General features: G+C 45.0%; 3 protein-coding genes across 13 annotated transcripts; 2 read left to right on the top strand and 1 right to left on the bottom strand.

Annotated features, from left to right (window-relative positions):
• Positions 1 to 659: 659 nt before the first annotated feature.
• ANKRD26 (ankyrin repeat domain containing 26) lies at positions 660 to 124686 on the bottom strand. Of its 5 annotated transcripts, none has more exons than XM_019485814.2 (40): positions 124599 to 124686; positions 122718 to 123298; positions 116105 to 116219; positions 115690 to 115863; positions 113124 to 113230; positions 110669 to 110806; positions 108956 to 109104; positions 98980 to 99030; positions 97269 to 97302; positions 97108 to 97180; positions 90575 to 90635; positions 90257 to 90459; positions 87096 to 87219; positions 85304 to 85365; positions 82576 to 82678; positions 81203 to 81231; positions 81032 to 81116; positions 80898 to 80942; positions 78916 to 79164; positions 77744 to 77826; positions 67781 to 68779; positions 66666 to 66913; positions 63291 to 63437; positions 60909 to 60942; positions 60521 to 60659; positions 59149 to 59362; positions 53899 to 54082; positions 48274 to 48420; positions 45484 to 46440; positions 44450 to 44602; positions 42475 to 42650; positions 42200 to 42293; positions 39622 to 39756; positions 38112 to 38224; positions 36508 to 36649; positions 33284 to 33574; positions 32137 to 32372; positions 31295 to 31541; positions 6110 to 6155; positions 660 to 2652 (listed from the first exon to the last, which is right to left on the bottom strand). In XM_019485814.2, the coding sequence occupies exons 2-40, from the start codon at positions 122921 to 122923 to the stop codon at positions 2504 to 2506; spliced, it is 6942 nt and encodes a 2313-aa protein (XP_019341359.1). In that variant the 5' UTR covers positions 122924 to 123298; positions 124599 to 124686; the 3' UTR covers positions 660 to 2503. The 5 variants fall into 5 exon arrangements, with proteins under 5 accessions (XP_019341359.1, XP_019341352.1, XP_019341368.1 ...); XM_019485807.2 differs by having other exon boundaries at positions 63291 to 63440; positions 124599 to 124685; XM_019485823.2 differs by having other exon boundaries at positions 63291 to 63440; positions 67844 to 68779; positions 124599 to 124685.
• A 47714-nt stretch (positions 124687 to 172400) lies between these two features.
• On the top strand, positions 172401 to 188488 carry LOC132250830 (zinc finger and SCAN domain-containing protein 31-like). The gene is made up of 3 exons (XM_059728497.1): positions 172401 to 173374; positions 174834 to 175023; positions 180074 to 188488. The coding sequence occupies exons 1-3, from the start codon at positions 172577 to 172579 to the stop codon at positions 180955 to 180957; spliced, it is 1872 nt and encodes a 623-aa protein (XP_059584480.1). The 5' UTR covers positions 172401 to 172576; the 3' UTR covers positions 180958 to 188488.
• An 11924-nt stretch (positions 188489 to 200412) lies between these two features.
• On the top strand, positions 200413 to 208696 carry LOC102574317 (zinc finger protein 391). Of its 7 annotated transcripts, none has more exons than XM_059728504.1 (4): positions 200413 to 200618; positions 200893 to 201815; positions 203112 to 203208; positions 206511 to 208696. In XM_059728504.1, the coding sequence occupies exons 2-4, from the start codon at positions 201087 to 201089 to the stop codon at positions 207374 to 207376; spliced, it is 1692 nt and encodes a 563-aa protein (XP_059584487.1). In that variant the 5' UTR covers positions 200413 to 200618; positions 200893 to 201086; the 3' UTR covers positions 207377 to 208696. The 7 variants fall into 7 exon arrangements, with proteins under 7 accessions (XP_059584487.1, XP_059584486.1, XP_059584485.1 ...); XM_059728503.1 differs by having other exon boundaries at positions 206508 to 208696; XM_059728502.1 differs by having other exon boundaries at positions 203112 to 203292.
• The last annotated feature ends 13400 nt before the right edge of the window (positions 208697 to 222096 follow it).

Raw genomic sequence — 222096 nt, 5'->3', positions numbered from 1 at the left:
AGAAATCTCAACATGGTTCCACAGAAATTTTGTCTTGCAATCCACAAATTAGTTTAGTTTGAGATGTTACGAACAAAACATTCAGGCTGAATGAACCAGTGATTTTTAATGCAACTTTATTTCAGAAAATTCTGACAAGTTCTTTGAAAAAATCATTAGGCCATTTATTTAGGAGAGTGCATTTTTGGAAGTCTTTGCTGGGGTCTCTTGATCTAGCATATGACGATCTGATCATCAGCTGATGTAAATCAGTGTAGTTGCATTGGTCAATGGGGTCATTCTAATTTATACCATATTTTTCATTGGGGAAATATGTCCTAATATTTCCCCAATATATTATACATGAGGGTTGAAAAACCAACCTGCTCAGGACGATTTTAAATTTTGAGTTACTAGAATTAGGATGGGGTCACTCTACATTGTGCTTTTAACAGCTAGAATGGAGGACATCAGAAAATGAGAAGTACAAAGTTAACTATCATCAGGGAGAAGAAGAGAGACAAAAGAGGACCCAGTACTACAAGTGAGATCTGCCATAGGGGAGGAGGGGGAACAGATGGGAAGGGTAACGAAGAAAAAGGATACACAGGCACAAAAAGATAGAAGAAAAAAATGAATGAAGCCGGGAAAGGAAATCAGATGAAACCAAAAGCAAGAGATACACATTCCATTTTAAAATTTATTAAATAGAAAGTTGCATTTTTTATTTTTTACAATTCAATACAGTACACCGACTATACAAAACTGCTTTATTCCTTAAAAAGTGGTGGAGATACATGGTGGCACAGATTTTCACCATGGTGAGTTAGCTTAGTTCTTGGACTTTTAAGGGGAGGGCAAGCTGTTCGAGTCCTATTCCTCTCCATTTCAGAATCTTTTGACAATAACATTAGAGACTTTTAAAAAGACATGCAATAGTTTTTAAACGGTTTTCCGCAACAGCATATAATTGTCTGATATAAATAAAACAGCTTGGGTCACTGAAGCAGGGATTCTGGTAAGACTGGCTTACCAGGCTTAGAACTGAGGGCTTGGTTTATACTACATAGTTTTGCCAGCAGAAGTCACATTCTCCTGGTAAAACCACAGGTAAACCCACATTTCCAGCTTCCCTACTGTGGCAGAATCTCTGTTCTGAGCAGGTTATTGGAGACCAGAGGAATGCATGCTCTGGTCTGCAAGTGACAGAAGGTTTCTGTTGTCACAGGAAAGCTGCCAGAGACTGCATGTAGTGTCCTTGCCAACTATTGGGAGCTATGGCCTCCTTAACAAACTGTGCCTCCCAGGATACACTGCATACCTTGCTGGCAGCTGCTGCTGTAATGAAACCAGGCAGAGCCTATAAGCCATGTGAGAGAGAACATGGTCTGACAGCTTTCCTGTGCTGTCAGACAAACCCAGAATGTAATATGATTTTGGTAATAATGAAAAACTCTGCTCATCTTATTGCACCAGCTCTGGAAAACATTGAGAAACCTAGAGGTAGGCACAACACAATATATATTAATTACTCTATTAATCTATAGAAAAGAGTGGTAAACATGAAATAATGGTGATCTAGCAACTCAGACTGCCCTGAGTTGCAGTATCATTTAATTAAAAAGTAACTGTGTTGTACTGATAAGTTCATGTACCATATAAAACACACACTACAAATTTCTTGGCACTATTATATATTAACTGGTATAAACATGACAGTAATGCAAATTGTCTAATTCTCCAGCTTTAATATAGATAAAATTTCCATGAATCCTTAGGAGTTTTCCTATGTTAAGACTGAAGAACAGGGAATGAAACAGATGCATCAGATATCTGCTAACAGCCACTAAAGACAAGATTAAGAGAAACATTAAATATATGTAGAATGGAAAACAGATTTCAGGGAATGCTTTGGTTAAAATACATCGCAGTATGAATATGACAAAACTCAATACATGTTTTCTTACAACTCAGGGAATGGACATACAAATGTACCTTCAAGTGTATTACAAGGCAAAAGGGTAGGGCTTTACCATAAGTGAAAGGTAAACAGTAAGCCTGCAGTTGCAGTTCATTTTTACCTACTGCATCAACTTATCCCTCTTTCTTTGAGAACTATGTTTTATCCATCTTCCTCTTATTATGAGGTAAGCACATATACATAGGGAGTTAGTGTAGAGGAGCTGACACATGGTAAAGCCCTGATGGCTTTTGCCCAATGATAAACTGTTCACATGTCCATGTACCTAATATTTTTGCAGTTCTGTGAAACTCAAAACACTGGTCTGATTTTGCTATGCTAGTTACAACTGAAACCAGGTATGGCTTTTCATAATAAATGTAAAAGAAACTATACATTTATGCAGTGTTGAAGACAAGTGCAACGTGCCTGATAGTCATGTAATACATTTATAACTCGTATTTAAATTGTAATGAAGGTTTTCACAGCTGTACCACTTAATGGAAAACCATTAAAGTGTTATGTAAACAAAGTCATTTTCACAAACTTGCATTAGTGTTTTATTCAAATCATATAATTTTTCTTTAACACATCTAGATACTGCTGGGTTGCCCTGGAAACTGGATCCTGATCTACATTTAGGTTTTTTGAAGATCCATCAGTAGATCCCACAGGAGAGACTCTTACAGATCCAGCTTCGAGTTCAGCATTGGCTGAAAAAACAAAACCAAACAGCAAAAACAAATGATCCTGCATGCTTTGCATTATGCCATATGTTAGTTCTATAGTAAGTAAACTGTCTAATATGTACTGAAAGCTTTGCTCTGACTTCGGTGGGCATTTATATTGGGTGCTGACAGCAAATATATATTTCAGATCAGAATAAGAGAAACATTATTAAAAAGTGACATAGGCAGGACATTCATAAAGGCAAATACCTGATGCTTTTAACTTATGCAAGTTATTTCCTGATAAGCAACAAGATAAAACAGGTAGCATTTCTAATCTAAGGCTGTTGAAATTGCACCAAATGTAGATGCTCTAAGCACACAAAACTCTTAACCTAACAGAATGCCGGCTGCTTACTCCAGTGATGAATATGGTCCAGTGAATACCCTTGTCCTGATACTTCCTACCTGCCTTACAAAATGAAGCATGTGGTCTTAAGGAGTACCTCTATTTTTTACAAAGTCTTTGAGTCAGATTAAATTTTCCCCATTAGGTACATAAATGAACTTTACCCAGTGTCAAAGTTGGGGTGATTTAGGTCACTTGTAATTGCTACTGGGTCATTTTCATGTAACAAGGTAGCAGCTGCTGCACACTCCTGAGCCGCCTCCTCCCCTTTTGAAGCTGCTACAAGCATACATGCCTCCCTTGTAGGCACCTAGTGTGATTTTACTGCACCCTCCTCAAATCCTTGAAAATCTATTAATGCATCCACGTTTTAACAACTACCATCTTGCCCTTAAGATGGAATCATAAAAAAGTACCAGGGAGGAGGACCACCCACCTTTTCAGGGTCTCCAGCCAAGTGGAATAGAATTGCACTGATGTGCAAAAATCCACTAACACCCCTAACAGATGCAACTATCTGGACCTTGGTATGTGCACATGCGTGCATGCACACACACACAGAAGATCCTCCTATAACCACAATAGCCTTTTCTCTGTAAAGGTCTCTGTGGTCATGTGAAAACATAGTTTTTCCTGGAAGAGTCGCTACTCTACCAGGAAAAATCACAAGTGTACAGAGGTTCAGGATATTTCTCCTAAAGCAATGATAGTAATGCCAGGAGAAGTATAATCTAGGAACCAGGGTTAAAACACTCATAGGAAAGTTTCTTCTGAGAGTGACTGTCTGTACATGTTTTCTTCTTAGAGAAGTCACAGCACAGTCCTTCAGCATCCTGGGGTGCATGGCTCCCACTCCTCTCCCCACAGGGAGACTGTATCACTCACTGGACTCAGCTGCTCCAGTCAAGTAGGGAGAAGAACACACCCCTTCTCAATCCCACATTATGCTGCAAGGAGGCACAGGCTGACTCTGAGCAGTCTGGATCAGCCAACCAGAGCTGCCCTGTGCACTGCTGCCTGTTGTCAGTGTATCTGTCATCAGGCAGACTGAGGGAGCTTGCAGAGCATGCTGAGATGTATGCACAAGCACCCAACCCCCCGCTTCCCCAATTGCGAAGGATCAGCACTGCAAGGACTCTGCTCTTCAAGGGCTCAGCATTCATATGCATCTGGGTAAGTTCAAGTGTGTCTGGGTAAGTTTTTCTACCATAAGAACACACCTGGAAGAATTCTCCTAGACCATATGAACATGTGTATGCAGTCTCTTTTAGAAACTGCATATCCCTGGACTCTACCTTCACTGACCAAAGTCCAACCATCACAGAAAAAGAAACTGTGGACATATCCATACATGTGCTTTACTGAGGAGTTGACTAAGTAGCTCCACAACAAAGCATCACCATCTATATGTGCAACACTACTAAACCATAGTAAATTAATTAAGCCCACTATAGGATAGTAATGCCTGACACAAGTACTATCCTATGGCAGAGTTATTTAGTGCTCCACAACACGTTTAGATGATGACTGGGACTGGCTGGGGCACAAGGGTGCTCAAGTGCAGGGGGTTGCCTGCCAGCTAGCCCCACACTAGCACCCTCATGCCCCAGCCAGCCCCTCTGCAGGATGTTGAGCCAGGGCAGAGCAGCTCCAGGGCTGGCAGGTTGACCCCCCCGCCCCCTGGCACACATGTAAATGTGTAAAAACCCAAGAGCAATAAACTCCTGTGTGAACTGCACCAGAGTGTATTCAGGTGCATTAATAGCATGTGTAGGTGCACTCTGTCTGTACTAGACAAATACTTACATGAAAAAGACACACAAAAAATCCTGTGTTAGGGAAAGGAACCCCTAAAACAGGTAAATGGGGATTTCCACTTTTGGCTACAGAATACTGGCACATGCTGGATTGATTACACTGCTTTGAAACAGGTTCTGTCACTGTGAGGTAGTGGATGGATGAGGATAGTTGCCACACAAGAGAATAAATTATTCATTGGAGAACATGGCCAAACACTACATTACAGACTTCCAGCTAAGTATATGTTCTGTGCTACATATTACAAACACTTAAACAATGTTATGTTGATTAGACAGACATAAAAGAAGTGATTATCAAGATTTCTCAATGAGCAATATTATTTGTATCTATCCAACATGTGACTTTATGACTATAAAACAAAGAGAGGACACCACTAGGGAACATTATATCTGACATGCACTATTATACTAGCAGAAAATACTAAATCACATTGTATTGTGATTGTGTAAAATCACAATACAAATCATATGTTGCATTCAGTAATACTGAATGCAACATATGAGTGGGGAGGCAATTTTTAAAGTTCATTTATATCTTAAATCAGAATTTCCTATATTTTGATTGTTTATATTTTTCATTTAGCAAAATCGACTTGGGTTAAGCTAGCTTTCAAGGCAATTTATTCTGTACAGCATTTTGGAAAGCCGTTCTTGGAATTTTGGAAGCAGTTCTTACCAAAAAGGAAGTTAGTAAAAACAACAACTGTGTTTGGCACAAGTTAACTACTCAATGGGTGCATTTACACGAGACATTTACTGCAGAGTAGACTAATTAGCTCTGCAGTAAAGTCTCAGCATTTACATGTGTGGCCCTGTTAGACCACAGTAAGTAAAACATGCTGCTGTAGATTAGTACTTGCAATGCATGTGTAGACGCTGACAGGGCTGACTGGGACACCGAGATGCTTCACTGCAGGAGCTGCCTGCTGGCTAGCCCCACATTCAAGCACCCTCTTGCCTCAGCCAGTCCCTCCACAGCATGTTGATCTGGGTTGGAGCAGCCCTGGGCTGGCAGGCTGACCCTATGGCCCCCCTCCCAGCTGGGCTGCTCCAATCTTGCTCAATGTGCTGTGGTTCTGGGCACATATGTAAACATGGTGCCTGGGAGCAATAAAACTGCAGTGCAAACCGCATTGGACTCGATTCATTTCCACTAATTGTACATGTAGACACACATAATGTGATTTATGCTTTAGGATATCATTCAATGTTAGTTAACAATCAATTTTTCTGAGGGGAAAAGAAAACCCTGCCACATGCGCTGATAAATTACCTTGGTCAAGTTCTTTACTGATATTTTTTTCCAGTTCCTGCTGCATCTGAAAGTACATTTTTAAAGATTTTTAAATATTTTAGAAATTAAATCATAAACAATCTAGATGTTTTAAAAACAAACATTAAATGCAACCAAAAGCAAAACCTCAAACAGAGAGTTCATTTTATTTTGAAAAAATTCTTGATAGTCTTAGGATACTGGTTACTGAACAATATCATCTGCATGTCAATATTGACTACATCATATAACAATCCGATTCTATGTGATTCATAATTTAGCAGTTAACCACAATCAAATACACACAAGTAAATGAATAATGCACAGCTAAATTCTGTCTTCAGATATATGAGCAAAATCCTTAATAAATTCAGAAGTTTGGGTATATACTTGTTGAGAAAACGCATAATCTACATCCTAATTAGGCTATCATTGTATAAACCAGTTTTGCAAGACAAAGGGAAAATCTGTATTTAAAAAAAAAACCCTCAAATTATGCCAAGCAATTTCTCACTATCATTTGAGAAGATTGCAATATTTGTCTCATTTTGTCAGCTTTCTACCAAGATGATTTTACATGCTATGTAGCTTACATTGGCTATAAACACCAGAAAAACTACATTCATCTCTCAAAAGATATTGGTTTAACCATGATTAATACTCATTGCAAGCTTTTCCTACACAGGAATCAGTCATTGTGTTGATTCATGGCTATAGTACATTACAAGTTATTATTTATAGGTGTATTTTTGTAATGCCCAAAATATGTTTTCCATTAAAACAGTCTATGACCTGAAGAATTTACAGATCTCAAAAGTTAACAGTCAGCATACAAAAAACGTAATTTCTAAATGCATGTAATTAGCTAAAATACATTACTATTATAATTCTTTTGCAAGTAACTAATAATTTTATGAATGACATGGGTTATTGACTCAATATAACAACAAATAATGGAATAGTTTAAATATTGTTTAATACACCTTTTCCTTCTACTTGTTAAAGTTAATACTCACCAGCAGAGGTGTTTAGAGGGTAGGAGGGACTCCCTTGGTAAAAGAGACATTTTAAACATGGTTGGGGAAAAAAGTGGAAGCAGAATAATTTCCTCCAGATAAAAAAGAATCTTGTTGGCACTCAGTGGCCATACTACAACCATTGGATATAATGTTGCAGCAAACTGATTAGAATGCATTTAAGTGCCCTTTGCTAGGCTACAGGGGTAATTTCAACCAAATTAAGTTGCATACCACTGGGGACATCATCAGAATTGAGAGGAGGACAGCTTTGTTTAAAAATTCTATGCCTTTAGTGGCTGGCAAAGGGAAGGAGGGAGTTGGTCAAAGGTCCCTAAGCCCCACTTTATCTATAGAAGGAAACAATGACAAAAAACCTGGGAAGATCACTAAGAGTGCAAAAGCAGTGGACCAAGAAGCAGGAATCAAACAACCAATCACAGAAAATAACTAATCAAGAGGGTCAAAACCCTGAAAAAGAGATATTAAGGTACCAGCAAAGCCCTGTCATTATCTGTTTTTGGAGCGTGAAAAACAGCTACATGGTCCACACAGATCACTGTGTGCCTGCACAGGTATGCAGGAGCTGCCCTGCTTTTCCTCTGTATTTTGAAGTCTCTGTTGAGTTTCTCACTTAGATCTGAGAAAGGAAGAGCAAGCTGGAAGCAAGTTGGATCAAATGACTGAAAAAACATGGTTCATGCTTCCAGAAAATGAAGCAAAGAATACCGCAAAAATGTTGTTTGTTGGTGTCAACCTACATCTATCCTTAGGGACACTTTTTTTCTCATGGAGTAAGTGGTACAAAAAAAACTTTCCTAAATTTTCAGCAACATAAGAGATGTTCAGAATTTCAGGAGTGATCCTACAAAGTTAGACACACAGAACTAGAAGATAAAATATGTAGGCATAATATAATTATAAGGCATAATATGATCATGATTATTACAGCCTGGGGGTAAGGGATGGTTGACACTTGTCCTTCTATAGAAAATAAGAGAACAGCCACTTTGTCTTGATGAACATCTCTTCAGACAGAAAGACACTAATTCTCCTTGTATGTCTCGACTGCTAAGTGAACAATCCTTTGAAAAGGAGTCAGGGTTCTTTATAATTTTATTATGGACTAGCTTCTGTAACTGAAGTTTTGGGGATGAGTCAGGGTCACTACTTGCAAGATTCCTGTGGATGATGCTGTGATGAGAAAATACTTTAAAGGCCAGCACAGATGAGTCACTACAATCTACAAATGAACTCCTGTTACAACTAGTATCTTTCTAAACAAGACAACAGATTAAAAAGTAGTATTTTCTATTTATTGTGAGTACTTCTGTGGGAAAGCCAAAGGTTAGGGTCAGACTATGTAGATCAGGGGTAGGCAATGTTTTTTGGTGGAATGCTGACAAAACCCACAATGTCTACCTTGACAGGGGCCAGAGTGCTGGCATATCAGAAAACCAAAACGAGGGTGGAGGAGTACATAGCAGGATGCACATAGCAGGAGCAGGAGCACATAGCAGATTGAGGCTGTCAGTGGCGCTGGGATGGGACTGGGCCCAGAGTAGGGCTCGGGCTGGGCTGGGGCAGTGGGCAGCGCGGGGCTGAGACCAGGGCTGCCCGGCAGCATGTGGCTGGGGCCGTGGGCAGCATGGGGCTGGGGCTTGGGCCAGGGCCCACTGGCAGCACAGGGTTGGGGCTGGGGCCAGGGCCTGAGACATGGGCAGAACGGGGTTGGGGCCCAGGCCGTGGCTAGCATGGGGCTGGGGCCAGGGCCACTGGCGGCATGGGGGTGTGGCCAGGGCCCAGGCCATGGGCAGTGTGGGGCTAGGGCCAGGGCCCACTGATGGCATGGGGCTGGGGCTGGAGCCCTGGTCATGGGCAGTGTGGGGCTGAGGCCCAGGCCCGAGCTGTGGGCAGTGCAGGGCTGGGACCTGGGCAACGAGGGGCTGGAGCCCAGTGGCGGCCAGGGCCATTGGCAGCATCGGGATGGGGCCGGGGCCTGCGCAGGTCCACAGCCCCATCCCAGCACTGCTGACAGCCCCGGCGTAGCGGCAGCACTGGGCTGGGATGGGTGGAGGCAGTGCCCCAGCCCTGGTGGTCCCTGGCCCCATCCCCACACTGCCGATGGCCCCAGCCCAGCAGTGGCACTGGGCTTGGGCCAGCAGTGGTGGTAAGGGCTGGGGCTGGGCCCACCAGCAGCACATGGCCGAAGCTGGGGCTGTCTGCAGCGCTGGGATGGGGCCGGAGCCTGCACAGATCCATGGCCCCGGCCCTATCCCAGTACCGCTGATGGCCCCAGCCTGGCGGCTGCACTGCACTGGAGTGGGTGGAGGCAGTGGTGCCGGCTGGGGCTGGGCTTGCGCAGTGCCGGGGCTCTTACCTGGCTGGGGTTGGTGACATGGGTTGGCGGCAGTGCAAGGCTGTTCCCGGGCAGCCACGTGCTGCTCGATCTGGGCACGGCTCTTCCCGCCCCTTGAGGCAGGAAGCAGTCTGCGTGCCAATAAAAACCGTACCGTGTGCCACCTTGGGCACGCATGCCATAGGTTGCCGACCCATGATGTAGATGAACTTCTCTTAGGTCCAAGTTTAAAAAGTAGTCTGGAGATTAAGAAATAGTTGAAGCTAGATTCTAATTTTCTATTTTATTCTTCATGCATCTATTCAGCCTTTTGAGGTCCAAGGCAATTAGAATTTTACCCTTCCTATAAAAACATGAATAGAGCCAGAGAAACTTTTGGTTCTGAAGGTTACATTATTTTGCTCTGGCTCTATAACATACATGGAGATATATATCTATCTATCTCTATTAACAACATAATTCAGGACAGGTTATTGTCTACTGAAGTTGGACAGTTGTTGAAGAAGGGATGTAGAGTAGTCTGGAATGCCAAAGATTATCAACATTTTACTTTGTGCCAACCTTGGGCTGCATACAGATGTTTGTTTCTTCTGATAGAAAAATAGCCTAGGAAGTGGACTGTATAGACATTCCTCTCACCGAATGACTGGAGAGCTTCACATGTGAGCTCTCCAGCCAGGGGCATTAGAGGGCTGCTCCCTGGGCCATCCCTATCCTTAAGGGAGTACATTACTCGACACCCTGCCCTCTTCCCATGCTTGGGGGACAGGCTGCCAAGTGACATTTCTTGGGAAGGGTCCAACCCTGGGAGAATGCCCCCCATTTCACCAATCAGCTGTCTAGTAGGAAGGGGGCATTCCCTCATGGTGGGAACCCTCCCAGTTTTCCCCCTCTATAGAACAGCCGCACTTGTTATACTCCACTGGCCTGACTTAGACAAGTGCAGGGTTAGGGGGAGCACTCAGCTGTACAAGGGAAAGCTGGGGCGCCAGAAGCCCAGTGTGAGGAGACTTTCCCCAAACCCAGCTCTTGGCCTCTCCAACTTTTGAAATTTCCACTCCTGCTGCCCACCTGAGTGGCAGGGGCAGCAACAGGATGGGACTGAGAGCAAGGCTTGTGAAGAGCCTTGGCATGCCCAGCTCCCAGATCCTCCAGCTTTTAATTTGCCACAAGGAGAAGCCAGAGGGGCTGGGAGGTGGGCTTGGGAAGCTTTTAAATTGCTGAACCTGTAGCTCAGCTGAGTGGTAGGCAGCTGTAAGGGGAAGCAGGTGGAGCCAAGAGTCAGGCTTACATGCCCGGTTCCTTGGCTGCACTGGCTTTTCAATCACTACCCCTGCTACTCAGCTGAGAGACAGGTGGGGCAAAAGGAAGCAGGCAATGATCTCTGCATTTGGGTCTGGTGCCTGGGGGACGAGCAGAGCGACTGGCGTAACAAAGCCCTGACCTGCTTCTGCCCCTGGGAACTTGGATGCGAGAAGCAGGTGAGAAACATTTGACAGCTGCTCCTCCTCTCCCCACTTGGTCTACACAATGGGGGGAACAACTGTTTCCTACACTTTACTGGTGACCTGACCTGAGGAAGACATGGGAGCCTTTCCCCCAGCTCCACTCCCCCTGGCTCTCAGAAGGAGTTAATCCAGGAGAAAGGGTGCTCCTGGGAAAAATTTAACCTTGGTTGTTCCCAGGTTATTTTTAACCTGGAGCAGCCATTTTTGCCCTGGCAGAAAAAGCTTGAATGTCTGCATACTTTTGTTTTCTACTAGGAAACAGCAGTTCTCCTGGTAGAAACTGAGCAGTTGTACATGGCCTTGACTGAAACCATGCGTCTAACTTGTGGGAGGAGTCATACTAACTGAATGGTCTAGAAACAAGTACAGTATCTGCTTGGGTTTAAGTCTTACCCTGTAATGAGAGATTCCTTTATGCCTTTGTTGCAACTAGGAATGGTCCTCTAATAGTTCTCTAATTTCCCCAGAGAAGTGAGCAAACATTTGGCTTTTATCTTATTGCAGCATCTATCTAGATACAATTCCCATTTGAGAATTCTGAAATACAGGGATTTTGTTTGTAGTTTTGCATCAGTCATGGCTTAAACTACACTGGGAGGGTGAGGCTCTTGTCACCAAATGCATGGAGTGCATGGATCCAAAGGCCACATATGTGCTTTCTAGAAGTACTTTTGTCAGTGATCAAGTTGCAGCAGCAGAAAACAATGGCTGTTACAAAGCAAGTGGTTATTAATGATCTTCTATGGGTCAGTGAACAAATGTTAATGTCCAATCTAAAGGTAAGTTCCATCTTCCCAGCTGTATCCATTTTTGGAAGGAAATATCTTTTAGTAGGAATTAGCACAGTTTTGTATGAGGAATTAACTAAGGGAAGAGAACAACATCTTTGAGTTCTATAAAACATTAGCACTTGGTAATTAGGAGTTTTTTGTCTTTGGCTAGGAATTACTCACTCCATCCTAAAAAAACAAAAAAATCCAACAAACAACATAATGAAGGGAGCATGAGGAAAAACAAATCACTACTACAATCTAAAGTGGAGGGAGGAGGAAGAGAACAGAATTAATCATAAAATCATTCTAATATAATAAACACCTTAGTCTGTCTGTCTGTCCATAACGCCCTGGGCCAACTGCGCATGCACCACTGAGAGGACGCATGTTAATTGGCTGCGAGGGCCTGGAGCATTACAGACAGAGGGAGTGAGGAAGCAAGGAAGCCACCCCCACAACAACAGCCAGGAGGGAGGGGGAGGCGGCAGGGAAGAAGGGAGGAAGGAAGGGGAGTGAGAAGGTTAAGGGGGGTTTTCCGGTGGCAGCACCCCCCCTGCCGCAACCCCCCCCCGCTGCTGCTGCCGCCACCCAACCCTGACAACAGGTGGCAGGGAGGGGGAGGCAGTGGGGAGGGAGGGAGAGGGGAAGGGGAGCATGTTGCCTGCTGCTGCCACGTGCAAGCTCCCCTCCCTGCCTGTTCCTGGAAGACAGGGTAGAGTGGCAGGGGGTGGGGCACATGGAGTTGCACCAGGAGTGGCAGGGAGTAGGCGCATGGGGCTGGATGCAGGGGGTGGAAGGGGCGCATGGAGCTGGAGGCGGGGTGTGAGAGGGGACATGGGGGGTGCACGGAGCCGGAGTGGCAGCACCATGGGGTGCTGGGTGGCAGCACCATGGGGTGCTGGGTGGCAGCACTCTGCCGGTGCTGCCCCCCCCCGGTCATTAATGACTGGCAATTTGCTGGTACCAGCTAAATGGCATTACAGTGTGATATTAATCCATATGCAATAAATTAATTTGACTGATTCGTTTTCTTTCCCAGGACTTAATGGACTATGCAACTATATAACAATGTCTGAAACTCCAAACAGTGAACTTTGCAAAAGAATTGGTAAGTGAGAAAATTACTTTTTATCTAATAAAATTTTAAAAAAATATTTAAAAGACATATTCTATACAAACCGTATTTTTAAATTTGCAGTATTCTGGACATAGATATAATCTGTTCTCAACTGAAAAGAAAATTTAATAATGTAAATAGATAAGTGTACCCACACAGAACTACATAGCATTAAGCAATGCTGACTACACACCTTGTCAAGTATCTGGTTGCAGAGAAGAGAAGGAAGAAACAGATTTTTGATCAAGGAGCTGAAGAAGTAAGAAGAAAGGTTAAGTTTAAAGGTTATAAGTCAAAACTGAAAATGAGACCCACATATACATGAAGAAAATAAAATGATTAAAGAAATGCCAATTACTGTAACAGAAAGAGTATAGATGGAAAGTGAGATTGAAAAGTGAATTGAAACTAATAAATAAGCAAAACAAGGAGATTCTCCCTATGTTATGTAGATGAAAAGAGTCTATAGATACTCTGACTCAAGCAGATGGTGGTCAACAGCAGAGAGAACATTTTATATTATAAAATAATAATGTTTATTTTTATTAGTTTTATGTATAGCCCTTTGTTTAATGTTTACTAAGACCATGATCCTGTGAGAAACCACAAATTGGCAGATCTCCACTGGAGTCAGTGGAATTCCTTGAAGGACTTAACTAAGGATTAAATCAGGAGTCCCCACACTGTAGTATAGGTACTACTGGCAGGAAATGGAATTTGATGTTTCATCTATTTGCTTCATGCCAATTTTTAAGATACCAGTGCATAAACCAATAAACTCTGGGAACTAGCTATCTATATCACAGAGCATAAGATACAGAGGGCATGCTGTGTGTATGTTCATCTATCTTTGAAAAAGGAAAGCAATGCTTATTTCTCACTTTTGTCTAATGACAAAGAAGCCCATCATGTTCAATCTTAGGAGTTAGAAGGGACAGAATGCATGTGTGTGTGGAAGGGGCGGGGGGGGGGAGGGGGAAGAGGGGCGTGAGAAATTTAGGACCACCTCCCTCACTAAAATAATGAGCTAACAGAAGTTTCTGCTGATACAATTTGTAATGACTTGTGATGGATTTTTCCAAATTTACAGTTGCCATTTTTGAAGAACAGTATTTATGATTTAAGATGAAAAATGAAGGTAATATTTGTGGCCTCACATTTAATGCTGATGAGTCTGTTTCATTAATGGTTATATACTTGTAATGCTTTTCAAAAAGGTTTTATATTATGTTTACACTTTGGCTCCTGGGAGACATTGCACAAAAACGCAATTAACCAGCTTGATTGTACCTTAAATTGTAACCAAGCCACACATTCAGGCAATTAATAGTGGGATGAAAGCCAAATGCAAAACCTGCCACAAGATTATTACATAAAAACGTGTAATGATTTTGTGGCTGGTTTTCATTGCATCTTAAAATGAACATGTGGCAGGGTGGACTGCAATGGGGTCTTCAACAGGCTCTGGTGCGATCCCCATTGGCTGAATATCAACTGCTCATTGGCTGGTAGGGACCATACCTGAGCTTAAGCCCTGGAGAAGTCCCTGCCAGGTGATAATCAGTTGATCACTGGCAGGATAAGGGACTGCACAGTGGCCAGTTGGAGCCCTGGTATGCTCCAGTTCTATCTGACAACAGGCTGATCATTGGCCGACTCCAAGGACCACAGTGGGGCTCAAGCTGGCCCCAGTGGGTCTCCAGACACAGCCAAAAATCAGCTGATTGTCAGGCTTCCTTGCTGGTGTAGAGGGAACCTGGGATCATGATCCCATGTTGCCCCTGCACTGACAAGAAGGGCATGATTGGGGTCTGATCCCTGATCCCAACATTTTATGTCCTGGCATGCACATGTGGCATGATAGGAAGCGAGACTGGTGGGATAAGGGATTAGATCCAATTGTGCTTTTATGTCAGTGGTCACCAAACAGTCAATCTCAATTGATTGGTCGATCGTGCATCTTCTGACAGTCAATCTTAGTCTGGGGGTGCTGAGCGGACACGCACTCATCTCTCCCAGACTGAAATCAACTGGTAGATGCTCTACGATTGGGAGCGGTGGGACATATGAGCAGCAGGACAGCAGCAGAATGCACGTGGCTGTGCTGAGCCACACCTCCTGCTGCCTGGGGCTGGACTGGGTGAGTGGAACGATCCCCCTCCATGCCCTGCCATACCCCCTGCCACTGGGTGAGAGGGGCCCTGGCCAGGCCGGAGGATCAGAGCCCAGGCAGTTTGCCCAGGCACGGGGGGGGGGGGGGGGGCGGGGGGGGGAGGGAGGGAGGGGAAGGCGCAGGGGACATGTGCCCTGTCTGCTATGCTCACCCCAAGCCTGCTGTGGGCTGCAGGTGGCAGCAGGATCCTGGTGCACTCTGCTGGGCTGCAGGTACACCGCTGGGTCCCGTACTGCTGCTCTGTGGTGCCCCCCAGGTGGGAGGTGCAGCCCAGCTGGGATCCAACTCTGCCTGCGCCTGACCCACACCTGGGCTGGAGGAGCAGGGCTCTGGGGTGCTCCACCCTGCCCCGAGAGGGCTGTACCCAGCAAGGCGCTGCTCGCTCTCCACCCTCCACCCCTGCCAGTCTCTATGTCCCAGCCTCCCCACCCCACTCACAGCGCCAGGCTCCAACTGGGACCCACTTCCCCTCAGCAGAGCAGCAAGAGCTGCGTCCCGGGGCCAAGGATGGCCCCAGAGATGCTGAGAGACAAGAGGAGAACATGCCGCTGCTTGTTCCGGGCTCCCGGCCACTCCCCGCACCAGTTCCATTGCAGCTCTGGTCTGGGGAGGATGCAGCTCTGCCTGGCTGGGACTGGCTAGGGGATAAAGAGCTGGCAAGGCAGGAACTCACAACCCAGAGCCCCGGGGGCTCAGAGGCCACTAGGGCTGGGGCAGCAATGAGCCCAGGCAGTGCCAGGGAACAGGAAAGGTCCGCGCTCCTGATCCCAGCAGGGTGTTCCTGACCCAGCCTGGGGGGGAGGAGGGGGCAGGGCAGTGCAGGGGGTGGGGGGGCAGAGGCAGTAGATCTTGGGTTGCCCTTTATTTCAAAAACTGATCTTCACCTTAAAAAGGTTGGAGACCACTGCTTTAGGTGAATGTCTGTTAGCAGTCTTTGAGACTGTTAATTAATTTAGCATATGCTTTGAGTCAGACTTGTGGTGGTGTTGTAATTAAACATACAGCTTTTATATTAGATAAGAATGTTTATGTTTCATAGATTCATAAATATTAGGGCCGGAAGGGATCTAAATAGATCATCGAGTCCTACCCCCTCCATAGGTAGGAAAGAGTGCTGGGTTCAGATGACCCCAGCCAGACAGATGTCTATCTAACCTTCTCTTGAAGACCCCCAGAGTAGGGGAGAGCACCACCTCCCTTAGGAGCCCATTCCAGATTTTGGCCACTCTAACTGTGAAGAAGTTCTTCCTAATGTCCAGTCTAAATCTGCTCTCTGCTAGCTTATGGCCATTATTTCTTGTGACCCCCAGGGGCGCCTTGGTGAGAAGAGCCTCACCAATTCCCTTCTGTGCCCCCGTGATGAATTTATAGGCAGAGACAAGGTTGCCTCTCAACCTTCTCTTGAGGAGGCTGAAGAGGTCTAGGTGCCCTAGTTTCTCCTCGTAGGGTTTAGCCTGCAAGTCCTTAACCATACGAGTGGCCCTTCTCTGGACCCTCTCCAGGTTATCCACACCCCTCTTGAAGTGTAGCGCCCAAAACTGTATGCACTATTCCAACTGCGGTCTGACCAGTGCCCAATAGAGGGGAAGTATCACCTCCTTGGTTCTGTTTGTCATGCATCTGCTGATGCAAGATAAAGTGCTGTTAGCTTTGCTGATGACTTCATCACACTGACGACTCACGTTCATCTTGGAGTCCACTGGGACTCTGAGATCCCTCTTTGCTTCCGTGCTACTGAGCAGGTCATTTTCTAGGTAGTAGGTGTGCTGGACATTTTTCCTCCCTAGGTTCAGCACTTTGTATTTCTCCTTGTTAAATTGCATTCTATTGTTTTTTGCCCATTTGTCCAACCTGTCCTGTAGCTGTTCCTTGCCCTCCGGTGCGTCCACTTCTCCCCACAGTTTTGTGTCATCCGCAGACTTGGACAGAGTACAATTCACTCTCCCGTCCAAGTCACTGATGAAGACATTGAAGAGTATCGGTCCAAGGACCAAGCCCTGAGGGACCCCACTGCCCACGCCCTTCCAGGTCGATACCGACCCATCCACCACCACTCTCTGGGTTCGACCCTCTAGCCAATTTGCCACCCACCGGACTGTGTAGTCATCCAAGTCAGAGCCTCTTAATTTGTTCACCAGTATGAACAAATTACCGTATGGGATACCGTATCGAAGGCCTTCCTGAAGTCTAAGTAAACGATGTCTACCCCTACTCCTGCGACCAGGTTTTGTAACCTGGTCATAAAAAGAGACTAGATTAGTCAGGCATAATCTACCTGTTACGAACTCATGCTGGTTTCCCCTCAGCATAATTTTTCCTGCTGGGCTCTTGCATACATGAGCCTTAATAATCTTTTCAAAGACTTTGCCAAGGATGGAGGTGAGACTGACTAGCCTATAGTTGCCTGGATCCTCCTTCGTCCCCTTCTTGAAAATAGGGACCACACTGACCTTTTTCCAGTCCTCCGGGACCTGGCCCGTGCGCCATGAATGCTCAAATATTCTTGCCAGTGGCTGTGCAATGACATCAGCCAGTGCCTTCAGTACCCTCGGATGGAGCTCATCCGGGCCTGCCGACTTAAACGCATCCAGTCCTTCCAAGTGACTCTGCGACATCTCAGGGTCGACGCTTGGTAATCTGGCGCCCTGCTGTTGCCTCTCTACAATCCCATTGTGAGACTTGTCTTGCCCCTCATTTAGGAACACTGAGGCAAAGAACTCATTGAGTTCAGCCTTGTCCCCCCTGTCTGTCACCAATTGCTTTTGCCCATTCAGTAGTGGTCCTATACCGTCCTGGGCCTTCCTTTTATTCCCTATATATCTGAAAAACAATTTTTTGTTATCCTTAACTTGAGATGCCATCCTCAGCTCCATGGTAGCTTTGGCCTTTCTAACTGCCTCCCTACAACTGTAAACTGAGGAGGTATACTCCTCTTTAGTAATCTCTGCCTGTTTCCACTGCTTATATGCCCCACTTTTTGCCCTTAGGCTGCTCTGGATTTCTCTGGTCAGCCAAGGAAGCCTCTTGGCCCCTTCCCCTTTTTCCCCCTTATCAGAATCATCTCCCTCTGTACCCGAAGGATTGCTTCCTTAAGGCACAGCCACCCTTCCTGGGCTCCCATCTCGCCAAATCTCTTACTCTGCAGTGCGTCGACTAAACGCCTGAGCTCGCTGAAGTCAGCATTCCTAAAATCTAGCACTTCCACCCTACTAGTTACCTTTCCCACACTATGCCTTATGATGAACTCTATTATTTGGTGGTCACTGTCCCCCAGGTGACCACTGATCTGTAGGTCCCCTACATGTCATCCTCCATTGCCAATACCAGGTCCAGTAAGGCATTTCCCCTAGTGGGACCATGTACCTTCTGCGTCAGGTGGAGGTCCTGTACACAGGATAGGAACCTGTGTGAACGGTGGAAATTTGCTGTCTGCGTCTCCCAGCAAATGTCAGGGTAGTTTAGGTCCCCCATGACTATCGCTTCCCTAGTCTTTATGGTCTCCAAGAGCTGTCTCAGGAGTTCCAAACCTAGTTCTTCCCCTTGGTGTGGGGGTCTGTAGCAGATCCCTACCACCAAATCCCTTTCCCCTTGACCTCCATGTATCCTAACCCACAATCCTTCTACTTTCTCCTCCTCCGATTCCATTTTGATAAGGGTCAATGTATAACGTTCCTTGTCATAGAGCGCAACCTCTCCCCGTCTCCTCCCCACTCTATCCTTTCTGTACAGCTTATAGCCCTCAATGTGTACTGCCCAGTCTTGGGTAGAGTCCCACCAGGTTTCTGTTAACCCCACTAAGTTTGTAATTTTTTCCAGAATATTTACAAGGTTTTTTGATAAAATCTTTGGTTTTAAATGCCAGGGTATGTAGATGATGCATGTATATTGGTAGCTTGGACAGGATCATGTTAAATCAACAGACTGAACAGCACTGACAAAGCCAACGTAGCTTCTGCAGTCATGCTTTAGTCAACAGACACCTGACCCTATATGCCTGTTTCGTGCATGGGTATGTTACAGATGCAACACAGCCTACCTACCCAGAATATTAACAGAAAAAAACAACTTATGATTAAGGGTCTACCTAGTATGTGATTCCATGGAAAACATAAAATATGGGATTGTCTGTGAAATCAGCTAAAAAATGCATATTATTCATATAATATGCTGTTTTAGAATGTCCCAATGCCTACTGCAATACGAAGACAACTGACTTGTGTCTAAAATTGGGGAGCCGGAGGAAAAGCAAGGGCAACATTGGACCCCTGCTGAACCAGATGGGACAACTGACACCCAGGATAAAGCCAACCTATTAAATAGGTACTTTGCGTCGGTCTTTCATCAGTCCCATGGGACACCCATGCCCACTACAGGACAGGGAGGTCCGGGTGAGGGAGATCTCTTGCCCTCCATCAATGCTGACCTTGAAAAGGAACACCTTGAGAGGCTGGATACCTTCAAGTCAGCTGGCCCTGACAATCTGGATACTCAAGGATACTCAAGGAGCTGGTAAGCATCATAGCCCAGCCTCTAGCACGGATCTTTGAGAATTCCTGATGCTCTGGTGTAGTGCCTGAAGACTGGAAGAAGGCCAATGTGGTACCTATCTTCAAGAAAGGGAGGAAAGTGGATCCGGCTAACTATAGGCCCATCAGCCTGACTTCTATCTCGGGGAAGATCTTAGAAAAGTTTGTTAAAGAGGCCATTCTTAATGGACTGGCCAGCGCCAACCTCCTGAGGGATAGCCAGCACGGGTTTGTTGCTGGTAGGTCTTGCTCGACCAATCTCATTTCCTTTTATGACCAGGTGGCCTATCACCTGGACAAGGGAGAGGAGATTGATGTCATATATCCTGACTTCAAAAAAGCCTTCGATCTGGTATCCCATGATCACCTCTTGGCAAAACTGGCCAATTGTGGCTTTGGGTCCACCACGATCCACTGGCTGGGAAATTGGCTCCAGGGTTGGACCCAGAGGGTGGTGGTTGATGGAAGTCAATCGTCATGGTGCCCTGTGACCAGTGGGGTCCCCCAAGGCTCTGTCCTTGAACCCTTATTGTTCAACATCTTCATTAATGATGTGGACATTGGAGTCAGAAGTGGACTGGCCAAGTTCGCCGATGACACCAAACTTTGGGGCAAAGCATCCACACCTGAAGACAGGAGGGTGATCCAGGCTGACCTGGACAGGCTCAGCAAATGGGCAGACGAGAATCTGATGGTGTTTAACACTGAAAAATGCAAAGTTCTCCACCTTGGGAGGGAAAACCTGCAGCATCCTTATAGGCTCAGCAGTGCTACGCTGGCTAGTACTATGGAAGAAAGAGACTTGGGGGTCATCATTGACCACAAGATGAACATAAGCCTGCACTGCGATGCTGAGGCTGGTAAAGTGACCAGAACGCTGGCTTGCAACCATAGATGCTTCTCAAGCAGATCCCGGGACGTAATTCTGCCCTTGTACTCGGCCTTGGTGAGGCCACAGCTGGAGTACTGCGTCCAGTTTTGGGCCCCACAATTCAAAAAGGATGTGGAGAAGCTTGAGAGTCCAGAGAAAAGCCATGTGCAGGATCAGGGATCAGGAAAACAGACCTTACGACAACAAGCTGAGATCTATGAGGCTCTTTAGCCTGGAAAAGCAGAGGCTCAGGGGTGATCTGATGGCCACCTATAAGTTTATCAGGGGTGACCATCAGTATCTGGGGGAACGTTTGTTCACCAGAGCGCCCCAAGGGATGATGAGGTCTAACGGTTATAAACTACTGCAAGACCGTTTCAGGCTGGACACAAGGAAGAATTTTTTTTTATTGTCCGAGCCCCCAAGGTCTGGAACAGCCTGCCATCGGAGGTGGTTGGAGCACTTACATTGAACACGTTCAAGATGAAATTGGATGCTTATCTTGCTGGGATCCTATGACCCCAGCTGACTTCCTGCCCTTCCGGCGTGGGGCTGGACTCGATGGTCTTCCAAGGTCCCTTCCAGCCCTAATGTCTATGAAATTTGTGAAAATTATGCAACAATACCACTACAATCACAGATCATGTGATTGAGAATTACTGTCAACTTGTATTGACATAGACTAAGTAATGGCACCAGTCAGTAAGGTAGAGTGAAATAATTATTCAGCGACATCTTTTAAGAAGTTAAATACAATAGTTTGAAGTCTGGAGATGACTGAAAATAAATTTAAAAAGCTAAATACATTTCAGCACAGGATCGTGTAATGCAATTCCCTATAGGAACCTTCCATCCAGATGGTGGCAAATTTTTTTGTTCATCTTGCAATGTGACTAGATGTTTCAAGAACAAACACCATTGATGACCATTTAGGCTGGATCCAGATGTGCAGGCACATGTGGTTTGTGGTGCTGCAAACCACATGAGTTGCACAATAATCAGTGCTCAATGTTGCTAATTTGCACCGCTGGAAAAAATTTGCTACTGGGATTTCCTGGTACCAAAAAAACCCCCCAAACCCTGGAAAAAATGTGGCACAAACCATGCCAAAGTAGCTACTGCCAGGACAAACTCAGGTATGGGGGAGCAGGCAGCCCAGGGCTCCCTGCTCCTTCTACTCTGCATGCTGTGCAGCCCCCATGCAGAGGTACCCTGTGCCCCAGCCAGTCACTCCCTAGCTGGGCCGGGCACAGTGTGCCTCGAGACGGGGGAGAAGCAGACAGACTTGGGCTGGCTTCTCCCCTGGCTGTCTGCCTCAGCATGAGGGCTCTGCAGCAAAGCCCTCCCCACCCCACCCTGCAGCATGTGGAACAGCGGGACAATATGTCCTGCTGCAAAACACAAGGACAGGGGCATGCACTGGGGCACAAAGTAGCAGCAGAAATTTGTGCCACTACTATCTGTGCTGCTGTAAAGGTATGTCTCTGCTCATATGGACCTGGCCTTAGAATCCATATCGCATATAAAATGAAAGGCTTCTGCATAGGCTACAGGTCAGAACAAAAAACAAATGACAGTGTCCTCAATTTTTAAATAAATGACTAAAAGCAGTCTAACAAGAACAGAAGCTACATTTTAGCTAGTGGAGGCCTTCACTGCTGCCAGCCTTTTCTGGGTCTTGACCCTCAGTTAATTAAATCAATCCCTAGATGGAAGGAAGAGCAGGACAACGAACATGAATTTTCATTTTCATTTTACATGAATTTTGTCCAAGAATGCCAGATGCCTTCAAATGTATGCAAAAACTTACACTTGCATTAATAACAACCATAACATTTTTTTTTTTGAGGGATTAAAATGTTGCTCAATTGAAAGCTTTTTTGCCAAATATGGGCAGTATATGAATTTTTAAGTAATTGTGTGGGAAGTTTGAAGAGGCTGAGCTGTATTTGACTCAGAATTTGTCTTTAGTTCAACAATCCGTTGGAGTTCATATACCTGAGTTCATTCACTTGAGGAACTAGCCTTATTCAGGTCTGAGCAGCCACACTGTGAAACAAAAGTGGAGTTACACAAAGTAATTTAATTAGCAGAACAGAGAGTAGAATTAGGAGCTGATTTCATAGATTTCATAGACATTAGGGCTGGAAGGGACCTCGGAAGATCATCGAGTCCAGCCCCCCGCCCAAAGGGCAGGACGTCAGCTGGGGTCATAGGATCCCAGCAAGATAAGCATCCAGTTTCATCTTGAAGGTGTTCAATGAAGGCGCTTGAACAACCTCCGGCGGCAGGCTGTTCCAGACCTTGGGGGCTCGGACAGTAAAGAAATTCTTCCTTATGTCCAGCCTGAAATGATCTTGTAGTAGTTTGTGACCATTCGTCCTCGTCATTCCTTGGGGCGCTCTGGTGAACAAACGTTCCCCTAGATACTGGTGATCACCCCTGATAAACTTGTAGGTGGCCATCAGATCACCCCTGAGCCTGCGCTTTTCCAGGCTAAAGAGCCCCAGGGCTCTCAGCCTGTCATCGTAGGGTCTGCTTCCCTGACCTCTGATCATGCGCGTGGCTCTTCTCTGGACTCTCTCAAGCTTCTCCACATCCTTTTTGAATTGTGGAGCCCAAAACTGGACGCAGTACTCCAGCTGCGGCCTCACTAAGGCCGAGTACAGGGGGAGAATGACGTCCCGGGATTTGCTTGAGAAGCATCTATGGATGCAAGCCAGCGTTTTGGTCGCTTTACTAGCCGCAGCATTGCATTGCAGGCTCATGTTCATCTTGTGGTCAATGATGACCCCCAAGTCTCTTTCTTCCCTAGTGCTAACCAACATAGCACTGCCGAGCCTATAAGGATGCTGCGGGTTTTTTTTCCCCAAGGTGGAGAACCTTGCATTTATCGGCGTTGAACACCATCAGATTCTCATCCGCCCACTTGCTGAGCCTGTCCAGGTCAGCCTGGATCACCCGCCTGTCTTCTGGCGTGGATGCTTTGCCCCAAAGTTTGGTGTCATCGGCGAACTTGGCCAGTCCGCTTCTGACTCCAGTGTCTACATCGTTAATGAAGATGTTGAACAGTATGGGTCCAAGGACTAAGCCCTGGGGGACCCCACTGGTCACAGGACACCACGATGAGTGACTTCCATCAATTACTACCCTCTGGGTCCGACCCCGGAGCCAATTTTCCAGCCAGTGGATCGTGGGGGACCCAAGGCGACAATTGGCCAGTTTCTCCAAGAGACGATCATGGGACACCAGATCGAAGGCTTTTTTGAAGTCAAGATATATGACATCAATCTCATCTCCCTTGTCCAGGTGATAGGTCACCTGGTCGTAGAAGGAAATGAGATTGGTCAAGCAAGACCTACCCGCAACAAACCCGTGCTGGCTATCCCTTAAGATGTTGGCGTCGGCCAGTCCATTAAGGATGGCCTCCTTAATAAACTTTTCTAAGATCTTCCCCGGGATAGAAGTCAGGCTGATGGGCCTATAGTTAGCCGGATCCACTTTCCTCCCTTTCTTGAAGATAGGCACCACGTTGGCCTTCTTCCAGTCTTCGGGCACTACACCAGAGCGCCAAGAGTTTTCAAAGATCCGCGCTAGAGGCTGGGCTATGATGCTCGCCAGCTCCTCGAGTACCCTGGGGTGAAGATTGTCAGGGCCGGCTGACTTGAAGGTATCCAGCTTCTCAAGATGTTCCTTCACAAAGTCAGCATTAATGGAGGGCAGGGGATCACCCTCACCCGGACTTCCTGGCCCTGTAGCAGGCACAGGCGTCCCATGGGGCTGATGAAAGACCGACGCAAAGTACCTATTTAATAGGTTGGCTTTTTCCTGGGCGTCAGTTGTCAGTTGCCCCATCTGGTTCAGCAGGGGTCCAACGTTGCCCCTGCTTTTCCTCCGGCTCCCCACATATCTGAAAAAGGACTTTTTATTGTCCTTGATGCTCAAAGCTAGCTGGAGTTCAGTTGCAGCCTTGGCTTTCCTGGTCTGCTCCCTACAGGACCGGACCAGTGCAGAATAATCCTCCTTGGAGGTGACTCCCATCCTCTATCCTTTGTAGGCCTTTCTTTTTAGCCTCAGGAGGTCTGCTAGGTCCCTGGAGAGCCAGGGGGGCTGCTGTGCTCTCTTGCTGCCTTTCCTCCGAGATGGAATAGACTTAGTTTGTGCATTGAGGATCGCTCCCTTGAGGAGCAACCACTCTTCTTGAACTCCCCTCTCCCTGCGGTCACAGTCCCTTAGGGCCTCACTGACAAGCCTCCTGAGCTTGTCAAAGTTGGCTTTCCTGAAGTCAAGGACTTGCGTGTTGCTGACTGACTTGCCAGCTTTTCGGCGGATGGTGAAGGTGATCAGCTCGTGGTCGCTGTCACCCAGCTTCCCATCGATCACTATGTCGCCGACTAGGTCCTCCCCAGTAGCCAGCACCAGGTCGAGCAGCGCTTTGCCTCTCGTTGGCCCATAGACTTCTTGAGTCAGGTAGAGGTCATTCACGCACGAGAAGAAGCTCTGCGACCGCTCAGATTTTGCTGAGCGATCCTCCCACGAGATGTCTGGGTAATTGAAGTCACCCATGACAACCATGGTCCTGGAGCAAGCTGCCTCAGCCAGTTCCTGGGCAAACTCCTGGTCTAGCTCAGGACTTTGGGTGGGAGGTCTGTAATAGACTCCCACCATTGTGTCCCCTGTACCGTGTTCCCCATGGATTTTAACCCAGAGGGTCTCCAGCCGTCCACCCTGGTCGCCAATATCGGCTTGCAGGGACGCGTAGCTTTCCTTAACATAGAGAGCTACACCCCCGCCCCTTTTCTCTACACGATCCCTCCTGTACAGGGTATAGCCATCTATCCCCGTGGTCCAGTCATGGGTGGAGTCCCACCAGGTCTCCGTGATCCCTATGACATCGTAATTGTTTGCACTGAGCAGGAGGATGAGCTCCTCCTGCTTATTCCCCAAGCTCCTGGCATTTGTGTACAGGCAGGCAAGCGCCCCCTGGGGGGCTCCTTCCTTGCCCACAGATTTTACCAGGGCTGGGGCTGGGGCAGGCTCCCTTGAGTGCCATGATCCGCTGGCTTTGCAAGGATTGTTCAGCGGGCCAGCAGTGGCGGTCGTCCCCCCGTCCCCCAGCGGGCTTAGTTTAAAGCCCGGTGGAGCAGGTCAGCTAGTCTGGCTGAGAAGAGCCTCCTCCCTAGGGGAGAGAGGTGGAGACCATCTCTTCCCAGCAGCTCGCTGCCTCTCTCGCCAAAGAGCGGGCTGTGGTCATGAAAGCCAAGCCTTCCTGACGACACCAGCGCCGCAGTCTTTGGTTGACCACATAGATCCTCCTGTCCCTTCTCAGCCCATAGCCTGAGACTGGGAGGATCGACGAGAACACCACCTGTGCCCCCAGACCCTTAAGCCCCGCTCCCAAATCCCTGTAGCGCCTCATGTCCTGGCTGGGAGTGCTCCGAGCCGTGTCATTGGTGCCCACATGAATAAGGAGCATGGGATAGCGGTCTGTGGGTTTGAGGAGCTTGGGGATCCTCTCTGCAATGTCCCGGATGCGGGCCCCTGGGAAGCAGGAGACTTGCCGGGCTAAGGGGTCAGGGTGGCAGATTGGCCCCTCCGTCCCCTGATGAGCTGTTGCAACTGACCCTCAAAATCTCTACTGATGAAAGCCTATGCAATCTTTTTGTTTTTCCCTTATTTGAATCCTTAATTTAGAAATCTTAATCCAAAATTGTATTTTGTATTTTATTCTCTTAATTTTTCAGGCAAGACAGAGAGAAGATTATGATGATGAAATACTGTGTGGGAAAATAAAGTTTTGGTCTTCATTTGAAATACATTTTTTACTGAGCTGTTCTCTAGCAATGACTGCATGTGTCTCTATAAAACTTTGGTTTATTATCCAGCAAGATTTTTTTAAAGGAAAAAAACTTGACAAATAATTCTACTGAATAAAACCAATTGTTCAGGGAGCTGAGAAAATTGAGTGACATTAGGAAGTGATTAAAGATCCATAACTGCATGAAAAGCAAGCCAGAGGACTAATGCTCTGTGGCTTTACCTGATGAAAAGAAAGATGGACTAATATTGATGAAACTGGAGACCAGTTTCATATTCTGTTACAACATATGGCAGCTGATGTAAAATAACAAAGAAGATACTGCAGGATCTATCATAACAATATTCTGAGTGAAATGGGAAGAGAACAGAATGGTAAATTAATCTTGGATTTACCAGCTAACAGCTAAGGTTCTACCTACCATTACCTAGGAAAGGAAACTTTGTATTGGAATAAAAAGCTAAGCTTCCCCTAAAATTTTAGATTTTCCTATCAATAGGTAGAAAATACACTCACACACACACACACACACACACTTACTTTAATGACTGCTAACTGTCACACACTAAAGAGATGTAGGATCTAATTAATAAAAAGGTTGGAGAAATATTTTTTAAGATAGGTGAAGGGAATGTTATGAAGAGGAATACGATAAAATGAGGAAAGACAAATCAAATTTAGGCTGAATGCTAGAAAAAACAACTTCCTGACAATAGAGAGCCACCCGGATACCACATGAAGAACTGCTGCAGTACAGAAGAAACCCCCCAACGAATCGCACACCGCTGGTTATAACATATCAACCCCTCCCTCAAATCCATATGGAAAATCCTCAATTGCAACCCATGCTAGAAAGAGACCTTATTCTTAAACAGATCTTCCCAGAGCAACCCATCTGAGCCTTCAAACAAGCACCAAACCTCACTACCTCATCACCAGAAGCAAACTTTCTCAGGCCCACAACACACCAAATGGATCCAGACCATGCCATGACAAGAAATGCAAAACCTGCCAACATATCTGCACCACCCCCACAATTACTACACCCCACAACAGAGCCATCAGCATTCCCGGATCTTACAGCTGCACCTCCAGAAATGTAATACATCTCATCCAGTGCACCAAACGCCCTAACGGAAAATACGTAGGAGAGACCAAACAACAACTGAGCACCAGAATGAATGCACACTGCAAATCTATCAAAGACAAGAATACCCAATTACCGGTGGGGGCACATTTCTCACAAGAAAACCACTCTCTCTCCAATCTCTCAGTCCTGATCCTCAAAGGAAACTTACACAACACTTCCCAGAGACGAGCCTATGAACTCCACTTCATCAACCTCCTGGATACTAAAAATAATGGACTAAATATAGACCCTGGATTTATGACACATTATAACCTGCCTGACATCTGACTGCTCAGGTACCTCTCCACTATTCATCCCTTCTCCCTCCCTACCCAGCCTCTCTCTCACCCACTGACTCCTCAATCTACATCTTCACAGACTGTCTTGTACGCAATACCAGCCCAGCCTCTGGCTTCTTTACTTTTCATTCCATCCAGGAAGAGCGCGCACCAACTGCAGAGACTTCCTCAGCCTGACAAAGGGTTTTTAAACGCGAAAGCTTGCTTAAAATTTTTTTTCCAACTATTTTGTTGGATATTGTCTTTAGTTTCCTTTTCTTAATGAGACTGTTTAGATAGCTGTTTAAGCTATTTTAAAACAAAGGAGAAAAAAAACCATGGAACATGCATAGTTTCCTCCGATTTGTGCCATTATGTCAGATACAAAACAGGAAATTTGGTGAGGTCACAGTGCTTCTCTGTCGCTATGTTATATGGGAGGTTCTGGTTTCAATTTATCAGTCCTTAGGATAGGTGCTGATGTGGCCATCTCAACAGGTGGTGATGATGAATTTTTCAGCAGTCTAGGGCCACTCATTTTTCTAGTGTTTTTAGTTGTTGGACGTTCATATCTGTTTGAGGTGTTGGCAATTTGGATAATGCTGCCACCCCAGAACCCAGCATCTTCCTGGACATAAAGAAATGAAATCTGTGTGGGGCACCTGTGAAGATGATGACCAGTAAGGCCAGTCTGGTATGTTATACTGGTTTTGGCTCATTTGTGCATGGTCAGCCCAAGCACGCTAATGTTCTTCAAGAGTGATCTGGTGCAGGCTCTAGGGTTGCATTCAGACAGTAGCAGGGAGACATCTCTGCTTGATACTAAAGAGAAAGTATTGTTTGGCAACAGTGAATAGTATTTCTTGAATAATGGTAATGAAGGGTGATGTATCAGTTTCAACTCTAGAGCCAATGATGTCCCCAGAGAGAAACCAGATGGTCTTGTGGTCAGTGCCAGTGCTTTGTCAGGGTGGATATCAGTGGTGCTGGCTTACTGAGTGCCACTTCTTTGGCAGAGGACAGATGCTCAGTTCCTGGCATAAGAACATCTTTTCCTTTCTTTGTCTGAAACCATGCTATTTGGCCTTTACTTTTCACTTCTTCTCTCCTGGGGCACCAATGATGATGTTGGTGCTAGCGATGATGCCAAGGCTGCCACATCTGTTGACATTTTAGCAGTGCCAAACAGGTAACACTGCTAAAACAGTAGCTGGCTTGGTACTGAGATAAAGGCAGCTGATGCTAAGACAACTACTATAAATACATTTACGGCCAGTTCTAATAATGTTTTCTTTTCTGCTTTTGTTCCTACATCCTAGGTTATAGTGTCTGGGTGAAGGGTACTCAATGAGAATAAGCAAGGCTCTAGATTTCTTGAAGATGGAAATTTTCTCAGCGTCTGAGATGACATGCAGCAATTATGCAAGTAAGCAAGTAAGTACAGGTTCAGCTATGCATGACTAGTTTTTAATCCTCAGTAGGAAGGATTGGCACATCAATCTCTCATTAGGCATGTTGTCCTGTTCCTGACAGAAAATACCTTGATATTACCTATCAACACGGGGAATGATTCCACTAAAGGTTAGGCAGGACTTAAATCCCCAAAGTATATAAGTCTGCCATGGCAGTTGGCACCATGCCCAACCACAAAGATGGGTATCTTTTTGAGGGTAGGGAGTGGGGACAGGGGGGTTGGGGGACATAGAAATGAGAAGGATGATGGAGAGAGTGAAACAGTATTTCTTAAAACTATTTTTCAAGAGACAGTAACAGGTTCCAACCTGTTGCCACAGCTGATAAGAGAAAATTGCTCAGGGGGCACTTTATACATGTGAAGTAAACAACAACCCCCTGCCAACCCCCCTCCAAAATAGGACCCTGCTCCAGAAAAAAAAAACAACAGAGAAGAGGCAGTCTATTTAGGAAGAATTTGGCCTCCCTACCTTGAAAATAAGAAAGCTCGAAATATAAAATTTAACCCCCCCGCCTCCCCGAATCCAAACAATGCTTTGTAAATTTGTAAAGAGTACGCCGTGCCGCTAAAGGTAGTGGCTCTGGCACTGTGATGTCCTCCAGTTGTTTCCCTGGGTCTCTTAATCTGCCTTCTCTCTCTTATTGCCCTTCTTCCAAACACACCTTCCCTAGCATATTTGCCTGGAAGCTGGCCTGTTTACTGCTCACTGGCCCCAAAAGGTCCCATTTTTTCCTGCTTCTTCACAGCAAGCTGAAAGGCTCTAACTGCCTGCAAACCATTTACCCTGTTTGCAGCCCCTGTTTGCTGGCTCCCAGGTTGCTCAGAGTCTCCTTTTATACCCTGCTGGGCCTGAACTGGCTCCGCTCCCTCATTAGGGCTTCTGTCAAGCCCAGGCAGCAATTAGCAATCACTCAGCCAGCAATACTCCCAGCTTCTCAGCGCACACACCCCAAACACACACAGCCCACCAAACAACAGGGAGCTGGAGGTGAATCCAGGGCTTGTGGGACTGGGGATATCACACCCATGTGGTGCAGTGGGGCAGCGGAGGGCACCTGATGCAGCAGTGGAGGTGGAGGTGGGAAGTTGCCCATGTGGTGTATGGTCTGTGGCCCACACAGCATGTGGCTCCCAATTGTGCAGCCCCTGGGGGCTTAGAAGTTGGACAGCAGAGGCCTAGGGGAATCTGACCACTCAATTCAAGAACCTTTCCCTAGGAAATGAATGATTGTGCTGGTCCACTACGGAAACCTTGTTTGCAAATGGTACATACTGTTTAATGTTAGGTATTTTAACTGAAGTTGATATATAGTTAATCCACTTTAAGCCATAAATTGACTGAAATGAAAAGACCTAAAGTAATATTAAATCTACTTTAGAAGGTTTTAAGAATATTTTAATGAAATATACAATTGATCTGCACATTAAATTGATTTATAACTGATCATATTGAAGTTAATGACAATTTTGAAACCTATTGCCTATACAGAAAACCCTCGCTATTCACAGGTTCAGCATTCACGGTTTCATATATTTGCAAATGCTGAACCTGCATTTTAAATACGCTTACAGGAGTTCCACGCTTGCTGCCACTGGGCTCCTGCTGCCACATTCCCGCTGCCGCCACCAGAGCCGTGCTCCGCCACCCGCAATAGCAGTTCTGTGAAGGTACTATGGACCTCTTCTGTAGAATTTATGTATTCTTCTTTTAAATTAATGCTGATAGCTTTAGGATAATTTCATAATCTTTTCATCTAAACCCTTAATACAAATTATCTTGGTATAGAAATGCTTAACATGTCCCTGTGCTATGAGTTTCTTCATACATATATTCTTTAGAATTTTTTTTCTTCTTTTTAAGTGTAAAGTGTTGGATACTTTGTGGCAAGTGTGAATGCTCACTTGTAAATATGGTCTTATAACCCACAGTAAGTAGGAGTACTAATTTATTTTTTTCTTCCTAAACAAATAATATATATGTGTATTGTTTTCTTGATTAGTTATTGAAGCTTTTATAGAATTAGATTAATAGTATTAGGAAATGTTCACATTTAAAATTAATGTCCCTTAATTATATTAACTAAGACAATGGTGATATGAAGTACTCCAAATAGAGCTAAGAATGACATTTGGAATTGCTCACCTTAGCCAGATAAGCTTCCACTCTGTTTTTTGAAGATAATGCATTTCCAGCTGGATTTATAAAGCTTCCTCCAAGACCAAGACTTCTATTTAGTGCTAAATTGTTGCCGAGATTTCCAAGCTGAGCTGTATCCAGAACTGGACTTGCAGTCAGACTTCCATTTACAATGCTGTTGGCAATTAAAGATTTGCTCTTGTGACGCTCATGGAGGAGTTTAGCATTGGCCTCTGCTAGCCTGTCATTAGCTCTATAAAAAGTTAAGAAGCATGCAAACATTTTCTGTTAATTATTTCACCACCACAACTGAATTATCTGATCACTGAGATAATCTATTCTTTTTCAACTAGAATGTGGCTGTTCAAAAATATTTATCCTGGATGTCCCAAGTCACAGGCTAGTACTCTAACAATTGGATAATACATCCTTTCAAAGAAGGCTGATCCTGGGAAGTGCTGAGAGAGAAACAGCATATAATTACCTCACAAGAGGGAGCTTATTTATTCAGAAGTCAACTTTTACATTCAAATATGGATTTGGGCCTATAATACAATAAATAATTTCTTTCTTACCATGAACAAAGAAGAAATTACTGTATAACAGCCAAAAGATAAAAATTGAAAAAAAATACATATTGCACTTTATACAAATTAAATATATTTCTACTACTTATAGAATATCAAATCAAGTTACTCATTACTAACGGAAAATGTATTGCTTTCTACAAATGCCCAGTCTTTATGCACATCATGTGGTATAGGTCCAGCTGTGAGAGGTTTTAGGAGATAAATTTAATAATGGGTAAAATTAACAATTTATCTTTTGGTTTAAAGGCTTTGACTCACCTTTCTAATTTACTTGCCAAGGATTTTCTAATTTTTAATTCCTCCATATACAGGTCTTTGTACCTTTCCAATTCTGTCTGGGTGGACTCCTTTTGCAAAATGCTGTCTTGCTGAGTGTTTTTTATTCTAGCAAGTTCAGATTCCAGATCTCTCATTCTGTGCTCCAGTTGGTTTCTCAGAGAAGCATTATTAGTAGTTCTTATTTGTTCTAATGTCTCTTGGGAGGCTGCCTGTGTCTAAAGCAAATCATATTATCTTAATAAATCAAAAAGCAAAGATGAATTTTCCTCCTTGTGAGATTCTCAAACACAACTTAAGTACACCAGTTTACTCAGGGAACTATTATTCCTTAGTGCCAACACTAAAGAATGGAGAACTCTAAAATCACTACACAAAAGAATGACTTCAGCTTAGAAAGAAACTCTCTTAATAGGCTGTTGTTACATCAAATCTGATATTCAATTGGCAGTCTAACTCCAGCTCCAATCCCAGGGCTGGTGAAAGAGTTACAAATATTTTACAAACTCATGCATATAATACTTTCAGAAAGTAAATAATTATTGGAAACCAAAAAAGTTATTTTGTTACTTGTGTTTTATCAACATTTGGTCTTCAGAATAGACACGGTTTAGGCATATAAAATCATCTGCTATGGCAAGTTTGAGTACCAATGACCCTTAGAGCATACATGTATCATTTTGCATCCACTCACAAAGAATAAAAAAAGCCCTATCCTTTTAAACGTCCTCTAATTTCTTTCTCCTTCTAGGAGCTGATGAATGACAGCCTAAAGAACAGGGGAGGGAAGGTTATTGTGCTCTGTAAAATAAATATAGAGAACAAAAAGGTTATTTGCTAAGGTTTTTGGATACTATTCCTCTATGTGGAAGACAGGCTGGAAGTCCTCTTCCTGGTAAAAAAAAGTCAGTTTGGGATGGGCTTTGTGACAGAATGACCTGCTGGCACTATAGAAAAGGAATCAAAGATTGTGCCCAAATTTTCTTTTCTTTATATTTTTTCTTCATCTCTGTCTCCAGTTCCTCAATTACTATACTAGAAACATCTAAAAAATAACATTTTCCACTATTAAATAAATGTAAAATAAATATAAAGCTTGTACAAAGCACCAAGTAGTAAATATATTAACCTGCAAAAATAAATTTACTTCTTCTAGTTTTTGTCTTATTTCTTGTCTGGCTCGTTCTTCAATCTCTCTTTTATAGTGTTCTATTTGATTGTGGTCCATCATATTCGTTTCTACATGGCGTTTGAGGTTAGCAACTTCTTCTTCCAACTGCCATTTATTCTTTTCCAGCTTTTCATGATTCTTATGTAGTATCTTCATAGAAGACAACTGTTCTCGCAAATCATGATTTGCAGATTCTAACTGTGTAGATTTTTTTGACTCTGTTTTCAGCTGCTGGGATAGTTCATCTATCTGCATACATTGAGAAAAAACTGAACTTAGTTATCAAACAGAGCTCAAAATCTTCTACTCTGTGAGTTTGTGAAAAGTATCAGTCGAAATATTTTACAATCCAGAGTATGTGAAATGAACAAAAACTATTCTAAACATTTTAAATAGTACATCTGTTAAACAGTTTCTCAAAGGGTTGCTTAAGACCACTTCCTTTGTCTTCTACCCTATGCAGTAGTTCACATAAATACTTCAGAACCATCCCTGCAAAAAACCAAAAACCTTAGCTCCCAAATCAAAGGCAGTTTACTCACATACTTGGGCTTTGAATACACTGGTCTCATTATTTACTGGGTCTACTCAAATGCTCAAAGGTAAGCAAGTACATAACTATAGTTGGGGCCTTATATGTTAAATATCAAAATGCATACATCAATTTAAAAACTGTTAAATAGGATAGTTAGAATATCAAAGTCTTCACAGGATGCATCTACATGTGAAATTAGCATGATGCAATAAACAGTGTGAAGTTTGTGCTGGAGTTTATTGCTCCTGGGTGCAGTGTTTACACGTGCATCTGGGACTGCAGCATATTGAGCCAGGGCAGCACAGTCCTGGCTGGCAGGAAGTCCCAGGGGTCAACCTGCCAGCCTGGGGCTGCTTCAACTAGGCTCAATGTGCTGCAGAGGTATTGGCTGGGGCATGAGGCTACTACAATGCAGGGCTCACCAACAGGCAGCTCCGTGCTGTAGCACACTTGTGCCCCAGTCAGCATCTACACATGCATTGCAATGAAGTAAGTAACACCACCATAGGATACTACTTGTATTGGACAGTACTAACCTATGGCAGAGTTAATTAGTTAACTCCAGCATAATAGCTCTGCACATTGTAGACAGAGATGCTTTAGTGAGGAACTAATTAGGCAACTCCAAAGTAAGCACCTCATGTAGATTCCCCCACTAGCACTTTAATAGAGAAGGAAAAAAAAATTAAGGTATTTTTCTTACAATAATTTAGAAGACAAGGTCAGATTTTTCATTCTGAAATTAGATTAAAACTGACTGAAAAAAGGTTTCTATTCTCTGTCACTAATTCATATACTTCTTGTTATACTCATTTAAATTTTTAAAAAGGCCAAGAAATCAGATGAGTATGTATACGATTGAAAATATTCATAGACGGTCTCAAATGTCTAATTCCAGGACTGTATTCATCTTCATAAAATAACTGCAAGAGAAGTAATTTATGTATGAATTCCCCTCCTTTCCACTCAAATAAGTATTACCACTGTAAAGAAGCCATACAAATAATATTTTTTAATTTATAAAAATACACTGATGTGAAGGCACTTAATGCAGTACAATAATATATGATAAAATTATTTACTTACAGATATCAAAAACACAGCACATTAGCAACAGAGTTACATTCATTAACATAGGAAGGAAAGTTAGTAGAGAAGGTCCTAGCTAGGAAACAAAAGCTGTATTTCCAAATGCTAGGTAAATGGTGGCGATAAAATACACCCCAGCAGTCTTTCCTGCCCAAGTGCAGGGGGGCTGGACCCAATGATCTTGTAAGGACCCTTCTAGCCCCTCACATCTATGAAACTATGAAACTCGTAGGAAATGCTTTCAGGTATTCAGCACAACAGATGTGGACCAAAACACATATCAACCACTGTATTTTCTTGCATATAACATGTATCAAATTAGTTGCTGGAAGTTTTGCATGCATGTTTTAGGTGAGGAAATATGGTAATAACAGCTACTATAGCAGGAGCATTTGCCAAGGGAAAGAGAAAGTAATACTGTACCTACTGCACAGGAGGTAGAACACTGAGCATGTAGGACTCTCAGAAGAGCACTTTGTCTTTTCCCCTGGAGAGGCTTGTGCTGGAGAAGCTGCAACCAACACAACAAAAACCTCTGCCCCAGCTTTGGAGCTGAGCCCTGGGGGCTGGGGCAGAAACTCCTGCTGAATCAGCTAGGTGGGTCCTCAGATGACTCTAGAACTGCTCCTGCCTAGGATCTGGTGCTCAGCTAACCTGACACATGCTCAGCTTGAGAAAAGAAGAGGGGCTTGGCAGTCTGGCTTAGCCAGTAGCACCTGCCTCATCCTTCAGCTACAGTACAGTAGCAGCCATATGTTTTGCTCATAACCTGCTGCAGCTGCCTCTTCCCTGAAAAAATACTGTACTTACCAGTATTTTCAAGGAAAGATCTTTTTTCCTTCATTCTGCCTTTTAAAAATAATGGGTGTAACTTATTTTGGTGTTTGCTTTATATGAGAAAATACAGTAAATTCCACATCCAATGGACCACCTTGTCTGCTAACACAAGGATTGATTGTGGAATCCCTAACAGGCGGATTGGACCAGAGCACTAATATGTGATAAAACAAGGCTAAAAATATGGTTTTGAATATAGCCAAGTTTATACAGTAATTAATTTACCAATGCATTAATATTATTAATCCTGTTGTAGATAAATTAGTCATTTAGCATTCAGTGGAGATACAACTGTCCATGTGAAAAACGGATTTTTTTTTACCCATAATTCTTCTTTGAAGCTGAAAGCTGTACTTACATAAGTCTACATTCCTTATTAATCTTTTACTAGAGTTGCAGAGCTAATATATGGGGAGAATGTAATATTATGTGCCTTTTTGTCATACCTCTTCCTCAAAAGAAACTTATGCTCACAATATATTAGCGACTCAACAGATGCTACAGGTCTACAAGGGATACATCAACTACTTCAAAAGCATCATTATATAATTTTTCTTAAAAGTCACTAGCTATAAGAACAAAGAGACAGTTAGCTATGTTAGTCTGAAGTCAGGCAGAAGGTGCAAATCTACCATCTATAAGAACAAAAACACACTTAAATATAGCCACAATTCTAAAAGGGACATACACAGAGTGACAAGTTTCAAGCAACAGAACCTACCTTTGTTTTTAATCTACTAACTTCACCATCCATTTCAGAATATTTGTTCTTCAATTCTCCTTGGAAACTAAACTGCAACTCACTTTCTTTGCTCTCATATTCTTTTAATTTCTTCTTAGCTGTTTTTAGAAGTTTCTTGATTCTGCATAGCAAATACAATGGAAAGACAAATAAAACCCATCTTCTCCATAACTGCCCATTAGGCATTTTAATAATTTTGATAATAATTTAACTATTATCAAATCCCCCCTCAATTTTCTCTTCCCCAGACTAGCTGACCCTAGCTCTTTCACCCTTTCCTCAAACAGCGTGCGTCCCAGATCCCTAACAATTTTGTTCCTCTCCAGTGGATTCTTTCTAATCTAGCCACGTTCTTCTTGAAATGTAGGGCCCAAAGCTACACACAATACTCCAGGTGAGGCCTCACCAGGACTGAACAGAGAGAAAGAATCACTTTCTTTGATTTGCAAGAGACACTACTGTTAATACAATCCAGTACGGTGTTGGCCTTTTTGCAACAAGAACAGTGTTGGTTCCTTTTCATCTTATAGTCTGCTGTAACTCCCAGGTCCTTCTCTGTAGTACTGCAGCCTAACTAACCATTTTCCAGTCTGCATCTGTGCATGCAATTATTGCATCCCAAATGCAGGACTCTGTACTTGTCCCTGTTGAATTTAATCTGATTGAGTGCAGGCTATTTCTCCATTTTATCCAAGTCATTCTGGATCACAACCCTACCCTCCAGACTGCCTGCAACTCCATCCAACTTGGTGTCATCCATAAATTTGCTAAGCATGCACCCAATATCATCATCCAGATCATTAATAAAGTTATTAAACAATATTGGAGTAAGGTGCCTTGTCTTTCCCCATCAGAGAAAGCTACACAGCACAACAGATCAGTCCAATGTATTTTGCACTATTCTGTAATTGGGTTACTCAGCTGCATAAGTGAACATTTATTCGCATGCCACACACCCTTAAATAAGTCTCTCACATTATTTTGGGAAGGCAGAATGAAGAAAAAAATTTTTTTCTGGAATCCTACCTTCCACAGCCTGGGCTCACCACACATGCTGGCCACATAGAGGATGGGCAGAGTCCATTCCTCAGAGTCACTTACCTTCTTGCTACAGGTCTACAGCTAGACATTCAACCTTTCCAGTCAGTGCCAAATTGCCAGCAGCTTTTGGCTGCTTGGAGGCTGAGAGAGGGTTAAACCTCTACCTGTGGACCTGCTACCAAAGGGTGGTGACACTGAAAAGTGGATTCAGTCAACTTTCTATGTGGCCAAGAGCCCAGCAGAGACAGCTCCCAGTAGCCATTCCAGCATCCCCATGCTTCCATTCCTGTACAGAAATCAGTTTCCTCGTGTACGATGTGTACCTGAATTTGGAGGACTAATTTTCAGGGATGTTATGCATGTGGTATACAAAAAAATACAGTATAAAGATAGGCTATTACGTAAGTGATTGTTATGATTTAACTGTTGAGCATGAACAGCATGTACACAGTAATATACAAAATTTTAAAGTTAAAATGAAGCTAACTGGACCAAATTTTAGTTCACTCTTAATACTTTTAGACGTGATCAAAGATCCCTACCCGTAACACTCTTTTTGCAGTTCACCATTTCTTTTCATCTCTTGATCCAGCCGGGCTTCCACCGATCGTTTTATCTCCAATAGCTTCTTCACTTTTTTCCTTTCACTTTCAAGCTGTCAAAAATAAAAATACATACTTATTCCTACATATATCATGTAATGACAGTTTACATTTACCATTTGTGGATGTAAAGGAAGCAGAATCTCACATTCTTGACAAACAAATTGGAACACAATTTAAAACTGTGATGTTTTGCATTAAGCTATGTTAAATACACATTCACAGGCAGGAGAGAGACACAGGTAATAGTCAATGTTGCTAATGTTAAGGTTATTAATTATTATTATTATTAAGGCTAAGAATTCACTATTCATTAAATAATGAAGTCTTACTGCCCACACTGTGATTGGGGATCTCCACATACATACAAAGACTGCTAGTGAATTTCCAACAGGATCTCCATTACTTCTAGAGGCAGAAAGCAAACTGGTATGTTCATATCTAAAAATGTATTTTGGTTGGCACTCCTTTTGTCTGGACTGAAACAAGCATGCATTCTTCTTTTTGCTCCTTGAGGTAGGACCCGTTAACATGTTGGGATTTTGACACTGCAGTCGCATACTTATCATAGACCCTAATCAAAAGTTTCACTAAGTTATCTAAAAGTAATATTAACTGACGAGCTATAACAAATTCAGAATCATCTGTTCCAAATCCCAGTGTGGAGTGGGGCTTCCAGGGGAAGAAGGATCTTCATAGTTCCCTGTTTTAGGAAACATATGTAAAATAATTGTCATTTTATGCTTAAATCCCTTGCATCATGGGATTCAGTTAACTAATGACCTCAGCAAAATCAGAGAAGGAATAATCATGTGACCGGCAATACTTTAAGCTCTCTTCTTTCAAACATATCATCTTAACATAGGGAGGGACATCCAACTTCTGAGTATCTGGGGAACACATGCCCCCTGGCCCACATTATGCGTGGGACCCTATGCAGCACCAGTGTCCCATGTGCCCCCCCCTATACTGGCCCACTGTGCAAGCAGCCATTCTCCCTCCCTTACACTTTGAGGAGAGGGAACAAGGGAGAGCAGAGCACTCTGGGAAACAGGGAGTCTGAGATTTGTTTCAAGCCAGAACATTTTTATAAACCTTCTACCATTTTTGTAGCCCTTCAGGGGCATGCATGTCTGTCTTTCCCCTTGATATCTTTAGAGTTGCAAGTGTTTGTAGTGGCAGTATCGTAACATCTATCTATCTAAAGTGAAATAGGACTTGCTATGACTTTTACTGTCTACCATATCATGTATACAACTCCCCGGGAGAAGCACATCCCCTTTCACATTGAAAGGTGACCTCAAAGCTTTGGGGTGGCTTTCCCAATCATAAGTTATCTTGAGCATGAATTTCAAATGATACTTAGAAGGTTGACAAAACATACTAATAACTACTTGAAAAGTAGACTGAACTTAAAATTGACAACTGTTTTCATTTTTTCTTGACTTACCTGCTCCAATATCTCAGCCTTTTCCCTGTCAAGCTGAGAAAGTCGAACTCCAAGTCTGGATCTTGATTGAAGTTCCTCCTCCCACATATTACGTGTATCTTGTGCTGTCATTGAAAGCATGTTTTGCTTTTGGACCTACCAAAGTAGTATTAGTAGAAGAAAAACAACAGAAAGCAATTTGAAAATTTTTATTTAATAAATTATAGCAGCTTTATCTCATCATGTGGCATCATATATGAAGGCTCCTAATCATCAATATTTTCTGGTATTAGATAGAGAAATGTCATCTTGTACAGATTACCTTCCAAGAGAAAACCAACCAACTCTATATCTAATGTAAGGCATGCATTGACTATTACGAGCATTGATTATTAGGAACAGAAACCCCTGTGTGCTGAATCAGGTATATTTCATTATTATATACAGATTATCTGGGAGACTGTATCAGAGTTAAATTTATAAAAGTCTTTCTTACACATATGAAGTTGTTGGAGATTTCACTGAATGCATAAATGTGGCTTCTATCTTCTGTTAAGAACTTTCTTATCCTGTACCCTTCTATAACAATTCATAACTCTCTCAGAGATAGAAAACTTTGTAACTGTCTTCTACAGATTCCCTCAAAGACATTGCAATTTTCCAAATTATGCCATTTTCTCCCCACCAGACACTTTGAGTATCAAGGAAACATGAAAACTATACCCTGTGATCTACAGAAAATTGTGTGAACTCTTAGAACAAAGACTTAGGTTGCTGATTCTTTGGGGGAGAAACTAGTTTTAAGACACTGAGGGACACCTTTTAAAAGGGTTTTTGCAAATATGCTCATAAAATTGCTAAATGAAAATTCACATTCTTAGAGGGTGAGGGGTCATAAAACAAATCAACAATCTTTATTTGATATCCTGTTGATCTGGCCATCAGCACGTACCAAGCTGCAATGCTAAAAAGATGAGTTCAGGAACCAGTGATAAATTTCACCTCCACATGTTAATAGATTTGCAAGCACATGGAATATCACAGATCCTTTTATGAGGAAATGGTATAATTTTTTGTAGTAGACAAATTGAAAGGTGTAGTTTACTGGATACAAAGAATCTGATGTGCAACTAGGATGGTAAATAAAAAAAATAGCTAGGAATGAATATTGACTTTTCTAATTTTTCTCAAGTGATTGGAGTAATGGCTACTTGAAGAAAGTCAAAAGAAAGAAGAACTATTCTGTATAGAAAGCATTTCCTAAATTATTGTGTCCATAATATTGGAAAAGAAAAGTGTCAATCTTTAGAGAAAGAGAACTTTATCTTAATTTCTATGCAGCACATTTTGTTCATTGGCAACTATACCGAACATAAGCCAAAGTCCACAAAAATAAACATGTTACTTAAACAGGAAACAAGTGACTGTAGAATAAAATGTAGCTTTTAAATAAGTGACATCTGCAAATTCTAAGAAGTATCACAAAGGATTTTGCAAATGACACCACAGGATCCAACACTGCCGTTTCTTGTACCCTGCTAAGAAATCAAGGCAAAAGTAAAATCAGCCTTTTCATATTGGAAAATCCTGCCTACTAACTCCACACAAACACAATTTTTTTAAAGCTGCACTATTTCCTTCATTAAGTATGAATTCAAACCTTTAGAAACCTTTTAAAATAAAGCATAAATGAAGGATGTTATCTGGTGCTTCTTAGTTTTAAAAACTGAAAAGCTGGAATATAATACAAAGTAAACAATTCAATTCAGGTTTCTGCTTGTCATTTAGCATTAGAATACAGGAGAAATGCTTAGCAAGAATGTCCATTGGTTGCCATGTTGCAAATATGATTTTGGTAGGGAGAAGCCAGGCAGACCCTGCTGTGTCTGCAGTCTCTGCTGGAGCCTTACGCAGCATTAGCTAGCATACCACATGCTGGCTATGGTCCATGCTGTGGCAGAGAGGAGGAAGGGGTCTCTGCTTAAGCAGCAACTGGTGAGGGGGCGGGGGGCACAGGGAAGCCAGCAGAACCTGTTGTGCCTGCAAATCTGCTGGAGCTCTGGCCAGGGAGCAGAGGGGAGGGACCAGCCCTGCTGTGGAGCAGAGAGCCCCGCCTGGCCCAGAGAGCAGGCCAAGATACTGGGGGACTGATTTAACTTAGAACAGAAGGGGGTCTGGGACAGACTTCACATAAACCGGTTTGACTTCAATCAGTTAATTCTGATACTACTACATTCAACCTGGTTTCTCTCAAACCAGTTTCAGCCATTTTCAAAGTGGTTTATGTGCACTGAATGTCTGTTCTGTTACAGGTTTAAGCCGCTTCTGATCACTTAAACCAGTTTATGTGCAATGTCTGTCCCTAGCCCATGGGATAGCATATTGGTATTAATGTACGATGGCAAATCCATAATTTGGCTTTCAGTACCATCTGAAAATTGTCAGAAATCAAATATTTGGATACATTAGATTGAGATTCTCATAGAAGTGTAGTTCAATAGAATATGGACATTATTTCCCTACAGCTCTTTTGTAAACATACACTTACTACACAATTGCAATAAAAAATATGAAAAAGTTAAACCTATAACTGACTTACTGAGACAGATTCCTGCAGGTCTTTCTGAAGTACTTCAATTCTGATTGTTTGCTGTTTAGTTGTAGCTTCCAATCTGGCATTTTCAATTTCAAGTCTTAAAAGGAAACAGACTTTGTAATATGTGATAACATCCTTTTTCAGGGCTAAACTCTAAATCTACAGCAGCACAAACTTGAAAGCTTTAAAATAATTATTCATATAAAACGATACTTTATAATGTAAAACTAATAAAAAATAAATAAGACACAGTTTCAACACGTCAGTTATTTTCTTACCGTTGTACATGTTCTTCCAGTTGTTTTATAGCATTCTTTGTTCCAGATGATGCTACTAAAAGGTCCTCCAGTTTCTGAGAAGAAGCAATCACTTCCCGTTCCTTGCTGTCCAATGCATTTTTCAAATCATGAACATGTCGCTCAGATTGAATATACTGTTCTTCTGATTCTTGCAGCTGTAAAAACAAAAACAAAAATCAAAACAAAACACCAAACCAAACAACAAAAAACACAAATGTAAATGATAACTGCGTGACTTTCAAAATGCAAATATATAACAAATATATAAATCATTGCTGAATACCAAAATCAAAATTCAAACATTGTGCATGTGTACCTGCTCTACTCAGTTAAGTATGAACATTTCAAACTTTTAAATTTACTCCCTCTCTCATGAAAGAAAAAAAAGGCAATAAAAGTCCCAAATTTAACATTTCTCACAAATCATTGAACTGTTTTTGATTCTGAACTGCTGTTGATTATTTTATCTGGAATTAAAAATATTAAGACATTTCTGTCTGAATGGCTGAACATTGTCCATGTTCTGGTTACTGCCTTCCTAGAATGTTACTGCAATTTCCTCTATTTTGGCTTCTTTAGTACCTAGACTGATTCCCTGCAAGTTGTCCAAACCAAGACTGCAAAACCATTCAAAACTTTAACAAGTGGGCAATAAAAGCTGGCATTAAAGACTAACTAGAGGCAGCAGTTAACACCTTGCTACAAAATGAGAAAAGATGTGGGCTGTGAGGAGCCTTGAAAATAATGACAAATCATTTACGCTTGATGTAGTAGGGAATGGGGAGCCAGAGGAGCAATGCCAACAGAGGGATGATGTAGCCAAAGCAACAGGCTAGAAAAATAATTGTTGCAGTAGCATTCTGAGGGCAAAAGTGAATTGGTCAAAACCAGAGTGAGGGGAAAAAAAGAAAGGATGGTCTACCAACTGAGTCTCAAAATGACCAGTATCTATCTAGATGAGTTTTAGCTCTGCAGATGAATAGGAAAGGTGGTATCTTAATGGTATGCATTTTTTTCTTAAAAAAAACACACAGCCAGGATCTGAGGACCTTCAGAAAAATTCAAGTTGCATATGAAGCCCAGGTTACAGGGTTGAATGACAGAGAGAATGATGGTACAGTCTTCAATGACTAAGAAAGGAGAATAGTGAAACACTCACTACCTGAGTTCATGCATAAGCCAGTATTTGCAGCTTGTAAGTTTCAAATATTTAGCTCCTTAACGCAGCTGCTGCAAGTAAAATATATTACTCCAATTCTGCTCAAAGTAGGAGAGCAGGTCTTCTGTAATGTTTAAAAAAAGAAAAATACAGCTCTGAGAGACCATTATTTTTTAGGTATAACTAATGCTGGCTTACAACAAGCAGAAGTGTCACTTATTTTACAAGATGGAACCCTATTAAACTATCCAATTAGTTTTGGATAGTAAATTTTGGAAGACTAGTTAGGACACTGAAATTTGCTTTCTTCAAGGCTCCAAGTATTGTGAGATCTTTTATAACCAAACATCTATAGACAAGTTCCTTCAGAGCTCATAAATGCTGTTTCTAGCATGACCACAACTTCTGTCAGTACAAAGCAACAACTGGAGTAAAAATGATTTGCTTTCCTTTTACCATTAACATCAAATTGGCATGCTTACCACAAGATGATTGTTAAGAAAATTTGTAGGATTCTAGGTGCAATAGAAATTAGCCTTTTGACTGTGAGTTTGATGTTTCAAGTACAATATTGTGCATTCTGTAAAATGAAAATCTACACAGAGAAATGTCATTTAGTTTTATGAGTTGTGATATACCACAATTCCTTCCCTTTATGACAAAGAATCTAACCTGATACAGGAAGCCGATTCTATTTAATAACATTCTTAAAATAATCAAAACATTCTGTGGCTTTTATTATTTGAAAAAAACAAACCAACTGCAGATCTATTAGTTTGTATTGCATTGGCCTACCTTGGATTTAATCCTGTCTATTTCTTTTTGCAAGTGCATTTTGTCCTCTTCCAAGTCGTTTCGATAACGTGTTGTAACCTCCAATGAAGCTTCTGACATTGACTGTTTTTTAAGAGCATCAGCAAGTTCTTGCTGCAGTTGTCTTACCATCCCCTAATGAAACAACTTCAGGTTAGTATTGACAAAGTATACATAAATTATTATGAAAAGACTAGATCAGGATATAAAAACCCGAGAGCTAGAAAAAAGTACATCTGATATATTTAGGAGCGCATTAAATGGTAAGTGACTATAATGCTAGAGAAGCCCTGTAATAGCAGCAAATCATTTCACCCACTGTAGTCAATGGGTGCATCTACATGTGTGCTTTATTATACATTAGCTTATTTTAATGCACATTAAAGAGTCACAGAAAAGCGTGAGCTTTCACTAAAGTGCATGAAATAGGCTAATGCACCTTTTTCTAGTACCTGATAATGGAAGGCACTTTTACACTTGCTCTGAGGGAAGGAATTCAGTGCTTTCATTAGAGTGGCTCCAAAAGCCACTCTAATTAAAGTGCTGCAGCGTCTCGTGTATCAGTATCCCCACTCTTAAAAATAGCAGCAGTGTGCCCGCTGCCATTTTTCAATACTGCTGATACATAAGATGTGGGAGGCTGCTGGAGCATGGTAATTACCATGTTCCAGCAGACTCGATTAGTCAAATCTGCTCTGATGTGCTGTAATTGCATGCATTGGAGCAGCCTCTGTCCTCTTTTTATCATACCATCAATTGATTGAACCTAAAACTACTGTTAGTTGTATCCACTCAGTTCACACCCTCGTTTACTATACCTGGTGTTAAATCTCTTTTTTCTTGCTCCGTGGCTTACAGATATTCTTTAATACTCCTCTTTTTCACTTGTTTCCCATTTCCTCTCTCCTAAACTTCTGCTTTTGTAGTTCCCCTGGTTTCCCCTATGCTATTCTAGTTTCTATTCTCACTGTCCAGTAGACACGTAAAGTGAACTGCTTTGCAAATGTTATGCTTACCTCTCTTTCAACTTTCTCAGTTTCATATTTAAAGACTTGATCTCTTAAAGTATTGCATTTAGTGATTAATTCCTTATTTCTTTCTTCTACCATATGAATTTGTTTTTCTGTATCAGCTCTAAGCTTATTGAAAATATCATTAAATCTGTCTTGGACATCACTCACTACTTTCTCTTTAATAATCCCTTTATTTTGCATATCTTCCAGTTGCTGCCGGAGTAAAAGGTTTTCACTTTGGAGCTGAGCCAATCGTTCTTGCATTGATTCCTGTTTTACAAAATACTTGTTTATTTGATCTTTATCCATTTGTCGAGCATGATCATGTTCCTTTGCCTGACACTGTGCCTGGTTTAGTTCTCTTTGAGTGCTCTCTAAAAGCAAGGTTTTTTCTCTAACAGTTTGCATTACTTGATGAAGTTCATTTTCTAAACCATTAATTTTGGTTTCAGCCTTACTAAGCTGCTGAGACAAGCTATTGTTGGTCTCTCGTAGATTTGAGAGGTCATGACTAAGCTTGTCTTGTAAACGAAGCCACTCATCACGCTCTCTTTGCAATGTCCTTTCAACATCGCTTTTTGATGCCTGACAGCGTTCAAGTTCTTGAACAGCAGAATTCAAACGAGAACGAAATGATTCAAGCTCTATTTCCAGCCTGTCTTTGTTTTCTTTTGTCTGCTCTATTTTGGAAGTTAGCATTGTAGATTCTGTCTTTAATACGTTCAACTGTCCATTGTACTGAAAAACCGTCTGTGTTAGAGCTTCCTCATTTAGTTTTAGTTCCTTTTTAAGATCTTCATTTTTTTCTTTCAAGGCTTCATTTTCTTCCAAATATTTAGTTTCTTCCTCCTGGTGCCGAATTCTTATCTGATCAAGTTCTATTCTTAGAATAGCAATTTCATCTTGCAGTATCTGATTTTTGTGTAACAAATCCTTTTCTCTGTCATGATTATCAGGTATCTGAGTAATTAAGAACACAAAACCAGGATGTTGAGGATGAATAACGAATATATATGTAATACTTAACACATGAAAAAGCATTTTATTTTTAATAATCAAGGATAACTTATGAAACAGTTTAACTACAAACGACAATCAAAGTTGCTGAAAAGACTTTGAACTCATGCTATCTTCCAATATATACATATTTCAGAACTAAAAATGTCACTCCAACCAAAACAGTAAATCTCATTCATGGCTTCTTTTTTAAAAATAACAATCGAAGGATTAAAAACTTTTTTAAAAATGTACTTTATGGTTGCTATCCCATTGGCAGAATTAGGAACAATCCTGTATATCCCATTTCTTTAGCTGTGTTCCAACTTACCTTTATTTATTGTTTTTCTTTTCTTTTCTTTGATTATTTCTATTTGAACATACTTCCTTTTAATTTTGAACATTAGCTATGAGTTGATTTTGAACATTAGCTATGTGTGAAAAATGTTCTTTTTTCATTTCCTTTTCCTCCCAAATTTGGAACTTTCAGTATGTAACCTCAGGTGCATTTACATGTGCTATTAATGTAATAAATAATCTAAAACTCCAGTGCTGTTCGTGCCAGAGTTTATTGCTCCTGGACACAGCATTTACATTTGAGCCTGAGATCACAGCATGTAGAATTCAGGCAGTGCAATCCTGGCTAGAGGGGACCTAGAGGGTCAGCCTGCCAACCCAGAGCTGTTCCGCCCTGGCTCAACATACTGCAGAGGATGCTACAGTGCAGGGCTAGCAGGAAGGCCCTTATACACTTTCCATTTGAATATTTTCTTCTGTTCAGTGCAGGAATATTTATCCATGGTACAGAGCATTTTGGACTAAAAGGCAAAGAATTCCTCAATTACCATACTATCACATAATGCGGTAATAGACCAGAGCATATTTTTTTCAGGATGAGTTTATATGTTGTCTATTCTTAACAGGATTTGTTGCCTCCAGCACAAAAAGTAGTAGAAACCATGCAATCACCCAAAATTATTGTATTAGTGCCAAACAAACTTTTCACCGTGAGCCTGAAGGATACTTTGTGTAATCTCATTACTAAATGATCAAAATTTACTGTAAAACAGGGAATCTCAGAATCTGGTGTTATTATCTCAATGTCTTCCACACCAAATTGGTTAAGTTTAAAAGTATAAAGTTCTGCAGAAGGTGTGCACTTTCTGCTTTACACAGTGCTGTCAGTAAACAAAGGAATACCAGCAGGAACCTCAAATAGTATGCTGATAGTACTTTAGTCAGAAAAGATATTAGCTCAATATGTCAGCTTAATTTCCTTGTCACTCCCAACAAGTTAAAAGCAATTAAAACAAAAAATGTTCTTCTTACAAAAATATTCAAGCAGAAAACTGAAGAACTTGATGACAAAGTGTCACTTACATTACAAAATAAGTTAACTTTATTATGTTTTACAGAGCAACATCTATCAAATCCTTGATTTTAAAGCTAAAAGTGAAAAGGAAAAAAGGCTTGCAAATCTATACCATTTTCATAAACAAAACACTCTGGAAAATATTTTGGCATTTAAAGTCAATGCCACAAGTGAAAACAAACAAACAAACAAAAAAAATACTCCAAACGCTTCTGTTTACCTTTATTATAAATATAGTCCTGAGGAAAAATGTCCTGCATTCAAAAGCCTGTCCATCCAGCCACATAGCTGATCTGATAAAAGGTATTACCTTAAGAAATCCTTGCCTGTCTCATAATTTCTGGATCATCACAGCTACAATAGCCACTCTTACACCACTATAAATATAGTGTAATTTTACTTGAAGTGAACAGAAAACCACTTACTTCTGCACTCTTAGCTATAGTTATTCTAGTTTCCTCTTCTATTTCCTTCTGCCTCCAAAGGTGGTTGTTTAAAATACCTTCTTGAAGAGCTCTGGCACTTTTTTCTTGAGAGAGTTGTTTCTGTGTTTCATTACGTTCTCCTTCAACCTAAATCAAAAACATTTTATATATTTCAATATTGGAAAAAATGCGTCAGATAATTTCCCTTAGTATCACATCTCCTCACTAATATAAAACAGGTTCTGCACATTTGCTGAAGCAAAAGTTTTTTGATATTTTTGTTCTATATACGTCTCAAAAACAAATATACCTCGCAAAGATAGGATTTAATATTCTTTTGAAATGGTCTATTTTAATGGTAAAGTTACATTACAAACACATTTTTAATGCTAATGCATCTTCAAAAAGAAAAACGCACATTTTAAGTAAATACAGGCAGAAACTTAAAAACCATGTTCCAAAACTGTGAGCATAAATTTGAAAATGTATGCGGTGCACCTGAAACTTCCCAATACAGCTGAAAATGCACAAATAATTGTAATTTCAGAGTCCTGATTCAGGCATAGCTGAAATATATCACTATAGTGTTTTGTATAAATGTATTTAATTAAGTTATACATTTTGGAAACTGGGAACACCTTGACTTCAACAGAATGTGAAGTTTAGCACCGTGGTTAAACTGTGATTAACAGGAATTGAGTTTAAAGTGTACCCATGAGCTTTGCTGAATCAGAGCTATATACACTTGTATTGAATACAAGTCTTTGTCAAACTGTTTATTTTGTAATTTCTAATAAAAGGGACAGATCTGATTCATCAATCTTACAAGTAATTTATAACAGCAAGACCAGTAACACAAAACAAGTAAAATTTTTGAAAATATGTAAGTTCCACTGACTTTGCCGTCTCAAGCACCAGCATATTAGCCATGCTAATCTGTGTTCTGAAGAGAAGTAATTTTAATAACTGCTTAAAAAGCATTTCAGGTTCAATGGCCTTTACAACTTTATCAGACAGTTTCTGAAGCAATAGGTTCGAGGAGATTTCAAAAGACTAATCTAGCAGTGTGGGCAGTAGTGGAAGGACAACCAGACTATTTTATTTTGAAACATTTTCTGGGGTGAGCCAATGCTCCAGCTGGGACCAAAGCTAGTGGGGCCCCTGGCTACAGGTCAGAGTCAAACCAATCACCATATTTGGTGTCAGCAAGGAATTTTACCCCATAGTCAGATTAGTACAGATTGCGGGAGGATTTAGCTTCCTCTGTAGCAGGAGGTGTGGCACTCAACCTGGGATCTCTTAAGCATATACTGACAACATTTCATAGAAGCAGGACATTGGCTACCATGGTTCCCCTGCTTTACCTCTGGCAGGTTAGGGTGTCAGGTCTGTGTTGCGCCAGGATTGACAGTAGTTTTATGTAGAGTTTAGATTATGGATTGTGCAGGATGGTTTGGATCCTAATTCAGGGAGAGGGGTAGGACTAGATGACCTTTGGAGATCCCTTCCAGCCCTACTTTTCTATGACTCTATGACACATTTGTGTCATCCACATTTGTATTCAATAGGTCAAAACAGTTTGGACTAACTGGACACATCTACAAGTACTCCTTAATGTGCATGAATTTATTATAATGCGCATTAAAGCATCACAAAAACTGTGCTCTTTCACTAATGTGCATTAAAATAGGCTAGTGTGCCTTTTTCTAGAACTTCACAATGGAGGCCACTTTTACACATGCTCTGGAGGTGGGAATGGCGGTACTTTAATTAAAGCGCCACAGCATCTCATGTATCAGCTGCCCTGCACTTCAAAATGGTGGCAAGGGTGCTTGAACTAAAGCTCATCAAACAAGCTTTAATTCGAGTGCCCCGAAGCCATTTTGAAGCATGGGGACACTGATACACAAGACACAAGAGGCTGATGGAGTGCAGTAATTACCAGGTTCCAGCAGATTCAATTCATCGAGTCCACTGTAATATGCTGTAATTACAGCATGTTGGAGCACGCTCCATGCTTGTGTACAGGCACCTGGAAGTACTAAATTTAATGCACATTACTAAAAGCACATTAATGAATGTGTAGACACGCCCACTCAGTATTGGCTCCTTCTTCATACAGTAATTGGCAGCCATTTCAGCACTTATGTGAAAGAATCAATGCATGCCCAAGATCACCACACAGCAAATTTCTTTGCACTAATCAGGTCTAACATCATGATGGGGACTTGCTATTGTGTTCTGAGTATAAGAGAGGGCTGTGCAAAACAGCACTCTTTCATTTTGACTTCTGTTTCACCATTTAGAAGGGACAGTGTTTCATTTCATTATTTTGTTTAGTTTCGAAGCACTGTTCCATTTTGTTTCATCGCAACTGTTTTGCTGTTTCAACACATTTCGATATTTCGCCCATAGGCTATAATAGGCAATCATGAAAATGCCGATAACTTGGTCATTTACTGCCTTATTTGGATGAAAATTGCAGGGATGGTATCCCCTTCTGAGGGCATGAAGCCTGCCAATTTTCAAGGAGATACGTCCAGGGGTTTATGGGAAACTGCACCTCAAGTTGCTGACAAGCAAAATTCGTGCAACTTGCCAGCAGTGGCAGCCTCCTGTCCTCCTGCGCACAGATCTGGGGGCCCGCACCCACGGGAGGACTGTGGGGTTGTGCAACACTCCTCCCGTGGGTGTGGGTCCCTGGATCTACTCAGGATGACTGCCACTGCTGACTAGGACCAGTGCTGGGTGCAGTCTGCCTAGGAAGACTGGTCCTGCCGCTGGCACCAGGCAGCAGTGGCAGCCTCCTGTCATCCCGTGTGCAGATCTGGGGGCTTACCCCCCCGGGAGGGCTGTGCTGGACTCCTCCCAGGGGCGTGGGCCCCCGGATCTGTGCTCAGGATGACAGGAGGCTGCTGCTGCCACCTCGGACCGGTGCTGGGTGCAGCCCACACCCAGCACTGGGAAGACTGCTGCTGCCACTGGCCCCAGGCAGCAGCAGGAGCCTCCTGTCATCCTGCATACAGATCTGGGGGCCCACACCCCCAGGAGGAGTCCAGCAACGAGGACAGGGGGAGGCCAGATTGAGCTGTGTGGGGCTGGCGGAGCTGGTTGGAGCACAGCCCTGGCTCTCCCTTCCTCCCACTGCTGGGTTGCACTCTGAACAGGTCCACCAGCCCCATGGAGCTCAGCATCATGGAACTCAGCCTGGCCAGTGGCTCTCCCCTGTCTCCCGCCACCAGGATAAGCTTCATGGGGCTGGTGGAGCAACTCAGAGAGCAGTCCAGTGGTGAGAAGCAGGGGAGAACCAGGGCTGCACTCTGACCAGCTCCACCAGCCCCACAGAGCTCAGCCCAGCAGCGGGAGGCAGGGGAAAGCCACTGGCCAGGGCTGCGCTCTGAGCTGCTCTGCCACCGGGCTGAATTCCGTGGGGCTGGCGGAGCCACTTGGAGTGCAGCCCAGTGGCAGGAGGTAGGGAAGAGCCAGGGCTGCGCTCTGATCGGCTCCGCCAGCCCCACAGAGCTCAGCCTGGCGGTGGGAGGTGGCTACCACAGCCCTGGCTCTCCCCTACCTCCCACCACCGGGCTACTTCAAAACTTGAAATGTTTCAAAACTTTCTAAACATTTTGAGTGCCCTCATTTCATTTTGAAGCTGTTTCAAAGGCTTTTGTTTCATTTTGATTTTGCTGTTTTGAGCTTGAAATGCGTCAAAACAGCTTCAAAACGAAACACTTGTCAAAATTTCGCACAGCCCTAGTATAAGATGATGTGAAAGCTGAACTTAAGAATGAGTAATATTAAATAGGCCTTAATGTTAAATATCTTTCTACATTAAAGGTCCTAGATAGGTCAAGAGAAAAGATCCACAAGATCACATGTAGACAGTTGGAAAATACATACTTCTTATATGTGATTGCATCCTCACAGGAAGAACAGAAAATGACAAAGGGGAAGGAAAACTGCTTTTAGTACTGCCAGGTGCATGCTCTCTGCACAAAACATTAGACAGAACACAGCCTCTAAATGGAGGGCCGGAAAAAGAAGAGAATGGCTCTTGACAAGGCCTTACTTTCTTCATTCTACAATTTCTTTCTTGGCTACAGTCCACATAGAAATTAAAAAAAAATTGTTAACACTGAATACTAAGGAATACTGAATACTTTTCAGCAGCATAACAGTTGAACTGATCAAATATTTCTGAAATCAAAGTATGGCTTTTTCCAGATTCTTAAACAGTTTCTATTCTGAACACTAGAACAAAATATTAAACTCAAAGTATCGGAGAGATAAAAGGCGAGGGTCGTATGGGAATTAGAATATGTCAAAAACCTTAATTTCTTGAAGTTCTTAAAGAAATTTTACCTCTCATACTAAGACTGCATGAGAGGAAGGAAAAATTGGCCGGCAACTAACAATTCTTAGATTTGAAGTCAAACAGGCATATATGGAAAACTAAAAACAAAATAAAAAAACTAGCGTACTAATAATGTTGTTCTACTTAATATCATAATGTAAACAAATGTAATCAATTTATCATGGAAAAATGAAAGTGCAAAAAAGCTAGGAATAAAGATGCATCTACATTCTGCATCTCCCTTGTACTGGTAGCTGACATCAAAAGTGACTAGAATTTTCCTTTTGCAATGAATTATGATGTCACTAAAATAATCCATACCTGCCTGGCCTTGGGCTTTTTTTTCTTATTTCTTCACATACAGTTAAAATAAGCAAGACATAGCTTTATTCCTCAACAGTAAGTGAAGGTTATTGAAATATGAAGTAAAGTATAACCATAAAAATCCAGCATGCTCGGAACAGAGCACCTGCTGGATATTTGAAAATGCCGAAATTCTGAAATGTAAGTAAAGTGCATGGAACAGGGGGGAGAAGTGGGGGGGGGGGGGAGGGGGGGCAGTGGCGGAGAGGGACGCTTGCACGCAGCACTTGCCGCTGCATCCACCACTCCGCACCACTGCTCCACATGTGGCTGCGGCTCCAGAACTGGCTGTTGCTACTCTGGGACCAGCCACCAAAGTGCCAGATTTCTGAGAATTCCGGATTTTTAAAAACCCACATTTATGAGGTTATACTATATTTCTGTCAAAAACGGACACAGAACAACGATTAGAATTTTATCTCCACTTCATGACTCAGAAAATTGAGTTCTCAGAACATAAAGCCCCCAGCAGACTGACAATCTTAAACATGCCTTGGTGCCACAAAAATCAACACCATCTGAAAAGCAGTGGGGGTCTGAGCAGATAAGAGAAACTGATGGGCACTGGGACTGACAGACCCTTTCATGACTTTTCAGCAAGTAATGTAAGCAGTCTGAAAAAGACAGAAACAGACAGAAGAATAAGGTGGGTAGATCTTTGTAGAAGCAACACAATTGGCAGATGCATGCCCTCCTACGTGAAGAACTCTTCAGAGCCAGCTCTCGAAAGAGCATTTTGCCTGCAAACATTTAGGACAATATTCGGCCATTATAAACGTTCAGCTACAATTTCTTAAAATGTATGTTGTTTAAAAGTATTGGAATGCTACATCTGAATTAAAGCTCAGAATAGAAACAAATATGAAAACAGTGTTGAATTTTGTATTCTAGAACTTAGTCTACTTAACCTGTTTAAGGTGATTTTTCAATGTTCTTAACTCCATTTCTAGACCCCTGAGGGTTAGCTCAAGTTGTTGTTTCTCCTCCATCTCTTTACAGTATTGATCCTCTTTCTTTCTTAGCTGTTCTCTGTTTTTTTCATACAGAATTTCTGAACTCATCCTCTTTTCTTCTTCTTGTTTCAGAGTAAACCTGTAATTTAACATTACCTTAAAAGCAAAATTCATACATGCACCTAGCAGGAATTTTACCTACTGATATTTCAGCCTGTTAAAAAGTTGACAAAGATGAATAAACCATATTATGCAGCTTTTCAGAATTAACAGACAATCACAATTTTAAAATTCTGCCGCCTTATACTGTAACCCTGAACCAGATTTTTAAAAATTAATTCTAAAATTCTAAGTTCATTTTATTACAGAGGTGCAAGTATTTTAAACTTTATACAACAAAAATAATTTTATTCCAGACTTATAAAAATATATATTCCAATTATTTATGCAAGCCATCACCAAAATAGAAGGAGCTATACTTTGAATACCTTCAGGGTATCAGGTGCTATATCTTATACTTTGGGCCACACCCAAGGATGTGGACTTGACATGATCTTTTCTATGGAGATTACAGAAGAGGTAGATAGTAACTTCCCTCCTCAATGCTTCTGGCCTTCTAAAAAACTAAATTATCCAGAATACCAAATTAACAATATAGAACAAAACAAGTTCAAGCAGAGTAATTCATCTGGGCAAAAAATATAAGTCCAGACACTGACAGAGCAAAAATCCATACTGATGGACCAATCTAGCAGAAGATGGGTTCTACCAAATTGAAGTACATGAATATTAGATTGCTTCATAACCCCAGATATCCCTACTATGTGGAATACATAATGACTTACATAATTACCGTAATTATAAATTAATATTACAAGGAAAGTAATGCTGTTGTTTAAGGCAAAACTAACCAGTTTTAAATATGGTCTTTGTAGTAGTAGGCTGTTATTACATCTTGTAAATAGTAAGCAGAATACATTTTTCCATACAGTTATTTTGATACACGTAGAAACATAAAGAAGTAGGGCTGGAGGACTTCCATAGGTCCTAGTCTAGTCCAGTGTTTCTTAACCCATGGGTTGCCCCCAAAAGTGGGCTGCAAGAATATATAAAAGGGTCACGAACAAGCTTTAAAAATGGACCAGCAAACTTTAAAAAAGGATTCTCCTTTAAAGAAGAAAAACGTGGAAAAAAGTTCCAGTCTGCAAGGGGCTCCTTGGATCTCCCCATGCCCCATACACCCACCCCCTGCCCTACACACTGGGTAGGGGCTAGAGTCTGGGTGCAGGGGGCAGTGGGTCAGGAGTGAGGGGCACTTTGTTGGGACTGCCCATTAATGTTTACAAGTGAGTCCTGGTACAAAAAAGGTTGAAAACCACTGATCTAGTACAATCACCTGCCTGAAGCAGGATTATCCCTATCCAAACCATCCTATACAAATCCACTGCCTAACCTCTTAGCAAAACTACAGTCGATCCTAACACAAGACATGACAACGTAACACACTAACCTGCCAAAACTAAAGCAGAGGGACCATGATGGCCTATGTCCTGCTTCTGTAAAGTTTGCTAATATATGTTCAAGAGATCCCAGGAAGAGGGCTATTCCATCTGGTGCAGAGGAAGGAAACAACCTTCACAATCCATACCAATATGACCATGGAGTAAAATTCCTTCCTGACCCCAAACATAGTAATTGATCCGACTCTCAGCAGAGGGCCAAAGCCCTTTAGGCAGGAATCTCCAGGTTTAAGTCCCAGCAGGAGCACTGGCTGGAGCCAATGTTCCTTTGACCCCAGTCAAAGTTCCCAGCATCAGCTGTAGCCAACACCTGATACCCAATGAAGAATGAAGGCATCTCAAATAAGCTTTAGAAAAGTCTTGCTAGGTCTTAGCATAGTTCTAACTTTAATGTGATAAAAAATGTGACAACCTGGAAGTACAATATAAATCAAATTTTTACGTTAATAGAAGCAGAGGCTTTAGGGAGAGTTTAGATATTTTTTCCCCTAATACATAAATCTAATTGGGAACAAACAGAAGCATAACAAAAAAAAGTCAATTTAGAGTCTATGTCTACATTTTCATGTTGGGAAGATAAATCATTCCTGTGTTTGATAACCATTTAGTTTTAAAAAATGGTATGTGACAGGAAAAATATCAGACTACATATCGTTGAAGTTGATTTACACCTTCCCCCTAGTACCTGAAATTTCTATCATATAAGCAAGTCATATTTCACTGTTTCAACTCTTAGCTTTATAGAAGAATAAAATATCATATGCCAAAAACACTGAAATGTGAAACAAATCTGAACTACAAAGATAAAAGTTTCCTTGCAATTCTTACTGTAGCTCTGCTAAAGGACAGAGTCTCATTAGAGGTGCACCAATACATTGGTCCAATATTGGATCAGCACTGATATAAAGAAAATTGATTGCGTCAGAAATCGGCTTGATGTGGCCAATAATTTGGCTGATAAATGCCCATGTGTGTGCCCAGCCTCAGCACAGCACAAAGGCAGCAAGGAGCACTGCCTGGCAGCATGGAGAGCTACGTGCAGCTGGTAAGCCTGCTCTGGTACAAAGGGAGGAGGAAGGGAAGGGGTGTGGGGGGGCAGATCAAGGCCCCTGCACTGAGGGAGTGGGGCATGGGCAGGGGCAGGCACTGCCCAGCTGGGGCGGGGTGCGGGATGGAACCGCAGCTCGTCCATAGGGTGCAGGGTTGGCTCCTGCCACTGCACGCACCCTGGGATGGCATGTGCCCCCGGATCTGCGCCGGGGGGGGGGCTGCCACTGCAGACTGGGGCTAGGGCTGTGCCAGGCTCTACCCAACGCGTGGGGGCTGCAATTGAAGCTGTGCTTGGGGCGGGCGGTGCTGTGAGGGGCTATGGCAAAATTTGGGGTGGCTGCAGCCCCCCGACATAGACCCCCTCCCAGCACTGCCACCACCTACCCTGAGCACAGCCCAGCCCAGCCCCCACTGGGAACAGCCCAGTGCAGCCCTGGCCCCAGCCCGCAGCTGCAGGCCACCCTGCCCAGATCCGGGGGCACACACACCTCCCATGCCCTCCCGGGGTGTGCAGAGAGACAGGAGCCACCCTCGCCCCCGGATGAAAGATGGCTCTGTCCCATGCCCCATCCCGCCCCGTCCTGGCAGGGCAGCACTTGCCCCTGCCCCAGCTCCACTCCCTCACCATGGAGGCCTTGATCTACCCCCCATGCCCCTTCCTTTCCCCCTCCCCATCCACCACAACAGACTTAACAGCTGCACGCAGCTGTATCAGAAATCGGACCACTATCAGCCGATATGCCTCCTTAAAAATTGGCTGTTGGTATCGGCCCCCAAAATTTCGATCAGTGTACCCCTAATTCTTGTGAATGCAACATTGATATTCCTGTATTTATTATTTCATGTAAAATAGATATTAAAGTATTTGTCATTAAAATAAACAATAGTAAAAGATTTTGTCAACGGAAAAGAAAAACAAAAATCTACTAAATTTTGGTATCAAATCAAAGCAACATTTCAAACTTGAATTCATTATATATATATAGCGCATCTACTTTAAAAGCACACCCTATTTATTGTAAGCAACAACTAAAAACTCCATTCAGATCTATTCCAGGGACACTGGTAGTGGAAATTTAAAACTTGACTTTTCTTATTTAATTTCTCTTCCTCATGTCTAACATGTAAGCCCTCATTAGGACTTCATTCTGGATACCAAGCACAATTCTTAGTAACCTATATGCAAACAGAAGGAAATAAAATTGCAAAGAACAGAGATCATGATCTTCCATTGTTATATTCTCCATGCTCCTTTGCTGCCATCTCTTGTTAAAACTATATTAAATAATAATTTATTTGAGGTACAGAACTTGTCATTTTCTGTTGTCTGTAAGACAACATGTACATGCACCCACATATAAATAATATTCATATGACCTATTTTTTATAAATGAGAATTTTTCTGAGACTGAAAACACAACTTAAGTCTTGAACAACTGTTGTGAGACTCAGCAAAAGCATATCACCACAAACACCTTTCATGTAAAGCTGTGCACTGGATCATTTATGGTTAGTTGGTAATAAATTCAGTGGTTAAGTTAGACAAAGAGGAGGAAGCCAAGTTCCTAGTATACTAACCAAGAAGGAAAGGGTCATGTGGGGTGTGAAATTTAAATTGAGCAAGATGGTCAAATCAAGAGAGAGAAGAACAGATGTTATGTTTTATTCCATTCCTCCTTACTTTATCTCACAAATAAGTCCCTCATGTCCTGGTTGAATACAATATACTGTAGCAATACAAACACTTTTATAGCACTATAAAGTCACGCAGACACGTGTACGCCCTGTAGCACTACAAAAATACAAAATGTGCTACAAAAATGCTGTTGGATTAAACTGCAACTTGCGTTTAGTACTGCTACACATTAGACATGCACAGGGGATCTTGTGGTCCCCCTGGCACCCCACAGCGTTCTCTTCTCTCCCATACCCTACTTCTAGAGAGGTGGAAAGGAGAGTAAGGTGGACAGTTGATGAGAGTCACCTGGATGCTCAGTTGTCATTAGGGCTGGAGAGTAGTAATTCCTATAAGGCTGTGCATCTTTGGTCTCCCAGTTCTACTAGGGGGTTCGGGAACACAGCTGCAGCTCCTGGGATCCCCAGAGGGAGCAGTTACAAGGCTGAGCAATCCCTTATTGTGCCCCTTAACTGGAAAGCATGCTGCTGCATGCCTTTACAGAGATTTTGTACCCTTGTTAAAGGGCTCAGCAGGGGAGGTGGGACGTCTGTCTATAAAGCTACATTTATGTCTGTCTCTGTCCATAAAACTAATTTTCTATAGCACTTCAAAGTGCTGCAGTAATTGTAGTGCTACAAATGTTATGTCTGTCAGGGGCCTTACTCACTTTCCAGGTTTTTAGTGAAATCAAATTCTGGTGAAATTTCCAGTGAAATAAAATCTTTTGAATTGAAAATTCTTGTAGGAAAGAATTTCCCAATGAACCTACTGTCAAGGTAAGTCGTTTTCTGACCAACCTTTCATTTGATTCTGCTAGGTGCTGAGAACTCACCCAAAGTAGTTAAGAATGTGCTTAAAAAATAAAGGCATCTCATTTCACACCGTCAATGCCTGTCAATATTTGTGTTTTGACAGAACAGTGTTGTAAACTGTTTACAAGAATTTAAAATTCCGTACTTGAGACTGCTGACATCACTTTCCCATTCCATTTTCTGGTGATCCAGTCTGGATTTCAATTCTCTGGTCTCTTCCAATATTAACTGTAGTTCTTTCTTTTCATTCTCAAGTTTTCTTACTTTTCCCAAGAGCTGGGTATAGCGACCCTTTTCACGTTCTATTAATCGTTCATATCCATGAAGTATGTTCTGAATTTTCAAGAGAATAACAGAATCTATTTGGGAAGACAAAAATATGTGCAGCTTTCATTTAGTTAAAAAAAAAAAAAAAAAAAGCAACAGAAAGTTCTTTCATTTCCACTTCCAAATACTTCCATTTGTGGTATAATTGATCATTATTTACATTAAAAGCAATGTTAATACCTTATTTTAGTTCACTTTCAAATATATGATCAAGATTACTCCTACATATAGACAAAAATAATATTTGAGTGTGTGTGTGTGTGTGTGTGCATGTGTGTAAAGATGACTTATATTTCTAATAAAAGAAAACATCTTGCTATGCTTTAGCCAAGGTCTACAGAACACAGATCAACAGTTGTGATGTACCTCGAAAGCTATATTTCTATAGTCTCCCTGCTGAGCCTGTGACAACTGCCAACACAACAAGCCCAGCTCACTCACTCCCACACACTGCACAACTAAGTCTGACAATTTAATTGGATGTACAGCTAAGAAGTAACATTTCTTTGGTAATATATTTTATTAGGCTAACTGTATAGTTAAGAGACAGGTTGGTCCAACATACAGCTAAGAGCAGTCTTGAGTTCTCAGACAATCTAACAACATATATAGCCTAACTGAAAGTAGTTCCTTTAGGTGTTTTCCAGGGGTTGGGCTTTAATTAGAGCAGCTCCAAGAGCCACTGTAATTAAAGCACCTGGAGCATCATATATATCAGTGTCCCCAGACTGAAAAATGGCAGCGGGGTCACTTTAACTAAAGCTCGTCAAACGAGCTCGCCTCACTGCATGTGCATAGTTGCCCTTTCTTTCTTTGGCGGTAAGCCCAGGCTCAGCAGGGAAGCAGTACAGACATGGCTTTGAGGCAATCTTTCTCAGGTCCTGAACAGAGGAAGTTCCTCTCCAGTTAGTTTAATTTAGAACTTTCACAGCACCTTTTTCCAGTGTACAGGAACCAGAATATGGTACAATTTGAATCAGTGCTTCAGACAGCAATAGCTTTCCTCAAGCTTAAGGAGATGACAACTCCAAGGACAAAGTAAAAATTTAGAATACTTAGCATTTGGAAATCTAGTTTGGTTGAATCTACAATGATATTTCCAACACAAACTAAAATAAAAGATTTGAATTTTCCAGACAACTCAAATTGACGTTGTGCCTGATTGCTATAAAGATCGGATTTTTCTTTACCTTTACTGTCCACAGTAAGCTGTTCTATCAGCAACATTGCTTCTTTGTAGGTTGTAGTAGGCAACTCTAGGTCCTCAGTAGGCGTGTCGGAAGACTGAGTTAAATCATCTAAATCATCTGCAACATCCCTGGATGTGATCTACAAACATTATATATTTTTATGAAGTAAAAAAAAGAATTTATTTCTGACCATTATCACAAAAACAAGCATTCTTGTCCATTCTCTTAACTATTTTCCATATGTTTGGTTTCAAATGTGAAAGACTAAACTTTTCACAGACCAAAAAGCAATTAGCACCTCTGGTGAAACCCCATGCTTATTTATGGTAGTACATAAGCATTTCATTTAATGTGGTATTTTTTTATTTGGAAAACTGTTTTACCATACCATATTCTTCTCATTCACTGATTTGGTTCCGGGTCTAGAAAATAAAAATAATTTTTGATGCTGTAAGCTGATGTTAAAAGTTCAAGTTTTGCAAACTTTAATTTATTTAATAAATGTGAATTCTTTTAGTTTAGTCCTATATAAAATGTGAATGAAAGCTAACAGAATAGTGATGGGCTACCACCAGGGCTACTGAACACATTGTTTTATTACTGAATTTACTCAAATACATGACAAGGTTGCCCCCCTCCCTCCCCCACAATCAGCATAAAGGAAAAAGCCCCTTGTCTTACATTTGCATACAAAGAAACCTCATTAAATATACTGTCCATCATTAAACTCTGCCAAAAGCAGCATGTACTCAGAAATGGAAACTAACTATGAAGCTGATTAAATGCAGCCAACACTGAGCATGACTAAAAAACATATGGCCATTGGGCAAACATACTGACGGGAACCCACCACAAGGATAGGTTAGCGCAGCGTGCCTGAATAAGACATACTGTAGTGCTCACTGAGCTCAATCCCACTCAGTGCTGACTGTCTTTCAAGTCATAGTGAGCCACTACAATTAATACATTTTTACTTTCTCTTCATTGCTACAGCTGAGATGCGCCTTTCTTTTTCATTTCCAATGATTCTTGTTTCTTCACCTGCCTTAAAAGTTTGGAAAACATTACCCAATGGGGCATCAAACAGTTCATCTAGAATCCATCTGCTGCCCCCTCTCTCAGCATGTTACATATGATTAATGTGACTCTGCACTATTGTTTTACTACAGGTACTCCATAAACATACTTTTAAGCAACAATTTTGTGCCTACTTACATATAATACAAACTATGCATGATATTAGTCCAAAGCCAAAAGCTTCCTGATTTACCATAGTTAATTGGGCTGAGTCCCACCAGAGTCAACAGTTTCAAAACATGGTGACCCTATACCTCAGCACTACTAAATATGTATGTGTACTCCAAATACCACCCTCCAACAAATGGGGTGCTAATTAGCACCCCCCAGTCAAGACTGAAACTGGGTGTTCTAGTCATGAGTCCTGGGACCCTCCAAAATTTATATGCACATGAGGCACAGGGCAACCTGGTCTGGCTTCATCTTATGGAGGACCCAATGTATTTAGTAAGGTTTTCTTGTATGTGAATGTAAGAAGAGGGGCTTTTTTTCCCCCCCTGCTGATTGGGGAAAAAAATCTGTGTCTTCTTATTTGAGCAGGTTCTGCGCTGGTCTTCATAGAGAGCCTACCTGCCTGCATGCTTTACCTGGCACCGGGAAAGGGTTGACAGGCCTGGTGCTTGGGAAGCAGGGCCAAATTCAGCGGCTGCAGCACACTGACTACAGCAGCAAGGAGGAGCCACCGATGCCAGGGCTGCTGGGAAGCGGAGTTTAGCTCTTCTGCCACCTCAGCCTCACTGTATGCCAAGGGGCAGTGGGACTAGCTGCACACACCAGGGCCCAGGCTGGCACCCACACCTATGCTAAGTAGGGCTAAGGGACCTGCCACAGGCGGATAAAATCCCCTGTTCAGCTAGATTCGGCACATGGGTCAGATTTTGCCATCCCCTACTGTGAGCTATGAAGCCACAAACGCTTATCTTTCTAACCCTAACTGTCTTACTTTGAAACAAAGTAACACAAAATTGCAAGACAAACAATTCTCTTCATAACAATCTTGTGGATCTGTGTAAGTAGGGTATGCAGTACCCTAATAGGGTGCCAAATGCACGTGAAGGTGTTACAAGGGAGGAAAGCTAGAAGTTCAGAGCTGAAGCTCTTCTTCCCTTATTTTGTTTCTCCTCATTTGCCTACCTTTTCTCTTTTCCCTCCAAGAAAAAGGATGACAGAGAAAAAATGAGAAAAAAAGGAAGTGGAGTAGAAAGAATAGGGTGAAGGTTAAATGCTCCCGAACAGAGGGAGACAAGAGTAGTTGGAGATGAGGGGGCAAAAGGAGAGTTTTCAGTTCTTCTGCTTCTGTTTTCTGGTTGAGAGTACAACAATGCTTAAGCAGCATCGTAGCAAAAGGGGCACCAGCCCCGGGTGTGGAGTTACAGGAGGACATAAAAACAATAGCCACTGCAGTGCTGGCCTGACTGCTGCCAGCAATACAGCTACTGATGCTGCCCCATGCACCAACGTTCACCAGGTCACAGAACTGCCACTGAACTTAACTGTCCTTAATGCCTGTCACAGGAGGGGAGAATAGTCATATACTACAAGACTCTTACTGTACACCAGAAACTCCCAGAGTCATAGGTAGATTGTCACAGATACAGTTATTTCAGTTGTTACTACTTTCAATTATGTTTACCATTAAATACATTATATTTCTAATAATCTTACATGGTAACAAAATTGTTATAGTCAGTACCTTCCTTCATCCTGAGAAGTTTCACTCAAAGTGCTATCATCAAACTGGCTTCCACTAGTAGAATTCATCTGCTGATTAGCTCTTTGCTTTGAAATCCGCTTTTTGTTTTTACTTTTCTTTAGGTCTTTCATAGTCAAGGCAGGCTTACTGCTTTAAATGAATAAAGAAAAATCCAACGTTCAATTATCTTCAAATAAAATATTTTGCATCAGAAATACAAAAACACAGATGACAATACCCAAGAATACTGAAGAACTTGGAAGAAAAATATTTTCTATGATAGAACATTAAGGATGGTTCCACCAAGTATACTGAAAGATGACAATATTGCAAGCAACTTTTTTTCCCCAAAACAACATATTGTCAAATACAATAAGAATTTGGACTAGATTTACTCTACAGAAGCTAATTTGAATCTTTTGTGACTAGGCGCAGGTACTCTGAGGCAGGAATTCACTTCAAGGTTAGGCATGTCTTTTTTAAAGAAATAAGAAATTCATGTAAAATTTTTAGATTATGTTACACCTTTGCATTCAAATGCATACACTAATAAATTATGATACTATAGTTTCACTGAATAGGATTACTTTTTTACTGTGATTATACCCAAGGCAAAACTCTGCAACATTTTTTTTTTTACATCCACCCTATTCACATCCTTTATTTTAGGGGTGGTCACAGTTGTCCAAATGAGCTGTTCACTAGATCCAGACTGAGAATCTTGTTAGCGGTTGCTGTGCCCAAATTTCCTAGTCAAACAAATGAACAAAGGGACATAAGTGCGCTATTATTTTCTTGCTCTGGCTACCCAGATCATTATGGTAGAAAAAAAGACTCCATAGAGCTAAATCCTAGAATCCCCATGCATCTGTAGATAAGAGTTGGCAAGAGAGACCAGAGAGTGGGCAATGTACTAGCTTTGTCCCCCAGTGCATAGGTATACTGGCACAGTGGAGAACTTGCTCTCTTTCAGGAACCATGCTGGTACTGGGTACTTTCTTTTTTAGGCAAGGAAGAATTCAATTAAAAAGCAGATTGTGACCCTGTGGGTATAAACAGACATAACAGCTGAACTGTTCCAAGTATGTCACTGATTGAGAATTAGTTCATAATTGTCTCTTGACTGAAATGTCTGTGTGGATACTAAGGGTTCTAAGTAGACTGCACTGCTGCCAAGCAGAGTCCTTCCTGGAGCCCAGGCTGCTCATGGCAGGCAGCAGGGAGGCTGCAAACAACTGCACTGGGGTCCATGGAGCCTAGCTATAGGCACTGGTCTTCCTTTCCCCTCCCTTCCTTCATGCTCCTCTCTCCCTCTCTCCTTCCTAACTGCCTGCCCTGCCACCTTCTGGTTCTTGCTGGAGTACTGCATGGCTTCCCTTCCCAGGACTACACCTCACCACACACTAAACAATAACCAGTAAAATATAACTGGTTATCACTGGGCTTATTGGTAAAACTATTAATTGTTTAGCTGTTCACATCCCTAGCACGGAATGCTCATGGCCTGTACACTTAAACAATCCTATCTGGTCCAGCTGGGCTCAGCCAGGGACAGCAACAGTGGCAGCGGGTGGATTTCCACCACCCCCCGCACACTTGCTTCAGGGCTGTCAGGGAACACCCAGGGCCACAGGGCAGAAAAGAGAAACCTGCTTGTTCCTGCTGCCACTGTCCCCATGTGAATCAGGACAGGAATGGTTTTGAAGCTTCCCCCCTCACATTGCATCAGCCAGAGATAGCAGGGACAGCAGGAAAAGAAGGAAGGGAGCATGCAGCTCATCATAGAGGGGAAGGGAGGAAAGTGGTGAAAGTGGGAGGGCAGGGGGACAGAATTCTTATTATATATTATAAAATTCTTATTTTTGAAGTCCCCACTCCTGCTCCTATGGTCTGCCTGCTCCAATGGGAGAGGAAGCTGAGCATGGGGGTTTGCACAATAGAGTCTTGACTGTATTCCAGAGCAGTCCCTTGCTCTGTAAATGTTGGGGGCAGGGGATTAGGAAAGGGACAGTTTGCAATGGAATGTTTCTGTGACTCCATGTAACGCTGAGCCAATTAACAGAGAACCAGCTCAAAATAGTACTTGATTTTTTCAGTGTGGTCTTTAAACATTCCATAGGCCAGTCTTACATGGCATGCAGGTCTAGACTCTTGGATCTGAATTTTTATTTGAATGTTCTAAGCATTATGTCTGTCTACACCCTGAGTTTTTAAAATGCCCCACAAGTAAATAAGGTAGCAATCTGAGTAACAATGTGCTTTGTGGCATGCTACAGAAGTAGCATAATAATATTATAGAATAATGTGTTCAGGTCAAAGTTAGGAATGTGCCTGCATGCAACAGAGAAAAAGAGTTGATGAGAATTCTTCATCAGATGAGCCCTCAACTGAGTTCATCAGTAAACAAGAACAATGGCTAAAAGGCTAAAAAAGACCTTTTAGCCCCTGGATGGCTAAATTTAAAGTAATTGTTTATATGCGACCAGCAGGCCAAGCACTGTCCACCTGAGCCCATTCTAGCTCTTGAGGTCAGTCTATTAATATGATCATTTCCTTTGTCTCTACCAAAACCATGCACACAGATTAAGGAAACTGCTAAACCTATTGGCTACAAAGAGACACCTGGGCATAATCTGAAAAGGAAAACAGCAAGCTGCAAGCCAATGCCTTTTTATAGCTGGGTCTGCAACTAATCATAAATCAGTGATTCTCAATCGTGGCGTTGTGGCACCCTTAAGTGCCCTGAGATCCTTTCAAGGGTGTTGTAGGGTACCATACAATGTTACCACTGTTAGGTGTATAAACATGATTTACATGAAAAACCCAAAGATTTAAAATAGGAACTCAGTGTCAAAAACATTCTGACTAGTTGTGGTCTCCTTGGATTTTTTTGCTACAGAAGAATATTCTTATGTTTTTCCATAGTCAAAAAATCACTGGAAACTAAGAGCTGGCATTTTCCAAAGGATGCCTTGATACTAACGAGGGGGACTTGAAACAAAAAAGGCTGAGAACCACTATGATAAACTTATTCTGCCTAACTTAATCTGGTTCTAAAAGGTATTTATAGCCCTCATGTTTACAATGAAATCCATGGGAGATTTTGGATCTTTAGTATTTTAAAAAATCAAGCAACAAATTGTGGGATTTAACTTTGGACATTTACTTTTGGAAATTATGACCAACATGTTCATTTATTTAATAAGCAGTACACAATTTATTATACCCTTAATTATTTTTTAGGCAGAAAAATAAATCCAAAATCACTTACTTGTAAGCAAAAAAAGTTGTGAAACCTTGTTTATCTCCAAAACCCACAAATACCCTCTACAGACAATAAGGTAAAGATTACAATTTCTATTCTTACTAGCTTACCTCTTCAATGATATTTGATTTAATGTTGCTCTCTCCTTGGACGAAAGGACCATTTTTAGTTTTTCTTCATCTATGGTTTCTTCATTTTCTTTTTTAAAAGGCTCATTGCCCTTTACAACCACCTTCTGTTTCATCTGCAGATTAACAGTGCTTCCAGTCAAATTTGATATGTTTGGTTTATCAACATCATCTTTTTTCTCCACTGTTTCCATTTCTTCATACTTCTGCTTTCTCTTTTCCTCTGCAACCTAGGATAAGAAAGTTTACAGCTTACTATGCTTCAGTATTTCTTGACCCAATAAAAAGAGATGTTGCATACAGGATGTACATCAAACTTTACCCCTGCAATTCACATAAAGCTATCAGATGTACTACTACATTCTAAAGAATTCTATTGACATATTCCACCACGCAGAACAGCAACACACAATACAGAACAACAGAGGACATGCAGCAACAGAGTACTCTCTCTTTTGAGAGATGTGGGGGGAAGATGAATTCACTCAGAATTAACAAGTTTTATAAAAACGTATAGCCTTTAAATTTTAAATAGCATCTACAACTTAAAACATGAAGCAATGAACACTATTTATCTTATAGAAAAAAGTTAGAATAAAAGCACAATGTTAGAGATAAAGACAGAAAAAATGTGATTCACAAAAATGTAAATGATAAACTTCAAATGAAAAAGAGTGTTTCACAGCAAACTGACGTTTCAGCGAAGGGTTAACAGAGGTACACATGCATAAATTAGTCAATACCCTGTTCAGAAGCTACCTTCATTATCTGAATCAAAATCTGAATTGATGTAAATTTGTGCTTTCCCTTTGAGATCACAGGAGTGGCAACCACATGTCGAAGAACTGAATATGCCCCTTTGTTTGAATTGAAGACTAATTACTACTATGGAAAACTAAATTTTATTTTTTCTTAAACTTTCAAAACAGAGGAAGAAAAAAAACCAAACAATTCTCTGCATCTGCCCCTCTTCAGTACTGCACAGGAAGCCAATTTACACAAAACAGTTTCCTTTAATGATGAATAGCTGAAGTGAACAGGATGGTTTATGTAGAGAAAGATCAAAGAATATGGAGAAGCAGCAGGTGAACCTCTACCTCTTTTTGTAGTTGTACCTTCTCTTTCTCCAAAGCCAGGAATACTATTTGTAGCATTCCTACCTCATTCTTAAATCTTTCCATATCTTGCTCCAGTTCTTCATCCAGCTGCCTTTTCAACGTGTCATCACAAGATTGTTGAGAGGTTTTCAAATTATTTTCAATTTCTGTTTTGCTAATTTTAGGATTACTGACAAAGCAGTCTTTGGGGACATTGTCATTGAACTGGGATAAGTCTTTTTCAATATTCCTCTTCACTATACCAGATAGCTTATTTTTATCATCTGTAGAAACAGGTCTTAAGATATCAAGAGTTTGAGCATTTTGGAGAAAAGTTCCTTCTTCCAAAATGTACTTTTGTGAATAATCAACGTTTCTCTCTAAAATTGTATTTCCATCTGCATTTCTTTTTATTTGTGTGTCAGACACTTGGTCTTCCACCTCTTTAGTTTCTGCTATTTTTGTACTTACTTCATCTTTAGTACAACTTTCTTCATTTACGTTCCAAATAGGTTCGCAGCTTGCCTTGAAAACATACTGATCAGGAGACTTTGGAATTAAGTTTTCATAGCTGGATTCCTTTTGTTCAAGTACAGACTGCAAATCTCCAAATTCACCTTTTCTTTTTGTGTGATTGGTGGGTTTTGTCAGTTTAAGTGGAGCTTCTTGAATACTCTCCAGTTCTTCACTGAAGCCATCTTCTGATGTCCCCTCTGTAGGTGTAGTTGTTTTCTCAGTTTCATTAATTTCACCAAACATCTGCTTTAACTCTGCTGTAATGTTTTTAAAATTTGTTTTCAAATCCCTTTTTTCATTTTCAATCCACATTTTTTCGTATCTTTGCTCCCAAAGTTTTGGATTCACTTGCACAAGCTCACTGTTTGATTTTTCATTTTGTTCCAGTGTTTTCTGATGTGAAAGTGAAATCTCTGCTTTGTCAGTCTGATTTTCATGTGCTGTTTTTTCTATCAAGTTGGTTGTGTCTAATATATATTTATCCTTAAGTAAGCAAGTGTAGACAAAGAAAAATTAACAAAAAACCCAGCAGTTATACCTAATCTCATAAAATAATTCACACTATAAACTTGCCATATATCACAAATCTGTGCGAAACAAATCATGGTTGGGAATCTTAAATATTCCGAAAGTTCATAAATCTTATTTATAAAACAAAGACATTTTTAGGGTTCTATTCTGGTAGGACTGGATTTATCTGCACAACAAATTTTCTTTTTAATTTGCCCATTTTATGTAATTTTAAGTATATAAAAGCATTTAAACTTAGACACTGGGCTACACTGTGCACCTTAGGTCTGTGTGAGGAGATGGTCTCCTGCATGTACAACACTTCCTTCTTTCTTGAGACCACTCGTTATCTGAACTCTTCTCTGCTGGTCCAGAGACTGCACCACAAGAAATGAAGGAGACTGTTCATGTCAGGTGAATATATGAGAGAGCTCACATTGACTTAAAGGAAAGTACAAACTGGTCCAATGTCTCTTCTACATATATTTGAAAGTAGAGAAAATTCAACATAGAAGCTGCCTGAGAAAGTCTGTATCGCTAGATACTGTGCTAACTTTTCCCTGATGTTCTCTTAGTCTAAATCAAGGGTGCTCAATCTCTGGCCATCACATGTGGCCCACGAAGATCCCCACAGGTCAGGAAATTTGGCAGTGGGGAAGCCGTGGCCATGTATACAGCCACACTACTCCCTGCCAAATTCCAAAACCCCAAGCCACCAGTGGGGCCAGGCCAGAGGTCAGGGCATGGTCCCTTTTCTCCCACACAGGGCTGGGCCAGAGCCAGGCTGTGTCCTCTTCCCCCTTGCAGGGCTAGGTCACGTCTCCCCTCCCACCTGGGCCAAGTGTAGGTCTCCTTCCCCCCATGCTGAGATGGGCTCAGGCCAGGCTGCTCCTCGCCTCCCTTCCTGGGGCTAGATGGTGGCTGCCACACCGGCCCTGGGCGCTGGATCAGAACGACCATTGGGCCCATCAGCAGGCCAGCCACAGCCCATCTGACCCATTGAGGAAAAAGTTTGAGCACCATTGGTCTAAACCAAAAGAGATGCCAAGGTAGGATGAATCTGTAAAATAAATCCAGTGGGTATGAAGCTTCCAAAAGAGGCATGTTATTGGGACAGGTGCTCCAGGCCTCTACAAGGATGCTTTGGCCTCTGACAAATCCTCCGGGATCCTTCAGGTTTGGTGGGACTTTTCCACAGTTATGAGGCAAACTTCAGCTCCCACTGGAATGACGTGGGGGTAAGCTCTGCAAAGTAAGCCTTGTACAGAGTTCTAAATCCCATAGCTTTTAATGCAGGAAGGGACTCTGGTTTCAAGTTGTTTGATGAAAACAATACAAACTGTAGAGGTGGTTCTGCTAAACAATGTATGTCTATCACTGACATCTGTGACTAAAAATACCATGATCTTCAAATTAAGAATTACAAAATTAGTTATTCAAAATGAATGACAAATTAAGATGGACTCATTCAACTCAAAACAATATAAAACAAATGCTAAGCATGATTTAAATCAGAAGACAGGAAATCTTGACTATTTTAGTCCTGTCTTACATGTGTACTTTTTAGTTACTCTACCAAAAAAGTGATTCCAGTCACTGAGAACAAATAAACATTTCAATTTACGACTAAATATAATTTTAAACTAAAATTGATACTATTTTTCCTAACCAAGAGGTTATATATTTATTTGAATAGAATAATAAATATTTACATTCAGCTTCTTACCATTTTCTAATAACATAAAAATGTAAGTGACAGATTTCTCCATAACAATTTTTTTATTCATGATTTGGATGAAGTTCTACACAGACAGAAATTAAAATACAATTTGAAATGAATAAAAAAGCAATATAAAATATTTTTCTTAGTTAAATACAACTAAATATGTTGAATATATAAAAGTAGCTACTATATTTAAAACAGACTTATTAAACAAAGTATTTTTAGATGTAGATTATTAACAGAATAAACTGATTTTTTCTGATTACTGTCTTTCAAAATTTTAGAACTGACTGATTTCATACGCTTATGCCTCATTTTTACTAGAGACTGGAATAGGAAGAAAAGATTTTCAGCTTTGCAACTTCCAATAGGTTCCTCAATTTTGAATATATGAATGATTCAAATGGATTGCTTGATTAGCTGGAATGAAGAAAATACTTCTGATACGGCTTACAAGAAGAAACTATTGTAGAAAGCTGCTAAGCAGTTTGACAAACTGTTTCCAAGTGACTTTCATTTGTTTGGTAGTTAGATTTTAAAATGACAGCAGCAATCATGTATATTTTTTTTAAAATGAAATATTTTAAGACTATAGTAAGTTTAGTCTTAGCACAGTTTGTGACAAGTTCATATAAGTTTATTTTTAAAAAGAAATATGCATTTTGTAAAGTTATTTCTAAAAAAATCACCAATTTTTATCCACACAGATTACCTTACCCTCAATAATTTAAAAACTGCTATACAATCAAGAGGTGTCACTTTTGATGCAATACTCTATTTTACTGGTTTCTTTTCTACAGATAATGTTTTGGCTGCCATCACTTGGTCCAATGTAGTAATAACTGTACCATTACTACAAAGATGATTCTTCTATAGTCAACCGTTACATTAGGATGACTCCTAAGTACAAACTTCCCTTCAACAAAAAGGAGTTTTTTACAAAAAGGTAAAAAAAGACCTTCTTCCCTAGAAGTATGTAATCCCATAAAAGCAGACTAAGGTAAATGTCTCATTGAAATCAGTGAGATTATTCACATAAATAGGGTAAGAGAAAAAATGGTGCATGACTTTGTAATTAAAAACAGTAACCTATCAAAATGGTTATACACAAGGGGGACAGGTGGTACAAGAAACCTTAGTTTTTGTAACTTTAGGGTGTTTTCTTTTTGTCCATGTTTTCTTCCATTAATATCATTCTGAAGAATAATACTAATACCAAACTAAAGTAAGTAACACCTCCCCTCCCTGAAATTTCATTGTGTAGTACTGTATTGACGTTAATATGACTTATCAGCAGGCTAACCATTATCATTTGAACTAACAGAATAAATGAAAAAGGAATAGATTTTCATTCTTTGAATAGACCGTGAGAGGGGAATGAAACAATTTCCTGGTGAATTTCACTGACACTGCTTAGAGCTGATACTTTATTCCAACCATGCAGTTGGTCCAAAAAAATATATCCCCCACAAAAAATCCTTTCATAATTCCTGGACCGTCATAGTTACACCGGTCTCACACAGTGTTTCTCAACCAGGGTGCTTTGAGATTTTTTCAAGGATGCCGTGCGGTGCCACACAACGTTAGCATTGTTAGGTGTGCAAACATGATTCACAAGATAAACTCAGAGATTTCAAATAGGAATGCATAATTTAAAAACATTCTGACCTTCTGTGGTCTGAATTCTTAGCAACAAAAAATTGCTCTATTATTTTCCTATAGTCAAGAAATGAATGAAAAGTAAGAGCTGGCATTTCCTTAGGGGTGCCTTGAGTCTAAAAATGTTGAGAACTGCTGCTATAACACCTTGGATAGCTGATGAACACAGACTCAGAAATACTGGGCTCCCTTTCAGGGTCTGCAGAAGGCTCTTGTATTGGAACCACACTACCCATTTTTCCCTTAAAGCACAAACCCTTTTGTCCCATCTGCAAACTGCCCCTGTCCTAGACCGGTCTCATCCCTACTTTCGTCATCATAAATACTCCCTCATTTTCTCACTTATCCTGACCCAGTCTCTAAAATGTTAGACTTATCCTAGTCCCAGACTTCTTAAGCAGCTTGTCCCAATACCATCCCATTAGTTCAGCAGTTCAAGGCCGTCTCCAGATGTTATTTTTGTAGTGTTAAAAAATATAAAGGGGCACCTGCAGCTAGAGGAATTAAACACATTGGCTGGCATGCCAGGCTCCCAGGTTGCAAGAAACACAGAATGTTTAAAGAGGAAGGGAATATCCTGAGAGAATGGGGAGCACTGATTTCCACACCTGAACAGTCCCTGCTAATGACAGCACTATCCTTATTGCCACTGGACAGCAATCAGATGGACCAGCCTGCAAGCCACCCTGACAGCTCATCCACTGTTGTCAGGGAGCCAGCTGCTCTCCCTTCCTCATTCCATCTCTCCCACTGGAGGAGAGCAGCAAGAATGGTGCACTGTGGGACATTGGGGGCTCTCTACCTGGTCAGGCATTAAATTTTTTCTGGCATGACAAAAAAATTGTTTAATCAGCAACTTCATTGTTGAGGAGCTGAAATCTTTCTCTCATCTTTTGTCTTGGGAAACTCGCATACTTCCTGCAACAAACCTAATACCTGGAAGAGGTTCATGGTCTTCCTTCATAGCTCAATTTGTCTTCCTCTTGGTCCATGCTTTTCCTCTGGGTTTTTCTTTTCCCAGTCCATCTCTTTCTATCCCTGGGCAATTCATCCAATGAATACTTCCCAACACTCAGGTTTTGTTCCAGGTTTCTGACCAGCCAGTTCTACTTCTCGACACCTGCCTTCTACCTTATCACCAGGAATCTGGGTTTTCTGTTTGCCATGGAAAAACCCTGATTTTCTCCTTTGAAGAAGAAAAACCTGGGAAACCATGGGTTTCCCATTGCAAGCTAACAGAGTTCCAGCCTGCAAAGGGCTGCTGGGGCTGGGGGGGCATGGGAAGCAAGGGGCAAGGGGCACCATGTGCATGTGGCAGCCAGGCAGTGTGGTGGAGAGCAGCTCCTGCAGCTCCCTCCAAGTAAGTCTATGAGGGCAGGGTGTGGGGAGGGGGCACAGGAAATGTGGCAGACAGGATACGTGCCCCCTCCCCCCCGATTTCTACAACTACAACAGGGCATGGGGCTGCAGCTGGGCCAGACCAGCTCCTGTTAGGAGCTACCTTTGAGGCCCAGAGGGCAGGACCCATGCAGAAGGGAGCACCGCACCACCATAGCCATCAAGGAAAGGCACGGCAGCACAGAGTTGTGCACCCCGCTGCTGCCAAATGAGCAGGGGACACCTCGCCTTGGCAGTCATGGCAGCATGGCACTCCTTCCTGCGCCAGGTACTTCCCACTGGGTCGTGGAGGCAGCTCCTGGACAGAGCTGGTCTGGCCCAGCTGTAGCCCTGCACCCCTCTGTGGGCACAGAAATATGGGGCAACATGTACCCCACACACATGGACTGTTCCTACAGCCCCCGACCCCACACACCCACCCCCTTCCTCATATAGGTGGTCTGGGGGGCAGCGGGTCAGGAGTAAGGGGCACCGGCAGGGCCAGGGGGCTGCAGCTTGGGAGTGAAGGGCAATGGGATGGGAAGGGTACTGGCATATCGTATCTGTAGTGGGGGGCCCAAAACTGAACACAGTACTCCAGATATGGCTTCACCAGTGCAGAATAGAGGGGAAGAATCACTTCCCTTGATCTGCTGGCAACATACCTACCAACACAGTCCAGTATGCCATTAGCCTTCTTCTTTGCAACAAGGGCACACTGTTGGATCATATTCATCTTACTGTCCACTGTAACCCCCTGGTCCTTTTCTGCAGAGCTGCTGCCCAGCCAGTCAGCCTGTATATAGGAGTGTTCCGTCCTAAGTGAAGAAATTTGCACTTGTCATTGTTGAACTTCATGACATTTCTTTTGGCCCAATCCTCCAATTTGTCTATGTCTAACTGAATCCTAGCCCTACCCTCCAGCATATCTACTACTCCATCCAGCTTGGTGTCATCTGCACACTTGCTGAGGGTGCACTCTATGCCATCTTCCAGGTCGTTGATGAAGACATTGAACAAAACCAGCCCCAGTACTGACCCCGGGAGCACTCCACTTGATACCAGCTGCCAACTAGATACTGAGCCATTGATTATTACCCTCTGAGCCTGATGCTCCAGCCAGTTTTCTAACCACTTTACAGTCCATTCATCCATCCCATACTCCCTTAGCTTGCCTATGAGAATGTTGTGGAAGACCATATCAAAAGCCTTGCTAAAATCAAGGTATATCACGTCCACTGGTCTCCCTGCATCCAAAGACCCAGTCACCTCGTCATAGAAAGCAACTGGGTTGGTCAGGCATGACTTGCCCTTGGTGAATCCATGCTGACTGTTCCTAATGACCTTCTTCTCTTTCAAGGGCTTTGAGATGGATCCCTTGATGAGCTGCTCCATGATTTTCCCAGGGACTGAAGTGAGGCTGACTGGTCTGTAGTTCCCTGGATCCTCCTTTTTCTCGTTCTTAAATATGGGCACTGTTTGCCAAAGGAAAAGTTCAATCATCCAGGACCTCTCCTGATTGCCATGGGTTTTCAAACATAATGGCCAGTGGCTCTGCAATCTCATCAGCCAGCTCCCTCCGCACCCTCAGGTGCATCCCATCTAGCCTCATGGACTTGTATATGTCCAGCTTTTCTAAACAGTCCCTAACCTGTTCTTTCACTGCAGTTGGCTGCTTACCTCCTCCCCAAACTGTGCTGCCAGGTGCAGTAGTCTGGGAGTTTACCTTGCCTGTGAAGAGTGAGGTGAAGAAGGCATTAAGCACTTCAGCCGTTTCTGCATCCCCTGGTACAAGGTTGCCTCCCACATGCAGTAAGGGACCCACACTTTCCCTGATCCTTCTCTTGCTTCCAACATACTTGTAGAAACCCTTCACATCCCTTGCTGGCTGCACTTTAATTGCGCTTTGGCCTTCCTGACTTCATCCCTGCATGCCCAAGCCATGCTCTTATACTCCTCCCTAGTTATTTGTCCAAGTTTCCACTTCTTATAAACTTCTTTTTTGTGATTAAATTTACTAAAGAGTTCTCTGCTAAGCCAAGCTGGTCTTCTGCCATACTTGCTAGTTTTCCTGCACATCAGGATGGTTTATTCCTTAGCAAGGCTTCTTTAAAGTATAGGCAGCTGTCCTGGACTCTTCTCTACCTCAGACTGGCTTCCCAGGGGATCCTGCCCATGAGTTCCCTTAGTGAGTTGAAGTCTGATTTTCTGAAGTCCAGGGTCTGTACTCTATTGCTCTCCATGCTTCCTTTCCTCAGCATCCTGAACAAAATTATCTCATGGTCACTGCTGCCTAAGTTGCCATCCAGTACTACATTCCCCATCAATTCTTCCCTGTTTGTGAGCAGCAGGTCAAGAAGAGCATGGCCCTTAGTTGGCCACTCCAGCACTTGTACCATGAAGTTGTCCCCAACACTCCAAAAACGTCTTGGCTTGCCTGCGCGCTGCCGTATTGCTCTTCCAGCAGATGTCGGGGTGATTGAAGTCTCCCATGAGAACCAGGGCTTGTGATTGGGAAAATTCTAATAGCTGTTTGAAGAAAGCCTTATCTACCACTTCCTCCTGGTCTGGTGGTCTATAGCAGACCCTCACCACAACATCGTACTTGTTGCTCTCCCCTCTGACCTTAACCCAGAGACTTTCAACAGGCCTATATACAGCTTCATACTAGAGCTCTGAGCAATCATATGGATCTTTTACATAAAGTGCAACTCCTCCTCATCATCTTCCTTGCCTGTCCTTCCTGAACAGCTTGTACCCATCCACGACAATGCTCCAGTCATGTGAGCTATCCCACAGAGTCTCTGTTATTCCAGTCATGTCATAGTTCCATGATTGTGCAAGGACTTCCAGTTCTTCCTGCTCATTTCCCAGGCTCCGTGTATTCATGTACAGGCACCTGAGGTAACTAGTTGATTGCTCTGATTTCTCAGGAAGTATGAGAATACCTCCCCTGTTGGCCCCAGCTGCTTGCTCTTCCCTCAGGTCTCCTGCTTCCCCACTTACCTCAGGGCTTTGGTTTCCAGCCCCCAGTGAACCTAGTTTAAAGCCCTTCTCACTAGGTTGGCGAGCTTGTCTGGAAAGATGCTCTTCCTTCTCTTCCTCAGGTGGATCCCATCTCTTCTTCTTGGAACAACATCCCATAGTCGAATAAGCCAAAGCCCTGCTGGTGACACCACCTGCGCAGCCAGGTATTGATCTGCAGGATGCACCTGTTACTGCCTGGGCCCTTTCCCTTGACTGGAAGGTTCAAAGAGATAACGATCTGAGCCCTAGATCCCTTCACCTTTGTTCTACACCTATTGTTTCCCAGAAATGTCTTAATCTTATCCTTTGTACCTTCAAGTCTGGCATTTTCCTGGAGCTCCATGGTGCTTGAGGGTCACTGAGAGCACAAAAGAGAGAAGGAGAGTCTCTCTGCTGTCAGTGCATATGCCTAGACATGACACAGCCTACAGCAGAAAGAGCTGAAATTATAGTCATGATCTCTGTAATATGCTCTGTGCTAACACATATCCTTAGCTTCTGCAAGCATCTATGGAATCTTTTCGTGATTTAGCTACAAATGTCTAAAAAGTATCTACTGAAGACATGCAAACTGTAATTTTTCAAAACTGCTTGTAACTTGGTAAAATATAAGCGAATTTCTAAGAGAAAAACTAAAAGCACCCCCTGCTAAAATGGCAAGTTCCTTCATAAAAGCAAGGGAACACTGGAGCTTTTAAAAGAAGTTGATAGAATTTTTAAATTTGAGCAACATGTCCACCCCCCACCAATTTCATTTTAGAAACACAAACATTTTTTTATTTAATTAAAACAAAGTCTGAAGCAGATGCCCAGGACAGAAAATTTCAGTCTAAAGGGGTAAAGTATGGCAAACTTTAAAACTACTGAAAATAAGAACCTACAGTGTGAAGTGTCAGGCAACGTTAGTTATACATTCTACTACTAGATCTGTCATAATATGGTATTAGTCTACAGGATCATTTATCTAGCAATGCTCATTGGCGCTATGGGTCATGTACAGTTTTGTTTTGTTTTTTTTAATACATAGCAATAGCTTTTTGACATTCCTCATCCAGCAAATCAGCAAGTGAACAGACTGATACTACTTTTATTTAATGATGGCATACAATTAAGCAAAGCATTAATATTCTTTTCTGGTTTATTTGACTCACCCGCTTCTCACAATTTTCACCTGCATCTTTGAGCCCCTTTTTGTCTGGCAGAGACACGTTAACAGCAGGTTCTGGCAATTCATCTATATGAACAATGAATAAAAAGATAATTTGTAAATGAAACTTAATCATATCAGGAGTATTCTGTGAATAACCAGATCCTGCACCTAAAATAATTGCATTAAAAACACATGAAGATGGTTTTACTATAAACCAACATGTCAATGAAAAATCAAAGTTGCCTACATGAACTAAGGAAACAAGAAAACTTGCAAAATATGAGATTTACTATCAAACTGCTATCTTCATTTTGAACCAATAAAACCTTTTATAGATGATTACAATAGGTCAACACTAAACTTATCTTGTATCAGGGGCCAACTTTTTTGGCAGGCCTACCACAAATCAGCCCCGCACCCTCCCAAACTGCTGTGCTGATCCCTTTCTCCTGCTTGATCTGCTGCTCTGTTTTCTGACCCCAGCCTTATGTTTTCCGTCTGATTTGCTGCGTTGCTTTCTGCTTCCTGCCCTATCTGTTGCTGTCCCCTCCCCAATCTGCCATGTGACACACACAAAGGCTGCCTGTGCCACTTGTAGCACCAGTGCCACAGGTTGGCCACCCCTGTTTTAGTGCCTGGCTTTCAATACAACATAACATCCAGATATAACTACTAAGTTTCCTTAACTAACCTTATGCAGCAAGATGAATTTTTCAGAGAATGCAGGCTTTTAAAAAAATTAAAGAGAGAAATCGCCCCATGTCTTTGTCTACACCAAGTTGTTACTCCTAAATTTTGTATCATTTTTTGATGATCACTCTTTTTTAACTTCTGTGCTTATTCCACACTTTCAAGTGGTTGTTCATCTACTCAGATTTTGAGTCTAATCCTATATGGTGAATCCACTGCTTGAGAAGCATATTCCTGATAATTTATTTTAAATGTGATTTAGTTGCCCCAGAGTCTCTGTGACTTTTGAAAAATCTAACTTAAGGACTCTTGAAAAATTTTACCCTAAGCCTTAGCGTAGACATTGGACAAGGGAAGAGCAAGAGGGGACCGCAGTAGCTTTCCATTCCCAACATTTCAGTTTTCAAGACACTTCTTTCCACAGTAAATGTAACTAAGCCAACTGGAAACAATTACATGATATGTTACTAACAAATAAAATACCTTTGCTCTTTGGAGTTACTAGCTTTTGGACAAGGTGTAAACTGGTATTTCGGGGAGAAGCCTCAGTTTGATCATTTGATATTTCTTCTAATTTTGGAGGAGTAATTCTGCAATCTGTTCCTGCTGCATCATTTTTTGCTGTCAGTGCTGACAATGGAGATGAATGATTCCCAACTGTCATGACCTTGGAACTTCTATTATTGGGTAAATTTTTAAGTGAAACACTGGTAGAATCCCAGTCTGATGCATCTGAAAAAAGTGTGAAAAACGATATATGGTAAAAAAATAATATATTAAAAAATTCCTATATTAAAACTAAGTTCTAGCAAAATACACAGAAACCAACTGCTGTCATGCAGAAGACTATCTTTGTATCCTCAGACACATGCAGTGATTCAAAGTATTGCAGTCACGCTAGACACATAGAGTTATACAAAGCGGTTTATACACACCCAGAAACTATGGTTAAGAGAACACAGTCAGCTTGCACTTTAGCAAGCTGTAAAATATTTTTTGTTATCTTATAAGTATGGGACAGAGCTTTTTCCAGCCCTTTTGCACTAAGGCTTCCTTCCTAATAAATACGAGCCAAAAAACAGAGAAACATAGTAGTGTTGTAGTAGCAGTGATGGTCCAGGAAATATGTGGGAGGCAAAGATATTTTTGGAACAGAAGAAGAATGAGCTGCATTTAAAAGCTTGTCTAAATCTATCCCAACCATGTCATTGGTCCCATAAAGATATTGCTCACAAAATCCTTACCTTATACATATGGGAAAGGGACAATTTGCTATGACCTGAAAACTTCATTCCGAGGGCAGAAGTTAATCTATACTTAAAGAGGAAGAATGAGAAAGTACTATCTTCCTCATTCTATTCTCTGTAGGCTTGGCAAATGTACAGTTTTTCAAAATTTACAGAATAATTAAAAGAAGGGCCCCCTGGACATTCAGATACTGGAAATTCCCAGCTACAAAGGGCATGACTCCCTGCCCATGAAGTTTTTATTAAGTCTCGAGATAATATTGGAGAGAAAAAGGTGCCATGTAGCTTATTAAAATATGGAGTAGAGAAGGAGCAAGCATCAACAGAAAATCCTATGAAGTGACTATTGTTTGGGTGTGTATTGGAGTCTTAGCCCATGTATTAGGTCCCTAGATTCTCATACTACAAAAGGAAAAAACACTCATGTTTTATTAATAAAGCATTTCTCAATGCTTCAAGCTTCTTCCAAAAAATCACCTATAGCAACAGAAAGAAAAAAAGGGAAGCTTAAAGTCAACTGGATTCAAAATTAAGGCTGACCTAAAGTATTCATTTTTTAAACAACATAGAAAAACAATTTGAAATCCCCAAATTAAAAATAATGTTTCTGTCAAGAAAACTACCAAAAAATGTACTTTTTTTGTAAAATTGCTATAATCTTTGACTGGTCAAAAATATTCAGTCAATTGACGAGTTAACTGACAATATTTGACCCATCAATTGACTGGCTTGCCAAGCCTACTTTGAAATGCATTAACATTACCTCACCTGACTAGATCTGAGTCCAAGATTTTGTAATCCCTTCATTCAGCTTTACAGGTATACCACCTTATTTTTGCAGTGGGAATACAGAACCCTGAACACAGAATCAGCTCAGAACTGATTAGTAAAATAAAAAAACACACATTAAAAGAGAAAAACTTTACAAATTTATATACATATCTATCTCTGTATCTGTGCATGTATGCATGTACACTATATATATGCATATGCTAAAACAACCAAACTAAAATCCCATACATTTACCTATTCTGTGCACGGAATTTAGGATCCAAAAAGGGAACTTATTTTTGAGTCACTTGTGTTCCTTAACAACTAGAAAAGTGCTATACAGTATGTTGTTAAAAACCAGAATGTTAGCAAAATTAACTATGGAAGTTCATACATTTTCTGGTAAGTAATTTATGCATGCAATTACAATTAAAATACTACAAATACCTTCAATATCATCTGCATCATCTAAACCAAATTCTTCCATTAAATCTGCAAAAGCGAAAAGCCAACATTTTAACTTAATATTTCCTATTAAAAGTTCCAGCTGCTCCACCAAAATTTAACATTGTAAACATTACCTGATTTTTGCCTCTCCCCAGTCTCCCTCACTTTTGTGGGGTAAGAGCTGTCATTTGTCTCTATGATTTCTCGAGTGGACTTTTGCTATAAAATAGCAACATATGACATTAAAATTGAAGATAATTACATATTAATTAAAAAGACAAATTCTTAGAATGAATGGTATTTACCTGTGAATCACTGTGTTTCTCTGAAAAATCTAAAAGAGGAAAAAGTTTTACCTATGATTATTTAAAATGCTTATGCAAGAGTCAGTGACTTGATGCAGAGTAAGTGGCTTATAACCATGCACTGTTTATTTGCAGTGTTATCTTAGCATATATGTAATTCCCAAAGACCTAATTTTAATTAGATTACATACTTTATAGCAACCCTACCTGTGTTAGTATTGTAAAACATGATTATTCCATCATGCACCTCAGATTTCAAGCGACTGAACAAGAATAGTCATGTGAAGCAATAAGGCCATGCTGGTTAACAGAACAAGTACAAACCTTAATTATTTTTTTAAGTAGTATTTGGCACTCCAATTAGAAAATTAGAAAAAACAAAAGCAGACTGCAGTAGTTTAAAGGCATACAGCAATGCAATAGTACTATTACTGTGATTATGCTACAAGTGTTTATGTAGTTATGAACTTTGTTTTCTATAAATGGAAGGGTGAGAGTTATACATAAATAAAGGAAAAATAAGGTCACCATTAAATGATATAATTTCAGTTTAATAATCCAATGATAACTTTGTTTAGTTTAAAAACAAATAATAGAACGTTTTCTGTTTGGCTCTACTGTCCACCTGTAGTATAATTCTCAATAACAGCATTTAAATTTTTGTCTGATGTAAAATTATTTCCATACCCACGTGTTCTACTGGCCTGACTAAACTTCTTGAATCCTCTATTTTAGTCATCTTATAATTTCTTGATCCTCTTATGAAAGAAGGTATGTAAAATGTGTCCAAGGGAGGATGTATACCAACATTTTAATACTATTTTAATACTATAAATTGTAAGCGTTGTTATAAAGGAACATATCATTTGGATTTCTCAAAATGGGATACTGAAATACCTTACAAAGCTTCTGTCATCATTTTTCAGTAGTGATTTACTTATTTTAGAAGCACCATACCAAAGCAGTGGTACTCAATCGATTCAGCCCCACAAACTGGATGAGGGGTGCGGGGCCAAGCCACAGGCTGGAACTAGCACAGGGTTGGTGGATAAGTATAAGACTAGTGAAAATACAATGCAAGCTACTAAAGAGACTTATTCCAATTACTCCTCCATTAAGTTGCTGTAGTCAATAGAGCAAGAAAATAACTTTTCTCTGAAGATTATCTCCTGAATTTAAAAGGTAAAGTGTTCATCGGTCTTATCTAAATTAAATATCAAAACTCTCAATAATAGCAATTAACAAAAAGTTTTCTATTGCTGTTGAGAGTGCCTAGACTTTTTAAAGCCCTTCTAATACATATGTATATATGAAATTAAATTTATTTTGTAGAAGTTCGCAAAGGATGCATAATAGTTCAATGAGGATAGTACCTTTGTTTGGTTCCTCTGAAATACTCTGCATGTGTGTTTCAGGTATGAATGCAGGTAAAGCCAACAAACCAGCTGATGGTTTTCTTGGGCTTTCAGAGGCACACTTGTTGATTGAGGAAAAACAAACAAGTAAAAATTATTTTTAGCCATTTTCCACAGAAAATTTACAAATATTTAGTTCCAGGGCTATCTGGAAATTAGTATCAGACTGATTTCCAAATAAACACGTTTTTCAAGCTACATAGCACACTCAACACCTAAGGGTCTCTGCAAAAAAACTCTGGACAGAATATGCCATTATTCCATCTATTTGGAAGCAACATTACATATGACTAATTTAGAAAGTTAGTAAAACACCAGTTCAAATTTTCATCACCAAGATATTTGAATTTGCCTTATTAAAACTAAATTAATTGTTATAATTCAGTATAAAGAGCGGGGGAACAGAGTAAGATAATGAAGAACGTCACTGAAAAAAATTGCTTGCATAGCGACATTTTTATGATAAATGCCAGTTTGTACCTGTAGTGGAGGTGATGTTCATGTCCTCAATATTTAAGTCTACAAGGACTATGATCAACAGGTATGCAGTACAAAAGGAACTTCAGAAGAGCAAACAGGCCAAAGTTGATAAAACCAAATATGATCTTAAGACTTTAATTCATATTTAATTTAACTTTAATTCATATTTTTAAGTGAAACTATGTTAAGTTGTCTCAAAAGGGAGGGAGCTAGCTCCGGGCACTGATAATTTCTTCCTTACTGGGCACATCTACACGTGAACTTTAATGTGCATTGCCCTATTTTAATGCTCATTAAAGTGTCACTAAAAACATGCTCTTTACTTAATGAGCATTAAAATAGACTAATGTGCAAAAGTGTCATTTCAAAACTGTGCTTGCCTGTACACAAGTGTGGAGTGTACAGGCATATAAGGTTTTCAAGTGATATTTAATGTGCATTAGCCTATTTTAATACACATTAACTAAAAAGCACATTTTTTTAGTTATACAGGTTGTAGTCATATTGGTCTACAGGCAAAAGGAATCAGAACTAGTGGCAGAGGTGAAATCTTTTATTAGACCAATGATATATTTGCAAAACACGTCTTTATTTGCAAGCTTTCAGGCCCTAGGGGAAATTTTACAAAATTTGGATTCTCCTATGCCTGAAAAAAGGTGCCCGAAAGCTTGCAAATAAAGACATTTTTCTGCAAATATTTAGTTGGTCTAATAAAAGATATCACCTCTACCATGAGTTCTGATTCCGTTTTTTTGTGATGCTTTAATGCACATTAAAATAAGCTAATGCATATTGAAATGCATGTGTAGACATACCCAGTAAAGAAAAATTATTATTGAGGATATGATATTGAGGATATGAACTTTACCTCCACTGCAGATACAAACTGGCATTTATCATAAAAATGTAGTTGCTATTCTAGCAACTTTTTTCAGTGTGTGCTTTATTATCTTAACCTGTAATTACAGTGCATCAGAGCAGACTCCATTAATTGAGTCTGCTGGAACACGGCAATTACCGTGCTCCAGCAGCATCCTACATCTCATGTATCAGTGTCCCTGTCCTTCAAAATGGCAGTGGGGGCACCTGAACTAAAGCTTGTCAAACGAGCTTTAGTTCAAGCGCCCCCCACTGCTGATACATGAGATGCTGCAGCACTTTAGGGTAGCTGCCAGAGCCACTCTAATTAAAGCACCACCTTCCCATTCCCGGAACACATGTAAAAGTGCCCCGTGCTCTTTAGTGAAGGTACATTAGGACAAGCTAATGAGCATTTTCCTAGTATCTCACAATGGAGGTACTAGATTTAATGTACATTAACTAAAGCATGTTAATACATGTGTAGATGCACCCACTGTCTACAAAACTGAATGACAACTGGGTCTTTTTCCTTTATACATACTTTCAGATAGGAAAGGCAAGAGAACATAGCTATTTATGTATCTGTAATGCATACAATTTTTCAAGAAGTTCTAAGCACATGTATATCAACTAACAAGGAGGCCTAAATAGGAAATATGTAAAGAAAAAGGTAAAGGATCATATTCTGCCACATATTACTTCAACAGCACCTAGGTAATAATGAGAATAATTCTATATTTGAAACAGAATAACCAAAAGTAATAAAATTCTGAAAATTTAACATGAGGAAGTTTTGGACAATTTTAAAATATTTTAAAGGCTTCCATAAAGAGATGGAGAAAAATTGTTCTTTTTTGGTCCAGAGAGCCACACATGAGGCAATGGGTTTACACTACAGCAAAGCAGAGGTGGGACAAATCTCCTAACTGTAAGAAAAGTATAAAAATAAGAATGACTGGTGTAGAAAAACTGTAGAATCCCCTTCATTAGTGGTTTTCAAGATATGGCTGATTATGCATCTCTCTAGAATGATTTCAGACTAGCATATTCTGTATCTGCAGAAGGCTGTACTGGATAACTCCTGAGATGCCTTACAAAGCTATAATTTCATTCTAAATAAGGGGTTAGCTATCAGAAGGTTATTAACAAACCTAACTAGACAGTTCCTGATATAATAGAAGCACTGCATCCCATTCTTACAAAATCTACAAATCCACCCAACTGTAAAGGAACATGAAGGCAGTTCAGTCCAGTCTTGTAAAGGGGATGCAACAGAAGCAAGCACTGGAAAGGAAATGACTGAGTGGAAATAATATGATAATGAGATTGGCTTAATAGAAAGTACCTCTGAATCCCAGGGTGATTCTGTATCTTCCTCCTCTTCTAATCCTAATGCTGACATCATATCTACAAAATAAAATAAGGAATTTTATTTTCTTGTACATATTTCTCATTGATTATGAATGCAAGGATCATCTACTCAAGAGCAAACCAATCTTAACCATGTGTACTATTAAGGCACTGCCCACTATATAGTCACATTTGCTTTAGGCCTCATGATTTAGGTTTTTTCCTTCAGTCCTCCAACTAAAGAAGCTCTATACCTGCTGAATACAAACAAAAGAAAGCTGAAGGATAGATAAGGGACAGAGCCGAAAGAGTATATACACTGCTGAGTATCATGGTAATTAACCTTTTAGTGCCTGGCCCATGAGTGAAGTCTAGAACTCTTGCTTAGGTACCTAGGTTCCCTAGAGAATATACCTTACTAGGATCCAAAACAACCAGCAGGTTAAACAGGGAGAAGCCTAGAAGTAGCCAATAAGAAACACAAGCATAAGATGCATTTCAAATCCCATGCTTTTCAGAGGCTTACGTCCTCAATAGTACAATGTATGTCCTCTGGTTGAAACAATACCTTTTTGAAGTTGCATCTGGGAAGAGCACACGCCAACTGCAGAGACCTCCACAGCCTAACAAAGGGTTTTTAAACCTGAAAACTTTCAAAAACTTTTTCCAACTATTTAAGTTGGTCTAATAAAAGATATCAGCTTCACCCAAAGAACCTTGTCTAACCTTTTTTAAATGCTCCTAAACCCACTATGCTTGGAAATATTCCAAAAGTTATTTCTGTCCACACCCTTAGTTTCTGGATCTCAATTGATCTACAACAATGATGTGCTCAGCCTGAGATGTTTCTGGACATCCACAGAAACATATTTTTAGGTACCCAAGGAACTTTCACGCTGAAAAATGAGGTTCTGAGGTCAAGGGTTGGCAGCCTTTTTGCCACTGTGGGGTGCTATTTACAACCAAGCCTCCCCCACAGCTGCAGAACCATATCCCCTGGCAATCAGCAGAGGCTGCAAAGCAAATAGGTAGAAAAGGGTGGGTGCCAGCACCCTGGGGATGCCTTCAAAGTGGCAAGACAAAATAAACTGAATAGGCAGGTGCGAGGACCCTGTGGATGCCTCCTCTACTACAGTGGCTGGGTGCTGCTGATTCTCTGAGCTCCTACAGGCTGGATCTAGCCTCTTCAGAGGCCAAATCTGGCCCATGGGCCATAGGTTGCCAACCCTGATGTAGGGCGTTGAGCATTAGCCAGTAGCTAAGTGAGAGATTTCAACACTGTGGTGCTGGACACCAGCATCTAAAGTACAATGTAGGTCAAATATAGATGCATAGGTCCCTTTTTTGGATACGGCCAGCTAAACCTATACATGTGAAAAATTGACATAATCAAAAGTCAATATTCTACCTCTATTGGTTAGCTTGAAGGAACTTAAAACTGTAAAAAGATATTAGGGTTATTCTTAAGACTTAAGAGAATGAATAAATGACTGGTGTAACATATGCCCGTTAAGGAAGTACTCTGTACTGCTTAAGTACTCTGTACTAGCCAAACTCGTTAAGATGTAACCTCACTGGGTGCATTCTTGCCATTTCAAAAGCTGAAATTTAGGGACCTAGGAACTTTAAACAAAAACTTCTCTGTCATTTCTTGCCAGGATTTGCAGATTAAGTCAAAATGTTCACATGGTCCACAGTACTGAAGGCAGATTATCAGTTTTCAGCTATCAGGACTCTCATACTAGTTAAACCAAGAAAAACATTTGGGTTAGTATTAACTAACTTACTTTTCCTAACAGACACATTTTCTGAGGGATTCTGTACTTCAGGGTTAACATTAATCAATTTTTTATCCACATTTGAAGCTTGCAGTTGCTCTTCATCATCTTCCTCCTCCTCTGATGATTCTTCCTATAAAGAGATTAAATGGAAAATATCTGGCCATAAATATTACAAAAACGACATTACATTTGTCTTCTGATTTTATATTGCAACTACTTTATATTACCATCCCCAAGAGCTTGCCAGAATAAATACCAACACTAAGAATCTACTGGATTGTATGGAACCATGAGCTCAACTCTCTTTTGGGGAAGTACTCTGTTTAGGGTATAAGCATATAAATTCTTTTTTAGGTCAAATGGCTGATTTTTTTTTTTAATCTAAGATTTTTTGGGGGGGAAAAGGGGAGGCTTTTTTGATGGGATGCACTTGACTAGATGGGAGCATCAATGTTTTATCATTCTTGCTCCAGTGAAAAAGATGTTGCAGCATTTTCTAAAGAAAATTGAGAATCTAGATACAGCTCATTTCCTCTGAAAGTTCTTTCCTTAACTAAACCTCTTCAACCAAGAATGCTTTGGTCACCGTAGAATCATAAGAAATCAGGGTTGGAAGGGACCTCAGGAGGTCAACTAGTCCAACCACTGCTCAAAGCAGGACCAGCCCCAACTACATTATTCCAGCCAGTGATTTGTCTAGTAGGCTCTTAAAAACTTCCAAGGATGGAGATTCCACAACCACTCTGAGTAACCTATTCCAGCACTCTACTACCCTCCTAGTGAGAAAGTGGTTCCTAATATCCAGGAAAAACATCCTTTGCTGAAACTTGAGACAAATGTTCCTTTTTCTGTCATCTGCCACTACTGAGAACAATGTAGCTCCATCCTTTTTGGACACCCCCCCCCCCCCTTTCAGGTAGTTGAAGGCTACAATTAAATCCCTCCTCACCCTTCTCTCCTTCAGACTCAATAAGGCCAGGTCCCTCAGCCTCTCTTCATATGTCACATGTCCCAGCCTCCTAACCATTTTTGTTGCCCTCTGCTGGACTCTCTCCATTTTGTCTACACCCTTTCTGTAGTTGGGGGCCGAAAACTGGACACCATCTCTCAGATAGTGCAATTCATTTTCTGACTAAAGAATTTTGTTTTATTCCCTTTTTCATGTAAAAAATAACTCAGTTTATATGTATGCCTCAGTTTTGCTGCTGCTGATGAAGCAAGTGTCACCACACTCATATGCTGGAGGCATGATGGCTAGAAAGCCAGCAACAGGTAGAACAGTCAATGTCAATAAGAACCTCGGGTGCCCGAAGGAGGGCCGTGAAGGTATTCATAGGTAATGTAGTCAGCTGTCTGAGCTTGAGCATCACAGATACAGCCAGAGTTGCTGGAGAGGCATGTTAGTTTAGTTAGACCATGGACAAGCAATCAAATTAAATGACGTTACTGGGAGGGCAGGGACTTGCCAAAAAATGCCAGATGCATAGCATCTGTTCTTTGACCACAATTACCCAATTGTAGTGAAAGCTAAATCAGGGTGATTTAGTTGTTTCACTCGATACCAAATCACTTAGGTTTAGCTTTCACTAATCCTGGTAAGAACAACAACAAAAAAAAAAACAACCCACAAACAGTTGCCTTGGTTGAGAACTATTTTGTGGCAAAAATCCCTCCACAGACACATTTGCCACATGACATTTAGATTTTATTAAGATTACAGCCTTTCTTCACAAACAATATACTGTGAACTCATCTTTTGACCAGAGATGACACTGACTCTAGAAATAAGAAATCTAACATTTTTCTTTTTTTCTCCCCTATTGCATCAAAAATCTCATTTAAATTAAAAAAGTATTGCTCATTACTATCCTAATACATAAATACTCATACTTATTAGAATATTATGCTCAGTCATATTTTATTCTCTACTGAAGATTAGATCAGATTTAAATTCCATGAATCATTTTATCATTGTTCTGTTAACATTTTCCATTTGACAGTCATTATCTTTTTTTTTCTTTATTTCCGCATTACCTGTATACAATTTGAATTGATCATTTTTACTTACTTTGGTGCTTGTTTGAAATGTTTCTTTCATAATTTCTTCCTGATCATGTAAAGGCAAATTCTCACTTTCTTGTATTAATAAGCTGCACACTGTATTGTCCAGTTCCTCAGAATCCTCATATCGTTCCTTTCCAACATTTGGCTCCAAAGGTTTAGTGCTCACAGCATTATGACTTCTGCTTTCATGCCCTTGATTTCCTGTCTCTGACCAAGGATCATCATCACTTTCAGAGATACCACCTTGTACATTTGAGGTTTTACCCTTAATGGCATAGCTATTTAAGACAGATGGAGATGCAATTTTTTCCCCAGCTGTCATTTCAGAGTATTCAGAAGAGTAACTGGCTTTTCTGTGAAGCCCTCCCTCAGTCACACACCTTATTTTCTGAATTCCCTCAGTATCTTGCAGTTTCTTTGGATTTTGATATTCAACCTCTTCATGTTTATTACCACCTTCTCGCTGAGGCAGCCCACTATTTATCATCTTGGATGATACCGTAGTTACATCTTCGATTAAACCTTCATAAAACCCATCTATAAAAGACATGGGGATATCAATGGATTCCTGAATGTTCTGATCTATTTCGTCACATGTTTTCTGATTACCTTCAGGTACATTTCCACTTCCAGCTTTATCTTCTGTTTCACAATTAATGGTATTGCTAATGGTCTCCAATTCTTGAACAATTTCTCCCTTATCCTGTGACTTCTTAAAACATTCTTCTTCCTGACCATCTGTGCCATCAGCCTGACTTTCTTCTTCCTCTTCTAAGTCTTCATCCTCCTTTTCTTCTTGACTAAGTTCTTCTCCCTCTTCCTCCTCCTCCTCTTCATCATCATCCCCATCTTCTTCTTCATCTTCCTCCTCTTCTTCTAATTCTCCTTCCTCCTGATTGCTTGCATCTGAACTATCTTGATCTCTCAATTTTTTACCTTCTTTCTTGTCCTTTGTATCTACTTGTTTGGGGTTTTGTTTTGATGACTGAGGACCTTCCATTTTAGTATCCTCACCATCTTCAGAAAACCATAAAGTGTGAAAAAGCAAAAACAACATATGAACAAAAAAGTTACCTTTATAAAAAAAACAACAGAAAGTTTACCTGTGTGAAGTCCAGAAGAGGAGGAGCCATCTGGGAACGTTTTGAAAAGGAGCCGGGTGAGGGATGGATGGGATGAGGGAAGGACTTGACTTGGGACAAAGGCTTAGGAGGGGATTCAGTGATCTCTTCAGCTTCACAATCTGATTTATTTTGCAGTGAAATGGCTACATGCTTTGTTCTCATAATGCTACTTTTCTCATCTACTACAGTAAAAAGAAAAAGAAAATATACTCAGAAGGAAAAGAGAAATTCATAATAAATCTATTTTCACATCAACATGTAACATAGTAATTGATTTTTTTTTTCCAAATTGCTTACTGTTTTCCTTGAATTTCTGGGAAGCACTCAATAGCAGACTCAAGTTTGGTTTCTGCTGTTTCTGTAATCAAAAAATGACTTTCAGCAGAATAACATAACACAGACAGTAACAACCACTTTATTTATATCAAATAACAATAAATTTAAAAGACTCAAAATGCTAGATGGCTCCATCCTGTAGTCCTAACTCAGTCAGCACTCTCATTGAAATCAGTCACTAAGGCTTTTTACCATAAAATTAAGCCCATCTACAGTTGACAAAAATATTTTAAAATGTACCGTGCCTCTAAATAATTCTATTTTTATCTGTTAGCAATATTCCTTAATGTTAAAATTAAGAATATATTAGGAATGTTTAGTTTTAACTTTATGTACATGCACTTTAAATATCTGACAGATTCACTAGAGATGGCCAGAAGACTAGTCAATATGGCACAATTCACTATTGGATACCAATAAAATTCCTATATGATAGGAAGATGTATAGCTTATTTTTTACATAGAAAAAGCAAGAAAACAGTATGAAAATCAAGCCCCTTTGGTCTGAGATTTATGGGAGCTCAACCACTTCTTGTTTCTTTTACCACTATAGAGTCCCACAGTACCAAGGAAAGATGAGTCATGGAATATGTATGAGATGCAAATCTATCTAGAAAGATAAGTACAGAGGTTCCTGGGAAACTGCACCTCATGCTGCAGCTTCCTGTGATTTGGCAGGCAGTTCCAGGGGGCCACACCCCCAGGAGGGCTGCAGGGCAGTGCTGGACTCCTCCCGAGGGCGCGGGCCCCCGATCCACCTGCCAGATGACAGAAGGCTGCTGCTGCCACCTGGGACCAGCGCTGGGTGCAGCCCGCACCCAGCACTGGGAAGACTGGTGCTGCTGCTGGCCCCAGGTGGCAGAACCAGCCTCCTGTCTTCTGGCAGGTAGATTGGGGGCCTGCACCCCCAGGAGGAGTCTGGCACAGACCCCACAGCCCTCCTGGGGGTGCAAGCGGGCCCCCGATCTGCCTGCCTGATGACAGAAGGCTGCTGCTGCTGGCTGGGACTGGCACGGGGTGCAGCTTATGCCAAGTGCCAGGAAGATTGGTGCTGCCGCTGGTGCCAGCTGACAGCGACAGCACGCTGTCATCCGGCATGCAGATCCAGCAGCCCACACCCCCAGGAGGGTTGGGGTTAGGGTTGTTGGTAGAGTCTCCCACTGCCTGAAGAAGGGTGTTTATGCCCAAAAGCTTGCAAACAACTTTTTTCCAACTATTTAGTTAGTCTAATAAAAGATATCACATCTCTCTAAAGAACCTTGCCTGCCTTGATCCATGTTTAAAGTTTGTTCACAACCCTTTTGTATATTCTTGCAGCCCACAAGTTGAGAAACACTGGTTTAATGGACCCATCTGCAAGTCCCCATGTAATGCAGGCTGATCACAGACACCTGAGAGGATGAACTCTTTCAGGAAATACACTAAGGGCGCATCTACACGAGATGCATTAGTGATCATTACCCAAATTTAATGCGCATTACAGGCACACATCTACACATGTGCACCCTTAATGTGCATTAAAAATGGCAATATTAGATTAATTGCGCCTAAATTAGATACCTTCAATAAGTTAGTCTCAATTAATTAAACCACATTAACAAACGTGTAAACTAACTTTAGTGCTGGGTCTGCCCAGCCACTAGGGGCACATAGCAGGACTGCAGGGACCTGGCACTAACTTTAGTCGCTGCAAATGTAGACACCTGCCAAAAATTGCTTAATATGCAAAATTGCTTAAACATGCTTAAATGCAGACATAGACAAGGAAGAAGAAGGATTTAAGACTCATAGACTCATGGATTCATAGATGTTAGGGTTGGAAGGGACCTCAACAGATCGAGTCCGACCCCCTGCCTAGGCAGGAAAGAGTGCTGGGGTCAGATGACCCCAGCCAGATGCCTATCCAGCCTTCTCTTAAAGACCCCCAAGGTAGGGGAGAGCACCACCACCCTTTGAAACCCATTCCAAATTTTGGACACCCTTACCGTGAAGAAGGTTTCCCTGATATCTAGCCTAAATCTGCTCTCTGTCAGTTTGTGACCATTGTTCCTCGTTACCCGAAAGGCGCCCTGGTGAACAGAGCATCTCTGATCCCTTGCTGCATCCCCCTAATGAATTTGTAGGCGGCCACAAGATCACCTCTCGACATTCTCTTGTGGAGACTGAAGAGGTCCAGGTCCCTCAGTCTCTCCTCATAGGGCTTGTTCTGGAAGCTCCTAACCATACGAGTGACTCTCCTCTAGACCCTCTCAAGCCTATCAACATCCTTTTTGAAGTATGACACCCAAAACTGGACACAGTACTCCAACTGCGGTCTGACCAATGCCGCATAGAGGGGAAGTATCACCTCCTCGATTCTATTTATCTGCTGATGCATGATAAAGTGCAGTTAGCTTTGCTGATAATTTTGTAACACTGACAACTCATGTTCATCTTGGAGTCCACTATGACTGAGATCCCTTTCTGCTTCTGTGCTGCTGAGAAGGTCACTTCCCAGCCAGTAGGTGTGCTGGATATTTCTGCGCCCTAGGTGAAGAACTCTGTACTTGTCCTTGTTGTACTGCATCCTATTGTGTCCTGCCCACTTTTCTAACCTGTCCAGATCTGCTTGCAATTGTTCCCTACTCTCCAGAGTGTGCACTTCACCCCACAATTTAGTATCATCCACAAACTTGGACAGAGTACAGTTCACACCCACACCCAAGTCACTGATGAAGATATTGAAGAGTACAGGTCCAAGGACCAAAACCAGCAGGACCCCACTACCCACATCCTTCCAGGTCAATACCAACCCATCTACTACCACTCTCTGGGTGTGACCACTAAACCAATTTGCCACCCAGAGGACCATGTAAACATCTATGTCACAGCCTCTTAATTTATTTATGAGAATGGGATGGGATACCATATCAAAGGCCTTGCTAAAATCCAAGAAAACAACATCCACCTCTACTCCTGCATCTAAGCATTTTGTGACCCTGTCATAAAATGAACTCAGATTGGTCAGGCATGATCTACCTACTACAAATCCATGCTGGTTTCCATGCTGCATTATTTTTCGTGCTGGACTCCCAAAAATATGATCTTCCATAATCTTTTCAAAGACCTTTCTAAGGATGGAGGTGAGACTGACTGGCCTATAATTACTCGGATACTCCTTCCTCCCCTTCGTGAAAATAGGGACCCCATCGACCCTTTTCCAGTCCTCTGGGACCTGACCCAAACACCATGAGTGCTCAAATAGCCATGCCAGCGGTTCTGCTATGACACTGGCCAATTCCTTCAGTACTCTCAGTTGCAGCTCATCCAGGTCTGCTGACTTGAACAAATCCAGTGCATCCAAGTGACTCCGCACCAAGTCAGTGTCAACAGTTGGTGGGCTGGTGATGCCCATCTAACAACCCATTAGGAGACTTATCTTGATCCCTGTTCAGGAACACCGAGGCAAAAAACTCATTGAATACCTCAGCCTTGTCCCCCCTGTCTGTCACTAATTGCTCTTTCTTGTTCAGTAGGGGTCCTATGCTCCCCTACGCCTTCCTTCTACTCCGTACAAACCTAAAAAAAAGACTTTTTGTTTCTTTAATTTGTGTTGCCAGCCTCAGGTCTGTAGTTGCTTTGGCTTTTCTAAATGCCTCCCTGCAAGTGTGGGCCAAGTAAGTATACTCCTCCTTGGTAGCTTCCCAACTCTTGGTTGTACATTATCTAGATTTTAGTTAATAGCCAGTCTGATGATGATAATATTATAGCAGCTTGTTTACACAGACAAACAAGGATTTAAATAAAAATTTAGCTACAGCCACAACTAAAGGAAAGCAAGGAAAACTTTCTAATGAAATCATGTTGGAATCATGTATGTATTAATTTTTGTAATTATTATGAAAGAGATTACTATTAATAGTAATCACCTCTCTCCATTAGGGATCTTTCAGTGAAGTCAGCATGCTGAAGTTTTGGAGATGTAAACATTTCATTAGCCAAGATGCACTAATTTAGAGAGATTGGGTGACACAAACTAGTATTCAAAAACATTTTTTTTTTAAAGTAAAAGGGGATACAGGAAAACCAGTAACTTTAATTCCTTGACGTTTAATGTTCTACTCTTCAGTGTTCATTATAGCACTTAAGTTCTTTAAAAAAAAAATAAAATCATATGCATATGTAGCAAATTTCTACTGTCATTCTTCTGACTTGCAGTAATTGCAGACTTTACTTTTTGTTTGCTTAAAAGACAAATTTGCGGAGGCTCATGAGCCTCCTCACACCCTGTGAAATAAATAGGCTACTTCTTTATATGCCAACTGCTCCAATCACAACTATTAGCAGTTTTTTGAAACACAAAAAATCTCACAGTATGCACCCAAATGGACCACATTGCAAGTAAGATACGATAATTTTCTTTTGATCAGAGTGACCACTGGGACTATACCCAGGCTCTGCGTATATTTATGTGCACTTGCCATTCCAGGGCAGAATAACCAAATGGGCTCCCTTGCCACTCGCTTCCTTCTTGCCACCACTGTAACAGACAAGAATTAGCAGCTTCAGCTTGTGATCCTAGTGCTAATACTTAAAATTGTATTTTATTTATCCAGTTGACAAAATGTAAAATAATAGGCAAAAAGCTGAGAATCTTCAGCTCCAAATCACGGACCTTATTGTTAAGGAAAAATTGACAACTTAAGTCCTGCTACATCTCTAAGGCAGTATGAATGTTATATCTCTTAACACCAGTTTTGCATTTGGGAAGGCCACATTCTTTACAATTGCTTCAACTGTAAATTTTTCTCCCAACAGGCCTAAAAAAGCCTGAGATGCTTGCCTGAAATAATTTCTGCAGAAGAATCAATGTCAGGCAATCCCAATTCAGATTTGGGATTTGAAAGGTGATTGAACTACTCACAAACCAGACTGGACTAGCGGTCATGTTAGAAATATCCCTTCTAGTGCTCCAATCTTCACAGTTACTAGGAGGCCCCAGCCAGTTCCTCCTACTGGCTAAGGCAGAAAGAACTATTAGTAGTCCAAACTCAGCAGCAAATTTCTTCTTTGGTAGCATAGTATATAGGTTGTCATACTTCTAACTCATCCACAGTCTTTCCTTTAAAGCTTGACCTATACTGAAGTTCAGCTCTACTGCCTAATGCATGTTCTTTGGCATCAGCAAGCACCATTCAAAACAAGTTTAGTCACTGAAACTTCTGTACATTCAGATATTACACTGATACAATCCATGATGATGGATTCAAATTAGAGATTAATCCAACATCAGCTATGTTCTGCATGCTGCCACCTTGGTATCACCTACAACTACAAATTCTGGAGACTTGGCTATTATGCCTAAGACACTGAGTTGACATTGATAACAGCTCCAAGACTGTGTCAGTACTGGATCAGAGGATAATAGAAAAAAAGATTATACTGTGTCAACCTCCACCAACACTATCTCACTGAAGATTGTTCCAGTCTCCTCAACATTCTTAAGTTTCTCAGATAGTGTCCTCCTCATAAGGAAGCTTACTGTTTGCTCTTCCTTATTAGTCCACAGCAGGAAACCTTCTCCCAGTGAGTTATGTCTCAATCCCATGGGTCAATCCATGAATGCAAACCAGATTTCAGGACGCTCTTCCACGCATCAAGAGACATGAATTGAAGAGGACCCAAACTGACTGTATCCCTGCAACCTAATCTCACATACCAATACCTCTCATGGCATGGAGACTTATTCAAGCAGGTCATCATGGTATATGTCTCTGTGCTAGACATATCCTTATAATCTAGATTTCCTTCATCCAAAAATAAATTGCTTCCTCCAGCTAGGCCTCACAGAATGATGCAAATACCTCAGCAAGATGAATTAGATCCCATCTAAGATGGTCATGATCTAAAAAACAGTATGTAGATTCTGCTGCTCCTACTGCAATGACATCATTCTCCATCATATATACACTATTAATGACTCTTAAAGCCTTTCAAAGTCTTCTAAAGAAAACGGTAGATGCCCGAGAAGTGTCTGTGGAAGGCATCCAAGAAAGTCACCTGAACTGTTTGACAACTTGCACCTTTTGACTCTAGATACATGAGCAATGGCAATTAATAAGGAAATCCTGCAGTTTCTAAAGAGAAGATACCTTTGCCATGTCCCTCCAAACAGATCTAAATATATTTACATTAATTCTGTTGCAGAACTCCAGAATAGCTGCAATACAGCTGAAAACAGGAACAACCTAATCTTCCTCAGTCAATAGGTAACTTCACACTTCGTCTAACTACCCCACAATGACATTTTTTTTTTATAGATGGGCTCATGGTAGGAATAGAAATGGTAAAGATCAGGCAAATTATATTTGTAAAACATGTGTTATGCCTTATTAGAAGTACAGTCTTTCAACCATAGGGAAATAAACTTAGCTGAAATCTTCCATATTTAAAAAAGTGTACAGAAGCTGTGTCTTTTATGAAGAAAAACTTTTTTTTTCAGAAAAGCACTGTACCTTGGGGGTAAAATCTAATTCTTCTTCTTCTGAAGAAAGCCAGCTGTCATCACCTTCACCTTTTTCAGAACTTCTTAAATAAGAAACATAAAAGTAAGAATAAGACTCATTCTCACTCTTTAAGTTTTGCTAAAACATGTCAGATATCTTTTAAATCTTACCTTATTGAGTCTCCTTGGGAAAGGTCATCTATAACTGTTCAAATATTGATTAAAAAATAAATTTTAGCATTGAAAGCATAGGACTTTGAAGTTGCCAGCAATTTATAAAAATATTTAGCATGTGCAAACATTACGGTAATTCCAAGATTAATTTTATATAGACATCTTAATCCAGAGTAGCATGAATGAAATATATGCTCTAAATAACTGGTCTGTCAGATGGAAAATGCTGTGTCACAGAAAGCAACAAATGACGTTTCCTGTTCTGTGGCTTCTTTTGCACTGCAGTCCAAAATAATATCAAGCAAATGCAAATTTGGTTGCGTGATTCTGTAGAAGATAACTTCTAAGACTTTTAAAAAATTGAGAAGAGAGCTAATTCATATACAGAAACTTTTAGGGTTTAATATCTGGAGTAGGTGCTGCACACTGATAGTATATTAAACCACATCCTACACTTGATCCCTGTACTCTTATTGTGAAATGTAACACTGAGACATAACACAGAACATAAAGCAAGTTTAGAATCTAAAATTAAATTTAAAAGAGAATCTATAAATGGTGCACAAAATTGAATGAGACAGTTCTATCACCCACTTAGCCCATTCAGAATGAATGGGATGCAAGTGAAACATCCTGCACTGTGGCAAACCCTCACAAGTGGAAAGGGAATAACCTGTACCGGCATTTAAGATACTGTAATAAGCAACCATTTTTTCAAATTGTGGAATCATCACAATTGTGCAGATATTTAAGAAGAACTAAGAAACTGTAATCTTTAGGAAGGGACTGTAAACACTCTTCTGTGCATTGGACAATACTCAAGCACTATTACATGCTATTTTTGAGATTTTATAGCTAAATAAGCCAATATAATTTTGCCTTTTCTGACTTTCCATGTAGCATTCTATCTTCCTTGATAAAGTATCCAAAACCATGGAAATCAAACATCAAAAACTCATGTTAAGTAAAAGACTGATAAACATAACAGAGCCAGAAAACTCAACACTGATATGATAATTACAGTATGTCAACTACTTAACTGCAGACCATTTCCAGCACTCCTGTTTTAATCCTGGGAAGCTTATTTTGGAGTCTGGCTGATTATTTTTCATTATCTGAACAGAAATTTATACTTTAGTTTATTGTTTACATCTACAGCATCATTCTTGCCAGTTGTAACTTCAGTTTTGGGAATAAGTCAAAGTACTAACAATATCATTTTTGATGGCTAAAATTTTCAAAAGTAAGTAGTTTCAGTGAAATATGTTATTTCTTCAGAAGAGGATGTTCTTAAAACATCAATTTATTTTTATTTTTTTCCATCAGAATTCAGATAAGGTAGCCTGTTGATTGTTCTTCAGACATGGATTCTCGTTCAAACCCATCTTTATCAAATTTGTAGACTTAAATGAAAAACAATAACACAAAGTTTTGCAGTACTATACGAGTCATACAAAATTATAACAACAAAAACCCAAACTAAAAACAATTTAATAAATAAGAGTAAACTATTAACATAAAGCTTGTAAATAAAGGAAAAAATGTTTGCAACTGTCTAGCTGGTCTTATAAAAGATATTGTCTCCAGCACAATAACAGCTATTAACATAGGAACTTGGATTTGAACAAATACTAAATACAAATGTGTATACAAGTTTTGATATTTGGCATGACATGTTTCACACTGGAAAGCTTATTATATAGAATACCTTTCCCTGAATCTCTTGTTCTTGATGTCTGGTTGGGAGATTGCTGCATTTCTATATTTAGGAAAAGGCATGGAAAGGACAGATGAAACAATGAAATCAGAAAATAAATTTGGAAAGTAGGAAATAAACGTATATACAAATATAAAACAGTGGAAGAAACATACCTGCTGGCTATTAGGTATTTAACAATTATAAGAGTATTGAATTAAAAAAGCAATGCAACTTGTGCAGACTATTAAAGAACATAGCTAAATAGTTAATTTTCAATATGCTCTCTATAAATTGAAATATCTTCATTTCAATTTTTTTAAAAGCACTTCTTTACAAGATTTGTATTTTATAAATGCCTCCCTGAACTTGTACAATCCTAAAATATTGCAAACTATTTATTTAAGGTTTTTTTTTAGCAAAACCCAATCCATGGAGTACAGGTATAAATTTTACTCCATACATGAACTAGAAAAAACAGTGTCTATATAGTAGTTTAGTATTTGCCTGATTACAGAACTAAAAACTTTTGAAAAGTATTGTGCACTAAAACTACTGTTTCTGTGGTTGAAGCTTCATGCTGCTGGTATAATGGAAAAGCCTGCCTTCAACATACCACGCTTAAATTCAGGGCACATCCTTCAATTAGGAAGTGAAACCATCTACTCACAGACACTGGTTGTTTAAGTATGTTTCTAGTACTCATTAATAAAGCCATGGTATTAAATCAGCTCACTTTAAATTGCTGTCTTGTCACTTATGCTTTCAGTGATAATGGGACCTGCATTTTATGCTCATTTGTGGTCCTTCATAAATCCCACTGAAATAGCGAATGCATCCTTTCTACCCCAGAGCAACACATTAGAAGAGGATTTTTCCTGGAACATGGGGAAAAATAGGATACAGGCTGACCTCCACCAACTCCAGAGGAAATGCCCAAGAAAAACAGTTCAGACCGGAGCTGAATGTTGATTTTCTGAGAGTGTGCTATGAGGTAGAAAAGCTGCTTCTAGAGCCAGCAGAAGACACAGCTTCCCCAGAGCCAATGCATAATCTTAATACTTCTACATAAATGAGTCTGAACGTCTGCTGGTGTAACTAATCTGGGGTAACGGGCAACTGCCCCAACTACCAATGGTGGGGAGGGCTGTGTGGAAAAAAAAAAAGGCTTTTGCCACAGCTGCATGATTACAGCAGCAATGGCAATTGGAGGTTACCCCTGCCCCTGTGTGCAGCAGCTGCCCCAGGTGCTTAGCTACGTTCCCATGCTACTGGTTCAAACTTCTTTTAGGTCCTGAAAGGGAAATAGAAAGAGCCTGGCAGACCTCAAAGAATTCGAACAGAAATGCTACAAGGTTCCCTCACTAATTTTTCTTCCCCATGTCTGTGTTGTAGGTTCTCTCATGGGAGGGCAATTTGACCAATATTATTCAATCCACTAGTTATTTTATCTGCAGTCATGGATATAGTAAGCTAAGTTGAACACTGTCTTTACCAAACACTAGAACTGTGATGTTTCAAATATTTTTCTTTCCTTGCATGGTGAATTTAGAATCTGGATATTCTCTAACAGAAAAAAAAATCTGGACAATCTGGACTTGACAGAGGCCTTTTAAGATCCTATTTTTAAAGTGACAGAATAGTTAAGGAGAAAGTAAGAAATCAAGATCTTAAGCACATAGACACACATTTCTAGGCTCTGAGTGATAGTAACGACTTGTCACCATCTATAAAATACCTGACAAAAAATTAGCAGTTTTGTTGGCAAATGGGGAAAACATTTTACAAAACTTTGCATCAATTTGAATCTATGATGCTAATTTTCAAATGAATTTCAAGATGCATTATTTTTCCCATTTTACAATTGAGACTGGTGACTGAGATACAAAGCAGGCCTAAACTGTCTCATTTGCCCATTTATTTGGAGTGATTCTGGTTGTTAAGAGTCAAACTTCATCCCCGTGTTATTTTTCAGATATACTGCATGGTTATGGCTAAAATGACAACAACGAAAAAGAAGGACAACAAAGCAGGCACTAAAAAAACAGCTGCTGAAATACCACCTGGACAGCTAGGCCAGGAACAAGAGGAGGCAAAGTATGGAACAAATAAGGAACCACTAGGATCCAAAAGTGCTAGAATCAATTGCTGATGTGCTAGAATCAAGTGCTGATGAACAGTCTCATAGTGACATGTTCCTTTGGCGATATCAGTCAACAAGGTAGACGGGCCAAAGCTACCATGGAGCTGAGGATGGCATCCCAAGTAAAAGACAACAAGAAATTGTTTTTTAGATATATAGGGAGTAAAAGGAAGGCCCAGGGAGGAATAGGACCCCTGCTAAATGGGCAGAAGCAATTGGTGACGGACAGAGGGGACAAGGCTGAACTCCTCAACGAGTTCTTTGCCTCAGTGTTCCTAAGCGAGGGGCATGACAAGTCTCTCACTGGGGTTGTAGAGAGGCAGCAGCAAGGCACCAGACTTCCATGGTAGACCCTGAGATGGTGCAGAGTCACTTGGAAGAACTGGATGCCTTTAAGTCGGCAGGACCGGATGAGCTCCATCCAAGGGTGCTGAAGGCACTGGCCGACATCATTGCAGAGCCACTGGCGGGAATATTTGAACGCTCGTGGCGCACAGGCCAAGTCCCGGAGGACTGGAAAAGGGCCAATGTGGTCCCCATTTTCAAGAAGGGGAGGAAGGAGGACCCGGGCAACTATAGGCCAGTCAGTCTCACCTCCATCTTTGGCAAAGTCTTTGAAAAAATTATCAAGGCTCACATATGCGAGAGCCTGGCAGGACAAATTATGCTGAGGGGAAACCAGCACGGGTTCGTGGCAGGCAGATTGTGCCTGACCAATCTAGTCTCTTTTTATGACCAGGTTATGAAACGCCTGGACACAGGAGGAGGGGTGGATGTCGTATACTTAGACTTCAGGAAGGCCTTCGATACGGTGTCCCACCCCATACTGGTGAACAAGTTAAGAGGCTGTGACTTGGATGACTACACAGTCCGGTGGGTGGCGAATTGGCTGGAGGGTCGCACCCAGAGAGTCATGGCAGATGGGTCGGTTTCGACCTGGAAGGGTGTGGGCAGTGGGGTCCTGCAGGGCTCGGTCCTTGGACCGATACTCTTTAATGTCTTCATCAGTGACTTGGACGAGGGAGTGAAATGTACTCTGTCCAAGTTTGCAGATGACACAAAGCTATGGGGAGAAGTGGACACGCCAGAGGGCAGGGAACAGCTGCAAGCAGATCTGGACAGGTTGGACAAGTGGGCAGAAAACAAGAGAATGCAGTTCATCAAAGAGAAATGCAAAGTGCTGCACCTAGGGAGGAAAAATGTCCAGCACACCTACAGCCTAGGAAATGACCTGCTGGGTGGCACGGAAGTGGAAAGGGATCTTGGAGTCCTAGCGGACTCCAAGATGAACATGAGTCGGCAGCGTGACGAAGCCATCAGAAAAGCCAACGGCACTTTATCGTGCATCAGCAGATGTATGACGAATAGGTCCAAGGAGGTGATACTTCCCCTCTATCGGGCACTGGTCAGACCGCAGTTGGAGTACTCGTGCAATTCTGGGCACCACACTTCAAGAAGGATGCGGATAACCTGGAGAGGGTCCAGAGAAGGGCCACTCGTATGGTTAGTGGGCCTACAGACCAAGCCCTACAAGGAGAGACTAGAGAAACTGGACCTTTTCAGCCTCCGCAAGAGAAGGTTGAGAGGCGACCTTGTGGCTGCCTATAAATTCATCACGGGGGCACAGAAGGGTATTGGTGAGTATTCACCAAGGCGCCCTCGGGGGTTACAAGAAATAATGGCCACAAGCTAGCAGAGAGCAGATTTAGATTGGACATTAGGAAGAACTTCTTCACAGTTCGAGTGGCCAAGGTCTGGAATGGGCTCCCAAGGCAGGTGGTGCTCTCCCCTACCCTGGGGGTCTTCAAGAGGAGGTTAGATAGGCATTTTGCTGGGGTCATCTAAACCCAGCACTCTTTCCTGCCTATGCAGGGGGTCGGACTCGATGATCTATTGAGGTCCCTTCCAACCCTAACATCTATGAATCTATAAGGAACTATGTAACAGTTTTGAGCAAAATGTTTTAAACCTGAAAGGGTTGTCACTCTGTGGGCAGTTTACAATGCAGCTTGGGGTCCCACAAGGTTTTCATGCATTTTCAAAAATTGTAATTAGCTGCACTTCAAGACCATCTGTTCAAGACCACTTACTGCACTATAAAAATTTGTGATATTACATAGTATCATATGCAATGTAACATCTGCTTTTAAAATATAACAAATATGAGTTTATACTGCTCATACTTTATAAAGGGAACTTCATAATGGGGCCTGTATTTTGTTTGTATCATATATTTTTAGTGTTTCATCAGATTGCGCTGGTAGACTGGATTTTATTAAGTCTGTACAGCAGAGCTGTCAACTGGGCAGTTCTGAAAGATTAGCACATGGCCTATAGTCTCCTGGCAAGGCTAGTACGCCTCTCCCATTCCCTGCCATGGAAGCTGGGTTATTCAGGGTCCCCTGGCCTCCTCCAGCTTCTATGTACTGCTGTGTCTGCTCCTAGGGGTGGTGCAGTGCAGCAAGAGATGTGTGGGCTGCCTAAGCTGTGTGCAGTTTGGATGTAGGCTGGGATGCTTTCACTACACGCAAGGAAGGCAGGAGCTAGGCTACCTGTACTGCAGGTGGGCAGATGCCTAAGAATGGAGGGGAGTTTAGAGAATGTACTAGGGGGCTGTGTTGCAGGAGGGATGGGCTGTCCATGAGGCGCACACAGTCGGGGAAGAGGGGGCTGGACTCCCTGCATGGCGTGCAAGGCCAGGAAAGGAGAAGCCAGGCTGCTCGCACTGTATGCACAGGGAGGGGGTGCACTAAGCTGCCTGCGCAGCAGAGGAGAGCCCAGTTGTTCTGCCTGGTCCCTGGCTGCCAACAGCTGGACAACCCTGCAGCAGAGGATTCTTTTACATATTTACTGTATTTACTTGAATACAAGACAACATCTCAATAGATGTCTGAGACACTGAGTTGACATTATAACAAATTTATAAATTTGTTATTATTTTCCAGGTACAGAATATATTTTTTGCTGCTGGCCTTGAATTTGTCCCTCTCCTGCTGCTACATCAAGGAAAATAAATCGGGGGGAGGGGGGGAAGAGAGGGTGCATCACATAGCCCCCTTCCCGTTTGCCCCACCCCATCTTCTTCTCCCTGCAGTCCCTTCCCCCCACTCCTTACTGTCAGGCCCTGCTCTCCCTGGCACATGGAAGTGAGGAGATAATTTGAAAAAACTGACCCTGAAATGAACAGAATTTGCCATATAGGCAAATTACTGCAAGTACCCGTAGACTTAGGTCATTCAGAATTTATGCTTTTTATCTTTTTTGAAACTGCGGCAAGCTTTATCAGAAGTACTCCATAAACACACGTTAAAGCAGCACTTTCATACCTACTTATACATAGTACAAAGTATGTTTTTGAATTTTTTTTCCAAGGCCAAATCAGTTTCAAATCAGTTCCAAATTCAACTGGGCAAAGCCCAATAGGCAAGTTCCAATAATCAACTGAGCAGAACTCAATCGTCAAGTCTGCGTAGCTCTACCATTGAGCAAGTATCCTCCCCCTCCCACACCCAGCAGTCTGGGGCTTTGGAAATTCCCAAAATCCAGACAGGCATCCTACATGCAAGCCCCAGGGCTGGAGGGCTTGGGGTTCAGATACCCCCAGTCTCACTTGATCTTAGCCAAAAGGTCAAGAGCCAACATATTAGCCAAAAACTATGCATGTAGTACAAGCTATTTTTTTCCCAATAATATTTATTTATATACCTCCCTATACCTATATATATCTATATCTTCCTGTACCATTACAGTTCTATCTCATGGCTGATTTGGTTCACTTAACAGTCCATGACACACACCTACAATTAAACCATCATCATCCCTGTTACAATAGTCGCAACTGCACACCCACATACCCATCAATATCTTCTTTACCCATCACAATCATGTAGAAAACCACCTCAGCACCCTCTTCCTTCACCTTCCTCCCCCCTTCCAAATGCTCCACCTGTTTCCCCAGTCTTTTCACTTCTCGTTGTCATAGTCATCACCATCATTGCTATCGTCATCACTGTCATCATCACTCTCTCTGATGGTCCCACTTCTGAATGGTTTGTGGCAATCTTTTCTCTTCCATAAGTCCTTCACCGTCTTCTACCCATTGTTTTCTTTCATCTTCTTGTAGTACACCTGTAGCTCACTCTCTCCCATTTTGATGTAGTCCTCGACTTGGAGGTCCATGTGCCTATATCTGACCAGGTTCCTATTCTTCCACAGGGTGCTCCTGAAGCAGGAGATGAACTGGTTGAAGCAGGCTGTCAGGGTCCCTTGCTATTTTGTCAGGTATCTGAACAACTCTTCCTGTCTGGGGAGGGTCTTCACCCCTGTACGATTACTGTCCTCCACCTTCCTGGCATACAGGCAGTTCCAGAGGAGGTGGTCGATTGCTTCCTCCTTCCACTGGCAGGTTTGCATGGGACAGTTTGGTGAGCTTTTCTGCCCCTGTATCTCAGTGCCCACATGGAGAGTGCCCAATAGGCAGTTCAAGTCTCTGTGCTGCTTCTGAAGGTCTTTGTGGAAAAGCTGCTCTCACATTGCCTGTCAGCTATTTCTGGGTAGTACGTCTATGGGTGACAGTCTGTCCCTTGCCCTTACCATCTCCTGCATCTTATGGTGGTTCATCGGGGCCACTGGGTCCTTATTGTACAGTTCGCATTTGTTCCAGAAATGTTCCAAGACCTTGTAGAATCATGTCGGCTCCAAGGTCTACAGGGTGAGTTGGGCAGCATTATACCTGCCAAAATCACAGTAGATGCCCTGCAAAGTATCTTATGGAGCATGTCATTTTGGATTCTGCCCTGGTTGCCAGTTTGCAGATCTGGCTTGTGTATTTGGCCCAAAGGAACAGCAAGATGTTCAGCACTCTTCAGCCTCCAGCCCATTTAGTCTTGTATGGTGTAGTTCTCACAACCTCTTTCCATCTGGAGCCCCAGAATATTCACACAGCTCTTTGGATTCTAGGGATGATTTTCTCCTGGAGGGGAGGGGGAGACCAGTACGGTATACAGAAACACTGGTAACAACACCACCACATGCCACTCCCCTCCGCCCCCACTGACAGGCAGCATGTGTTCCACAGTTCCAGTCTCTGCTTGACTTTGGCCTTGGGTCTTTTCCCAAGGCTCTGTCTGTTCAGCTCTGGGTCAAACTCCATCCTGAGGATCTTCATCCCATCATGGGGGATAAGATCCCCCAGAGCTGACAGGTCTCTGAGTTTACCTAGTACCAGGCAGGTACTCTTGCTCCCATTGAGCTTGGCCCCAGCCACCACTCTGTATACCTGTGTGTGTTGTAACAGTATTTCCACTGACCATTTGTCACTGCACAGGGTGCTGAGGTCATACATGGATGCTAGGACCCTTGTCTCTGCCTTGGTTCTCCTGGGGATCTTCACTCCACTCATCTGAGTGTAGCAATCTCATCTGAGTCACTACACTAGCAGTTCCATTATGCAGATGAAAAGGATCAGGGAGAGTGGGCAGCCCTGCCAGACACCCAACTCCACTGTGATCGGGGCGGTCAGAAACCCATTTACCAGTGCCCTGGTGCTCACATTGGTGTACAGCATCTTTATCCAGGTAATGAAGGTTGGGGGGACCCTATCTTCTTCGAACAGGAACCACTAAGACACTTGGTAGTAGGCTTTAAGTCGGGATTCAGCACAACAGTATTTAGCCCTCTGTCCTACTGACATCACAGTGCGCCCCACCGTTACAGCAGGGCTCCATGAATCTGTTGCTCCAGCACCATGCACAACTGGTCTTTGTGGATCACAGTACCTATAACAAACTTAAAAACACTTGGCGAGGATTTTGGCTACTAGTTTATAGTTGAAGTTCAGGAGTGTTATGGGTCTCCAGTTCTTCAAATCCTCCCTTGCCCCTTCTTACACAGCATAAGCTATGCATATTAGTCCAAAGCCAAAAGACTCATGATTTATGACATAGTTCACTGGGCTGGCCCCCACCGGAGTTTAAAGTCATGGTAACCCCACAGCACAGCACTGCTTAGTATGTGTGTATACTCCAGACACCCCCACAAAGAATCCATGTACTACTAATTAGCCCCTATGTGTCCTGGGAGCCTCCAAACATTTATATGCAGATCAGGTATAAGGGAACCTGGTCTGGCTTCACCTGATAGAGGGTGGAACTGGACCAATCATATGTAACAGGCTGAGAAAAGGGGCAACAAAAGGATTCTAGGTGAACTGTTTGGGGTCCTGCTTGGTGATGTTTGCCAGACACTTAAGGCTGGTGAAGAAACAGGAATAATTGGAAATGGGAAGGAAAGGCATACCTCAGCTGTGAGAGTGAAGAGGATGCCAAAATATATGCTATGTAGTGGCTTACCATGACTTGAAAAAAGTCAGTGCTGAGGGGCACTAAGTGCAGTGGCTACTACCATATATCTTATTCAGATGGGCTGCACTAACCTGTTCTTGTGGTAAGTTATCTGGCAGGGGAAATACCATAACCACCAAGGTGGTTTTCCTACTGGCAGAGGAAAACCATGAACGTGGCAGGGTTAAGCAAAACACAGGGGCACCTGAACCTTAAGCCCCCAGGCTTGAGCCTGCCTGTAGGATGCTCACCAAAGGATTTGGAAGCATCTGAGGCCCCAGGTGGGGGTGAAGGATGCTTTCTGGTAGCAGGGCCACATATGGTTCTTGAATGACTCTCACAAATTTAGAATTGATTTGGTTGATTTGACTTGGGACAGGAAAAATTTCCATCAGTATGTTTGCTTCATGTGGGCCATGTATTGTACAGTCATACTCAGTGTTGGCTGCACTTAATCAGCTTCATAGTTGGTTTCCACTAATGAGAACATGCTGCTTTTGGTAGCAGTTTAATGATACACAATGTATTTAATGAGGTTTCCCTGTATGCAATTCTAAGACGAGGATCCTTTTTCCCCCATGCTGATTATGGGAAAAAACCCTCATATTGTATTCAAGTAAATACAGTATTTATTTAACATCTTTTCTTCATTATGTCATTCGTTATTTGTGTATCATCTGTGTTAAGATGATATCAATCAATTGACATCACAGTGTCGGAAACATACGTTTATGTAAGAGTCAACAACCCAACAGGGCTTTGTTCTATAATGTACCTTATTTCTTCCAAGGACACAATGTATATATGAAAACCAGATTTTTGTTCCTTATGAAGATATTTACACTTCAAAGAAATAGTTTGGAACATCAAACATCTTCACAGCAGCATAACCATTCTACAAACAGACTATTTTGACTAACAGTGAGAAATAAAAGTGAATCGATTCCTGCTATTTAAATAAAAGATAGGAACAATTAATTTGTTGTATAATATATACAAATATACACACACATTCGGTAGAAGCCATATTACAGAGCTTGCTAGTCTTCCATTGAATTTCTCGCTCCTCCCTTTACTACAGAAAGAAAAAAATCTCCAACTTAATGCACAGATCAACCTGTAGTTCTTGGTAAGCTAAATCAACACATCAGAAGGGGGCAAATAGCAAGAAAAATTATTTACCTGAAAAAAACAGAAATTTCAGGCCCCACATATAAATAATTGGATTGTTTTGTAAGTATTCTAAGTAAATCTAAACAGTGAAAGGCTGAACTCCTTTGACAGGGCATATCACATGGAGCAAGAAAATGAGAAAAAGAAAATGAACTCAAGAGCCTGATAGTCAACTATCAACTAGTGATAGGTGAGACACAAATCTTCCAAGTTAGCAAATTTGTTCGTTCTGCAGTTATTATAGTTTTATAAATGGGACATGCTTTAATAATACATTCTAAAAAAGAGAAGAGATAGCAGCCATTTTTCTCATCCGCTCAACCAATCCTACCTTCTTTATCTGTGGCAGGTGCACCCAGAGCATAACCAAGATCTCCAAATCTGTCTGGACTGCTAAACACTGACATGCCTTTTGTATTGCCTGGAGAAGGTTTTTCCACAGTTTTCCATCTGGCATATTCAGAAAGTTGCTTACTAAGACTACATGAAAAAGGAAAGAAAATGCATTAGGTAAGAATAATGGCATTTCAATATATACTTTTATTGTGACAATAATATTAATTATTATAAAAGGAAAAAGTATAACATTTTATTAGAGACTATAGTTGGAATTCTAAATGTCAACAGCTGTTATTTTTAAATATATATACCTTAATAATGTACATATATACCTGCAATCTGGTCTGCAGACACACCCTAATAAGTCAAGGGAATTTCTCATATGTGTAGATCAAACTGTGGGATCTTGACCTTAGTGTGATAGTGTTTTGTTGATATGTGAGATAACAGGTAAAATAGAATACAGAGGGAGTTTCATATTTAAAGGACCTAGGCCTTCTAACATTTAATATTACAGATTTACTAAAAAAAGGTTTGTAATCAGGATATTACATATATCACAGAGAGTGGTCATGCACATTTAACTAAGTTATCTTTTAACAAAGATGGCATTTTCTTAAGTAGGAAGCCTCTACCAACCTGAAGTTAAAAATCAGGGTGGAGTGTAAAATGAAATATTAGCATAAAGTTTTCTACAGTGTTGGGTTCCTCAGTTATTAAGAAAGGAACATCACCCTTGAAGAAATTTTGACACTCCACTTTCTCATCTACCATGCCTATATTTAACAGAAGAACTGCAAGAACTTTTTCTTCCCTGCTTCTACAAGTGAACTGGATTCCAAACGGGCCAATTCAGCATTTCAAATCACGTGTGCTTGAAGTTTTGAAACACTAACAGGGAAGTTTAAGCACTAATAACTTTAACTGCTTCAGACAGACTACAATTTTTGCTAGCAGAAGTAGAAAACTGTGGGGATGTTCCCATGTGCAGAGGCATGCATTTCCAGGGGCACAAAAAGCAGCAGCACGCATTTGTGCTGCTGCTTTGTGCGCCAGGGCATGCTTCTGCACATGAGCTCCGGCGCATGCCAAACTGTCCTGGGTGGGGTAAGGGAGGCTGAGGCCAGCACCTGTGCTGACCCCAGCAGTTACCTGGGGTCCTGGGGCCCTCCTGGGGCAGCAGTGTGACTGATTCTCCCTCACTGCCTGCCCCCCAACCTCCCTCACCACCTGCCTCCTCATGACCTGCCCCCACTTTTTTAATCTTACTTAACTCTTGATCTCAGTGATCAATTGTGGAAATGAGTTTCATAGGTTCTATAGTTATAGAAAAATAGAAATGAAGTTCATATGTTGAAATGAATTATTTTACCGCTTATTTCTTTGCTTTTTGTGGTGTATACTGGTATCATACACATTTTAGCAAACCTCCTAAGACTTTTGTGTACAGGAATTTCCCAGGTGTTTATTTAAATAAATATGGATCTATGGCACACATTACCACAATGGAACCTTCAATTCCCTTTTTAATAAGTTAGCACACCAAATTTGAAGACTATATTAAAAAATATGGGAAACAGAGATTTTAGTCAGCTTTAAATAAAAATCTCAATAGATCCTGAACTGTGAAGTTGCTACGAAAAATCAAATTTGAAGTTCTGACAATGACAAATTTCCCATTTTTTAAAAAGATGTAAAACCTTACCCAGAATATCCACGAAGATGAGCATAATCCTCAGCTGTACATCCACTTACATCTTTATGGGAAAGATCTGCACCATGCTCAAGCAGAATTTTTATTAAACTAAGCTCTCCACCAGAAGCAGCAATCATGAGAGGTGTCCTAAAATAACCAAAGGATTGTATTTAATACATTCATTTAGTAAAATCTTTCACCTTCATTGCTTGTCCTCCAATCTTTCCCCTAATGCAAGCTAAACACATAGAAAGTAAAACACACAAAATATTCTCATTATAAGAGAAAAGAAAACAGAAAAAGCCAATTAAAGTATTCAGTCTTCAGAACAAAGTTTAAGGTAATACCAATACTAATATATATATATATATATATATATATATATATATATATATATAACATATGACTAACCAATGGAATTTTACCTTACTCTAATGCACGTGAATTACTGTTGTCAATAGTAGGGCCCCTACCACTGTGATACTATGAGTGGGAATTCTTTCCTAAAATTCCTTATGCAGGAAACAGAACTACTGCAGAAAGAAGACACCAAATGTACAGAGAATAGCTCAGCTTCTAGAAGTCAGTGTGAAGTGAGTACATTTATTTGGCTAATTAATTATTAACTTGAACTGTATCACCTCTTTCCCCTAATTAGAGTTACAAGAATACTAAAGGAATTGGCTTTATTCATTTTCAATTATGCAATTAAACAGAACTAACAAGTGAAATGTCACCACAATTTAATCTAAGAGGGGAAAAAAAATCTTTTTTCACTCAAGCTGAACATGGCTTTAAGCAAACAACTTCCTACAAAGGAATCAGGAAGCTCTTTCTTAATCACAAAATCTGCACTACTGAGAAGGACATATACAGCAAATCACAGACTGTTTCTACACCCATGTACAAATAAGATCATAGCCATTCAAGAGAAATGAAATTTTTCAGAGAAGCTTGACTGTAACTAGTACTTGAAGTGAGAGACAGTCAGCCATAGACCTGATGTCAAGGAAACCCTCCAGCAGTCAAATGTATCTGGTCTTACACTGTACAAATTAAATCTCTTTTAGGCAGATGATCACTAGTGAACTGGTGAAAATAAAATTTCATTAGGGAACTGAAACATGTCTATTAAAGAAAAGCATAGTAAACTTTAAGGTACAGATGTTGCTGCAAGAATAAAGTCCTGCTTTCCTATACATTACAGGGTGCGTCTACACGTGTTCTTTAATGAGCATTAGCCTATTTTAATAAGCATTAAAATGTCATGTAAAAAAGGGCTTTTTACTTACCATGCATTAAAATAAGCTAATGTGTATTAAGTGTCACTTAAAAAGAGTTCGCCTTAGTTGGAGCAGCCAACTACAGCATAACTAATGCAGCATTAGTGCATTAAGCCAGGCTAATGCACATTTATCTAGTACCTCATAGTAGAAGGTGACTGTACGCAAGTGCAGAGGCTGATCCGATGTACTGTAATTACAGCGTGTCAGAGCAGACTCGATTAATCGAGTCTGCTGGAGCGTGGTAATTACCACACTCCAGCAACCTCTAACGTCTCGTGTATCAGTGTCCCCGTGCTTCAAAATGGCAATGGGGGTGCTTAAACTAAAGCTCGTCAAACAAGCATTAGTTCAAATGTCCCTGCTGCCATTTTGAAGCACAGAGGTGCTGATACACAAGACACTGCGGTGCTTTAATTGGAGTGGGTCTTGGAGCCTCTCTAATTAAGGTGCCGCCTCCCCCACCGCTGGAGCAGATTTAAAAGTGCCCAGAGGTACTAGATATAATGTACATTAAGTAAAGTGCATTAATGCTTATGTAGATGCACCCACTAGGTACTTTTACACATGATCCAAGGATGGTGGGGAGCAGCCTCCCCACTCGTGTACAGGCACCCACTGTGTAGTAAAATACATTCAAACCATCATAACTGAGATGGGCTTCTACTTACTGGAGACCAGGAAAGTGCCTAAGGATGTCACTTAATATAAAGTGGAATGTACTATAATCTGAACTCACTATTCAGATGAACACTTTCTCATTACAATACGCCTAGGTTAGGAAATGGAAAACTGAACTTTTTAGAAATGCATTTGTAGTGATTAGACTCAAATTCAGATTCTAACAAAACAATTAGGGACTCATTCCTCACTTTGGGCCATGCTAGCAATGAAATCTTGTACAGCTAAGTCAGAATAGCTCAGAGGCAATTCCTTTAATACTATAGGGTCTCTTGCATGATAACATCTCTTCTGGAATGATAAAGTGGCCAGAATCAAATGAGAGCATGTGGGAACATGTCAGTCCTACATTACAATGATTCTTGATGAGGGTTGGAAGTTTTAAGCCACCTTTTCAGAGCTGTACTTTAGGAAGATCAGCTGCAGGAAAGGATCTGGAATTGTATTATTTATATTTAAGTAGCATCCATAGTTCTGGGTAAGAGTGCAACATACTTTACCTCTTAGACTTATCTACAGCATGTACATCTGCTCCTTTTTGAAGAAGAAACTCTACCATCCCTTGATGATTTTCAGTTATAGCCAGGGTAAGAGGTGTGTACCCATCCTATGAAAATAAATCAATGAGTTTTGATAGATTGATATATAACACACATATATACACTCACCTATTTTTAAAAAATTGCTTAATATACATATTTGAAGAGGTTGATTTTTTTAAAAGGGAATGCTGAATAAAATGGCCAGTACCAGGCACTGTCAGTAATATGGAAAGAGACCACATGTTTGTTTGCACAGTGACCAGTACTTATATTGACTGACTCCTGCCAGGAGGGAGCTTGCTCTGGGTGAGTAGAGACAATAAACAGAGGCTGTGAGCCTGCAAAGGACTGACTGAACTAGTTAAACCCAAAGCCACTACAGTCCCCCTTATATGTCAGGCAATTTTCACCTTGTTCCATGAACCCACTATATGCAACTTAAACTGTAACAGATATAGCACAGGCCACAGTAGCACAAACTTCCCCATACTGATGTAAAATGTTTTATTTTGACCCGAAGAAACTATCTGTAGGGTAAAAAATGATAAATGGGATCTGCTTCTAAAACCATCTTAATCTATGTCATTTATGGTGAGACTGACAACAAAACAAAGGTGGTAGGTAGTACTATTTTTCACTTAAAATTAGACAGCTGTCAATGGCAGACAAGGTTCTCGGGGTAAATGTGATCTCTTTTATTAGACCAACCAAACAGCTGAAAAAATTGTTCCTTGCAAGCTTTTGAGCACAAATACCATTCTTCAGGCACAGGGAAGAGTCTGCTAGTGTTATGTCTTCACCAGCAGACTTTCCCAATGCCTGAAGAAGGGTGTTTATGCCCAAAAGCTTGCAAAGAATAATTTTTAAAACTACTTAGTTGATCTAATAAAAAAATATCACATTTACCCAAAGAACCTTGTCTGCCTATGTCCTTAGATCAACATGGCTACAACCAACCATACAGCTGTCAATGCACAGTTGTAACATGAGAGTCAAACATTAAACTCTTATTCAAATTAGAGTGAAAAGAGAAGGAATATGTCACTTTTCACATCTCTGGATTCTCAGAATTCTCCTACAACACAAAAGATTCAAAACCTCAATTTCAATGTTACACTAGGTTAGGCTGAGATCAGAAACCAGCAAGACTCAACTCTCATATACTTTGCTTCTCTACACATCCATATCCTTTCACCTGCTCCAATCACCTAGCATTAACTTTGATCAACATCTACACAATATTACTAGGTTGCAAATTACTCATGTTCACACAGTTTACTTCATTTTTTATTCTCAAATTCAGTTCACAGGTCATGGCCTCTCAATCAAATACAATTACATCTTTCTCAAAAAGGAGGTTACACAATTCTCCCCACTATCTCCACTCCTGTAGATGAGAGGCTTACTCTCCATAGCCATAAGCCTTGGTTTTACTAGGGTGTCTGCCCCACAGTGGGTGGGAAGCTACTAGGGTTCTTGAAAAGTTCTCCAAAGACTTTCGACTACAGTTCAAAGGTAGAGACTAGGGAGGAGTGGGGGGGGAAAGTTCATTGATTAATTTTGTATCATTTACTCTGATTTCTTTGCCAATCAGAATTGCCAAATGGTTGCTGATGACAATCTATCACAGAGGCAGGCAACCCCTGGAACAGGTGCCAGAGCATGACACGTGAAGGCATTTTGCTTGGCATGTGCGCCTTGGGGAAGATGGCAGGTTAGGGGCCAAATATGTGCTGAGACAAGGATTGGCCAACTTGTGGCTTCCCTGTCATTCACCCCTGACACACCAATATCTTACAAATTGAAGTTGTGGGGTTTTTTGGCACTTCCCAAAAATGTTGTCGACCCCTGGTTTATCATTTATTTTAATCGATTCAACTCCTAATTCCATAACCCTGTTTACAAAGTCTGGAACTGCTGATATCATCCAGGATCCTGAAGCTTCAAGCATCTGAATAATGGAAAAGCATGGCAGGCAAATTTCTGGGGCTATGCACAAATACAGCTCTATGAAAAAAACTGCAGAGGGTTCCGTTATTAGGCCAGGGCAACACTACAAATTCCTCATGGAGCTGTTATGTTACCCCAGTATACCTGTAGTAGGAAAACCTTCCTACATGTAAATCTGGCCTCAGTTTTTTTTCCTCCTTCTTCGTATTGCTGGCAACAGTACTGCTGCCAAGTGTCACCCTTAAAAAACATGCTGGCAACGTCTTAAAGGCCAATACACTTGTGAAATGCTATGTAGGTTTCATGATAAAACCAGAGGGTCTCTCGGTTGGACCATACCTGTTTGTCACAAGTGCTGCTTCACTAATATAATCTTTTTTTAAAAGTAAACTTTTAGCTGTGATAATGCAATCATCAAGTTTCTTAGCTTTAGGAATTTTAAAAGAGAATCTCCTTTGAAAATCTAAAAAACCCAAAAATGAGAACAATGTTTTTGTATGAGGATGCACCCCTTCCAAAACTGAACTTAAAATATATAATGTTTGAAATTCTGTTTTTCTGAAAGTAAAGTTACCTTATTTTGTGCATCAATATCAGCATCATGCTCAAGTAACTCTATTGCTAGAGATATATTAGGAATACAGGCAGCAAAGTGAAGGGCCGTGTTGCAGTTAGCATCAACAAGATTAGGGTCTGCGCCACGTTCTAGCAGCAGAGTTGCACATTTTTCTTGTTGGCATTGTACTGCCTGGAAGTATAACACAAAAAGAGGTAATAAATTCTAGAAGTTAAATTTTACCTTAAATAGAATTACTACAAGTAACATAAAATCTGAAAATAAGGAAGATGATTTTAAACATATTAAGTATCATATTTTACACAAATGCTAACACCAACTTATGTTCCTATATTAAATAATATATATCTTGTAACTAACTGGAAATTAATACTGATACATCTGGCACAATCATAACAAGTATTCTACATACCTTCATTAATGGTGACCTGCTATCGTTGTCACAGAGATTTAGCTTGCACTTGTTCTCAATTAAATAGGAAACAATATCTAGATGTCCATTTGCACATGCCAAATGCAAAGGAGTCCTACAAAATAAAAAATGCATCAAATTAAACAGAAAAGAAAGCATAGTGTTTATAAGACTACAGTAAATTTAAGATTTGGCTCAAATTATAGATTTTTGTAAATCAACCTTAAAGGAAAAAGGTTATGACCTATGGAAATACTTCCATACTTCAAAGCATTACAAGCTAAATATATAAAACTGAGAGAAGCAATAAAACACACACAAAGCAACCCCCCCCCCCACAATATCCCTGAACAAATATATTTATATACTCATCCTGCAAATGAATGGGGGTCTACCCAGGTAGCAGCTGTAAGGTTGGGGTCTTAGTCTATAAAGAACAGATTGTATATTTTCCTTGCCATTCAAATGCCAAAGCTGGGAAAGAGTTTCAGAACTATGTTATGTATTTATATGTGTATACACCCACACATATATAGATATACACATATATCCATACACGTATATATATATGACACAAGTGCGCATGCACATTCTGCCCTCCCTATCCAAGCTAACTACTACAGGAGGTGTAAGATCATACTGAGTGGAAAGAATTTACAATGTTTATTAGCAGGCTAACAACAAGAAACTACCAACTTTAATATTTTATTGGGTAAAACAAACAAACAAAAAAAAGAAGTAATGTAATGTTTGTGGCAAACATACCTCTTTGAGACAAAACAGATTGCAAGTTCTGTGCCCAAGTGGCAAAACACTGACTGACGTAACATAAACTATTCTTTTCATATGTAGGACATAACTAAGAGCTTGTTTACTTGTGTTCCCTTGAAGCACAAAACATCAAAATAAGAATTGTGAAGTAACAGTTTTGATATCACTGTGACTAAATACACATCCACCTATACCTCCACCATGAAACATTACTTTTATATAGCAGCCATGTACAGATATCCAATTTCTCCTGGGACAGTGTGCTAATGTTCAGGATTTTCGTCCCAGGGTAAAAATGGCTGCTCCAGGAGAAAATTAACTTGGCAACAGCCAGGATTAAATTGCTCCCAAGTCAGTTTCTCCTGGGACAGCAAGCTGTACACATTCTCTTCTGAGAGATCACAGCACAGTCCTTCAGCATCCCAGGGTGCTTTGGCCTCACCCATCTCCCCCCAGGAAGACAGTGTGTCTTGGCTGCTCCAGGGCAGAACATACCCCCTTCACAATCCCCACACTGTGCTGCAGGAAAGCACAGCCCAAAAGATAGTTTGAGTCAGCCAATCAGGGCTCCCTGTACACTGCTGCCACCTCTTGGGAGCAGACTTGGGAGTCTTCAGAGTATGCCAAGATGTGTGCACAATGCCCCCTGGCTGTGCAGCGTTAGCACTGCAAGCTCTCTGCTCTTCAAGGGCTCAATATCGCAATGCCTGTTCAGGCATCTCTGGGCAAGTTTCTTCTACCAGGAGAACCAACTTGGAAGAATCAGATTATCTGAACATATGTATGCAGTCATAGAGTGAGGCAGCTCTCCTAAATTACACACCACAGTCCTCTGTATGGCTGCCTCATTGTATGTCTAATGGAACAGCTGTCACATCATATGCTCTCATCCAGACAAGCACGGATATGCGGCACGTGGCACCGCAGACTCATCTGTAGCGCCACACACCACACATGCAGGTATTCCCTGTGCTGCTACCTTGTAGCACAGGTGGGGGGTTTGACTCGGGGAGATCCTGAGGTCAAAAAAATCTTGCGCCTTAAAAAAGCAGGCAGCACACATGGTGATAGTAGTACACACCACCCGAAACCAGATCCTGGCCAGCCGGAACTATACTCTGGCTTCTAGCCAGGCTCCCAGCTGCAGGAGTGCCATAGTTGCAGCTCCCCAAGGCCCCCAGGACCCCAGATAAGGCTGCTGGGGCCAGCACAATTGGTGGCCCCAGCCTCCCCAACCACACCCAAGGTAACCTGCCACTTGCCAGAGGGCACATGGCATGGGCATTCCCCAGGGACAAGTGGCAGCAGCACAAGGTGTGCCGCTGCTTCTTGTTCCCAGGGAAACAAACATCCACGCTCGTGTGGATGCGGTCTACGTCCCCAAAGGTAGCAAGAAGTCCCTATAATTCTACGTCAGAGGATTAAAAACTAAAAATCCTTCTTTTCTTGGAACTAGACAGTGCCATTCTCAAACTCCAACAAGGTCCGCATGGATGAGCAATATCTCTACCTTGCTACACTGATGGTCAGGAATACTCTACTGTTTTGATGTGCTACACAATGGAATGTATCCATGGCCAGTTCTAGCGGATGATGTGGAACCAGGATCAGCCACAACAAGTTTGGATGCAGATATTCCCTTTCTATGGCAGTTCATGAGCCTGGAAGCCCTGCTCAGGTGATAAAGGCAATATGGGTAAAGAAAATGACATGATCCTGATGATGCTCCATAAGCAAGTGCTGTTGCATCCACTACAGTGTGGACTGCTGGCTCAAAAACAAGCATGGACTCGTGACAGAGGATTATGCTGCAGACCTAGGATAAACAGAAGCAGCAGAACTTTAAGATGATGAGGGCCACTTTTGAGGAAACCTCCATTCAGCTTACCCCAGATCTGCAGATGCAGCACACTGATAGAAAACTTCTCCTTGGCTGCAAAGCAGAACATGACTGTCTGTATCTCAAAACCTACTATGTTCACTTGTACAGGTCTGTTGCAAACTATTTTGGTATAAGCAAATTAACCATTAGGGCTATAGCAAACAAAAACATGTGCTGCCATTATTCACATACTGCTGCAACACTTTGGAAGGCTTTACAGCCATGAGCTTCCCCAGTTGCCCTAGACAGTTGTTGGAATCCACACCTATCAACTGCTGCCAAGGCTAGTGAAACTTTTATGCTAAAGGCACCCCTTGTTAGACTTGAGGCATCCCTTGGAAAATACCAGATTTTTGTTTTTATTTTTTGACTACAGAAAAATAATAGAGCATTTTTTCAGGTGCAAAGAACTCACAAATATCACAGCAGGTCAGAATGGTTGTGATGCTATTTGAAGTCTTTGGGTTTATTTTCTGAATTATTTTTGCACACCTAACAGAGCAAAAGCACTCTGGTTGAGAATCAGTGTATTAGCTATTGCCCAAAACAGCTGGAAGGTGACAGCAGAGGGTACCTTTGGAGATTAAAGCCTAGATGGTGGGTGTCTGGTCTATGACTTAAGGTACCCAAGCAGTTTCCTGCTTTGGATTTTAACTGGATGCTATATATTTACCAAGGGCTGCCCTGTTTACCAGGGCACCCTTGGAATAACCAGGAACAATGGCCACAAGCTAATAGAGAGTAGATTTAGGCTGGACATCAGAAAGAACTTCTTCGTGGTTAGAGTTGCCAGAATCTGGAATGGGCCTCCAAGGGAGGTGGTGCTCTCCCCTACCTTTGGGGTCTTTAAGAAGAGACTGAGCAAGCACCTGGCTGGGGTCTTGTGACCCCAGCCCTTTTTCCTGTCACGGGCAGGGGGTCAGACTCGATGATCCATTGAGGTCCCTTCCGACCCTAGCATCTATGAATCAGCCCTGCAAGCTCTCTGCTCTCCAGGGGTTCAGCATTCAAATATCTGATTAGCTGTCCCTCGGTAAGTTTTTCTACCTGAGAGAATTCTCCCAGATCATTTGAACTGGGAGAATTGTGTGTGCAGCAATAATTAGCATTCTCCTCCAGGTTTCTACTGGTAGCCTGCTGGTGGTGTCTAACAAAGGGTTTAGAAGAAAGGGACTTTGAGACAAGCTAGTGGATGGCCTGGACTCCTGGGTCACAAGTATCAGCAACATCCTTGTGTAAACACTTTTCCAACCTCCAAGTCATCCTGGGGATGTCTGTATTATCCATGAAACATGGCTTAATGCAAGTATCTCCTGTGAAGACTTGTTCAGTGACACAGCAGAACTGACAATTGTCTTAGGCCTGACTGAAGCCGTAAAATGCATGGAAAAATGTTGATGTCCCTGAACTGCCAATTCCTTGGCTAATCTTCATACGCTTCCTGGTTGAGACTGTTTTGTGTGCAACCTTTCTATACCTTAGTTTCACCTCACAGTGCTAGAAGGCAAAGGATCTCAGCACTTGCTCCAACAGCAGGTGCAATGAAAAGGCACTCTTCTAGTGGCCAGAGAGTGCTCACAAACAGAAAGTACAACTGAACTTCCAAGGTGTTGATCTCTGAAATGTCTGGGTACAGAAAGAAGGAATCTGGCCATGCACCAGTATTTAAATGTAGAGGTGACATCTGCTCTCTGTGAGCATGGAGCAATAGAGACCACATGGTATACTGAGCAACCAGTTCAGTAGAGGGTATAAAACAGTGTGGAGAACAATTTCATAGAATGAGATGGGGAGGCACAAACATAAACCCCGCTCTGAAAGTTACTAGGCCCAAAATAAAACTTTTTGGGACTGAAATATACAAATCCACTGTATTTGCAGAATACCATCCAACATTTTATCCATTCAACTACTCATTAATTTTAATCAGAACTTTATAGGTGAAGACCACATTCAGCGCTTGAAAATTTGAGTGAAGTTTTTGTTACAACAAGGGTATTGATGGGTCAGTAGAATCAAATCTCACAACTTGTGCTGCCTGCTTGAAGGATCATTACTACATAATTTATGCTCCTCTTGTGTATCTAACTGAAAGAGACACCTTTCAGAAGTATCAGGTTTTCTGGAGCTGCTGTACAATCATTTGAGGCCCTATGCCAAAACATGACCTGAAACTAATAACCACCTTGGACTTTCCTTCCAACAGATTTCCTCGAATAAAAATCTTAAGTGGCTTTGCAGCAGGTGCTAATACACCAAAGTATATTTAACTTAATTTTGAACACAGTTCTTTTTTGACAGCACTGCTCATGTGTTCTGTATATCTTCTTGAACTATGGCAGGGGTGGCCGGTAGCCAATCCTTTCAACTTTTGGTATCTTTTTAGTCTTAATGTTAGCCGTGAAACAAATCCTGCCACAATCCTTCCACTTTAGGAGATCCGGGGTGGGGGGAAAGCCTGTGGCTCCTTTCAATTGTTGGGAGAGGTAGTTAGCTATGTTACTCTGAAGTCAAGTAGAAGACAGGGTAAATATGCACCTTCACAGACTAATTTAAGATTAGACAAAGAGCTCTGGTGAACCCAAGTTCCCATTGTTGGCAGACTGCTGTAAGGCCTATTTCATGTACATACAGATGTGGGCATGAGCCCCTACATAAACTGTCTGCATATACACATCCAGGACAACTCTCCCAGGTTTGTTTTCCTAAGACAAAAACTGACCTGTACAGAAGTTCAAACAAAGAAGCAAAGAGCCTGAAATGCAAATACTGGCCAACCAGGGGACCCTAGAACATGCAGCCCAGAGAGCATTGCAGGCTTTTTTTTTTAAGTGAATGTAGGCAGGAGTCATCAGGGTAATGGAAGGTAGAAGCAGGGTCTCTATGCTATACACAGAATCCTCCAGACTTTCCCTTCCCCATGCTGTTTCAGCAGCTGCAGCTGGACAGGGAATATTGCTTGTATACTTCCCAGCACCCAAACACTGCAGCATAATTGTGGGCTTGGACAGATGTTCAGCTTCTCCAGGGAGAATCCCTGCTCTCTCAAGAGAAACCATGAATGTACATATGCTCATCATTTTTCCCAGAGTAAGAGCAGGCACTTGGGGAGAAAAATAACTTGAGAGCAACCTGAGCAAAGTGGCTCTCTGGAGACTCTCTCAGGAGACAGAATTTCTGTAGAAGCAGCCACTGCACTTTGCTGTTTCTCCCTTCTGCTTCCACAGGCAGGAACAGAACCAGACCATGCCCACTAAGTGCTTCAATGCTGGACTTTTCCAACCTGAAGCATTCGGGGGGCATGTTCTGCTCCCTGCTTGGTTGGGCCTGACACATGCTCTCCCCTCCTTGTGTGGGAAGGGGAAAGAAAAACAACCAAGCACACTGACTGCCTGTACCAACATTCAGTCTCCTGAGAGAGATTCCCCCAGGGAACCACTTCACTTGGGTTGTTCCTGAGTTATTTTTCTCCACTTCCATACTGGGAGAAAATGACAAAGGTGTGCACAAGCAGTTTCTCCTGAGGGAGCAAGGACTCTCCCTAGAGAAACTGAATGTCTGTCCAAGCCCAGCTGTTACCCCATTCCATTTCAAGACCAGCTGCTTTAAGGCAGCAATGCTTTGAAGGCAGCAGCAGAAGCCACAAGCGGTCTGTAACTCTGTCTGCCATTCTGGTCTTTATTTTTCCCCCCCAAGGCTGGAAAGAGAAACAAGCATAACCTGTGGGGTCAGAGAAGGAGGGACCCAGAAAAGCCTGGGAAGGTTCAAGGGAGACCAGGAACAACAATCTCCACCCATGGAGCATGCTCTGAAGGAGCAGACAACCTCCAGGGATGCCTACTGCCAGGAGGATGTCTGTCTGCCTGCGTGCCTATTTTTCGGGAGGGAGGGGAAGAAGGGTGGTCACAGATGGTGGCCTGACAGCCCTCAGAGCACAGTTCCCCCCATCCCCCGTGGTACCGGTTCTCCTTGTCCAGCTGGTTGGGGTCCTGCTTCCGCAGCAGCTGCTGGAGCTTGCCCAAGTCCCCAGTGGCAGCTGCACGGTGTAGCTTCCCCAGGTCCCGCTCGCGGAGCTCATAGCCACCAGAGCCCACGGGCAGGGAAGCGCTCTTGGAAGGCGATGGCAGCCCCTTCTTCTTCTTGCCAAAGCCAAAGATCTTCTTCATCCTCCTGGGGCAACAATCAGGATACGCAGGGACACCAGGGCTGCTACCTGCCCATGGTGGGCACCAACCCTAGTCGTCGAGGCACAGTCAAGCCCACAAGGGGGAGGGGAGGTTCCGCTGTAGCCGGGGTGGGGCAGAGCCTGGGGCGATCACAGCAGGACAGGACACAGCTGAACCCGCAGGCTGGAGGTGTGGCAGGGACACAGGCTCAGTGGGTTCCTCACTCATGTGGTGGTGGCAACATCCACAGTAACCGCTGTCCAAGGACTCCAACAGTGATGAACAATGTCATCTTTGTCAGTAAATTTGGGAGAGCTGATAACATCGTTACAAGTTCACATATACAGATGATGGGCCAAAAGTGCAAAAATCAACCTGGAGAAGATAGGTATTAGAGTAAAGGAACTGTAAGGTGGAGAAGGAGCTGGCTCAAGAGTTGGCAACAGGCAGCACTACAAGGGGAAGTATTGGGCTAGAATGTGATCACTAATGGAATTCCTTGAGGATCAATCTTGGAACCACAAACAGCTCATAATCTTTCTGTAGTAAAAAAGTTTACCTAGGAGGTCCTTCTCAGCTGTTTCCAACTTAGAACAAAAAAAACCCCTTTTGGATCAATCTCCCATGCATGACTTCTACCTTGTATTGGCTGAATGTTATCCCATTGCTGCTACTTCAGCTCTCAAAGTATTCCAGGAGAGGGGGAGAGGGGCAAGGGGTTACAGGATATCCTTATTCTGCTCTGTGTTGGTGATATTTCCCAAGTTTGTGTCATCAAAACATTTCATCAGCACCCTTCTTTTTATTTAAAAAAACATCTAAATCATAGTTTAGCTCTTCTGTTTAAGAGTAAATCCAATTCAGACATAACCCATGCTTCAAGTGCATGCTCTCTGCCTCTAGGATGGTGGCACTCAACTTCTGGTCTGCAAGCCAAATCCAGCCCACAGGGCTCTCCACGTGTCCAGAAATTTGACAGTGGGAAATGAATGGCAGCACAGTCACGGCTTCAAGAGTCACAGCCACGGATGGGGAACTGAAAAGTGCCCAAAGCACTTGGCATTCAAGGGTTCACCTCTGAAGCCCATGACAAAAGTCAGAGAGGAAGAAAAGACAACCTCTCCCTGCTGTAGCAAGCACCCAGTCTGGATCGAGATGGTAATACTTATGCTACCACTAGAATTCAGAGTGCCAAAACACAGGGGGCAGACGGGTGACATGGGAATTGCTCGCTCATGGCTCAGACACAAGTTACAATCCCAACAAAAGCCTGCCACGATTCCAAGGGGCAGCGTGAATTTATAAAGGATCCGAGGGGCTGGGCACGCACAAGGCCACTCCTGTGATAACTAGTGCAGAAGGTGATCACACACTGCAGTGACCCTGTTCGCCCCTAGCCTCTTGCCTCGATCCTTTATAAACCCACGATGCCCCTTCCCGACTTCCCTGCCTCACTCGCGTCTGGACAGCGAACGCCTGCAGCAGTCTAGGACCAGGGGCTGCTATTTCCGAGCACTGGTCCGGGCCAGGACCCTTGTTTTGAGGCGGCTGCATGGAGCGGAGGCAGGGCGCGGAGGGCCGTAATGGGGGCTGCGTCCCTCACCACGTCCGCAAGCCACAGGGCCCGGGCGCCTGGCACACCCCACCCCCCTGGCCCCCACCGACGGAAGGATACGACTGACGCGGCAACCCCAGGCGGAGTCATGGCGGCACGCTCCGCGCCAACCCCGGCAACCGGCTCCTGCGAGCAGCCCGCAAAGCCGCACTTCCGGTGAAGGAAAGAGGCCCGGCTTACTGCGCACGCGCCGTGGGGGCAGGAAAGGGGGCGGGTCAGGGCGCATGCGCCGTTCGGAGCGTGAAACTATGGGAACGGAGCTGGCGCCAAGCTTGTGCAGCTCTGGCGAGAGGAGGCGGAGGATGGGAGGACAAGGTTTGAATACACATGCGCCGAAATAAGCCTATGCCTCGAAAATAGAAAGGGCTGGGGTTAGCTTTACGCATGCGCTCTGTGTCTCTCTTCCGGGATGATCGGCCCAGTGCTAGGCGTGGGGCTGGGCTTTCCCGGTCTGCCACGTGATAGTGTTGACGTCACTTGCCGCGTGCAGAGCAGCACCAGGGCGCGGGCTGGGGTGGGCCTGCCTTTGCGCGTGGGGCCGCCCCCTCTGGCATCGCCCCATGGGGCCGGGTGAGTTCGGCCCACCCTGTTGTAGGGCCCAGGGTGAGCTTCTGCCAGCAGCCTTAGCTGCATAGGCGCCCAATGTCTGTGTTTGAGCTGCTCTAGACACGGAGGGAGAGACGTGATAGGAGAGTTGCAGGATCCCCCTGCAGGGCAGGGCATGAGGCGTGATTGTGGGATCCAGCGCCCCATCCAATCACGCCTCACTGCCAGCCCTCGCGCCACCAAGTCGCAAGCTCCAGGAGCAGCAGGTCCCACAGCTGACAGGACCCACAGCCGTGGCAGTGTCCCATGTGCTGCTGCGAGGCCTGCAACTCCCAGCTGTGGCAGCATGTGGGACACCACCACGCATAGGGACCTGTAGGGAGGGCACAGGGCTGCCCCTGATGGCGAGCGCTCCGGCTGGTAAGGGGTATGGAATTCAGCCCCCCCTGAATCTTGCTTCGGCTGGGCACTGGGGGACCCCCACACCCCTGTCTGACCGCTGGCCAGCAGGACACAACTGACAGCTGACCACTGGGGCACAACTGGTCCCATTTGTGCCCCACTGGTGCCCCCCCAGGCTTGGGAGGCAACAGTTGCCCATGCCACCATGGCCACCAGCCATAGCAGCATGTGGTGCATCCCCATGGCCGGAGCCCCCTGAGGGAGCTGTGGAAGCCCCAGCTGAGGGTGTGTAGTTCTCACCCAACATTTCTCGCTACACATTCAAATTAAAGCTGGAGATAAACCAGCATCCTCCTGCTGCCTCACAGGCTGCTCAGCCTTTTGCAGCTACAGATGGAAGAGTACAAAAACAGCGAAGGGAAGTGTCATGGCACAATTTCTTCATCTACTCAGGTGTGTAGTCCTAAAACCTCCTGACAGTCAGCACCTACACCCTTTCCATCAAAGAACTAAGCTCATCTCCTGTTGGTTCTAATTTTATAGCCAAATGAACCTGAACCAAGAGCAACTCTCCTGGGACACGGGGAGCCAGGTTTGGCATCTCACTCACATCCTTTCACCAAAAGCTATCCTGGAGCCTAGGGGCACCCTGGGAATGGTCCTCAGCCCTGGACCCTGTCAGTGCATCCTAGGCCATCCTTGAGGACACTCCAGCCCCTGCACTAGCAATTATGAGGTTGTGGTTGAGAGGTTCACCTGCTCCATTGCCCAATCCTCCTTAGTCTGCTGCTCAGCAAAAGGCCAATTAGCACTTGATTGGGACTCCCCCGCTTCTCTCATGCAAGCTGATGACCTGCTGCCTTTCAGGGAAGGAAGGGCTGCTCTCAGGAACAATCCTCTGAGCTGTCTCATCCCACTTCTGCAGAATCAGCCCTTTATGAGGTGGCAGTAATCCAAATGCACCAGCCCAGCCTCAGCAGGGACCAGCTTTATTCCCCAGTAGAGATACTGGGTCTTTTCACCTTTCCCTATTTCATTCTGACAGTCTCAGTTGTTAGCATTGGGCATGTCTACACAAGATGCTTTACTGCTCAATGGAGCAAATTACTGCACAGTAAATATTACTGTCTATACATGCAGATGCTTACTGCGCAGTACTTTGCTTTAGTCACAAGTTAATTTACTACCTGTAAATACAAGTGACAAATTAACTCCCAATTAGTTACTTCAGAGTAATGCACATGTAAGTGCTGATCAGGAGCAAATTTGCTTCCAGTCAGCCCTACCACCAGAGGGCCACCTACAGTTTAGCTCCAAGGCCCCTGGATTGGGAGCTTCTCTGGCCCCTGGATTGGAAGCTTCTCCAGCTCCAGGGCTGAGGCAGCTCTTTGCCTGCCTCATCCCCTGGCCTTTAAAAACCTCCAGCCTGGTAGTGCTATAGCAAGGAAGTTTGGCATCTGGGGCAAAACCAAAAAACACCACCCCCAAACTTTAATAAAGCCTTTATTACATTCATTACTCCCTTTATGTGCTCTGTGACAAGTCAGAAATTAAAGTATCAAACTCATAAAGTCTTTATAGGGGCATTTAGGCTGATACGGTGCTTGGCATGGAAACCAGCTGTAAGCCCTCAGTGGCTTGGCCCAGCCACGCACCACGCAGGCAGAGATCAGACCGCCTCTCCAGCTGCAAAGGGAGATTGCTATGGCCAAGTGGGCTTCGCTTTTTCTTCCCCACTCCCCAGGAATAGGGCTGCGGCCGAGCAGGGTGGGCCCCACAGCCACTGCTTTACCTGCCTCACCCCAGAGGCAGGATCGACCCTGCAGGATCCAGCACCACTCAGGTGTAATCTCTGTCCCCCACCCCAAGCAGTGTCCTCATGGCACTGTGAGGTGAGCCCAAGGTCCTCAGCCAGTTTGCGTGTAGTGGGTGCTCCAACACACACGTGTATACTAGGGCCTGTCAGGCCACATACAGGCATGTGGGCACTACTGATCAGCACGCCAGTGCTGCATAAAGGTTAAGGCCTTGCGGACATAGTGAGCCACTGTCACCAACCACAACCGGTGGTTGGAGGCTGCTTGCAAGTCCATGCCCTTTGTGTGACAATTGGATGACATCCTCATGCCCTAGGACCCTGGCCAGAGCCATGCAGTGTACTCGAGCATGGGCAGCCTGGCACCTGCAGCGATGCATCACCAAGAGAGGGCCCCTTGGGCTGCCAGGAAGCTGTCCTGCCATGCTCCCTGCCCCGGTCTCATCAAGCAGCTCCAGGAGCTTGGGCCAGAGCCTGCCTCACCAGCTCTGGGGGCACAGCCTTGCCCAAGAGGTCAGGCGCCATGGCACCACCAGCCCTCAGCAGCTTCAGCTCCTCCCCAGAGGGGGCCTCTGCCCAGGCAGCTGGACACTGCGCCCCAGGAGCCGCATGTCCTTGCTGCCAACAGGGACTGGCTTCAGCCGCTGGGCATGCCTGCCACACCCACCTGGTAAGCCCCACACTGGGGTGAGGGCCCTCCCAGCCCTGGCCCTGTCCCCACTCCTCACCTGGCCCAGCTATGCTTCCCTGCCCTGGGTTCCCCCCACCATAGCACACAAGGAGGTGGGAGACAGTGCAAACTTTATTGAGCAGCCTGTGCCCCCACCGCTAGATGGGCATGGGCCTCTCACCCACAGAGGAACATGTTGATGTTGGTGGCAATGTCATCCTTAGTTGTAGGGGATAGAGACATGTAGAGCAGCCACAGGGAGCCCTCTAGGTGTTGGCAGAGGTTGCAGGACAGGCTTGCCTTCTGCGTCATTGAAGCTCAGGGTCCCACATCAAGTTTGCAGGTACACATGGGGCACCATGGCAATCAGCAGCAGCAAGGCATAGTGGGTTGGGCACCCCTCAGTCCTCATGGTACACTCAGGACACTCAGCAGGGGCACGCTCAGGGCATAGAGCCAGTGCGGGGGGGAGGGCTGACCCTAGGCCTCCTCCCCAGAGAGGCCCCCTGGGGGAAGGCAGGGGCACCAGCAGCTTTGCATCCCAGTCGGCTAGGAGCCCCTTACTCCCTGAGCCTGGGCACCATTGACTTGGCAGCAGCACAGGAGATAGGCTGGCCTGCAGGAAGAGAACGGGGGAGTGGGTCTGGAGCCATAGCAGCAGGTGTTGCCAGGAGCCAGGTCTGTCCTGCCCTGGGAACATCCTCATGCCCTAGGACCCTGGGCCTGCAGCCACCTGCCCCTGTGGAGTAAGCAGGAACAGAGAGGTTGGGGGGGAGGGGCAGGGGGCTCAGCCAGTGCCAGGGACTGCCAGGCTGACTTACCATGGTCCGTGGCAGTCCATGTCATGCACGCACGATACCCCAATCTGAGGCTGGGCAATTCACAGCCCCTTGGTATGGAGCATCTTATCTCAAAAAATGTTGCAAACACTCACAAAAAGCCTCTTTCTCCTGGTTCTGCAGGTCCTCTAGCTGCATGTAGGGAAGAGGCACCAGTTGGCAGCCAGGATGTGCCTTTAGGGTCAATGGTAATCTCAGCCAGGGCCCTGTGTAATATACTGGCTCCAGCAGCTCAGGACCCAGAACCGGACCTTGTTCCTGAACTAGCTCATCACGGTGGCTGAGGATCCCCTGGCGGATTCATGGGCCTGGCAGGAAAAGGACATAGCCTGCAGTGGGAATGGGATGCACACCAGAAGGAGAGGGCCCAGCAAAGGGACCAGGTGGACCAGGAGTTCCAGGACAGGCAGCTGGCCCTAGAAGAGAGGCACCTGAAGCCCCAAGAGCACCAGGGCAATGGAGGCCACAGAGGAGAACAACAGGGTGCTGGACACCGTCTTGGTCCTGGCGGTCACTTTCATGCTGCCTCCTTCCCAGCCACTGACTACAGCCCCACCTGCCTCTGGCAGCCACCTACCTCTCAGCCACAAGCCCTGCTATGGGCCTGGGCTGAGGTGTAGCATCACCTCCACCAGCCAGGTGCCCGTGCCCCACGTCCCCCACCAGGCATCCCCCCTGCCTGGGCCCAGGCTCCAATGACAGAGCTGCAGCATGCTTGCACAGCGTTTTGCAAACTGCTTCAGGCCGTGAAAGCGGTTGACCAGGGAGCAGGGGAACAGAGCTGACTTTTAAAGATGGCTGCTGGCCACAGGCAGGTGTGACTGGAGCTTCCATCTCCCCTTGGCTGCTGGCGGGGGTGGGAGCAGACTACTCCCATGAGCAGCAAATCTGCTCCCAAATGCCTGAATATGTAGACACTTGCCCAGGGTGGGTTTACTCCAGAGTAAACCCACCCTGCAGCATTCACATGTGTAGATGCACCCCTTGAATCTTGTATCCTGGCTAACCCTTGTAGGGACGCACATTTGTTCTTATTCTTGGTTTTAATTGCCTCCACACAAGCCAACAAGTAGTGGTGTGATAACAGAGTAATCAAGGTGTTGCACTATGATTCTAGCAGTGCAAATTCAGGCCTTACTTGTGCCATAGGCCCCCCAGGTCTATATGGGTCCCTGGTCACTTGGGCAAGAGTGCCAAGGATGGCTGGATGTGATGCTTGCCATCTTGCTCCTTTGTTGGCTAGAGAAACTGGTATACCTCAGGAGGGCCTCTGACCTTCAGCCAGGCTCCCTGGCTCTTATTCAGCTACAGCTTGCTGCTACTTCTCAGCCTAATTTCAAAGGGCTTCCCCTGTCCACTAGCACTGTTCCTTCCTGGCCTCAGTATTCTTGACTGGCACCAGGTTGCACATCCCTCTTCTGCTTTCCAGGCTGTTGGCCATGTGTGAGGAGAAAACACCCAGATATACATCTGGGGGCAAAGGGAAACAATATCTGTAACCAAGAACCCTCCTGAAAGTCATAAAGATGGAAAACTTGGCTTTTTGTGTCTGGTAACGCTTCAGTTCATTATGGGAAGACTCATTCTATATTAGGCATTACAACTAAGTTGCCACAAGCAAACTGTAAAACTCACATACTGCATAATACTGCCAATAATGATGTTTTGATAAAAATCAAATCCTGCCAATCCTACTCATAACTGAGCCCTGGCCAGCAGTGCTATAGGGTCCTCTACCTTGGCCTCAGAGCCAAGATCTGGTAGTGGCAGCAGGGCTTGCACATGCTCCCCGGCAGCAGCAGTGGGGGTTGCCAGGAAGCCGAGTCTAGCCACTGCACCACCACCAGCCCCTGCCCAGCATCACAGACTACAGTGCCTGAAAGCCATGTGTGGGGATAGGGCAGGCTGCACCAGGCAGCACTTTGCACCTGGGGTAGCAGAACTGAAACCGTGGCCTGGGCTGTCCCTGCGCCTGGGCTGGTCAGGGCTGAGGGACCTGCCAAGGGCTGGATGGAATCACTTGGCAGACCATATTTTGACCACTTGGCTTAATCCCCATGTCACTTAATTAGCCCTGGCCTAAGTGACTGTTTGGAACCAAGTCTATTTATGGACTCTGCTCTCTGGCCAGGTACATGATTATCCTTCCTGATTCTTCCCAGGAAAGTCTCCCAGGTGCATAGACCATTCAGATCAAGTCCCCTTCAGCTGTTCACTGTTCATGGTACCGTGGAGGGCAGGCAGGGCATGAACTGGTTTTCTTTTCCCCCCTCAGCCCAATGCAATGGAGCCACCTTTCCCTCTAATGATCTACACCGCCAGCACTTCAGTGAGGAAGGTCTTTGAGATACCTGCACAGAGAGGTCCTTGTGGTTTGAGCTCAAGTCCTAACCTTAGGCAGTGGCTCTAGGCCCCTAGCTAGGCCACAGCACACACTGGGTTGATAGGGCAGAATCATCTTGTCCTTAACTACTGCAGGAACTCAGAGCCCCACAGGCCTTTGCCCCAAAGCCACACATGCCTGTCTGACTGTAGGGGGCTGAAGGGAAATTTTGGAGCAAAGCTTGGACTTCAGTGGCAATTGGATCTGGAGGATGCTATTTCAGGCCCATTTCAGAGAAATCATTTCCCCAGTCTCTCAGCACTGGCAATGTGTTGCACGTGTACCCTCTGAGAGCACTGGTGCACCCTCTGATAGCCAGCATTCCTGGGCAGGGGGCACAGCTGAAAGCACTGGTGCCCCGCCTGAGAGCACCTGCTGGGGAGTGGGGGTGCCAGGAGAAGCGATCCTCACAGTCCCCCTGTGGCCAATTGTACTCACCCAGATGTGTCAGTGGCACGCCCAGAAGTGCCAGAAGCGAGCCACTGCCTCTTGCAGGTTGCCCCCAGTTGCTGACAGGCCACTGTGTGGGGCAAGTACCCCCCCTGACTCAGGAGGCACCAGTTGCCCATGTCTCTCAGGCTAGGTAGCCAGCAATAGCATGGTGCCCTGTGGCCAGCTCTGTGTGTTGAATCTGGGTACTGGGTGATCCTATGTGCAGGAAACAGTAATCTCCTTACCTGGATTAGCTGTTGTGAACCCTTTGTTCCTCTGGGTTCTTTTCTTGTATGCCTGTCCCAGCACTGTCGCTTTTCCTCTCCCTCCTTCCTTCCCACTTCTATATTCAAATCACTCACTCCACTTAATACACTGCTCTGTGCTTGTCCTTTCACAGCATCTGATGAAGTGAGCTCAAATTTATCCAAGCATCTGATCTGCACATATCCTAGTTAGTTTGTCTATAAACATGCATATCTACCCTTCCTTCTGCCAGAAACAAATAAGTGCCTCTCCTGGGGTAATTCTCACCATGGGCTAGTATTACAGTGCCCTACCAGTAGGTAACAAGAGAATGGGTAAGACTATATTTGCCTTTAGCAAACTTCTCTCCTGAAATAGACACAGCTACCTGTCATCTGCACTGGTGTAATGCACAGGGTAGCATTATACTGCAGTTTGTTCAAAGAAAATATTACAGTGGACTAGGCTGAGTACACCCAGTTTGGGGATTTGGATTGTCCATCCACTCCTATTTTTACCCTGGTGTAATGCTGGGAAATCCCCTGGTTTCAGGGGGGGCTCTGTGTAGGCGTGAGGATCTGCCTGCAGGGAGCTCACAGCACAACCAGGGTTTAAATCTCCAGTCTTGCAAGGAATTACATCTGTGCTGATTTTTTATTTTAGTAAGTAGTGATATTTAAAATCATCCTTGTCGGGGAACACGTATGAAGGATTACTTAGTTCCAGTAGTATATGCAAGGGCATCTCTAAGACTCAGTTTCGGGTATACAATGCCTAGGTTGGGGCACTTTCCCAGGGAGGTAGATACCCAGAGGATAGGGGATTCAGCAAGAATGATGCTTTCCTAAGAAGATAGGGGCCCTGGACTCTGAACCTGCCCCAGTGGCACACAACCCAGCTGTTTAATCTCAGTTGACTCTGAACCAAAACCAAGAGTACTGCAACCTCAATCATTGAACTCCAGTACACTGTTAATGCTGTAGTGTGTCCTCACTCAGAAGCAGACCTTCAGGCTCTCATCAACACCTTTACCAAGGCATACAAGAAAATGGGACTCATGCTTAATATTCAGAAGACTGAGGTCCTCCATCTACAAGCTCTTAATGAACAATCTCCAGTTCCAGTAATTCAGATTCATGGTGAGACTCAGGAGTACATTATTTCCCTACCTTGGAAGCCATCTCTTGCAGAAGTGTGACATCAACAAAGAAATCCAGTATCGCCTCAAATGTGCAAGGGCAGCCTTTGGACGCATAAGGAAATGGGTGTTTGAAGATCATGACATTAGATCTGAAGCCAAGCTCATGGTTTATGAAGCAGTCATGATCCCCACCCTACTGTACAGATCTTAGATTTAGACAACGTTTACAAAATACATCAAGTCACTGGAAAACTACCATCCATGCTGCCTGTGGAACATTCTTCAAATCCATTGGGTAGATAGACAGACCAACATTAGCATCCTCTTGCAAGCAAACATCATGAGCGTTGAGATGAACATCTGACATCAATTTTCCTGAGCCAGCCACATCATCTGGGTGTCCAACTCCAGACTCCTGAAGCAAGTTAAATTCTCCCAGCTAAGTCAGGACATACTCTCAAGAGGAGGGCAGAAAAAGCACTTTAAGGATGTCCTTGAGGCCAGCTTGAAAAAATGCAACATCAATATCAACTCATGGGAGACTTACGCCCAGGGCCGCCTCAAATGGAGAAAGAGTCTGCTGCAAGGATCTCAGTACTTTGAAACCTTATGATGACAAGAGGAAATGGAAAAATGGGAGTGGTAGAAACAACATGTCATGGCCCGAACCAGGAACTCAGAGCCACCCACCCCTCACAAAAACATGTGCCTGAGTTGCAACAGTGACTGTCAATCCTAGACAGGTCTTGTCATCCATCTTCAGACTTACAGATAAGACAATCATGGAAGGCTGTGGCAGGGCACTGTTGGTGCCTGCCACTTTAAGGACTGAGCCAAGCAGCCAGCAGGTGCTTGATTGCAGCGGCCATTTTAGATCTCTGGCCAAAAGCACAACAGCCTGTATGGTGGCCCAGGTTAAGTAAACAACTTCAGATTTTGGTAGATGGCCATGAAGAATGCAACAGGAAAAAGAATGTCTTTGGAGCTATTACTTTCTACAAAGATACCAAAAAGATCAAGCGTGGGCAATTATTTTGACTGAAGGGCTGTTTACTGAGCTTTGGTAAACTGTTGAGGGCTACAAGCATACCCACCATCTCAAACCACTAAGCCCCACCCCTTTATGGGTGCCTCGCCTCCTAGTTGCCATTTTGGGACTGCCATTCTGGGAAGGGGGGTTGCCATCTTGAACTTGGAAATCCCACCCTGCCACATGGTCCATGACAAGGCCCACCCAACTGACAGTGTGGATAGGGATGATTCTGCCTCAGACAGATGACCTACAGAGATCCCTGCCAGTCCTATTCCTCTATGATTCCTTCTCCAGACACCTTTCCCTTTGCCCTCACCATCCCTCCTGGCAGATGGTGGCACAGCATTATGTAGTGTTAGGCCATGGCCTCAAACCTGGGGCTTTGGCTTGTTTGGCACAGCTGCTCATCACAACTTACCACCTCTCTAGCTGAACATTCAGGCCAGAAACCTTCATCTGGGCCTAGCCATCTGCCCACTTCCTGCCATCAGAGTGCCAGCCAGGGTTAGTTGACCCTCCACCACTTCCCATATAAATCCCTAGCCCAGAAGTGGAAGTGTCTGGGCAACGGGGTTCAACCTGCAACCTGGCTGCTTTGCCCCTGATTTGTGCCTCTACAAGTTCTCCGACACCATGGACACCCAACCCGGCTTGCCCTCATTTCATGTTCAGCCTGACTCTGAGCCATTGGCCTCCTAACCTGACTCCAAGTTCGATCTCCTGCCTATCCAACCCACTTTTCCTTTTGACTCCACACTCTGCCCAGGACTCTGGCTGTCTGACTCAGCTCTTCAAACTGACCTCCTGGCTTCTGGCTTCCTAACACTTGGATTTTGCATGTTCCTTTTGATCCTGGTTGCTCCACCAGACCCTGAGAGAGACTCTCAGGCTTGCCTGGCTGCCCATGACCTGGCATGACATGTACATATCAGGCACAGCATGACATACTGAGCACACATGCAGATATATGTGGACATATGAGGAAACCTGAAAGACCTGCGTGAGTGGATGAGCCCAGCTCATCACACTGTTGGACATAAAACAAATACGCAGCTTCAGCAAACTAGGGTTTATTACACAGTAATTGGCAACTGAGTCAAATTATTTAGCAGCACATCACACACTCATATCATACACTCGTCCTGCACACTATTCACACCAAGTCACCTATCCACAGCTCTTGAAGTCACACTGCGATGGCCAGTCACAGGCTTCTTCAAGGAGATGTCCAGTCGAGAGGGGGCGCCTGCTCTCTCTCGATGTGTGGGTAGGTTGGTGTTGGTGGTCAAGGTGCTCATCAGGCTGGCTTTTCACTGCCTTTTTATTTCCTTTAGGGCAGATTTCGTCCAAAGCCTGGAGGCTTCTTCACCAATCACCATTCACCTTTTCGCATATGTTTATTTCGGACTCTGTCACCAGTTACATGTTGTCTTTCACATTCCAGTCTGTTTTTCAGTCCCATGTTGTACCATCTCCACATTCCTAAGACCCTTGTATTTTATCTTGTTACTTACTGTAGCTGGTTTGTACCAGCCTCCATTCAACCCACATCATTCACAGTACACGGACTTACACAGACTCATTTGCTGCTTTTTCAAAAAATGGTTGACACAGTTAAGATGGTTACTTAGCATAAGCAAATGGCTTGCTTAGCATAAGCATTCATAAGCAAAATCATAGTATAAGTATAACATAAGCAGAGTCATAGCATAACAAATTTTAACCAATAATGGCATATTCCAAAACATATTCCAACAACACATATCATCCCCAGAACCAGCACAGCTTCCACCCCTACTCCCCACACACTAGCTTGACAAATCCATGCTTAGAAATAGGTAAGCGAAGGTGTAGAAGTGACAGACTGTGGTCTGGGCACCCCCTCTGCCCGGAGGTATCACAAAATACAACATTGTTCCTACATCCCTGGATTGATTAATCCTCCTCCACCCTTTCTGGGCTCCTGGCCAAGTCAAACTCTGGGAACAGTGCCCAACCAAAGGCTGCTAGGTAACACAGATGTGAAAGAGCATTTCTGTTGCCAGTCTTACAGCAAGGTACCTCTGCATCAGAATCAGCCTTTTACCCCTCTCCCCTTCACAGGGAATCAGGATAGCTTCACCTCTGTCCATATTAGGCATCCAACAAAACAGGGAATGGTAGCTGAATGTGCCCATGTAACCCCTCTTCTTCTCTCCCCCTTTTCAAACTTTTCAAAATGCAACCTGAACATCAAAGCTCACAGGTTCTCATCTGCACCAAGGGAACCATGGCAATCAGCTGCAGCAGGGTGTGTTGGGTTGGGCACCCCTTGGAATGCTCAAATAGCTTGTCTCAGCATGCCTGGGTGACTTTGACTAGGTGCATGTTTGGGATACAAGTCACGTGTGGTGGGGGACGGGCCAGGGGCCTCTGCAGAGAGGGCCACTGGCAGGGGGGAGGGGGCACTACCAACTCCACATCCCAGCTGGGCAGGAGGCCCTCACCTCCAGGTTGTAGGAAAAAGAAGGGAAGGAGTTGGTCTGGAGCTGCATGCAAGGGCCTGTTGCAAGGAAAATTAAATCTGGTCATGTCAAGTTGACCGAATTTGAGATAATTCAGTTAAGAACTGGCAAAGATTGTGGCCTAAAGTTAACCCCAGTAAAATGAATGCCAGGGAACAATCAGAACAATGGAACAACAGAACCATAAATTAAGATAATAACGTGGTAACCATTAAGATTAGCTAATGTAAGAATAGGACGATAACAGGAAAATAACAGGAAAATATTCCAAATATGTAAGGATGTGCTATTGTACATTTAGGATCTATAAGCCAAAATATTATATAACGAGCATGACTAGCAAGAATGATGGTGACGTCACTAAAGGGTTAAATAGCCTAAGTAAGTGAAATCTTTGTTTGCTGTCTGCTCTCTGAATCACCTCCATAGATTTCTGAGGAAAAGATCTGCCTGGATTTCTAAAGAAAGATCAAGCCTTCAAACTTGGAGCAGCACAACCCAGGAAGTTCGCCCAGTATGACCGACTGAGGAGAGTGCCTCTTAAGTAACAGCTCTAGACAGACTGACATGTTGAAAAGTCACATTAATGCGCTCAGTTTTTAGTAACTGTCTGCTTAGATTCTGGCAATCCCAGTAAAGTTAACTACTTGTACACTGGCAACCCCAGTTGATTAATTACTTCGTGTTTAATAGATAATTTTGTAGTCAATAAAGCTTCTGACTGATTATCAGAAAAGAGCTAGTAGTTAATTGCATAGTTCCTCGCCCACAAAAAAGTAGGGCTTGAGTTTCAGCCCAACAGGGCCAGCCCTTGCCCAGCCTGGGTCGGGGACAGGGAAGGCAGGCTACTTGCTGCAAGTGGCAAGTAACTCGCCTGTTGCTGTTGTGGAAATAGGGATGGAGGGCTTGGCTGGCTGCTGCCTGTGGAAAGGTCCACCTGGCCAGTGGGCCCTGGGCACCTGTGCATGCATGACCCCAAAACTGAGAGTGGGCAGTGCCTCAGTACAGGACGTGTTATCTCTGAAATGTTGCAAACTCTCACAAAGAGCATCTCTGTCCTTGCTCTGCAGGACCAGCAGCTGCATGTGAGGGAGACCCACCAGCCATTGGCAGAGATAGGGCTGCAAGGACACTGCCACCATCAGTAGGCACCCTCTGCATGCGCTACATCCATCAGTCCCAGAGTCAGGACTAGACAGTTCTCCTGGAGTGGCTGGTCACCACGGCTGAGGGTGTCACAAGGACTCTTGGGCCAGGTGCTGCCAGGACCTGGAGAGGGAGCAGGAGACAGAGTGGGAATACTTCAGCCTTGAGCAGAGGGGACTCACTTTACAGGAGAGGCAGGTCACCCTCCAAAAGAGGCACCTTACCCTTGAGAGACACCTCACCCTCCTGGAGTGACTGGTAGAGAAACGAGAAGCAGCATGCTGTGATGCACTGAGTGATGGAGGCCATGGAGGATGACTGGCATGTCCTGGACTGTGCTGTTTCTGGTGGCCATGTTAATGCTGCCCATCACTCATCCCCCTGTCCCAGCCCTGCCTGGCCCCTGGCAGCCTCCCATGGGTCAGCATCAAGTCCCCCATTGGGCACAGGAAGTTCAGCACCACCTGCAGTGACAAGGGTCCCCTTCCCTTGCTCCTGATCTTGGTCCCTCAGGGGCCAGGCTCTCCACCCGGGTTACTGCCCACCACTTGCCCCACTATCATGCAGCTTCTACGGATGAGCCAGCTCCCAAGATAGGCCCTGCTGGCCCTGGTTCTGTGGAGGAGGGAAAGGAGTGGGTTGGGTGGGCTGGACAGTGCCTGCCTTCACCCCTGGCCCAGCCCCCACCTGCCGGGGTCACTGCAGTGTCTGCACCCAAGATGCAGCAGAGGGCAGGGTGCCAGGTGCCTCTCCCTGGGAACTACACCGTAGACACCTCCTCCCCACTGCCCCTCCCCCCTTGGCAGTTTTACAAAGACATATGTAAATAGTTCCACGGGGAGAGAGTGCTTTATTGGTGGTGGATGTTGGTGTTAGGGGTGGGGTCTAATGTTGAAATGGAGGGCGGGAGGGGGTCTGGTGTTGGGGAGGGAGATGGGGCAGGAGCCTAGTGTTGTGTGTGTGTGGTGGGGGGGTATGTTATAGTGTTCTGGAGAGAAATAAAGGTTGCTGAAAGCTGTCTACAGTGTGTGTGGTTTTGGGGTTGCCTTGTGGTCCTGGGGTCCAAAGGCAGCTGCTCAGGGGCCCTATTGTGGGAGGGAAGGGGTGGAGGTGGCCAACGAGTAGTGGCCCAGCCCCAGCCCCACTCCCTCCCCCACCTCTGGGGCTTTGATCTGCCCCCCCCACAGCAGCAGTCCTCCTCACCCAGGGGGCAGATCTGGGGCACACCCCGCCCATGCTCTCCCGGAGTGTGAGCAGCAGCAGGAACTGCGCCTCCTCCCTGGGCCCCCCGGACAAGCCACTCGTGGCTCCATCCCATGCCTCACCCCGCTCTGGCTGAGCAGCCCCTGCCCCACCGCCTCCCTTACCCTAGGGCCTTGGTCTGCGCCCCCCCCCCCCCTGCTTAAAAACAAGAATAAAATATAAAAGGGTACATGAGCTGAAATTTTGAGACAGAAGGGGTACACTTGTTAAAAAAGGTTGAAAACCCCATGGCTAATGCATCCCAGTATGCTATTAGCTCTGTTGACTACAGCGTCGTACTGGTGGCTCATGTTCATCCTGTGATCAACCATAACCCCGAGCTCCCCTTCAGCCATCATGCTGGCCAGGATATTTCTTCCTAACCTATATTCATGTTGCTGGTTAGTTTTCCCCAGATGAAGCACTCTGCATTTATCCATATTGAACTGCATCCATTTCCACTCCACCCACCTTTCCAGCTTGTCCAGGTCTGGACTTATTGTCCTTGATTTCAGTCACCAACCTGATCTCAATCACTACCGTTGCCTTCCTTATCCTCTCCCTACAAATACATGCTATACTTGTGTATTCCTCCTTGGTGACTACCCCTTGTTTCTACTATCTGCAAGCCTCCTTTTTCTTTTTAAAGCATTCCTTGACTCCTCTGGTAAGCCAAGAGGGCTTCCTGGCCCCTTTACCAACTTTCCTGAATACAGGAATGGACCTTTTCTGCGCTCTGAAGATTTTTCCTTTGAGGAACAACCATCCTTCCTGAACTCCCTTCCCCTCCAGTGCCTCCTCCCATAGGGTCTCTCCCACTATTTTCCTAAGCTCATTAGAGCCAGCCATCCTGAAGTCAATCACCTCTGTCCTACTGGCTGATTTCCCTGCCCAACAACAGATAGTGAATTCTATCATCTCATGATCACTGTCTCCCAGATCACCCTCAGTCCTCAGATCTTCCACCAGGTTGTGCCCTTTGGCTAGAACCAAATCCAACAAAACTTTCCCCCTGGTCGGCCTGTTCACCTCCTGTCCTAAATACAGTTCTTCCGCACGGATCAAAAACCTATGTGACCAGTCAGATCTGGCAGATGCTGCTCTCAGCAGATGTCAGGGTAATAGGGGTCACCCATGACAACTATGTCTCTAGAAAGTGCAGCCTCCATCAGTTCTCTGGAAAATTCCAGATCCAGCTCCTCCTCCTGGTGTGGTGGTCTGTAGTAGATGCCTACCGTCAAGTTCTGTTCTCCTTGTCCCCCTCATATCTTGACCCCTGAGGTCTTGATTCACCCTTCTCTCAAACCAATTTGGATCTCCGAGGAGGCATACTGCTCCTCTACATAGAGAGCTACACCTCCTCTCTTCTTCCCTACCTGATCCCTTCTGTGCAGCCTGTAGCCCTCTATGCATACAGCCCAGGCATGTGTGGTGTCCCACCAGGTCTCTGTAATTACGAGATCATATTCCCTATTTGCTAGCAGGAGTGCCAGTTCCTCCTGCTTATTCTCTATACTTATAGCATTTGTGTATAGACACTTAAGTCCCCCTTTGGTAACCCCCAGTTCCCCACCACTCCAACGTAATTCCAGCCTCTCAACACTTTCCTGACTGCCCTCCCTATGTCCTTCCTGCTTAGCTGCCCCCCAGCGTGCATTCCCATCTGCACACCCCTACCCTGACATACCTAGTTTAAAGCCCTCTCCAGCAAGTCAGCCATCCAGCAAGAAAATACTTTCTTTCCCCTTGGCATGAGGTGGATGCCATCTCTTCCCAACAAGCCTCTATCCTGGAACAGCATTCCATGATCAAAAAATTCAAAACCCCCAGTGTGGTACAATCTCCTGTGCCTCCAGTTGACCTCTTCAATACAATTGTCCCTCCAGAGGCCCTGACTCCTGACTGGGAGGATAGAAGAGAAGACCACCTGTACTGCCAAGCCCTTGAGCCCAGCCCCCAGAACCCTGTAGTCACTCATGACCCACCCAGGGTTGTTCCTAGCCGTGTCATTAATGCTCACATGGGTGAGCAGCATGGGGTAGTGGTTGGAGGCATTGGCAACACATAGGGGGTGCACACAGGTGCACGTGCACCCCCAGAGCGTGGCGGTGCACCCCCTACAAAAAGGCACTGCCGACACTGTCAGCGGCACTGGCAGGCAGTTGCCACTTGCCACCCTCCCCCCTTGCCACCAACACCGCTGGCAGCGTCTGCGGGTGGTCTGTGATCACCGCTGGCCACTGTCAACACTGCCAGCAGCACCTGTGGGTGGTCACTGATCACTGGCTGGCGCTCACCACCCCACTCCCGCCGCCGACAGTGCTGCAGCTGTCTGCAGGAGCTCACCGCTGGCCACTGCCATGCTCCCACCGCTGACAGCACTGCTGCTACCTGCGGGAGCTCACTGTGCTCCCCCAGCCTCCAGGGGCTTGAAGTGTTCATGATTGGAGGGCTGGATGAGTTTTGTAATCCTCTCCATCACATCCTGGACACAGGCCCCTATCACATGGATATTTATTATATTTGAGTAAATACTGTATTGAATTCTTATCTTACTTCCAAATAAACCAACTTCCTTGGTGTTAAACCAATATAAACAAGACTCAAAGTACGTCATTTTTATATTACACAGCTGTTCTGGTGGATCTCCACCCCTAAACATTGCCTGTATTTGGCAAATTTTCTCTTTCCCTGGGTTCCTACAGTTATCTATTTACAGAACAATTTCTGGAGGCTTTAGAAGGAGCAAGAGACGGGGTTTGCCTTCCAGCAGAGTAGGTAAGGACAAACGTTTCTATTCCTTTCAATCTAGAATATTTCTGAAGTGAATGTGTTAATGGCCTCAGACTTAGAGACAGTTCCAGCTTGATTTTCCTTAGTCTGCTCCAATGTCTTTGATTATGATTTAAATAGGAACACAAATTTAAAAGTGACTTCCTTGATCATCAACTTTAGTCCCCAGCCTGTTGCAACCATGTCATGTAATTCCTTTCCTAAACTAATTAAACTGAATCTTAAAACTTGTACCATATTTTTTGCTCCAATTGTTCCTATTGGAAAGGTCTTACAGAACTTTATCCTTCTGCTGGTTAGAAATTTCGTCTAATTTCCAGCCTATATTTATTCCTGGGTACTTTTTGTTGGTTTGTTCTTGTGCCAACATTGTCCTTAAGTTAGAAAGCTCTCCTTCCCCACTTTCAAGAACCCAGAGAGCAATAATATCCCCACTGTTTGTTTTGCTACACTGAACAAGTCACATTCTTTAAGACAGGCTCTTCGTTCCCCTGGTTATCCTAGTGGTTCTTCTCTGCACCTCTTCCAGCTGGAATTCATCTTTCTGGAATACACCTGAACAAAATTGTACTCTGGATGTGTTCTTAACAATGCCTTTTACAATGGCATCAATACTTCCCTGTGTATAATGAAAATGTTTTTCCTAATACATCATAGGGCCTGACAAACGCATCATATTAGCATCCTATGATCAGTTAATACACCACAGTCTTTCTTCTGTAGTTTAGAACTGATGAGCTGTTGCCTTACTGAAGATATTATTCTTCCCCTGTTCATGATGTTGCCTTTGGTAATGACTGATTTTATCCCATTTCTATGACTCCAGTCCTCAAGCTTATCTGATTCTTTCTCTATAATCTCCAGATCCTCCCCTGAATCAACAATGCCCCATACCATACCATGATGAATTTTCATTGACAAGGTCCTACTTTGTGCCAAAGTCATTAATGAAATTATTAAAGAATGGGGGTATATCTGTGCAGCAAGCGGACCTAAGTCTGCAGCCAATTCTTCACGCAGCCCTTGAACTGTGGCTCATTGCTGAGAAGCTGGCTAGGGCAAGATACCCATATCCTAGGTGCCTCTCACCCCAAAGGGTCTTAAACCTGTTGCAGCTGTTTCCTAGCAATGTCACCCAACCACAAGTCCCCTTCTTCAGCCCTACTTATTTTTCATTCAGAAACTCCTGCACCTATCTCCTTGAAACTTGGCAGGCTATGTGGCCTCAGCAAGTGCTACCACCCCTGCAGTTTTCACCCTGCTGTGGCTTCACATACACACGACATGAGTTTTGCTTTCAGGACTTTGAGGTCGTTTCCCAGAAACTCCTGCACCTATCTCCTTGAAACTTGGCAGGCTTCATGCCCTCAGCAGTGGCTACCACCCCTACAAGTTTCATCCAAATCAGGCAGAAACCAACAAAGTTATAGATATTTCATTGATTCCCCATTATACCCTATGGCTGAATCTCCGAATCACTGAATCTTTTCTGAATTGATTTGGCTGAATTGAATCAGAAAAGTGATGCTGATCTCCAAATTGAATTGGATGTATCCAAATTGGCTGAATCTGAATCAAATAGTTGCCTATTCCTACAGACCAAAAGGAAAGCACCGCCGCATGCTGATTCCTGTGCTGGTCATGCTGCTTCTGGCCAAGGAAGGGGTTGGCCAGGGAGCAGCATATAGGGTTGGCTTTTGCAGAGAGATGCCAGTTGCTGGCAGCTGCAGCCAGAGCCTGGAGCTTCCCCCAGTGCTGGCAGGGGCCCATTGCAGGGCCCCAGGAAGCAGCAGCAGATATGCTGCCATTCCCAGCAAATCTGCTGCCACTTTCCTGCACATGTAGACATCTGCCTGGCACCATTTACTCACGAGTAATTTATTTGTGAGTAAACTGGTGCCACAGCAAATGCACATGTAGATGTACCCAGACTCTACTGCAGCTTGGACATGCGTTTCCATGTGGGTAGATGGTGCTGGATTCTTGATTTGGTCCATGACACACCGTTTCTGCTGCTCCCACTTTTCCATCTCCTATTGCTGTCATGAGGTTTCAAAGTACTGAGATCCCTGCAGCAGATTCTTCCTCCATTTGAGGAGATCCTGGGTAATAGTTTCCTCCGAGTTGATATCGACCTTACATTTTTTAAAGTTGGCCCTAAAGTGCTTTCGCTGCCCTCCTCTTGACTGTATGCCCTGGCTGAGCTGGGAGAATAAAACTTGCTTTGGGACTCTGGAGTAGAACATCTGGATGACATGATCAGCCCAATGAAGTTGATGTCATTTGAGCATTGCCTCAATACTCACGGTGTTTGCTTGCATGAAGATGCTAACATTGGTGCATCTCTCTTCCCACTGGATTCAGAAGATCTTTTGCAGGCTGCATCGACGGTGCTGCTCTAAGAACTTTAGATGTTTCCTGTATGTTGTCCATTCCTCAGCTCTTTACAGCAAGGTGGGGATTATGACTGCTTGATTAACCATGAGCTTGGTTTTGGATCTGATATTGCAGTCTTTGAACACCCATTTCTTCAGTTGTCCAAAGGCTGCACTTGCACATTTGAGAAAATGTTGCATTTCTTCATCAATGCCAGCCTTCTGTGAGAGATGGCTTCCGAGGTATGGGATATACTCAATGTTCTCCTGCTTTTGTAGTAATTTCAGTTTCAATACCTTCATTCTGATAAACCAACCTGCTTTCTCAGCTATTGTCCAACTAGTCAACATTACTACTTTTATTTAAAACTGAAGCCCAGAATCTATTTAGTTTTTAAGCCACACCTAGTGTATCTCTACTCAGTCCTCAGTGCTTACTGGTCTGTCATTTTCTTTTCTTGTTCTCTTTATTTATATAAAACTAAAGAACCATTCACCATATGTTTACATTTCCTTTGCAAGGAATAATTCAGCTTTGTGTTTTGGCAATTCTCACTTTGTCCCTAATCCTCCTGACCACTAAAGCATAGTTTCGTTTGATGATCAGTTCATTCTCTATTCCTTCCTGGCTTCCTGCCTAACAGTATGTTTACATTACTCCCACAATGCTCCGCTCCTGGGAGCTAAGTTTTCAGGCACACCTTTGTAGGTATCAGCTTCTGAAAATTAGGTGGTGAAGCTGCTGCTGCTCTCAACCATACTAGAGACAGAGCTTGAAAGAATAGTGGTAGGGGAAACCCTAGGGTACTTCCCTGCTTCCTTTCTGAGATTATTATATGTAACATAGGGGTAGACGGGAAGGCATGCTTGAGATCTGTGCTCCAGAAATAGACAGAAAAAGTGATCTAGAAGAACCCCACTCCTGCGGACATAAAACCACTTGATAAACTACATTTTAGACTACAGAGTTTCCCAGGTACCAAAACTTGGGTTTCTGTGCATAGTAAGAAGCAGAGCACTCTGAGGAGCTCAAGATTTTACTTTCTCCTAAGCTCTTTTGTAGTCCTGAATGGACTGGGGTCCTGATCCATTAGTCCTGACTGGAGCACACATAATGCACATTGAAAGCTCAATAGCCAAGGTCTTGGTCATCACAAATGATGCCAGTGTGGGTGGTTGCTTTTTGCATAACACCCTGCAAAAAGCAACCACCATACACTCCATGGTCCATACACTCACTCAGGAAGTGAGAGCCCATCTCTATTCTTAACTGCCTCAAAACTGTTTATGAACTTAAATAGTATTTACATCAAACCCTCATGGGTGGATCCAGGATTTACTAAAGGAAGGTGCATAAAACCACCCCTCAGACCATGGTGGGGGACAGGGGCAAGGCATGACTGGAGCCATGGGGGAACCAGGCACATGGGAGCAGAGTGGAGGGTCCTTCCCATGCAGGTATCATTGCCACTGTCCTCAGCTGACCCAAGGATGGGGTGAGGCCCAGAGCTACTCCTGCCCTCTCCAGCCAGAAGCTGTGGGAAGCAGCTGCATGGTAAACTGGGCTTGGCCAGGGCCAGTGGAAGGTTCCTCTTTCCAGCACCTGCTTCCAGCCAGCAGAGGACACAGCTTGGAGGAAGGAGGGATGGTCATGAAGCAGGTACTGGAAAGAGAAACCTCTCTTTCCAGTACCTGTTTCATGCCCACCCTTCCTTCCTCTGAGCCCAGTGTCCTCTGCTGGCTGGAAGCAGGTGCTGGAAAGAGGAACCTTCATACTGCCAATGCATCCCCAGCTGAGCCCTACTCCTTGCACAAATACTTTCTGCAGCACAGGGCAGGAGCATGTCAGGAGTGGCTCTGGGATTTCCCTTTCGCCTGCCTTAGCTAGGGACAGTGGTGGCAGCATGCAAATTCCTCCTTCCAGCACCTACTCCCACCTAGCACGGAGGGGTGGTCAGGGAGGAACCTGCATGCTGCTGCCCCTTGTTGAACCTGGGACCCAACCTAGCTTCAGCCAACAACTGGAGTGGGGCAAGAGTGGCTTGGGGTTCCCTGTGCACCTGGATCAACCAGGGATAGCAGCAGCAGAAGCAGATTGTGACCACACTGCCACACCTCCCCCACACCCAGATCTGTCCCTGAACAACTCAACATTAAACAACACAAGAGGTCCAGTCTGTTTTTAGACTGCTGTTCTGAGCCCAGAATAGCACTGCGCTCTGCACTGTCTGATTGCTCCTGGAACCTGAAATCTCCTTGGCATTTCCACACAGCACTGAAGGCTCCAGTGTAGATTATGAAGGCAGCAAGCATTTTTAGCTCTTTTTTCAATCTCTACCTGAAAATGAAAATGTCCTTCTTTGGGGCAGGAATTCTAAGGAGGTATTGGGCATTTTCAGCACTATTCTGTATCCTGTGAAAAAGTTCCCTGTCCCCTGTAGTAACACCTACAAATTCTTCCTTAGTTCTTGTGGCCCTCTGGTGAATTTGCCATGCTGATGGGAACAATGGGCATTTATAGACATGCTCCAGGAGTCAGGGGGAGGGTGGGCACTTTAATTAGTGCAGCTCTGACAGCCACACTAATTAAAGCACCTGGAGCATCACATGTATCAGCATCCCTGCGCTGAAAAATAGTGGTGGGGCACTTTTAACTAAAGCTCATTGAATGAGCTTTAGTTTAAAACACCCTGCCATCATTTTTCAGCATGGGGACACTGATATATGTGATGCTGGAGTTTTCTGGAGCATAGTAATTACCATGCTCAATTAATTGAGTCTTCTCCAATGCGCTAATTACAGTGCATTGGAATGGCCTCCCTGCATCTGTATAGCAGCCCAGTGGGTAGACACTCCTTTAACCAAATAAGGGGTGTGCTTTTCATTAGTCAAGTTAAAAGCTCCTCCCCCCCCCCCAGCCAATTGAGATAGCTTGATTAAGATACTCTAGCAAAAGCATCACATCTGGCCACCTTTGATTCTCCAATTTAAGTGGCCACATGCCCTTTTGCAGCTGTGAGGGGTAGCTAACATATCATGTTTTCTAGGCCCCGGATAATGCTTGTTGCTCTCCTCTGCTCCCATTGGTTTATGGTCCCCCAAATTTTTGAAAAGTAATGAAAGTACCAAGCTCAGAACCAGACTATACTTGATACCTCCTTTCAGTTTGATAGAAAATTATTATGGATAACTCTTCTTTGAGTATAGCTTTCTAATCAGTTGCACATCCACTCTACAGTAGCTTTTTCAAGTCCATATTCCCTAGTTTGCTTAGTGGATTTTACACAGGACAGTGTTAAAAGTCTTAATAAAGCCCAGATGTAACGTGTCTACTGTGTTTTATCCTTGTTTTAAAACAAGCCCCTTGTCCTGTCACAGAAAGAAAATAGATTGGTTCACTGTGGCCAGTTCTTGAAAAATTCATATTGGTCATTACTTATAACCTTGTTATTTTCTTGATGTTTACAGACAGATTATTACTTCTATGACCTTTCCTGCAGCAGTTCCATATGCTCTCAGACTGATAGTCCAATCATCTTCTGCAGCAACATTGTTCATTGCTCCTATGAAGAATTCCTCTGAACTAATGACGCTTTGTCACATTTGTCCATATTCAGGTGCATTTAATTATTTTAAGCATTAAAATGGACAAGAATGGACCTCAGGAGGTCACCTAGTCAAACCCCCTCTTCAAGGCATGATCATCCCTGTCTAAATATTTCCAGACAAATATTTATGTATCATACATTTTAAAAATTCCAAGAATGGATATTTCACATCTCTAGATCTATTGCAATGCTGAACCACCTACATAGTTATATAATTCTTAACCTACCTGAATTTCCCTTGTTGAAGATTAAGCTTGCTATTTTTTTTCTTGTGCCTTATGATCACAGAAAACAATTGAACATCATCTCATTTTATTGGCCTCTTTTGTAAGTGAAGACAGTTATCAAATCCCCCTCAGCCTCCTCTATATTACCCCAGTTCTTCCAATTCCATACTGATTTTCAGTTCTGAACTTTACCCTGAATGACTTCTCTAGTCCTGGCTCCAGATGGATGATGCAGTTGAGTTTGGGAAGACAAGGAAACAAAAATTAGTAAGGTGATCTTGTAAGGAAATGATTTTAGGGATGATCTGCCTTGGGAATCTCTTCTTCAGATGCCCCTGGTAGACTGCCTGGTATTCCCATGATACAAGGTAAATGTCAATTCAAGCCAAGTCAGCATATGATTTTTACAGCACTGAAAAATGTTGAATTGGGTTCTGCCTTCATCTAAGGTTTTTCTGGGTTCAGAAGAACAAGATTCATTTCTTGAATAGAAATTCTCCAATATTTCTTACGCATCCAATATTTCTTACAGCCTGAGATGTGGAACAGCCAAATAGAACCACTTTGATTCTCTTTGCAATATCTCTTGTGTGTATACAATACCATTATATTAGATGCATTCCTTTTCTGCTTTGCTTCTGAATTCACTAGAAAAATAAGACACTTTAAAAACCTGCAATTAGTCATCATGTAAGCCAGCGTTTGGATTCACAGAATGTATCAATATTTGTATTTCTTATTTTCAGTTGACTTCAGTTCAAGTGAGGCATAGTGATGGAGCTAGGAAATACAGGACCTGTCACAACAGCTCAGCTCTTTGGTAAGCCTACACTAGCATTGTGCCTCTGGCATTTGCTCTTTGCCTGATATTTACTGCAGCCCTAGTTGCTTGAGTTGTAATCCCCAAGCATGCACCACTCTTCTGCTTTCTCTCCATAGCATAGTTTTATTAAAAAGAAGGCAGGGTAGATTTGTATCTTATAGACTACCTAAATCAGAGATGTATAGCATAAGCTTTCGTGAGCTGACTTCAGCCAGCAGACACTGTGAAAAGACATGCACAGAGCAATGTATCAAATGGAGAGAGTGATTTAAATACAAAAGATGGAAAGGAGAGGATAGATGGGAGCAGGGGTAGTGCTGGGAAAAGAAAACAAGTAATAAACCAAGAGGGAAAAGGGGTCACAAAAGCTACTTCACATAATAGGATAAGCTTAATTTACCTAGTTCTTAGCAAAGTTTTTTTACTATGCCTCATAGGGAATTACTTACTGAACTAAATGCATTTCATAGTGAAATCATGAAGAAATAGGGCTCAAAGGGATCTCCAAATGTCATCTATTCAAACCCCCTACCTATGGCAGGATCATCCCTATCCCAATCATCCTTTAACCTAAAGTCTAGGTAACACTACTATCAATCATGATACAACACAGACTTAACACCCTAGCCTGACACAGGTAAAGCAGGAGAACCACAGCAGACAATGTCCTGCTTCTATGAAATGTTGCCAATATCTAGTTTCATAGTTCATAGTTGGTAGGGTCGGAAGTGACCTAAGCAGATCATCTAGTCCAACCCCCTGCCATGGGCAGGAAAGGATGCTAGGGTCATATGACCCCAGTTAGGTTGCTGTCTAGCCTCCTTTTGAAGATCCCCAGGGTAGGGGCAAGAACCACTTCCCTTGGAAGTTGGTTCCAGCTCTTAGCCCCTGACAGTGAAGTAGTGCCTCCTAATATCTAGCCTGAATCTACTCTCAGTCAAGTTATGGCTGTTGTTCCTTGTTACCCCGGTAGTGCTTGGGGGAACAGGGACTCTCCCATTGCCTGCTGGTCCCCCTTGGCAAGTTTATAGGTGGCCACCAGATCCCCTCTCAGCCTTCTTTTGTGGAGGCTGAACAGATTCAGGTCCCATAGCCTCTCCTCACAGGGCCTGCCCTGCTGCCACCTAATCATGCAAGTGGCCCTCCTCTGAACCCTCTCGATGCTGTCCACATCCCTCCTGAAGTGCAGCACCCAGAACTGGATGCAGTACTCCAACTGCGGCCTGACCAATGTCGCATAGAGGGGGAGGATCACCTCCTTGGACCTGCTCGTGATGCATCTATGGATGCATGACAAGGTGTGGTTAGCCTTCCTGACTGCGTCCCCACACTGTCGGCCCATGTTCATCTTGGAATCAATAGTGATTCCAAGATCCTTCTCTGCCTCTGTGCTGATGAGAAGGGAGTTCCCCAGCCAGTAGGTATGCTGCTGGTTCTTCCTCCCTAGGTGCAACACCTTGCACTTGTCCATATTGAAACCCATCCTATTCTCATGCGCCCACCTCTGTAACCTGTCCGGATCTAGTTGTAACCTGTCCCTCTCTTCTAGCATGCTCACTTCTCACCACAACTTGAACAAGGTGCTTTTCACCCCCTCATCCAAATCACTGATGAAGATATTGAACAGTGCAGGCCTGAGGACCAAGCCCTGGGGAACCCCACTGCTCACATCTCTCCAGGTCGAAAATGACCCGTCCACCACCACTCTCTGGGTGCAGCCCTCCAACCACTTTGCAACCCATCTGACTGTGTAAGAGTTGACACCACAGACGTCTAATTTTTTAATGAGGATGAGGTGAGAGACAGTGTCAAAGGCCTTCCTAAAGTCCAGGAAGACTACTTCCACCAGAACACCTGTGTCCAAGGCTTTTGTGACCTGGTCATAGAAGGCCACCAGGTTGGTCTGACAGGACCTGCCTTTAATGAACCCGTGTAGATTGCCCCTACGCATAAACTCCCCTGCTGGCCCATAGCAGATGTGCTCCTGGATAATTTTCTCAAAGAGCTTCCCCAGGACCGAGGTAAGACTAACGGGCCTATAGTTTCCTAGGTCCTCTTTCCTCCCTTTTTTGAAAAAGGGAAAATTCTTAATAGATTCCAGATAGAGGGCCATGCCCCCTACTACAGAGGAAGGCAAAAGCCCCCACAGCCTATCTCACTGGGGGAAAATTCCTTCCTGACCACAAATATTGTGAAGTTGCAATGTAAGCAGTGTTAGGTTTTGGCAATTTCAGAGTGGGCATAGAGAGAGAAACAGTTTATATACACATCCATCGTGGGGCTGCAGCCCTCAGTTAGAGTCCAGGAACTGTCCTTCTTGTGTGGTGGGTTGATCGCTTCATAGCTCCTGGTCATAGAAATATTACCTTAGTCCTAGGCAGACAAGGTTCTTTGGGTGAATCTGATATCTGTTATTAGACCAATTTAGAGAGTTGGAAAAAAATTTTAGCAAGCTTTCAGATTTAAAAACCCTGTCAGGCTGAGGAAGACTGCAGTTGGCGTGTGCTCTTCCTGGATGGAATGAATAGTAAAGAAGCCAGAGGCTGGGCTGGTATGCATGCAAGATAGGCAGTCAATGAAGATGTAAATTGAGGAGTCAGTGGGTGAGAGAAAGGCTGGGATGGAGGGGAGGAGAGAGAAGGAAGATGAATGTAGCAGATAAATAGTGGAGAGGTACCTGGGAAGTCAGATGTCAGGCAGGTTATAATGTATCATAAATCCAATGTCTATATTTAGTCCATGATTTTTTGTATCCAGGAGGTTGATGAAATGAAGTTCATAGGCTCGTCTGTGAGAAGTGTTTTGTAAATTCCTTTTGAGGATTAGAACTGAGGCAAGTGTGGGCCTAGGGTTCATTGCTAGCTGGCTAGGTGCCTTAAGTAGGGAGGGGGGTGCAGTAGGAGGTGGTATATCAATGCCTCTCATATACAGTGCCCTGGCCCCTGCTGCTGAGTGTGCAGCTTGCCAAGGGCCTCACTGGTGGGGGGGGCTGTCACTGTTGCTGTTACCACAGCTGGCGTTCCCACAGTCAGGTGTTCTCCACCCACTGTGCCTTCTCCACCCACATCTTGCAGAAAAGCTCCTTTCAGACCCCATCAGTTGTTATGTAGCATACAGGCTATGATGATGACTTGGGGGATGTTGGCCTATGCAATCTTGAGATGGGTGGTGAGGGTGCACCAGTGTCACTTCAGGCACCCAAAAGCGCAGTCCACCAGTGTACAGTTCCAGCCCAGGCAGCTGTTGAAATGTGCCTGACATGGGTCAAGTTGCCTGGTGTAGGGCTACATGAGCCAGGGTATAAGCAGGTAGGTGGGTTCTCCAATGAGGAAGGGTGGGACAGTCACATTGCCCAGTTGCAGGTCTGGAACACCTGGTGCAAAGTGCCTGCTCTCCACCAGGGCTCACAGGACAGAGTTCTGGAAGATGTGGGTACCATGGGCGCTGCCAGCCCAGCCAGAGCTGACTTTGTGAAAGCACCTAGTGTCCACCACAGCCTGAAGCATGACCAAATGGAAGCGCCTCTGGCTGTAGTATGGGTGGTCCCCTGGGGTTGGTAGGTGACAACCCACCACACTCAGACCCAGACCCGCCCCAACACACCCCACATCCTCTCACAAACCCCACATCCTTCCATACACCCCACACACAAATTCACACTCACCCCCTCCCCTGCACACACCCACCGCAGATCCACACCTCTCCACAAACCTTACATTCACCCCAAGGGGACAGGACATCTGTCAAGGGGTGGGGCTACCCTCACAGCCTTTGACAGCTCACCAAAACTCATTAAGTGGGAGCAACCTCCTGGATACAAGTAGGGGATTGGAAACTAGCTAATGTGGTCCCCATTTTTAAAAAAAGGAGGAAGGAGGACCCAAGTAACTATAGGCCCGTAAGCCTCACCTCGGTCCTTGGGAAGATCTTGGAGAAAATCATCAAGGAGCACATCTGTGGAGGGCCAGCAGGGGAGATCATGCTCAGGGGCAATCAGCATGGCTTCATCAAAGGCAGATCCTGCCTGACCAACCTGATTGCCTTTTATGACCAGGTAACACCATCATCCTTGGATGATGGTATCACCGTGGACATAGTCTTTCTAGACTTTAAGAAGGCCTTTGACACTGTCTCTCACTCCATCCTCATCAATAAATTAAGCGACTGTGGCATTGATGCCTGCACATTTGGATTGGTAAAAAATTGGCTGATGAGGCACACCCAGAGAGCAGTGGTGGACGGGTCGTACTCAACCTGGCAAGATGTGAGCAGTGGGTTCCCCCAGGGCTCAGTCTTCGGGCCCACACTGTTTAACATCTCCATCAGCAACTTGGACGAGGGGGTTGAAAGCACGTTGTCCAAGTTTGCTGATGACACTAAGATGTGGGGCAAGGTGGACACACTTGAAGGGAGAGAGAGGCTGCAACTAGATTTAGACAGACTACAAAAGTGGGCAGATGAAAATAGGATGGGGTTCAACGTAGACAAATGCAGGGTGCTGCACCTTGGGAGAAGGAATCCACAGCATACATACAGGCTGGGGAGTTCCCCTCTTGAAAGCACAGAGACAGAAAAGGATCTTGGAGTCATTTTTGACTCCAAGATGAACATGAGCCGCCAATGCCGGACAGCAGCCAGCAAGGCCAGCCATACCTTGTCACGTATCCAAAGATGCATCTCAAGCCTGTCCAGAGAAGTGATACTCCCCCTCTATGTGACTTTGGTCAAGCCGCAGTTGGAGTACTGTGTCCAGTACTGGGCGCCACACTTCAAAAGGGATGTGGCCAGCTTGGAGAGGGTTCAGAGGAGGGCCACCCACTTGGTGAGAGGGCAGCAGGACAGGCCCTACAAGGAGAGACCGAAGGACCTGAACCTGTTCAGCCTCGGCAAGAGGAAGCTGAGGGGGGACTTAGTGGCTGCCTACAAACTCATCGGGGAGATCATCAGCAAATAGGAAGAGCCCTATTCTCCCCAGCACCACCTGGGGTGACGAGGAACAGCGGTAATAAGCTGATGGAGAACAGGTTTAGGTCAGAGATCAGGAGGCAATATTTTACAGTTGGGGTGGCCAGAATCTAGAACCAACTTCCTAGGGAAGTGGTCCTCACCCCTACCTTGGGTAAATTCAGAAAGAGGTTAGATGATCACCTGTCTGGGGTCTTGTGAACCCAGCATTCATTCCTGCCTGTGGCAGAGGGTCAGGCTAGATGATCTGTTCAGGTCCCTCCTGACCCTAGCTACTATGAAACTATGAAAGTGGCCCTGCAGCTGAAACAATTGCCCACCCCTACCCTATGGAGAAAACCCTATGGCTGGTCAGGGCACCACTGGACCAGAAGGATCAGGGTTTAAGTAGTTTATAAGCCCAGAGTCTGAGCCAGAAAGGCAGTCTGGCCATGCAAGTTGCAGAGAGGAGAGCTCTTAGTTGGGAAGGCTGCAAGAGAATGCCCAGCTGACTCCAAGCATGCCCTGGGAATGCAAGTAAGGCACTGAAGGCTTGCTACCAGGAGGATATGATCCAGGGCAGGGGAGAAGTCTGTAGGCTTGGAGTTTGTGTTATAGCCATAGGGTTTAGTCCTTTGTTATAGTTTATACTAGCAGTTTAGCTTTTTAACTATCAGGGATGGTACAGAGGTTCCAATAGTGCCTGACAAGAGTGTCTTGAGCCCTGGTATGGGCTTGAGAAACAGATCAGGGTTGAGTCCTATAGGGTAGTAGCTTATGGAAGGGCTGTACTAAGAATGGCTCAAGCCAGACTGGGCTAGGGGGGCCCAGTGCCCAGGTGGTGTGGAGACTGGGCCAAGGGGCCAGGACTAAATAATCTAGATAAGAGCTGGTACTCAGAAGGTAGGTCCAGCACAGTGGTCCTGGCTAGAGGAAAAGGACATAGGCTGAGAAGGTCAAAGCCCTGACAAAGCAGTGATTGTACAGTAACACCAGCAAGGCATGGGCATGACTGTAGAGAAGGTCAGAGGCTATGAATAGCCCTTACGGCTACAAGCACCCTGGGAAGAATGGGCAGGCCAGGAAGACCCACTTAGCCTAACAAAAGCAGAATGGAGACCAGCAGGGTCTGGGAGAGACCTGCTGGTAGCTAGAAGAACTGGGGCTAGATCAAGGACCCTTAGGCAGCCTCTCTTTTGGTCAGACAAATACATCAAGGTGTGGCAGGTGAGTGAGAAGGGGAGGGCATCCTAGAGCTGCAAGGGTTGCATGGTCGCTGGAGGTGCCATGGTTGTCCCTGGAACATGAACCTTGCTACAACCCTTTAGAATCCAATGGCTTACCCACATTAGGGCCACTGGGTAATTTGTTGGTCTTTCCAGACATGCTTCCAACTTATGAAACCAGCTCTGATGGAGAAAATGGACTTCCCAGGAGGTCCAATGTTGAGCCCAGGAACAAAGCAGGAATTGAATTGGGAGAGGAGTCCTTTGGACTCAGTCTTAGTGGGAATGTCACAGGGTCCAGAAGGCCTCTCTGGTTGAAGTTACTCATGTTTTCTTGCTAGAAATGACACTGGGGGAAACTTCAAACTCATGGTCAAACTCCTTGTAAAAAAGGTGTCATTGACAATAGCAAGGTTTTTAAAAAAATTAAATGATTTCCTTACCCGATGTTGATTTTACTTTTTCTTAAGGCAAGTCAGACCAATGCAAATTACAATTATATAGCAAAAGGATAAAAAAAACAACCTGCACCATCAGGTAGTAAGTCCCCAAAGCAACTAAGAATCTCCCTTGTCCCTACTCTCAGTATGCCTTCCATGCTCCACAGCACCTCCCCTCTTTCCTTATACCTCTGGGTGCAGGAAGAGAAGGCCCCCTTCCCCCCCCCCCCCCATTGCTGCCATGTCTAGCTGAACCAGGGGAGGAGATGCACCAGAGCCACTCCTGCCTCACTCTAGCTGGTGGCAGTGGGTGAGTTCCCAGTCCTTGCCCAGTCCCCCTAGAAGTTCTCTGACCCACTTGCCCATGCTGCCATCCCCAGCAGAGCTGAGGTACTTAGAGACATTTCCTTTTAACCCCAGCTGGAGTAGGGTAGGAACAGACAGGAAAGCAGCAGCAGTGGATGAGTCTTCCCAACCTGCACCCAGAAGCATAAGTAGAGAGGGAGAGACAGAAGGGGAGGGGTGGGAAGGGGAGGTGCTGCTGAGCAAAGAGGGGAAGAGAGGAGGTGCCCATAAGAGGAGGGGAGGAGATTGTTACCTAATTTGGAGACAAAGTCCCCAGATGATGCTCCCATGGTGTGTTCTGTCCACTCTAGTTGTGGGGAAAAGAGGAGGCTGAGAGCAGGGAGTCAGGGAGGCATGCACCACTGCAACACTGGTTGCTGTTCCTGCATCCTTTTTTTCCACATCCAAGCTCTGCCTATGTATATAATAAATATTTCAGTAATTACAGGCCATTTTTTTCCTTGTTCCAAAGAAAATATGGATTTGAGCAAGCTGATTCTAGACAAAAAGATTCTTATGGATATTACTGTTCTCATCGTCATTGCCTTTGCCATTGGGATTGCCTACCTTGTTTTCCATCGTAAAGGTATGACAATACTATTTCTCTACTTCCCACCATGCTTCAGGTTCATCATACAGATCTGAAACCCACAGCCTTCATTTGATCCTTAATAACACTGGTATCAATGTGAATTCTGCTAAATTGGTGTTGCAGATTTTGGTTTGCAGCTAGCCATCTGTACAAATAATTATTCTAGATGGATCTGAGGATTTGGATCCAGTGTGAGATAACATTTCCCTGCTGCTCTCCTTCCACAAACAGAAAAACTATTTTTGAGTTTTTGGATCTGGTGTTTTGGTTCAAAAGTAGACAAGCTATGGAAACCTGGCCCTGCATATAGGTTCCTGATACATATTTTTAAACTGCCTACCTCTAGGTTAGTCTATGCTGAATGTTACAGGATTCTAGCAATGACCAGTTACTAAAATATTTCTATCCCTCTGTCTTTTTCATATGTTTTCTGTGTTCCACAGTGAACAGTGAACACAGCTGCAGGGCACGCAGGAAGGTCTGGCATTCAAATACAGGGAACATAGCACACCGGGGGGTGGGTGGGGGAAGACACATTCTCAGCTGCCCCCTTTGCCTACCATGGCATTGACCACCTGACCCATTAGTGGATTCTAGAAATTGTAAACTCTTCCCTTCTAGTGGTTGCTCCAGGAGGAGAGTTAAGGTTTGTACCTGTGTTGGCAAGAATATGAATATTGTATTCCTGATTTTAAATTAAAATCGTGTCACTGTAACAATGTAGCTTAATTAGTCTACATCTTCTGCAAGACCAGAAGGCACCAGTAGATCAGCTTATTTTTTCTGTTGAATGTTTTGGAGCATGTAACAATAATTACAATAATGTATCTGTAAGGAAGAAAGATGACAATGTTCTTTATTTTTATGAGCACCCAGGAGATTTGTACATATTGAGTAATGCAGCATATATATTTTTCCTTGTTAAATATAGAAAATAATCTAAAAAAATATATAACATTAATTATGAGTACGTAACAGGGATCCTTTCATCTTTATATTAAACAGAAACCATAACTATGTCTAAAGTGCAACAAGTTGAAATCATTCTTCTGGGCATTGTCATCATTTTACTCTTCATACTCATCATCATTGGGAGTATCTTTCTCACTCAGCATTGCTCAGGTACGCACCCCGATTTTTATACTCTCTCACACAAATTTGTGGATAGCTGATCAAATGCTTAAGATCAGCTCTGAGTAAACAGAGGCAATGTTGTTTCTGAAAATCAGCATTTGACTCCATGAGCTTTCTTCAGAGAGTTTAAATGAAGCATCTCATGCATATAGATTTATACAGTAAATTTTTTGACTTTTTCCCACCCCTTAACATTTCCTATTGGAGATGCTGTGGAAATAGCAAACTCAGTTACTGTTTGTCATTGTAAGGCATCTTTTAAATGCTGTCACATTTTTAGATATATTCTACTATAAGCTCATTTCACACTCTCCACAGATATACCTGTAAATCTTTTCCAGCGTAACATTATTCTATTATTCTAAAGCAGACATTAAAATAATAATAATAAAAAAACAGTATTTTTAATTTCTAACTGTAATGTCCAGCTGGTCTCAATTCATGTAAGACATCTGGGTATAGGAACTGCAGGTCTATCACCAGTAACCCTATCCCACCCTCTCAGCTTGGAAATTGACATGATGCATGACAGCAAGTTAACTGCATCCTTAGACTATGATCTTCTTGCAGTTGTTTGTGTCATAGTCCATCATTTCACTTACCTTTGTTAACCTGCAAGGGATTATGCATGAGCAGACCCCAGTACACAGTTAGGCTGATTAAAGAGGGTGAGATCCATGGGTGCAATAGTCAGCTCATGTGGATCTAACAGAAGGATAATGGCTGTTTGGAATGTCACATGCTCTTCTTACTACTGAAATGTCTGTTGTTCCTTTGTAGATTTGCCCCAAGCTGCAATGGGTAAGTCAGGTTGTGACTGTAAACTCTTTCCTTCTAACTCTGGATAACTCCAGGCTGGAAATTGTTGCTCTCCATCAGACACCAATTTCTCTCTCTCTTTCTCTACTTATCGTTCCAGACTATCTATCACTCGATGGGCTTCTCATCACCCTTCCCTTAACCAACACATGTCAAACTAAAATTAGCTTGGTTTAAATGACAGCTATCCAGCTTCTGAGCATTGGGAGGCTGCATGCCCTACAGGCTGCAGAACTCAGGCCACACACCATGGGGGTGGCCCACCCAGGGTCCACATGCTGTACAGGCAGCCTACCTTCCTTCTTACCATGTGTGCATCGCAGACAGGCCAGATCTTTCAGCCATGCATGCAGCCCAGTTCCTCTTAAATCACATGTACAGACAGCTCAGCTCAGCTCCCCTCCCAGCAACATGTGCAGCCTGGCTCTCCTCCTCCCAGCTATGCACAGAGCATGGGCCACAGAGACCCCTTTCCAGCCCCGTTACACCATGCTGCCCCATGCCCAGGAGCAGAGAGATGGGGAATCCAGGGACCCCAGCTGCTATAGCAGTGGCACAGTGATCAGGTGGGAGCCCACAGGCCTCATGTTAGGCCCTCATAGGCCACGAGGCCAATAGACCACCAACTGGACAGCTCTGATTTAAATCAAAATAAAAACAGTTGTGCAATCCCTTGCAATGGCGTAACGACAGGTTTGCCACCTGTTCTTAAAGGGGCACAGAGCTGGTGTGATCTTCATATGATCTGTTGCCTCACCCCTCCACCCTCATGATGTCCTATATTATGATGCAGGTAATTAAATAACTTAGCTCTGAGGATCTCCATCTACAGTTAAAGGCACCCAAGATGGTATGTGAGCTTGGAACTCCACTTGACCTTTAATTCACACCAATTTTATTAAACAGTGGTCCAGAACCAATGACCAGGGCTAATTTGTATCCTATGATCACTGCTAATAATCTACCAATGTTTTTTTTCTTTCCTTTGTCTATTTGGCAAAAGTATACAGGAAACAAGATAACTGCTATATCTTATTAACTTGAACATTTTTTGGAGTAGGAACAGCTTCTTACTATGTTTGTATAGTACTTTGCACAAAGCAGTCCTAGGTAGGGGGGCTTGACTCATAACAACAATTGTTACACTAAGTATTGTTCTTTTATTTTCCTTGACAGTTAAGTGTTCCTACATTCTTTCAGCTATTAATAATTGTAATTGTGGTTTAAGCTAACTCCAACAAGCAAGAGCTATTAAGTAAGATTGTATGCATAATGGATTTTTGGCCAAACCAAAGAAACTGGGAAACAATTTGATTCAGGTCAATCCAAAACATTAAATTTCCGTGGGTTGTTTGAGGATTTTTTGGTGAAATGGGGGGGAAAATCCAATTTGGGTCAATCTGAAACATTGTATTCAACTAAAAAATGTTCTGTTTTTTTCCCTTTTATTCCAAACCACTGAACCATTTTAACTCTTTTAGTTCCATTTTTAAATAAATCAATTTAAAAACAAAAGACATAAAATTGAATGATTAAAAATGCAATATAAAATGGTCAGTGTTTCTGAAATGAAACAATTTAAATAAGTAGAAATTAAATGTTTTGACATTTTAAAATGTCCCCACTTCCTCAGCTTAAATTGTTTGGTGAACTGTTGTTTCCCATGAATACTTCTTTTCTCATGAAAAATGCTTGTTAAAAAAAAAAAAAAAAAAATCACACAGATCTACCACATCACAGTATTCTCTGTTTAATATGAAAATACATTTCTAAATCAGGACAAACATGATCCTCACTAACCGGAAGATCTTTTTTCTTGTTCCACAGGAAACTTGGACATGCCAACTCTGGCATTGGTATTCAAAGTTCTCCTTGGCGTTGCAGCCGTTTTCATTCCCATCTTCATTGCATTCTTTACTTACCGTTTATGCTTAGGTATGCAAATCTATCCCTACCATGTTAATTAATATTTATGAGTACAGAACAGACTGAGGACAAAATCCAATTTTACCGTCACTCATCCAAGTGGTACATCTGTAGCCATGTGACTGCAGTTTTAGTTACTTATATATATTTTGGATTCAGGCACCCTGGTGGTTAGAGCACATTGTTGAGTGGTGGGAAAAGGAAATTCTTCCAGAGGAGGACTTAGGGTTCTTCTACATGTAACGCTACATTGCTGTAGTGACGCGCTACAGTGACGTAGTGACCATGTGCTTCTACGTAACCAGCAGCTACTTTACCGTAGCAGCGCACTCCCTCATTATAGTGCACTGCTATGGCAAGAATGGCTAAAAATAACCATAAGCCTAGCATACAGCGCAGTATGGACTGCTACTGTGCCGTGCTTTAGTACTTCCAACAGGAAGTGCTAACCACGGCATAGTAGCAACGTCACCATACATGTATGTGTACTTGCACCCTTAGAATCCTGGTCTCGCATGTCCTTACCAGGTGCTCTAACAACTATACTATGGGGATAAAAAGTAAGAGGTCCCTCATTCTCTTCTTCCTCCTCCTCCTCTTTACTTCTGGAATATACAATGCAAGGAGATTACATTCCACCAGAAGCAGAAATAGAATCACACTCTGCATAAAAAGGCCTGACTATATTCCACCTATTAAGTGTCTAAATAGGCTTAGGTGCCTAAATTCTATTTTATTTCACCCTGTTCAAGTCCCAGAAACTCCATGAATGCATCTACTTTTGCAATACATCATCATCTTACCATTAAGACTGAACCACAAAAAACAACAAGGAGGGACTAGCCACCTTTTGTATTGAGTTTTTCAAGGATTTGAGTAGTGTACAATAGGATCACTTATAAGTGCCTAAAGATGGTTCCTCTCTTTGGGGAAAATATGTAGTAAGCTACATACTTTCAGGGGTCATTGCCCAGTGTAGCAGGCTCCATATACCAGGCTGCAGCAGGCTGCTTGTGCTAGAGGGTACAGCTCAGCTTCAGGCAGTCAAAAGGGACTGCAGTCTGCCAAGGACTGGGCTAACTGAGAAGGATATTTAGCTGAGCACACAGGAAGTGAAAAGGGCTCCCAGGGAACGGAGATGGGGAGAGTTAGAGAAAATAAGGAAACAGACAGAGAGAGAGTGCCTGGTAGAAGGAGGGGAGGGAGACGGGGGAGAGGCGGGAGACAGCTGGGTGGGATGGAGCGAGGGAGAGAGGGGGAGAGAGGGAGGGAGAAGGAGGGAAAGGGAGAGAGGAAGGGAGAGAAGGGGAGAGAGAAGGAAGAAGAGGGGAGGGAGAGGGGTACCAGGCTAGCAGCTGCAATACCGAGCCAGGGCACTTCCTTGAGATATGGACAAAGACCCTGGGGCTGCAAGGCCGGAAGCAGCAGCAACAAGTCAGGGAACTCAAGTCCAGGAAGGGAGAAGGAAGACTGGGGGGCTGAGGAAGCACAGAGCTTCGGTCACCTTCTCAGGGTCTGAGAAAATATCCTAGAGCATGAGTTAACTCCTTATGGGTTACATTTATGTTTGTTTACTGATTTGGTTATTTATGTGTATATCAGGGGCGGGCAATTATTTCAGGCGGAGGACCGCTTAACCATTTTGGCAAGCTGTCCAGGGCCGCCCTGCCCCTTGACAGGTACCCTACACCTTGGTCACCATCTTGGGACTAATGTCCGGATGGGACCCTGTAGTCCTGCCGCCCTGCTCTGGACCCTGCCAGTGCTGGCCCTGGGACACTGGTGCAGGCCCCATGCTCCCACTGGCTCCCGCACCTGCTCACTCCCAGTGCCCCCCTCAGCCCCACGGTACAGGCTGGGGGCAGCACCCAGCCCTGATCCTATGCTTGCCGGCAGGGAACAAGCTGGTGCTTAGCATGGAGAAAAGTGGCCCCTCCCCCACCCCATGGCCAGTGCTCCTTGCTGCAGCTGCTCACAGCCTGCGCGGGGCTGTCCTGAGCAGGCACAGGCAGTCCCACGTGACCTGTGGGTGGGTGCAGCGTGGGGGAGGAGCTGCTTTTCCCCACCACGCTCAGCACCAGCTTATAACCCGCCCCCGATGCCAACCTGACCCCCACGCCATCTCTGGGCTCACCCATCAGGGCTGCACCGAGGTGGCAGCAGCTGCTCAGCATGGAGTAGAGCGCCACCCCCACATGCCGTGCCGGGCATTGTTTGCTGCTGCTGCCTGTCCAGAGCTCGCACCACAGTAGGCTGCAATGAGGCTGCCACCACCACCTCTGTGCTGCCCAGCGTGCAAGCTCCAGGTGGGTAGCAACAGCAAACAATGCCCAGTGCACCAAGCGGGGGGGCCCCAGCTGCTCCCACCGCGGCACAGCCCTGAGCTGGTGCAGGGCCCAGGCTGGCAGCAGGGGTGGGTTACAAGCAGGTGCTGAACGCTGGGAAAAGCAGCCCCTCCCCGGTCCCATGGCTGGTCCCCTGCGTTGCAGCTGCTCACAACCCCTGTGGGGCTCCCTGTGCCTGCTCAGGACAGCCCCACATGGACTGCGAGCAGCTGCAGCAATGAGCACTGCCATGGGGTGGGGAAGGGGTCGCTTTCCCCCCACGCTCAGCACCAGCTTGTTCCCTGCCCGCAGTCCTCCCCTGCCCTTCCCCCATCCCCCACTCCTTGCCTGAGTTTCCCAGGCTGGTGCAGCCACAAGGAGCCACATGGTTCCAGGCCAGAAGCCCCTGCTGGGGCTACCAGCTGGAGGGGGCGGGGCCAGGCAGGCCCTGCTGTTGCAGAAGCCTGCTGGGGCTTCCCCTGGGTCCTACTGCCCCTGGCTCCTGTAATCTACTACTATGAAATTAAAAAAACTATGAAATCTTTGACAGGAACCAAGGACAGATAAATACGTATTAATTTTCTAAATTTTTTTTAGGGGCCCTGCGGGCTGCATGGAATGGCCTGGCGGGCCGCATCCAGCCCGCAGGCTGTATTTTGCCCACCCCTGAGATATGCCCAGAGGTTTTGTCGGCCTGCCCCTTGAAGCTGACCTTTTTGGCAACCAGTAGAGGGAGATACGTGGGGCCATGAGCAAGCTACAGTGTAGCTCAGTGAGAAATCCTTTGTTCAGTTCTACTCCAAGCTGGATAGGAGCTTTCCTAGCATTGTTTATCTACTGCTATCCAATAACTATTAAATTCAAGGTATGGTGGGCCCAAAGTAGGAGGATATCCAGAGAGGCCTCTAGGCAATGCTGAGCCTGTGGTCTGGTGGTTAAGCACTTGTGCTAGAAATTGGGAAAGACCAATTTCAATCTAATGAGAGTGAGAGTGGTTTAAAAGCCAGGTTTCATGCTTCCTTTGCTCTGGCTAAAAAGTGGGTAAAAGTTTCTCTTTTGCCATCAACACCACCACCTTACTTCTAACAGGTGTTCATAGAAGGCAATGCTATTTCACTGCAGGGCAAAACAGCATCCTACATTTTGCATAGCTGCCAAAATCTCTAACTAGGTACCTGTACATATGCCATTTAGATGGGTAAAAAGAAATAGAATGTATCCCTTTAAGACCTTACATCAAGGCATAACTAAGTCTAGATCAGGGTTCAGTAACATTTTTGGACAGAGTGCCAAAAACCCCTTAAGCTTCAACTTGTAAGCTGTTGGTGTGCCAGGGACGGATGGCAGGGTAGTTGTGAGGGGCCCAATCCTTGTTGTGGCAACACAGCCCCACCTCCTTCCCTGATGTCCACCCCAAGGCACGTGTACACTTGTCACCAGCAATGAACCCAGCCAGGGCTCCATGAACCCCAGTGCAGCTGCTTGCAGCCTCCCTGCTGCTTGCTGTGAGGAGCCTGGGCTCCATGCCCAGTGGCAGGGGCCTGCCCAGAACCTGGTCCAGCTCTGGCATGCTGAGCCAAATGGCTTCATGTGCCATGCTTTGGCACACGTACCAGGGGTTGCTGTCCCCTGCTCTAGATAACACTTTTTTCCTTTGTTTCAACATTTCCATTCATTAAATTAGAAGAAAAGAGATTGCAGAGATTTAAAATCCTAGACTATGCCATGGAATGGATTCCCTCTCTCTGAAAGATGAATTCTATTTGCATAATATTGAATGCCCGTTTAATAAAAAGAAAAAAAAAAAAAGAGCTAAACCCTATCCTATTACAAAAATAGGTGCATGTTTCAGGCTACAATTTTAAGTAGTGGGTACTGATAAACTAGTTCATATGATTTTCATGTTATCTTTAACTTCCATTTCAGAAAAGAAAAGAAAAGAACCTGGAAAAGGTAGTGTTGTTTCATAACACTTTTTGTCAAGTGTTTATATTCCCATACCAAGTGTAACTTACTTAAGTGTATATCATTTTATGTCTTTGTGCATAAGAGTTAGGCAATGTCTGTTCAGCCTGTTCAGCTTTACTTCAGTGCCTAAGTATGAGGAGACCATTTTTAATGTATTGCATTGTTCTTTAAAAAGGACTCCTTCCTCTCCAGATGAACAAGACAGATATGCTGTGGAGATGAATTGGGAATATGTAGGGAAATGAAAGATTGCTTTCTATAGGACTCCTGCCTCATTTTTTGCAGAAGTTAGATGCTGTGCAGTGAATGAAGCAGGGATTGCAGGAAAATAAGAGATGTTTTCACAGTTAAGGCAAATAAACGTTGTCTGGAGAAATGTATTCTAAGCCTTTATTTGCTACCAAGCTCCCTGTGAGATTCTGGGAAAATCACAGAAACCATACCTTTCACAAGGCAGCCAGTCACTGTGTGCTCCTCACTTTTGGGGTCCCTGATTTGAGACCTGGGCTTCTGATTTATGGAAGTGCTCAATCAAAGGCAGTTGTGCTCTGAATGTATAGGAGTCTGTCATACTGAGCATCCTTGTCAACAAAAATTGCAGCACCAAAATTAGTGGCAATCTTTTAGACCCTGAACTTTATGCTCCAGGTCTTCAGTTAATGACTGTTCTCTCAGGAAACTTGCTGCATCTACACATACAATTAATTTGAAGCAATAAACTCTAGAGCAGTTTAAGCCAGAGTAAACTATGGCTGGGCACAGCAGCAGTTTGAGTTAGAGTAGAGCAGTTTACACCAGGGCCACTCAGTCCTTGGTTCTGGGTGGTGGCATTGCACAGCGGAGGGGCTGGCTGGGGCACAAGGGTGCTAGAAGTGTGGAACTACATGGCTGGGCAGCAGGCAGGAGTCTGGCTCCCAGCTGGCTGAGCTGACTGGGCACAATTTACACCTGAGCTCAGTGTCTACATGTGCATTTAATTGCAGTAAATTACCTCATCATAAGATAGTACTGTCATTGACATTACTATCTTACTGCAGTGTAAATTAGTATACTGCAGCCTAATACCATTGCACATGTAGATGGCAATGCTTTACTCTGAAGCCAATTAGTCTACTCTGCAGCAAAGCATGCGTGTAGACACAGCCCCTGAGGACAGAATAAACCAGGGCTTGTGTGGACAAAACAGTGTATGATCATGCAACTCTAATATCCTGCTGCACATGTATGAGAGAAAAAGGACATTGGGTTGTACAAGCACTGTATTAGGTCAGGAATGGGGACCTGGGTGTTACTATAGATAGCTCAATGAACCTCTGCTCAATAGAGAACTGAGGCCAACAATGCACAAAAGTATATTACATGGAGTGGGTCTACAAGTGTGATTTAATGCACATTAGCCTATTTTAATGTGCATTAAAGCATCACAATAAAATGCTTTTTTCACTAATGTGCATTAAGATAGGCAAATGCACATTTTTCTAGTACTTCACAATGTAGGGGGTCTATACATGAACACAGAGGCTACTCCAGTGAGCTGAAATTCCAGTGCATTGGAGCAGACTTGATTAATCAAGTCTGCTGGAGCTTGCAATTGAATGAGCTCATTGAACAAGCTTTAGTTCAAGTGCCCCCACCACCATTTTGAAGCATGGGGATACTGATCCATGAGATGCGGTGGTACTTTAATTACAGTGTCTCTTAGAGCCACTCTAATTAAAGCACCACTCCCCCACCCCACTCCTGGAGCACGTGTAAAAGTGCCCAGAAGTAGTAGATTTAATTTATATTACCTAAAGCATATTCATGAATGTGTAGAAGTGCCCTGTGAAAGAAACAGACTGGAGAACAAGGCAGATGGCATAAATGATTCACCCTCACCTAGATGGTATCTGCAGTTCTGGTCACCTATGCTCAAAACAGAATGTATATGAGTTTCAGAGCAAGAAGAAGGATTAAGAGAAATCCAGCAGGGCTTAGGCATTATCAGCACTTTCAGGAGTAAGACAACCTTGGGTATGCCCAGAAGCAGGTGCCTGGGAAACTTACTGGTGGCAACACTGGTGTCTATGGGCTTCTGGTGCCTCCAGAAATAGGCAGCATGTGAGCAGAGACATTAAGGACTTGCTGTTTAGACCTATGCACCTGTCAACACAAAGACACACCCAGTTCCCTTTGTGGATCTAGCCATTTTCTTGTTAATTGCCCCCAAAATTCTGTATGCACATATGGTTATCCAGGGCCTTCCTTTTAATGATTAATGGTAAATAAAACATCCATAATGTTTCCACTAGTAAAATATTCAAGATCTCAGCTAATTTTACTTGTTAATTAACATTAGCTCTCTTCATTTATTACTTCATTTATTGTAGGAGCCAGCTATGACCACGTAAAACTGGATGACGGCAAGTACAAATCTATTTTCTAAATGGTTTAAATATTCAGCACCTTGCAGGCTGAGAAGTCAGGGAGTTCTCTGCTGCGGTCCTTTCTCCAGCTAGCTCTATGCCCAAAAGACATAAGTATTGCATTCCCATATCCTTTACATCCCACCTGCAGTTTATCTTATAGAAATCCTCTCTTAGCTCAGCCTCGGTGTTTGCAACCTCACAATATCCACATAACCCCAGAATCCCATTTTCAAAGTATCTCATACAAATCAGCTGACACTTACACCCTCCCCACCCATTGGCTTTCCCTACCTTCTGAACTGTATTTCACCTTCACACTCTAAGGCCCCCCTCTGGACATTATATTTATCACAGGTTAATTTTTTTTAATGTGCCAGACAGTCAGGCAAGTTATCCTATGATAAAAGTGGCAAATCTGCAACACAATTTATAAATCCAACTCAGACAAGTTTTTTACTAAATCAGCAACTTCTTTCTGATGCAGTCCCACAACAATTTTAACACCTGGCATGTCGCTTGGTTTAAAGGGCATGCGAGGAGCCTGGGTTCGGGAGCTGCTCCCTGGTTCTGGGATGCCCCCTGCCTTTCAAATTTGCAGGCAAATTAAAAGAGCGGCTCCCCCATGCTCAGCTGCCCACATATCCATTTAAAGTTCCCAGCATACAAGGAGTCTAGCACCAGGAACTTGCTCCCCAATGCAAGGCTCCATGCATGCCCAGACCTTTAAAATGCATTAATGCAGCCTAGCTACTTGTACACCCTTTAAAACTTGCCAGTGGGTGTGTCTACACATGCATTAGATCCCAAAGCAGTTTACTCACAAGTAAACTACTTACAAGTAAACACTCCTGGGTAGACATCCGCGTGTGCAGCGCAGCAGACGCAGATTTGCTGCTAATGGCAGCAAACTGATCTTGTTTCCTGGTGCCCTGCAATGGGCTCATGCTGCCACCAGGGGAAAACTCTAGGCTTCTCCTGGGGGCTAGCAGGGAGCACGAAGCCAGGAGACAGCGGTAGCCTGGCCAAGGCTGGGATATTGCACCCTGCCCCCATGGGGCTTCCTGATGCCGGGGTAGGGATAATGATCCCAGCCTTCTAACCAGGCTGCCTATGAACTGCTACCCCTTTACACCTGGGGTTTCAGCCCATGGAAGCTGTACCTCCTTACAGTCTCTTTGCAGGAAATATTTCTGTTTTCACTTCTTTTAACTTACGTTTACCCCAGAGCCGATCCCAAGCAGCACAATTTCAGAATTCCACCCATAGTTTGCACTATCCCCCAGTAGAGGGTGGACATCTTATTAAAAGTGTATTCTATCCTTTGTTTGAGCAAATGACTCTTGAAATAGAAAGGTAAACTACAATATATGCAGTGCATCCTATACAAAGAGAAGCAACATCTGCTTGGTATTTACCTCAACAAATCATTATGTTTCAAGGAGCAGAGTAGTGCCCTTTGCAACAAGTGCCCTAAGTCAGAGCACCTGAAACATGCTGTGTTAAGCTGTCTTTTTCATGCATGATAAGTCCATCCCTTCTGGAAATACAATTCCCCATGATCAGTGAACTAGTTCAGTCTTCGAACAGCAATAAATTCCATTAGCTGTCTGGCAAGGAGTATAATGCTTCCAACTAGCACTAAGGAGAAGAGAGAGGAAGGTGGGAAGGTATGGAGGAAAGTTAGGTTGTTAATTGACCCATCTTTAATTGAACTCAGTAGAATGACCACCTGAGCCTTGGCTACATAGCCCCTGTACTCCTTGCTAGAGTGATGCCATAGATCACACCTGACCTGTTCGCGCCTGCTTTGCAGGGGCCAGAAATGAGGCTGTTGTAGGGTGGTGCCGTGTGGGCATAGCTAGTTACTCCAGTTATTATGTCAGTACTTGCTCCTCTGGGCTTCACACTAAAATACAGGGCTTTTAATGTATTTGTTCTCACTTTTGACAACTTATAATGGCTAAACCCAAATATTTTTCCCCCATTTGTACTGAGAAGACCCTGTTTTTCTTTCTTTCCTTGTGATTTTAGGGGAGAAGCATGAGTGGCACAAAAAGAGCATTAAAAGCGAGCATGACATTGAGGAGTGACAAGGAACTCCTTCTAGTTTTTTTCCTCCTGCAAACACTTCTACATGTAAGGAAGTCATTACCCATTACAGTTTTCACATGCTAACAGTGTTAGGCAGTATTAATGTTAGCACATGCGGTAAGCTATTGCACATTAAGGGTTCATACCCTCTCTAGTGTGAACAGCTCTGACTTGCCATTAGAGGCATCCCAAGCAGGGGCATGTGGCTTGGAGCTGCCAAGCCTGCCTCATAGCTGCCTGGCTCTCCAGCAGCTTTCCGATCACACTCTTGTCCCCAAAGCTTGCCAGTGGCTCCCTTCCCACCTTCCTTCCCCTACCTATGGCTCCCCACTCACCAACAGCTGCCCAGTTCTCCCTGGGTCTCCGTCAGTGCAGGGCAGTAGAATTTCAGATGATAGATCAGCCACATGAAGGGGGAGGAGGGGGAGAAACTGGGAGTGGTGCATGCTGGGGTACTGAAGGACTGAGAATTGCTGGTACTAGTCCCATGGAGCAGACTGATACTGCAACAGAAGCTGCCTTACACCAGACAGAGATAATCCTCACCCAAAGAGGCATAACTTTGAGATGTTCAAAAGGTACTTTGTTCCTCTTGTTCTGCCTTAATGTGTAGACATTTCTGTTTTAAGAGCACTTAGCATGTAGAAAAGGTAACATCTAACAATACCCTGGATGACTGATGGTGGTAGGAAGGAGACAGAGAAACTGGGGTGTCCTACTCCCATTGATCCTGCTTTTTTCTTACTTCCTTGTTTGCCAAGGTGGAGATCCACTCAAGATTCCCAGTCATATGAGAAGGAACATTTCTGATGATTTTATAATGTCTGCTTGCAGCTTGTAAGGGTATCTGTCTCACATATGCAGTTCCCTGATGAATCTTACCTCTAAAAAAATACTGCCCCCTTATATGCATGCCACATAACATGTAAGCTACCACTGCATATCTTCATGCTGTTCTTGTTTTAAGCACCTGGATAAATATCTTCCATAGCTATCCTTTTACTGGTTTAATATTTGTCCCACAACTTTCAAATCAGCATTCATTCCTGCCTGTGGCAGGGGGTCAGGCTAGATGATCTGTTCAGGTCCCTCCTGACCCTAGCTACTATGAAACTATGAAATAAAGTCTTTTTTATGTCCTCCCCCAAATAAGCTGTATGCTTAGTGCCTTTGCAGTCTCTGAGGGATAAGCTTATCTTACTTTAGCTTTTGCTTTTTTTGGAATAATATTGGGCCAGATAATTGCCATGGATCAGCTGATGTACTATCCCTGCCCACTTTCAACTCATTGCTATGTGCTTGTTTAACCATACTCTTGATCAATTACATTGTCTCTAATTACGTTTTTAAGCTGCTGAGTTCAGACTTCTTATAATCATAACAAAAACAACAGCACCAGGCAGCAAATAGTTTATATGAATTACTGTTTTATATCATCCATCTCTATTTCACATGCTATAACCTTGTCACCACAAGATAAAAGGAGCCATCCATAAAGATGCATAGGCACCTACATTCCCATTAATTTCAGTAGGAGAAAGGTGAATTCAAAAAAGAGTTTAGGTGCCTAAATATTCTTTTGCATCTTGCCCTTGATGTCTGGCAAACTGTAATTTGTACTTGATTTTTCTGGCAAGGGTTAACAATACAATCAATAATGTTTGTATTGATTAATTTGCCCATGTTCATTTCAGTGGTCTTTAATGACAAAGAATAGGGTTCACTGGGCTAGAGGATAGGGCTTTTATATATTCAAATATTTCACAGCCAGAAAATCTCATCAAGTTCCCCTGTATCGATCCCAGATAACTTGTGTTTGACTATACCATCTTCAAGACAAGGCAACCCCCTCTGGACCTAGATGCATCAAGTGATGGGGCATCATATCCACCCTGTCCTGAGGGATCTTGTTCTGATGATTAGTTGCTCTCACAGTGTTAAAAATTTATGCCTTATCCTTAATTGGAATTTATTTAGCTTCAACTTCCAGCTGCAGCCTTTTGTCTACCAGCTTCCAACTTGCTACCTCAAAGAGCCCTTTAGCACTGCAGCAGGACCTGGCTCCAGGAGTGGCCACAACACCCTTTGGGGACCAAGCAATTCCTGCCCCACTCCAGCTCCTCAGGGTACCCTTCCTTTTCCCTTTCCTGCCACACCTTGATGAATATTATAGTGTTTCAGGAGGCTACCCCAGAGTCCAAGAGGGAAACATCAGCCAGATGGTACTTCCCATGCCTAGCTAGCCCTAGTCATGCCCCTTAGACACTAAGTTGTGGCCCTTCTGGCTCTAAGTGCCTCAGGGCCCTAGTTACCTTATGGGCTGTATTCATGGCCTCCATCCTCCCCTGTAGCTACACCTATGCTTGGCAGGGGTTACTCTGAGTTAATCTACTGGGCCCTGTCACACAATCCACTCAGCCTGCCAGGCACCAGGCCCTGGCTAGGTTTTCTTGTCTCCCTTGGCCCCTTGCCCTGGTTCAGTTTCTTATCTTGGGCTTCAGTCCATGAACAACTGGTGCCTCCCCATTTGTAGGTGGCAGCATTGGCAGTGAACAGGGACCACCCACAGACACTGGTGGCAGGGGGGTGGGGGGGAGGGGTGGCAAGCGGGGACCACCCACAGATGCCAGCGGCGGTGTCAGTGGCAGGGAGTAAGCAGCAAGGGGGGGACCACCAGCAGTGGTCACTAATCTCAGGGGGGCACGTGCCCCCCCCCCATGCCCCTCCTACATGTTGCCTATGCTTCAGCCCCTTTCCCCAGACTTTAGACTTCTCAGCCTACACCTATTCTGGCTTCAGCTCCTCCCTGGCTTTAGCCTCACTACTGTGGCCTTAGTGTCCCCAAGCCTTGGCCTAAACCAGCTCTCTGCCCCCTGACCCCAAGTCAGGTTTCATTTGTTATGCGGCCTTGCTTAGCTCACAGCTCGGCACCAGCCCTCGTCCCTCTGCGCCCCTGCCCCCGGGGTCAGATTGGTCGGCCCACGGGGGTTTTACCTTCCTCCCTACCAGGGGTCGCGGCCCCTCCTGGGAGCTCCACTTGAACCACCTTTGCCAGCAGCAGGATGTCGGCCGCTGGGCTCCTACACCACTTGGCCCAGAGCCCAGACACGTCGAAACAAGTTCAAAGGCTCCGCTCGGCCTCAAAGGCGAAGCTGAAAAGAGCCGGTCGCCCCGCCCTGCTGGGCCGCCATTGCTCGGGATGCCTGTCACTCAAGGCCCGGGGGCGGGGACTGGCGCGGCGGATCGAACGCCTGGGGCGCTGCCCCTTTCCCAGTGCGTCCTGGGCGGGCCTCGCCGGGCCGCCGTGAGAGACAGGTTGCGCGGCCAATCGCCGGCCTGTCGGGCAACCGGGGGGTGGGGTTAACCCTATGCTGCCGGAGGGTCTGTGCAGCGACGAGTGGGGAGCGTTTTGTTCGGGGAAGTTGCGGCGGCGGGGCGGGAAGCGAAGCGGCAGGGGGTCTGTGTGGGGTGCGTGTGTCCGCCCGGGGCGCGCTCCTAGCGCGGGGCTGCACGCGCCCGCCCGCCCGCGGGAAGTCCGTCGGCAGCAGGCGGGGTACAGGCGGGCACCGCTGGGCCAGAGCTGCGAAGCCAGGAGATGGCTACAAAGCAGCGGGACAGGCAGCCCCGGAGTCTCCAGGTGCTCGCTCCGCTGGTGCCGAGGGAGCCAGTGAAGGGGAGAGGAAGGGAAGGTCCCCCAGGCCGGAAGCGAAGGAAGGGCCTGGAGAGGGAAGGGAAAGGCCCGGGTGGGCTGACCTCCCTCTCCGTCACTCCCCAGTGGTCCCCACCCAGCCCGCAACAGGTGAGGCCTGAGCAGCGTGACAGGGTGCCCCAGAGCTGGGGAGACCGGCGGCAGGAGGAGCTGCGGACCCCGAGGCCTCCTCCCCAGGCTGTGTCGGCGTCAGTGCCAGTATCAAACACACCACCAGCACTACACTTGGTCCCAGAGGACAACATTGAGGCCTGCCTGACTTCCTTTGAGCGAGTAGCTGAAGCCTGCCGGTGGCCCAAAGGCAAGTGGGTGACCCAACTAACACCCTCCCTTAATGGAGAAGCCCAGCAGGCTGTGAGCAGCCTGGATGCCACGGACATGGGGGACTATAAGAAGGTGAAGGCAGCCATCCTCCAAGAGCGTGGCATCAGCACAAACATGCAGCGCTTGCGCTTCCGGCGGTTTCGTTACCAGGAGGCCGAGGGGCCCCGTGAGGCTTACTGCCGGCTCTGGGAGCTCTCCCATCAATGGCTGAAGCCTGAGGTCCGCACCAAGGAGCAGATCATGGAGCTGCTGATCCTGGAGCAGTTCCTCATTATTCTGCCGGAGGAAATCCAGACCTGGGTTTCTGAGCATTGCCCTGAGACCTGTGCCCAAGCAGTGTCCCTGGCAGAAGATTTCCAGGTAGGGAAATCTGACAAAGTCAGGATGGGGTATGGGAGCAGCAGCTGAGAGTGGGTTTGAGGGGCCTTCTCTTCCTATAGCTTTCGTAAAAAAAGTTGTTCAGCCAGGTTTGGGCACTGGCACAATATAGCAGGAAGTTGCCTGAGCCTATATTTTCAACACTGGGGCAGGATTTGTCTGGCCACTTCAGGGCTCAGCTGATTATTGAGTCCCAGGGATTTTCTTTTATCGGTGTTCTGGGAGGTTGTACTTGTTAGGAGTTGCTGTTCTCTCTTTTTTTGTCTAAATGTTATTACTTCCATTCAATGTCATGTAAGACCCTTCATCGATATTTTCACAGCCACTTGTGGGTGTCAGTACAGTGCATTGATTTCTCTGGAATTTGCATTAGTAAAGTAACCTCATTAATAGACTGCGGAACAGGTCCTATTTTATCCACTAGGCACCAAAATGGGATCCTGTTCCACCCTGTTCAACTCCCTGAAAAACCATAATTCATTTACTTTTTGTACATCATCATCTTAGCCATAAGGCTAAGTTGCAAAGAGCAACAAGGAAGAGGAAGATCCTTCCATCTTTGGATTTAGTAATGGGATTCAATCTGGGTACAGTAGGATCACACTTGGGCATCTACTAGGTAGAGTGGAATTTGGCTGTATGGATGTTAAAGCATGAATCAAACAAATGTTGTTAGGGACAAAGGAAGGATATTGGAGATATGGCCTGATCTTGGATAGTCAGCAGTGAGCACCATCTCTGCAATGTAGGCAGCAATTCTCCTTGTGGAAGAGAAAGCTCTTCTCTTCCTCCAGGCTGCCTTACTTCAGAAGGCCAGTGGTAACACCTGCAGTGGTCGGTGCCAAAGAGAAGTTCTCTATTGCCATCAGTGCCTCCATATCATAGTTTTGGAGCTACTTGGAAATGCTATGACACTTTGATTAGAGCAATTACACTCAGAGGATGTGTCTACATGAGACGCTACACCATAGTTCATTGCTATGACAATGTAGCATTGGCGGACATGAACCATGACACTGCCACTACTGTGCAGCAGCAATGAGCTACTGTGCAATAGTTCATTGCTACTGTGCAATAGGGTCGGAAATGACCTGTGTGGCACCAGGACTGTGCAGTACCAGTGGTTGTCATGCAGTCATTTAGTACTTGCTTTAGCCTCTTGCCTAGGGTGTCCCAATGGCTTTTTGGAAGGCCTCATGAGACTGGATTCTAAATACAGCGCAAACCCTGAAGGCCTTGAACACTGTGACATAGCTCTTCCCCAGGGTTCTTCCGTTTATCATGAAGACACAGGGTATCTGCTTGCAGGGTACCCCGTGTGAGATCAAGAAAATTCTTCCCAGCTGTCTAGCCCATGGTTTTTGGGGGCAGCGGGGCCTTTGCTACTATGCCATGGCTTCACTTTCCTGGGCTCCATGGTGACACGCTTGCTTTGTCCCAGGTCACAGTGCATGTGAAGGTTGAGGAAGTGACAGAGGAAATGGAGACCTGTAAGACATGGGAATCTCAGACACTCCAGATGGAGCAGCCACAACCCAATCTCAGGTGGACGTCCCAGGAGGAGACAGGATTGAGGAAGTGTGAGCAACCTTGTAAACTTGGAAGAAGGCCACACATTCTACAAGAAATATGTAAGAAGCTGTTTATGGGGGACAGGAGGCTCTTGGAGTGGAGTGCACTGAGGGGCCAACAGGAAATGGAATCTCTGAACTTTAATGTGGGGTGGGGGAGCAAAATGGGGGTCCTAACTAGTTCAGAAAACTAGCAGTGGGTTACAAAGGACATCCAGCAAGGGTCAATTTCTGAAATCCATGGGAAGTCAGGTAAGAGAAATGGCGTGTGTTGTGTCTCTCTCAGGTGACAAGTGACCCAGAAAGTGGGAATAGGATTTTGGGAGCTGACTGGTGCCTTGGGCATCTGCAGTGAAGTTTCCTTCTCTCTCTCATGTTCAATGGTGTACTCAGCCTCCTTTTGAGCAATATCACTCACGGCATCTCGTGCATCCTTGCCAACTCCTGGTAAAAGCTCCTCCCTTCCTCCTTTCTCCTGTAGCTGGCTCAGAAAGAAGGTGAGACAGAAGGGGTACTCTGGGGTAGGATTTGGGAGATTTGGACCCTTTGGTAGAGGGACTCTACTTATATTTTCTCTCTGTTCTGGCAGATGGTTAGAGAGAATGGTGAGGACAGGCCTCTGCAGAGGCTGTGGAGGCTTGCAGGATGTTAGCAGGCAGGCTAAAAAGGACATGGCACAGGCTTGGAAGTAGACAAGAGGGCCCATCGCTGTAGCTAAGCAGTAGGGAAATCCTTCAGGGGTAGCAGTGGGAGTTCCTGATGTATACTGAGGGTACAAGCATGTTTCTCACGGTCTAAGCCAAGCATGGGCAAAGTCTGGCCCGTGAGCTGCATTGAACTGGAGGTGGACTCCATTTGCCAGCAGCCTCTGCCTGCACAGCTCCTGGCTGGTCTCCATAGAGACTCCAGGAGCATGGGGTGTGATAGCATGGGGACATGACAACACAGGGCCAAAGAAAAGGGGCTCTGTCCTGGATTGGCCTGGCTCCCAGGGTCAGGGCTTCCTGGCTCCCAGGGTGCTGTCATGCTCCCAGGGTCTCAATGGAGACTGGCAGGGAGCTGGGCTGGGGCCAGGATCTTGCAGTGGTGACAGCACAAGGTGGGGCTGAGCCAGAGACCCAAGCTGCTGCCCGCACACCCCTGCGATGAGCACGGGTTCCATGGGCAGGGGTGTGCAGGTAGCGGATAGTGGCTCTGCCCTGGCCCTGCCCGTGCTGTCACCACTGCAACCACATGGCTCCTGGCTAGTCTTTGTAGAGACCCCAGGAGCACTGGGGGAGGGTTGGGAGGGTGACAGCATGGGGCCAGGCTGGGACAGAGCCCCAATTCTGCAGCTCCATACTGTCATGGCCCTGCCCTGCCCTGTCACACCCCTGTGCTCCCATGGACACCAACTGGCTGGGAGCCATGTGGGCTTGGGCTGCTGAGAAATGGAGTCTGGCCACTGGCCAGATCCTCCGTTTTGCTCACCCCTGGTCTAATCTGACTCAGGAGCTCTGTCATAGAGAAGTGGGACTGGAAAGAACCTCCAGATGTCACTTAGTCCAACCCCTTGCCAGAGGCTGGTTCATCCCTGTCCAAACCATCCCATACAACCATAACTTAATTCCACATAGGTCTATCTTGTATCAGGGTTGAAGGTAGTCTTTACACCCTAATCTGCCACAGGTAAAGCAAGGGAAGCACAGCAGTCAATGCCCTGCTTCTATAAAATGTCAATACATGCTCAGATGGTCCCAGGTAGAGGGCCATGCCTCCTGCTACAGAGGAAGGCAAAAACCCCCACAGTCCATACCAATCTGGCCATGGGGGAAAATTCCTTCCTGACCCCAAATATGATGGTTGGTCTGACCCTGAGCGGAAGGGGAAGACCCTCTAGCCAGGATCCTCTGACTTTGCTTCTAACAAGAGAATCAGAACACCCCAGTTGACGTCCCCAGCCTTAGCTGTAGCCAATGCCAAATACCTGTAAAAAGGCTTAAAAACACCCTAACCAACATAACAGAAAAGGGGTGGGGGGTGGGTAGGGCAGGGACAGGGAGCAACCAGTAAAGCCCAGAAGCATGGGAAATACCCATGGTATAAACTAGTCATAGCTGTCCTTAGATCATCCCCAAACAGTGGTTATCCAACTTCTTTTTGAATACCTCCAATGAGGGACAGTCCACAACTTCCCTAGGCAGTCTATTCCACTGTCTCACAACTCACAGTAAAGAAGTTTTTCCAAAAATCCAATCTAAACTTACTTTGCTGTAACTTCAAACCACTGGTCCATGTCCTCCTCTGCAGCAAGAGAGGAAAGGTGCTTTCCCTCTTTATAGCAGCCCTTCAAATATTTGAAGATTGCTATCATGTTCCCTCTTAAGCACTGTTTCCATAAGCTGAATGTGCTTCTGGAACTCCTTCAGCCTCTCATGTGATTTGCCTTCCAAGGTCTTGATCATTTTGTTGCCTGCCTCTGCACCCTCTCCAACTTCTCCACATCCTTTCAAAAATGGAACTGCACACAATACTCCAGATGAGGCCTAACCATATCAAGTACAGAGGCATTATCACCTCCCGTGTCTTGCATCTAATGCTTCTGTTGATACAGCCCAAAACTACATTTGCCTTTTGCATCATGCTGCAGACTCCTATTGGTTCTGTGGTCTACCAAGACTCCTAAGTCCTTTTCTAGAGTTGCCATCCAGCCATGTGTACCCCATTATGTATTTGTGTTTTTTATTATTCCTCCCAAGGTATAGCACCTTGCATTTGTCTGCATTGAACTTCATCCTGTTAGCTGTAGCCCAGCTTTCCAATCTGTCAAGATCCTTCTGCATTGCACTCGCATCCTTCAATGTGTTTATAATGCTTCCCTGTGAATTCTGTCTAATAGGACTGTCCTTCTTTCCAGGATTAAGTAGGTGCTTTTGCATGGCTTAGCTGTTGGCACTGGATTTAAGACCCAGATACCTTGTTCCAGGTGGACCCAAACCTCAGACTGACCACGACCTCTCCATTCGATAACAGGCAAATTTTACTGATACACAGTGATAGCAGATACGAAGAATGCAAACAATTCTATACCTACCAGTCCTAGAGGTGTCATCAGAGGGAAGGTATGTTTGGCCAGTGTTTGAGCTTCACTCTGAGGTTCTCTTGAATGTCAGATGTCAGCAGCCTGAAGGTCAGACTTAGCTTACAACCGTAGTTGGAACTACCATATGGCTTTACCTTACCAACAGGTCTCCACCCATGGTTCGACAGCCCTGCTCCACTACAAGTCTTGGCTGACTCCTCTAACGAGGTTTACTCTGTATCAACAAATTCCTGATCAGTCAGGTTACTGTCCTCAAGTCCCAGTTCCAGAGTCCCAGTCACCAGTTGTTGGCAGTGGACTGAGTCCCAGTCCCTGAGTTAGAATCACTGTCCCAGCAGAGTCGCCAATTGTTGGCACTGGATTCACAACCCATCCCCGTTACCTTGCTCCAGGTGAGCACAACCTTCAGACCAACCACAACTCTTCTGGTTGATAATGGGCAAATTTTATTGACACACAGTAATAGGAAATAAGAGCAAAGCAGGCAAGATGATTACAACATCCATCCAGTACATAAATGCCACCTTGTGGTTCTTTGCTTGAATGTCCAACATCAGCAACCTTGGAGGTTGGGGGGCTGATGCCAACTGCCCACCTGCTGTTTTGAAAACTCTTCCTTTTGTATCCTTTTCCCTCCAATGACTCTTCCTTCATCTTTGGGCATTATTAGTTGGTATTCCTGTGGTCATTGTACTATCCACATTCTATTTTGTCAGCCCAAATCCTGTTTTCATAAACCTATCACATGCACATGCCTTAATGTGGCCATTTCATTTGAAACCAGAAATTGCAAGAGTTTTGCAAGTGGGCACTGTAAGCCCTAGAGTCAGGTCTATCTCTATTATGAAAATAAAGTTTGTTTTTAATTTCCTAGGATGTGTATATTTGTTAGCCTCAGACACCCTATCTTTCCTGAAGGCTGTGAAACTGTGACAAGACAGGCTTTTAGAAACCAGTTAACCCTTGCAACAGCCCTGGACCTTTGCTGTTCAGCCCTGGACCTTGCAACAGCCCTGGACCATTGCTCTAATACAATATCTACTTTACCTATGAGCCAGTTCCTAAAAGCAAACCTCTACATAACATTTTCTAGCCATCAAGTGCTACCATGTTGCCTGTGTTTTCTTTCTCTCCTTTCTGAATAGTTTCTACCCTTCCGTATCTATATTCTACAGTGTAAGTGGGCAGAGTGGATTCTTTCTGCACATACTCAGAAAAGCAAGATGAGTTCCACTAAGGAGAGTAGGGTATAAAGTCTGTTTACCTCAGCCACATAAATTCTATTTCCCCATCTGTGGGGGAGTTGGATTTGGGCCCATAAAGGTACCAGAGAGATTAGGTCAGTTTCCCTGGAAACAGCCACAGAACAGCAATGAATTGTAGCCTAAAAGGAGGGAAGGAAAGGGAGGCAGGAGAAACATGAAGGGGAAGAAGGGCTAGAAGGGGCAGAGAGAGTTGGAGACATGAAGCCTGGAAAGGAATTTGTAGAGTTGGAGTAGAGAGAAATGGAAGCCATGGGGCTGTAGGGAACACTATGTTGGGTCTGAAGAAGGAGAAAGTGATGCCAAACTTCCAGGTCATGTGCCTTGATGCCTTCCCTAAGGCCCCTGTCCCGTTATAGCTGACTTTCATCCATGAGGAGAGCATCTTCAGTGCGATGATGGGAAATTACCTCTGGGTCTAGACAGAAGTTAAAATTGTATTGGTATCAAAGGATAACAATAAAAGCTGTTACAATGCAAGCATAGTGTCAGTGTGATCCTATAGCAATACAAGGTTAGCAGAACTGTTCCAGTTATAGCCTTACTTCATTCAGTGTCAGAGTAGAGCAACTTAGCTAGCTTGTATCACTATAGGATCATGAAGATATAGCAGTTCAATCAAAACAGTTGATATACATACATGAATGGCAGCTCCCCATCCCCTTTTAAAGCAGCTAAGATATACATTTGTCAATTTTGTCTGCCACACCTACTGCTATGATACAAGAAAAGTAAAATAACCTCTGGATTCTCTTCCTCCTACTAGGTGCTGAAATCCTGAGCAGACCTGAGAGGCAGCCTCATGAGGAAGGACCTCTAATCTTGCAACCACCCAGCACATCTCCAGTGGAACTGGAACAGAGTGTTAACCAAAAACTGGGTTGGGAAGAAGCCTGCAAAAGGCAAAAAGAACCCCAAACAGGGAATGAGGCAGACCCCCTGGTGGAATGTGAGAGTGTACTCAAGAAATTAACACAGCACCCTGTGCTGGGGAGACCCCAGATCACAGAAAAACTGAAAAGCCATGAGGGAGGTGTTCACAGGTTGGAGAAACCCCACAGGTGCAGGGACTGTGGGGAAAGCTTTCTGGAGAAGCAGGAACTCGTGGCTCATGGCAGAGTCCATGAGAAGGACAGACCTTACCCATGCACTGAGTGTGGGAAGAGCTTTAATAGGCTCACACACCTCAAGACCCACCATCGGACCCACACTGGGGAGAAACCCTACTCCTGCAGTGAGTGTGGGAAGTGCTTTGGCCACCTTTCTACACTCATTACCCACCAGAGACTCCACACAGGAGAGAGACCCTACCCCTGCAGGGAGTGTGGGAAAACCTTCACAAATCCCTCAGATCTAAACAAACACCAGCGCTCCCACACGGGTGAACGGCCCTACCCCTGCACTGCCTGCGGGAAGCGCTTCAGCCAGCTCTCTAACCTGACCGTGCACCAGAGGACGCATACACAGGACAAGCCCTATCCTTGCGCTGCCTGCGGCAAGAGCTTCAAGTACCTGGCCTACCTTGCTATTCATGAGCGCTCCCACACCGGGGAGCGGCCTTTCCCCTGCCCAGAGTGTGGGAAGGACTTCAGCAACAAGTCATCTCTTGCCCGGCATCTGAGAATCCATGTCAGAGCCACAGACAAGTGAGACCTTCCCAGCTGTGGACGTGTCTCCAGTGGAATGTGCATAATACTGCTAAAAAGAGTATCAGAAATTGCTGCTGAAGAGCCTGGGAGAAATCCATCCCCTTCTTCCTTCCTTATAATACTAGCACTCCTAATACTACCATGGGGGATGTATGAGGAGGGGCTTCACCTCATTCTTCTGAGGTGTCCCAGTTCCTGAAAACCTACTGCTGTGACTGGCAATTCCCTGCTTTCACCAGTGGTGAGAGAGCCTTTCTCAAGTATTGCTTTCTCTGAAAAGTGTACTTGTGTTTGATCTTAAATGTTGCTGCTAACATGAGCCCCATCCACACACACAGTCAAGTACACCGGTTCTTTAAGTCTAATTAGCTGGCTGAACCTCAACTGACCACAAACTTTCAGCAGTTAACACAACCACTAGGAGTGTTTCTAGTTCTCCAGAGCCTTCCCAGAATGTGCGTATAGACATTAGACAAGTTCTGCAGTTCACTGTGAATGAATTTACAGAGCATGGGTGAGTGCGCCACTAGTGCAGGCAAGGTAATATGAATGTTATTTGGTGGTATGAGTGCTCTCACTTCAGCAAGGCTATCTGGAGAGGAGTTACGATGAGTGCAGATAACTTGGAAGGAATGCTTCAGTGAAGATACGGAGGAAGCAGTCCTAGGAAGAACACTTCCAGAGGAAGGTGCTGAACCAGCTCTGTCCCCTTTCTCCTGCCAACCAGATTTGCCTGTGCAGCTATGCACAGCAACAATCTCCCACATACTGTCCTCTTTCTAGGAGGAACCCAGCTGCACTAGAATTTTTACAGCCTTCTGACATCATTCCCTAGCTATCCCCACTGATCATGACCTGTTTGCTTCATTTACTTCATGACCATTCCTGCTGACTCCTATCCCAGATTTAGTTACCTACGTTCACTATGTATTAATCTGTCTGTACTCATTGCCCCATGGATTTTTTGCTTCTGCTCTGTTGCTGCTTTGTTAACTTGCCTCAGTGTGTTGCACCAACTGTGCTGTACAGTTGCTTGGGAGCTCAGCTCCCCACCAGCACAATGACTTGATCAATTTAATCTGTTCAAGATATTGTGATTATATAGATACTGACTCTACTGTTGTCCACATAGACTCCTTAAGGCATGCTGAGACTCTATGGACACTGGAATCAGTACATGAGGAGCTTGTTGCAAGAGTGGGGCTTTTGTTTTTAAACTTCTGACCTACCTACCTCATTGGTTTTCTTTTGCATTTTGGATATTTTTAGTTCTTTCCTGCTGTCTTGACAAACAAGGTGGGGAGGTAGCTGTTCTGTTCATTTCAGTCACTGCTCTGCTAGCTTAATTAGCTTTCTCTTAACAGTCTTTCAACACAGTTCAACCTGTTCTGTTGTTGTTTGCATGCTTAGCTTTTGTTTTGTTTTATGGGAGGAAATGGGGCCAGAGTGGTGGTAGCAAGAGTATAGCACAAGACAGGGTAGGTTTGAACCTTATAGACTGACTAAATCAGGTATATATACAATATAAGCTTTAATGAGCTGGAGCTCACTTCATCAGCAGCTGTGAAAAGATGTGAAGAGAGCAGTGCATCAACTGGATGAGAGCAATCTGTATACCAAAGGCAGGGAGGGAAGGAAGGGAAGGGGGCCAGTGCTGGGAGAGGCAAACAAGCAAGCAGTAAATGAATAGGAACAAAAGGGTCACAAACAGAAAATGCATTAGGATGTATGATGACATTGGGTAGAATTCTGTTCCTTTTGTAGTCTTCTAAGTATCTAGATTTGGTTGTCTTTACATGCCAAAAATGCCATTTATGTGAAGGTTAGAATTCTGTTCCAGGTCATGTAGCCCTCTATATGTGGATGACAATGCATGGTTAGGTACATACACAAACTGGGCATACATATTAGTAGCAAAGGCGCATATGCATGCTCCTTATAGATGTATAACAGCCTTATATGCCCCCAAATGAAGTTAGGCAAAACCCATGACTACAGGGCTTAGACTCAGAAATGTAAAAAAGTTGTGTTTGTGCATCTTTACTCTCCCACAAAAGCTCAGTGGCTAGGGCATTCATTTGGAAAACTGAAGGTCCTGAAGTATAGGCCCTCCACACCTAGAGATGTTTGGAACCTGGGTTTATCTCACTTCTCAGCACAGTGCTCTAACCACCATACCGCAGGTCAGTCATTATCCAGATCTCCCTATGGCAGCCCTTTTTAATGGAGACATTAATATAGTAATTGGAAAAAAAAATGGATAGAGGATAGTAAATGCAGGAAGCTTTCGCCTCAGTAAAAACAGTGTCCCAGGCTAGAACCCAGAAACATCCCCCTTTCCAGGCCAGCAGCTACTTCACAGATCCATATAGTTTTTGGCTTGCTCCCTTCCTCCTGGCCCCACATATCTCCCGTATACTTCCCTCTTGTGGCTGCCCAGGAAGCCAGAGAAAATCTGGATATAATGGCTGACCTCTGACATATTGGTTATGGAGTTGTGCTAGGAGGTCAGACAGCTTCATATTCAAACCCCCTTTAGGCAAAGGTGACTATTCTAGCTACACAACTATTGGGGGAAAAAATGGGAGGCTGCTCTTTCTCTCATACTTTGTTGCCTAGGCAACATATTTATGTATTTATCCATGCATGCAGGACTATGTGCCCAGAAATGACATCCCATCCTATGCATAAGCGGCATTTCTGGGACTTAGACATCCATGGGAACAACTAAATCTAGCTGCTTAGATGGCAAGACAAGATTAGATCCCTTCCATTGTGCTTTTGGTACCATGCAATTCAGGAAAACCTTTGTATCCGTCTCCATCTATAGCCACATACCAGCCAGCCTTTCTCTTCCTAGCTCAGCCACCTGCACATGATAAGGAACCTAATACACTAGAGAGGCAATTTCTGTATTACATAATTTATATTGGTGATTGAAGAGATCCATGAACAGAAGAAGTATTTCACTTGCTTGTTAGGGAAGCAACACTTGGAGTAAGTCACCACAATATAGGTGTAAGACCAAGGTAGGGAGCACTGATAAAGGGCCAATATGTTTATATATAGGCTGACTGCCTAGGAGAGTCACTCACACTTTAGATCAGGTTCTTGCAGTCCAAATTTCCTTCTTTTCTGTACAGATATCATTACTCTGTATGTTGGTACGCAGCCAAAAAAAAATCATAATTTGAACTCCAACTTTTAGTCCATTTTATGAGTCCCATGGTTGTGACTGTAAATGTCTTTTCTTGCAACTCCAGAAAGGGCTCAGTCCTTATCTGTAGTAGGAAACTGAGGACCTGTTGGTGCAATTCTGCCAGCATTAGCAACAGTAGAACCTGTTCTATGGGCAGGACTCGAGTATTATCACCTCTATGTCACTCAGCCCTAGCCAGTAGGGAAGCTATGGACTAAATTTCCAATTTCCAGATATTAATGGGAGAAGCCCAGCATAAGAGATCTTTTCAAGCCTCATCTGAGATTTGATGTCATAGCTCCAATAAAAATAGAAGAAAAAGAGAAGAATTCAAGTCTATCTCAGCCATTACCAAATCCAGTCCTTCAAGGATATTGTCAACTTAACACAGTCTGGCATCAAGCATAGGAAAGGTGTGGGTTCCATCTCTTACACCTACCAGCAGAGGTCCAAAATTCCCCTAGTGGGGAGGGCATTGAAACTATGCTATGCCTTTGCTGACAAAAAAACATGTTTTTACTATGGGCAGGTGATAACATTGCTAACATCATCTAGCTACCTCATGTTAAGCCCTACAAATGCTTTGTCCTCACATAGGATTTTACAGTAAAAAAAACAACCTAATGTGCAGTTGTTACCTTGCTATAAAAACACAAAATGCCAAATCACTTTTGTGTCAATGAAGACACAGAAACCTAGGACTGGAAGGGGCCTCCTGGGCCATTAAGTCTAGTCTCCTGCAGTCACAGTCACTTCTTAATTGAAATTATTCCTAAAATTACCACTTCAGATCCTCAACTAAAGCTGCAGGAAAAAAATCTGAAGAAAAAAAATAGCATAAACCAAAAAAACCAAACAAACAACCCCCCCACACACACACACTATAACAGGCTATAGATAGGATGACCATACATCCTGGATTTCCTCGGACACTCCCAGATTTTGGAGGCCAGTCATAGATGCATTCATAAATGCTAGGGTCAGACGGGACCTCAACAGATCATCAAGTCCGACCCCCTGCCTAGGCAGGAACGAGTGCTAGGATCAGATGACCCCAGCCAGATGCCTATCCAGCCTTCTCTTAAAGACCTTCAAGGTAGGGGAGAGAACCACCTCCCTTGGAAGCCCATTCAAATTTTGGCCACCCTTACCGTGAAGAAGTTTTTCCTGATATCTAGCCTAAATCTGCTCTCTGTCAGTTTGTAACCATTGTTCCTTGTTACCCCAAAAGGTGCCCTAGTGAACAGCATCTCCGATCAGTGGTTCTGCTATGACACTGACCAATTCCTTCAGTACCCTCAGATGCAGCTCATCTGGGCCTGCTGACCTGAACACATCCAGTCCATCCAAGTGACTCTGCACCAAGTCAGTGTCAACAGTTGGTGGGCTGGTGTCCCTCTGATGTCGATCTAACAGCCCATTAGGAGACTTATCTTGATCCCTGTTCAGGAACACCAAAGCAAAAAACTCATTGAATAGCTCAGCCTTGTCCCCCCTGTCTGTCACTAATTGCTCCTTCTTGTTTAATAGGGGTCTTATGCTGCTCTACGCCTTCCTTTTACTCCCTAGATACCTAAAAAAAAGACTTTTTGGTGTCTTTCTGTGTTGCCAGCCTCAGCTCTAGTTGCTTTGGCTTTTCTAACTGCTTCCCTGCAAGTGCGGGCCAGGTAGGTATACTCCTCCTTGGTAGCTTCCCCCTGCTTCCACCACCTGTATGCCTCCTTTTTTGCCCTTAGACTCCCCTGGATTTCCCTGTTTAGCCAAGGAATTTTTTTTGCTCCTTCCCCCTTTTCCCTTGTACTGGGATAGTCTCCCTCTGCGCCCAAAGGATCGATTCCTTTAGAAATGACCTCCCAACATGGACTCCCATCTCACCAATACTCTTCTCCTGCAGTGCATCATTGGCTAGACTCCTAAGCACACTCAAGTCAGCCTTCCTAAATTCAAGCGCTTCCACCCTACTAGTTATCTTACCCACCCTATGCCATATGGTGAATTCGATTGATTGGTGGTTGCTGTACCCAAGGTGACCATGAATCTGCAGCTCCCCTACCAGGTCTTCCCCCGTAGCCAACACCAAGTCCAGTAAGGCATTCCCCCTAGTGGGACTCTATACCTCCTGCGTTAGGTGAAGTCCTGCATGCAGGTTAAGAACCTACATGAACAGTTGGATTTGGCTGACTGCTCCTCCCAGCAGATGTCAGACTAGTTTACGTCCCCCATGACAACCACGTCCCTAAACTGTACGGCCTCTGAGAGCTGCCTCAAGAATTCCAAGTCTAGCTTTTCCTCTTGGTGTGGTGGCCTGTAGCAGACCCCCACCACTAAGTCCCTTTCCCCTCAACCTACATGCATCCTAACCCACAATGCCTCAGCTTTCTCCTCTGATCCCATTTCAATTAGGGTAGATGTATAATGCTCCTTTACATAGAGAGCAACCCTGCCCCCTTTCCTCCCTACTCTGTCCCTTCTGTACAACCTGTAGCCCTCAATGTGTACTGCCTGGTGGAGAAAATTCAAATTTGCATTCTTAGGGACAGAACAAGGAGGCAGAGCTGCAGGAACTGAAATATGAAGCCCTAGCAGACAACAAAATTGCCCTAAAATAGGTTAGCTTGATTAGTGGAATGACCATTAACACTAATATGTGTTGCTTCACAGGTGACTGTTGACACCTGTGAAGTACAGAACAATGGGTTCATTAATGGGCCATTGACTCCCTGAAGCCTGCAGCAGCTGGGGGGGTGGAGGGGTAGTGTCCTGGATTTCACTGTTCATATGGTCACCCTAGCTATAAGTCAGGGGTGTCAAACTCATCTAGCTTCATGGGCCACATAAGCAGCATAGGGGTCCCCAAAGGACAGATCCAGAGCATAGAGCCAATCCATGGGCCAGATCCAGAGCACAGAGCTATGTCATCTGGTTTACCAGGTCAATGTTACTTACTGGGGCTCTCAGAGCCTCAACAGCCACTGCTCACCTCACTACCAAATTCCTGGCCAATGCTCAGCCTACCAGGCCAGATGACATTGTTCCACACTCCAAATCTGGCCTGTGGGGCTGGAAATGTATTGGTGGAAGGAGCAGTGGCTGCTGCAGCTTCAGGAACTGCAACCATTAATGGTGCCGCAACTTGCCCTACCACCAAATTTCCAGCTCCACAGGCCAGCTGACAGCTCTGCATGCTGGATCTACCCACAGGCTGTACTTTTGGCACTTCTGCCATAAGTAAAAGCAAGGGAGACAAGGACACTGCCAATGCCCTCTCCCTGCAACTGCAGGAAAATCTCTCTTTATATATATGTTCTGAAAAGCCTAGGAAAAGGAGCAAGGACTTTGAACTTCTGGGATTTTATATTACTAGCAGGAGCATCAGTGTACTTTATTTAGTCAAAAAGAAAACAAACAAACAGCCTTAACTTTGGCCAACATCCCAAACTTCAGGAGTGTTTAACAGTGTGAGTCCAGAAAAGTACTTGAAACTGGCCACAGTCAGAAGAAAGAGGCACATATGTATTTCACTTTTCTTTGGCAAAGCACCAAAAGCCTGTAATGAACAAATGAAGGAATGATGAAATCAGGTTATCAAAGAAACTCTCCTGTCCATCAGTATGGTGCCTGATGAAAGCCCACTGCAGTAGGCTAAGCCCTCAGATAAGGTTAAGACTGAGTTTAAGGTGAAATGACTGTACAGATTCTAGATTCAGCCATATCAGAGGTGAAAGCTGATGGCCATTTTACTGTGGAATATAGATGTAAAAACTGAGATTGGACATTGAAATACTGGATCACTGACCTTCCTTACCTGCTGTTGTGAACCAGCAAACTTGGCAGAACAGTGCCAGAGTGCTGACCCTTCCCCTCCATGTGCTGCTCAGGGTGGGAAGGCTGTGGTGTTGTAAGGAGTGACCTAGAAACCACTACTCAGAGATGAAACAGAAGAGAATGTTATGTGACGAATGCCCATCTGCGATGATAAGTAGGAGACAGTCCTAGATAAAGGGGGCTTGAAAACAAAAGCAAGAAGCAAAGTACTGGGGTAAAGGGCTCATTAAAATACTAAAAATCACGCCCCTAGGTGGGGAAAAAGTATGCTAATGAAACATACATGTATGTAAATGAGATACATGGCTAAAACACAGGTATAGAGACATGCTCTGTAAAGAACTCCTTGCGTCACTCCTTTATAACCATTCAGCAAACAAGGATGCTTATGAAGGCTCAAAAACTCCTGTATAAAAGATGCTTAGAAATAGTTATCTGGTGTGCTTGTTACGTGAAATATTCCGCTCGCACCTTTTATTGCTAGCAATAAACCTTCTTTGTACTTTCACCCCTGGTATCTTTATTGGCCTTTGCATACCGGGCACGATCCCAGACTTGAGCTGGGGCTCAACAGTGTGAGGTTTAAAAAAACTAGCTAGAAGTATCTAGGAAGACCATAAAACCATCTGGGCAAAACCCTGAAACACCAAAGAGTGGAGGTATCACCTACATTTATTATTATTATTATTATTATTATTATAGGCCTTATATAAGGGCTGCCATTTACTCGATCATAGGTGCATCTTGCCCAGTATCGTGTGTGTCACAGCGGCAGAGTGTGGATGCTGAAAGAGAGAGTGAGCTGGGAATGACCAGGGATTTTTCCACTGTTCCTCTGTTGCTTGTAGCCTGCAGCATTCAAGGTCTAGGAAGTTCTGATTCAGAAATTGTATCCCTAACTCCCTTAATTGATTTTTAAATTGTCCTACTGGTTTTGAGCCTTTTGTGGGGATAAGTTGCTCACTCCTGAGTCAGCGTAAACATTCAAGACTGAGCAATAATACAGCCTCCCCAGTGGCTGTTGCTCCCAGGAGGGTTCTCATGCTACTCCTAGCTTCCTGACTTCAGTCTCTGGGTGCCTATAGACATTTAGGGCTCCGCTTTAACTCATGGCACTTTACATAAAGTTTCATGAGTTAGAGCCCCTCTTGACCCAACAGGCATTTTGCCTTTTGGGGGCGGCTGGAACCTGCCTGCACCAGCCCTGGACAGCAGGCAGGAGTGCTTCAGCAGCCTCCAAGGAGGTCCTTCTGGTCACTTGTCCTCCTTATTGTCTACCTCCTCAGTACACATCACTTGCTTCTTTCCCCTATCTAGTGGTTCAGTTATAGATCAATAGTATCTATATACCAATAGATCAATCATATCATACCAATAGATACCAATCTAGATATCAATAGTATCTAATAACAAACATCTCTTAGGCTGAGCACAATTGGATTGTTAGGCTAGTTCCCAACCTTTTTTTTCTGCACCCCGTTGCTGGGAGCTGAGTGTGGCGGCGGCCCAGGGGGAGCTCCTGACACACGGCACTCCTCTTTTCTGTGCAGCATTGCCCCTGCAACCTTCATCTGGGTCGTGACCCGGACTGGGCTAATTGATGTAAAGATTGGCACAAAGCAGATATCTCCACTCTGCTGTTAGTATTCAAGAGATTTACAGGGAACTTCTTCATAAACCGTCACCTCTCTGAGAGCATAAGATGTCCAAGAAACCTGAGCAGAGCCAAACAACTCTGAAAACCACTCTATGGACTAAGATGGCTATCTGAGCCTGATCAGGGTTTTGGCCCTCTTCTTACTTGCACTTCATGTCCATAAGTTGCACCTCTAGCCTGCCTTCTCCATGTTATAGATTCATTCAAAGCTTTCAAGGCCCTACTAGACTGTTGTGATCAACTGATCTGACCTTCTGCAAAGCACAGACCTCTGGACTCTCCTCAATTAACTTATACTCTGAAAGAAAGCATTTCTTCTATAAATAAACATATCCAGTCTTGCTTTTATAAATTCCCGTGGTGGAGAATTCACCCAATCTTGTGGGAAGTTGTTCAAATAGTTAATTACCCTTGCTGTTAAATGGAAGCTTTTTCTAGTCTCAATTCATCTAGCCTCAGCTCTCAACCACTCAGTCTCATTATCTTTGTTTTTACTGTGTATGCTAATAAAAGACTGTTCCCCATGTAAGTGCTTGCACACCACAATAAAATAACTCACATATTTCTTGATAAGCTAAATATCTCTTGCTAACAGGCAGGCTATCCCACTCGAGGTTTGGATAATTGTACTTCCTGGCTTTAAAGAGGAAAAGCCACAGCTGTTCCTCAGAAGCGCACATCAGCTGCTATGGTGTAACTGTTGTCTGCAAAATCCTGGAACAAAGAAGTTAGCTGCTAATTTTGTTCCTAAATAGTTGTGGGAGTTTTGCTACATTTGTATCACTAAATAAGCATATAGATGTAACAGACCCCTGGGGGCAGGGTACAATGTCCCAGCTCCAGCCAGAAAACAGCCTAGAGCTCCCCCTGGTTGCAGCAGGGGCCCATTGCAGGGTCCCAGAAAGCAGAAGCAGTTTGCTGCCATTAGCAGCAAATCTGCTCCCACTTCCCAGCATGTGTAGATGCCTGCCCAAAAGCGTTTACTCATGAGTAGTTTACTCGCAAGTAAACTGATCCCAGATCAAATACATGTGTGGACACACCCACTAAGTTTGAATGGCCTTTTGATTTTAAGAATATAAGATCTGCCCATTACTGGGTCAGACCATAGGTCCATCTTGCCCACTAGCCTCTGAGCAGCAACCACCACTTCCCCTGGCTGCTGCTGGAGCTGGGCAGGGAACAGGAAGAGCCTGAGGAGCTGATGTAGGCTCCTGCTCTCCCCACCACCACCACTGCCTCTCCTGGACCTACAGCAACCTACCCCACCCTTGGAGGGAGGAGGGGCCTCCCTCACCAGCATCACTACCACCACCAGCACCAGATACAACCTGCTGCTATGGCTGCCTGCAGCCAGAGAGGACCCCACAACACTAGTGGGGTCCCTCCACCAGTACCACCACCTACTGACTGCTTGCTAGCTGCTCCAGCAGCACCCCTGCTACTCAGGAGGTGGTGGAGAAGGGGCTCATAGTGGGGGGTAATTATGTCCCGCTTGAGCCCCTGAAAGAGCTGGGAACCTGGGTGGTCCTCAGACCTGCCCCACCCTACCTCCCCAACTGGGCTCTCATGTCGTTTCTACAGGGCTTGGGGTGGGTCCTATCCCTAGTATTCCAGGATGCCAGGACCACAGCCTCCGCCACAGTCAGTTCTTCCGCTGCCAAGTCACCATCCAGTTGGCAGCGGGGGCAGAGGTGGGGGGGGACCTTCATGGTTCCCTTCCAGGTGCCCCCCCAACTACATCCACTACACAGCGGGGGAGGCTCTGCCAGGAGTTCCCCCTTTGTCAGCCATGGGCCCCCACCAAGGAGAGGCCCAGCCTCAGCATTCAGCCTCCCCACTGCCCTCCCCCTCCCTGCAAGCTCAGGGGACCCAGCACCTCAGCCATCAGAGGGGTCCCAAAGCAGACAGGGAAGGCTGGCGAGGGGACATACCAGCCCCTACCATTCTACCATTGCCACCACCCCTTCATAGCCCCATACCACCACCATTACTCCAAATGACCCCTCCCCAGACCACCCCGAGGCTGTGTGGCTGCTGGTCCCATATGGGAGGTGATCAGTCACCCAGGCCAAGCATAAGGCCCAGGAGCAGCTTGAGCCCTCAGACATGGAGGGGCCCCCCTCCCACCACCCAAGAGGGGGGTTGACATTATTATCATTCTCATCACCTCTCGAGCTTCACCAGGAAGCCCACCCCTGGAGAAAATGAAAAAGATAGCTGTTACTACCATGGAGGAGGGCCTAGGATGGCCCAGGCATCCTGAAGTAGAGGACACCATGGAAGAGACCCCCAACTCCACTGGCTGCGACCTACCCCCCTCCCCCACCACCGCAGACTTTGGGGCTTTGGTGCCCACCACCTGGAGGAGGTGGGAGCCCTGGGGCTCATGCCACTAGGCCCTGATAGGGAGGATTCTCTTCCTCTGGGCTCTGGGGAGGGCACTGATGCCACCCAGGCACCCAATTTGTCTTCTCCAGTCCCAGTAGAAGCCACCCCTGCCACAGACCCCAGAATCTCCTGTGGCCCCAGTTCTGAGGGGGGAGAAACAGGGTCCCCCACCGAACACCATTCCAACCCTGAGGGGGACCCTGCACAGGAACATCTGATACCTGCTCTGCCACTCCCCATGGAGCCCCCTCTGCTACCCTGAGGGGTTTCATTCCCCCCCCAGCCCAGTGTCAGGAGTTGTAGTGGATCAGCTGGTTTGGGCAGCACTCTGCTGGGCCTCTGCCCCTACAGGGGCAAAGGAAGGGGAAACACTCAACCCATCTGGCAGCCAGGAGGAGCCCACCGAATTACAGGACCAGGAAGAGGATGACCAGGAGTCTGTGGGCTCCATAGAGCCTGTAGAAATCTTGGCCTCGGTGGTACCCAGGGAGGAGCTGCTCCAATTCCTGGAGAGCACTTGCCACTCTGAGTGCAGCTCACCCTGGAACGCTGGGGGGATTTCCACCAGGTCCTGTGGGAGGGACTGCTGCAGGTCAGCACTGGTGACCAGGACTGGCTGGAGGCTCCTCTTACCCTGGCCAAGCTCTCGGACACCTTCCACTTGATGCCTTCTAACAAAGTGCTGGGGTTGACAGGCTGACTGTGGAGTTCTACTATGCCTTCTTGGATGTCCTCTGCCTGGACCTCACTGGAGTCTGGGCTGAGTCCAAGGGGGATAGAGAGCTCCCCCTGTCATGCAAGAGGGCTGTTCTGGTCCTGCTGCCCAAAAAGGGGGACCCTCATGACCTAAGGAACTGATGCCCAGTCTCTCTCCTCTGTATGAACTACAAGGTCATAGAGAAAGCCATCTCGATGAGTTTGAGGTCTGTGCAGGCGAACATAATTCATCCCAACCAGATGTACAGGATTCCAGGGCATTCCATCTTCAATAACCTGTACCTTCTGTGCAAGTGAGTGGTAGGACTGGTGTTGAGGAGCCGCCCATGGGTGTGGTCCTGTCAGCGTGCACTAACAATTTGCTCCTCGCTGTCCAGGACCCGGGCAACCTGATACAGGTGGAGGCCTGCCAGTCCATGTATTCAGCAGCTTCCTCTGTCTGGGTCAACTGGGTTAAGAGCTCTGGCCCAATGGTGGGTGATGGGTGGCAGGTGAGCTCACTCCCACCTGTGCTCCAGCACATTCAATGGAGCGCAGGCACACTGCTGTATCTGGGGGTCTACTTATCTCCCGGTCACTCTTCGCTGATGGAGAACTGGCACCAGGTCTGGGCAGCTGTGGGCTTGGGCAGGCCTGCTGTAGTGTCTCTCCCTTTGTGGGAGGGCACTGGTCATCAGCCAGCTGGTCCTACCCATGCTCTGGCACCATTTCAACACCCTGGCCGTGCTCCTGGAGCTCCTGGCCAGTCTCCAGAGATGGGCACTGTGGTTCTTCTGGCTGGGATGGCACTGGGTCTCTGTGGGTGTCCTGAGCCTCCCCTTGCAGGAGGGCGAGCAAGGCCTGGTCTGCCTCTGCAGCTAGATCCACACCTTCCACCTTCAGGCTCCTTTATAGTGCTGGTAGCCAGGTGATGTGTTGCCTGATTGACTGCGCCTTCCTCTGCTGCTTTTGAAGGTTCCAATATGAGTGGCAGCTCATCTACCTGCAGGGTCACCCCAAGCAGGACCTGGAGGAGCTGCTGGATTTCTACCAGGAACTCCTCAGGGCCTAGAGGCTAGTCTCCTTCTCCAGGTCCCCAGGGACAGTCACCCAGGGTGCTGACCTCCTCATTGAGCCCCTACTGAAAAATCTGCAGCTGGCAGTGCCGGTGACAGAGGTGCCCTGGGTGCACCAGAGGGTGGTTCTGGCCCACATCATTTATGTAACAGACCTCCTGGATTATACTAGGCAGGGCTGGGCAGATCCCTCTGTGCTGGCCCAGTGCATGGAGCTGCCTAGCCTGCATGCTCCCTGCCACATACTCTGGGAGGTAAAAACTGCCCTGATACCTGCTGCCCTCAGCTACATTGCCCAGGTCTTGTGCCAGGGCAATCCCCACTCCCTGGTGTCCCCCAACCCTCTGGAGCTTGTTGTGGGGCCACTGCCTCAGCAGGCCCCATGGCGCTCCCTGCCCCACAGCAGGCTGGGGGACACCAAGTTGGTCCACTTCTGAACAGCTCACTACCACCAGCTCTACATGTTCATGCTCTGCATAGTCCATCATCCCATTCTTGCACCCTGCCCTGACAACAAATGGTGGGACACCCTAGGTGAGGGTGGGGGCGAGGGTCCTTGGTGGATTAGCCTATATTCCACCTTGATCCCACAAGACACCAGGGACCTCAACTGGGGGATCCTCCATGAAGCAGTCTCTATGGGCATGTGTCTGGAACAGTTTACGGACACCCCTGACATGTGCCCCTTCTGTCCTCGGAGGGAGACCCTGATGCATGCCTACCTCGAGTGCACCATGTTGCAGCCCCTCTTCTGCCTCCTCCAGAACCTCCTGCTGAGGTTCTGACTGCACTTCTCCCAACACCTTTTCTTTTATGGGCTTCCTATCCATCACCCCACCAAGTCTTGGGACCTCCTGGTCAGCCACCTCTGGCTTTGGCCAAGCTGGCCATCTACAAGACCAGGAAGGAGGCTCTGGCCAGGAGGAGCCTGGGTGAGCATGGAGCTGCTTTTCTAGCACTACTCCGCTCATGAATCCAGACAGAGTTTCACTGGTTGGTATCCACAGGCTCCCTTGACTCCTTCAGAGGGCAGTAGGCACTGGCCAGAGTGCTCTGCTCTGTGTCCCCTCCCGATGTCCTAGTTATTAACCTATGACCTCACTCCCATTCCTGTTTTCCTTTTTGTTGTCCAAAGCAATCAGTTGATGTGTCCCCAGTGGCCTCCCTTAAAAAGGGAGGCTTATAGTTCCCATGATGATCAATAGCCCATGACTTCCCCAGGGCACATCAAATAGGCCTGTGGCCACATGGGTGTGGCAGCACTTTCCCCTGGCCACCACTGGAGCTGCTGGGCAGGAGCTGCTGCATATGGAGCCTCTCCAGGGAGCCTGTTTGCCTTGCCCGGCTTCCTGTCAGAGAAAACTCCTGCTGGTGCTCCCCAGCCCCACCTGCCTGCTCCACCTCAGCTGGTCCCTGGACAGTGACCACTGTCACTGCTGCTGCTGTCACCTCTCTGGGGAGTGGGGGACACCCCACCCACACCTATTCCTCATTACAGCTCCTAGCTCCTACTCCTGATGCTGAGCTGCCTGGCTGCTGGGCAGCCCAAGGGGACCCAGCACACCCAGTGGGGCCCCTCCACCAATACTACCTATGACAGCTGCCTGAGAGGACCCTATGCTGCCAGTGGGGCCCCTCCACTGCTACCACCCAGGAGGCTGCCCCCAGCCAGGCTCCCCCTAGGGGGGCCAAAGGCCCCACCAAAGAGACAAAGGGCAAGGGGAAGTGCTCCTCATGAGCATCCTCCACACCTGGAGGATTGGACCCCTGCTGAACCAGATGGGGCAACTGACAACTGACGCCCAGGAAAAAGCCAACCTATTAAATAGGTACTTTGCGTCAGTCTTTCATCAGTCCCATGGGACGCCCATGCCCGCTATGGGACAGGGAAGTCCGGGTGAGGGTGATCCCCTGCCCTCCATTAATGCTGACTTTCTGAAGGAACATCTTGAGAAGCTGGATACCTTCAAGTCAGCCGGCCCTGACAATCTTCACCCCAGGGTACTCAAGGAGCTGGCGACCATCATAGCCCAGCCTCTAGCACGGATCTTTGAAAACTCTTGGCGCTCTGGTGTAGTGCCCGAAGACTGGAAGAAGGCTAATGTGGTGCCTATCTTCAAGAAAGGGAAGAAAGTGGATCCGGCTAACTATAGGCCCATCAGCCTGACTTCTATCCCGGGGAAGATCTTAGAAAAGTTTATTAAAGAGGCCATCCTTAATGGACTGGCCGACGCCAACATCTTAAGGGATAGTCAGCACGGGTTTGTTGCGGGTAGGTCTTGCTTGACCAATCTCATTTCCTTCTATGACCAGGTGACCTATCACCTGGACAAGGGAGAAGAGATTGATGTCATATATCTTGACTTCAAAAAAAGCATTCTATCTGGTTTCCCATGATCACCTCTTGAAGAAACTAGCCAATTGTCGCCTTGGGTCCTCCACGATCCACTGGCTGGAAAATTGGTTCCAGAGTTGGACCCAGAGGGTAGTAATTGATGAAAGTCACTCATCGTGGTGTCCTGTGACCAGTGGGGTCCCCCAAGGCTCTGTCCTTGGACCCATACTGTTCAACATCTTCATTAATGATGTGAACACTGGAGTCAGAAGCGGACTGGCCAAGTTCGCCGATGACACCAAACTTTGGGGCAAAGCATCCACACCAGAAGACAGGCGGATGATCCAGGCTGACCTGGACAGGCTCAGCAAGTGGGCGGATGAGAATCTGATGGTGTTCAATGCCGATAAATGCAAGGTTCTCCATCTTGGGAAGAAAAACCCGCAGCATCCTTATAGGCTCGGCAGTGCTATGTTGGCTAGCACTATGGAAGAAAGAGACTTGGGGGTCATCACTGACCACAAGATGAACATGAGCCTGCAGTGCAATGCTGCAGCTAGTAAAGTGACCAAAACGCTGGCTTGCATCCATAGATGCTTCTCAAGCAAATCCCAGGACGTCATTCTCCCCTTGTACTCGACCTTGGTGAGGCCGCAGCTGGAGTACTGCGTCCAGTTTTGGGCTCCACAATTCAAAAAGGATGTGGAGAAGCTTGGGAGAGTCCAGAGAAGAGCCACACGCATGATCAGAAGTCAGGGAAGCAGACCCTACGATGACAGGCTGAGAGCCCTGGGGTTCTTTAGCCTGGAAAAGCGCAGGCTCAGGCGTGATCTGATGGCCACCTATAAGTTTATCAGGGGTGACCACCAGTATCTGGGGGAACGTTTGTTCACCAGAGCGCCCCAAGGGATGACGACTAGGTTGAATGGTCATAAACTACTATAAGACCATTTCAGGCTGGACATAAGGAAGAATTTCTTTACTGTCCAAGCCCCCAAGGTCTGGAACAGCCTGCCACCGAAGATGGTTCAAGCGCCTTCATTGAACACCTTCAAGAGCAAACTGGATACTTATCTTGCTGGGATCCTATGACCCCAGTTGACTTCCTGCGCTTTGGTCAGGGGGCTGGACTCGATGATCTTCCGAGGTCCCTTCCAGCCCTAATGTCTATGAAATCTATGAAACCTGGGGGTGGGAAGGGCAAAGGGCTGGCTGCCAAGCCCAAACCACCAACCCCTAAGGGGACTCAGTGCTCCTCATTAGAGAACACAGCACTCACTCAGTTGATCCCCAGCCCTCCCAATGTGGCTTCCCAGCTGGGAAGCCATAGCTATGCCCAGGCCACTGCAGGGAAACCCACAACTCCTGAGTCTGGGCTCTCCATTGCTGCTGCCCCTTCCACCTTGGGTAGTGGGGCCTCCTTCCTAGCCCTCACCCTCAGGCATGGGATGAGGTATTTTCTGCCTGCGTAAGAGGGCCTGGACTTCAAGACCTACATGCAGGCCCTGACTTGGGCAGTGGGGGCCCCAAAGACCATGGTGGCCTCCAGGTTGAATAGCAAGGGAGTTTTCTTCCTTGCTATGGAGGCCTCTGGCCAGGATGTGATGGAGAAGGGGCTCGCTGTGGGGGGGACAAGCATGTCTGCCTCAAGCCCCTGGAGGAGCTGGGGACCCAAGTGGTCCTAAGCTCCATTTCCCCATACCCAGAGCCATCCCTAGGAGTGTGTGGAGTCCCCTGACACCCAGAACAACCCTGAGAGGGACTTTGCACTACCCCCATGTGTTCTGCCCTGTCATCCCCTGAGCCACCTCTGCCCCGATGCACCGCTCCCTCTGCTCTACCTGGGGGTCCATCTGTCCCCAAGACACCCCTCCCCACCAGAGAACCAGCATCAGCTAGAGGTCAGGGTGTCAAGAGCAGTTGCAGGCATGGGCAGGCCCACTGCAGTGCCTTTCCCTTTGTAGGAGAGTGCTGGTCATCAACCAGCTGGCTCTGTCCATGTTCTGGCACCATTTCAACACCCTGCCTGTGCCCCTACATATCCTGGCCAGGCTCCAAAAATGGATGTGGGGGTCCTTCTGGTCAGGATGGCACTAGGTCTCTGCAGTGGTCCTGAGCCTTCTCTTGCAGGAGGGCGGGCAGGGCCTGGCCTGCCTCTGCACCCAGGTCCACAGCTTCTGTCTGCAGGTTGTGAAGAGGCTCCTGTACAGTGCCAGTAGTGATGTGGCAAGAAGCCACATAGGATATGCCTTCCTCCACTGCCTCCAAGGGTTCTGGTATGACCAGCAGCTCTTGTACCTGCAAGAAGCAAAGCCTGGAGGAACTGCCAGATTTCTAATAGGACTTCCTCAGGGCTTAGAAGCTAGTCTTCACCTCCTTGCCAACCACCTTGCTAAACAAGCCACAGCTGGTGGTACCAGCAACAGTAGTACCCTGGGTGTACCAAAGGATGGTCCTGGCCAACATCACTCATATTTGTGACCTCCTGGACTATGCCAAGCAGGGGTGGACAGATCCTGCTGTGCTGGTCTGGCACATGGAGCTTCCTACACTGTGTGCACCCTGCTACCTACTCCAGGAGGTCAAGGCTGCTCTGTCAGACACTGCCCTCGCCTATATTGACTAGGTCCTGTGTGAGGGCAATCTCCATCCCCTGGTATTCCTCAGTCCCCCCAGAGACTGTTGTGGGGCTCCCCATGACAGCATCTCAGCAATTTGGGAGACACTGAGCCAGTCTGCTTCTTAACAGTCTATCGCCGCCTGCTCTATACGCTCAAGGTCCACACAATCTACCATCCTCTCCTCATGTCCCACCCAGTCACCAAGTGGCAGGACACAATCAGAGTGGACGAGGGTCCCTGGTGGATGAGCATATATTCCACCTTGATCCTATGAGCCAGGATGTCAGCTGGTGGCTCCTACACAGAGCCATCAATGCAGGCGTGTATCTGATGCAGTTCAGAGACATCGTGACACCTGTCCATTCTGGAGTGCACCAGGCAGCCCCTTCACCACCTCCTCCAGAACCTCTTGCTGATGTTCTGGCTGTACTTCTCCCCATATTTTTTTATTTGTGCACTCTCAATCCATGGCCCCACCAAGTCCCAGGAACTCAGGGTCAACCTCCTCCTGGCCCTAGCCAAGCTAGCAGTCTCTCTCAACAGGAAGGAGGCTCTGGCCACGAGGCCTCCCTAGAACTGTGGGGCTGCTTTCCTGTCCCTCATCTGCTCATGCCCCTGGGCAGAGTTTCACTGGGCAGCATCCACTAGCTCCTTGGAATAGTCTCAGGGCCAGTGGGCACTGTCCAGTGTGCTCTGCTCACTGCCCGCCTCCCCCCCCACACTTGTTCTGAACCTTTGACCTCCACTCTCATCCCTGTTTTGTCATCATTTGTCCCCAGAAATCAGTTGCCACTTTCCCAGTAGCCTCCCTTTTTCAGGGAGGCTTTTGGTTTTACCTGGGACCACTGGCCCAAGATCCTTTAAAACAGCAAATAGGCCTAAGTCATGCAGTGGCAGAGAGCTGTTGCTCAAAGGGAGTGAACCTTGCTTCTGCCAATGTAGCCTGTGATCATCACTATTCAGACAGATGAGACTTTAGGCTGGAGCTATCTGAAATGCAGATTATGCATTTGTGTAGGCCCAGGTTTTCAAGCTGTCAGTGACCTGCCCTCTGTATTATTTCTCATTCCCCCATCTCATACCTGCAAAAGAGGCGGGAAGTATTTTTTATACCTTCTTCCATGTTGCTGATAGGCATGTTAAATAGAGTAGGGCCAAAAATCCTGCTTGGTAAGTGTTCCTGGAGGACAGTTTTGTCTGCAGGAACAAAACCAGAACAAGGAAACACTCTTTCATAACACATTTTAAAAGACAGACCACCCCCCTCCCTGGTGCCTGTTTCAGATGCCTTTCTATCTCTTTAAGGGATGGTGTGGTGACTGTGCTGAAGTCTTTGCCTGACTTCAGAAGGGTGGGGGCAGGGAGCTGCTGTGCATGAACAGCAGCATTTGAAAAAAAAAAAAAAAAGGCATGAAGCAAGGGGAAAAGGTGAAAATCTCAGTGTCTGGGCACCCGGCTGAACCCTGCTTGCTAAGAAAGCTTGTACTGAGAACAGGATTAGCCAGAGCAAGCACCACCCATGTTATCCTGGCTGGATTCCCCATGCTGACTGGGGGAGGTGTAGAAGGCGGGACGAGTTAACCCTTCACATGCCCCCAACTCAGGCAAGCACTTGCTCAGCTCATGAGGCTGGCCTGGGAGGCTGGGGTTGCTTCAGGAAGGGTTAAAACGGCCTCTCCAGCTGACTGACAGGGATGAGGACCAGTCCTTGCCGAGCAGAAGGGAGATTAACCATGCAGTCGCCAGGGGGGAGTTCCTGTCTCTCTGGGAAGGAAGCGGCTGCATTTCTTTGTGTTGGGGAGACTTTCCAAGCCCACCTATTCCCAGCCCCCCGCCCCTGAGAAAAATAGGGGTAGGCACGGGTGAGTTGGTGATGGGAGGGCTGTACGTGGGAGCGGAGTTGGGGGGCTAGGGTTAAAGGTCAGGGAAGGCCTTTGGGCTGGATGGGAAAGGAATGCGGGAGAGGGAGAGAGGGAAGCAATTCACAGGGGGTCAGGGAAGCGGTGCTGACGAGGCAGGAAGCAGAGGTTACAGGTCAGATGTCTGGATGAATCTGGGCTGGGTCTCTCTTCTACTGCCTAGTTGTTGTCTTCTCTCTCATTATGCAGTATAATTGGATTCAGTGTTTCGCTGCAGATCCCAGGAGGCTGGACGTTTCCAGGAGGAATGACGGACAGATGCAGGTTGGAGAACTAGAGTACTATATAGAGCACTGTATAGGATAAGGGCAGCCCCCACAGCCGAGGACAGCTGCAGAGCCTGGAGGCCAGCAAGCCCTCAGTGGCCAGACCCAGGCTTTATTTTAGCAGGTGCTGCCAACACAAGAGGAAATGGAAATAACGGATTCAGCTGAACTAGAACCAGGGAAGGAATTGGAACAAGCAGCCAAAGATCCTGTTGTAGCAGCATCCATCTCACTCACTCCCCAGTGGTCCCGGACAAGACTCCACCAGGTCAGGACTGAACTGCAACAGGAAGGGGTGTCCCAGCATTTGGGAGCCCAGAAGGTGCTACGAACTCCTGCTACTCCAGATCCTGCTGGGGCAAATCCACTACTGCCAGAGCTTGCACCTGAGGATGACATCGAGGTTTATCTGGCCTCCTTTGAGCAAGTGGCTGAAGCCTACAAGTGGCCCAGAAGAGAGTGGGTAGCCCGACTCATGCCAGCTCTCACAGGAAAAGCCCAACAGGCCGTGAGCAGTCTGAATGCCAGAGATGCTCGAGATTATGGCAAGGTGAGGGCAGCCATCCTGCGAGGGTGCAACATCAGCACAGAGATGCAACGTTTGCGCTTCCGGCAGTTCCGCTACCAAGATGCCAAAGGGCCCCGAGAAGTTTACTGCCACCTGCGGGAGCTCTCCCATCGGTGGCTGAAGCCAGAGATCCGCACCAAGGAGCAGATCATGGAGCTGCTGATCTTGGAACAATTTCTGACCATCCTACCAGAGGAAATCCAGAGCTGGATCTGGGTGCGTCACCCAGAGACCTGCGCACAGGCAGTGTCCCTGGCCGAGAATTTCCAGCTGGGACAGCGAGAGGTTGGGATGTGGGAGCAGCAGGTGAGAGCATATGCAGAGGGATGTTCAAGAGGACTGCCCTTTTAGGCTCTGTAAGGAATTTGACCCACTATGTTTAGGTTCTGGGTGAGCACAGAGGATGCTATAAAGACAGAGAGAGCCTGGCTCTGTGCAAACCTGCTTTCAGAGATGGCAGTTCAAGTGCTCTGGGTGTGTGGAGCTCTTCTGGTTGCCCAACCATTGGGATTTCCTCAGTGCACTGCTCTGTGAGCTGTGCCCTGCAGGCACTGCTGTTCTTATTGCTGAAAAATGTCACTGCCTTCTCTGTATGAAAGGTCACTCAGAACCATTTGGCAACTCGCTTGCGCATGTGGGGAAGATGAGGACAGTTTGATGACTTACTAGTATCTAGACTGATAAAGAACCCTTGTGAATATGTTGATAGCAAAATTGGTAACTGGTTTTAAATATGCTCTTACAAAAGTTTTCCTATTCTGTGATTCATGCCACAGACCTGAAATGAGAGACAGAGAAGGGGTAGTTTCTAATCACAGCAAATGACCTAATCTTGCCCAGGGACAAATACCCATCTTTGTTCCACAATAAAGGCTCAGCCTACGTTTTGTGCCCAGGGATTTTTCAAAGCAGATATTAACTGTGCCCAAGAATTTTCAGTGGATGCTCAGAATTTAACAGACATGCCTGCTAGGTCCATGTTGCTGTATGCTAATGAAAGCCCACGTGCAAATTAGTGACCATTCTCAAAAGAGGCTATCATCAATCAGTTACTGGAGTTTGTGGAGAAGTAGAGGTGTCAGAGCTCCTAAAACTTTTGCCTTTATTATATCCCCGGAAGATGAAGTGCTGAGTTAGCACAATCTCTCCCCATCTCATTCACAATGACATTGGTAATTGTTGGCAATACACACAGTGTCTTAAGAAAGATTTTCTATTGCTGAGATTTCCTGAAGGCCTGTGTGGGAACTGCTGATTCCTATGGATATTGGTGGGTCTTGTGACCCCATGAGTCCACTAGGTTCAAAGGTAGTAGGAAGATTCATATCTGTAGCATTTTTGAAAGATGCCATGGATGTTGACTACAACATTGACCCTCAATGACAGGGGCAGGCCGCAGTTCTTGGGGTTGAACTCTTTGGCTTATCAGAGAGAAAAATAGCTTCAGGAATGAGCCCACTCATCTGTGTCCTGTGCTTTCAAGCCCTACTGAGCATGAAGGTAGAGCTCCCTGCTAATATAGATCTATTAGATATGGCTCTCCTTCATGATTCTGAGGATTTGGCTCAACAGGGAACTACTTGTTTTGGTTTTTTTCCTCAGGTCACTGTGCGTGTGAAGGTTGAGGAAGTGACTCCAGAGGAGATGGAGACCCCTGAAGCATTATGGGAATCTCAGAGTCCCCAGTTCACTCCTGAAGGTGAATCTCAGGATGAGGAAGGACAAAGCAAGTACAGGTTGTCCTGTGCTCCAGCAGATGAGACCCAAACTCTACAGGAAACTGGTAATAAGCCAACAGTGGGGCTAAGGGGCTGCTTATCTCACTGAAAAGAGTGTGGAGGGCTCAGCAGGGCTAGGAAGGAGACTGTTCCCAAAGCTGAATATGCAGGTGAGAACAGAGGGAACTGGATGGCTAAAAGGATTTTCTGTGAGAAATGGAGCTACCATTCCATAGTTAGAAGACAGCAGGAAATATGCCCAAGAAATGGGGAGGCCAATCACAAGGAGTTGGCTCTTACAGGTCTCAGAGGAGCCTTAGGAGACTGCACTGGAGGATGTGTCTGATTGGAAAGCTCACGGGTAGAACTGAGGTCTCAGCACACAAGCCTACTTGGAGGCTGGTATCTCATACGTACATTATTGATCTACAAAAGGAGGACTGTGGACTGTATTCTCAGCTCCAGTCCAGTGGCCCCTTCTTTTTACCTGTTTTGCATTTCCTGCTCAGTACTGTGCCTCAGGACCCTTGGGCTTCTCTATATCCGGGCCACTTCCCCCCTCCATCCTTTAATTGGTAGTTGTAGTGGGGAACACCAAATTAAACCCAAACCCTTTCATGGGTGGTTTGGGTACGAATATAATTTTCTTCATTCTTTGGAGGGGAGTTCAAGGGAATCTGACCCTGACATGTCTCCTCAGCACAGAAGCAGGAGGTCTTTTTCCACTTCCAGCAAATGGTAAGTAAGAATAAGGAGAAGAATCATCAGAAGAAATAGCCAGAGACAGCGGAAACTCCTGAAACATTATCAAGGAGACCCAAGGGAAACATGTACCAGGCCTGGGACTAAATAGAACATCCCCACAGCTGCAGTTCAGCTTTGGAGCAGCCCCTCTGGGGGTGGCAGTAATGGGAACTGTAGAGTAGTGAGGGCTGAAGTGTGTTTAGCCCCTGGGTTTACGCTGCTCAGGGACTCTTTGAACATGCTATACGGTGGGCATGTTCACATTTGCAGCAAAGTCCTGCCCAACTTAGTTATTTCTAAGTTGGCTTGTAATATACCTGGTAACTTTCCCAGCTCTGCCTATAGTTCCTGCTGCTGTTTCACCTACAGCACATAAGATTAAGGAGAAGTTTCCCTTTTCCTTTGCTCTTTGTATCAGCCCCTGCTCCAGCTGCACATCTTCCCACTGAGCCATCCTTTGTGGAGTTTCCATCTTCTTGATCCTTCAGCAGGTTCCTGCAACAAGTTGGTCTTTGATTCTCTCTGGCACAAATATTTCATGCATCACCAAGCCTTTCTTCCACAGACCCTCAAACAGGTCTCTTCTATCAAATAGCAATTTACCTAAGAACACAAAAAGTGCCTTACTGGGTTAGAACAATGTGCCATCTAGCCCAGTACTTCATCTCCAACAATGGTAAAAATTAGATGTTTTAGACAGAGAATATATGATTAAGACGCATCTCAAACAACTGATCCCCTGTCATCAGCCACCATTGGTTTAGGAATGTCAAAGGACACATCCCTGATTGTTTTAGTTAATAACACCTGATGGACCTGTCCCCCATTAATTTTAGTCCCTTTTTTAACACAGTTATACAATCTACCTCCACAACCTGGTATCCACAGGCAGCCACCACAGCACTAAGTGCTTTGCAAGGAGCTGCCACTTCTGAGTACAGTGATTATAACGTTCTGGACTCCTTCCGTATTTTTCTTAGCAGACGTGTTTAGATGTTCCTGCCAGATCTAGTGTAGCTGTTAAGTCCCACCCAAGAGAGGTTTTAGTTATGAAAGGTACCACATAACTGTGACGTTCCCAACACTTCTCAAGCAGGTGTCTGTCAGATGTAGGACAATCATTTTCATTCTCATATGTCCAGGGAAGCAACCTGGGTACGGCCAAATGACTAAAATGCTGTTTTTGTTCCAGATGGCCTTACATTCTTGCCCCTACTAGGACACACAGAGCTGTGTGGCTATTCTAGTGCTTCTCTACCAGCCTCACTACTTCTCACGAGTTGAGCTAAATGCCTCTTTCCCAGTCTCAGCATGTGCAGATCTCCCTTAGGTGTGATGAAGGATTTCCACTGCGTCCTCGCACCTTTGACTTAGCCCTACATCTCACAGACACTCTCCAAGGGACACCAATCAGGACCTGACCTAATGCTGACAACTCTCTCAGCATCCAAAGTCAGGATGTCCTTTATTTTTTTAGCCTAGTCAGTCAATCACCTCTCAGATGTGGCAGGTTCCAGGACCTGAGCCATGAGGGGTGAGTTTGGTCTGCTTGGCTGTACCTCTCATGGCTAGCACCATGTCCTTGCCCACCATTTTCACATCATGTCTACAGACCTTCAGTGTAGGGTGACCACGTGTCCTGTTTTTTCTAGAACAGTTCCATTATAAACACCAGTCTTAGACTTTTGTCTGGTTTTTAGCAGGTTGCCTGGGACAGTAGTTTAAAATGAGGCTGTCCTGGTGAAAACAAGTGATTCTCCTATGCACAAATACTCAGTTGAGATGAGCTTGAAGACAGCTGAGCTTCCTGGACAGTTATGGGAAGGAGCAGTGTCCCATTATGAAACCAGGGAAATATGATCATCTTACCTCAGTATCCTCCTTCAGATTTTAGGTTGTCTTGGTAATAGGAACATGGCAGTTAGAATCCATTCTCTATGTGATTTCAATATTGCATTGTGGGACTGAGCATGTGCTGTAGGCACTGACGTAAGCTATACTTATACATCAGTTCTGCCTGGAGAATGAGATCTAGCATTGTAGAGATGTCGTAGTGATGGTTAGGACATCCCAGGTTGAATACACCATCTGTGGGCAGAACTAATGTTGAATAGAAGGGTCCCCACAGCCTCATCTTGCTGCAGCATAAATTAGAGAAAAATATCCGACTCCCCTGGCATAATTCAGGAGAAGAGCTCATACACTGTTAATACCTTACATATATTTGAGTAGAAAACAGAGGGTACATAGTTGACACCTACTAAAACAGCAGACAGCAGTTCTGAGGGACTGAACAAGGTAGCAAAGAGTTTGGTTAGCAGAGTCTTCAGAAAAGAAAACTGGAGACTTGAAAGGAGAAAAAAAATAAGTCTCTAGTGACACCCCCGTTCCCTAATTTTGCCTGTATGAGACTTCTTCCAGGGGTATCCCTGATGGAGAGCCTGTAAAGTTGCATAGGACAGACCTCACTGCCAAGATATGAGCAATTTCCTTTTGCAACAACATATGAAACAGACTTTTTCCCCCTCCCAACCAGCAGGTTCTGGGATCCTGAGCAGTGCTGAAGAGCAGGCCAGTTGGCAAAGGCAAGAAAACCTGGATCTTCCCAGAACAATACATGGTGGAATGGGAGAGAATGTTGTCCCAAGACCTGAACCAGGAGAAGAACACAAGAGACAGAAGGGATTTCCAGCAAAGAATGAAGATCTCCCAAGGGCATTTCCACAGCTCCCAGCTCAAGAAACACCAGGGACTGTAAGGGACCTTAAAAGCCATGACGGTGGTGTTCACAGGACAGAGAAACCACACAGATGCAGGGACTGTGGGGAAAGGTTCTGGGAGAAGCAGGAACTTGTGACTCATGGCAGACTCCATGAGAAGGACAGACCCTACCCATGTGTTGAATGTGGTAAGAGCTTCAACAGGCTCACGCACCTCAAGACACACCAGCGGACCCACACTGGTGTGAAACCCTACTCCTGCAGTGAGTGTGGTAAAAGGTTTGGCCACCTCTCAACACTGACCACGCATCAACGACTCCACACGGGGGAGAGACCCTACTCCTGCAGGGAGTGCGGGAAAACCTTCACAAACCCCTCAGATCTCAACAAGCACCAGCGCTCCCACACAGGTGAACGGCCCTATCCATGCGCTGCTTGTGGGAAGCGCTTCAGCCAGCAATCCAACCTGACCATGCACCAACGATCCCACACAGAGGAGCGCCCATATCCTTGCACTGCCTGTGGGAAGAGCTTCAAGTACCTGGCCGATCTCACTGTGCATGAGCGCTCCCACACCGGGGAGCGGCCCTTCCCCTGCCCAGAGTGTGGGAAGGGCTTTAGCAACAAGTCATCTCTTGCCCGGCACTTGAGAATCCATGCCAGGGCTGCAGCCAGAAACAAGTGAGACCCTCCCAACCACACCCCGGCCCTGGTTGTATGTATATAACCATTGGAAGCAGAGTGCCTGAGGTAAATCAGCACCCCCCGTGTACCCGAGTCCAGTTATGTGGTTTCCTCACAAACTCTGTTGGGGATCCAACCTCAAGAGAACAAAGAGAGGCTTCTTCATCTCATTCTTCTAAGGAGTCCTAGTACCTGAAACTCCACCTCTAACTGGTCCCTTACCTGCTTTAATTAATGATGCGGCAGCCTCTCTCTCCTTTGCAGCCACATGAACTTCAATCTACTTGCTCTGGTTCCCTGCAGCCCTCTCTGGCAATGCTCGAGACTAGGGCTCCCTGCATTTCTACTGCTTCTGAATATGGAACATTTCTTTGACCATGTGTTTGCCATAAGCCTGAGAGTGCTTGCGCTACAGGCAATACCACAAAGCCAGGGAGAAAGATTCCTTCCACAGACTGGGATGTTTCAGGACTTACCAGTACCAAGGGGAGAAAGTGTAAAAGAAATCCTCAAAACTTACTGCTAAGGTCACGCCCTAAGAGACAGCCCACAGAGGCTCCAGGGACCATAGCTCAAAGGGAACATCCTTGGCCACATCTAGGTCCCTGTCCTGCCACCAACTGGCTCTGCCTCAGTGATCCAGCAGAGTCTTCATCTTCACAGCTCTAGCCATCACTTTCACAGCCCTTTGACATCACTTCTCAGCTGTTGCCTGTGTAACCATAGTCACAGTTTGCCACATTGACTCTCTCTTTTCCACTCTCCAGAGTGGCTCTTCCTGCTGACTCCTGATCTTGAACTATGCATTTATGTTCCCCATGTAGATAATCTTTTGTATTTATACATTGCCTCCATTGGTTTTCTACTCCTGACCTGTTCACTGTCATGTTAATGGTTTATTATTATTATTATTTTTCCCCTGCCCTATCTCTCTAATGTTTTGTCCATGCTGCCCAGCTGCTCAGCTGTCCATCAGTACAACCACCAACTCATTTCTTTGTCTGAGAGTCTGATCACATAACCTTGATCATGCAAGAAGCTCCCCTGCATGCAAGATCAGGGCCTTAATTTTTAATAACGGACCTACCTCATCTGCAGATTTTCTGATATTTTATTTGAATTACTGTTCACTTGACTCAACTGAATAGTTCTTATTATCAGTTAGTTAATTCACTACCAAGTCATTTGACATTATCTAACCTGCTTTATGATGTCCCTTAATTAGCCGCTCTTTGTCATGCACACTTGTCATTTTTGTTTTTCCCTCTCTGCAATGCTGCCTCTCCCCGCCAAGTGCTGTAATGACACTTTTATGAATCTCCTTGCGTGTCTTTGTTTTCTGTCTCTGGGTAAGGAGAAGGGGCAGAAGCTAGGATGTGATGGTGGTGAAAAGGTACCTAGCAGGAGCAGTTGAGATGTACATTGGGCCACTTGGTTACACTGGGAGCAAAGGTGCAGTCTGATTTGGATCCAGTAAATGTTAACTGGGTCACCTCATCTCAACTACTTGAGGTGCAGGTGAGGGTAATGAGAACAACACAAGGCCTGTAAAGACTCTCCTGTGAAAAGAGACTGAAAAGACTGACATTTTTTCTTTAGAAAAGATAGTTAAGAGGCCACAAAATAAAAGAACTAAAGAAGGCAGATCAGGAAGTCTTTGCTTCTCCTAGTTCATAGTACAAATAGCAAATTGAAAACTAATAAATATTCCCCCACTCCTCTCCTCCCTTGCACAGAAATTAAGCTGTAGAACTCATTGCCACAGGGAATCACTGAAAACAAACTTAAAGATTTCCTAGATTTCATAGACATTAGGGCTGGAAGGGACCTTGGAAGATCATCAAGTCCAGCCCCATGCCAGAAGGGCAGGAAGTCAGCTGGGGTCATAGGATCCCAGCAAGATAAGCATCCAATTTTCTCTTGAAGGTATTCAATGTAGGTGCTTCAACCACCTCCGATGGCAGGCTATTCCAGAACTTAGGGGCTCGGACAGTAAAGAAATTCTTCCTCATGTCCAGCCTGAAATGGTCTTGCAGTAGTTTATAACCGTTTGGCCTCGTCATCCCTTGGGGTGCTCTGGTGAACAAACGTTCCCCTAGATACTGGTGGTCACCCGATAAACTTATAGGTGGCCATCAGATCACCCCTGAGCCTGCGCTTTTCCAGGCTAAAGAGCCCCATAGCTCTCAGCCTGTCGTCCTAAGGTCTGTTTTCCTGACCTCTGATCATACGTGTGGCTCTTCTCTGGACTCTCTCAAGCTTCTCCACATCCTTTTTGACTTGTGGGGCCCAAAACTGGACTCAGTACTCCAGCTGCAGCCTCACCAAGGCCGAGTACAATGGGAGAATGACATCCTGCGATTTGCTTGAGAAGCATCTATGGATGCAAGCCAGCATTTTGGTCGCTTTACTAGCCGCAGCATCGCATTGAAAGCTCATGTTCATCTTGTGGTTAATGATGACCCCCAAGTCTCTTTCTTCCCTAGTGCTAGCCAATATAGCACTGTCAAGTCGATAAGGATGCTGCAGGTTTTTCCTCGGAAGGTGGAGAACCTTGCATTTTTCAGTGTTAAACACCATCAGGTTCTCGTCTGCCCATTTGCTGAGCATGTCCAGGTCAGCCTGGATCGCCCTTCTGTCCTCAGGTGTGGATGCTTTGCCCCAAAGTTTGGAGTCATCAGCAAACTTGGCCAGTCCGCTTCTGACTCCAGTGTTCACATCATTAATGAAGATGTTGAACAGTATGGGTCCAAGGACAGAGCCTTGGGGGACCCCAGTGGTCACAGGACACCATGATGAGTGACTTCTATCAATTACTACCCTCTGGGTCCAACTCTGGAACCAATTTTCCAGCCAGTGGATCGTGGAGGACCCAAGGCGACAATTGGCTAGTTTCTTCAAGAGGTGATCATGGGAAACCAGATCGAATGCTTTTTTTGAAGTCAAGATATATGACATCAATCTCTTCTCCCTTGTCCAGGTGATAGGTCACCTGGTCGTAGAAGGAAATGAGATTGGTCAAGCAAGACCTACCCGCAACAAACCTGTGCTGGCTATCCCTCAGGATGTTGGCGTCGGCCAGTCCATTAAGGATGGCCTCTTTAATAAACTTTTCTAAGACCTTCCCCAGGATAGAGGTCAGGCTGATGGGCCTATAGTTTGCTGGATCCAGTTTCCTCCCTTTTCTTAGAGACATCCAAACAATAATGGAATATTTATATGGGTATCTTTATATCCAGTTTTATTTACTAATGCCAACTAAGTTTAGAAAGGGATTTAAAATTCATGCTTCAGGTTTAACCAGTCTATCTACTACAGATCAAACTGAGCCATAGTGAGGAGAGGATGCAGAGAGAATCACACCAACTACTTGCAGGGATCTTGCATCATCCTCTGAAACAGCTGGTGCTAGTCACTGCCAGACAAGAATCTGAAGTATATGGGCCTTGTGTTTGTTCCAGTTCCTATGATTTTATTACTCCATCCTCCCTGTCATAAAACCCTCCCCTTGCCACCTTATTTCCAGCACAAGGTCTACAGCATCGGTATATGGGGCCTAACACCTACAAAGAATTTTAAACTATTAGAGAAATTACACTGGAGAGTGAAAAACAGGTGTAACTCAACCTGAAATGTAAAGGTAAATAGTAGGATGGCTACAATTTGTGGAGACCATGCTGAAAGGGCAAGTGTATTTACATTCACAAAGTGCCTGGAAGAGTTGTTCACACTTGAAAACAGGCACCCTTTCATTCCTGGGCAGAGATTGCACAAGTTGTCTGCTATGCCAGAGAAGCAAAAAACACACCTGGAATTTCAGGATGTGGCTCTTTTCCTGTAGCCCAGGACTTTATGATTTGCCAAAAGAGAAGAAAAGAGGCTCCAAATTAGGAACTGTAGCATACTACAGATATTTCGTAGGTATTTTGTAAGGAATGATGGAGACAAAAGTAGAGGATGAGATGGGACCAAGCCTACTTCAGATGTTGCTATCTGTATCACCTCGTGTACATTCCTGATCTTAGAGTGTGGAACTGAGCCAAGAGAGGAGACTCTCTAGTATTTGTACTCCCACTGCCAGAGACCAAAAATCCCAGGGAAGAGAAGACGGATAGCAGAAAGCAAGGGGTTGAAGCTACCTACAAGAGAAACAGCCAGGCAGACTGGTCTTATTGAAAAGGCACTGGAATTTTATGTTGTCAGGGGGGAAATAGAAGGTACTTGAAATGAGAGAAACTGTAAGCCTCAAGCCTAGCTCTACAATCCATTCAACAGGACTGGCTGGAGTGAAGGTGGAAGGAATATGTTAGTATACAGGTCACCGGTGTATCCTGAGAACAACACCCTTTGCTGGGAGAATTCACAAAGGCAAGGCTGGCTATGCCAAAGAGCTTCAGGGAACAAATGCTTTAAACATTGGGTATTTACTAGTTCTTGGGCAGGGCATAGATGGGGCCGTGAGGACCTGAATCTTTTCACTCTCTTCTCCACTGAAATTAAATACACCTCTGATTTAAAAAACAAACAAACCACAAGCTCACATCATATTCCCTTGAGCCATTATGGTGAGCTGCCTAGCCCCAAGTGACTGCACATTCCAGGGTCATAATTCAAGCTGAAATGCACAGCCCTACCCACTCTGCAACTTGAGGAAAAGGGAGGTCATCTCACTCTTCCAACTCATTGATGCCAGGAATCATGAGTTTGTGCAAAACATAAAAACAGCATGCCTAATATTAAACTTGTGATATAATTAAAAATTTGGCAAGTCTGCAATGGTACCTCACCCTTCTGTCATATCCCTTTGAGAAAGAATCATGGAAGGCAAGAGCTCCTTCCAGGAGCTGGCTGGGGGGAGGGCAATGTCCCGACTGAAGAAAACAGTTCCTACTGGATATGGTACTGAGAAGCGTCAGGAGATAGCAGGGAAGCAGTTGTTTCATTGTGGGAAGCCAAGCAACCGTTTACATTCTCTTCATATGCCTAGCACCTTTTGTGCTGCCAAATGAGACACCTGTCCTTCCTGTGACCCATAACACAAGCAACTCCCAACATCTTTTCAACAACCTCCTGTTCTCAGTCAGCACAGAACTTTTCCTCTCCAGACCCACAACCTGTAACTCTAGTTCCCTATTCCCATTCAAAAACAAAAACTCTATCCTGCTGATAAGAATTGTCAGGCTAAATGTCCACATATCTCATTTTTCTCTCTGACAGATTCTTGAGAGAACAAGTATAAGAAACAGAGTAGACTGATCCATCCCCTCCCAATACCTACGAGTAGGTTTTACCTCTAAGTATTGGGTTTAACGGTTTCTGATAGCACTATCCTCAACAAATGCAACTAATTCTTTTGCTATATTACTGATCTCCACAACCATCCTGTGGCCTGAAGTCTGATGTATTGATTGTGTAGTTCACATGTTAGAAGACCTAAATAGTTCCTTACTCACTTTTTAAACCATTTCTCTTAGACTAAAAACAATGTTTGATTTGGATGTGACTACTTTGTCCTACAGCTATCCCCAGACATTCCAGATGGAGGAGCCCATCTTTCCACATTAAGCACCTGTGATGCATCCAAATTAACTCTAAATTCATTGCCAATTAAGCCTCCTGTGTAAGTGACTGCCACACACCTGTTTTGATTAGTCAAATCTCAGACTAATCAACTCTAGATTAAACCAGTTGTCTTGGTTTCAGCCTTAGAGACTTATATTATCTTCTATTGCGGCCATCTCTCTTCCAAGCTGAAGCAACCTGGTCTTTTCAGTACCCCCGCCCCCCCCACCAGACACCCCTCCACACTCCTGACCATCCTTGTGGACCTTTGCTTCACTGCTCTGGTGCATCCTTTTTGTGGGGGAAGGGGCAACTAAACCTCCCAAAGTATTTGAGATAGGGTACACATTTTTTAAAATTATTCTTTGAATAACAACATAAGGTTTTCGGTTTTGTTTGCAACGCCTATCCGAAGGACTCCTGGCAGTCTCTCTGCCCTTCCGACGGCTGCTGTGCATTTGGCCCATCTTTTGAGGATATGGCCAGCAGTAGCTCCGGGGCTGCCTTCCTGAGGGGTGCCGGCTGGCCCTGGCCAGGAGTCTCCTCCTTTGGGGCTTATCCCCCTAAACCCTCACGGGCCACACTGCCCGCTGGTTCTGTCCTGCAGGACTCATAGATGTTAGGGTCAAAAGGGACCTCAGTAGGTCATCGAGCCCGACCCCTTTCCTGGGCAGAAAAGAGCGGCGAGGTCAAACGACCCCAGCCGGGGCTCTCCTTATACCTCCCGCGCCCCCGTCTCCTAGATTTGGACTCCACTCCCCGGGAAGATCCGGAGTCACCCGCGGGGACGGGGCCGCCGCGCTGCTGCTTCCAGCCTGGCTCAGAGCAGTGAAGCCCTGCCCGCCTCCCCGCCATCTTCCGCCTCGCAGCGCGTGAAGCGCCAGGGAGGAAGCCTCCCCCGGGCGCGGAGGCTGCGGCTCCCGCCGACAGCGCGCGGAGCCGCGTGCAGGCGTTAAACAACCGACCCACTCCGCTGTGCCGGCCGAGGCAACGCCTGGCCCCGCCGGGTCTGTGCAACCCCCAACAGCCTCAGCGACAAACGCCGCAAGTCCCACTACCCGGCACGGACACACTGCCTCTTCCGCGCATGCGCGGGAGCCGTTGCGGTGACTAGCAGGCGGCGGGTTTGTTTTCTCGCCCGACAAAGGCGGGGCCGGAGACGAATAGAACGCGCCCCTGTGGGGCAACGATTGGCCCGTGTCCCCTGTCACTCAGGACCTGGGGGCTGGAAGGAACGGAGCTGCCCGCCCCTAGCGGGGATTGGTCTTGTTCCCTGTCATTCAGGGAGCCGCCTGGCCGGGCCGGTTAACCCGTTCGGTGCTGCCCGCCCAGGCGCTCTGCGTTGCGCGCGGCACGGCGGCCACGTGGGGCGGGGTGCGGTTTCCCCCTCCGGGCGGGAGGCGCAAGGTGGGGTGGCGCCCTGTGCCGGATGAAGGGAGGGTCGGCACCTCTGTTCCGTGGGTTCAGAAGCAGCCCCGCCGGCCAGCGGGTAGCAGCAGCAGAGCCGGGAGCTGTGGTTGGGTGCCCCATGTCTGGGTGCTTCCGCTGCCCAAGGCTAGCATCCAGTTGGCAACTGCTTCCACTACCCTGGGCCCGTCGCTATGCTGCAAAGACAAGAATGGTTCCCTAAACCCTGCAGATGACGACATCGAGGCAGGAGCTGCTCTGTGCACAGTCCCTCTGCCCAACCAAGGCTACCAGGCCCCTGAGACTTACTCCTGTTCCTCCAGTTGCCAGCCCTGTCCTGGTGTGTCAGGAGATAACCTGCCAGGCTACCCTGGCTATGACTCCTTGCTGACTGATGTGCCCTAGATACCGATGCCCAGGCAAGGGGGCACCATAGTTTCCAGCTGTATGCTGTGCTTCCTTCATGTGCTGTGCTTCCTTTGCTCAGGCCTCATGAAAGACATGGTTGGAGTGGCCAGCCCCTATGTCATCCTGGGTCATAGGCGGCCAGGTCGGGGTTACTTCATGGTCAGAAGAAGCAGCTGAGGTCCGAGGGGAACATGCCAAGTTGGAGTGTAGGAAAGCCAGAAGATATGTCTGGAGAATTAAGTCAGAGATCCAGAGGTGAAACCTGCACATGGGATAAAGTCTAGTGAAATAGCAGATCAGAGTTGGGGGCGATAAGGGGAACTGGAAGAGGCTGGAGGACCCCACACAACTTCTGTGTGGGTCTTTGCAGGCTCAAAGATCACAGGAGTGGATGAAGTCTCGGGCTGTTTCATGCATATGTGGCCATCGAAAGTATCAGGCAACCAATCAGTAGGTTGTGTCTATTCCAGGGTGGCCTGCTAACAGTGAGTCATGGCTTGCACAAAGTAATGTCAGTCTGGCCAGACCTGGGGGCACATAGATCCTGCCCTGTATGAATAAGACCCCCGCCTGCACCTTGAGATGCTCTCAAGAGAGGGCAGCTTGCTCCCTGGAAGGGAATTTCCTCTTGGGCAGTGGCTTGAAACAAGGTTAACAGGTCTATTCATCATGTGGCACTGATGACATTGTGAGGCCTCAGAATAGGACTGGGTTCAGCTGGCGCCTGCATGGGATTGATATCATATTCCATCTTTTGGGATAGGGCATCTGCTTTTCTGTTCCTGGACCAAGCTGGTATGTTATTTGAAAGTCAAAACAGGAGAAAAAAAATGCCCAGCGCAGAGTCTGATTGACAGTTTTTGTCTTATGGAACTACTTTAAGTCAGGAGTGGGCAATAATTTCAGCTGGAGTTCCACTTAAAGACTTTTGGTGAGCTGTTAAGGTCTGCAAGGGTAGCCCAACCGCTTGACAGTTGTCCTGCCTCCTGGTCGCTATCTTGGGACCAGAAATCCCACTCCCTAACCCTGGACCTTTGCCACTGGAAGTCCCTCCTCTTGCTTCCAGCAGTTCTCCTTTGCAAGGGGGGCAGGAAGGGGGTATTTGACATCTTGGAACCAGAAAAAATAAATAAATTATATACTAAAATCAAACATTACTATATTTTATTTCAAAAACTATTGTTCTCCTGATTTGTGTGTGTTTGCATAGTGTATATAGGGGCAATTGCATAATAGCTCAAAATAAGTGTTACTCTTGAATATTGTGTATGGGAGTGTGTGTAGGAGGGAAATGTGTGGGGGTGGGTGTGTGGGTTGTGGTGGGGTGTGGGATGCGGGTATGTGTGTGTGGAGGTGTGTGGGGTTTTTGTGGGGGTGTGAGCGTGGGGGGAGGGTGTGACTGGGTGTGTATAGAGTGTGGGAGAAGTTGTGTGTGTGGTGTGCTGTGGGTGTGGGTATAGTGAGGTGTGTGTGGGAGCCACCTCCCCATGGCACATAGCCCCTGCTGCTGGTGGCAGCAGCAGCAGCTGGTGGACCTCCAGAGCACTCATGGCTTGTGGCAGGCAGAGCCCCTTGGCAGCACGTGGTTCCAGCTGAATCCTGTGAGCTGCATGTGGTGGCAGGGAGCAGGGCTCCCTGTGGTTCATGTGTAGCTCCTGGGACTCAGAGCCATGCACAGCCAGGGGGAGTCCCACATGATGAAGCCAGTGGCCTGGCCCCACTTTCTGCTGCCACGTGCAGCCCTGGGACTTGGCTGGGGTGGCAGGAAGTGGGTCTGAGCTGGCCTGGCTCCATCGTGTGGGGCTCCTTGCCGCTCCTGGCCAGGTCCTGGGTGTCCCAGCCACCAGCGGAGGGTTCGGGATTGAGAGTGTGGTCGGGGGTAGAAAGGTAAGAAAGGTTTATTGACTTAACAAACACACAACTACATGTAAATAATAAGACCACAATGACAGACAATAACAATTTGCATCGTCAACTTATCGACAGTCCCCTCTGATGCCTGATGTACAACAAGTTCCTTTTCTGCAAAGCTCAGCGAAGTCAGGCATCCCCAATCAGCGCTGTCCAAGGGATACTGGGAAGAACACTGGTATTCAGTCCTCAGGCTCCTCAAGATCCACGGGCCCACCGAAACCAGGTCAGCAGCTAACTTTAAATTAGTAGCTTCCCTCACAGAGTTGCATATCCCTTCTAATGATTTCTGGATGTGCTAGCCAATTTATAACTTCTGATCTATGCTGATAACGTACAGCTATTCAGATTTCTCCCACTACAATTCTTCTTGGGACTGACCAATAGCAGTACAAGCCTTTGCATTCTTCTGATAAGGTTAATTTTAACTACGCCACAAGGCCTAACTTACTACTTCTACAAGGCTTTGCTAAATTTATTAGGCCTCACTACATACAAGGCCTCATTACTCTTTAACTTTAATTAGGCTCTTAGCAGCAACAAACAGCTTATAATACATGAACAAATAATAAGAAACACCTGGTTTAATTTTCACAGTGTTCAGCAAGCACCTTAGACACAATTTTCAGCTGTCACACTGGGAGCTGCATGTGACAGCAGGGAAGGGGCCCAGGCTGCCAGATCCATCGCACAGGGCTCCCACTGGTGGTGTGCAGCTCCAGGTGAGTCTTGGGAGCTGCACATGAGCAGTGGGGAGCCCTGCACTCTGGATGACACTGACCCCATGCTCCAACTGCCCTACCCCACAAGCCCTGGCCCTGGCGCAGGTCCCATGCTCCTACCCAGCTGCAGCTTCCCCTCTGCATGCTGCTGCTTCCCTAACTGCTGCCCAGAGTGCTGCAGTACGGACAGGAGGAGGAGCAGCTGCAGGCTAGGGGAGCCAAGTAGTTCCCTGGGTAGCCGCAGCAGTGGCAGCAACCCTGCTCAGAAGCTGTGCACGCTAGGCAAGGCCCTCCCATGGACAAGGGTGGGAGTGAGCATGCTGCCCTGGTGGGAATGGGTGGGTCTTGGCCCTATGCAGAGCACAGCAAGGGCAGCCATGGGCCAGGTCAGATTCAATTAATTGGTGGGCACCTGCCCACCGGCTGAATGAAATTGCCTGGCAGGCTGGATGCAGTCCATGGGCCATATTTTGCCCAAACCTGCTCTAGGCAGTAGGTAGAGGAGACTTTGCCAAGATCACACCATAGGGTGTTCTTGGTGTTTGCGGGGGGATGGGAGCGTTCTTTTCTTTAAGGTCGTGGGTATGGATCTGAAAGAAATACTTCGGGTGTCGCTTTGGTGGGTTGCCTGAAAATGCAGGGGACTGGACTTGATGGATGAGGAGGCCCTTCCAACTGCCATGTCACTGAGGGCATCTGTAAAAGAGCAGGGAGCTGAGTTCTCTGCCATTAGTGAAAATTATTGCTGGGTAGGAGGACAGTTATCTTGCACCAGGCATTTTTTAAGACAGTTATCATGCACCAGGCATTTTTTAGATCTGTGTGAGACACAGTGTCAGGTGCTTTTGAAAGTGCATGTCACAGCACAAAAAGGTATGCGTATACATGCCTGGAGTATGTAATGAGCTACTTGAGGGGTAGCAGGATCCTCACAGGTCTCCTTACCAACTGCTGCAGGGCCAGGTGTGACTCTCTGAGATGCCTCCTTTAACACACGTGTAGCCAAAAGCAGAATTGTACCAAGACATGCCATGTGTATTGGAGAGAATGAACCTGTGACAGCCTCTTTGCAGGGCCGCAATGCTTCATGTTCTACTGGAAGATGCTCAGGTTACTATAGCGGTGTGGTACGAGGGCCCACACAGACCATCGCTCACACCAGTTTGATGCCTTGAACCGTTGTATCATTGACAATCATGGCTCCTGGCTGAATTAATGCTCTTTCCACCTCTCCCCCTTTGCCCTTCCTAGGTAGTTTGTCATAAGAGGCTATTTTCCCCATGGTGTCCACACTGACAGTGGCAGTGTAAAACTGGGACCTTGTAGGACCAATGACCTCATCAGGGAAATCAAGATTGCCCTGGAGGACAGCTACTACAGCAAGTGCCAGGGCATATGTGGCATCTCCCAGACCTATACCGCATCCAGACTTCCTCACTGCCATTCATCTCTTGCCTACCTGCCAAAGCCGCCTATTCCCTGGGAATGATACTTTGCCATGTGCAGTGAGCCTTCATGCACAACTCAGCCCACGCAGGGGACAGGGATAAACATGTCATGTCATGTTCAGGTTGCCTAGCCATGTTAGAGATACCCAGAGGGGATGGCAGGGGGAGGATGGCTGGGCAAAACTCAGGGGCACTGCCACATAGCTATGCCAGATAGGATTGGTGAAACAAGGAGGCAGAGCTCTATCTGGTTGGGGGGGGGGGGAAGGGCAGGGGGTGTAACAGGGGACCCTAACCCTGTTACTCAGCCAAGGCTGAGAGCGAGAGAGAAAGAAGGACAGAGGCAGGGGCCAGGAAGGTAGAGGAAGAGGACTTGCAGCCATGAGCCAGAACCCTGTCCATTTAAGAAACTGCAGCCCTGGGCATGAAGGCTGTCAGTTAATTGAAAGAGGAGAATTCACTGTGAAAAAGGAGGGGAAGGCAAGCAATGGCTGAGGGAAAAGAGCTGTAAATGAAAAAGGGCAGTGTTGGCACAATGACAAGTGGGCATAAAATGGCCATGAGCAAAGGCAGGGAGGAGCCTTGCTGTGGGGAGGGGGGTGCACAAAGTCCTAGCTCGTGTTAAGCTGGAGCTTGGTTGGTTATGTACCAGATATTGCAGGGGTTGGAAGAGAGCCTCAGGAGGGCCCTGCCAGTCCCGCATCCTTGAGGTTGGGGGGAGTAGAGACCTCACTTGCCAGTGCTGGGAGGAGAATTGCCATGGGTGTAGCCTGGGCTGGCCCTGTTCACACCCTGCTGGGTGACAGAGGAGGTGCAGGAAGCAGACCAGGCTCACAGGGGCCAGCAGGGGTATGGGATTAGGGGCCACTCCAATCCACTATGTCTACTCTGCCCTCGCAAGCCAGAGGTTTTCAAAAGATAAGCACCTGGCACGGATAGTAGGTAAGCTGGCTCCGCGAAGAAGCGACGGGTCAGGCTGATGACAACGGAGGCGGCACTGTACTGATACCTGACTAAACAGCAGGGGTCCCCGACAACCCGCTTTGACCAATGTGTCCTGTGTCAGGAGTACTCTGTGGCAATGCAGGAACCTTCTGATGTACAGAGACACAGAACTCAAGGAAACAGACCGTGTTTAAATGTTTCTGAGCGAACGTCAGTCCTATTATCAGAAAGCAGTGGGAGACGATGGAGAAGATGCAGCCACCCCACCTGGAAATGGGACACTTGGCACAGGCTGTTCAAAGACCCCCTGGGAGGGGAAGTGGACAAGAAGAATGAAAAGGACAACAATGCAACTGGACCCAAAGACAGCGAGGAAGACAGCAACAGGATCAGCAGCAGCGGAAGTGACATCGACATCGACAAGGACAGAAAATGAACTGAGAATGTAAACCTCAACTTGGGGGCTGGACTAAGGGACTGTGATTGGGTTAGGGCAGGGGTGTCCAACCTTTTTGAATGTGGGGCCGGATCATGAACTTTTTATCACCCAGTGGGCTGGTGAGCCATATTCAAAGACCTCACAGGAAGCGGTATCACATCAGAAAGTGATGTCACATGACCTTTGACACCAATGAAGTTGCAGGAAGTGACAATGATATGGGTCTGGAAATGTGGTTTAAAATCCAAAATAAAAACAATATAAAAGCAACAATGAAATAATACCAAACACTTGACTAAAATAAACACTTTCGCTTCCACTCACTTCTCAATGAATGAAAGAAGCATAATGCAAGTTGACAGATCAAATGTGGTAAAGATATCAGCTAGAGTGGAAACTAATCAAAGCAACAAAATATGGGCATTTTTTAGAATAATCTTCAAGAAGATTTACTTTTATTGCATTAATAACTTGTAACACATCTTTAATAAGTAGTAACAAGTTGAACCCCCAATCCCCCACAAAGAGAAACAGAAGCAAACACAATCCAAACACTGGACAGTATTTTTACAAAGATTTTTACCTGTTGCTTAGGGGGGAGAAGTGTAGCTGCCTTCCTCCCACCTGCGTGCCCTTGCCCTGCTTCTTGGGAACAGTAGCGAGCAGACAGCAGCAGCACCAGCTGGGCTGATGATGCAAAGAACTTCTAGTGCTGCTGTGGCTATTTTTTTTTTATTCCTCCTGAGAATGAGCGGGGGGGGTTTGGGTTGTGAATCTCCCCCTCTCCCCCTCACCTCTCTCTCAAGCCTACCTGGAGGACACAGGGCCATGTGCCAACAGGTAAATCAGGCAGCAGGGAGCTCCCTAGCAGGTGGCTGGGGAAGGGGAGGGTGGGGGAAGCGTGGTGCAGATGAGGAATCAGGTATGGCAGAGCTGGTGGGGAAAGGAAACTCCTGCCTGCTGCTGCTGCCGCTTCCGTATTCCGCAGTGGTTGCTCATCCTGGGAATCAGGTGACAAGAGCTGGCAGCAGCCTTCTGTCCCAGCCCAGAAGCTTGCTCCTTCCCCGCCCCCACGGCTCAGCTGGGCACGGCCGCAGCTGCAGCCGGGCACGGAGCGGAGTGGGGCAGGGAGAGCTGCTGCCACATGCAGAAGCCCCAGTCAGGGCTCCTCCTCGTCCTCCTAGCTGCAGCCTCCTTGGGATGTGCGGAAAAGGCGCTCTCCGCTCCGACGCTGCCTGCCTTGCTGCCCCAGTGGCTGCATGTGCCCGTGCCACCCCCCGCTACTGCCTCAGCCCCACGCGGCTCCACCGCTGAGCCCTGGCCCTGGCCCCACACTGGTGCCTCTGCCTGTCAAGGATGCCCGGTAAGTTGTCCAGGCACCAGGGAGCGTGTGCGCCCGGGTCCTGCCATGGGACACTGCTCGCTGCGGGCTGCGTGGGAACCTTGTCCCTTCTCCAGTGCTTCAGCAGCCATTCGGAAGCTGCTGAGGGGCTGGGGGAGGGACAAGGGGTGGGAATGAAAGTAAACAGTGTTTACTTTTGTTTCCTGTCACAACACCTCGGGCCTTAGAAAACGGCTCGGCGGGCCGCATGGTGGACAAGCCAGGGTTAGGGAAAGGGCAGCAGGTGCGTGCGCAGGGGAGCAGGTGCATTTACTGTACTGGGTGCACAGTTTCTTAATGTGGTTTAAGGTGTGTGATGGAAAGTTTATGCTAGATGATGTATATATAACTCTCTCTCTATAAATATATATATTTTAAAAAAACCAAGCAAAACAAATACAAAAACAACCCGGCGCTGACAGTGCTATACCACTAGAAGGACATCCTGTGTGTGGGCTGCTGACTGGTGCCCCCCCCAACACACATCTAACAAGCCCA

The sequence above is a fragment of the Alligator mississippiensis genome, chromosome 5 (assembly GCF_030867095.1).
Source record: "Alligator mississippiensis isolate rAllMis1 chromosome 5, rAllMis1, whole genome shotgun sequence".
Classification (NCBI taxonomy): Eukaryota; Metazoa; Chordata; order Crocodylia; family Alligatoridae; genus Alligator; species Alligator mississippiensis.
This window is presented reverse-complemented; position numbering and strand designations above follow the sequence as displayed.

Excerpts from the sequence above, each read along its gene's own strand:
- LOC132250830 (XM_059728497.1), top strand. The coding sequence starts at position 172,577 with ATGGCTACAAAGCAGCGGGACAGGCAGCCCCGGAGTCTCCAGGTGCTC. Across the intron at positions 173,375-174,833 it reads CCCTGGCAGAAGATTTCCAG|GTCACAGTGCATGTGAAGGT; the intron begins GTAGGGAAATCT and ends GCTTTGTCCCAG. Across the intron at positions 175,024-180,073 it reads ACACATTCTACAAGAAATAT|GTGCTGAAATCCTGAGCAGA; the intron begins GTAAGAAGCTGT and ends TCCTCCTACTAG.
- LOC102574317 (XM_059728501.1), top strand. The coding sequence starts at position 201,087 with ATGGAAATAACGGATTCAGCTGAACTAGAACCAGGGAAGGAATTGGAA. Across the intron at positions 201,816-203,111 it reads TTGGGATGTGGGAGCAGCAG|GTCACTGTGCGTGTGAAGGT; the intron begins GTGAGAGCATAT and ends TTTTTTCCTCAG. Across the intron at positions 203,293-206,507 it reads CCAAACTCTACAGGAAACTG|CAGGTTCTGGGATCCTGAGC; the intron begins GTAATAAGCCAA and ends CCTCCCAACCAG.
- ANKRD26 (XM_019485807.2), bottom strand. The coding sequence starts at position 122,923 with ATGAAGAAGATCTTTGGCTTTGGCAAGAAGAAGAAGGGGCTGCCATCG. Across the intron at positions 116,220-122,717 it reads CAGCTGGACAAGGAGAACCG|GACTCCTTTGCATTTGGCAT; the intron begins GTACCACGGGGG and ends TTTATTTTGTAG. Across the intron at positions 80,943-81,031 it reads TGGGGAGAGGCAAAAATCAG|ATTTAATGGAAGAATTTGGT; the intron begins GTAATGTTTACA and ends TCGCTTTTGCAG.